This window comes from Tachysurus fulvidraco, chromosome 23 (assembly GCF_022655615.1).
Source record: "Tachysurus fulvidraco isolate hzauxx_2018 chromosome 23, HZAU_PFXX_2.0, whole genome shotgun sequence".
Classification (NCBI taxonomy): domain Eukaryota; kingdom Metazoa; phylum Chordata; class Actinopteri; order Siluriformes; family Bagridae; genus Tachysurus; species Tachysurus fulvidraco.
Window position 1 is genome coordinate 7,745,043 of NC_062540.1, and position 228,373 is coordinate 7,973,415.

At 39.5% G+C, this 228,373-nt stretch overlaps 3 protein-coding genes, 2 long non-coding RNA genes and 1 pseudogene across 16 annotated transcripts; 3 read left to right on the forward strand and 3 right to left on the reverse strand.

Moving 5' to 3' along the window:
- Positions 1 to 5,401: 5,401 nt before the first annotated feature.
- On the reverse strand, positions 5,402 to 17,475 carry LOC113641745. The gene is made up of 3 exons (XR_003440397.2): positions 17,337 to 17,475; positions 6,540 to 6,636; positions 5,402 to 6,010 (listed from the first exon to the last, which is right to left on the reverse strand). It is a non-coding gene; the product is annotated as an uncharacterized LOC113641745 (long non-coding RNA).
- znf512b (zinc finger protein 512B) lies at positions 17,321 to 128,584 on the forward strand. Of its 9 annotated transcripts, XM_047806971.1 has the most exons (15): positions 17,326 to 17,459; positions 24,835 to 24,925; positions 25,958 to 26,083; positions 30,976 to 31,146; positions 48,897 to 48,976; positions 67,499 to 67,701; positions 75,643 to 75,887; positions 79,667 to 79,744; positions 80,627 to 80,758; positions 80,848 to 80,975; positions 92,680 to 92,997; positions 126,277 to 126,378; positions 126,552 to 126,614; positions 127,412 to 127,510; positions 127,724 to 128,584. In XM_047806971.1, the coding sequence occupies exons 6-15, from the start codon at positions 67,634 to 67,636 to the stop codon at positions 128,093 to 128,095; spliced, it is 1,605 nt and encodes a 534-aa protein (XP_047662927.1). In that variant the 5' UTR covers positions 17,326 to 17,459; positions 24,835 to 24,925; positions 25,958 to 26,083; positions 30,976 to 31,146; positions 48,897 to 48,976; positions 67,499 to 67,633; the 3' UTR covers positions 128,096 to 128,584. The 9 variants fall into 9 exon arrangements, with proteins under 9 accessions (XP_047662923.1, XP_047662927.1, XP_047662920.1 ...); XM_047806964.1 differs by lacking the exon at positions 30,976 to 31,146; XM_047806965.1 differs by lacking the exon at positions 30,976 to 31,146 and having other exon boundaries at positions 79,673 to 79,744.
- Positions 128,585 to 137,801: 9,217 nt separating this feature from the next.
- uckl1b (uridine-cytidine kinase 1-like 1b) lies at positions 137,802 to 177,003 on the forward strand. 4 transcript variants are annotated; one of them, XM_027144822.2, is made up of 15 exons: positions 137,802 to 137,953; positions 157,710 to 157,903; positions 158,151 to 158,257; positions 162,514 to 162,684; positions 162,867 to 162,938; positions 163,749 to 163,938; positions 164,218 to 164,279; positions 167,561 to 167,580; positions 173,067 to 173,165; positions 174,539 to 174,632; positions 175,009 to 175,071; positions 175,217 to 175,339; positions 175,504 to 175,611; positions 176,097 to 176,253; positions 176,822 to 177,000. In XM_027144822.2, exons 1-15 carry the CDS (start codon positions 137,916 to 137,918, stop codon positions 176,899 to 176,901), a joined length of 1,578 nt encoding a protein of 525 aa, XP_027000623.1. In that variant the 5' UTR covers positions 137,802 to 137,915; the 3' UTR covers positions 176,902 to 177,000. The 4 variants fall into 4 exon arrangements, with proteins under 4 accessions (XP_027000623.1, XP_027000624.1, XP_027000625.1 ...); XM_027144823.2 differs by lacking the exon at positions 167,561 to 167,580 and adding an exon at positions 166,210 to 166,226 and having other exon boundaries at positions 176,822 to 176,999; XM_027144821.2 differs by lacking the exon at positions 137,802 to 137,953 and adding an exon at positions 140,741 to 140,823 and having other exon boundaries at positions 176,822 to 177,001.
- Positions 177,004 to 178,988: 1,985 nt separating this feature from the next.
- LOC113641752 lies at positions 178,989 to 181,926 on the forward strand. Its single transcript, XR_003440401.2, has 2 exons — positions 178,989 to 179,209; positions 180,073 to 181,926. It is a non-coding gene; the product is annotated as an uncharacterized LOC113641752 (long non-coding RNA).
- Positions 181,927 to 204,580: 22,654 nt separating this feature from the next.
- LOC125138447 (protein ANTAGONIST OF LIKE HETEROCHROMATIN PROTEIN 1-like) lies at positions 204,581 to 206,167 on the reverse strand. The gene is made up of 2 exons (XM_047807376.1): positions 206,115 to 206,167; positions 204,581 to 205,733 (listed from the first exon to the last, which is right to left on the reverse strand). Exons 1-2 carry the CDS (start codon positions 206,150 to 206,152, stop codon positions 204,692 to 204,694), a joined length of 1,080 nt encoding a protein of 359 aa, XP_047663332.1. The 5' UTR covers positions 206,153 to 206,167; the 3' UTR covers positions 204,581 to 204,691.
- LOC113641930 lies at positions 206,100 to 208,652 on the reverse strand (annotated as a pseudogene).
- Between the last annotated feature and the right edge of the window lie 19,721 nt (positions 208,653 to 228,373).

Genomic DNA, 228,373 nt, shown 5'->3' on the forward strand with positions numbered 1-228,373 from the left:
AGAGCCAACAACCTGTCTGTGAACGCGGACCATTCGCCACTGAACAGTGACTAATCCAGCCCTTCTGAGGGAACATTGAGAGAATCCTGAGCAGCTGCATCATTGTCTTGTTTGGTAATTGCACCGTCTCTCTCTCTCTCAAGACCATGTAGCTCATAGTGAGGCCAGCTGAAAAGATCACTGGAGTTTCTCTCCTCTATCACAAACTTTTACACCACATACTGCATCCACAAAGCCAACAGACAGCACTGTGGATGGCCGCACACACACCTTCACCCTCCTGACATCGGGAAAAAGGTACCAAAGCATTTGGGCCCTTACAACCAAACTGTGAAACTGGTGTCAGCCATCAGACTTCCCAATACCCAGAACTGAACTGCACCAAACTGGCAGACACACAGTAAACACACTCCTTCAATAAAAATGTATGTTTACACCACCACCATTACAAACACTTATATGCTGTTCATTCACAGACACTTTAATGCTGTTTTGCAAAAAGTTTCACTGTGTACAGCATCAGCTACATATGATTGAAATGACAATTAAAACTTCTTGACTTGACTGGCCAGTATGGATGATGTGAACTTACATGGGGAGTAGAAGGATTTGCAGTTTTATAAGCCTTGAGAGCAGGAGAATTGTACTGCTGAAATGTCATCATTGCACAAGCCTCAATATCATCAATATTTTTTAATAGAGAAGTAATAGATCTTGAATAAGCAGAGTCTATTAATCTGGATAAACTCAAAAAGTTGCACTCCTCCAAAATAATGTTAATCTATTATTTTAATATACAGTTTTCAGTTATTTTTCTTTGGACATTTCTCTGCAGTCTTTTAATAGCGTTATTCCTAAATAAAATATATATATTTACAGACACGTGTGTGTGTGTATATATATGTATATATATATATATATATGTATATATATATATATATATATATATATATATATATATATATATATATATATATTACACACACACACACACATACACTTATTTATTACAGGGACAATGCATATTAATAAACATTTCTGTCAATATGCCAGAGTTAGCCAGATGGCTATTTTTCACCTGTAGTCCCTAGACAGATGGTAATAGTCACCCTAAAAAAGATAAAAGTAAATAAAAGTACATATTGAAGTAACAATAAAGCCACAATACATTTAGTAAAAGTAGTAAGTATTAAGCTATGATGTACATTAGAAACACAAGATGCCAGCAATCAAACAAACATCAGACAAATACATGAACACATATACACACACAATTATATACACTGCTCAAAAAAATAAAGGGAACACATCCTAGATCTGAATGAATGAAATAGTCTTATTAAATACTTTGTTCTTTACATAGTTGAATGTGCTGACAACAATATCACACAAAAATTATCAATGAAAATCAAATGTATTAACCCATGGAGGTCTGGATTTGGAGTCACAATCAAAATTGAAGTGAAAAAACACTACAGGCTGATCCAACTTTGAGGTAATGTCATTATGTCAAAATGAGGCTCAGTAGTGTGTGTGGCCTCCATGTGCCTGTATGACCTTCCTACAATGCCTGGGCATGCTCCTGATGTAGGCAGTCCAGTGTTAAGATCAGGGGCGGTTCTAGGATTTCATCTTTACGGGGTTTTAGCCCTCAGTGAGAATTTAAAACAAGAAGAGTTTTATATTATGACTACATAGTAGGCCAAAAGTTATGGTATTATTAAATGGCAAAGGTGGACACCAAAATTTTATGCATGATGTAATGATGCGAGTCTTGAATAAAATCAGTTCATGTATGTGTGCATTCTCTACAAACAGTGTGTTAAATGAATGCAGTCATTAATAAACAAATATTCACAAGACAAAGACCAAATCAATAAATGTTATTTTTATTTAGTATTGATATTGCATTAATATTTTGTTTGTGTTATCAACTCTGGTAATAAGTCTTTGCAGCTTTCCGCTGATTAACGTTATAGATAAACGCCTCCAACTCTGACTGCGCGTGCAAGCTGCGCGTGCCTGTGCTTCTACTTAGAGCGTGCGGAGCTGCGTAATGCAATCTAGGAGCAGTGATTTGCCAAACCTCCCTTATTGCAGTCGAACACATTTCTTCTGATTTTATTTTGTAGTAACGAATAACGAAGATGCTTAGTGGAAATATAACGGAGTAAAAGTATACATTTTATCTAGGAAATGTAGTGGAGTAAAAGTGAAAGTTGACATAAATTTAATTCTGTCAGGACCACTTTGTCACAAGGGAATTAGATGATATGCATACAGTTAGTGTTGGCGGTATGGTTCTGTTCTGGGCAAGAATCCATGTGCCTGCCCATGCGCATGCGTGGACAGAGCGGGGAGAACAGCGACTAGAAAATAGAATAGACCCCCCTAACAGAACCACTAGCATGCATAGTATTGATAAGCTCACTTACATGTTTTTTGAAAGTAATAAATGAATGGATAGATAGATAATCAAATAATGAGAGAGAGAGAGAAAAATATGTGGAGATTTAAGACGTAAACTGGTACAGCAAACACGGGTTCCGGTGTGGTGGAGTCGGGGTTGGAGGAGGGAGTTTAGATCGCGGCAGCAGCGAAGCACTGAATGGCTCTATGAATGGGAATTTAAATGGTCGGGTAATACAGATGTTGTAACCGGATTGGAGCACGTCGTGGACAGCTGATTAACAGCTGATGCACGCTTGATGACGTGGCCTGCCAGAACTAACGCGATGCTTGATTTCTGTCAGGACCACTTTGTCACAAGGGAATTAGATGATATGCATACAGTTAATGTTGGCGGTATGGTTCTGTTCTGGGCAAAAATCCACATGCCCGTCCATGCACATGCATGGACAGAGCGGGGAGAGCAGCAACAAGGTCATCCTGGGCTGAGTGAAGCGGCATATTGCGACAAGCATGTTGCTGTAGTCTGTAGAGCCAAGTGTGAGTCATAGAGGGGGAAGCATGATACGCCCCTGCATCAGCGATAAAACGATGAGCATGTAGTATATATGCTAGGCTATAGTGGGAACAGGTAGGGGAAGCATGCACCCTCTAGAGGACTCTAGTTGCTCGTGGGGCTTGGTATTCAAACATACTTTTAAAGGCTAGTACGTCCATGGCTAATCGCCAATCAGGGGAAGCATCGCCCTGGGCTGGGCAGATGGCGGCATATTTGCACGAGCTTGTAGCTGCAGAAGTTGAGGCCGAGTGTGCAGCGTAACGGGGGGGAGCGGGATACGGCCCGTGGCAGTAATAAGCGACGGCATGTTGTGCATATACTAAGCTAGCAACGAGCATGTAGTATATCCACTCAGCTAGTGCAGCAGGGGAAGCTTCCCCTGAGCTGAGCGGATGATGGCACATTTGCAACAAGCATGTAGTATATCCACTCAGCTAGTGCGGCAGGGGAAGCTTCCCCTGAGCTGAGCGGATCTCGGCATATTTGCAGCGAGCATGTTGCTGTAGTAAGTTGAAAAGCTATCCCTCGGTTGGCTAGTGTGGGATTGGATGCTGCGGAGACATCTTCCTGAGGGAGTAGAGAGAGGGACGGGTGTGTGGGACGGGTGGCTGGAGTCATGATGATCCTCCGGGCTTTCCTTATACGCCGCCTGGTGCAGATGTCCTGGAGGGAGAGAAGCTCACCTTCGACGATGTGGCTGGCGGTACGCGCAACCCTTCCAGAACTTTATGGTTGCCAGCATGCTGTTTCCGAACCAGACAGTTTTGCAGCCCATCAGGATGCTCTTTATAGTGCAGGTGTAAAATGTTCTGGGGATGCTGGGGCTTGTTCCTATCTTCCTCGGCCATCTTGGGAAGAAGAGACGTTGAGTGCCGTCTTCGGCGCTGCGTCAGTGCGTAGGTCCAGGTGAGATCCTCGCTGATGTTAACACGAGAACTTAAAGCTGCTCACTCGCTCCGCAGAGGTCTGTCGATAGTGGTGGGTTTGTGTTCTCTGCTCTGTCACCTGAAGCTCCTTCTGTGATGTCGGCTTTGCCCATCCGTGCCGCTTTTCGACTGTTTTAATGAGCTGGGTAGCATATCAACCGATGCATAAAACAGAATTGGGGAGAGGAATGACGTAACCATGATGTAGCATAACATAGCCTAGCAAGGCGTAGCATGACCGAGCGTGGCATAACATGGCCTAACAAGGCATAACTTGACCTGGCGTAACAGGATGGGACATGGCGTAGAATGGCATAACCTAGGATAGCGAGGCGTATCGAGGCATAGCATTACCTAGCAAAACGTAACATAGCATAGCAAGCATTGCATGGTATGGCCCGTCGTGACATGCATGCAAAACATAGCTTAACATGGCGAAGCATACATGGCATGACGTAGCTTAACACCACGAGGCATACACTAGCCTAGCATGACATAGCGTGGCCTAGAATGATGTAGCGTGACATAACGTAGCATAGCATGAAATCACGTAGCCTAGCCTGCGTAACGTAGCGTAGCATGACGCGGCGTGGCATAACAGACTGGACAACACACCAGCCCTAAGGTCGCCTCCGGCTCAACAAATGCGCCATTGAAAGCAAACACACGCGCCGTATCGATTAACAGTAAGTTTAAAGCATATTCAAACATTCCTTTCGGCTCGGGTATCCGGTAGTAATCACGGCCGCTTATAGTTCCATATCGCGAACACGAAGGAAGACAGCTTGCAGTTTGAACTCTGAATAGCAGCAGAGTTTAGCCGCTGAACGGCTCTATGAATGGGAATTTAAATGGTCGGGTAATACGGATGTCGTAACCTGATAGGAGCACGTCGTGGCCTGCCAGAACGCGATGCTTGATATAGCAAAGTAAAGTACAGATACGTGAAATTTCTACATAAGTACAGTAACAAAGTATTTGTTCTCCGCATTAGTATTGAAGTATTTGTACTTCGTTACATTACAACACTGAGGCAGTCTGTGGTGCAACATGGCATTGGTGGATGGAGCGAGACATGATGTCCCAGATGTGCTCAATTGTATTCAAGTCTGTGGAACGGGCGGGCAAGTCCATAGCATCAATGCCTTCGTCTTGCAGGAACTGCTGTCACACTCCAGCCACATGAGGTCTAGCATTGTCTTGCATTAGGAGGAACCCAGGGCCAACCGCACCGGCATATGGTCTCACAAGGGGTCTGAGGATCTCATCTCAGTAACTAATGGCAGTCTATGGTCACAACATATGATGGATCACAGATTTCGGTGTAACACGTGCATTAGAATATATATATATTTGTTTTGTAAATTATCGGGTAAAGCTTTATAATAACATCACACTATTAGGCATTAGTTAAGCATGAGTAAATACTTAATTAATTATTTACAAATTATTGTTTTTATATTACTAGGCATTAGAAACCAGTTTATAAATATCATAAATGCTTTATTGATTAATAAAGCATACCTATAATTTGCCTAATAATTGCATTTACATACAGGTGCGTCTCAATAAATTAGTATGTTGAGGAAAAGTTAATTTGTTTCAGTAATTCAACTCAAATAGTGAAATTTGTGTTTATATAAATTCAGTACACACAGACTGAAGTAGTTTAAGTCTTTGGTACTTTTAATTGTGATGATTTTGGCTCACATTTCACAAAAACCCACCAATTCATTATCTCAAAAAATTCAAATATGTTGACATGCCAAGTTTTGTATTTCATTTGCAAACTAAGGTCCTAGAGTCTGGAGGAAGGCTGGAGAAGCTCATAGCTCAAGTTGCTTTTAGTCCAGTGTTAAGTTTCCACAGTCTGTGATGATTTGTGGTGCATTGCCATCTGCTGGTGTTTGTCCACTGTGTTTTTAGAAAACCAAAGTCACTGCACCCATTTACCAAAAAATCTTAGAGTACTTAATGCTTCCTTCTGCTGACCAGCTGTTTAAAGCTGATTTCATTTTCCTCAGGATTTAGCACCCGCCCACACTGCAAAAGCACCAAAAGTTGGCTAAATGACCATGGTGTTGGTGTGCTTGACTGGCCAGCAAAATCACCAGACCTGAACAAGAGGAAAATGAGAAACAAGAGATCAAAAAATGCACATGAGCTGAATGCCACTGTCAAAGAATCACTGGCTTCCATACCACCTCAGCAGTACCACAGACTGATCACCACCATGCCATGCCGAATTGATGCAGTAATGAAAGCAAACCAAATTTAAACATGCGAGTTGTCAGTATGAATGCCATACCCGGGATAACAAAGACCGCCACTGGCAATATAGTCTGCTATAGGGTGCTGGTGGAAATTAGGCTACAGTTAGTCAAGGAAGGAAAAGAGGAAGAAGGGTTCGTAGGCAGAGAGAGAAGAGGAAAGGCAGGAGTATAAGTCTGAAAATAGGGACTCTTAATGTTGACAGGGAAAGGTAGACAGCTGGCAGACATGATGGAGAGAAGAAAGGTATATATACTGTGTGTGCAGGAAAACAGGTTGAAGAGGAGCAAACTACAGTATTTTATTATGGTGTAGATTCTGGTGGTGACCAAAGAGGCTCACCAGTACAGGGAAAAAAGAATGGTCTTCCCTACTTCTCCACTGGTGTTGCTGAACCTCTAGACCGCCCTGGCCCATGGAGAGAAGCTCCTTGTGGAAGAGAGGATCCCCGCACCAATGCATCAGCAGAGTCTGAAAATGAACATGTTACATATATAAAAAGCACTATACAAATAAACGTGAATTGAATTAAATATAAGTACATTTCATTTAATACCATTTATAGTCTATGCATTTTTATGGCATGTTTAAATTTTTTTTTTACATAAATGTGTAAGTTTTTGCATAATTACAGCAATTGCCAGTGTAAATATTTGCAAAATACTGTTTGTTTTAATTGCAGAATACATGACAAGCACAGAGCTGAGGTGACAAATAAAAATAAAAATGCAGTGATCAAGTCAAGTCGGGGGCACGGTGGCTTAGTGGGTAGTACGTTTGCCTCACACCGCCAGGGTCGGGGTTCGATTCCCGCCTCCGCCTTGTGTGTACGGAGTTTTCATGTTCTCCCTGTGCCTCGGGGGTTTCCTCCGGGTACTCCGGTTTCCTCCCCCAGTCCAAAGACATGCATGGTAGGTTAATTGGGATCTCTGGAAAATTGTCCGTAGTGTGTGATTGCGTGAGTGAATGAGAGTGTGTGTGTGCCCTGCGATGGGTTGGCACTCCATCCAGGGTGTATCCTGCCTTGATGCCCGATGACGCCTGAGGCTCCCCGTGACCCGAGAAGTTCGGATAAAGTGGTAGAAAATGAGTGAGTGATCAAGTCAAGAAGCTTTTATTGTCATTTCAACCATATACTGTACACAGTAGCTGTTGCAGTACACAGTGAAATGAGACAACGTTTCTCCAGGACCGTGGTGCCACACAAAACAAAGACAGAGCTAAGGACTTACTAAGTAGTCCTAGCCACCTAAAGTGCATCTATGCAAACTAGTGCAAACAGTGCAAGACAAGACAAACAATACAGACAAGACAGTGCAGGACAAAAGACAGTGCAAATAAAAAAAATTACAAGACAATACACAAAAGACAAAACATTAAGTTAGGTGTGCAGAAATACTGGAATGAACACAGTGTTATAGCAGCAGTTACCCGAGATAGTATCTAATGAAATCTGAACATACGGCATTTAGCAGACACCCTTATCCAGAGTGACTTAATATTTATTTAAATGTATACAACTGAGCAATTGAGGGTTATGGATCTTGCTCAGGGGCCCGTTATAGTGGCAGCATGGTGGACCTGGGATTCAAACACCATGTGCAGAGGGTCACCCTTGGGGCCCAGGAAACTTATCAAAGACCTGAAAGGTCCCACTGGGCTGGACAAGAGTGGAGTGAGCCTCTTCAAAACACTTTTGAGTAAAAATAAAAAAAAGCTCAGTATTGAAAGAGTGGTATACTAAGTGAACATATACTGTATGAATGTATGGACTGTGTGTATTTACAGAGGCCAATGATAAGGTGTGGGCAAGGAGTGCATCCAGGATTCAACAGACATGAGCATGTACAGAGTGGCACATAGCATGACCATCAAAGACGTGGACTACAAATGTCTGTACTAAAACGATTCCAGGTAGATAAATTTAGTCTATATACTTTTAACAAAGAAAATACAGGACATTTTAATACACTTTATCGTAACGTTCGGGTCCCCACTGTGCAGCTCGGCTCCCACTGTGCACAAAAAAAATGCCCTCCAGTCAGGTACAGCCTCACACAACTTGGGCCAGCCTCATCGCTCTCTTCGGGAGTGCCTATATTGAATGCCAGTCAGGCTTGCACATTACCCATCACTGACATATTTGTGAGCAGGGCAAGATCTACACAATACAAGCATAAGAGGAAACACCCATCCAAATTAGGAACAAATCTGTCAAGGGTGCAAAATCCTCCGGTTTTTACACTTTGTGGCCAACAACTTTATCTCTGTTGTCGACCAGCTGAAAGCTGAAGGGCCATACAAACTGTAATTTTTTTAAATGCTTTTTTATTTGGTGTGTGTACATGGTTTGCCCAGTTCTTGTACTGTGTTTATTAAGGTTATGTGGAGAAATAAATTGACCAGTATTCTGCTGAACAATTGGACTTATCTTGTTCTATTCTTTATATAGCTAGTACTACTACACTGGTACATTTGTTTCTCATTGTATTCATTTTTGACTTATTCTGTATCATGTTCACTAATACTGTAATGCTGTGATTTTTCAAGTGTTGCCCCCTCCCTAAGATAAATATATTTTACATAATATAATCAACACCTGGAGTATGTTTCTTTAGACACAGATACTGTATAAACTGCAGGTGAAGCCTGATATCACTCTGCTGGGCCAAATAAAAGGTCAAACATTATCATGTCTGTGGTATATACAATGAAAAGGAAGGGCACAATTGGGTTCCATTCTGAGCCTGGTTCCTCTCAAGGTTTCTTCCTCATATCATCTCAGGGAGTTTTTCCTTGCCGTCGTTGCCTCCGGCTTGTTCATTAGGGATTGGGATGGATATATAGTATTTTAAATTTTAAATGAATAATTTTAAATGAACCTTAAACTTTATTTGTATATATTCATTTATTTATTTTCCTTCTTATTTCTTCTTCTTCTTCTTCTTCTTCTTCTTCTTCTTCTTATACATTTATTTCTTTTTTTTCTCTCTCTTCTGTTTCCATACTTCTGTAAAGCTGATTTGAGACCATGGGAATTGTCAAATACAAATAACGCTATACAAATACATTTTAATTTGTTTTTTGAATTTGAATTATCAATCTGCAGAATGTTCATCACGGACTGTTTATTATCACCAGAGATTTCAATCATGCAAATCTCATAACAGTGCTCCCTAAATTCCACCAGTATGTGGGACATTGCAGCAAGAGGGGCAAACATGCAGGATCTTGTTAACACAAACATCCCTGGCGCATACCGTGCAGAGCCCTGACCCACCACGGCTACTCACACATCTCTGTTATGCTAAGACCAGCATACAGACCACTCATCAGATGCTCTATACCGGTTCTGAAGCAGGCAAAAACCTGGCCAAGAGCCACCTCTGCTATTCAGAACTGTTTGGCGATTCCATCAACTTGGAAGAGTACATAGCATCAAGTGTCCCGCTACATCAGCAAGTTCATTATGGATGTGACCGTCTTCAAGATCATAACCACATGTTTCAACCAGAAGCCATGAATGACTGCTAAGGTGCATGTGTGGCTTAAAAGTAGAGATTCCACCTTCAAGATGGTCAGGCCCTTAAAGAGGCAAAGCCACTTCTTGGACAGCAGAGACACCCGGCACATGTGACATCCAGGCGATCACGAACTACAGGACATCCTTACCTGTTTTTGACCGTGGCGCCTCCCTACCAGATGTGCTGAATGAATTCTATGCTCTGTTTGAGGTGCAGAACCACGTAGCAGCAAGGAAGACCATCCCTCCCAATAACGATCAGGTACTCTGTCTATCCATGGCCAATGTGAAGAGAACTCTATGCATAGTTAATCCACAGCAGGCTGCTGGACCAGACAACATTCATGGCAGGGTGCTCAAGGAAAGTGCAGAACAGCTAGTGGATGTCTTCACTGACATCTTCAACATTTCCAGGTTATTTCCCTGAGCATCACTGTCTGGTTTGGGAACTGTACCATCTTGGACCACAAGACCCTGCGGCGGATAATGAGGACAGCTGGGAAGATCATTGGAGTCTCTCTTCCCACTATTATGGACATTTACACCATACGCTGCATCCACAAAGCCAACAGCATTATGGATGACCCCACACACCCCTCACCTTTCTGCCATCTGGAAAAAGGTACCAAAGCAATCCATAAGCCATCAGACTCCTCAATAACTGAACTGAACTGTACCGAGCACAATATTGTACACAAACATCACCTGTATGGACTGACCACCAAATGCACACTCTTCCAGTATACATCCATTTACACAGCACCACCCATATCAAACTGTTTACATGCTGTTTTTGCACACTGTTTTTGCTCTTTGCACATGCTTTCACATTTCACTATATTGCTGTTTTGCACAATACATTACAATACCGCATATAACTGCTGATATTATATTAAGTGTTGATTCCAGTATACTGGTTGACGCTGCTTTTGTGTATTGTCTTTTGTCTAATGCTTTGTATTGTTTGTTTGCACTGTCTTTTTGTCTTTTGTCTTGCACTGTTTCATGACAATTGCACCAGTTTACACAGATGCACTTTTTGTGGCTAGGACTAACTTACTAAGTCCGAGCTCTGTCTTTGTTTTATGTAGCACCATGGTCCTGGAGAAACTTTTTCTTATTTCACTGTGTACTGCAACATCTACAGTATACTGTATATGATTGAAATTACAATAAATGCTTCTTGACTTGACTTTACTTGTCTGCCAGATGTTTGGCTGAGGGAGAGAAGGAGAGCGTAATTTGAAAATTCATCTGAAAAGCAGTGATATGAAAACCCATGTTAGAATATGACCTCACCAAGAGATTGAGCATAGAGTGAGAACACGAAAGGACAAAGTACTGAGATGTGGGCGACACCAATAAAGAGTCTGAATGGTGCAGATGTGGATCCCCTTTCTATCACCTGGTATGACCAGCCCTCCAAGAAGGGAGCACCATTGCCATGCTGCCATTGCCAAATTCATGATTTCTGAAGATGGACAATAGAGTCTTGTGGTTAACTGCTTTAGAAACTGCTGAAAGGTCAAGGAGGATGAGGACTGATGTAAAATTTGGCTGTGGAATGTTCTGTGTTGAAGTCTGAAGACTGGTTGAAGACTGGTTAGGATCTTGAATATTGTTCTGTGAGAGATAGAGTGACAGTTGATTGTAGACAGTTTAGTGCAGCTCTGTGTGGTAATTATTGCAGTGGTGGCTTCTTTTCATAAACACAAAATAGTGCATGAACTCTGATAATAGATAGTTACTACTCATTGCTAGTATTTACCACAGGAATTTGCTACTCTTTTCTTTTTAGTGTGCATTCCCACAAGTGCTATGGAGGCACTATGTGAACTCTATGAGGCTATTAGTGACCAGCAAAATGCTCACCCCAATGTACTGTTTATTATCACCTGAGATTTCAACCATGCAAATCTCAAATTGGTGTTCCCTTCATCAGAAAGTGAAATTTGCAGTGAGTGGGGCGAACACACTGGACCTTGTTTACACAAATATCCCTGGCACATACCACACAGAGCCCCACCCCAGCTCGGCTACACATCTTTGTTATGCTTTTCCAGCATGTAGACCACTCCTCAGATTTAAACAGGTTCTGAAGCAGGTGAAAACCTGGCCAGCAGGAGCCCCTCAAGTTTTTAGTTCACTGACAGGCACATGTTCAGGGAGGCTGCATGACACCCGGCACATGTGTCAAGGCATTATGGCAATCACTAACTACAGGACTACTTCACCTAACACTTATAGTCATGCCTGACTACTATGCTGTAATCAGTAAGTGCAGACAAATGTGGCAGTGGGGAAGACCATCCGTTCTACGAATGACCAACTGCTCTGTCTAACCACAGATGATGTGAGAACTCTATGCAGAGTTAACCCATGGAAGTCTGCTGGACCTGACAACTTTCCTAGCAGAGTGCGCATGGAATGTGCAGAATAGCTAGCAGATGGGTGTTAAAAGGATGATATCTGGGTTTTGATATCTAAAAACACTATTCCATCACAGTTCAGTAGTGAGGTCTTGAAAAATTAAAAGTATCAGGAGCAAATTAGTTAATGTTCAACCCATGACAGCATCTCGTGACCTACTCTCACCTAAAGCTCTACACTCACAATTACAGTGCTTTACAAATACAGGACTGGAAGAGCTAGATAAACTTATTATTACAGCTAAATCAACAACTTGTCTGCTAGATACCATTAAACTAAATTAATAAAACTAAAGTTTTACATACAGCTGGTGAGTCTCTTCTTATTATTATGAACTCTTCATTATCTTTAGGCCACGTCCCTAAATCCTTCCAGTTGGCCACTATTAGGCCCCTCATTAAGAAACCTAATTTAGATCCTAATGAACTATCAAATTACAAGCCGATTTCAAACCTTTCGTTTATGTCTAAAATATTAGAAAAGGTTGTGTTTGCTCAACTGTGCTCCTTCTTACAGGAAAACAATATCTTTGAAAAGTTTCAGTGAGGTTTCAGACCCAATCATATCACAGAAACTGCACTTGATGAAAGTTACAAATGTCTTGTTCTTAGCTTCGGACCAAGACTGCATGTACTATTAGTTCTACTTGATCTTAGTGCTGCATTCGATACTATATATCACAACATTCTCCTAGATCACTTACAAAATTACACAGATATTCAGGGACAGGCTTTAAGTTGGTTAAGATCCTACCCGTCTGATTGATACCATTTTGTAGATTTAAATGGTGAATCCTCCAATTTATTGCCAGTTAATCCCTCAAGGATCAGTTCTAGAACCTCTACTTTTCTCAATATACATGCTTCCCTCAGGGAACATCATTAGAAGGCATGGGCTTAGTTTCCATTGTTATGCTGACGATACCCAGATACAAACCTCATCAAAACCAGATGAAATATCGAAATTGTCTAAATTAGTGATGTGCGGATCGATACTAAAGTATCAATATTTACGATCCCATCGTCACCTGCTGTAGTATCGATTCTCATATAAAAAGATCGATATTTAAACTCAGTAATTTTGAGTGAGTGTTTGTTATCATAAGTAACTTGCTGTCACCAGAAAAGTCTAATTATATCCGGTTAGGGGAAGGAACTACTTCTCCTTCCACCGGTCAGGTGTGTGTGTGCACTGGAGATCTGTGATGGAGCCGGGTGCTGCAGCCCTTTATTTTCCCCCTACGTTTCGAGGTAATGAGCAAAAAACGGAACAGAGTCAAGGGGAAAACTGTAAACATGCTCTTATTCCTAAACAAAAACATGTGAATGAGGACAGGTTTCAGAACAGACTCAGGTTTAAAATTTTCAGGGGAGCCTATTTCTATTTATTTTTTTGTAAACATGAATGTTTTGTGAAAACAATTTGAGTTAACGGTTTTCAAGGGTGCCTGATTTACATGTGTTGTAAAGAACAACAAAAAGTGGATATAGAATATTTTGTTTCAAAACAAATGTTTATGTTTATTGTAAAAATGTTTATGTTTATTGTAAAAAAAATTGAGGTACTGATTTTTAAGGGTGCCTGATTTGCATTTGTTGTTAAGAACAGCAAAAAGTGGATATGGAATGTTTTGTGACAAGGTTAAGAGTCAAATTTTTTTATTTGTGTGTAATTTTCAACCTGTTTTACAAGTTTGAGATTTTCATTATAATTAAATATTATGAGAGTTTATTGTCTTGTCATTATGCAGCTATAATTTGGAATTGGAAAGCCTACAGCCTACTTTTTTAATTTACTTTAAACTAGTTGTCATATCACACTACACATAAAATATGTAAAAAGTAATGGTATCGGTATCGGCAATACCAGCCTGGGTATTACTGGGTATCGAATCGAATAGGAATTAAGTGGTATCACACATCACTAGTCTAAATTAACTGAGTGCATTAAAGAGATAATTGATTGGATGGCCTGTAATTTTCTGTTGTTAAACTTTGATAAGATAGAAATACTACTTATCAGACCAAAAAAACAGTACACAAAAGCTCTCATATTTCAACTTCCATTTACAGGGATGTACTGTAACTACTAGTTCAACAGTGAAATATTAGGAGAGGGTGTTATATTAGACAGCAAATTGTATTTTGAAAATCATTTCGCCCATATTACAAAAACAGCCTTCTTCCTCCTTTTCCAAATATTTCTAAGCTAAGAAACATCCTATATTTATCTGATGCTGAGAAGCTAGATCATGCATTCCTGACCTCTAGACTGGACTATTGTGATGCATCACTAGGTGGTTGTCCTGCATCTTTAATAAATAGGCTACAGTAATCCAAACTGCAGCTGCCAGAGTTCTAACTAGGACAAGAAAATATGATCATATAACCCCAAACTGGCTTGAAGTGTGTTTGTATCTTGAATTTGCTACTATCTCTAGCAGCATTATTTTTCTCTTAAATAATGACAATTGGTTGAAAACAGTTCCAGTTTTACATAAAATTTGTGTGGCTGTATATAATACTAACATACTTTTATGTCATAAATTCATTCTAAAAAATGTAAACTAGTATTTGACAACAAATGTATCCGTTATCTGAACAAGAAGTAATCATATAAATAATATTCATGATTCATTCTTTCTGGGATTTCAGAATGTAGTTGTTATGAATGAAGCACCTGCCTCGCCTCCCGACCGCCACCAGAGGGAACCTTCGCCCGAGTTCTAGCGACTTCCGAACTACATCTCCCACAAACCACCGCTCCTGTCATAATTACACCACCAGCTGCTTTCAATCACATGCTTCCTATAAAGCATGAACTTGAACTTCCTTTCTCTGCGAAGTCTCTATTTGCTACGGCTGTTCTGAGCGTTCTCTTTCCTGTGGTTCCCGGTTAATTACTTTGTTCTGTTTTCCCTGTTTGTTGATTGTTTGCCGCCTGTCCTGACTTTCTGCCCGTATTCCGACCACGATTTCTGTCTCTCCTACATTACTGTGTTTGCTGGTTTTGACCCTTGCCTGTTGTACTACGAATTTGTTATTAAAGCTTCCAAATGGATCCTCTGCCTCACGAGCCATCATTACAGTAGTTAATACAAAAAAATTGTATGCCCTGTTAGTTTGATTCTTGAAAAAATTAATAGCTCTATTGTTGAGCCCTTGGTTCCACTTGTGAAGACTGCATTTGTTGTTAAAAATGATAGCACAGAGAGCTGTGGGTCAAAAGCCATTTCCAAGTCATTTCACAATTAGTGGTCAAGCCAATACAATACTCTGGAATCTACTAAAAAGAAATAAACCACTGGCATAGTAACAACCGGCCACTAAACAGGGTGGTCAAGGAAAGCAACAGCAGTTGCTGTAACATTGTCAAAGATGTGGAAAAAAAACACACACAAACCGAAACAGGGCAGGGGTGAAGGTTTTACAATCCACTGTTAGATGCAACCCACTCATCACTAGCAAGAATTGGGAGGCCAGGTTGGAATTTGAAAAAAAGAAGATGATTAATCTCTTTCAAAGCAATAGAAAGATCAAAGAATCTCATAATTCAAAACATAAAATGAAATCAAGGTCAGGCATGTTGAAAGGTGGTGTTATGGCTTGGTCTTACACGGTTGTTTCCGGACCTGGCTCACTAAGCTTCAATGATCTTGTAACTCATGATGGTAGCAGCAGAATGAACTAAAAATCTATGGAAACATTGTCTGCCATTTTACAGGAAATTTACCAATCTAATTGGGAGAAATTATTCATGCAGCAAATCTTTTTAAAAAATAACTTTTTGGATTTTTAAAAAGAGTTAAGAAACACTTGTTTTGTAAGCTATTGTTAGTTTCAACTAAAGTATAGATAGTTGAAAATGTAATAAATGGCTACAGTATAAATATTTTAATATATATTACTAGACATGTATACTATTACTGAATTTTTATCACTGGTCAAAATCTATTTAATCTTTGCTTTTAATGTTTATAAAAAGATGTAATTATGATTCATTTAGTCTGTGTAATATTTTCATAATCAAAAGCAGGTATTCCAGTGTAACAAAAAAGTATTTAATGCACCTCATATAACACCCAGATTGTGCATATATATATGGTGCATATATAACTACTACCAAAACCATGTTGTTATTCAAAACTAATCAACCAATCAGTTTTATGAATACATGTTTTAGTAATATCACAAGTAATTGTGCTATTGTACTGAACTCACTATCCACTTTACTGAACATGGACTGCCAGGACATTCATGCAGTCTAATCATCAAATGAGACAATTTTGTGTTAGAATCCCACTGCAACAAATCATGCAGATGCAGGTCAAAAGCTTTAAATAACATTTATGTCAAACATCAAAATGAGGAATACCTCATTCTCTCTGACCGGTGGCATGATCTCTCTGACCGGTGGCATGTATATTAGTACCAGATGGGCTGGTTTGAGTATCTCCTGGGATTTTTACAGACAACACAATTATTGACCCATTATAGCCCAAATTGTTGCTCTTGGAAGATAGGACTAGAACCTGATGTGGTCTCCTGTTATGGATAGCTCAATGTTGATGTTTTGTGCATGCTAAGATGCTTTTCTTGTCACCACGGTCGTAGACGGTAATTATACAGGTTTTTATATCCTTACTGGCAGCTAGAACCAAATTAGACTTTCTCCACGTTATAAGCAAGGTGTTTCCACCCACTGAAAGAAGGGGAACACCATTTTGTGTAAACTCTAGAGACAGTTGCTTGTGAAAATTCCAGGATATCAGCAATATCTGAAGTACTGGAACCAGTCCTTGTACCAACATCCACAATCAAAGTCACAGAGTTCACACGATTTTTCCATTCTTATGTTTGATGGGAACAGAACTAAACTCTTGACCTGTATCTGCTACTGCCACCATACAATTGGCTTTTATTTGTTCACTGCATGAACGTACAGGTGTTCCTAATAATGTTATCGGTATGTATGTTTTTAAAGTACACCGCATTTACGATGTCCAACAATAAAACCTGATTATGTTTTGTGCAGCCAGCTAGCGGTTCACACATTAGCCTAGCCCTTTTCGTCATGAGTAGACGGCATTACGTCGAGTCGCTTCAAACGCCTCCGAGCTGGCTTTTATTATGCAGAAAGGTTGTTTTTTTTTTTAGTTTTTTTTTTATGTACCATACAGTTCGACCGTATAATAACACCGCCCGAGTTTGTAAGTTACCTCCAATTTTGCAACTTCAACTGCCGAAAGGTGGAACGGACGGGCGCATGAGTCAGCAGCTGTACAGTAGGCTCGTACAGTAAGCCAAGAAAATACCCGTAGATATTCAGGGACAATCCAGAGGTAAGACAGCGCACAAGGCGCCTTTGCCTTCGTGTGTCATTGCTTTAACATATTTTATTCCATCGCCAGAAGTCTCGCAGATGTCGCAGATTACCGCAATAAAACCTCTTTTCGTGTTTGGCTTTCGTTATAGCGCGAGAATTCTTTACACACCTATCGTATTCGCCATTTTGCTTCACTGTCTATAAAAGGTTCTTGTAGTGTAATATTTTCCTTTAACTACATCTGATAATCTGCTTGTCGTTTTCGCACGTGTTAAATTCATTTTTAAGAGGGAGTTGTGCAGAGAGGGACCGCTCATTTTATATGTTAAGAGAAACGTAGCGTGGGCCATTATGCGTTCTGTTAGTTAACTTGCGGTTCCTTTTCCATCTCTCTCTCTCTCTCTCTCTCTCTCTCTCTCTCTCTCTCTCTCTCTCTCTCCCTCGCTCGCTCGCTCGCTCTTTTTTCTTTCCTTATTCGTCATCCCTGCTCCTCATTCTTACATCCCTCGTTACTGGACCGGGGGAAACGCGTGACCCCCTTTATCTCACACGCGCACGCACACACAACATGGATCATGGGATCACTAGATTTCGTAACACGCTTAGGTTAAATTTAGCATTTACAGTGGGCATAAAAAGTCTACATACTACTGCTAAAATTGTAGTTTAAAGCGGACTAAAAAAAATCTTGTGTGTGACCAGAAAAGGGCAAAAAGATAAAAACAATATAATGACGATAACCTGGTTGCATAAGTGTACGCAACATGTAAACAGCCAAAATGACGTCTGTGTAACTTTAGAAGTGCTCATGTCATTCGTAGTGAATTTCATATGATGTCTGTACAAGCTAATATGGTGGGAATAAAAACACCGGGAATTAACCATTAAAAATCCATTAAAAATGAACCATTTGAAATACTGCAATTTAAAAGTGCCCAGCATTTTGTCATCCACCAAGTGCTCTCTCTCTCTCTCTCTCTCTCTCTCTCTCTCTCTCTCTCTCTCTCTCTCTCTCTCTCTCTCTCTCTCTCTCTCTCACTATATATAAATATTTCTTATTATATATATATATATATATATATATATATATATATATATATATATATATATATATATATATATATATATATATATATATTAAAAATTTGGACATCTGTATATATATATGCAGATGTCCAAATTTTCCCCAGAGATTCAACATATATATGTTGAATCTCTGTGGAAAATTTGGACATCTGTGTAATGGACACCTAGAGGACAGACAGTTGTGCTCAAAATTATTCATACTTTGGAAGAATTTGCAAGATGTGTACCTTTTTGTTAAAGAATACATGAGTGAGAAGGCAAAACAAATGTATTTTATTTGTTATAGGATTCAAATTAATATTAATCATCAAACAAAACATAACAAAAAAAGAAAATAAGGAAACAATCCCTGTTTAAAGGTTTGCAAAAAACAAAGCTTATGTAGAATGCAAATTGTCTGCTAGTATTTTCTGATAACATGCTGCATTCATCTTGCCATCATTTTGACTAACTTGGAGATAAGAGATAAGATAACATAAGAGTTTTCTTCTGTTATGTTGACTTCTCTCCAAATGACTCTAAATGACTCCAAATGATTTGCTAAACCGTGCTGTACATCCAGACATAAAAAGTAAAACACCACAAAGAAAAAGACATCACACACACACACACACACACACACACACACACACACACACACACACACACACACACACACACACACACACAAACTGTGTTAAAGAAGCAGCAACTGCAAATGCTTGATCACCCCTATGCTTCATCCTTGCTCTAGGGATAACCAAGGGTTGTCCAAATGTTAACATTCTAAATGTTATTTGTTCTTTTAAACAAACACTAAAACCTTAAATACACAAAAACCTTAAAATCAACCCTAAAACACACTTGAAAGCCAATGAAGAGATGCTAGTATAGCAAATATGATCAAGCTTACGCATTAATTTCAATATCCTTGCTGTGGAATTCTGCACCAACTGCAGGTGTGAAAGAAATGCCTGAATGACACCAGTATACAGGGCATTACAATAGTTTAACCAAGAAGAAATAAAAACATGTATAACACTTTTCAAGTCTTTGAATGATAAGAACGTTTTAACCATAGATAAAAGCCTTAACTGATAAAAACTGGCCTTAACTACATAATTGACCGGTTTGTCAAATTTAAAATTTGCTGTCCATGATTACACACAGATCTTTAACAGAGGATTTGATATAGGGAAGTAATTAACCTAATTCTGTTTTAAGAGGCAGTTATGAACTATTTGGAACTATATATATCACAATTTCAGTTTTACTCTCATTAAAATGTGAAAAAATCAAGGCCATCCATGTGTTGATAACTTTTAGGCAATACATTGGGAGAGCTGGTATCATTTCGTTTCATTGGCAGATAAAGTTGCTTGTCATCTGCATAACAGTGAAATCCCTTGCATCCCTTAAAACTCTTCTGGCAGTACTTGGTGAAATCTATCTTGGTCTACCTGACCTTGGCTTAGTACCATCAGAACCTCTTATTTCAAACCTTTTTATCAGAGTTTGAAGAGTACTGTCTGGCATTTTCAATTGTTGACATATATTTTAATATATTTTTCTTGCATTATAAAGTTCAACTACCTTATTATCCATTCGCAGTCTTTAGTCTTTCACATGGTGCAGTATCCAGCCAAGTCATTGCCTAAAATCTATTTTACTATTTATGCACAGACAATAATTACAATTACAATGAACGATAGGTGTGGAAACTACCCTTTATAAACCTCTGTGTGTCAACCTGTGTGTTTATAATATGGCCAAAAATTCAAGGATCAGGGTTGTTTAGGTGATTTCAGTTAACTTTAGTTTTTAAAAAAGGTCAAGCAACTATGTGATAATTACTGACTTCACATGAAATTTATCCACATTTATCCTTAAATAAGAAATTCTTTTGCATTATCAGTCATATTTTTGTATTATGTTTAACAATTTATCTCAGAGTATGCAAACTTTAGAGCACAACTGTTGTTCCCTTAGTGACCATGTCTTTGAATGATACTAAACCTTTCAAATTGACACTTGTAAAGAAACAGCTCCTTGATGCTCCTTGAGAACAGAGAAACAGCTCCTTGATTTTGCAAAAAAGTTACTGAAAGGTATTGAGCCAGGAACAGGACTAAGACGTGCTCCTCTGGTAATAGTGAAAATGCCATATATTGAGCCTAGAATTTGTGTGCACTTTTGTGGTCTTAACCAAATTATTGTTAACAACTTTATTGTTTATTGTATTGAATTGATGAATCCCAGGATTTCTCAGTCAGGTGTTATCATAGTTTGAACCAAGCTAATGGCTACTGGTGGGTTTCTTTTACAAGACAGGGTTTTATCGTCAGTCAAGGTCTTTTCCATTTCATTGTACTCCCATTTGCACTCTGTAATTTGACTGCAACATTTAAAAAACTCATTAACACTGATATGTGATGTACTATATACCTAGCTGTGATTTAGATGGATTGCTGACATATGAACAGCACTTAGTTGAAATTATGACCAGGCTGAAGTAAAACAGGCCTGGAAGAAAACAAATTTTAAGCTGAGAAAAGAGGGACTCATTCAGAGGCACTGCACAAATATTGGGCCAATCATATGCGTAGATTCATTTCCATGAATCTGCTATATTAGCGATTAAAATATTACTTATCTAGTTATCGTTAGCTTGTTTACAATAGCTTGTTGCATAGTGCACTGCAACTAACATGCCAAAGCCGTTTTGTTTTTATACATAGAGCAGTTACTGTAAATTGATTATTTAATAATTGATTTTGTTACAAAACATTACTTATTTTATATATTTTTCACAATAACAGTCATGTTTATTTTTATGTTAATGGCTTAACTGTAAACAACACAAACAATGCAATAAATAGTTTTGAAGAAAAATCTGCTTTGTCATTGAACTTGAGAAGTTTTTTACTGCGGGGACATATCTTTATAAGCACAATTAGACTGTATTATTTGTGTCCCCTTCAAAAATTGCTCATGAGAAATATTATATTTATTGTCCCCCCTACTGTTAAATGAAATTTACGCCCATGTAGCCAATGCAACAATTTTGAAAAAAAAATAAGAAAACCACTGGTATACCAAGCCAAAGATGATGAACAGGTCAGCCAAGGAATACAGTTTATAACAGAAATATTGTGAAGTTGTGAAGGAAAAAACCCAAAACATTTCAGTGACCACCAACAACATTTGTTGGGCAGTGGTGGTTATATCACAATTCACTTTAAATATACAAGCCATACCACACAATACAAAACCACTTATCAACAGTGAGAAATGAAAGGCCAGATTTTAATTCACCTCTACCAAGTGATTGAAAGGCCAGAGTATGGAGAAAGAAATGAGAACGGATACATTTATGCAATATTACCCTAGACAAGGGGTCGGCAGCCTTAAACACTCAAATATCCATTTGGACCTGTTTCCCACAGAAAAAAAACAGGGAGCCACAAAACCCATTTGACATCTAAAATGAAGATAACACTGCATATATAGTTTTTACCTTTATGGAAAGTATAGAAAAAACTGTAGTGTGTTGCATTTTTGAAATCAATGAACTGCTACCGAGTAAACGAAATTTTATTTCTGCAAGCAAACAAAAATATTTTGAACAGTTTGAACTAACCTTAACAAAAAGAGGGTTGAAGGTTACTTTCAAATAAAATGTTCAATGTCCAATTGAGTCCTCTTCATTTTCATGACCAGGGCTCTCAAGTTTTGAAGACAGGCAAGCGTGACATCTCCAAACACCCCCCCACGCAACCCCAAATTTTTTCATTGGTTGTTGCGTTAAATCTTTCCGAGATAGTGCTATTTTCTGATTGGCTATTGTGTAGCCTCTTTTTTTGATTGGCTGATAAATGTCAGGCTCGACTAAGAGCTGAGACGTGCTTATTCCTGTGCAGTTCCATAAAGACAGCGATGCGGACAGATACATTTTGGGCGCTGCGGCATATTAAATATATGATAGTCAAAAAGTTTTTCTGTGTGAGAAATACGTTGTGTGGCGGGAGAGCGTGAGAAAAGACCGAAATGCGTGACTGTCACAATCAATGTATGACATCTAAATTTTAACTTGCCGGCTGCAGCAAACCAAAAATGCGTGTGCTTCTGTGTTGTATTTCGCAAGTTATGACGCATATTTTGAGCGACAAATAAATTATACACGGTTTATTTTAATGTTACAAGAGCATAATAATCTTAGAATTTAGAATTACATTTTTAGAAAACTAACTAACTAAAATAAAATAAATTTAAATTAAATATTTATGTTCCAAATCTACAGGGAGCCGCAGCAGAGGGATGAAAGAGCCACTTGCGGCTCCGGAGCACCGGGTTGCCGACCCCTGCCCAAGACTATATATATGCCCAAAATGTTCCTTCTCTGTTTCACTGTCCATAACACATGCTACATGTTCATCACTTTCTCACATGGCTTTCTTCTCTTCTTCTTTTATGCCTACCTCCTCACTGCAACAGATATCAGTCATTAGTGGCATTCAGCACAGGCCTTATCCTTACCACTTATTCCATTTATTTCCATCACTTCTGTCCTTTATTCACAAATCAGTGCTTGACCATGACCCCATTTCCAATCACAACCACTGTCTGACTAAGGCTGGGGAGCCATACAGACTGCAGCTGACTCCTGCCTTCCCCCCCTGCTGGTAGAGGCAATCTGTCACAGCCATTTGAACCCCAGCCTGTGGTTATACAGCTGAAGTGCCAGATACCAATGGGTGATCTATACATTGGCATTTTTTTCAGAGACTAACATTCTTATCCCAACAGATAGTATCTTACAATCATGTTTTTAAACATTTGGATAAACTACTTCACAAGGCCATCTATTTGTGAATGATTAGACGTTTGCGTATATTGATTTAACCCCCACTAATTTGTATAGCTTGCACAGTGTTTGTGACAAACACCTTGCCTTAGACAGTCAGGATCTCTCTCAGGGTCTCTCTCAAGGCAATAATACAGAAGAGTGCCTCCACCACACTATGCTCTGAGATATTGTGTAAAGGCTCTAACCCTTTCCATGTTTTCCTGATGTGAAGGAGGTTAATTGACCTGGAAACCCCTCTCCAACTTAACTGGCTCACATCCCAGACCCTGCAATCTTTTCTCATGAAGTATTTATGGATACATTCTTCTCAATAAAAACTGCCAGCCAATTCATCCCCAAAATCAGAGGGTGAGTGAGGCAGGGAGTAATTGCTGCCTTGATTGTATACTGAATTAAATAGTGAATGTCCACTAATGGATGCACATCCCCATTCACACAACATACCTTCACTCAATGTGCTGTACCCAAAACCAGGCTTTGGTTAAATGAGGATTGATTACACACCTTGGACACTCCCCTAGTATATGGTATGTCCTTGATCAGTTTGGCCTGTGACATGTTGGGTATCCAAACCACGGCCCCTGTAAGAATCGGTTTCAGTTCAATGTTGGTAAACTAACCCAGGGCTTGTCTGCCCCCAGTTTCAAGGGCTCATGTGATTCCAGTTCCAAGCTTGACTCTTATGGGGTGTTCCCGGTCTGCAGTGGTCAGTATCTATCAAAAGTGGTCAAAAGGAAGGAACAGTGGTGAACTGGTGAGAGGATCATGGGTGACTAACGCACTTTGATGCACATGAGGAGCGAATGCTAGCCTGAGTGGTTCGATCCAACAAAGAAGCTACTGTAGCTCAAATTGCTGTAGAAGTCAATGCAGATTCTGATGGAAAGATGTCAGAATACACAGTGCATAGTGTTGAATATGGGGCTGCATAGCCGCAGACCAGTTGGGGTGCCCATGCTGACCCCTGTCAACATCTGAAAGTGCAACAATGGGCACATGAGCATCAGAACTGGACCACAGAGCAATGGAAGAAGGTGGTCTGGTCTGAAGAATCACTTGGATGGCCGAGTGTGTGTGCATCACTCACCTGGGGAACACATGGCACAAGGATGCACTGTGGGAAGCAGGCAAGCCACTGGAGGCAGTGTGATGCTTTGGGCAATGTTCTGCTGGAAACTTTGGGTCCTGCTATCCATGTGGAAGTTACTTTGTCACCTACCACTTACCTTAGAATTGTTGCAGACCTCTTTAATGTATTTTCTGATAACTGTGGCCTCTTTCAGCAGGATATTGTGCCCTGCCACAAAGCAAAAATGGTTCAGAAATAGTTTGAGGAGCACAATAACCAGTTTGAGGTGTGGACTTGGCCTTCAGAAGCCAGTCGAGAATCTGTGGCTTGTTCTTCTTTTTTTTTTTTTTATATTTTGAACTGTTCATAATTCCTTCCACCTTGACTAAGGCCCCAGTTCCAGCTGAAGAAAATCAAAATGTGATGCTGCCTCCACCATATTTTCTTCACTTGATGATGACTGTCTTCACTGTGTTCCATGGTATGTCTAATGCTTTGGAAATTCTTTTCTACCCTTCTCCTAAATGATACCTTTTAACAGTGAGATTTCTCTGGTGCTTTGGATGCAACTAAGGAAATGTCATGAAAAACCTACTAGAACAGCTGAAACTTCATGTGGGGTTAATCAGAACCACTTTAAATGATGGCAGGTGTGTAAGTGAAAGTGATGTGACATATGGCTAAGTATGGTGACCCATACTCAGAATTTCTTTATTGCATTTAACCCATCCAAAGTGCACACACATCAAAAGCAGTAGGCAGCCATTTATGCTGTGGTGCCCGGGGAGCAGTTGGCGGGTTTGGTGCCTTGCTCAAGGGCACCTTAGTCGTGGCCGGCCCGAGACTCGAACCCACAACCTTAGGGTTAAGAGTCAGACTCTCTAACCATTAGGCCACGACTTCCCCCACCCCATAAGAGGGTGTGCACATAATAATTATATTTATATTTTTTATTTTTAAATAAATAATAATATTTGTGTATAAAATGTGCATGTGTATATTTTATATGCACATTTTATAAACACATATTTTCACACATCTCTCCCTTGTCTCTCCCTCTTTTGTAGCTGCGACACAGGTACATGATCCTTACCACTCACTTCCCTCAGCTCTGCCATAAATTCACAAACTAGTTCTTTGTGACTACTCTCCCTCTGGTGTGGATTATATATAAATAATGTTTTGGATGTTCATTTGAAGTCTTCTCTTGGATGAATGTGGTTAATTCTGAGTATAATAACATGACCTATTACTAAATAGTTTACATACTTATGGAACCAAGTTTTGCTTTTCCACTCTAAAACATTTGTGTAACAAATAACAAATTTTGTTGTTACTATATATAATATATATCAAATGTAGAAAATTCTCTCATCTGTATACTTTTTTTAATCACAAAAGTCCTAATTTTTTTTTTTACCAGGTGTGGAGCCCTTTAATATCCACTGTATCTAATTATGTAGCATAACTTACTGTATACTGAAATTTGAATGTGTGGGGTGTACCTTTACAGGCATGGATCCCTCCAGAGTTTCCCGTTTGGTTAAGCCATTCTCAGGCACTTTCACAGGACGCCCACCCAAACATTCTCAACCCCCGGAGACAGTACAGTTGGACAGCACTGAAAATGACAATCATGGTGAATATGAAGTGTACTGCATGGCTATTAAAACCTGATTCATAGCCACAGACAACTATTTAAAGGTTACAAATCTCGCTTTGTAATTGATATCCACTTTAACCATGCCTTTACTTTCTTACCCAAACAACATTTTCAGCTCAGTATATTGTTATTTATTTAAATAAATATCTTAAAGTAAATACTTGAATTATGTAGTTCACCCTATATTGTAGGTATGTAGTTTAAATATAAGAAAAAACAAAATTTGAGCAGTTCTCACAAAAATTTTTTTTTTAAAATTCATGTACTGTATACCAGTGTTTGAATTAAATGTTTACAATCACATTGCATTAAATGTAATAATTTGTTAGTAACACTTTGTTAATAATCCAACAATAGGCTGAGCAGGATAAAGTGGTTTATCCTATGATCTATAATAAAATATTCCAGTACGCCATGTGTTTTGTGCATGTGCTAATGCTAAAGCTTTAAGTTACCAGTTGTGACACCCATTAACTGAAAAGAAATTTAGAGTTGCCAACATCTTTAGCATCTTTATCATTAACTGTTTTTCTACTTTTTCAGCTGATGTGTTCGGGGGTTTGTTTTTAGTATTTTAGCATTTCCTTAACTGTATACTTGATGTAACTTGACACATCTGTAAAAAAAAAAAAAAAAAAAAAAAATAGCTTGCTAGCTAAAGTTACCCTTACATCCCCTTCAAAACTGCATGCCATAAGGACTCTCTGTAATTGTTTTTAATTAGATCAAATTAAGTTAAATGAGTGTAACAGTCTCCATAACACTGTTTAAATTTACTAAATTCTTTGGTGTCATGTCATTCCAAATGTTGTCAGATTTTCTCTGGTCTCTAAGCCTAAGATTTTTTTTTCTTTATCCTTTGGGGTGGATTGTTGCTTGGTGGTTAAGATATTTTCCTCAAACTTCCAAAGTTGGGGATTTGATTTTGCCTCTGTTATATGTGTGTGTGTGTGTGTGTGTGTGTGTGTGTGTGTGTGTGTGTGTGTGTGTGTGTGTGTGTGCGTGTGCATGTGAGTGTGTGGAGTTTATTCCCCCAGTGCTTTGGGGGTTTCCTCTGAGCTCCTCTGGGGTTTTCTCCCTCAGTCCAAAGATATGCATTGGAGGCTGATTGGCATCTTTAAATTGTCCGCAGTGTGTAACTGGGTGTGTAAGTGTGTGTGTGCCCAACGATGGACTGACATCCTGGCCAGGGTGTACCCAGTAGGATAAGCGGTTTTGATAATGGATGGATAGATGGATGGGTGGATAAATGACTGGTCTTATTTGTCTTAAATCACCTACATATATGTAATCCATATAGAAAATTGCAGAAACTCATCACAAATTAATTTGACCAATCAGTCAAGGTTTACACTAGTTATATATTGCATGTTATATAATGATCTAAATTAAATTCCTAATAATCATTTAATTTATAATTGAATAATGAATAATTTAATTAAAATATTAATTTAAATAAAGTTTGTAAAAGTAAAAAAAGGGGGATACTTATCGATTCACATATGATAAGAAGAAAGACCAAGTCCTTATCGGTTATTATAAATGAAAGGGAAGGTAAAGGGTCTAGATTTACAGTTTCATGTTTACAGTTGCAACTACATAACAGAGGATATTCATTGAATTCAGAATGAGAGAGCTCCAGAATTAAAGGGATAAGGCCTGCCCTAATTTATAAAGCTGCCAAACGCTGGGTCATAAAGGGAAAGGAAAGTTCTAGCTGCCACATATCTGGATTCATAATATGCAGGCTTGGAAAACGAGAATGCTTTCTTGATTGATTTCAGCTGTGTTTTGTACTGAAGATCAAATAATACCTTGCCAGGGAGGAAAAGCCTTTTAAGGTCATATTAGTACTCAACAATGCCCCTGGACACCCACAGCCTCATGAGTTCAAAAGTAAAGTTGTTAAATTCAATGCCTCTTAAACACAGCTCCTCTTATCCATCCTCTCAAATGGGGCAATAAGGTAGGATTGTGCAGTCCTTTGAATAAGACTGTAAAGGAAAAACGTTATGAAAACATGGAAGGAGTATATTATTGCTGCCGCGATAAATGTCTTGAAAGTCATTAAACTCATGCTGGAGGAATCTTTGGCTAGAATGTGTAAACAAGTCCTTTGGCTTAACTACAGAGCTAATCAAAGAAGTTCTGCACATACACGCAAAGAAGGTTAATCAAGACTAGCCCAATTCAGTTAACAGAGGATATTCTAATAGGGCTGACTGCTCTCGACTCAGAGGCGATACAAGGCAAGGATGAATAAAAAGTGCAAGAAGACAGCTTTAATTTCTTGAATATTGCAGAGGGCAATAATATGAATGTATGTAGACAGAAAATAAAGGCCATCACCAGGTGCTTTCATTGCCGTGTTCGATTCTTGGGCAGGGCGCTAACTACAGTCTCACTACAGGTCCAAAGCCCGGATAATAATGGAAGGGTTGTGTCATTGGGCATAAATCCTGTGCCAAATCTAATATGTGGACCACATGATCCATTGTGGCGACACCAAACCGGGAGCAGCTGAAGAAGAAAAAAATCAATATTGCAAAAAATTCAATAATATATTTCGTGGAGATAGCACAAAGTATCACTGCATCATCTTTCACCGCTTCCACCTCTGACATCCTTGTGGCAGCCCCTTCTTTTTTCTTCCTCAACTTATAGAACACATAGAAGATGACAAGGATGAAGACCCTTACAATCCAATTACACTGCTTTAATTAATGACTGTATGTAATGTTCTGTATTATTTATACAGTAGCTGTGCTACTACAGTTACTGTATAAACATACAGTAACTTTACAGCAAATGCTTGTAATATAATATATATAATACCATATAATATATATGACTTTAGTTTTTGGATATTTTACATTCCAGAAAGATGAAAAATATTTGCTGGACATGCTAACAGAATCCATTATATAAAGCTGGGTATCACTAACAGTGCTGCTGTGAGACAAGATGGGGTCCTGGAAGATTTTCTTTAAATAACAAAAGGACAGTGTTCTTTTTAAGATGACCATACTGTATATAAGGTTATCAAAGATATATAGGAATATATTGATAATATGTTAGAGAACTGATTGAGATATACAGCCCTGTACACATCTTTGTTCTATATGGAGTCAGCAGACCAATAAAATATGATAAAAAATATATAGTTTATTTTGGTTTTATATATGTAAAGGAAAAGGCAAAGGTACTGTAGTATGGGTTGTGATATGTGTGACAGTTTTTATTTTTGTGACGAAGGCTGCCACAGCAAGTGACATCATTATGTATAGCATTTTAGATTTAGAAAATAGGCTATTTAATTATTTTTAATACATTTTTACATTTTATTGCATAAAATGAGAAGGGAAATGTCATTGGGAGAGGGAATAAAAGAAGTACTGTGATCAGTGAGAGGGAGGAATTTTTCAGTTAGTGAGAGGAAGAAATTCATTGAGATTGTGAGTAAAAAAACAAGTTGGGATCATGGAAAAATAATTAGTGCAAGAGTGTGCTGCTGAAATGAATAGCATAATGAAATTAGTGACAACCCTGCTGTGGTGAGAAAATGTTTCTGTATGCAGGCACTGTAAAGGCAGAAGACTGAAATTGCTGGAGGTGGAACTTTGTTGTCAAGAGAGTCATGCAAAACAAAGACTTTATAATGCTGAGGCTATGATGTATGGTAGCATAGTTGAGCCATGAAATGAATTATATTTCTTTAGTTACATTTAATCAAAATAACACAAGACCCATCACCATTAGTAGAGAAACTAATGCAATCCAAGAAAATTAGCTTCATTTTTAAGTCAAACAATATGGCTTTTTTGGTCCCTAGTTTGCCTGCTGCTTGGTCAGTTTGAGTTAAAAATACATGAAGAGTAGCTCTGTAATGTGAAAGCTATTACATATTGAGGCAGTGGTTGCCTGACTCACTATGGAGAAAATGGCTGAGAAAGAGTGGTTTAAATTCCTTCACTGGAATTTGGTTTGGCCTAGCCCTAACCTGTTCCACCATAGAAAATGCTCTGTGAACAAAGCAAGGTCTATGAAGACATAATTTGCCAAGGTTGTTGTACAAGAACTTAGGGGCTCGAGCAGAGCCCTGACCTTGGGATGAACTGAAATGCTGACGGCATCAGGCCATCTCACATGTATCAGTACCTGACCTAATGCTTGTGTGGCTGAATTGCTTACAGTCATACTCAAAAAATCTACTGTGGCTAGATTTAGATTTGTCAAGGATGAATGTGTAATACTCCTTAACAATAATTGCTTTTATGCTAGTAATATATCAGTAATATATCAGAGTCCATCTAGTTTGAAAGAGGGCCTTATAAGTGTCTGAATGTATGAACAACTTTGTTAAAATGTATGAACAACTTTGTTAAGAATAGTAGGGATGTCATTGTCTCAAAATGTGTGTAAACCCTGAGTAACTATGTGATTTATCTTACCGTTATTACTTCACTATTATTTTACCACTCACCAAACTCAGCAATGTCAGTGGAGACTTTCATTTTCTGCATATAATTGTAAATATGTTGACTCTCTAAAAATACATAAATACTAACACATAATATTGGATATTCCTCAATTATAAACATTTAAAACACTCATATGTGATTATACTGTTAGAAACAACTTCAATATTCAGTATAAATGTTTTACTCCACATCATATAACTCTACAATTTCCTGGAAATGGATTAAATGTGATAGCTCTACTCAGATTCTGAAAAGTCTTTAAATCCTCTTTCTTCTGCTCTGCTTATGACTTTGCAGCATGTAGACCAAGTATGCATAGACCAAAGAGGGAGTGGTCACCAGTACTTCAGCCTATTGACTTGTTGTATTGTTGCTCCTTCTTTTCAGCTGGTTCAACCAACTTCACATGTGTGGGATGAATCCACCTTGGCTTCCTGTCAGTGACAAGGATAATATGATACAGTCCCTCAAACTTTGGCTGTAATGGTGTTTGCAAGTGCTGTGGCTTGGTGACAAGAACCCACTGTCCTGGAGCCACGTTGTGACCACCAGGTCCAGGTGAATTCAAATCATCAATCACTTGCTTTCTCCCTGTTTGAACTGAGTCTTTAAATTTATTTAGCAATGCCTGTCTATAACTTTACCAATGCTTCACTAGTCAAGTCGACATCAGCAATAGACAAGTCAGACGTTCCGGGCAACGATATTGGTTGGACAGTGTCTTTGTAGGTAGCACTCATACTGCATAACACAATGGGAAGAGCTTCTGTGATAGTCCTTCCTGATACATTTCGGTCTTCTTTTTCAGAGAGTTTCTCTTTGACGGTTCAGTTCATTTGCTTCGCCATTCCCACTTACTGATTATAATGTGGGCAGTGGAATTTCCATTCCACAACCATCATTTGATACATGTCCTTGCAGACTGCTGCTTTAAAGTGTGTCCTGTGGTCTTATGACCTCTGCAATGCCCCAATGAGGAATAATTACTAGTACTATTTCAGTACAATTATCGGTGCCTCTTCTTGTTGAAAATTCTTGTCCTATCTTGAGAATATGTCAAACATGACTAAGACTTCAGGATAGCCATGTATTTTTGGCATGGTTACATAGTCTACTTGCAAATTTTGGAACAGGCCGGAAGGTGCTGGAATTTTCATCCCAGGAGTTTTGGGTATCCCCACTGGATTGGATATTATTTTCATTCAAATAACACAGTAACACTTTCAGTTTCTTTCTTGAACTATGTAGAACACGAAAACAGAAAATGAATATTTGTAAACAAATATGGTAATAACTTTGGAAGAGTGACAATGCTTTCACAATTAATTTCCATGCATTTTTGCTCCATTTTTCATCCAGGACCATTGCTCTTCTTGACTATATTCTTCTTGAAGTTCTTTGTTATCAAAGTTCATTCTTGTAGAGTGTTGTCATTTCAATCTATTGATCATCTGCTACCTTCCATTTTGTTTTTCTTTTGTGTTTTGTTTCATTTGTGCTTTGACTTTAATGACTTACTTGAATTCTACTTTTTGTGCAGTATTCACAGACAAAGCTCTTGATGCAAGCAATTCATATACTGACATTACTGCCTAGCATACCAGCCTCTGATTATTCACAACTTGAGAGGATCTGTGCAAAAATCCAATTTTGAATTGTGCATTGTGTGGTGGAAATGGAAAGGAAAGAAGTCACTATTTAAATAAAGAAGGCTAACAGGCTCCACATACAATTAAATTAAGAAGAGTCAAGATAAGCCAAGTTCTTCTGGCTAACCTATATATGTTTGCTATAAGTCTAAACTGCAACAGCTGTCTCTCTCACATCCTCTCAGACCAACTAGAATGGGATATAATTTGTTATGTGCTTAGGCAATAGTGTCTTTGTGCATACACACCTCTCGTCTCACTCTCACTGAGCGTGGCCCACACTTTTCCTTATTCTAAAAATGTCTAGATATGATGCCACCTTTTTATGCTTATGCTGATTTTTCATTATCATTGCATTATTGTAACCACAGCAACATTTCTGCCTTCCAAGCATGTTCATGTAAACGTATTTATTGAAGCATTAATATGACCACATGTTGGAGCATAGGAAACCACTACACAGTGGTTCTCCCTTGAGCTGTCTTTGGTCTTTAAGCATCTGAACAATTTCGACACAGTTATGATAGCCCCCTCTATGATACCATACTTGTGGCACTTCATCCAGCTTTCCTAAATTATACAAGATTGCTCTGTTAATCTCTTCATTGGCTTGGGCCAAGATAGCCGTCATATACACATAGAGCTCATAAGGATTAGAAATATATTATTGGTTAATGTCTGGAATTCGAAGGACTGGTACTTGGCACAAAGCTTACATGAGATGCTTGAATGCTTCCATTTGTTAAACTATTCATTGTTCAGCTGTACTTTTTTAGGAGTTTTTTCTTACCTTCAGCATGTCATTTAATATTTGGGCCATACATAAGAGTATATGACTCAACCTATTGCTCTATTGGTACAATCCGAGAAATTATATTAACTCATGAACTGTTCTTTTCAATATTTTTTTTGTATTGACATCAAATGCTTTACAGAAGCATAGAAACAGAATAAAAAATTTTTAATTTTAAAAAGTTTAAAATTAAGTTACTATTTATCTGTAACATTTATCCCTAATGATTAAGCCTGAGGCAACAGTGGCAAAAAAAAACTTCCTGAGATGATATTAGAAAGAAACCTCAGGGAGTTTTTCCTTGCATCTTTCACCTCCAGCTTGCTCATAAGAGAGAGATGTTAGAGATATATAGTAACTTAATTTTAAACTTTTAATAAATTTTCTTTTTCTCTTACTTCTGTAAAGATGCTTTGAGACAATGTAAATTGTTATAAGTGCCATACAAATAAATTTAATTGATCTGTCTAATGTTCTTTACACATTCACACACTTAATTAGCTGAAACTACATAGCTGAAAGTAACAGTGCAAGTTAATACCATGGTTATGAATAATTTAACCAAGGGGTAGCATATATAAGGAGAAAAGCAGTGGGCCTAAAACAGAACCTTGTGGAACACCAAAGATAACCTTAGTATGTTTAGAGACATCACCATTTAGAAAAGTTCTTTTACAAACTGATAACAGTCAAATGAACCCTGAGCCAGGAGAGGGCTTTCCCCTTAACACCAACAACATTTTCTAGCCTATCAAGTAGAATAGAATGGCTAATAATGTCAAACGCTGCACTAAGATCAAGTAACACCATCAAGGAGACACAACCCAGGTCATTTACCACTTTAACCAGTGCTGTTAGGCATAAATCTTGACTGATACATTTCATGAATGGTATTCCTGTGTATGTATGAGTATAACTGCTATTCTGGGACCTTTTCTAGGATCTTTAAGAAAAGGGGAAGTTTGATATTGGCCTAAAGTTGGACAGCATGCAGGGGTTGAGGTCTGTTTTTGTCACCTCTCGTGCCAAAATCGAACCTGCACTCCCGCACTTCAGTCCTGAGTTTTGATTCCACCTCTCCCTCTTGAGCAGCTGTGCTATTTACCTGCTCCCTATTTTCTCTGCTCATTACTTCCCCTATTTAAAGCCTTGTTTGTGTGTTCATTAAAAAATTGGTAACCTTCACTGGACTCTTTCTGCTTTTGTTTCCACTCCCAATCTGGTGGCCAGTCTGACAAAATAATCCAGCCAGATTTTGGAACCATCACAGCTGCTTTGTCTTTACACTCTACACAGAATCAAGAGGTTCTCCTCTACTCCCACCAGCAAGACCTCTACAACTTTAGATACACTTTCATCGAACATTCAGCAATGCCTTACATACCCCCTAGTGAGCTCAGGGAAGGGCATGTTTCTATTGTGGTAAAGTGTCCTTTAAAAGGAAATAAAGAAAAAGGAAATAAACCCTAGTGTGGTCAGTCAGACCTAGTGTGGCCTAGTCAGACTGCACCTCAACAACCCCTTCCTGCCTTAATGTTTTCATCTCCCACGCTCATTGACTCTGGGGCTGACAAAAACCTTATCTGTGCCTAAACGATGGCCGACCTCAAGATACCTTCTGTTCCCCTACAACTTCCTCTGTCTGTTCGAGCTCAACGGAATCAGCCTGGAACCCATCACCCACCATTCTGTCCCTGTTAAGTTAAAGGTCTCCGGCAAAGATGCTTTTGTTCCTTGTAATAGAAAGGTTGCATGCAACCATTGTTTTAGGATGCCCATGGTTCAATCAACACAACCACCATATTGACTGGATCAAGAATATCATCTTTGCCCATCCTTTATTTCTTCCTGTCTCCACTATGCGGCTATTGACGCCATTCCTTCCATCTCCGAGGAGGAGTTCCCTGACCTTTCCAATGTCCCTCTCGACTACTTTGATCTTTGATTCATTTTTAGCAAGTCTCAAGCAGACTCCCTGCCACCTCATTGCCCTTATGACTGTGCCATTGATCTCCTTTCTGGTACCACCAATCCTAGAGGCTGTCTGTATTCCTTTGTACATGAGACCAAGGCTATGAGAAAGTAAATCTCGGAATTGCTCGCTGCTGGCATAATTCGACCCTCCTCCTCCTCGGCAGGAGCAGGGATCTTCTTTGTTGAAAAGAAGCATGAGTCTCTGTGGCCCTGTGATGATTACCTTGGGTTGAATGACATTATTGTAAAGAATTGATATCCATTTCCCCTCATGACATCTGCCTTTGAACTATTTCAATGGGCCAGTGCTTTTATCAAGCTTGACCTCAGGAAGGTGATGGGTGGTGGACTGAGAGGGGTACAGAACAGAGGAACGGTTTTCGGTCAATGTGATATACTGGACCCCTCACTAATCATCCAGATCGACCAGCACCAATGTGTTCTTGGGGGTTGGGGATTTTGTAAGAACACCCACAGCACCCCCTCCTCACCGGAATAATGACTCTCTGATCAAGGTGGTTGCATCCCCAGTTGCCAGTTCTGCATTTTTGTTTAGCTTGGGAAACACTAGTGTCTATTGTGAACTGGGTGATGACTCATTGCAGCTAGCAGTCAGTTGGATTAGCCAGTGTCTGTTCCCTGGCTCTGGATCATCATCCGTTAACTAGGCCTGTTCTTAAACTATCTGCTGTGCTGCAAGAAATGAGAGTAGCACCTTCTCAAGTGGGATGGACACCATCCCATCCTAAAAGGTCAGCTTTGCCCTTGAAAGTGCTACAATTATCTATGAAGCCCACATTGTTTTTGGAGAAACACGTTGACATCCAGCAGTTCAGTGACCATAACCTGCTGTAAGCTACATTGCCATGCTAAATTAGAATAGGGCCAGCCTTAGCGTTATCTTTGGTTTTGCATTCAGGCTGCGGATTCATCACCCATTCTGAGAGGGCTCTGCTGTGAGGGTTGTGCCAGAGTTGGGAGGTTACTAACTAAGTAACCTAAGATGCCTAAGGCATCCAGAATTTCCCCTACAGTCACTAAACTATTCTTGCTGTCGCTAACCCTCTCTAGCATCTGGATGCGCACGTCTATTCCATCGGAGAGCTAACTAACATACTCTTAACAAGTAAAATAAAAGTTAATGATGGAGGAAGAATTACTAAACATCCTGCAGCTCACACACAGTACAAGCTGAATGTTTGCCATATTTAATTAGCTTTGTACCTTCTTTGAGTTGAATGTGAGCTGTATATTAAAGAGCACTGAAGAGGGTTTCCTCTGCTTGCTGTTTGAAGACAGAAAAAGAGCATCTCCTTAAAAATAAAAGAAAATGAACTGCGATAGTAAAATATAAAATTTAACACACTGAAGCATCAGTGCAAAATAATAAGGAAAAAGAGAAAATTAAACAGTTTAATTTAAAAACAGACAAACTTGCGGTAAATACCTGAGGGAAGAGGTCTCTAAAGATTCTCAGTAATTCTCTGTTTTCTCAAAATCTTTATTTTGAATTGTTTATAATGTGACAAGGTTTTCTAAAATAAAGTCTTTCTTCTTTTTAGGGTTTTCTAGAGCAATCAATATTACACAATCTTTTTGCTTGTATGTCTCACGATCTCTAGGTGCATCAGGCCAGTGACTTACCATGGATTCCTACTGTTGCTCATTTAGGACTTGCGATCTAATAAGCATTTGAGAGTTGAATTATGCTTTCTTTGAACTTTCTGTCTGTATCTCTTTGTGTTGGCATATATGTGATGGAACAATCATTGTTTTCTTTATTCTGCTTATTGATGGTGAATTTTTTCTTTTACAGTATCACTTTAAAGTTTGCGATCCCTATAGAAATGTCTGTATTTCTGCTTAAATATGACCAAAAAAATCATTAGATTTTAACACACATTATAAAGGAAACCGAAATATCAAAGAGACAAACATATTATACTTGGTAATATTTTTATTCAGGAAAATATAATATTATATATCTGTGAGAGGCAAAGGTATGTGAAAATGTAGTACTTAATTTCAAGGTCAAATCAGAGTCTATCTGTTTTCATGAGGTGACAATCAGGTCCCCATGAGTGTCCTATTTTATTTAAAAAACATAGACATATCAAAGTCTGATATTCATGATGTGTGGTTGTGGTAGAGGATCGTTGCAAAAACATTGGAGTTTTCTGTGGACTGCTAGACTAAAATCAGGCTAGAAACGGTTACTAAATCCTCTCTTAAGAGTTTGGACTCAGTCATATAGATTCTGTATATATAGACACAAATGGAGGAACTTTACGACCATTGGTACATTCCAAGAAGTTTTAAAACAACAAAGATCTCTCCAAAAGCAAGACATGTAATAGTCTGTTGGGTCATAAAGGAATACAGGGTCACTTCTAAGCAACTAAAGGCCTCTTTCACTTTGGCTAATGTTAATGTTCATGAGTCTTCCATCAGATGAATACTGGACAACCTTGCAGCGAGAAAGCCACAACTCTTCAAAAAGAACATTGGTGCTCATGAAGTTTTCTAAAGATCACATGGACAAGCCAGAGGAATATTGGAAAAAAAATTTGTGGAGGAATGAGGCCAAAATAAATCTTTTTGTTTTAAAATGAGAAGCATTATTTTTAGAGAAAGAAAAATAATGGATTTCAACATAAGACCCTTATACCTTCTATGTAACATGGTGGTGGTAGTATCATGCTTTGGGCCTGTATTGCTGCATGTGGGTCAGGAGAGCTTGCCATCATTGATGGAATAATTAATTCAGAATGAATTAAGTGAACTCAAAAAGAAAATGTTAAGACATCTGTCCATGAACTGAATCTCAGGAAAAAATAGATCATACACCTCACTGACAATATGTTAGAATATTTCTACTGCCATTACGCTTAGTCATGCACAAGCACCCAAATCCTTATGTAGTGAAATGTAATGTTCAAAACAGCAGTTAATTGAGCGATCTGATTTTGCACAATTCTGTGCAGTTCCCACAGTTGTGTGTGTGTGTGTGTGTGTGTGTGTGTGTGTGTGTGTGTGTGTGTGTGTGTGTGTGTGTGCGTGTGTGTGTGTGTGTGTGATGGCTTGTGGAAAGAAACTGTTGCACAGTCTGTTTTTGCGAGGGCCTGAATGCTTTGGTACCTTTTTCCAGATGACAGGAGGGTGAGGTGTATGTGTGGGGGGTGAGTGGGGTCATCCACAATGCTGTTGGCTTTGTGGATGCAGTGTATGGTGTACTGTAAATATCCATGATAGAGGGACGAGAGACTATGATGATCTTCTCAGCTGTCCTCACTATCCTCTGTAGGGTCTTGCGATCCAAGATGGTGCAGTTCCCAAACAAGTGATGCTATTGATGGTCCCTCTGTAAAATGTGGTTACAATGGGTGGAGGGAGATGTGCTTTCCTCAGACCTTCATAGGAAGTAGAGATGCTGATGAGCTTTCTTATCGATATAGCTGATGACCAGGTGTCCAGGTGTAGTTCTCCTGATTCAGCTGAGTCAGCTGATTGAACAGCAGTAGACTGAGCACACAGCACTGAGGGACCCAAGAAGGTCCAAGATGGTGCCACAGCAGTAGCACATCAGCCACTCTGGATTCAAAATGCATGCATGCAACCAAGCTGCATGATGATGTTCTGGAGAAGCTTTGTGACCTTGGCTTAATGCAAAGGCCAGGCCTCCAGTCCTCAGCATCAACAGGAGACCAGGTGACGAGGAGATTGGCTTCCGAAGAAGGTGCTTGAGGAAGCAGAAGCACAAGCTGGCAGGTGTCCATGCTAGGCTAAAAAGAAACCCTACCCTGTCCAAAGCATTTCATAAATAAAATGTATTATTATTAATTATTATTAGTAGTATTAAGGCTACGGGGGACTTAATTGCACAAAACTAGGATAAGGGATTAAGCCGGAATATCTCGGTGAATCTGGCTCAATTTATCCATTATCCGGTTGCACTAAAGCTGGATTAGGGGGCAGAAGGATGTTATGGTATAAATTACCATGAAGATTTATTCTGTGGAGCTAGCCTGCTCATTTTGGAAAAATTATGATTTTTGGATGATGTTGCTATCATTAGATAATTTACAGTTTCCCATAGACTATAAGGCTATATATAAAATGATAGAATATTAGGGCCACAGAGGAAAAAAAGAAAATTCACAGACTTTGAGAATGAAGTCTTTAATAATATTGTAACCCGTTGTTTAAGAGAGGACAGTTGTTAAAATGACAGCTGTGGGGTAGAGGTCTTCACGGGTCCACTTAGATCCGAAAAACCCGAGGCCCGAACCGAGACCCAAGTGGGTTCGGGTCTAAAAGTTTCACATATGCCTCGGACACGGGTCGGGTCTAATAATAGTGGCATCGGGTCTCGGGTAATTTAAAATAAATGTGTTTTTACCGAACGGACCCGAGAAGACCCGATCTACTGTATCTCGCGTGTGTGCATTGACTCGAGTCCTTTTCCAACCGCTCCTCTGTTTGCCAAGACCGCTTGCAACATTGTGTGGCTGGCGGTAAGCTAATTTTCGTTGAAACAGACCTGTCAATCAATTTTGAATCCATGCTGTAGCGGTTACTTTAGTGTAGAGTTGCGCAACCTTCGAGTCCAGTCGGGTTAAAAAAAAAATTGCCGTCGTGTCAGGTCGGACTCGGGTCAAATTTTTTCGGGTTTGTCTCGGGTCGGGTTTTTATAAAAAAAAAAAAGAAAGAAATTAAGCACGTCGGGTTCGGGTAAAAAGTGCTTCGGGTCACTTTGGGTCGGGTACATTTTTTTAGACCCGAGAAGACCTCTACTGTGGGGCATTTCTTCAGTATGGTTTCACAAACAAGGACATACTTAATCTTTTGGCACATCAGCATCACATTGTCATAAGTATCAGGACTGTAGATAGAATATGCATCTTTTCCACAGAAAGAACCAGCCTCATAAATCTATGACTTTTTCCTTCTTCCTCAGTATGGCCCTAATACTCTGTCATATAAAATGCACATTCCATATAAATATAAAAACACAAAGTGTAACATTATGTTCCTTTATTGAATAAGGTTAAAACAAAGCAAGTAAACCATTAGCTCCTTTCAAAACTGAAGTCACACAGTGACTCTACAAGATGGAAAGCATATCAAAGCATATTATACAACAAAAGGATAAATACACATTCAAAATGTCTGTATATAACACACCCCGCATGTCTTCACACTGAAATAAATGCAGGACAAATCCATACACATCAACTGAACAGACAAATTAATGGATGCAAGCTTGTATTACACACAGTATACAGCACAAACATCATAAGAGGCCAAATCAAATATATATATATATATATATATACTATAAAACACACACAAAAAAACAAATTTCTCTGGGCATATTTAACCAAAATTGAAAGCACACATACTAACTAAAATAATTCAACACATATTGGTCCCTAAGCAGCCGACCACTGTCGTCAACATGGAAGATTGTCCCAGTCCATGGCTGGTGGCACTCTGGGGGCCCTCTCCTTCATCAGGCAGGCCACATTGTGGAGGACAGCACAGGCCACAGTAATGTCACATGCCCTCACAGGGCTGACCCTTAATTTGTGAAGGCAGTGAAAGCGTGCCTTCAGGAGGCCAAAGGTCATTTCAACTCTGGCCCTGGTCCTGGCATGGGCATGACTGTAGGCCTGCTGTGCTTCCTGGGGGTCGATGTCAGGAGAAAAGGCTGGCAGCCATACACCCTGTCTCCCAGAAACACACCAGAGAATTCACTTGTCACCACAAAATCTCATCATTACTACCTCATAAACACAGTGTTATTCTTGACACAGCCATGATGTAAAAAGTGGACCATTTTGGCCGGGTCATGTTTAATCTACATCACACCACACACACTCACACACACACACACATATACATACACACACACACACACACACACACACACACACACACACACACACACACACACACACACACACACACACACGTGCGCGTGAAAAGAAACACTTTCTTTATCACACAAGAACATTCAATGGAATCAGTGAGCAAGCAACTTTGGGTCCTTTGAAAGGCACTATTTAAATTAAAGTGATTATTATTATTAGCTCATCTATTTATTCAATTAAATTTTATTTTATTTTTATAGCGCTTTTCACAATTGTTTCATTGTTTCAAAGCAGCTTTACATTAATAAAAGCAGGAGAACACACAGAAAAATCGGTGAACAACATAAGAAGCAGAGTACAATGGCTAAGATTAAACCGTACAAGTGAGCGTAGTAATAATGTAAGGCTTTGATCATTTATCAAAGCCTTATACAGTGTGATGGAGTTACTGTACACAATTTCACTCATATCTGCAGTCCATTTCAATTAAAAATTCGAATGTTTCATAATCAGAGTACAGCTGCATTTTTGGAGATGTGAATTAACTATTTGCATTGTGATGTTTTTAGCGGACTATGGCAGTCTGCAATACTTTGCCATGCTTTTTCTCTTTGCTTTGTGTGTGCACTTTATTTGCACTGTGGTGGTGTTGTCTTTCTTCTTAATTATGTCTTTTACCTCCTTGTATGCCTCCTTGAGGATTTGTGCCTCCGACGGGGAAAAGTACACCGATCTAGTTGCCATGGTGAATCAGTGAATCTGTGATCGGTGTCTGTTTGAGTGAGCCGTGAGCACCCACATATCCAGGATTGGTTTCACCTGGCTTGATGAATCCGTGTCTGCACATCCTGGCTTGGTCTTTGTGCAACCAATTAAGCCTGGACACACTTGTTTTGGATTCTTTGAGCTCAGCTCAGTCATTTATCCTGAATGTCTTAATTCTACTTTTGTGCAATGGGCCCCAGGTCTCCTTAAATATCTATATTAGGATTATTTTGTGTATCTTAAGATTACGTCTCCTATAAAAAGAGCTCTGTTAGATGCCCCAGCAGGTGGTTTACTAAGGAAAACAAACCTATCTAAAATATGGATGAGCCATAGGTGAACCTTAGCAGTAGCTTTGGCTTTATGATTATGCCACTGATTTCTCACCCTTTTGCCCTGTTCTGAGGGCTGTAACACCAGAGTTGGGGGTTAACACCACCCTAGACATCTATGAAATTCCAGACTATAGAAACAACGCTGCTTACATGCTCACTACAAATAAAGCCACTAACAACAACAAAGGATTAGTTACTAACATCCTGTACTCTTCACACTGAGCAAGATGAATGTTTGCAATGATGATGTTAAATGAACCTTAGTCAAAGATTTGTAGATATTATTTTAGACAGATCCAATGTGAATGGTCTCTTTCTTGACCAGAAAAATGTTTTTTTTTTTTTTTTTTTTTTTTTGAGAAAACTAAAATGTGGCTGATGTGGTAAGTAAAAAAAAATAAATTCAATAAAGTAAAAGAATTACATGTTTTAAATTAAATGTAACTTACATAAAAAATGCAAAATGATACAAGATAGCACCCCCATTGGTCCAAATTTAACTTCATTTAAGTTACTTTACTTAAAAATTACAGACTTGAGTAGGAGTTGTATTCACATTGACAGGAATCTCAACATAATGCAACCTACCTCCTCTTACCATTCAGCAAGACAGTTTTCACACTAGCAATATTTTATGGGATCTGAGTTTTGTTTCAAACTAGAAGAAACAAAGAAAGATTTACAAAATTATTAGTTAAATTAATCATGTGACCCATAGTGGGCAAACAAAAAAACACAAATTCTGACAAACTCGTAGCATAGCATGCCAGGACGAATTGCAGAGGTCTTGAAAAAGAAGGGTCAACATTGCAAATATTGATTCTTTACATAGGTTTAATGCAGTTGTCAATAAAAGCCTTTAACACATAGAGAATGCTTGTAATTAACGTTCTTATTCTCTTGCATACTTATTATTATTATTATTATTATTATTATTATTATTATTATTATTATTATTAATGTGCTTGCAAAGCACATTCTTATTCTCTTGCATATTTATTATTATTATTATTATTATTATTATTATTATTATTATTATTATTATTATTATTATTATTATTAATGTGCTTGCAAAGCACATTCTTATTCTCTTGCATATTTATTATTATTATTATTATTATTATTATTATTATTATTATTATTATTATTATTATTATTATTATTATTATTATTAATGTGCTTGCAAAGCACATTCTTATTCTCTTGCATACTTCTTCTTCTTCTTCTTCTTCCGGACACTTTTTCGGCGCGTAACCTGTCTCGCAGCTTTTGTCCTAGACCCATAAATGAGGTGTCAAATCGACCGGCTCATTGAGGAGAGGTGTGCTATAGGTTTTATAAGCGATCAGAATTCCAGAATTCCCAGTATGGAAGCTCAAAGGGGTGTTTTTTCCCATAGACTTGAATGAGGAATCTCTCTGTAGATGTGCTAACATCCAAAAGAGAGCAGCAGACACCAGTGAATCTGTCAGATCACACAATGTTGGATGTACAGAACTAGGACGGAAGTACATTTTTCGGTCAGAAACGCGTTTTGGATTAAAGCGTTTTGGATTAAAAGGCTTACATATTCCAGTTCCTTAGACTCTTAGGGATTTTTTACAAGCATTTGTTTTGGAAAATATTACCCCAGTGACGAAAGGTAAGCGCCGCCTATTTCCGGTGACTATCAACATGGATTAAATTAGTATGATGGCTATAAATTGTATTATGCTTTGTGTGTGGGCTTAATAAAATCCTGAGAGTCTAAGCTTTCAAACAATATAACATTTAACCGTGTATTTAGAGGTTTAATGCTTAAAACTAGTGGTGGTGTGCCTTGGACAGCACGCCAGTCACATATGTTGTTGTTTCTACCATTTGTATAACTTTTTGTTGTTTTCAACTATCAGTGTAGTTTTTATAATTTTTTATTTCACTTTAAACTAATGTCCTTTTAAGAGCAGCAACGGCTCTTTTAAGAGCCACCCATTAATTCAGCGCATTTTTTCTTTGTCTCCTCACATTACATAATTATTTTTTAAACATATGACACGTATATCACAAAGAATGATAAGAATGACTTTAATATAAAGCTTGGGTACTGTTAGAATTGCCGTTCTTCACATTAGTGAATTAATACATAAAACCGCAAAGGCTTTCTCGTGTTCCTGGATGGCCTAGTGGATAGTGAATCCGTTTAGCATGCAGAGCTTCGGGGTTCGAATCCACCCTTGGACAGTATTTTTTTTTCTAAAAGTTTATAATAAAGGTTCATAAGTTGACATTAGTTACCACATTACTTAACATGAACTAATAATGAACTGCACTTCTTAATAAAATCCTGAGAGTCTAAGCTTTCAAACAATATAACATATAACTGTGTATTTAGAGGATTTAATGCTTAAAACTAGTGGTGGTGTGCCGTGGACGGCACGGCGGTCTCATATGTTGTTGTTTCTGCCATTTGTATAACTTTTTGTTGTTTTCAACTATCAGTGTAGTTTTTATAATTTTTTATTTCACTTTAAACTAATGTCCTTTTAAGAGCAGCAACGGCTCTTTTAAGAGCCACCCATTAATTCAAATTAAGCGCATTTCTTCTTTGTCTCCGCACATTACATAATTATTTTTTAAACATATGACACACGTAAATCACAAAGAATGATAAGAATGACTTTAATATAATAAAGCTTTGGTACTGTTAGACTCAGGATTCTTCACATTAGTGAATTAATACATAAAACCGCAAACACTTTTTGTGAAACACTTGTGTTCCTGAATGGCCTAAGGGATAGCAATTTGTTTAGCATGCAAGAGATTCGGGGTTCGAAACCACCCTTGTACAGTATTTTTTCTAACACTTTATAATAAAGGTTCATTAGTTGACATTAGTTACCACATTACTTAACATCAACTAATAATGAACTGCATTTCTACAGCATTTATTAATTTTGTTCATGTTAATTTCACCATTTACTAATACATTATTAACACCGTGTTAACATTACTTAATATACTGTGAACTAACATGAACAAAGAATAAACTTTATTTTAACAAAGATTACTACATACAATAATTTATTGCTCATGGTTAGTAAATGTTAGTCAATACATTAAATTTGAACTAATTATCCTTATTGTAATGTGATTTATATTTTTTCCCAGTAAAATCACTGATTGATGCTTTAGTTCAGGATCTTCATGGCGCTTGTTTCAGGAAAAGATAAATGGATTTTCAGGTGTGCTCTTTTGTTGCAGGTGAGAAACTAGTCTGCAAATATAACCATAGTAACTGTGTAGCCATACCCTAGCAACCATGTAGTGCACCTTACGAACCATATTGCAATATAAAGAAGCCATATCTCAGTTACACAACATAAAACACTCAGCACGATGAGGAGAACTGATGTCATGTGTAGCCCCGCCCCCAAAATAAGCGAAATCAAAAATTTAGCACAACATGGACATGTGACATATCAAAACACTCAGCACGATGAGGGGAACTTGCAAGCACATGCAAGCACATTCACATTTTCTTTAGGAAATGTACCGTTCTAGTTATACTTTAATATAGTCTCAATAGAGTCTCGGGCTGGCCACGACTGAGGTGCCCTTGAGAAAGTCACTGAACCCCCCAACTGCTCCCCGGGCGCCACAGCATAAATGGCTGCCCACTGCTCTGTGTGTGTGTGTGTGTGTGTGTGTGTGTGTGTGTGTGTGTGTGTGTGTGTGTGTGCACTTTGGATGGGTCAAATGCAGAGAACAAATTCTGAGTATGGGTCACCGTACTTAGCCGTATGTCACGTCACTTTCACTTTCAGTAGAGAGAAGCTGGATAGTTTCTACTCTGGTATCAGCATTAGAGTAGAAACTATCCACTTCTCTCTATACTCTCTCTTGGCCACTGTAATGGCTTTTCTAAGTCGGTACTTAGCAGCTTTGTACTCTTTCTTATTTCCAGATGTAAAGATCAAGCACGCGGAATGTTGTGTAACTGACTGTTTATCCAGGGCTTCTGATTGGGGATCTTTCTGACTTGTAATAACTAACCTTGTACCCACTGATGTCACATGGACATTAAACACCACTCAGCTGTTTAAAAAGGCACAAGAGCAGCTGTACTTCCTGAGGAGGCTAAGGAAGTTTGGCATGCTCCTTAAGATCCCCAGCAACTTCTACAGCTGTGCTATTGAGAGTGTCTTAACCAACTGCATCGCAGTGTGGTATGGCAGCACTACTATGAGGGACCGCAAACATTTGCAGAGAGTGGTGAAGACTGCTGAGAAGATCATCAGGACTACACTGCCCTAAAATGCTCCTCCTCATTTTGCACTTTTGTTAATATTACTGTTGTTATATCAAGTAGCTGCATCTCATAGCATACTGTTAATTTTAAATCCATTTCCATCATCATCCGCAGTTGTATTCAATTTGCACATTAATATTACTGCTGTTGCTACTACCATCTACAGTGGTATTACGTTTTTGCACATATAACATTAACATTGTTTTGCACATAAGTATCTTTAATGTTTCAGATCATCAAACAAATTTAAATATTAGTCAAAGATAACACAGGTAAACACAAAATGCAGTTTTTAATTGAAGGTTTTTATTAAGGGAAAACAAAATCCAAACCTGCATGGCTCTGTATGAAAAAGTGCTTGCACCTAAAACTTGTTGGGCCACCCTTAGCAGCAAGAACTGCAATCAAGCGTTTGTGTTAACTTGCAGTGAATCTGTCACAGTGCTGTGTGAGTAATTTTGGTCCACTCATCTTTACAGAATTGTTGTAATTCAGCCACATTGGAGGGTTTTTCAAGCATGAACTGCCTTTTAAAGGTCATGCCACATCATCTCAATAGTCTCGTAGTCCACAGAGTATTTTCCCAGAAGTCTTGGGGATCATCAAGATGCTTTCTGGCAAATCTGAGACAAGCCTTTATGTTCTTTTTGGTCACAGTGGTTTTTGTCTTGGAACTCTGCCTTTCTTATGGTGGAGTGATGAACACTGACATTCTTTTGATGTTGTTGTGCGGTCTTTTGTGATATTTTCACAAAAGAGTCGTCGCTGCACTCTTGGTAATTTTGGTCGGGCCGTTCCATGTTTTTGCCATTTGTGGACAATGGCTCTCACCATGGTTTGCTGAAGTCCCAAAGCTTCAGAAATGGCTTTATAAACTTGTCCAGGCTGATAGATTTCCTTCTTATTTGTTCCTGAATTTCCATGATTTTCATTTATAAATATTTGGGTGTTTGGATCAGCAATTTCATTTTGATCTATCAAATAACTGAAGGACACAGTAATATTTCAGTAGTGAAATGAGGTTTATTGGATTAACAGAAAATGTGCAATATGCATCAAAACAAAATTAGACAGGTGCATACATTTTGGCACCCTTGCCATTTTGTTTATTTGAATACCTGAGTAACTACTTAGCACTGATTAATTGCAACACACAATTGGTTTGGTGAGCTCATTAAGCCTTGAACTTCATAGACAGGTGCATCCAATCATGAGAAAAGGTTTTAAAGGTGGTCAATTGCAAGTCGTTGTTCTCTTTGACTCTCATCTGAAAAGTGGCAACATGGAGGCCTCAAAACAACTCTCAAATGACCTGAAAACAAAGATTGTTCAACATTATGGTTTAGGGGAAGGCTGCAAAAAGTTAATGCTGAGATATAAGCTGTCAGTGTCCAATGTGAGGAACATAGTGAGTAAATGGAAGACCACAGGCACAGTTGTGGAGTGATGAAACAAAGAGTGAGTTATTTGGTCATAACAAGGGACGTTATACATGGCGGCAAAAGAACACAGCATTCCAAGAAAAATACTTGCTACCCACAGTAAAAAGTTCCATCATGCTGTGGGGTGTTTTGCCAGTGCTGGTACTTGGAACCTGGTTAAGTTGAGGCTCGCATGGATTCCACTCAATATCAGCAGATTCTTGAGAATAATTTTGAGGAATCAGTCACAAATTTGATGTTATTTCAACAAGACAACGACCCAAAACACTGCTCAAAATCTACTCAGGCATTTATGCATAGGAACAAGTACAATGTTCTGGAATGGCCTTCCCAGTCCCCAGACCTGAATATTATTGAACGTCTGTGGGGTGATTTGAAGCGGGCTCACCATGCTCAGCAACCATCAAACCTAACTGAACTGGAGATGTTTTGTAAGGAGGAATGGTCCAAAATACATTCATCCAGAATCCAGACACTCATTACAGGCTATAGGAAGCGTCTAGAAGCTGTAATTTTGCTAAAGGAGCAAATTAGCTCTACTAAATATTGATGTGATGTTTCTGTTGGGGTGCCCAAATTTATGCACCTGTCTAATTTCGCATTTTCTTTTAATCCAATAAACCTCATTTCACTACCAAAATATTACAGTTATTTGATAGATCAAAATGAAATTGCTGATCCAAACACCCAAATATTTATAAATGAAAATCATGGAAATTGTCAGGGGTTCCTAAACTTTTTGCATAGGACTGTATGGTTTTAATTTAATAGTTTTGTATCTGATATTTTAAATTTTGCATGGAATTAATTCTTAGACATTGCTGACTAGTAATTCCTAGTAACATAAATAATAAGTGAATAAATAATGATATTTAAACAGTGCTTGGTATGTGGAGAGTTGTGTTATTGGTTTGGCCAACCAGTGGTCTATCATGTACCATGGGCAGCTTCTAACCTACAAGCAGCTTTTAACCTTTTATGGTTATCCAGGGTATCATTTCAATTTATAAAAAAAAAAAACATGCACTCCCTTACCTCAATCACCCCCTGAAAAATCATCAAGCTACTGTTACTTTCAAGTGTGAAAGGTGAGGAGAGGTGAAAAGTTATCAGTGGGTGTTTGGAATAGCCTGTCCTATACTTGTCCCTTAAAGAGGAACTAACTATTCCAGTGTGTTCTCTTCCTCAGGTTCCTCCCCGAATGAGAGAACAGGCAACAAGAAGAAAAGTCACCACTGTGTGGAGTTACCTGAGTGTTGCGCAATCCCTGTGAGTCCAAATCATAAATTCTAGTTATTTTTCATTTTGACACTACCAGGGTATTATTTAATTAAAACTAATATTTGATAAGATTTGATAATTACACAGATAAATCACTGTCCTTTCCTTTTAGTTCTTCTTATAAATCAGTCTTAGACAAGTGTGTTTAATAGTAAGATTGTGGTGCCTGCTTTATCTTAAGTGCCATTTTCAATTTGTGTTACATTAAGTTACATACAGAACTCTCAGTAGTCTCAGTCTGAAAGAGAACATTATATATATATATATATATATATGTGTGTGTGTGTGTGTGTGTGTGTGTGTGTGTGTGTATGTGTGTACTTATACACTATTTTATTAATCAAAAATTGAGAAAAAAAACCAGAATATTTTAAACTCTAAGAAATATTCTCAGCAATTGTGGTAGACTATTGTGTTTTGGATGGCACAAATATGACTAAATTTGTGCTTTCACTGAGACCTGTGACTAGTGACAGACAGACAGACAGACAGACACAGACAGACAGACATAAAGAGCATGTCATATGCACACAAGCACTTATACATATACATGTTGCAGAGCATGCACTTGGTCCTGACAGGCTCTGTAGACTTGTCACAGATTTCAAGTATTAGACTGTTATTTTAACTTGTAAGAGGTCACTTTCATAGTGGGAACAATATAAAACATCAGTGAGGAAACTGTTTCTTATGTCAGAAAATGGGTGTCTTTACAGATAGCTAAAAAACATGATTTATTAACCCTTGTGGACACTTTAGAATTACTACCCTTTTGTGATGTTCGTGGCCAAAAACATCCACTAAATTAAACTTATATTAATTTGATATATTTTTATATATTTTTTTTGCATAAGTCTGTTATTCAACCTCATTTCCAATCAAAACCACAATTTGGTTTTAAATGTTTTTTATTATGTAGTAATTAATTAGTGATTTTGCCGAAATTTGCCGAAAAATACACACATTTTTAATATAGATATTTTTATTAGATGTACCTCATAATGTATTTCATACACATTATCATTTACATATCAAGGCTGTTTTTTTCCATTGGTTGCTATTATAACTAAGTTTTTTCATTGCACAGACATGACATGAAAAAAGAACGCATTTCTACTTGTTTATGGTTCTTTCTGCTTGGAAGAGGTAAAATCTGCAATTTTTACTGTTGACCAAAATATTGGGCCATTGACATGGAGTTCTATGAGAGTAAACAGAGGTGTGTGTGTGTATGAGAGAGAGAGAGAGAGAGAGAGAGAGAGAGAGAGAGAGAGAGAGAGAGAATGCTGCCTTTTGATGGTGAGAAGTACAGACTACACAAAAAGAAGGTACGTTTATTTAAACACTTGCATGCTCTGCTGCTAATCATTTGTTATTTGATGGTGAGAAGTGCAGCAAGCACCATGCAGAGAGGCATAAAGAGAAGAATTAATACAGCTGAAGTGGCAGAAATGCAGTCTGACCCATCCAGTGATCTGCAGGATACATCTACTTCTGACACCACTGGCTCAGGAGAGTCAGATGCTGAGTTTGTTGTGGCAGCTCCATCACACTCTGTAGATTCCTCCACAAAAGCAGAGACATATTCAGAGGATTCTGAATCAGGGTGGATCAGCAGAAATGGAGTAGTATGGTTTCTGACCAATGCCGAGACTTTTTTTTTCCTGGCTGCAAAAGGTGTGAATCCAAGGCCAACCCGTTATGCTATTGCGAGGATGTGGATCTGGAGACCACATTTAATTTATTTTTAACAGAGGAGATGGATACCAACCTCCATGGGCATCGCACCATAAAAAAATTATCCGAGGTGGACACCACTGATCTCCGAGCATACATGGGCCTCTTGATATTTGGTGGCATTTACAAGTCAAGAGAGGAATCCACATGCCTAAAAAGCCACACAAGTATGGACTAAAAATCTGGGTTACTGCAGATGCCACAACATCATATGCCTGGAGACGTAAAGTTTAAATAGAAAGGGCAGGTGATGTAGCAGAGGTGGGCCAGGACAAGTACTTTGACCTGGATATGTGGAAGGGCTCCAGGGCGACACTGTGATGTGACAATTTCTTTTACATCATTTTCACTTGCTCAGGGGCTGCTCAAGAAAAAAATTACCTTGGTTGGGACTGTGAGGAGGAACAAACGAGAGCTGCCACCCAGCCTGGTACAAATTAAAGGTCAGCCTGTCCTCTCTTCTTTTTCTGCATTTACGAAGAAAGGAAGGTGTGTGTTTTGCCCAAAAGTTAAAAAAAGGACCATAGGCACCTGCATCCAGTGTGGAAATCCTATATGCAAAGTGCACCAGGCTACATACTGTCAGTCACGCTGGAAAGACTGAACCCAAGCATGCACACACACACACACACACACACACACACACACACACACACACACACACACACACACAAACGTACGCACACACACTAAATAGTTTGTTTTTAGTTATTCCTCCATTCTTTTGCACAATTGTTCAGTTCATTTTGGTTCATAGTAAATTATGTTCATAAATTTGATGTGGAGTAGTTTTTTTTATAGAAAAACATGAAAAAATGATCACTGAAAGATTTCTGGTAGTTTTAACTTGCTTTACCATCTAGAGAAGACACACACATACAGTACACAGAAATACACTGTTCTGTGCTCATTACTGCATAGAAGGCTTTTATTGCACAGGCCTGTGTAATGGAGTAAAAATGACAAATTTTAGCTCTTTTAGGTTTTTTCGTGTCATGGCCATGCAGTGAAAAAATGTGTTCATAATGGAGGCTAATGGGGCCACGATATGTAAATAGGGAAAAAACTAACAATGCATAAAAGCTGGGGGCGCTGTGGAGTCGTGGACTGAGATGGCAGCTTAGTTTGAGTGTTCCCCGCGACTTTGCAAATATTTTGAAAATACGACTTATTCAGACTTAAAACCGGGTCAGCGCGATGTCTAAACAATCAACTATTGAAGACTGTGGGGCTGGACCAAAACCACGCGTCTCACAAAGAAACAGAACAACTACTACGAATGTGTCAGCCGCTGATACTGCTAATAGCATAGCCGATGCACAACAGGCTGACCTAGCTGCGGTGCTAAGTGAGTTGCTGTCTTTGCGTACCACGGTTTCTTTGATTGACACAAAGATAAATGCTGTGGATGACTTTGGGACTAAGCTTGACAATGTGGAGAAACGTATATCTGAGATGAATGGTTCTGTTGATGCCATGCAGAGAAGTTTTGCTGATCTAAATGCGGATATTATTGCTAATGGTAAGCGGCTAACAGAGGCTGAGGACCGAATAGGGACCGCCGAAGATGACATAGAAAGAGTGAAATTGCAGCTGAATGATGCTGTAAAACGCGTTGCTTATTTGGAGTCAAAGACGGAGGACTTGGAGAATCATGGGAGACGCAAGAATCTGAGGCTTGTGGGACTTCCAGAGTCAGCGGAGAAAACTCGACCCATGGTGGAGTTCATACAACACATGTTACCGATCTGGCTGGGTCTTGATACCTCTAGACCCTTCGTCTTGGAAAGGCACACCGTACTTTGGCAAAACCGAGACCGGGTCAGAGCAGAGCAGTAATCATTCGTTTTTCACTATTTCAAGATCGGGAGTTTGTGTTTCAAACATCCAAAAAGCGTGAGATCACCCACGAGAATCACAAGATCTTTTTTGCACAAGACTTCTCAGCGGAAACCATGAAGACACAGAGTCCTTTTAACGCAGTGAAGAAAAAGTTCATTGAAGCTGGATCCTTTAGGGGATTTCAATTACATCCTTGCAAGATGAGGTTTCTTCAAGAGGGGAATGTAATTCTTTTCTCTACACCTGAAGAAGCTGAGAAATTCCTATTGAACTAGGTTTGTAATTTAAACACGGCCACGGAATATGGATAGTCGTACTGGACTTGAGGACAAAAAGACATTTTTTGTTACGCCCCAAGTAGGCTCGTGTAATTTAATTTTTGTATTTTTATATGGCTGAGTCGTTTGGCATTAAAAATGGTGAAATGCAGAGTTACGGAAACGAGCTGGGTGGGCTGTCTAAGGAGTGTATCTATACAGTTTTTGCCACTCCTTGTTGGTGTGGATTGGCATTGCCCTTACATAGTTTGTTTAAGTAAGGGAAGGGAATGGGATGTCAAGGATTAAGGGGTTTTATTTTAATGGGCTTATTTTTTTTTTTACTTGTTTTAATTTGTATGTCACACTCAATATGAATATGCATTATGTTCTTAAAGTGTTATGGAAAATCCTAATTTGTCGGATTTGAGATTTACAAGTTGGAATGTCCGGGGACTCAATAAGTTAACTAAATTAAAGCAGGTTATGAACAGGCTTAAAAACTTGCATTCTAAAATAATTTTTCTTCAGGAAGTCCATCTTACAATTTCTGAAATGAAACATGTGCGACGGAGATGGCCTGGTCAAGTGATACACGCAACGTATAATAATTATGCTCGAGGTGTTCTAATTCTTATTCATAAGACAATTCCTTTTCAACTTACTAATATTGTTCAAGACCCTCAAGGAAGGTTTGTTATTGTTCAGGGTAATATATTTCCTATTGCAATAAATCTGGCTAGCATCTACGGACCTAATGAAGACAAACCCAAATTCTTTGAAAATTTCTTTTTAACTTTATCGTCTTTACACGTCCTAAATATAATAGGTGGGGACTTTAATTGTACTTTGGACCCTCTGGTAGATCGATCAACAAAAACAGATCCCCAAAAGTCTCAATCTAGGAAAACCATAATACAATATATGACTGACTTGAATTTGACAGAGATATGGAGGAAACGTAATCCAGGTAAGCTGGAATATTCTTGTTATTCAGGGATGCATAAATCTAGATCATGTATTGATTATTTTTTAGTATCTCAAGAATTGGTGTCAAAAATCAAAAACTGTTGGTATGATTGTATAGTTATAAGTGACCATTCGCCCATCTCCTTATCTATATTTTTTTTGATAAAAATAGTCCTTAATTATAAGTTTGTTGAATATGTTGGAAAGAGGATAGACAATTATTTTGAAATTAATACTGATCAAACTAATGCATCAATTAGATGGGAAGCATTTAAAGCATACATTAGAGGGGAAATTATCAGTTTCACAAGCACTAGAAGCAAGGAACAAAAGTCAGAAATGGTTAAATTAGAGAAACAAATAAAATCACTGGAAATAGACATAAGTAAGCATGAGGACTATGGCAAACAAAAACAATTATTAGCTCTAAGAACACAATACAACAAGCTTACATGTGATAAGGCAGCAAAAAAGTCTACTGTGGTTGAACCAAGCTTTTTATGATCAGGGGGAAAAGGCCGGTAAATTGTTAGCATGGAGAATTAAAAAAATAGAGTCTGAAAGAGCCATTAATGGCATAACCATGCAATCAGGTGGGATCACGAATGATCCACAAGACATCAATAATGAATTCAAAGACTTTTATCAATCATTGTATAGATCAGACACTTTTGCCGATTTTGTTGATCGAGATTTTTCTTGACCATCTTCAATTTCAAGTACTTACTGAGGAGGCCAGGATAGAATTGGATAATGATATAACTGAACAAGAATTATTGCAAGCCATAAAAAACGTAAATTCAGGTAAAGTTCCTGGGCCAGACGGCTTGCCTATAGAATTTTACAAAACTTTTCAGAAGCGGTTGTTAACTCCGCTTCTGAATATGTTTAATGAATCATTTGATATTGGTAGCCTACCTCCAACTTTAAGACTTGCTACAATAACCCTTATTTCGAAACCTGGTAAAGCATCAACTGACTGCTCATCTTACAGGCCAATTAGTCTTATGGGAGTGGACACAAAAATATTATGTAAGGTTCTTGCTAAAAGACTAGATCCATATGTCCCTTTTTTAGTGCAAAATGATCAGAATGGATTTGTAAGGAGCCATCAGGGCTTTCATAACATCAGACGAGTCCTTAATATAATTCACTATAATAATAATGCCAGAGACAATGCACTATTGTCTTTAGATGCAAGACAGGCATTTGATAGAATAGAGTGGCCCTATTTGTTCAATGTACTGCCGAGATATGGAATTGGGGGAAAGTTTTTAAAATGGATTCAGTTACTATACACTGAACCGGTGGCATGTGTAAGGACTAATAATAATCTATCAAGCCAAATAACTTTAGAAAGATCAACCTGTCAGGGATGCCCTCTGTCCCCATTATTGTTTGTTTTGGCCATTGAGCTGCTAGCCACAAAATGAAGCAAATCTGTCAGGAATTACTATCGGAGACCAAGAACATAGAATATCGCTATATGCAGATGATGTGATACTTTTCTTGTCCAAGTTATCAACTAGCATTCCAGTAATATTACAATTAATTAATAGGTTTGGTAAGTTTTCGGGATATAATATTAATGACACAAAATCTTCCATACTCTTCCTAAACCAGGAGGAAAGGAGTAATCTAGTCATAGGATCGCCATTTTTTAATGCAAGAGAAGGATTTACGTATCTTGGAGTTAAGATTAACCCCAATTTGATAAAATTGTTCAATCAAATTACGATCCGTTAATGGGTGAAGTACGTGAATCAATTGAAAAATGGACAACAATGCCCATATCAAAGATTGGCCGAATTAATTTGATTAAGATGGTAATTCTGCCGAAATATTTATACTTGTTTCAATCACTCCCACTGCCACTGCCAAATCATTTTTTTAAGGAAATTAACAAGATCCTTTGTAGGTTTATCTGGAACAAGAGAAAGCCTAGACTTAGGCTTAGATTATTGTATCTTCCATATGACAGGGGTGGTTTACAGATACCGAGTTTACAGTGGTATTACTGTATGGGGTCAGAATTGTTTCGTTATTCTGAATAAATACACTATGATCCACAAATAAATATAAAGAGTTTCGCAAATATTTTTACAAATTTCACAAAAAGAAATGAAATTCACAAATAAATAAAATGGGATTTGCAAATAAAAAGATATTTATAAATTGTATTTATTTGCGAATTGCTTCCTGCTCATTTGTGAATCGCGTTCTGTGCATTTGTGAATCACTGCACGCATTTGTGAATCGCGTTCTGTGCATTTGTGAATCACGGCACGCATTTGTGGATTGCGTTCTGTGCATTTGCGCATTTGAAACATTTCTAATGTCAAGACGTGCACAAGAATCCACAAATAGGTGGACTCCGCCCACCGTCTACTCCAGCCAATCACGTTCTGATTTACTCGCTCTTCACACTACCCCTGGACCCATTGATGATGCTGAAATCGTTTCCAAAGAAAGCAGAATTGAACTAACCCTTAGTGCTGGCTACAATCCATACAGGGTTACCAGATTGGGCTGGAATCTGCGACAGATGTTTTTTATTTGTTTTTTTTAATCGTATTTTGCAGTACATATTACACTGTGATAGTGTGAGTAAATCAGAACGTGATTGGTTTGAGGTAGACCGTGCCACGATTGGTCAGCGCCACGAGACCGTTGTCCGATTGGCTGGAGTAGACGGTGGGCGGAGTCCACCTATTTGTGAATTCTTGTGCACGTCTTGACGTTAGAAATGTTTCAAATCCACAAATGCACAGAACGCGATTCACAAATGCACAGAACGCGATTCACAAATGAGCAGGAAGCAATTCGCAAATAAATACAATTTATAAATATTTTTTTTATTTGCAAATCCCATTTTATTTATTTGTGAATTTCATTTCTTTTTGAAATTTGTAAAAATATTTGTGAAACTCTTTATATTTATTTGTGGATCATAGTGTATTTATTCAGAATAACGAAACAATTCTGACCCCATATTACTGGGCCGCTCAGCTTCGATGTGCTATGTTTTACTTCCTCACACAGTCTCCTCCAGCCTGGGTCTCTATTGAACAAACAATATCTAAACTTCCATTAAGATTATACTTATATTAATCAGACCCAAAGACTTTGAAAAAGCAAACAACAAATCCTTTCCTAAAGAATACTATTGATATATGGTTCAAAGCTCACAAACATATTGGTGATACACCTTCTATTTCTCAGTTCTCTCCTATTTGGGGTAATGCACAGTTCATTCCGGGCAGGTTTTAAGGTTTGGGCTGGTAGAGGTGTGCAAAAAATTGGAGATTTATATGACAAAGGCATTCTGTTAACATTTAATGACCTGAGTATGAAATATTCAATACCTCAAAAACATTTTTTTAAGTATTTACAATTGAAACATTTTATTTCATCAAAGCATTGTGATGCCCTTCGGGAACCGCCGCTGTCTTGTCTGGAGAATACTATGATTAAACATGGACATGGGAAGCACCAAATTTCTATATTATATGCTACACTTATCTCATATGATAAGGAATCTAGTAAAGATAGAATGAGCGCTTGGAGTTTGGACATTAAAGAGGATATCGAGGAAACTGAGTGGTCACGAGCATGCTTAAAAACTCAAATACAAACCATTAATACAAGAATGAAGTTACTGCAACATAAATGGCTGATGAGGACATATATAACCCCTGAAATGCTTAGCAAATGGTCCCCGGACATTCCAGACACATGTGTGAAATGTTTAATTGAGAAGGGAACTTTAATTAATTGTGTATGGGAGTGCCCTAAATTGGTAAATTTTTGGAAAATGGTTGTCAGTACCCTGAGTAACATCATAAAAACTCAAATACCATGCATTGCAAAACTTTGTATTCTGGGGATATACCCAGATCATCTTTCTGTCAATAACAATCAGAGGACTCTTTTCGACTTTGGCCTTCTGCAGGCCAGGAGGATGATTGCTTTGAGCTGGAAAGAGACTGAAATACCTTCTGCATACTCTTGGATCAAAGAGATGGCAATGTGTGTTACTTTAGAGAAGTTAACGTACATTACAAGGGGTAAAGTACAGCAATTTGAAGAGATGTGGGCACCTTTATTTGATTTCCTTAAGAAATAAAATGATGCATGTAATAAGGCTCTGAGTGGGGCAAATTTATTTTTTTTATTTTTATTTTTATTTATTTTTTTTTATTTTCCCCTGTTTTGTTTAATTTTAACTGCTGCTGTTTTGATTAACATATTTGGAAGGTTTTTGTATTTTATTTTATTTTTGGTGATACAATTTTTGTAATTTGGTTATTGGTTGTGGTTAGTATTAAAGAAAAATCAATAAAAAATATTGTTGAAAACAAAAAAACAATGCATAAAAGCCAATGTTATTAGGAATCTGTGACCTATCCAAGACTTGTCATTAATTTAATTGATAATTTTAAAAAACAAAAAAAATGTATTTAGCACTGTAGTTTTGATGATGGACAGAAAAGTACCATGTTGGGCAATGCTTAAAGAGCACAAGCTGATGCAATCTATGCACTGATAGCTCAGTTGTTCCCCTCTTTGAAGGACTTCTTCAGAGCAGGGGAACACCATGGCAACAGAGATGGTCTGTCATGATGGTATGCCCTGTGGGCCCAAAGTCCAGCGGCAGGGGACACACTGTGACCAAATAGCTAACACATGCTCCTCACATGACTGCCGCCCGGGTGCTGAAAGGACAGCACCACTACTGCACCCTAATGTTGTGTAAAGCAAGAAGGCATATGGCAACAGAAGCAAACATGGAGGGTGGCCAATCAAAGTGAAGGCAATCACGCACCCTCCAGCAGAAGCAGAGAAGGAAGAGGCACAGTTCATACATCAAGGTGTGACAAATGCTTACAGGACATGGTATATAAAGGAGTTTGGAGTTTGCAAATATCTTCAAAGGGACTGAGCTGTTAAATGGTGAGTGTACCATACACTTAGTCCCATTTGCATTCCCAGTAGTCCACCCACAAAGGTGCACTTTTCTCAAAAGAAGCTTCAGCATAGAGAAGCAAGGAGTTCCCAACTTCAGTGTTTTGGATGCTAGTTTGGGTTATGGGGCTATTAAGCACACTAAGGAATCTTTAAGCCTGACCACATTCAATACAGTTTTAATTTTATTTCCCAGTTTATGTGTGTAACCCATGTTAGCAAGACACTAAGTCATGACTTCACAGGAATGCCCCAGCTGAACTGAAACACGTGAACACTCAGGCTCGGGAAGTGGACTCAAACGCAGAGCACAGATGACAGAATTTGCAGTCTGTAAGAAGGCCTCAGATGTTCTTACCATGCCAGAACTGGGAGACCAGAGGGTGCCTCCCCATGGAGACTCCAAGTATGGGTGTGTAGCAATGGAAATAGCTGCCCTGTGCTCTTTGTGGGGGCTAACCCTACTGAGAGGTGAGCATAAAGTCAAACTCGCTGATGATACAACGGTGATAGGCCTGATCACCGACAAGACGGCCTACAGAGAAGAGGTGAGCACCCTGACTAAATGGTGTCAGAAGAACCACCTCTCACTAAACATTGAAAAGACCAAGGAGCTGGTGGTAGATTTCAGGAGACAGAGCAGAGAACACAGACCCATCACCATCGACAAGACACCTGTGGAGCGTGTGAGCAGCTTTAAGTTTCTGGGTGTTAACATCAGTGAGGATCTCACCTGGTCCACACACACTGACGCAGTGCTGAAGAAGGCACACTAACGCCTCTTCTTCCTGGGACGGCTGAGGAAGTTTGGAATGAGCCCCAGCATCCTCAGAACATTTTACACCTGCACTATAGAGAGCATCCTGACGGGCTGCATCACTGCCTGGTTTGGAACCAGCACTGCTGGCAACCGTAAAGCTCTGAAAAGGGTCGTGCGAACTGCCAGCCACATTGTTGGAGGTGAGCTTCCCTCCCTCCAGGACATCTACAACAGGCGGTGTATAAGAAAAGCTCGGAGGTTCACTAATCACTCCAGCCACCCGTCCCACAGACTGCTCTCTCTGCTCCCCTCAGGAAGACGTCTCCGCAGCAACCGAACCCTCACTAGTCGACTGAGGGTAGCTTTTTCCCTATTGCATTTGAAATAATGGTACTGAGCATTTTGCACATTTTTTTAACCTGTTTGTAAATTGTTCTATTTATGTTTCTTACTATTGTATGTAAATGGCTCTGCAATTTCTGGAGCTTGCTCCGAAGAATTTCACTCACCATGGCACATGTGCCATGGTGATGTGACAATAAAGGTGACTTGACTTGACTTGACTTAAAGAAATTCCAGCACTGAAACAATCGGGCAGTGGACTGGGTCTAGGTGGTGCACCCGAATATCAAGTTTTATTTTCTTTAAGACTTAGGGTTAGGGTTATATATAATACATCTAATAACCTAAAATGTTTGGTCTGACATCAAACGTCCAATGCTTTAAGTTGTTTAACACATCTAGATGTAAGTATCAGGAAATGAAAGTTATATTTCTAATCTATCATCACATTAATCTTTTGATCTGAAATTCAGATGTCTTCAGTGTTGTAACGAGGCATCATAAGGCTGATGATCCATTTGCAGCTTTTTATTAATCATAGACAAAACAGGCACGGTCAGGGCAGGCAAACACAACAACGTAGAGCAGGCGGAAATCATAAACTGGAAACAGGCAAAAAGGTCAGGACAGGCAGCAAACAATCGAGAAACCAAAGACAGGAACAGGGTCAAAAACCAGAACAGGAAACAAACATGGAAACGCTCAGACTTACTACAAAAGCAAATCGAGACTTGCACCAGGGTCAAGTTGAAGTGCGCTTAAGTAGCGTGGGAGGTGTAATTAGCCCCGGTTCGGGAATTGTGGAAAATGCAGTCCGGAAGTGGCTAGTACTCCGGAGACGCTTCTCTGTGTTGGAGCATGGGGAGCGAGGCAGGTGCTTCAGTCGTGACAAGTTGTAGCAGAGCCACATAAGGTGACAATGGCTTAATGCCGAAATGTTGTATAGAGTAAGCATTACCTGATTGTGTACACCGGTAATATATTCTGTTGCATTTGTGTTGCCCCGTTTACCGCTCTTAAGAGACCCGCCGATGACGTCACGCGACATCGCTTCACTTCCGGGTTCCCCCCCCATATAAGGAAGCGGGCCGACGGCGTTCGGGGTGGCGAGGTTAATGGCGATTGGTGCACCAGCTGATACTGTAAGGAGGGTTCGCGGTTTCGGTGTGGATTATTCGGGGGTTGTTTAGCGCGGAGAGACTCATTGTGGAATATTCCTCCCTTTATCGGATTATTCACCGGTGAGGACGCTAGTACACCCATCCACAAGCCGGACTTCCTATCACGTCACTACATCCGGTGAGATTGCGCCATATAAGGACATTTATACTCACCGAGGCCTTAAAGGACACTACACACCTACGTGCACACGCACACGCACACACCTCATGGCTTTGGTTTTTTGTGTGTATATATTTGTTTTTGTATATATTGGTAAATATAAATTTTGTATAATACACTTGGGTTGGTTTATATTGGTGTGTCTGTCTGTTTTCTGGTATAACAACTGTATTAGGGAGTGGGGCCCCATTTAATCGTGTACGGTTTAGGTGTGACTTACACGTGAACCGTTACATAGTGGTGGCCCGTACGGGGGGCCGCTCCATTTATTTAGCATTTTTTTGTAATATTTTGTTTATTATTACTATTATTGCTATTATTATTTGTATTGTTATTTTTTTACTATGGATTCAGAACAGACCACACCACTCACTGTTATAGATGCTGACGTGGTTAGTGGTAACAACACTCCTGTTAATGAACAAAACACTGCTAATGCCAGTCCTGATGCAGATTTTACTGCAGGCCCATTTGTAACTAGATGTAATCCAACAGCTGAAATAACATCTATGCTTAGCTCTTTGTATATTTCTGATGGTGATGAGTCTGAGGATAATAATGAGGAAAGCTGTGTGATGAATGTTGAGTTGATACAAACAATGCAAACTGATATTGCGCAGCTTAAGGTGGATTTATTGGCCCTTAGCTCACAGGTACACTCGTTGAATCACGATTTCAAGCAGTCTGTTGAGAGTACCCTAAATCGGGAAACCAGTTTCAGGGAGGCAGTGGACGCTGGCTTAGCAGAGTTGCAGGAGGGTTTCCAGATGTCCCTGGAGAAGCTGGAAAGAGCGGTGACAGACTGTTTTCTAAGGAGGGATGCAAAATGGGAAAGTCAGATGAAGAAATTGCGACTGACAAGCACTCCCACCCTCGCCAGACTACAGGCCTACACTCCAGCTAGTTCTCCCGTTACACCCATCCACCTTCCCAAGACACCGGTTCCAGCTACCAGAGCTAAAGTGCCTCCACCCAAGCCTACCAATACCACCTATAGCATTGCGACTCCTACTGCCAGGCAACCCTCTAGTGAGCTTACCCCTCCGGCAGCAGCCAATATATCGTCCTTCTGTGCTCGTCCTCCCATCCGCCTGGAATTTCCCACATTTGGTGATGCCTGTGAAACGGCAGATGTACTAAACTTCATCGAGCAATGTGAAAACTACTTGGACATCAGACCACTCCCCAGTGTGGAACTAATTGGTACTCTGAGCACTGTATTGAGAGGATCGGCTTTGAGCTGGTGGAAGGCTGAAAAAACAAAGGTCACGGACTGGCAGTCTTTCAAAGAGGCTTTTATGGCGGCGTTCCTACCAGATGACTACCTCACGGAGGTGGAAGACAAACTCCGATCACTGGTACAGCAACCTCGACAACGCCTGAGAGACTTCGCCTATGACTACAGAGCCCTCTGCCTCAAGTGGAAGCCCGACATCACAGAGGACGAATTAGTGAGACGTATCCTCAACAACATCAACCCGAGAGTTGCAGGCTGCCTGAGGGGAACGATAACCACCGTGGAACAACTGGTGAAGGTTGGGTCCATGGTGGAGAAGGATTGCCTTGGGGCGAAAGACTACTGGCAGAAGGTGGGGCAGAACGGGAAGGAAAGGAGCAGCAAGAGGCCGACTGATCGCTCTTCCCCCAAAAACCTGGCAGGGGTCTCCATCGCTCAACCCCAGGTGCTGTCATCACTTCTGCTGGTACCAGTAACGGTGAAAGGGAAAGAGGTGAGCGCTGTACTGGACACAGGGAGCACTTATACTCTAATGCAAGAGAACCTCTGGCTACAACTAACCGGAGAGACCCCCACAAGCACCTCACGGTCCACACAGAGATTCATCATGGCGGATGGAAAGATACACCAAGCGGTGGAGAAAAGGACGGTCAGCTATAAATGGCATGAAAAGGAGTGTGGAGTGGACACTTACATAATGAAGGATGCCCACCTGGCCTTCCCACCTATAGCGGGGTTGGACTTTCTAACGGCTACCGGAGCCATCCTAGAGGTGGGACGATGCCGGTATGCTCTCGACACAGAAAAGGGTTACATATACCACCCCTTCCTTCCATCCCATGGCCTTCCCGGGCTGAACACCATGACCGCCCCTACGCCGTCTGATCCAACAGCTGTTCTGAGTCTGTACTACGCCTTACCTCCCACGTTGATCCACCCAGCATTAGCTCCCCTGCATCCTGTTATTAACCCTACCTGGGACACTGGAAATCAGGAGGAGCTGCAAAGGTTGATGTCCAACTGGCCTCACACCACCTCCGGTAACCTGGGAAAAACCGCAGTGGTTCGACACAACATTCACATGACCGACAACATCCCCATTAAGTCCAGAGCATACAGAGTCTCTCCTTTCAAGAAACAGATCATTGAAGACCAAGTCGACCAGATGCTCAAAGACCACATTATTGAGCCTTCTTTCTCTCCATGGTCGTCCCCAGTAGTCCTCGTGCCTAAACCTGATGGTTCCCACAGGTTCTGTGTGGACTATCAGCAAGACCATTCCTGATGCCTATCCAATGCCGCTCATCCACGACATCTTGGAATCCATGGAAGGCGCCTCCTGGTTCAGCACTTTGGATTTGCAATCGGGTTACTGGCAAGTGGAAATGGAGAAGGAGAGCAAAGAAAAAACTGCTTTTATCACCACCAAGGGGCTGTACCAATTCCGCTCCATGCCATTTGGGCTTAAGAACGCGGCTGCCACATTCCAGAGGCTCATGGAGAAGGTCCTGGCTGATCTGAGGGGGAAGATCTGCTTCGTATACATTGATGACATCATAGTATACTCGCCATCCTTGAAACACCATTCTCAACATCTAAATGCCATATTACAAAGACTGAGTCAAGCTAACCTTACATTGAATATGAAGAAATGTCATTTCTTCAAACGACAGCTGAAATTTCTGGGCCATATCGTCTCTGAGAGGGGAGTGGAGGTCGACCCAGAAAAAATGCTGGCCGTTGCACACTATCCCTCCCCTGCTGACCTCAAGGCACTGCAATGTTTTCTGGGTTTGGCTGGCTGGTACCATAAATTCATCCCTCACTTTGCAGACATCACTGCTCCATTGAATCGACTAAAAAAGAAAGGAGTGAAGTGGGAATGGACCCCTGAATGCCAGAAAGCTATGGATGACTTGAAACAGGCCTTACAAAACCCACCCGTTCTGGTGCAGCCTGACCTCAACCTGCCATTCCAAGTCCATACAGATGCCAGCGACGTTGGCCTGGGAGCTATACTTAGCCAGAGTTCAGCGGAAGGAGAGAAGGTGGTGGCCTATGCCTCGAGGACCCTAAGAGGAGCAGAGTTGAATTACTCCACCTCCGAAAAAGAGTGTTTAGCCGTGGTCTGGGCTGTGGAAAAATGGAGACATTACCTGGAAGGAAGGCAGTGTGACATTTTTACAGATCATGCAGCTCTGGCTTGGGCCTTCAACTGCCTCAAGACCTCCTCACGTCTGACCCGCTGGACGCTCCGCCTACAACAGTTCTGCGTCCAGGTACACCACAGGAAAGGCTGTCTTAACCTAGGGCCTGATGCATTGTCCAGAGCTTACCTACCTGGAAAGGCTAAAGAGGTACCCTGTCTAGTCATGTCACCTCTCAGATATACCTCCGACATCCCTCACACCCTAGACGAAATAGCTACTGCACAAGGCAGCGACAGTAACATCCCCCATCTACAAGCAGATAGCAAAGACAGAAAGGTCCAGGGTAAGCAAATCACCTTTGAGGTCCACCAGGGGGTGTTATACCGCCGGATTCCTTTGAAGAACCAGGGGGAGAAGTTCCAGTTGGTGGTCCCTCAATCATTAGTACCTGGTTTCCTGCACTACTTCCATGACAACCCTTTAGGAGGACACCTGGGTAGGCTGAAAACTCTGCTAAGGCTGTTGGATGTAGCTTGGTGGCCTTCTGTCCGGAAAGACGTCTGGCAGTACGTCAAGGGCTGTGAGGTGTGTCAGAAATACAAGCCAGAAAACTCAAAACCCAGCGGCTTTCTGCAAAGCACCCAGGTCCAAGAACCAGGCCACATGCTGGGGATGGATTTAATGGGGCCCTTCCCAGTGAGCAAGAAGCAGAATACTTACCTCCTGGTAATAGTGGACTATTTCACTAAGTGGGTAGAGATGTTTCCCCTAGAGATGGTAAAACTCAGAAATTAATCAAAATTCTCAGGGAAGACATATTTACCCGTTGGGGGGTTCCCAAATATCTGGTATCGGACCGAGGGCCTCAATTCACCTCCTGTGTCCTCTCTGAACTCTGTAAGGCCTGGGGAAGCATCCAGAAACTCACCACCAGCTATCACCCACAAACTAATCTAACTGAGAGGATAAACCGGACATTAAAAACAATGATTGCCTCCTATATGGGAATATACCACCAAAACTGGGACCAGTGGTTACCTGAGTTCCGCTTTGCCCTTAACACGGCCCATCAAGAGACCACCGGCAAAACACCAGCAGAGCTCATGATTGGCCGGCAGTTACAAGGTCCGCTGGAACGGCTTATCCATAAACCACCTTCACCCGACCAAGCCGCATACAACATGATTGAAAGGCAAACCATCATGGCAGAGGAGGTAAAGCGTAGAGTGGCAGCACAACAATCTAGACACGCTAGATATTATAATGCTCGACGGAAGGATGCGCAGTTCCAGCCGGGCGATCTAGTCTGGATTAAAACGCACCCACTCTCTTCGGCCTCAAATAAATTCTCTGCTAAGCTAGTGCCCAAGTGGGAGGGACCAGCTGAAATTAAAAAAAGAATGGGGCCAGTAAATTACACAGTCTGTTGCGGAAACCCACCTAAAAACGAAATTGTAAATGTGGTTAACCTAAAACGTTGGTATGGACGCTCTCCTTCGGCGCCGATGGCTGGGGGGGGGTCTATGTAGCAGAGCCACATAAGGTGACAATGGCTTAATGCCGAAATGTTGTATAGAGTAAGCATTACCTGATTGTGTACACCGGTAATATATTCTGTTGCATTTGTGTTGCCCCGTTTACCGCTCTTAAGAGACCCGCCGATGACGTCACGCGACATCGCTTCACTTCTGGGTTCCCCCCCCCATATAAGGAAGCTGGCCGACGGCGTTCGGGGTGGCGAGGTTAATGGCGATTGGTGCACCAGCTGATACTGTAAGGAGGGTTCGCGGTTTCGGTGTGGATTATTCGGGGGTTGTTTAGCGCGGAGAGACTCATTGTGGAATATTCCTCCCTTTATCGGATTATTCACCGGTGAGGACGCTAGTACACCCATCCACAAGCCGGACTTCCTATCACGTCACTACATCCGGTGAGATTGCGCCATATAAGGACATTTATACTCACCGAGGCCTTAAAGGACACTACACACCTACGCGCACACGCACACGGACACACCTCATGGCTTTGGTTTTTTGTGTGTATATATTTGTTTTTGTATATATTGGTAAATATAAATTTTGTATAATACACTTGGGTTGGTTTATATTGGTGTGTCTGTCTGTTTTCTGGTATAACAACTGTATTAGGGAGTGGGGCCCCATTTAATCGTGTATGGTTTAGGTGTGACTTACACGTGAACCGTTACAAAGTGTATAGGAACACTAAATAGAGTTACAGTACTTTCAGATATGTTGCAATACTTTTTACAATGTTTTTTTTTTACACTGTATTTATATTTGATGATTTATAATCACTAGTGCTTTGTTAATGTTATTGTTTGTTTTTAGTTTGATTAAATAAGGTTATCTAAAAAAAAACTTCCACAGTTATTACTATATCCAAAGTTTTCATTCCTGAGTGTAAGTGTAAGTGTAAATGAGTGTTTTATTGTGTGTGCATGATGAACTGCTACCTATTCAGGTTGTCCCCCATTCCTAGTGATCCTGGGATAGATGAACTGCTACAGTACCTATTCAGGTTGTCCCCCATTACTAGTGATCATGGGATATGCTAGTGATCATGGGATATGGGATATTGACCAATGTAAAGTGGTGTTGAAAAAGAATGATACTGAAGAAGATAGAATTAATGATCATTAATTTCACCCAGTTTACCAAAAGTGTTTAATGAACAGATTGATAAACAATGAAATACAAAGTTTTGACAGCTTAAATGCAGGTGACTGCAGCAGACTAATTTGTTTGACCTTAATGGTAAGCTGACTGACATTCCAGGGAAAACATATATTTTATACAACATAAATACATATTTGCTTTAAATGTACAGTTGCCAAATTCAGTGGCTATTTTCAGTGTATACTCAGGTCAATCTTTGTCCGTGTGTTCTCAGGATACATTGGCGGAGAAGTTCAGTTATAGCTGTCCATACTGTGAGGCTGCGTTCACCACAAAGGTCCACCTGCAGAAACACAAGCTTTGGAATCATTCAGAGAGGGTCAACAAGGAGAGCAAGATAGCAGTCACCATGGAGCCAATGGCTGAGCTGAAAGCTAAGCCCAAACTGCTATCAAACCCTGTAAATTCTAATAAGAGGTGAGAGAAGCACTATAAAAGCCTTACATTTTTACCATTGATGAAGGTTGTTTTAAACCAATTATTTAAGTAAAATTTTTGGACAAAATTTATTTACAATAAATTTAATTGATACAAATGGCTACTTATTGAGATATTTAGTTTGACTTGATGTAAATCAACTGTCTATTGTATAGGTGTTCATTTCTTATCATTGCCATTCTGTTTACACTGTGGAGCTCCTGTACTACAACAAATTCCTCGTATGTGAAAACATACTTGGCAATAAAGACCTTTCTGATTCTGATTCTGATCAAGTCTGGATAACACATTGACAGATTTTAAATGATTCAGCAGAGCCGCATGAGATCATTTCACTACTTGTGTGCCTAAACATTTGTCTATATATAGGTATACACACACTTAAATTAATCAGCAATAGCTAGCTATAACACACTACACAGGTTTTTCTGTTAGAATGTAGGTGTAATAATATTGATTTACATCCTATAATGCCATGAAAATTTTGGAGGGAAATATAGATGGATTTCTATAGCTGCAATTTTTTTAGCTAACGAGTGACCATGAGTCAAGTCAAGAGTCAAGAAGCTTTTATTGTCATTTCAATCATATATAGGTGTTGCAGTACACAGTGAAATGAGACAAAGGACCATGGTGCTACATAAAACAAAGACAGAGATAAGGACTTTAGTAAGTAGTCCTATCCACATAAAGTGCATCTGTTCAGCCTGGTGCAAACAGTGAAAGATAAAAGACAAAAAGACAGTGCAGGACAAAATACAGTGTTAAACAAAAAATACAAGGCATTATACAAAAGACATTACACAAAAAAACAATACACAAAAGCAGCACTGACAAGTGTAAATACTGTATGTGCAATATTGCATGTGCAGAAATACTGGAATGAGCACTTTAGTATTATAGCAGCAGTTACATGAGGTATTGTAATGTATTGTGCATTGAACTGAGAGTTAATGACAAAAAGGTTTTTACTGAATTTCTGTTGATAGAAAAAATGTTTATGGTCTATAAATGTCCATGAATGAATGATGTGAATATAGGGGGCATGCTTTTACATTTATCTTAAGGTCTTTTCAGTAATATTAATTTATTATTCTCTATATCACTCTGCACTCTTAAAAAGCTCTTCTCAGAGCCACCCTGTCTGTATTTAGACAATAACTTCATTTTATAGTGTAAAGCATGTATCTACATCTTACATGACTGAAAAAAACATTCCCAAATTAACAATAAAGATAACTTTTAAAGGGTATTACCATTTTGGTACGAACGGAAAAGCGGTGTGATTCTTGATCCATACCTACTGTCCTGGTACATTACTTTTAAAGTGAAGGCCTCACTTCCTGGATATGCTGTTGTGCAGGCATCACAGCAGTCCACAGTAGTTCAAAAGCACATCAGATATTAGATTCCCTTCTGCTTGTTTTGGCACCCCAGCAGCTTTGTTGTTTGACCTGCACAGGACATAGCATTGCACAGCATTGAATGCATGTGTGAGTTTCATCATGTAGAAGAAAATTGCTGAACCCCATTTTGAGCACCCACATGTCCTAAACTGTGGATTTGTTCAGCACTCCCCCAGGAACTACATATTTCCTCCTTTTATCTGTGCACCAGCAGAATCTACACATGTAACCTTTATTCACCCAAGACCACACTTCTAATGCAGGAGCATTAGTATACATACAGTATTTCTCAGAAGTGAGTACACCCCTCACATTTTTGGAAATTTTTTAAAAATCTTTTTATGTGACAACACTGAAGAAATGACTCTGTGCTACAATGTAAAGTGAGTGTACAGCTTGTATAACAGTGTAAATTTGCTGTCCCCTCCAAATAACAACACATAGCCATTAATGTCTAAACCGTTGGCAACAAAAGTGAGTACACCCCTAAGTGAAAATGTCCAAATTGGGCCCAAAGTGTCAATATTGTGTGTGGCCACCATTATTTTCCAGCACTGCCTTAACCCTCTTGGGCATGGAGTTCACTAGAGTGTCACAGGTTGCCACTGGAGTCCTCTTCCACTCCTCCATGATGACATCACTGAGTGGATGTTAGAGACCTTGCGCTCCTCCACCTTCTGTTTGAGGATGCCCCACAGATACCTACTGTTCATACCTACTCTCCTGGTACATTACTGTGGCCAGCAGTTTAGACATTAATGGCTGTGTGTTGAGTTATTTTGAGGGGACAACAAATTTACACTGTTAAACAAACTGTAAACTCACTATTTTACATTGTAGCAAAATGTCATTTCTTCGGTGTTGTCACATGAAAAGATATAATAAAATATTTACAAAAATGTGAGGGGAATAAGAATACATATACAATAGAATTTGAGAAGCGGAGAGTTTTGAGGTCTGTAAACAACAACGACTAGAAACACTGGAGAGAAAATTAGGAATGCTTGATCACATAATAGCTAAGGACAATGTACATTGTTTGCATTGTTTGGTGTCCTGGGACATAAAGTGTTTTAGTATTTGGTTGGTCACTGGGAAAAAAAAGGAAGAATTTTCTTTACCCTTACTTATATTTGCTCTACTTTCAGAAGTATACAATGAAGAGAATACAATGTCCACAATATTGTGAACTTGGCTGTGTCTATGTTTTCAGCTGGCCTTTTTGCAGAGAGAAAATATGGGGTCAGAATTGTTTCGTTATTCTGAATAAATACACTATGATCCACAAATAAATATAAAGAGTTTCACAAATATTTTTACAAATTTCACAAAAAGAAATGAAATTCACAAATAAATTTGCAAATAAAAAAATATTTACAAATTGTATTTATTCGCGAATTGCATCCTGTTCATTTGTGAATCGCGTTCTGTGCATTTGTGAATCACGGCACGCATTTGTGAATCGCGTTCTGTGCATTTGAAACATTTCTAACTTCAAGACGTGCACAAGAATCCACAAATAGGTGGGCTCTGCCCACCGTCTACTCCAGCCAATCGGACAACGGTCTCGTGGCGCTGACCAATCGTGGCACGGTCTACCTCAAACCAATCACGTTCTGATTTACTCGCACTATCACAGTGTAATATGTATTGCAAAATACGATAAAAAAAACAACAAAAAAAAAAACAAATAAAAAATATTTGTCGCAGATTCGAGCCCAATCTGGTAACCCTGTATGGATTGTAGCCAGCACTAAGGGTTAGTTCAATTCTGCTTTCTTTGGAAACGATTTCAGCATCATCAATGGGTCAGGGGTAGTGTGAAGAGCGAGTAAATCAGAACGTGATTGGCTGGAGTAGACGGTGGGCGGAGTCCACCTATTTGTGGATTCTTGTGCACGTCTTGACGTTAGAAATGTTTCAAATCCACAAATGCACAGAATGCAATCCACAAATGCGTGCAGTGATTCACAAATGCACAGAACGCGATTCACAAATGAACAGGAAGCAATTCGCAAATAAATACAATTTATAAATATTTGTTTATTTGCAAATCCCATTTTATTTATTTGTGAATTTCATTTCTTTTTGTGAAATTTGTAAAAATATTTGTGAAACTCTTTATATTTATTTGTGGATCATAGTGTATTTATTCAGAATAACGAAACAATTCTGACCCCATAAGAAAAAGCTGTCAGACTCAGGGATTGCTATGCTTTCTGTGTCGATTAGTATCAAATTTAGAGGCATATTTGCCACATTTTAATTTTCTTTCTCTACACCTAATGCTCACCATAATACCATAATAGATGCACCATCACAGACCCGACCTACAAAATTTTCTCATGGATGTCTCCACTATAATAGTACTTCAGTAAGAAGGATACAGTGCATCTGCAAAGTATTCACAGTGCTTTACTCTTTTTTTTTTACATTTGGTTGTTACAGCCTTATTCCAAAATGGATTAAATTAATTATTTTTCTTAAAATTCTACAAACAATACACTATAATGACAACACAAAAGACGTTTGCTTGAAATCTTTCCAAATGTATTAAAATAAAATATTTAAAAAATCCAGGAAGTGATTCAGCTACTTCTTAACTGAATTGCTTAGATAAGCAAGAACAGGAGAAATAATCTCTATTGGTTTTTGTTGTTGTTGTTGTTTCTACTAGTGGTTGTTCTTCTGCAAAATAGTTTTGCCTGTTTTTTAGAACACTGTAATTTGTTATCAGTAGACTGTAGTATCTGAGCACATAATTAACATAATTTAATTAGCCTACAGGTCACTGCTGCAATAAAAGGGCTATGTACAGATGGATCAGTTTGTTGTTCTTGCTTCTTTTTTTGAACAGTCTGCCAATTGTTTTCATAAGTGTCCCTCAGAGAACATCTCAAATGTTTTGTAACCATTTCTGTTGTTATCAGCTTATTACAGTATTTTGGATCTATCTATCTATCTATCTATCTATCTATCTATCTATCTATCTATCTATCTATATATATATATATATATATATATATATATATATATATATATATATATGTATACAGGGCTCTCATGTTTTGAAGATAGGCAAGCGTGACATTTCCAAACCCCCAATTTTCATTGGTTGTTGCGTTAAATCTTTCCCAGATAGATTTTCTGATTGGCTATTGTGTAGCCTCTTTTTTTGATTGGGTGATAAGTGTCAGGCTCGACTAAGAACTCCAGGTGATGTGCTTGATTCCTGCCCGGTTCCAGTAGAGACAGCGGTGCGGACTGATACGTTTTGTTAAATACGCATATAAAATATATGATAAATAGTCAAAAAGTTTTTCTGTGTGAGAAATATTATGTGTGGTGGGAGAGCGTGACAAAAGACCCAAATGCGTGACTGTCACTCTCAATGCCTGACACTTGACAGCTCTGTAAATATACAGTGTGTGTGTGTGTACATATATATATATATATATATATATATATATATATATATATATATATATATATATAGTTTCTCATTAATCTACACTCAATACCACATAATGACAAAATGAGAACAGAATGTCTGCAAATTTATTAAAAAGAAAAAAGTGAAATATCAAAGGGCGGCAGTGATGGTTGTCCTTCTGGAACTTTGTCCCATCTCCACACAGGATCCGTGGAGCTCAGACAGAGTGACCATAAAGTTCTTGGTAACCTCTCTTACTAAGGCCTTTCTACTCTGATTGCTCAATTTGGCCAAATAACCAGCTCTTTGAAATGTCCTGGTGGTGTCAAACCGCTTCCATTTGAGAGTATTACCAGTGGCCACTGTGCAACAGATTTTTTAAATATATTTATTTAGCAACAATCCTGTTTCTGAGATCTGTTTGCTCTGATATGCATTGTCAGCTGTGAGGCCTTCTATAAAGAGGTGTGAAATAAATAAATCATCCGCATGCCACCCACCTGCACCATAATTTTCTCTGATTAGGATATCTGCACCCTATTTTCAGCCGATCCACACCCAATCGTCACATTACAATTATACTAATTCTTAGTTTTCATCATGATGATATAGTCAATTGATGGTTCTTTTTTAACAGCGCATTCAATGCAGTTATAGTGAACATAATATGCTGGACAGTGACTTCTTTTAAATGAACATTTATTTATTTATTTGTTTGTTTATTTATTTAAAAGGTTCTTCAGGTTAAGCTACATTTTATTAATAACATAAACACAGGCTTTACACCCTCTCAGACTTTAGCTAGAATTTCATTGTTTCTGTCAACTTCCTGAACAGGCAAAGTCATTCCTGAGCAATGACTGGATATTGGCTATTAGGCCCAAATTTTCTAAATAAAATTTGTAATATTATACTGCAAATAAAAAAATACATAAAAAAACAATTAAGAAGTTTTTTTCTGCGCTTGTTGCAGGAATGCACGAGATTCTCCTTGAAAGCCGCTGCAGCCCTGGGAATCAATCTGGTTTCTTGCAGAACAAAAGCAAATTTTCCCCTGATATTTAGAGTATGTAGTTAATATTTGCATCATTATTGACTTGTGCCTACCTCATCCACCTGCTACCCACCTGAAATTAATTAAAATGTAATTTTTTATGAACCGCAGCGCCCCCGGATATAACCACGATCCGTGTATCACTATTACACACCATTTTAAATATTATTGAGTGATTGGAGGAAGTGATGGCAAACTTTGAGTCCTAAAATATTAAAGCTGTTGTTTACCATAGTGGTATCAAGATTCCTGGTTCCACTTTCGACAGCAGGAAACATGTTTATATTCCTGTATTCCTTAATATAAGCTGTAAATTACAGAACGGTTGCATTCTTTAATAATATTATAACGTCTTGTTATACTTTTTTATGCATTAAATTACATTTATTAATTTCTTAGATTTTATTCAAAGCAACTTACAAATGAAAGAGTAAGTGCATTTTTTTGTGATGACAATTTAGAGTTTAGTTAATTATTCAAACTCTCCTGATTGAGGTTTGATTCTTATTTCACCATTAAAGTACATTTAGTTTGAAAATTCTGAAGGGGATTGATGGAGTGGGCTATGAGTCCCAAGAATGGTGTGTTGTAGTAGTCCAGTTTTGAGAGCCTAGACAAGTAGCTATAATTTGTTACTGTTATACAGAATTACATCCATTTTGATACACTCACCGTCTTTATATTCATGCAGCTATCGAATCTGCGAGACATGTGGCAGCAGTGACATGCAAAAAAATCATATTTGTCATATACAAATAAACATGTTCAGGAAATGTTCGCATCAAACATAAGAATGAATTAAAAAGTCAGCTCTCCGTAACTTTGATGTTGGCTAGACTGAGTATTTCAAAAAGTCCTGATCTTCACACAGAAAAGTCTGTTTACACAGAATGGTTTATGAAAAAGCACTGATAAAAGCACAATATCTGCCTTATTAATTCTATTACTAGTTACCTCAGTAGACTAAGTAGCAGTAGCTCGCTTCCTAGATAGATGCAGCTAAATTAGCCACAAAAATAAAGCTGACTCTCTAATTTAGCACTATAATTTATTTAGTAGTATGTGTACAACTATGCAATAATCTTCGCCTAAGTATCAATAGCAATGTGTCAGGGGATGTTGCTATGATAATTTCTCTACACCAACTGTTAAGATAACCCACTACTGAATGCAAATTAACACTAAACACCAATTTCATGTTAATTTAGTTGCAATCAAGTAAGTGTCATAAATTGACACTTGAAAAATAACTGAAGCTATATTTTTTTGTGAGGGCCAAAAACTGACACTTCAAAAACGGTGCATTAACTGGTTATTTGCAGGCATCTCAATCTGCATGTGTGCATGAGTGTAACTACATTTGGTAAGATGTGTTCTGTTATTAATGTAATTTAATCTTTTGCAGATAATTGCATTGGTATGCAATTCTCTTAGTTCCAGATAAACAAGTCATGTGAATGTTCACGTTTGTTAATAAATGAAATTACAATGGATGGAGCAAAGCATAACAATCATTTAAGTTCTTGCCATTTTTATTCTTAAAAATAACAGCAAATATTTCTTAATTGAAGAGTAATCCATGAAATTAAGTTTTTAAATGTCAGTTGTGGATCTTGTAGCTGGTTTGAGTTGAGTTACTGTATTACTGAAGATTCTTGCCTTTTTTGTAGGATTGTGTATGTATTTGTGTGTATGTGTGGTGGGGGTATTCATTATTTATCATTCTTTAACTGGATGACTGACACTTCATTATTCAGATAAGAAACAACTTGCACTTTCTTTGTTCTATGTCTGTACTAAATGTTTCCACATCCTATTCCTGCTTCCATCAATATTTAGAAACTGACTATTTAGGATAATTCAGCTATAAACATAGACAAATTAATACACAATAAATAATTACTTTAAAAAACCTCTGACCTGTCAATAATGGTAATTATGATTCATGACCTGTCAAAACTAATAAAACATTTGACAACTAATAAAAATGCACATTTGTTTCTCTCTGTTGATATGACTGCATTAAGAGTGTGTGGGCCTTGTCGCAGGCCTATGAAGAACAGTTCTTCATCACGAGTCTTTTTAAAAATAAAAAAGACCCAGGAAATGTCCCAGCCCTCACAGAATGGTGAGCGCACTGACCAGAGGACAGAGAAAACCCAAGAGTCCAGCTCCAAGCAACAGCAACAAAAGGAATCTCTATCAGATGCTTGGTGCAGTGAAAGCAGGGAAAGCACTTTCCCTGAAGAAGACCCAGAAAGAATGAAGCATAGTAAGGTTAACTTACTCCTTTCCTAAAGCTATGACATACAGTCTTTAAAAGTGTTATGTGTTAATACTAGTTTTTCAAAGTTTTATGTATACACCCACACACACACACACACACACACACACACACACACACACACACACACACACACACACACACACACACACACACACACACATACAGGTTTTAGCTTGGAGCTCACATAGTGAAAAAAGTGGTTTGTAGCTGTAGCTTTTGTAGCTGAACAGTAGCACAGAACACATCCTCAGTAAGACCATAAAAGGTCATCTAAATCACATTACTCCAGCTTCTTTGTCTTCTGTGTATGTTGGTGTTTATTGTCTGTTTTACTGTCTAAGGCTAGGGCAAAAGAAGGTATATTAAAACTAGGTTATTTTCTTCATTATCATGGCGATTGGTGGGCTCTTGAAGCAGCCGAGTTTGTGCATTGCAACCAGTTGCACTTCGCATTCTCTGCTCTCACTTGGCTCCAGGCTGGAGTCCCGAGTCTTTCGAGATAGGATGTCGGCTTTGAGTAGGTTCCAGGTTGAGTTAGCAAAAATGAAACCATAAACAGTGAGACCCTTCTCTCATCATCTCTGCTTCAACTCCAGGAGTTGACCCGACCCAAATGAGAAATTATTAGGAGCTTGATGATGAGTGGTATGCCACTGAATTCCTTACTGAAAACAGCCAGTGTAGTTCATGCTGTTGAAGGCAATTATTTAAAAAAAAATGTGCATTGTCGCCATGCTCGTTTGGCTGTATTTCAGCTAAACATGACTCTAATTCCTCTACTTTGGCTCGTGGTGCTCACTTTTCCATTTCTTCTGAAACGAATATGAAATTATTATTATTTTCTGCAGCAGACTCAGAGAAGTTTTGATGTGGGCAATGAGAAGCAAGCAGGTGTCAAATTTCCACCACATTTTTGGTGTTCTAAAAGCTCCAGGAGGTGACCAAATGAGCTATTTCTAAGCTTAGCTTAGATTGGCCTTATGAAAGGTTATTGTCTACTCTGAGCTTGATAATCGCTACTTAACTTCACTCTGTTTTCCACCTCCGAACAAACATATCACATTTTTTACATCTCACTGAGGTGTCAAGTTTGTGGAATGAGTGGTATTCTGCCTGTTTATTCTCCTCAGATATTGCTGATTATCCAGTCATTGTAGGCCTAGATGAACAAGGCTATGCAGTGATGCATAGAGTTGAAGAGATGCTTGGGACCTATCGCTTCCCTCTTTATTGGCTGCATGAAGAAAGTCTTCACTCCCATTGAGGCCCTTTTAAGACACAAAGGCCTTATAGGGAAGGCCAACAGTCTCGCAGGTTAAGTTGGTTCTGTGCTGCACACAATGGCAGCTTTGCAGGCAGACCAAGCTCAGAAAGGAATCCCAATGCCCCTGATCCTTATGTGTCCCTGCCTCCTGAGTTAGCCACTGCCAGCTCGCTGGTTCAGGTCACTAGTCAAGGTGAGCACAACGAGAGGCTACCACCACTCTTAAACCACCTGACAGTGTGAAAGCTTCTGGATAATGTGGGAAAAGGCTACAGAAACCAGTTTGCAGCTTTCTCTGTGTGCTGCCCACTGTTTTTGCCAAAGACCAAACCTTATTCCTCTAAGAGGAACTTCTTTTGCATCTGAGGAAGGGGCCTTACAGCATATTCTCCTCCCAGGTCGAGCCTCTGGCATTACACCCAGCATTTCTTGGTTCTCAAGAATGACAGGGGCTGGGCCATTTTGGGCCTGTGTGCTTTGAATTGTTCACTGGAACATAAAGGTTTGAGATGTTATCACTCAAGGTCATTGTGTCACCGATCAGGTCAAAGGGCTGGTTTGTGATGATAATCCTGAAGGATGCCAGAAGGATCTTGCCAGAGCACAGGCTATTATGCCTGCAAATAGCTTTTGGGTCAAAGAGTGCCGATGCTGGGCTCTCCCTTTTGGCCTAGTGTTATCACTTACCCTCACAATGTGCATGGAGCCTGCTCTGGCACCAATGCACGCCAGGGAAGCCATGCTTTGAGATGCTGTGCTTGCCTGCATGAAGTCCCTAGGTCTCAGGTTCAACCCAGGGAAGTCAACTCCTTCTCAGAGAACCACCTTCTTGGAAATAGATTGGGATTTAGCCATAATGCTGGTACATCAGTCCCCATGAAAAGGATTCCATCCTTTCTGTCGTAAAGGACATCTGGCTAGGCCAATGCCTCTCTAAGAGGGTGGTAATGCCCAAAGCTATCCCGTTTCCCAATGCCTCCCTCTCTGGTTGGGGAACAATCCTAGACAGCTGCCATGCCCATGGCATTTGGTATACCTCATGTCTTTCATGGCACACAGATTTACTGATGATGGGGTTTGTCTTTCTACTGCTGTCTGTGTTTGAGCCCTCTGTTCAGGTTGGCACACTAGATCTTGCCCTAGGTAGAAACCAGATTTCATCCAGAGTGCATGATCAGGGAGCAGGCTTCTGCTGAAGCTGGGGCTGAGGCCCAGGGAATAGCATTTAAACCTGTATGTGTTATAATGCATATGGCAATTTTAGGCATCGTCCCAGTATCCCCTGTGGCTTTCCTATTTTAACATAGCTGAGGCTACGTCTGTACACTTTCACCTATAACTCTGCTCAAGGGAGTCCAAGCCAGGGTATTCTGCTTGGCTCCTCATTGGCCGACCTAGGTCTGGCTGTTGGTCCCAATGGATATTGCTCCTTGGGAGGTTCCTGTCAGGAGGAACCTCCTCTCTCAGGCACTGTGGGTGATTCTTCACCTCTGCCCCAAGATTTGGAACCTCTTGGTCTGGCCACTGAGGACTCCTGTCTCCCAAACATGGTTGTGCAGACTACGTTCAACTTTTGCCTCTGGTGTAATCTGTGTCATCAGGATATAGTTTACTGCCCTGTTGGTACAGTGCTAGAGTTCCTGCAGACACATCTATTTGAGATCTCTGGTCTCTCGTTTTCTGCATGGTTCCAGGCGGCCGAGTCTTTCTTGCAGACTGCATCTCCCCTCCTAGGACCCCTTAGTATTCCTGCAGGGGCAGTTCTAAGTTCCTTTTGAACCAATGGAGTCAGTCTCGGAGGAGTTTCTAACCCTGGAAATGACTCTGCTATTAGCTGATCATTTGGTTTTTCTCTAGGTCTTCTGAATTCCACCCCAGATTTTAAGATAAATACTCTCCCTTTTCGTCTGCTTTGGTGGCTGCAACAAAAGCAATCTAGTCCCCAAGCAACACCTTATGCAGTTTACTGGTAACTGTCTCATAGGCCCATGAGTGGGTCCACTAGGTGCATTCCCTTGTCCAGCACTCTGTCTAGAGACATTCCTCTCCAAGAGATTTGTGCTGTGGTGGGTTGGTCACCCTTATCGGTGTTGGTAACCCTAACCCTAACTCTTCCAGTGTGTAGTGGTGTTGGTATTCCCATAGCATCAGACATGACACAGCATTGAGTTCCCTTGAAAGGGAATGACATTAGGTTATGTATTTGAGAACGGAATGAGGGCGTCCACTCGCACTTTCATTCAGACAAGCTGGAGTAATGTGACATAGGTGCCCTTTTTTGGTCTTACTAGCTTTATCCCAAGTCCTCCTCGGCCAATAGATTGACATGATTTCACAAAGAGCTTCAGACATCACTTTTGCGAGGAGTGTTCCCATATTTTCAGCCATGACGCAGCTTCTTGTTTGTGCAATTTGAAGGTTAAATTCTATTACCATGTACGAAGCCAGGTTTGTGAATCTGACCTGTTGCTATTCTTTTTTTTTTTTTTTTTAACCACTGAGCTAGGGAGAAAACAGAAAACACCAAAGAAGTTCACTGGGGAGCAGCCCTCCATCTCTGGAACATTTGGCCTGAAAGGTTATAAACATAAATACAATCATCCCCTACCTCTCTCTCTGTCTTTCATTGTGTTTGTTTATCAAGTTAGCACAGGTAGATGCATCCTTGTAATTTGGTTATACAGTTTCCCTACTCTGTTCCTTGTTACTGATATTCACTGAACTCATAGCACTATTAAAGAAATATTCTATACCCTTTCCAAACTCAGTCTATTCATTCCTGAACTCCCCAAATATCATGCAAAAAACCCTGCTTCATGTCTTTAAGCACAAAGTTGTATTAACAACCTCAAATAAGTGGCAAAGTAATATTTTTTAATCTGTATTTCTGTCAAAATGACCAGTGTTTTCCATGACATCCTCTCTTTCTCTCTGATTTTTATCCTGTTTGCTGAAAAAAATCTTGATTGTGTTTTGTTGTGCAAATAAGATTTATTTACCATGGATCAGCCGCCTCACATTCTAATGGTGATTACAGCCCTGTAAATTCTTCAAGAATGTCTGAATCACAAACAATGTTAACAAAATGTCCATTATATTATGAAATTGTAAATGGTCATAGAGAATGTTTCCTGGGTAATTAAAGAGTGGAATAGTTAAAATCGTTAAAAAAGATAAAATCGTGGCACAAGATTTTACTTGTAACATCACCTCTGGCTTGATCATATCCTGAATTTATATATACTTTTTAATTTGCTTTGCAACAATGACCATGTTAAAAATATTATCCAAATTGGTTTGAATTGAATTAAGGTCATCTCCAGGTGGCAGTGTAAACTGGAAACTTTCAGGAAATTCCTTCATATTTTTGTGTCTCTTGCTCTGTCATTATGTTGAGTTGTCAACTTCGTTTCAGCTCCTGTGTTCTTTTGTGTTATTGTGTATTTTTTTTTGTCTGTAGGGATGAATAAGGTGGATGAAAAGCTGAAAGTATGCAGGACAAAGCGACCAGATGGGGCACATTTCAATGAGTCCCAGAAGAAGCAACTGACCCCAGTCCCAGCCAAAAGGGAATGGCACTGCTATCGTCAGGGTAAGCATATTTCTCCTTCCTGTCTGTCTGTCTCTCACTCTCCCACAATGTGTCCTGATTCAGTTCTCAGACAGTTTTTCCCTCTTTAGCACCACCAATTGATTGTGAGGCACAGGATGCCATATTGGAGAACAGTGAGGTGTCCTGCTCCACTTGCTCTGCTGTCATCAACAAGACTTTTCCTGGCTTCAAAAAACACTTGAAGATCTGTCAAAAGGTCAGGGGTTCAGCTAAGTGACAATTACTAAGCTGGGGCTTTCTTGGTGATATCCAAGATATATAATATTGTAATATTAATATGAAGCAAAAGACAGAGGGAACAGTGATATAGTTTAACAGGTTATGTCAGAACATATTTGTATTTGCCATCTATATTACCTCATATGCAACCAAAAATAATTTTATGGTGTAATAATTATTTATTATTTGTGTAGCATTTTGGGCAGGTGATACTTGTAAAGCATTTTTTTTTCTTGAGAAGAATGCACAGGAGAGGAGCTTGCCTGGTGTACCATGACTTTGAGAGGCAATGCCCCTGATGCCATAGCTGGAGGCATCAACTTTCATGACAAATGGGATCTGGGTTTTGCAAGATGGGGGCAATGAAGAATGAGTTCTTTAAAAGCATTCTGGGCCGAGTCACAACAATAAGATTTTCTTTTATACAAGGAATCCGGCAGCTGACCAGCCCTTTAATTGCACTTTTGTAGACAATGACACATGAATTTAGCAGATCCAGGAAAATTTTGCTCATGAATGCCTGGAATGCCATTTGTCAGGCCATATGTCATCTCGAGGTACTTGTTGTGCCACCTGGTGATATAGACGGCAATTTTTCCATTCACCCCTTTCCTTGTCATGAATCAGGTTGTATGCACTTCTTATACTTCTTGTAGATAAACAAAGAAGTGGCAGGTTACAGACTCTGACTCATAGTAGAGCAACATGGAATGCTAGGCCTTGTCCTCATGCAATTTTGCAGACACTTTGTTGACCTAACTCTCTGCTCTGGCAAGAGACGTGAGGGTAATGAGCTTGAAGCCAGGGGAATGCCTGTATAATCGGGTTGGATGGGGAGGAGATGAAAAATAGGACAAGTTCCCCACCACCATGATTCGGAGGGGAAAGGCACATAGGATGGTGGGGAGATCTATTATCTAGAGGTGGAACAAGGGTTGCATGGGTATAGGTTGTTGTAATTGCAGTAACTGGCCAGAAACATCTAGTCCCCTGTTGGGGGTCCCCTGTTGGGGGTCCCCTGTTGAACACATCTACTTTTGTTTTTTAGTCTAGCAAGCTCTCCAGACCCTAAGCCCATTGTCCCTCTCTCTATTGTCTTTGCTCCCATTCACTGTAATTTAATGAGGGAGATACAATGCATAAGTGCATAACTCTGAGTATCAGACTTCTGGGTATACAGCAAACAATGACCCTTATACTGAAAGCTTTCTCGTGACCTACCACAACACCCATGGTCTTAACTGACTATAGACTTTCTCACTGACCTGTCCAACTCCCAGGACAACATGACAATCATGGTTATCCATGACTGCTTATCCAAAGCCTGCAGATTGATTGTACTCAAGGGTCTACCCACAGTTATGGAAACTGCAGAAACACTCTTCCATCAGGTATTCAGAATCTACGGCCTCCCAGAGGACTAAAATGGATGACTGGATCGGGTGGCATAGAAGCACGTAATACAGTGCTCATGTGCAACTCCAGAGGGCCTTCAGACATCAGTGTATTCAGGTGGTTTGATGGAAATGTCCCCATCCCAACTTCCAACCTGTCAATATGGCCTGGCTCTATATACTAGGAATTTGAAACTATGGCTACCCAGCAGGAATCTCCCCCTCTTTCTATGTACCAATGTCAATACCACAGAACCCACACCACCACCAGTAGATTTACCTGCATAAATGGTCAGTGAAATTCTGGAATTAACGAGGAGGTGAGGCCAATTGCAGTATCTCATCATGCTGATGTCAGACATGCATAAAGATCACTCAGACCATCCAGGCCCCGGACCCAGGAGAAGAACAAGAAGTGTTCATAGAGAGGGGGCACCACCTGCTACCACAAGAAAGTATCAGTTCTACTGCATACCAAGCTTGTTTGCATCTTATGGCTTCATAGTGTATTGAGGCTTATAGTAAAACACTTGTAAGGGATACTCCAAGAAGGTCTGTAAATAGTTCCTTGAAAATTTGTTCAATGTTTCACAATGATTCCTGCATAGTACCCCAGAGAATAATTCAATGTATTGAAATCCTCATATTAGAATGTCCCTCCAAAGTTTTGCTCACCCTACAAAAAATGGCAAAAGTTTTTTTCAGTGTTCAGCTGACATCCCCACAAAGTAAATATGTTAGATGAGATAATGATGACAATTCTAATGGTGATCCTGTTAAAGGTTGCCACAGTGGATCATTTGATCCACATATTGGATTTGGAACAGGTTTTATGTCCGATGACCTCCTTGACACAACTCTGCCATTTTATCTGTATTTTGAACCACCACTGAGGGTTAACCCCCAGGGTTTTTCCCTGCATATGATTTAAATCCAGGCCACAGAATTCTAGGTGGAGTAATCATAATCCCAGGGAATAATAATGATCAAAAGAATAAGAAAAGAAGTGGAAGTTCACCACCACAAACAACAGCAATAATATGGCTGCAAGCTACATAGCTGTACAAGCAGCTCTAAACATCACAGAGGGGAGAATACTCCAGTCCTGCCATGCAGGAAAACAGTTCATGCCTGCACTCCTCCAAGACAAATTCATCTCATTGGGTCATGCCTAATTAGTCAGCGGACACCCTGGCATGCATCGAACCCTCCAACGTCTAATAATTGAATACTTGATGCCTCACTTGTGCCACAAGATTCACACAAGTTCCAAAGTACACTTTTCCCTTCTTCACATGGAAACTTAATGTCACTGTAAGTATTGGCTCACCACTCCGTAACTAATGGACAGGTAGAGAAAATCAATTAGGAGACTGAGCATTTTCTATGAACATTCTGCAAACAAAAATCAGAGGGACTTGCCAATTACCTTCACTGAGTATGCACAGGACTCTTCCAGTGTGTTTTAGGATACCAGGAATCCCGTGGAATATATATATGAATAACATATGTTCAAAGAAATCCTTACCGAGCTCAGACATACCCCTGCCTGTTGGCTTTCAGAAATGTTGTCACTAACTAAGGATTTTAGAAAAGTTCTATTGTGTTTTTTGGGGGAACAGGAACCCCTTTTGAGCGAGCAATATGTAGATATATTAGACATGTAAATAACAAAGCTACACAAACACAATTCTTACAATCTATTCTTTATCAGCATCTAACTTTGGTGGTTTCTAGATTTGGAGGCCAGCTTAAGGTAGAAAAATTGTTGTTGCGAGTCTCAGTTCTGCTGACCCATCCTGCTCCATTCTAGAAAGATTTCAGAAAGTATTTTCTGCAAATACATTAGCTAATGCTGTAAGTACATGAAGGACTCTGGTTATTCAGCCATCAGGGGCAGTGTTATTTGGGATGAAGTTATAGCAGACAGTGCTAAACATCATGCACGCACCTCCTTTTTCTGCCAGAAGCATGTCTAGAGTTAATCAATTTTGCCATGCCATGAGGCTTTTGGCATCCATTGTTTGGCTATCCCTTTGAGACCAGCTCTGTTGAAATATATAAATCTTTGCTGATTGTAGTATATGTAGTTGATCCAGTCCACATTCTTATTTATGGTGACCCACCAATAGATGAATGACTCGAATCACGTGGCAATTTGATTTCTTGCTTTAAACTCATTAGGAACACCCCTCCGAAAAAATTATTTTTCATTGATCTTTTCAATGGTGGGAACAGCCAGTTCAAGTCTGTACAATTCTTGTTGTTAGGGATATCTTTCCTCATAAACAAAGTCATCAAACAATTCACTCCAGTAGTACTGTTGCTGTAGTTCAGTGGGAAAGGGGTCACTGTCAGTACAGGTTTTCTCATAGAACATGCTTAACAGTCTTTCATTGCAAACATAACATTGCTTTCTTCAATGTCTTAGCCCTGTATCTCATCCAGTCCAACCAGTATTTTTAATCACCAAAGCCTGTTTCTATGTCCGTGGTGTCCTCTAGGTCTTGAATGAATGTTTAGGAATCTTACTGAGATAGTCGTTTCTCCTCCAACGCGGTGTCTTGTGGAGTTTGTGGTGCTTGCCATCTCAGTCTCATTCATGATTGTTGGCATTTTGGTTGATGTGGTCCTTGCAGGCACAATGTTTATTCTGTCACCTCTGCTCAGAATATTAGGTGTCCTCCCATATTTTTTTGATTGTGAAGATGAGTGGATTGCAGGATATCAGCCCACAGGGATCCTGTGCATGATCTCTAATCAGGGTGATGTTATCTTTGATATGCTTCCATTTTGGGCTGCTGACACTGCTGGGGGTATGTCCTCCCTGTGTGGTGTTCCACCAAACATCATCCCATCTTGCACCCCAGGGGTGCCGGTTGGCACTCGGTCGAACCCTTTACAAATGTTCATGTCATAGTTAATCAACTGTTGGGCATATAATTCTGTTCTGCAATCAAGCAAGGAGCATACATTGAACTGTACTGACATATCCATATCTTCCTCAATATCTATAGTATACAGTTTTGTGTCTGTTTGTTGAGTGTTCTCAAGCAGCACTTCCATTATCATGAAAACTAGAATTGTCTTCATGGTCAAGGAGTTTAAGAAAACAAAGTCTTTCTCTCAAACCTACTTTTTTTCTTTTAGGTTTCAGGAAATTTAGAATGTCTCTTGGATGGTTCATATAGATAAGCACTAGGCTGTAAGTGAGCCCTCACCCTTCTTGACAGTTGTCGTTGCTCTGAGTGTAGGCACTGCCCTTGCACACTCGTCTAAACAGAGCTTAGGAACCATATGAGTCTAGGCCAGCGAGTGAGTGCAGGTAGCCATTTTTCTCTGGCTCTGGGACTCATTTACAGTGGCTGGCATGGATACACATAGCCCTCTCTGCAACTTTCACAGCAGTCTGTGTTGTGAGCAGTCTGTGTTGTGAGCAGGAGCGAGACTTCTCCTGAAGTCTTCTTCAGATCTAATCTCCTGGTTTCAGATCATGTAAATCAGTCTGCTTGGGCTCTGGAAAGGTGTATTTCCCATGTTTGTGGACTACAGAGAGAACAGAAGACAGGTTTGCACAATAAATAAACATTTTATCTTCACATTCATCAGTCAGTTTGCTTGGACTTCCTAAAGTACCTATACCTGTGTTTGGAGGTCTGCCAAACAGTATTTCGGAAGAGGTTAAAATTTGCCCTTCCCCTTATCTCTGGCTGTATTTTTTGTTGCACAAATTACACAGCTTTTAGAAAATATTGGGGATTAATTAGTAAACCTTTTGTAAACCAGCATACTAAGTAAAAAGTTTCCTGGGTAAGCATGGTTAATCATCAGAGCCGTACCAAACTCTTCCTTTTGACACACAAACCACTTTCTTCCATGCAAGTTTCTCCTCCATTGTTGAAATGGTCTGTAATTCTTTAAGGGCTGCTCTTGGGGAAGAAAGTGTAGACATATTATATACATTTCAGGCACCAGACCTTTCGCTGCCACTTTTTCCACACTATCTGCTTTAGCATTTCACTTTGAAATATTGTCAGTTTGGTTAGAATGTGCTACACATTTACAAACAGCTATGGCTTTTGGTAGCAGGATAGTATCCAAGAGATCAGATATCAGGTGATGGTATGTGACGCGTTTGCCAGAAGAGGTTAAAAAACCTCTGTGTTTTCACAATGTGCCAAAGTCAAGTAGAATGTCATGTTCAATGACTACTGCATACCACATGCGGTTCTGGCCTGTGTCTAAATCTCTGGATGCTGATCTGACAAACAGCTTCAAATCTGGGTTAAGAAGAGAAGAATTTAATTAACAACTTCAACAAAATTGTCTGGTTCACCATCAACCTTTATAGAAAGGAGAGAAGTGGGGTTAAGGACAGTACAATGTTTTACAGTGATTTCCAGTAATGCAGTGTTGTAGCACAGTCACCTGTCTTCAGTCATTTGTGCTGTTTTTTGTTCAAACAATACTCGAGCGACTGCATGAGGAACAAGTACGGTTAGCTCACCAAATCCTACAATGTCATGTGAGGCATTTACAGTGTTCTCAGCAGCTGCATCTGCAAGAAGACACATAGGCAGACCTGCTGCCACCGGATTGAGATTTGCTGAATAATAAGCCACTGGTCTAAGTTTGCCCCATTATCTTGGACCAGAACAGACGTCATTCCTTGTTTCTCATCTACTTTTTGTGTGAAAGGCCTATTAGTATCTGGAATGCCTATTGTTGGAGTAGTTTGTAGATTATCAAATGCTCACTCTGCTTCCTCAGTCCAACTGCACTGTGTTATTGCAATCATAGGAGCCTCAAGGATGGTATAATCTAGAATGAACGTACTACAATATGAGCACATTCCTAGGAAAAACATTTGTGGTTTTGGAATGTTCACCTCAACTTTACTGGCTTCCAGCTTCTTTCCTTCAGCTGAAATTAAATGACCAAGAAACATCACCTCTTCCTGAACAAATTGTAGTTTTGAGGGACTGGCCTTGTGTCCTTCTTTTCAAGGTGACAGAGCCAAACCTGGCTAACTGACTGTGGCCATAGTTAATTGTATCTCCAAACTGATTTTAAGGACTTCGTTGTAAATGGTGGGTGATTCACAATAGCCTTGACAAAAGGTGTTTGAAAGTATAATAGTATACTTTCCATTAAACAAAAAAGCAAACCAAAACTGGCCTTCAGGATGCACTGGAACACTAAAGAATGCATTAGCCAAGTCTACTACATAAAACCACTTGCATTCTGGTGTTAACTGTGTTAGAAGAGTGTATGGGTTGGGAACACTTGACAGTGATGTTCTCTGAACTACTGCATCATTCACTGCTTTGAGATCTTGTACAAATCTCCATTCTTCAGGCTTGCCTTGTCCTCTAATTTTATTTACTGGGAATATGGGCGTGAACAGGAAAAGTCAATGCCTGCAATTGCATCTGGACTGGTGGACAGTTTTTTATGAGGCCAGCGTTATGTTTTCCTGTAGCCCACAGCTCACATGGGTCATGCTTTATCCTGTCATCCTCAGGCTTGAGTAAACTGAGGAAACTGATATGTAGATTTTCATTTTCAAATTGCTGGAGACCATTGGGTCTTCCACAGCTATTTTCTTGTCTAACATTATAAAGCCATGTTCCATTATCCTTCCAAGGATGATCATTGCATGTGGACAGTGAAATATATGGAACTGCTTGCCCATTCTTTTACATATCTGAGACAAATCTACCTCTACAGCACAGTGCTGCTCATCCCAAAACCATCTTTACAGTACAATGTCAGAATGTTTGGTGTCTCTAGCTTTCTGAACAATTTTGCTTCGTATGGCACATCCATCCTCTTTTGTGTACATGTGTGGTGCAATGCAAAGTCTCATGTTGCATATATTTGGTTTGCACAGGGTTAGTGAGTTGACATGCTTTTTCAATGAGCCTCTGATTTACTGCATTCATTGGGGAGCTGCAAGGGTCTGGGATAATATTTAACACATTGAAAATGGAAATTATCAGAGTCAGGCCTTCATGCCCACTCATTATTGGAATTCTCAATTTACACATCAAATCTCGATTTATGGGAGAAGACTCCCATTAAAAATGGTAAAACCCATCAATTTCACATTTTAATGGCACAGAGAATTTTTCTGTAACCTGGACACCAGACGCTTCTTTGGAATGGAGGAATCTTCCACTTATATTCTGTATTCCTATTTAATACTTGTACTGTCTATATTGTCTCACATCGTTTGTAATGTCATGTATAGTTTTTTTTTTGCCTCGTCTTGTATAGTCCAAGCTAAATGTATAGTATAGTGTTATTTATGTCTGTACTTTTGAGAGTCACAAACAGCTGGAACCAAATTCCTTGTGTGTGTCAACACACTTGGCCAATAAACCTGGTTCTGATTTAATAACTGATCTCCCTGCTCCTGAATCTACCAAAATATGATTAGAATACCATTTACATTTAATAATAATAATAATAATAATAATAATAATAATAATAATAATAATTTATAACTTTATTTATAAAGCACTTTTAAGACAGCCAAAGCTGAACACAAAGTACTGTACATCATAAAATACAGATAATAAAATAATTAAATAGCAACAAAATAAAATAATAACGGCAATAATTTAGAATAAAAGGACTGTAGGGGTAAAGCAGTTCCATAAGGTATGTTGGGGTCTGACCATTTAAAGATTTAAAAACAAATAAAAGCACTTTAAACCATTTTGAACCATATAATACTGGTAGCCAGTGAAGTGAAGAAATTTGTGTTATATGGTTATTCTTCCTTGGACCAGGCAAAAGTCCAGCATTTTGGACTAATTAAAGGTGAGACAGAAAAGACTGGCTAAGACCAATATAGAATGCATTACAGTAATCCAGTCAAGGTGTAATTAAGGCATAGATTATCGTCTCAGAGCATCACGATGGGAACTTGAGGAGTTAATATTTATATTATATTTATATATTGACATTGTTACTGGTTAAAAGCAGTCAAAACAACACAGCACAGAACAGAGACAGAGGGGTCAGTACTTCTTTTTAGGAGGGATAAGAGCCCTGATAGTGTAATGAGTCTGTCTGTGTTTTCCTTGTTTCTGTCTGCTGTCATTCCCTGCTGTTAATTGTTGGCCCCGCCCACTTATTTGTTACCATGGACACTAATCGCACTCAATCTCTTCCCCAGGTGTTTTGTCCTTTGTCTCTGATTGTCTCTGCTTTCTCATTGGTTCCTGTCACCTATATATTCTCTGTTTGTTCACTTCCCTGGTGATAGTCATTTCAATGTTCCTGTTTCCTGTCAGCTCTGTGTTCGGTCTTGTTTTGCCTGCCTGTCTGTGTACCTGTTTTCTTGTTTTTGTCATTAAATCTCTTTAACTGCATTTGGATCCTCACTCGCCTTTGTCCCGCCGTGACAGATAGTGGCCACCTTATCCACAAAAAACTGAAGAAAGTTATTACACACTGTGGGGCATTAAGGAACAGAGTCAATTGTATTACAGAGCACACGTGGGTTATGACAGTTGGAGGAAATTATGGATGAAAAATGCTGTCTTTTTGACCTCTTTAATAGTGTTCTGATAATTACGCCAATAGTCTTTCAGCATTTGAAGGGGCACTTGCAGTCCTTCTTCCACTTACGTTCAGCTCTTCAACACTTTCATCTGCGTGCCCAAGGTCTGTTATTAAACAAGGGCTCAGCTGTAGCTTTTGGCTGCTTAGTTTTTGGTGGGGCCACACAGTCAATGATGGTCTGGCAAGAGGAGAGAATCCAAGTAGTTAAGTTCTGTGTATGAGAGATAATGGTGTCAATGGTGTTCAAAAGCAGCCGAGAACTGACCAGCAGTGGAAGGATTAAAAATCTGACCGCACTGTGCAGGGGCAGGAGTATTAACTGCAGGACAGAAAAAGCCCATCTCAAACGGAACAGGCATATGGTCAGAAAACACAATATTGCAAATCTCCAGGTTAAGCACAGACATGTCATATGAAAGAACAAGATTTAGTGTATGACCAAGTTTGTGTGAGGGACCAGACACAGACTGAACCAGATTAAAAGAGTCGAGACTTAAAAAGTCCTTCACTAAAGGCTTGTCAGGGCGACACACATGGATATTAAAATCCCCATGTCCGTGTCAGAAAATCAGGAAAATCTTTGATAATGTCCTTATTATATCTAGGAGGCCGATACATTACAGCACACAACACAGGGTTGGATGCAACAGCACACCAAGGGCCGAGGGAAGAGTCCATGCTTAGTCCGAGAGGCAGCAGAGTTATCCAGCAGGTGAGCTCTTAAACACACCGTCTGACCCCCAGGATAGCCAAGCCTTCACCTTCGCCAGCACCGCTTAGGCGAAAACAGAGCAGAAGCCCTGAAAGAAACGGACGTTTCGAGTACTGTCTTCCACAACAGTGCAGTCAAACCAAAGGCAGCTGGTCCAAAATCTAACAATGTTTGCCAATCATTAACCAGAAGAGATTAGATTTTTTGAGTACAGAAATTAAAAAATTTAACGTACTCTATGGGACGAAGCCTTTGGACGTCCACTGAGCCGAGGCCGACTCTAAGAATCCTGAGACATCTCCAGTTAGACTCTGTGATACTGAGATCGGAAGTCCATGATCCTTACACCAATACAACATTTAACTGACTGTATATTACAATCACACCCCCAGTGTCACCCATATGAGGATGGGTTCCCCCTTGAGTCCGGTTCCTCTCAAGGTTTCTTCCTTTACCAATTTAAGGGAGTTTTTCCTTGCCACTGCTGGATAGAGTCACCTCAGACTTGCTCATAGGGGAATAAATACATACGCATTGTGAACTATATACATCTAATAATAACCTAGAATTTTTATTCTGTAAATTCTTATTTCTTTTATTATTCGTTATTTCCTTTATCATTAATTATGTCTTCCTTCTGCTCTATGTTTATGCTCTGTAAAGCTGCTTTGAGACAATGTCTATTGTAAAAAGCGCTATACAAATAAACTTGAATTGAATTGAATTGAATTGAATTGAAAAAAATAGCATAACAAAAAACAAAGACAGATGGCTAGCCATGCACACTGGTGCCATCTTGCCAACAGCCGTCTTCTCTGTCAAGCTCTGGCAAGGCTCCTGATGTGCCAAAACTCAACCAAGCTGCTGTCCCTGCCAGGCACGGAGGAATAAAGGTTTGGGGTTGGCAAAGTTCAAGGACAAAGTAAAGTTGAACTTTAACGGGCTAAATGTGACCCTGGGGGATTGGGGCTAGGAAGCCCACATTGAACAATAAACCCCCACAATGATGGTCTGCCTGGTTGTCCTCACCATATCCAAAACAAAAAGCAATGGCGAGTCCAAAACATGTCATGAACACACAAAAAAAAATACCTGGGTGATATTTCTGGGTCTGCAAAAGGTTTATAATTCTGTCACATTTTCTTGGAAACACTACCAATTAGACTCAAGTGAAAGACCATATTTCATGACACTTTTTCACACAGGGCCATGTGGGTTTGGATTTTGTTTTCCCTTAATAATAAAAACCTTCATTTAAAACTGCATCTTGTGTTTACTTGTTATCTTTGACTAATATTTATATTTCTTAAACAGTAAAGTGTGACAAACATGCAAAAAAAATCAGGAAGGGGCAAATAATTTTTCACACCACTGTAGAAGTTTAGTGTGGGGTGGTGGGAGGACAAGCTTTATACCCTTTTTTTCCAATTAAAGTATCTGTTAAACAAAATAAAATCAATCTCTGACCTGAAACTAAATATAATAATATTCTAATATATTTATCAGTCTTAAAATGAGAATTTCTACATTTTTAACTCACAGAGCAAACATATTTTGGTTAGTTAAAGACATCTGTGGTCTCATTATGTAGCAATATACTATGGCAGCATTCTAATTCACCATGGCAAGCAGTAGCTTACAGCAGGTTTTGCTTGCTGGATGTCCAAATAGTGGTTTAAAATCCATGTGGCCTTAATTGATAATTGATAATAGTTTTGAGGGCAAAACACAAAACACATATAATGGGCAGGCGCTCACACAAACTTGACAGTTGAGAAAAATCACTGTTTAATTTCAGTGATTAAAGTGGATGATGTGTGTGTGTGTGTGTGTGTGTGTGTGTGTGTGTGTGTGTGTGTGTGTGTCTGTGTCTGTGTCTGTGAGTGAAACTCCCCAAACTAAATCCTATAACCTTTGGCACTAAATGTGACTATGTGACAAACTGTTCAAAATTATTGATAATTAAGCACATTAAATTGAGCATTAATTCCTCTTTTCAGGCATCCATCAATGAAGAAACTGAGTTGGATAGTATAATGGAGGAAGAGAAAGAGCAGCCTGCCACTGACAAGGCAAAACCAGATCCAGCCCTTATGAAAATAAAGAAAAGACTGGAGGAGAAGGGTAAAAATAAAAAGAATGCCATAATGGAGCCTGAGGAGTTGTTGGACCTAGAGCGCACTCCCAGTGGCAGGGTGAGGAGGCGATCTGCTCAGGTAGCTGTATTCCACCTGCAGGAGATTGCAGAGGACGAACTTGTTAAGGATTGGGGAGCAAAACGTCGCATCAAAGATGACCTTGTCCCGGATATTAAGAGGGTGAGGAAGGAGAAGGCTGTTTCTTTATACACTTGAGTTTTAGACATTCATTCACAAATAAATAACAGTCATAGGGATTTCTATGCTTTTGCAAAGTTGATTTTTTTTTTTATTTTATTGTCAGGTCATAAAAGATTTATCTTTTTCTCACTTAATTAACATATTAATTTGAGCACAATATATGGCCAAATGTGAAGCTTTTACACTAAGAAGTTGTATTTTATAATTAAAAAACGAAATTTGGACTGGGACTCAAAGATAAGATAGGGGTGATGTGATGAAATTGGTTCTAATTAGGACACTAGCTGCTGCATTCTGGACTTTATCCCCTTACTGGAACATCAGGAAAGTAATTCAAACTTGAGATAACAAACGCATGAACCTTCTTAATTTACATCATACTTCTTATCTTCCTAATATTTCTTAGATGAAAGAAGCCTATCCATATTATGTACATGAGCTTAAAATGAATGTTTAGAATCAATAATCACCATTACTTGTTGACATGATGAAACAGAAAGAGTTACTATGTAATCAGAAAGCTTACTTCTGCCTACATGTGCTCCTAATACAAGTACTTTTGTCTTGTCAAAAATGTCTTTTACCCATTCCTTAACTTTATTTAGCTGGTGCCATTCTTCTGGCTTTGTTCAAACATACAACTGTGTCATTGGCATTACAATTTAAGCAAATACCATGTTTCATATAATTTTACCCAGAGGAAACATATATAAAGGAAAAAGCAGTGAGCCTAAAACAGATCCCTTCAGAACACCAAACATACCTTGGTATACATACAGAAGTAATCACATCTGCAAACTGAAAACGATCAGCCAAATAGGACCTAAATCAGAAGAGAGCTGTTCATTTTCTAGCTTATGAAGTAGAATTTTAAAATCAAAAGGTGAATTGAGGATAAGTAACACCAGCAAAGTGATACAAACTTGTTTAGAAACCAGTAGTGGTTAATTTACCACCTTAACCATTTCTGTCTCTATGATGTGTGCTATGATGAGGCTTAAATCCTAGGATCTTTGAAAAAATGTTAAGGCTTTGATATAGTCCTATAGGTGGACAGCTGACAGGGGTTGAGGTCTGGGTAATCTGTTTGTTTAAAAGATTTAAATCATACAATTTAAAATATATCCATGAAGTCCTTGCAGCTGCATATTGATGGTGTGCATGTATGTCGTGGTTTCCTAAAAGGTTTTGTTAGAGCATTAAATAAAAATCTAGGATTATATTTGTTATCTTCAGTTGGCATTAAGAAATCTAACCTAGAAAAAAAATGCATGTCCTTTTTGGACATATTAAAAATGTTTTACATTTTTCTTCTTCAACTAACTCTATCCTCAGCATCCTCTACTCTCGCACCAATTACCTTCATGTCCTCTCTTAACACATCCATATATCTCCTTTTCAGCCTTACACTTGACCTCTTACCTGGCAGCTCTGTCCCCAACCTCCTTCTACCAATATAACCACTTTCCATTCTGCAAATGTTCAAACCATCTCAATCTAGCATCTGAGACCTTGTCCCCAAAACAGCCAACCTAAGCTGTCCCTCTGATGTGCTTGTTCCTAATGCTGTCCATTTTGCTGTCCAGATTTTACATATTATATACAAAATTTGGATTGCAATATTTATTTTAATTAGAAAGTGGCTTCATCTAGCTACCCATCCCTTAGCCCAGAAAGGGGACAAATATGAGAGACTCTACTTGTACTTCCTGTACCTGTTGCTCTAGTTCTCTTGGTAGCCTCCTTGATAAGTTTTTATCTGGTCCTTTTGTCAATTTTTAAGAGATCGGACTTACGGCCATGTGTGTTTATTATTGTTCCTCGTCACGTGTCTGCCCCGCCTTCGTCTGCTCCTCCCTGTCACCACACCTGCTCCTCATTGTGTCATCATTGTCTTGTGCATAAATGTGAGCCGCGTTGCCGATGGCAGCGCGGATTCATTAGTTACATGTAGTTACGTTTGGTTACCCTAGTCATTTTTACTGTAAGTGTCGTTGTTTGTATTATTTTAGTCCTCGTCATTTTATTGTATTTGTCTTTATCATTTATTAAACACCATTCCTTTGAAGCTATTCTGTTTATGGGTCCGTCTCCTTCCTTCTCTGGTTGTGACAGACTGAATCCGCCAACTCGGACCCAGCAGGATAGCTTCCAGCTCGGACCAGTTTTTTTTTTGTCTTCCTCATCTACGTCTTCCCTGGACTGTTCCGTCAGTCTGCCTGGATCTATTTTAATCTGTCTCCCCCGGACTGTTTTGTCAGTCTCCATGGACTATTTTTCTCTTTTGTTTTTTTCCGGTGCCCTGCGGCATCGCCTTGCACCTTTTTTCTGGTGAGGGATGCCGCTCCTTCCGGTTCCGCTAAGGAGGACATCGCCTCACTTCATCTGCGGGGGGTGCTGCAGGCCCGTGGCAGAAGATTTTTCCTGCCCCCCCCTTTATTCCTCAGTTTGTTGAGGCGAGGGTTTGGCCGCGGTGCGTCGGGGAACGCTGCTCGGCACGTCAGCTCGGCTGTGGATGTCACTCGGCCTCCCAGATCGGCTGTGGACTTCGCTCGGTGCCCTCTGGCTGCGCCGCTGTGTGCCCTGCTCCCCCCACCTGCCTTCACCGTGGTCCTTGCTCCGTCTACCGTCGCCGTGGTCCTTGCTCCCCCCATCTACCTCTCCGTGTGCCTTGCCCAACCCTCCTGAACCTTGCCAGGATTTGGCGCTTCAGGAGCCGTGCCTCAAGGGGGGGTACTGTCAGGGATCAGCACAGACTTTTGGCTATGTGTGTTTATTATTGTTCCACGTCACGTGTCTGCCCCGCCTTCGTCTTCTCCTCCCTGTCACCACACCTGCTCCTCATTGTGTCATCATTGTCTTGTGTATAAATGTGAGCCGCATTGCCGATGGCAGCACATATTCATTACTTACGTGTAGTTACATTTGGTTACCCTAGTCATTGTTAAGTGTCGTCGTTTGTATTATTTTAGTCCTTGACATTTTATTGTATTTGTCTTAATCATTTGTTAAACCCCATTCCTTTGAAGCTATCCTGTTTATGGGTCCGTCTCCTTCCTTCTCTGGTTGTGAAAGGTATAAGGCCTGTTCATATCGAATTTTGTGTAGTAGAACACATGTAACTTGTATGCTGCTTAACTGTATATCTACTGGCTTTTGTGATTTCTAAAACTTTACCTTGTAGGAGTAATGTGATGGCCAGATGTTTTGTTTTGTGTACTTCGTATTTTGTGTGTGTCTTGACATGAATTGATTTGTACTGTACTCAGGTATTGTTTGAAATAATGGAAAAAGTTCATTATTTTCTTAATTCATTCCACAGTGTCTGGCATATCTTTGAGGCAGCCAGCACTAGTTCAACACTTTGTTGTCAGGTATATACTCAGTAATTAATCAGTCCTAGAAACCGCAGATGCTGTACTAGAGGCTTAGAGAATTAGAGTGTAGGTAGTGAGGCTTTGAATCTACAATGGGCCAGGTGTGTGAGTAGGAAAAATGGAGCCTGCTCTTCTACAGCAGTCTGCATGTCAACATGTCAGCAGAATGAGTGATGACAATGAGTTATGCACCACACAGAAGAACACTGGCAAATCAGTGAACCTCTGAGATAGCTGTGACTAGGTGTACTGATGTTTGAATGTAAAGGCATAGATCAGCTGCATCTGCTTACTGACAAGCGATACTGAAATGCACTACAAAGATCAACAGTAATAAAATAGTTATGATCATGTGGCAGGACCAAACTCAGAGCAATTCTGAGCAAGGACAATACGAAAAAATGTATCTTAGAGAGGAGGCAGGGCTGAGTTGATTGGTATAACAAAAACTGTGATTGGTCGTCCAATAAAAAAAAATGGGATCGCTTTTAAAAAATGGTATACTGAAAACCTTCGCATTGTCTCTATTTTAAGATATTTGAAACCATATCATGTAGGGATTACGTTCATGACCAATCATATTAGTAATGTGCTATCTGTATTTTACAAATGTTATAAATATAATGTAAATGTAAACATCTCAAAGACAGTGCAAAATTATTTGTGGCTTTTTCTTTGTGTCCTGAAAGAAATCTTTCTTGGTCTACTGTGGTTTAGTATCAGCAGAACCTCTTATTTTCCACCTGTTTATCAGAGTATTGACTGGCATTTTCAAGATATCTTTTTATATCCTTTTCCTGGTTTATAAAGTTCAGCTACCTTATTAAGCAGGTCCACTGGCAGATCTTTTGTCTTCCCTATGGTGCAGTATCCAGCCAAGTCAGTGTATCACCTCAGAATCTTAGGAACTCATTGACTGTTGTTGTGGAAGTTCTGAGGTTCGAGAGATTTAAAGAATAAAGTATAACACTGGTAGACACGAGCAAGAGTAAAAAAGGTTACACAATTTATTGTGCTCAGCTGCGCAGCAGGACCCAACACTCCACATGTAGCATGAGAGATGAAGGGCCGAGATCATTGATTACATCAAGGTTTTTATAGACAGAATCCAAGAAGAAGAGAAGATATGTAAAAGCAAAACATCATCAATCATTGGCTCAACATTACCTCATGCATCTCCTGATCAAGCTAATCTGACCAGGTCAAGGTCATCTAGAGGACTTAAAGTTTTTTATGGACAACTCGTTCCCAGTCCCTACTGCCCTTGTCATAATCTTAACAAAACCTACTGATGATGATGTCAGTCTCTGGTCATGATGCACACAGGTTACAAGCATAGAAGAACAAAGTCTTGTGAACATCTTAAGATTAGAAATTTCCACTACAATTCCCCCCTTTTGTCCCTGGGACAATACACAAAATTTCAATAATCATTAATCTGTAACTAAATCTAGGCTCTAAATAATATATGATATTACTAATAATCAACTACTTGATCTACAGTATTATTTATCTTTTGTTTAATCAGTATCATTTTTAATCAGTTATAAATATATATTCTCATATGGCTTAGGCTAAGTTTAATCATGTATAATCTCACATCAGCATATCATTTCCCCTGTAAGGTTTTTCATGAACGCGTCAAGAAATACATGAACTTCAGTGGACAATACGCTGTTTTTGTGGGGACAGAACCCAAACAGAAATGCAGTTAAAGGCAAAGCATTAAACATCTATCTCATTGTAACTTTTCTACAAGTCAAAAGTCTCTACTGTCCGTATTCATCTTTGTCTGTTTCTGGATCAATCTGGCCAAATTCAGTGAAATAGTCATCGTCGAATGGAGGAATCCATTCTGTATCATTGTCAACATCATCTAGTTTCACAAGTTGTTTGGTCGTTAGGTTGGACATTATGATGTGATGGACACATTTATAGTCCACTGTCCAAACAGTGTATACCAGAGTCCCCAACTATTATCTCCGTGTTCATCTCGTTTCATTTGGTTTGCTACTTTATGCATATCATGCAGTGCATCGGAGATAGACCCATGATCGTCATCATTAGAGGGAATGAAGGTGCAATATTGATCTCCTATCATGGCACATACACCTCCCTCTTTAGCTAATAAAACATCTAAGGCTATTCTATTTTGTGTTGTAGTCAATCTAAGGGCGGTGAGTTCTTGTTTGATACCCTCTGTTGCCCGATTGGTGGAGTTAATGTAAGTGGCAAGCCGATAATGTGTGACTTCTAGTTGATTCCATACCTGAGTCATCCCATAGTGTGGGAACAGGGTACTTAAACCTTGCTAAAGTACATACTCCTTCCCAGTTACGGGGTAAGGCCAAATACACATTTTTACCACAGACCCAATACCAATCATCAGCCCTGAGTAGTGTTCCGGTGTCAGATGGATGAATAAGGGAACACTCTGCCTGTGGGCAGGTCCCGTCATCCGAATATGGGTAATATAAGTGAGTGCATCTCTGGCTGGCGATATTACCTAATGGTATGTTTCCTGTTCCTACAAAACAGTGTGTGTAGTTTAATTTAGGAGGAGGCTGTGCAATGAATGTGTTAATTCTTGTTTGATTTACCTTGGGTGTTCGTTTCAACACACTCATTAGAGTCCGTAGACATATAGTGGCATTCGTTAAACCAGTCCTCCCAGGTCCTCTGTCTTCACACCATAGGGAGGCTGGTGAATTCACCACCAGACTTAAATGGGTAACATTCGGCACTCCATACGCATCTTGCTTAAACATGCAGTAAGAACTTACAGTATTGGGCTATGGCCTTCAGTTCACTACCATTACTTTTCATGGGAATCATTGTGTGTTTGCTTGCAGATGTGGGGACCATCATGCACACATAACAGGACTCATTTGTGATCATTTTGGCAGTGTAGTTGGCGAGTTGTCAGTAAGTGTTTTCATACACATCTCTGCGGCTTCTAATCGAAGTGGGATTCTCTGGAGTTTTTTCTGAATTCTCTTTTATTAAAAGGCAGATCATGAAGATGCCAATGGTCCCTAGGATTCTAGGGTGATAGTTAACAAGGCTCCTCATCTTAACAGGAGCTTCCACTTTGCCTATTTGAATCGTCCTTTGAAGTCAGACCTTTGTGTGTGTATGTCAGTCTGGGGCCGTAGTCAGTATGTAATACTGTATAACCGTCTACTATTGTCTACTATCGAAAGTGTCACATTTACCTCTCTCACTTTGTTTATTAATTTCATTAACATTTGTCTCCCTTTTGTTCTTCTTAACAGTTGTTTGTTGCTGGTTTCTCCTCTGGCTCAGGGACCCGCTTACAGTGACTAACGTGAATCCACGTTGCTCTCTCTGCAACCTTCACTGCAGTCTGCGTGGTCAGAAGTACCTGAAATGGTCCCAGCCACTGTTTGTTCTCCAGCTTTTCCTCCTGAAATCCTTCACCACAACCCAGTCACCTGGTTTGAGATTGTGTAGATCTGTTTGCGTCACCTTGGGCAGTGCTTCCTTCACCTGCTTGTGGATTTGAGACAAAATAGAGGACAAGTTTGCACAAGTCTAGAACTCTAGGCTCCATTCCTGTATTTGGGGGTCTGCCAAACAGTATCTCAAATGGGCTTAAATTCACTCTCCCTCTGGTTCTTGTTCTCATGTATAATAACACGATTGGGAGGGCCTTTACCCATGATAGGTCTGTTTCATCACAGCATTTGGCCAATTTTTTTTCAGTGTTCCATTTTCTCGCACTGCTGCCCCTCCGCTGGCAGGGTGGTATGCACAGTGTTGTCTGAGTTTTATACCCAAGTACTCTCCCACCCGTCGAAGTGCTTGGTTTACAAATGGAGTTCCATTGTCATTACTGATTTTGTCAGGGATTCCCCAACGAGGGATAATTTCAGACAGGAGTGCTTTAGCTACCGCACTTGCATCCTGTTTGGAAGTGGGGAAAGCTTCCACCCACTTAGAGAACATATCCACTATCACCAGACAGTATTTTTTCCCTTCGCTGGGTGTCAGTTCAATGAAATCCATCTGTAGGTGTTCAAATGGTCGCTGTCGTGGAGGATGGGCGCTTTGGGAGACTTTAACGCCTTGGCCAGTATTGTTTGTTGCACACACTATACATTTTTCACAAAATTTCTGGGAATAGTTAGTAAAGCCCTTAGTGTGCCGGTATCTAGAGACACTGTTATACATCCCCCCTTTTGACTCATGGTCTTGCCCATGCGCCAATTTAGCATAGAATGGAAACAGTTTCTTTGGCAGGAATGGTTTGTCATCTGGGCCGTACCAAACCCCATCTCTTACCACACCTCCTGTTTTTCTCCAAGTGGCTCTCTCTTCCGCTGTAGATTGTGACTGAAGATCTTTGAGATCAGCTGTGGGAGTACATTTTCAACATACACAAAGTTTTGGCATTCACAGAGTTTTTCTGTGCAGCTGATTTTGCTGCTGCATCCGCCTGGGCATTACCCTGTGAAATGGGATCAGTTCTCCCAGTATGTGCTTCACACTTACATACAGCAATGGATTTTGGAAGTAGGATTGCATCCAGGAGCTCAGAAATCAGGCCAATGTTTCCACAATGTACCAAAATCATGGACTACTCCAAATGCATACCTACTGTCAGTATAAATAGTGACAGTCTTGTCTTTTGCCAACTTGCATCCTGCTGTTAAAGCAACCAACTCTGCTGCCTGTGCAGAGAGATGCTCTGGTAGTGATTCTGCTTTAAGTGTTTCGTGTTGTGTTACTACTGCATACCCCACGCAGTTGCGGCCTGTTTTCTGATCTCTGAAGGCTGATTCATCCACAAAAAGTTCAAGATCTGGATTCTGCGACGGCGTCTCCTACAAATCAGCCCTAGGACTGCAAATGTCATTTACAACTGCAACACAGTTGTGCGGTTCTCCATCTGCTTCTGTGGGGAGAAGAGTTGCAGGGTTTAATACAGTACAGCGTTTTACTTTCACATTTGGCATGTCAAGCAAAATAGTGTGATATCTTAGCCACCGTGCTGCAGACATATGTGCTGTTTTCTGTTCCAGGAGAAGAAGCGACACTGCATGTGGAACTAAAAGAGTTAGATCACTGTACCCCACAATATCCCTAGAAGCATTGACTGGTTTTTTAGCTGCTGCTATTGCTCTTAAACACATTGGCAGGCCTGCCGCTACTGGGTCCAATTTAGCTGAGAAATACGCTACTGGTCTTAATTTCCCCCCATGATTTTGTTGTAGCACCGATGTCATGCATCCATTTTTCTCATCCACTGTTTGCACAAATGGCTTATTTGGGTCTGGAATGCCTAATGTTGGGGTGGTTTGTAGAGCCATTTTTAAATCTACAAAGGCTTTTTCTGCCTCTGGTGTCCAAATCAGTGCACTGTGGGCCTGTAGGCCTTTCCCATGAACGATTGCACTCAAGGGCACCTCAAGTACTGCATAGTTGGGTATGAAGGTTCTGCAATAAGAACACATGCCTAAAAATTACATCAATTGTTTCTTTGTGTTAGGCTTTGGGATGTTTTGGATTGCTGCAACTCTGTTCTGCTCAATAGCTTTGCCTTGTTCTGATATCAGATGTCCCAAGAATTTTACTTGTTGTACAAACTGCAGCTTTGATAAGCTCGCCTTGTGACCTTCCTTTGCTAGATGACAAAGCAACGCAACAGTGTCTTTATCACATTGGTCTTTGGATGGCGCTGCAATCATGCAGTCGTCCATATATTGAAGAATTGCTGACCTTGGGGTCAGAGTCAGAGATTCTAGACTGTTCTTAAGGGCTTTGTTGTAGATAGTAGGAGATTTACAATACCCCTGACATAATCTCGTAAAAGTGTACGGTTTTCCATTGAAGGAAAATGCAAACCAAAACTGGCTGTACATCTGTGATTGTCCCAATACAAATTCTTCCACAACAACTCCTCAGCTTCTTTTTGTTTTTCAAACCATTCTTGTTCATAAACTACATCTGTCCCTATGTGTGTGTGCTGTGCAGTGCAGATCATGTGTGTCCATGTATTGTGTGCGAGTAGGGTTAGTAATATCGCAAGCCTTATCTTTGAGTGCTTGATTCACTGAATTCACAGCAGAGGTGCTGAGTTCTCACTCATACACATACAACAGAGGTCTGGGGACTTGTACACACTTTCAATCCATTTTGGGTGCTAATTAGGTTTATTCCCAATTTGCAAATCAAATCCCTGCCCATCAGATTTATAGGGCAGCATTCAGATAGCAGGAAAGAAAATGTGAATTGCTGTTGGTTAACCCCAACACACCTTAAGGGTGCTGTAAATTTTTCTTTCACGATAATCCAAGATGCTCCAACTGAATTCAGGGATCTACCACTCATTTTTGGCCTCTCACTCAACTCATTTACTTTGATCACAGAGTTTCCTGCACCAGACTCTACTAAAAACACAATGTCTGTCCCTTCTACATTTAATGTGTGTATTGGCATGTGCTTATAGGCATCTAAACTGTACTTTGCATATGTGCCTTGTGGAGTATGTTTCTTCTCGAGAAAATCAATTGCATTCAAAATTTTAGCATTTAAGTCAGAATCAGAAGCTGAAGCGTTTCTTCATTGCAAAGCATCAAAAATTTTGACTCACCTATCCCTTCAGGACTGACCTCGACCCTGACCTGAGATGCTGAATGTCATGCAGTTTCTTCGTCGTGTTTCTTAGGACATTCCCTTGCCCAGTGTTCTTGTCCTCCACAAATAAAACACCCACTGTCTCCCGTTCTCTCTCTTCGGCCCCTGCCTCTGCCTCTTCCTCGATATCTCCGTCTTCCTCGATGTGTTCGAGACACGGCTTGCATCATTGTCAGCTGGACTGTGCGTTTGTGCTTCTTTCTTCTTTTGCTGCTCCTGCTTGTGTTGTGCGAAAAGTTTCTCCGCATGCAGAGCATGTCGTTCGATGAGGCTCAGTTTTCCAGTGTCCCATGTGATGCATAGGTTTTTCACCTTGTCAGATATTTCTGGAATCAGTCCATTCATGAAGTTGTTTCTCAAGTGTGCCTTGTACGCTGTCACTGCCCCTTCACTCATATCAGGTGGGGGAGTGAGGCCACTGTGCGCGTTGTGTATGTCAGTGAGGCTATGGAGATATTGCGCAACGTTTTCGCTGTCCTCTTGTTTGCAAAGCGCAATCTTTGTCATATCCATCTTCGCTGGGAAAGCCAGCACTCTGAAGTTGCTCTTTGACCTCTGAAGTTGAAGCCTTTTCTTCAACTGGTCCAGGATCAGCATTCTCCTTCTGCTTCTCTCTCTGACGTGTGCGATCCGCGATCGGCGCGGAGGATGGAGGGAGTGGACACTTCTTCACGGTTTCTGTATTTGGACTCTTTGTTTCTGGATCCGAGTGGGCTGGCTCTGGTTGGGGGTGTGTTCCTGAATCCGTGAACACCTGTGTTGACACAGCCGCTGCCAGACGTGGCCGAGGAGGCGGTCCATCCAGGTCAGGATCATCTGAAAAAGACTTAAGACACTGGAGACTTTGTGAGCTTCTTAATGTACTTTGTGTATTTTGTAAATATCGTGTAGATAATCTCCTTGGGGCAGATTGTGATTTTCTCAACCTTTTCTCTGCCTCTGATCTCCACATCTGAAATGCTGTCCAATTTACTTCTACCCTCTTTCTTTTCTTTTTCCTGTCATTATCTCTTTCAATTTGGATCAGGTTACCTCTCAGCAAGTCTAACTGTTTCAGGCTAAAACTGCCACCGTCTGGGAAGCCACACTCCGTCACCCACCACATTAGTTGTGACACAGAATCAGGACCATAATTAGTTTTCATAAAATTCACATTAGGTCCAGTGATGCACACTATGTTTGTACTGAGTTTGCTCTTAGATTTACTGTTGCCCATGACTATCTTAGTTTATTGTTGACAGTCTCTGTGCTAGAAAGCCTGTTCTCTTTGCTGTGTGTGTGTGCTTTATCTTTCGTTTTGGCTTTTTCTCTTTTCCCCTAACCTGCTTTGCTCTCCGGAGAGTCTACGCCGAGCTTGTCAGCTCTTAGCGGCGAGTTTTCAAAACCTCGCAAACAAGACACCTTTAGCACCTAATCCCAGATTAGTGCTGTGCTTTACTTTTTATTTCTAGGCCATGCACTAGGTGCCTATTCAGGTCCCTGACCTGTCGACAGATCCAGGTCTAAATCCTGTCTTTACAGCCCTTTCCACACAGAGACAACCAACAATATAATTTTACGATTCAACACTAATAAATTTAACTAGGGTTCTCTGGAAAAAAACCCTTACAACCTTACAATTAAAATAAAATAAATCCCCTCACCTTCCACGTGTCCAATTACTTTTCATTCCGGCATTGAGGCGGCTCACGGTGAACTCCCGAGTCCTCTCACACTCATGGCCAATTTTGCGATTCGAGGTGAAGTTAACAGCCTTCAAGGCTCGAGCTCTGCAAGCCTCCCCGGGAATCCCCGAAGTCGACTCTCAAGCGCGGAATCCTGCTCGACAACGCCAAATTGTTGTGGAAGTTCTGAGGTTCGAGAGATTTAAAGAATAAAGTATAACACTGGTAGACTCGAGCAAGAGTAAAAAAGGTTACACAACTTATTGTGCTCAGCTGCGCAGCAGGACCCAACACTCCACATGCAGCATGAGAGATGAAGGGCCCAGATCATTGATTACGTCAAGGTTTTTATAGACAGAATCCAAGAAGAAGAGAAGATATGTAAAAGCAAAACATCATCAATCATTGGCTCAACATTACCTCATGCATCTCCTGATCAAGCTAATCTGACCAGGCCAAGGTCTTCTAGAGGACATATAGGACATTGTTTATAGACAACTCGTCCCCAGTCCCTACTGCCCTTGTCATAATCTTAACAAAACCTACGGATGATGATGTCAGTCTCTGGTCATGATGCACACAGGTTACAAGCATAGAAGAACAAAGTCTTATGAACATTTTAAGATTAGAAATTTCCACTACACTGTTTATGCACAGATATTAATTACAATGAGTCACGGTTGTGGAAAATTCCCTTTAATAGCCATTTAAACATTAAAACGTATATGTAAACTTTTGATCAAGGTTGTTTAGGTGATTTCAGTTATTATTAGGTTTTAAAAAGGAAGTGTGAAGTATTATTCATTTGTGTTAATACCAAACCTTTCTTGATTGCCACTGTTTATTCTATTGTGTATGATCATTGCCTGTTTGCTTCGACTATGATTCTTGCCTCACTTGTTTTTGGATAAGTTCCCCTGTGGGTTTTTTCTTTTCAGTTTAACCATTTTGCCTGTATTTTCAATTTTGTCTTTTGGATTACATTTATTACATAATATTTTGCTTATGATGTTACCCAGCTCCAGGACATTATCTCACTGCAGGGAGAAATGCTCCTCGATTATCAAGAGCTCCCAAGCTCACAAGCCTTCCAAGATCAAAGCCCACTGCAACAACAGGCTTCTGTCACTCCACTGCCAACACATTCCTCCCTGTCTTAAATTCATATGGCCATGCTTGACAGGCTCCACAGAACTATGTCAAGGTTTTTTCTGGCGTACGGCGGCCTGCCGTATATGGTGGGAAATAATATACGCATGTGCATGTCCACGTCCATATATCGAGGCCACACAAAAGGAACGACGTACCTTATATGTGTGTACCTGCAAAAACAATCCCCTGTCCAGAGAATAAAGGAGGTGATTCCGGTAAATAAGGTGATATGGCACCTGGGCTCCTAGGAGTGCCAGGGTATATATTGAGAAGATATCTGAGGCTCCGGTCTCTCTTCGGGGGCGAAGGTGTGTGTGTGTGCGTGGGTGCGTGCAGGCGCGTGCGCGCGCGTGTTCGCGGGTTAAGGTGGGTGTTTTTATTTTTGCAAGGACGTCTCGAGAGTTCTTGTTTTTCTTGATTGATTTTGCATGACATGCTCTTTTTGGGGGTTTTCATTTGTTACTTTTAATTTGGCAACTTTGTTATTTGTAATTTGGCAACTTTGTTACTTTTAATTTGGCAATTTCTCTTATAATTTGTTGGCTGAATGACCACAATAAAGAAGTCATTCTCATCCAGGTCTGAGGAGTTTTCTCAGTATTTTTGTAGTAATTATAGAGTTAACAGTTAAGTCTAACTAAAACTAAGTCTAAGTGTGGAGATCACCCTGCGATGTGTCGACTTGGAGACCGGCTCTGAGTTCCTCAGATATCTTCTCAATATATACCCTGGCACTCCTAGGAGCCCAGGTGTCATATCACCTTATTTACCGGAATCACCTCCCATGTTTTCTAAACACACTGACCTAATTTCCCCTTATTTCCCATTACCTTTCCCCCATATGCCCATTTATGGATTTTCCTCCCCTTATTTTTCATGACCTCAGACTAAACCCCTGGGCCTTCTTCAGTCTGCACAACAAGTTTATGAGCACCATATGCCCATTTATGGATTTTCCTCCCTTTAGTTCTCAGGGCCTAGGTCTGTGGACCAATGTTTTTTTCATTCTACATAACATGTTATCGCTATGAACCAAGGTCTGAGAACCATGGTCTTCTTCATTTTCCATAACATCTGGTTACAATAAACATCTTTGGCCTACAACATCGCCTACATATGTCTTATGACAGCAATTGTAATATTTTGCAAGGCCTAATACTTTACTTTGGTTATAGTATTGTAAGGAATAATATTTTAATTATTTCTACTAAGATTTTTTACAACATTCCCCCCTGTGAGACTGTAAAGTCTCACCAAACTTATGTTGCAGTTTTCTGGACTACCTTGTCATTTCCACTAACCCATATATCTATCTAATCACGATGACCTCTACCCCAACTTACAACAACTTACAACATTCCCCCACAACGAAAATAAAAAAACCCATAATACATAAAACATAAACACAATAACATAAAACAGAATATTACTCCCCACCAATAAAAACAAAACACATAATACATAAAACATAACAAACACAATAACATAAAACAAAACATTACTCAATGACCACAATTCACACGTGCTCTATCTCAAAAGGTGAGCCAGGAGTGAGCGAAAAACCCTCCAGATGCCAAATTTGAGGGAAAATTCTCACTCTGCCCGCGTATATAGCGCGACAGTGAAAGCAGTGTCACCAGGGTCACCGAAACATACAGCATAAACATACAACATAATAAACAAACAAAAAACAGTTGCAGGGCATAAGAGAACTAGCTGTCCCTACGACCACCACCAATAGTGATTGTGCTGCATGGTTTGAATCCACTGTGGCAAGGGGGCCCAAATGTGACGGCCTGCGCGTAGGGATCTCCAAATGTCTTTGTGGCGATAAGCGTGGAAAGCTCGAGTTATGGGAACAACCGCATGCGAATCACCCCCTGTCCATGAGTCCATGAAAGTGGGTGGCCCTTGCATATCCTGTAGACCTTGTTGCACATCTTTGGTGTGAGATGTCCAGAGTTTATATCCACAAAAGAATAACGTACAGTATCCCTGTCCAGAGAATAATTATTCTGGTGGCACGAATGAACTCACAGTCCTTCAGGGAGGACTAGATCTGCGTGTGCATGGATAAGTGATACGGGGCGTGTGTCCTCAAGCAACGTGAACCAGGTGTCAGCCGTCGGCGGGGAAGGGTATGTTAGCCACGTGCGATGTGGTGCTACACCCAGGTCGAAGTCCCCCAAGATGAAGTCAGACAGGTCCACCTCATTGTCCAGTTGGATGCACGTGTAGCAGTAACCAGGAGCGTTGTCAAGGCAACAAGTGACACCCCGTGGCTCGCCTCTAACCGGGCACAAGTGAGGGGTCGCTGGACTCGTCTCTGGTCACTCCGCGAGTTCGACATAGCCTGCAACAAAGCCTTACAGACAACAGAGAGACAGGCAATAGACCAGTAGACACAAAATACCAACACCCATTACGTAAGCATATGTACAGAAAAGTTTGTGTGTAGTCAGTCTGGATTCAGTCACAATTAAGGCATTAAGGCCATCACCAGTAATGTGGTGCCTCATGTACACAACACTTATAAAAGATATACACACATAGGGGGTACAGACAAACAGGGACACACATCAATATGTTACAGTCCTGTATATGCGCAACTAGTTCCAGTCCGAATCACTATTGTTCTCGTCCAGCAGTGGGAGTCTGGATCCAATTAAACCAACATACACTGATCCTCTTGACTTAATACATAGTGGAAACTTCTGGTTAGGCTGCATCTGAACAGTCATATCTGTAGGGATTGGCGCGGCTACCGGCTGATATGCACATGATCTACTTATGTTGCCCATCCATTTCGGCCCATGTATTCTGTCTGCTGAACCCAGCAGGCAAAGTGCAGGACATAAATATGTATCATTATATGGAGATTTATCACACTCGTCCACACCTCTAGTAGGCATTACATAGGGAGTTTGATTAGACCTGTTTGCAGCAACCTGGTGAGCGGTTTCTGTCAGCCACTGTCGATAGAGGTTTCCCTCGATGCCGTCAGCTGTGGTATTGTATTGGTTAATACTGGTCACTTTAACGTAATCCTGAAGTGCCTCGTATTCCCCCACACCCTGGAGCGGCGGGTTTTCGCATTTACTATTGCCTGAACCACCACATTTAGCCCAGCTTTGTTCTACGGCGAGTGGCTGTGTTTGGGGCTGCGCCTTTGTCTTTGAGGTTGAAGGTTCTTCCCCAGTGTCTGAAGGGGGCTCTTCCCCAGTATCTGCTACAGCTATCGCACGACAACAATGATTAAGGTGATACCAGTATTCCTTACCTTCGATCTTCACTGCAGTGGGGGTAGCTAACACCACTTTAAAAGGTCCTTCTCTTCTTGGCTGTCTCCAATGTTTTCTCTTGAATGTTCTGACGTACACGTAGTCTCCTGGTTCTACTTGGTTACGTGGTTCCTCCACTGCTGTGCCATGCGTAGCCGGACTCACCTGAGAACACAAGAGTCTATGGATATGGGTTAAATGCTTCACATAGCTTGACATTTCACCTTCCATCTGTTCAAGCGATGGGCCCTTATAGGGTCCTCACGTAAAAGCCACGGGCATTGGCCTGCCTGTCACCATTTCATGCGGTGTCAAGTGCGTTGTACGATTTGTCTGTGAACGCATTTTCATCAAAGCCAATGGCAAAGCCTGTACCCAATTCAGGCTTGTGCTGGCGCATATTTTTGCAATTTTCTCTTTTAGCACACCGTTGGATCTTCCTTGTGAGCTTGGGTGATAGACACATCCCATCTTATGTTTGATGCACAACGCTTGTGCAATGGATTCAACTACTTTATTTACAAAATGAGGTCCATTATCTGAACTCAACTGATCTGGGATACCAAACCTCGGGATTACTTCTCTACACAAGAATTTTGCCACTGTCTTAGTATCATTCTTGGCACAGGCCACTGCTTCTACCCATCTCCTGAACATGTCAATCACTAGCAAAACGTATCGCTTTCCTTCTGCTTTTTCTGCCATGTCCACAAAATCCTTCATTAAGTGTCGAAACGGCCCTTGAGGTTCTGGAATGTGTCCTATTGGGGCCGTGAAACCCTTTCTGACATTTCTTTTAGCACAAAGCTCACATGTTCTTAGTGTTTTATCTACGTAGCTGGCTAGGTACGGAGACCACCAATTTTTTCTGATAGTGTCTATTATCACAGTTATATTACAGTGATCTATCCCATGGGCTTCCTTTATCAGCATTGGTAACAGGGCTGTGGGTGCCACCCACAACCACTCTCCGCTTCTCCATACTGTCTCTTTGTCCTGAAATGCACCTCGCTTTCTCCACTGTTCTACTTCTTCCGGATTGGCTGTGTTTTGTGCATCCCTCACATCTTCCATTGACATCTCTCCTGGACCTGCATCTGGCTCTTCTACCTGCATGAGTGCCATTATGCATCCATCCCCTACTGCTGCCTTTTTAGCTGCTTCATCAGCTGCAGTGTTTCCTTTTGTTATTGTTGTTCCATCTGTTCTGTTAGCTCTGCACTTCACAATAGCTAATTTTTTTAGGCATCTGTATCGCTGCCAGCAGTTCTGCTATGGCTGGTCCATGGGAGATAGTTGAACCATCAGCCCTCTGGCTGTGCCCAGATTGGTCTGAAAACGTGGCATACCCCATACGCATATGCTGAGTCAGTGTATGTTGTACAAGTTCTCCCTGCTGATGCTTCTGGTGTCCATGTCAGCTGTGTATTGGGTTTAGCCTGATCTGCAACTTTTATCATGTTTCTAAGTGGTTGTACTTTTAAGGCAAATTCGCATATCCATGGTCTGCTAAATCCTGCCATGCCCAGGAATGACAACATCTGGCGCACGGTTTGAGGTCGTGGTGTATCCCGTATAGCTTGTGCATGAGCCGGTAATATTCTTCGTGTTGTTCCTTCTAGAACTCGTCCTAAATATTCCACCTTTCTCTGGCAGAATTGTAGCTTCTCTTTATTAACCTTGTGCCCATTGTTTGCTAGGGCTTTCAGTACTGTTATTGAATCCTGTACGCATTGCTCTTTCGATTGGCTACAAATCAGTGAGTCAGGCTCTCCATTTGTAAATTCACCAGATCTCTGGTCAGTACTTGGTTGATCGATGTATCGATGGACTTTCGCAATAGCCTTGGGGCAGCCTCGTATAAGTATACTGTTGCTCACGATAAGTGAATGCAAACAAGTGCTGAGAATCAGGGTGCAATGGGATACTAAAAAATGCTGAACATAGATCAATTACTGTATACCATTTTGTTCCCTCTGGAATATTTGATAACAACGTTTGTGGATCCGGGGCCACTGGGGTCACAGCCACCACTATTTGATTGACTGGTCTTAAATCATGTACCAATTTCCATTTATCTAAGTTTGGCTTTCTGATCGGAAAAAATCGGAGTGTTCAACTGACTTTTTGTGGGGATTAAAACTCTTGCTTCCATTAGCCCTTTAATAGTCCTATTCCTATTAATAGTTCCTATTCCTTCCTCTGCTTGTTTAGACAATGGATACTGTCTCTGATAAAGTAATGGTACATTGGGTCTAACCTGTATTTTTGCTAATCCTGCTGACTTAACTAGTCCTACATCTGTTAAATGTTTAGTCCATAGTTACTCTGGGACTTGACTTAGTGCTTCGTCTACTTCTTTCTCTGTTGACTCTTCCTTATCTGCCATCTGTGGCATCTGCATCTCTACTTCTACTCTTACCAGAATTTATGTTTGTTTGCTAACTTACTAACATGGTTGTGTATGATGATAACATGATTGTCCCCATGAATGTATCTTCTGACATATGTACTCTAGGGTCTTTAGTCATGTTCCACTTCACTACCCTTTCTGCCTCTGTCATCTTAGGCCCTAAATCTTTGAATTCAAAACCTTGCCTGATCATCAGGGCGATGTGGGAGCCTGCATCTCCAATTTGATACCATTCTTGAATCTGCTCAGGGAGTACAGCATTTGTAGCTTGCTGGCCAATTATCATACTGTCCATGTTGATATACTGTTTTCCATGGTCCTCTAGCTTCACTGCAATCTGGATGTATGTAAGTTAATCATGGAATTCCATTCTGAGTATTCTTGCCATATTTTTGATGTATCTTTGTCCTTGACTTCCATCCAATACACTTTGTCCAGTTCTGTCATTTCCTCTTCTTGAGTTACTACTAGGTATTGTCGAGCTAACATTTCTAGGAGTGTTATCCACACTCCTGTTGGCCCACAGTGTATTTTGGCTCCTAGTTTGCAGAGCACATCTCTCCCAAGAAGATTGGTTGGAGTGTCTGGGAAATATAGTAAATATTCTTTTCCAATGCTTGTAAATGTTGTTCCTGTGTCAATCAGGAATGGGGCCTCTACTTCATTTCCAATTCCCACCATAATTGTTGGTTCTTGTGCAGGATGCAATGAGGTGGTACACTGCACCAGCTCCCCCTCTGGCTTCTCTGGGCCTCTTCACATTCCTCCTGGAGCTGGGCCCAATGGGCCCCCTCCAGGTGGTGCTGGGGCTTGTCCTGGGTTAATCCTGGGCATTTCTCCCAATCTCATGATTTGGCAATCTGGGTGTCTCATGCACAGATTTTCATCCTGTCTTTGATACCTATTCCGCTCCTTCATACTTTGCGTGAGCAGCTTTTCCGCATGCAGAGCATGTTGTATGATGAGGCTCAGCTTTCCAGTGTCCCACGTGATGCATAGGTTTTTCACCTTGTCAGATATTTCTGGAATCAGTCCATTCATGAAACTGTTTCTCAAGTGTGCCTCGTACGCTGTCACTCCCCCCTCACTCATATCCTGCTGGGGGAATGAGGGCGCTGTGCGCATTGTGTACTGTATGTCAGTGAGGCGATGGAGATATTGCGCAACTGTCTCGCTGTCCTCTTGTTCCTCGACCTCAGCCTGGTCCCCAGTCACGCTGTTGAGGAGCATACTGAAGATTCATTGGATAATTCGTTGGGTATCCCATTGGATATTGCATCATAGCTGGGGGGCAAAGGCTGTGTCATCATCACTTGTGCTACTCCTCCATTTTGAGGTGGCACAGCCTGAGCACTGGATGGAGCCACCATGACTGCCGCCTATTTTGAGGCATACTCTTTATCTTCCTTCTTCTTCTTTTCATGGCTTTCTTGTTTATTTCTTTCTAGTTCTCCCAGCTGCACCTTGTGCAATTGCACTACTAAATCTTCTGCAGCCTTCTTTGCCTCCCATTTCCTTTTTCCTGTGTAGCTCTGTGTGTTGTATTACATTAGCTTCGAACGTGGCCCATGGCATAGTGTTCAGGCCCACTACTGCTTCCAGCTGATCTTGATCTTCCACTGGGGAGTGCCCGTTTTAACATGAGTTTAAACAATGTCATGCTTGCCGGTGTCTCATCCCAGGGTGCTCCCATCTCTTCTCTCCAGGAGTCCTGAAGTTTCAGTTTGAATTAAGCAATTCCTTCTTCCTCATCCAGTTTTATCTTTTCCACCTTTCCTAGGTCAGCTTTTAGTTGGGCACATATCCCTTAGTAATCGAGTATTTCTAGCATTTTGGCTTCCCCTACGGCCTGGTATAGGATTGCCTTCAGATCGAGTATGGCCAAGTGTTGTCTGGTTGTTTGTTCTTCAAATCTGGTAATCCACCTTTGTGCCCCCTCACACACATTTGGCAATCTTTGCATCAATCCAGTTATGTCCATGAATGTCCAAGGCACGTAGTGTGCCTGCCTCCCTTTGACTTTGATCTTGGTCATGTGGGAGAGGGGAGCTGGACTCCTCGTGTCTTCTCTTCATGTCCTTTTCTCCTGTTGATAGCTGTCGTATTAACCCTTTGACTTGTGATCTCCAGTTCTACTTCACGTGCTTTCGCTTCCTTCTCCCAACTGTATTGATGGATCCCGTTGTACTCGGATCTGTACTGTTCGTTATAAGAGGGGGGTTGGAGCTGCTCCTCACATTCACCTGAGGGTGGGGCTGTAGCCTACTCTTACTCCTGTTCTTTACTCTGTTCTCCCTTTAATGCCTTTAACCCTGTAAAGCCCACCGTTGCAGAATTACAACACCACCTTGTTTATTTGTCCAGTCACCCTACCTGCAAAATGTATTATTATTTTTTTCCCCATGACTGGCTTTGTCAAGATTCGAATAAAATTCCTCAAAATTTTTCTGTGTTCATTACAATGTCTAGAACACATACATATTTAGTTATTTTGGAAAACTAGAGCTTATGTCCATGCTGTAATTCTACAACTTTGGGCCAAAGTGGTAGTCAAAATAGCCTGTGCACCTTATGCCTTACATAAGGACACTGCACTTCTTACATCATCACAAATCGAAATTTAAACTGTAAGATGATTTATTGTAATTCATTTCTAAATGCGCTTTTCTGTTAAATTTATACTTATTATCAATTAAACCATAATTACACACAAGAATACTTTTTATGTGCTCTTTGAAACTCCATCATATAGAGCAGTATCTGAAACTCCCTGTACCTTTGTAGTTTTTTGTTTGTTATTTAACTAAACGATCCTGAGATTCTTTGAGTGTTGCCCAAGTAGCAGATTTTTGGGGTGATGCCTGTTGCATTGTTCAGGGACAGGTGCAAATGGATATGCTGGATAATATGTAGATTTCTCTTTTAGTTAGTCTATTCTTCCAGTTTACTGCAATTGTGGATACACAAACACACTGTGTAGCAAGTGCAATGTTCGCCTGTGCTCTTCAGTAGAAAAGAGCTGTCTTAGGGCCTATCACTGCAACCAATCACAGACTTCCAACCACACCAAAAGTGACAGAACAAAAACAAAAGCAAAACAGAAACAAAAGCTCTCCTAAATAATTTCCTCTCAATACCCATATCAATAAATGCCTATTCATACATCATATTATTATGCACAGTAAGCAATCAACCCTGCAAATGAATGCCTAAATGCTCTGTATCTGATCAGACAAAGTGGGTACAAATACAGAAATTCTGCTCCTAGCAGAGCACAACGTTGCAATATTACAACAGTTTCCTGTACCAATTCAACATTTTTTTTCCCAGCACCCGGACTCATATCGGGATGAGAACACTAAATGCATGTTTCACGTGTCCCTTTTTATGGGTAAAGCACTGGATTGGGCCTCTGCATTCTAATGTGATGTTTGTTCTCTTATTATTCTAACCAGATTAAATATGTTTTTGAATATCCTGCAGGGATAAGGACTATGCTAAGGAAACAGCTGCTAACTATGCTATTAAACACTTGCTGCTTAAAGTGGATGGAACAATACTTTCCTTTGGGCAGTTTTTCATGAGGAATTTTACCCAACACTACAAGCTGAGCTGGCCTGCTGTGACAATAAGGTGCTAGCACAATATATAACCATGACCATCCGTATGGGCAATCACATGCATCAGCAAGGAGGCATCAGGCCCTCTCAACCCATCAGCCACCATGGACTGGATTTTAAAAACAGTGAGAAATGCATCAGAGCTTTCCACACAGTGAGGAGCTCCAAGTAATTTATATGGGCTGAGCGAAGTGAGATCGGCTACACACCGTTCACTGACCTGCCCTATTGAGTGGCTCCCCACCCTGTCAAGGAGGCATCTGTCGTGACCACTTTCCGCATCATGATCGCCCCAAAAGGGATCCCATGTGCGTAAAACTCCGCAACGATCGCGCAACGGGCAGAGATGAAGGGACAAAATCCACTTCATGAAAGCCCTCATTCTCAGAAGACCTAGAGGCAAGACATGGACAGCCGAAGCCATAAGACCCTGTAATCTGAGACATGTGCGATACTGTATCCGCGCCCCTTCTCTGAACCACGATAGACAGTTCATGAATGAAGAGACGCGCCCCCGCGCTAGGCGCATGCGCATCGCGACGGAATTCAGCTCCAGACCCAGGAATATGACTTCCTGAGCGGGAGTGAAATTGCTCTTTAACACATTGACTCTGAAACCGAGCACAGCGATGTGTGAGAGCACACGGGCAGTGTTCTGAATCACATTCTCTCTCAAATCGGCTATAATAAGCCAATCGTCTATGTAAGTCAGGATCCTGAGACCCGCTATTCTTAGCGGGACAAGCCCCGCCTCCACACACAGACAGAACGTCCTCGGACTCAGCGCGAGCCCGAACGGAAGGACTGTGAATTCGTAACATAGCGAAACGAAGGAATTTTGTGTGCGGAGGATAGATGCTTATGTGGAAAAAAGCATCGCTCAGATCGATCGAGCAAAACCAATCGTTCCGCTTTATCGTACGTATGAGAGAGCCGTGTGTTAACATTCTGAAGTTGTATTTCCGTAAATGTTTGTTCAACACTCTGAGATCCAGAATAGGACGGAGAGATCCGTCCTTCTTCAGGACCAGGAAATAACAAGAATTAAACCCCTGATCGCTTAGATGCGCGGGTACAACTCGAATCACTCCCTTCTCGAGAAGAGATGAGATCTCGTCTTTCAGAATGTGGGCGGAGCACTGGTCCGTGTGGGACCAAACCACTCCGTTGAACCGCGGGGGTGATTGGACAAACTGAAGTCTGTAACCCCTCGTGACTGTGTGAATCACCCAATCGGGGGCCGAGACAGACAGCCAGGCTGTCATGTGACTCCCGAGCGTCCCTACATGGGAGGGCGGGACACCGGGGGCCGGTCCGGCCGGACCGTTCATTGATGGCGCGACGGCGCCCTCCAGTGGCCAAACCAGAGAAGTTTTCATCATTTTTTTGTGAAAAACTGGGGCCGTAGCCTTTATTGAACATGTGAGAGGTGTGCGAAGGGGGGTGTTTGGTGACACTGCTTCTGCACCTGATCCCACGACCGTCCCTACTGGGACCGGAGAACGTACTCTGGGCGACACGGGGAACGGTGAAGTCTGTGCGGAACAAAGGATGACCCTCGCCAGCAAGGGGGGGCTGACCTTGCCGAAGGAGACCCTCCGTCTCTTGGACGGGTGAGCCTGGAAGGTAGAACGGGTGTCCGGAGGGCTGGCCGCCCATGAACGCGGACTGAAGACCCCCAGAGGCTGAACATCAGGTCGGCCGCTTACGTTTTGGAACAAAAGGAGTGGGGATAGGAGGCCTCCGAGCCGCGGCGAAAGACGTCTTACCCCAGGGCCTATCGGGGGGGGGGGCCCGCCCTGCTGAGCCTGTGGCTTCCCACGGGGTTTGTTGGACCTGCCAGCGTAGTGGGACTGGCGTCCCGCAGCAGGAGCGTTAGGCGGCCGCCCAGATGGCATCTGGCGCGGCGCCGGCTTTCTAGGAAGACACAGTTTGAAGGCCTCGTCCTCCTTCTTCTTATCAACGCAGCGCTGCTGCATCAGCGCAACGGCTGGGCCAAAAAGAGCTTGACCCGGCTCAACTGGCGCCCCAGCGATGCGGCGCTTCTCACTATCGGAGAGACCAGATAGGTTGAGCCACAGCGCACGTTCTCTGACCACCGACAAAGCCATAGAGCGCCCGCTAGCCTGGACAGCCTGACGGGCGTTGCGGAGGATGAGGTCATTGACCGTGACGATCTCCTTCCAGAGATCGGGGGATGGCGACCCACTCTCCAGCTGCTGGCCCAAATCAAGCAGGAGTTCAGCCTGATACGCGGACAACAGCGAGGAGACATTGAGAGCTCGAATGGAAAGAGCTGAGGCTTTATAAGACGCCTGATGGATTGATGCGGAGAAACGATCCATCTTGCCCGGGAGGACGGGCTTGGGTGGGGCGAGCAGCCCGCCCAGGAATGGGTTAAGGTGTCTGGCAATGGAAGGCTCGATCACGGGGGGTCGCCCATGCCCAGACCCGCCATATCCTTCACCTCAAGCCCCGCGAGACCGTGTTTTAGATCAAGCGGATCTCCCCAGCAATACCTCATGTGTTTTGCACATGCAGGGAGGACGGGCAGGAGCTGCTTCCTCGGGCCGGCAGGAGGCCCTAGAAGCTTACCGTCATACACATCCCTCTCCTGATCCTAAGCGTTCAGGAGAGCCGGCCATTCAATGTCGAGACGCGCGGCGGCGCGTTCGCAAAGCTCCAACAGCACCGATTGAGGTGGAGCGGGGGGAACCTGAGGGGCTGCGGAAGACGGGATGGCTACCTCGTCATCCGAGCCCTTGAGAAGGCCCGCCTCGGCCTCATCCCCGGAACCTGCCGGTCCTTCTGGGAAGCGGCCGTCGGCCGGTAGTAAATCCTCAAACGGGGAAGGACACATGTCGGCCCAGTCAGAGGAAGCCGCGCCGCGGGAGGCCCCCGGGAGCGCGGTGGCGGCTCCTTTTTCCCCCCTCCGAGTCGGACAGCTCGCAGTCGACACACTGGGAAGTGGCCGTCTTGAGCCTGCGATGCAGGAGCTTTTTTGGGAGCGCCAGGCAATGGCTACAGTTCTCCAGCAGATCAATAGCCTCTTGCGCATGCTTGAGACCCGTGCAGACAACGCAGAAGGAATGGGAATCCCTCACGGCGATAAGCGCACCGCACGCGGCCGGGCAGGCTCGCGATAGGTCGTCCACCGGAGTAGCCGGAGCCGCTTTGGAGAGCGCCATAAGGAGGAAAAAAAGGCAAAAAAGCAGGCGGGCAGCCTACGGAAAAAAAGGGGGGTGCGAGCGTGGGCAGCTCGCGAAGCTAACCTGGCTGAGGACGAACACGTCCGGCAGAGGCTGATCAAGCGATATGTCCTCCTGAAGACAGAAAGTGCAGTCCAAAAAACCAGGGAGCTGTGAGGTAGGATCATAAGTCGCGAGAAGCGAAAGTAAACTGAGGAAAGGCAGCACGTGAAGGTGCATTATGCACTCGGGTAAAGGGCGTTACCTTACCTGCCTTTGGCACACGCTCCTGTCTGTCAAGCCAGACTTGGTGCAATTGGATGCTTCTATAGAGGTCAGGAACGGATGCCCTTCCCATAGGTGGATCTCGAACACGAGATGATGAAAGAGAACTTACCCACTGGTCCTCCTAATGTTTATTCACTGCTTGCATTACACATTTGTGTGGCCCTGTATGCCCCTGAAATCCAGAGTATATTATTTATTCCCGAGGGTAGAGCTGCGGAAGATTACATAGACAAATGGCTGGGTACATTCGGCCATTTACTGCCCCTGCAGCTGCAGGATTCTTCTTCGTGTTAAAAAAAGATGCCGGTCTCCAGCACTGCATCTATTACAGAGTCCTGAATTCTATCACTGTTTGCTACACATTTCCTTCCTCTGGTCCCTGCAGTCCTTAAACAGTTTGAAGAAAAACGCCATCTAATTCTTGGGATATGTGATCACACAAGATGGGGTGTGGATCAAAACAAGGTAACAGAGGTGGTGGAGTGGCCATTACCCTTTACAGTGAAGGAGCTGCAATGCTTTCTGGGTTTTGCTCATTTCTTTCACCTCTTCATCAGGAACTATAGCTACATTGCCTCTCCCATTTCTTTCCCCTACTGTGGGGCAATCCAAAACAAATCCTCTGGGACAAAGCCTCTAAAGTGGCTTTTAAAAAAATGAAAAAGTGCTTCACCACTGCTCAGATCCTGATGTACCCTTCATTTGGAGGTAGATGCTTCCAGTAATGGAATTGGAATTATACTTTCTCAATGCCACGCTAAACCTGGGAAGCTATACCCTTGTGCCTTTTAATACAGAAAATTAACCCCAACAGAGACTAATTATGATGTGGGCTACAGGAAGCACTTGTCCATCAAGAAGGCTTTGGAAGAATGGCAACATTCTTGTCCACAACCCTTGTTCAAAATACTTTCTAGTAGCCTTTGCCTGCAAAGAACATGGAAACATCGGTTAAAGCCTGCGCCAACTGTGCACCCAAACCAAAGCCAGCCACCAGCTCCCCACCAGGCTCCTGGAATCACTGCCTATACCTCAACGACCTTGGTCCTACCGTTCTGTGAATTTCATGAATGGCCTTCCTAAATCAAATGCAAACACCACAATTCTTGTAGTCACTGAATTATCCAAGGCCTGCCATCTTTATACATCTAAAGGGCCTACCCACTGCCATGGAAACTGTCCAAGCCTTATTTCACCAAGTATTTTGGGTGTACGGCCTTTCTATTTATTTTCAAGACCTGAGTTGTTCATAGAGGAGGGGGCTCTTCAACATCACAACCTGCTACACCCCTTCTAAACTGGCAGAAGAATACTTCACCCGAGTTTTGACTCACTTCCAAGCCGAGATTGTTTCCAGCTTCCACAGACATGTAACCAGTGTGCACGCTAACTCTGTCACAACGTACTATTCCGTTGTGTTGATTGCCATTGTTTAGTCTATTGTGTATGAACGTTGCCAGTTTGCTTTAATTACGAAACTTGCCTGTTTTTGGATTAGTTCACCTGTGTGTTTTTCTTTCCAGTTTGACCATTGTGCCTATTTTTGCAATTTTGCCTTTAGGATTATGTGTTGGGTTTACTGTCTTTTTATTTTACAACATAAAAGGGTAAACAGCATCTTCATTTACCAGAGGTTAAATTAGTTTAAATCATTATCAAAAGAGATCATCATCATTGTTTCTCTCCCTCAGTTGTTCCCGCTAAATTATTAATGAAAGTTTGCCAAAAATGCTAAAACGGTGATTATACATCCATTTTGCTTAGGATGTTAGAGTTTACTTAGACTGGCATAACATCTGTGCCCTCTTCCAACCGCCAGAGGGAACCCTTGAATATTAAGCCACATTTGGTCTATTTGGACATTTAAGCAGCATGCACGCTATACTGCTTCCCAAAGTATTGTTTCTTTGTGTGACATACCAAGCAGTTTGTTTTCTCTGCTGTGATTTATTATGTATGTGTGTATTGTGTATTGCGTCTTTACTGACTCCGATTTCTCTCTGATTTCTCTCTTCATGGACTTGTTTGCCTCTCTTTTGGATATTACAGTTTTGACATTTTTGCCTGTCTCTTGTATTACTGTTTTTGGAATGTGTTTCTTCCTCATTAAAGTCCACAAATAGATCGGAGACCTACTGCTTCTTGCCAATTACAGAATACTTACAATGGAGCCAGTGGACATCGCTTAGCTCCAGCATCTCATCACCCAACAAGGAGAAATGCTGTTAGATTATCAGGGACACTTCGCCAAGCTACAGGCCTCCAACATGTGGCTCCAGCAAAACCAACAACCACAACCATTCCACTCCCTGCACCACCTTGTATTGAACCCACCCGGATGGCACTCCTGTAAAAATGTGACTTTGCGCCAATTTGATTTCTTTTCACACCAACCCAATGCATATCGGGAGGAGAGCATGAAATGTGCCTTTATGATTTCCCTATTAACTGGTAAAGCACTGGACTGGGCCTCTGCTTTCTGAAATAGTAATCCCCAGGTGAGCACCTGCTATTTATTTTTTGGATTTATTACAGGAAGTTTTTGAATACCCTGCAGCGGGTAAGGACATTTGAGTCCAAATTGTTACAAATTTGGCAAGGTCCCAATACTGCTGCTGACTATGCAGTTAAGTACTATACCCTAGCCACACAAATAATTGACAGAATGCAAATTCCACCTATGATTTTACTGTGGTAGTCCCAAGCACCTGTGCACAAGCTGCCATGAGTCCAGAAGCCCGATCAAGTTACAATGCTAGTTAAATTCAAACTTACCCTGTTTACAACAGATGTCTGACAAAACACTCGGGTGACCATCAAAACATGAAAGGATGTAACAGCCCCCACACCAGATCCTTGGAATTTCACCCACACTTAATACCATTAACATAACAATAGGACAAATGGCGCAAAGAGACAGATGATACCCTGAGTTACCTTGACCCTTTCCTTCGATATTTATGAGATACAGAACCAAAAGTCTAATGTAAAGTTTGAATTTAACTAGCATTGTAACTTGATTGGGCTTCTATATTATCCACAGAAATATGCTAGAACTAAAAGGAAATAAAACAATGACTTAAAAAATTATTTTCCCACAATTACCCCTTTGGGAGTTCTAATAACTCTCACAATAGATTTAAGTCAATAATAATAAATACATTAATGTCATGCTCAGTTTTCTATTTACAAAAAAATATATCTGGCCTGAGTGCTTTTACATAGAGAAAACTTATTTCCTTTTTGGTGTCCCATAATGTGATTAAGGGTAGTAGTTCTTTGTTGTTTTCTGGAGTCCAACGCTTCTGCAGTGCACATTGTAGCTTGATATATGATGTCCCTTTTGTCATCAGGTAAATGAAGACAGTAAGAATTGTTGTTGTCTGCCAGTCCTGAGCAGTTGTTCTGCAGATGTCTTCAGATATCAGTGCTTTGGTGTTTCTGTTGCCTTGGTTGTCGCAGTGCTTTTCAGTCCTTGTATCTGTATCACAAACATAAGAAGGCGAGCAAGAGAGAAGCAGGAGAGCAATATTTCCATACTACAGTTTATATTCAGAATCTATGTGATCGTATAGTTTTTAGTTTCAGAATCTCTTTGATCGTATAGTTTTTTTTTGTTTACTTTCCCTAATCTGTAGTGTTATGCCACCTAAGGACCAGTTAGGTAGGGATAAGCTAATTAAAGGGGAATTCTATAAGGAAGTCTTCACCACCGGGTTGACCCCCGAGGCCTACTGCCTTCGGTTCCTCCCTGGGCTACTTACTGGTCTGTGTATCCTAGTCTATCCCTGCAGGTGATAAAACTACTTTACAGTATGAGACATGAGTCCAACTTTTTCCTTTACATAGTATCATTCTGGCAACTTTCTTCACTACTTCTCCTGTAAAATATGTCCTGTTTGCTCTCTCTACTTGACCTGATTCTGTTGGCATACAACACAGCCTTTGGCTGTCTCTGTTGCTATACCTCTAAAAGATTCCAGGATTCCACCAGTGATTTGACAAAGGTTGAATCATTGCTGCTGGACTAATGTGACTTAAGTTAAGTAACTGCTGAGCCAACTATGGCAGAAGTGATTCTGGTGCCATATAATTTCCCCCTTTGGTCCTGTCATTTTAGTACCCACTTGCACTGTACCATATGAACAGGCTTTTTTTGCAGCTTCACCCTGAGATTCTGCAGTGTTAGGTTTGGAATCTGGGAGACGACATCAGATACAGAGGTCATTGCTTTTCCTGCTCTTCTATTCCCTCCAATGACTTGAGCTGAACTCTCTGCAATAGCATTTGAAGATTAGTGTGTAAGCATAACACAATCATGAGTCATTTCTTCATCCTCTAAAGGAACATCAGTTATTGCAGACATCACACAAGAGGATGGGTTAGTGACAGGGGCATGGTCCAAAACCAAGTTGAGGGCTGTGAGAGTAGTTAATCAATTTCCCCAAAAGCAGGAGGTGATTTTAGCTTGATTCTTTGATGTGGATACTGAATTTGGGCACCTGACTTTTATTGTTTGGCCTAAAACTGCATTTATACAGGCCTGAACAAGCTGTCCTATGGTTTCACTAGAAAGAGGATGGACTACCTCTTGGTTATAAGCAGGCTGGGTGGGTGAGGGGTTATGTTGTAAATTTCTTCTGCTATCTTGCTGCTTTTTCCTACAATCTTTTATCCAGTGCCCTGATTTTCCACAATAGTTACATGTTCCCTCTCTTTTAGGGAATCCGGGTTCTTGCCTAGTCTCTGCATAGGAATTATTTAGCGATTCTGCAGCTGTTCTGACTTTTATCTTAACATCAGAATCCTTTTCCCAGATGGCTAACCTGTCCAAGTTGCTTTTCAGTGTTTGAATAGACCAAGTAAGGTCTAAGAAAGGCAGAGCATTCCTATACTCTGATGAAAGGCCATCAAATCATGCCCTGACTAATGGTCCCTTATCACCTAATACATCACCTGGACTGTTGGCTATTCCACTGTATGCAACAGCTGATTGACAAAATCTTTCAGTGTATTCACTTACAGTTTCTTTCTTTTTCTGTACACAGCTGGTGACTCTCGCCCAGTCAATCTTTGGCCCAATAATATCCTTCAGTATCCTAAGGACTCCTTCTCGAAACTCATCTTTGCTGGCACGTTTGAAATCAGAAGTATACACAGTACTTTCAAAACACTTAAAGTCTGATTCTGTTAACACCTGAGACATAAATTGAGTGACCTCCACTAGAGACATGTCATAGAGAAGCAGTTTTTTTGCTAATGCTCTCCTAAATTTAAAAAAAATAGAATGTGCTGATGGCAAACTTTGAGAAAGTCTCTCTATTGCTTCAGGCCCTAAAGCTTTAATGACAGTTTGCACTTGTAATACTGAAGCTGGGCAAGGAGTATTTTCTACCTCTTCTATTCTACTTTGAACCCTTTTTCGAGCTCCACACACAAGGGCATTGTCTGGCTGATCAGTAAGGTCACTGAAAGACACATCATCTCCCTCTTGGTTAGACAAGGAATGCAAGTCAGGATATACATTAGTGATGGAAGATACTCGTGCACGTAATTCTTTGTTTTGCTCTTCTTGCTCTGCAATATGTTGGGCATGCTCTTGTGCTGAAGTAACACAAAATTCCATGTGGCAACAGATAATTCCTTTGACATTTTTCTTTCTGATACAAGCACCTATCACTTTCTTGCACTCTTCAATATACCATACTTTGTCTGGATGAATGCCATATTTCTTTGTCAAATTCTGTTTGACTGAGTCTATAACATTCATTTGCTCATCTAACAGTGATTTGAACTCTCCACTAGTCCACAAAGGGGTAGCTAATCCACCTTTTTCAGGAGTGGGGATCAGTCTTGCATTCTTTTTAAACATTTTGATTGCTATGGGATTTCTCTTTTTAGACAATCTACTGGTAGTTTCCCTAAAGTAGGGAATAACCCATAACTGTTTCTGATTTCTAGATGATAGCATACAATTCTTCCCTGGTGTACAGGGGATAAACCAAAACTCTTCCCCGAAAAAGAGAGGGTAACTCAAATTTCTTCAATGATAAAGAGAGGATACACCAAAGTTCTTCCCTGATTAACAGAGGATAAGCCACAAAATCTTCCCTGGTAAACAGAGAATAAATCACAATTCTTCCCTGATCAACAGAGGATAAACCACAAAATCTTCCCTGGTAAACAGAGGATAACCCAAAATTCTTCTCTGATCAACATAGGATAAACCAAAAAAATTCGTCCCTGCCTAAACAGAACATAAACCAAAATTGTAGTTAAACCAAACCCTGCTGCTGTTTGTTAACTCTTCCCTGACAAAGCAGAGGATAACCACATGTATACTGGTCTGTAGGTTCTTTGGATAGAGTGACACTCACCAAACCAAAGTTGAGTTGGAAAAAAATGTGAAGATTCTGGAGCTTGAAGTTTTGAAGAAGTTTAGTGATATGAGAACCTCTATCTGGGTCACGGCACCATCTGTTGTAAACTTTTTCCAGAGAAGACCAGGAGACTTGGATATCCTTGTGCAGTAGTCTTTATTGTAGATACACGATGGAATGAGTCTGCAAGTCAGAGCGTACTGGCACGGGCGCTGCAGTCATCAAGTCTGACTTAAAGTTGTAATACATTGTAAATATACACATTTTAGGGGCAGTCCCATCAGATAGTGACAAAACACTTGGGTGACCAGATCCTGGAATTTCACCCACCCTTAATCCCATTAACATAATAATAGGACAAATGGCGCAAAGAGACAGATGTTACCCTGAGTTACCTTGACCCTTTCCTTCGATATTTATGAGATACAGAACCAAAAGTCTAATGTAAAGTTTGAATTTAACTAGCATTGTAACTTGATTGGGCTTCTATATTATCCACAGAAATATGCTAGAACTAAAAGAAAATAAAACAATGACTTAAAAAAATTATTTTCCCACAGAGCACCATTACATACATGCAGTTGATAGGGTTCTGACCCACAAGGAGTGATCACCAATTGGTACACTAATTGGTAATACATTGGTTACCTGTGTATTTCTTGCTCCTCTCTACATTTGTGAAAGGATTGTTAGATATGCTCCAACCTCTTACGCAATATAGAGAGTAATTTAAAGCTCGACGTTGGAAGCAAAATTGTGTGATGCAAATTTCCAAGGAGGAAAGTTTTATTGTCATATCCAGAACATATTGATTTTTTTTAAGTGAAGGTCCCTTGCACTTTACAAGCTCCACCAGCTATTCACTCCCTGACTCTCTGGCTCACAGCAGTCACTGAAGGCACAGATAAATACAGTACACATAAGTGGTTTTGTTACTGGTGGTAACAAAACACAGGTAAGAATCCACATGAATACTTGCTAGTTCAACTCAGCTGTTGACCTGACACAATCATGCTCCTGCTATCACAGTTTATCAATTATATATCTTTTATGTTATATATCTATGTTGAATTACTACATTCATTGACAGTTTATATAATTGTTATATTGTAAAGCACTTTGAACAGCTTATTATATGAAAGGTGCAAATAGCTCTGCGGAAACCACAATTAAGACTTTGCTGCTAATTGCTTACTTCTCCAGGATCTTGTCAATGTTCTCTTTTTGTCTTTTAGCTAAATTACACACGACCTGGCATTCCCAAATATAACCCTGAAACCTTGGATACTTGGAAAAATGAAGTGAAGGAAAAAGGGTTCATCTGTTGTCCCAATAGTGTAAGTAGCATTCTCTTCCTAGCAAATCAATACATTATTTTAAATAAATAACAAATTAAAATAAGATCACTGACCGTATATACAGTACCTGACTTACAATGTCATCACAATGAGTTTTTTAGTTTTTTTGCTTGTGGTACATGGTGTAATACTATGCCTATTTCACTTGACAGAGCTGTGAGGCCATTTATTCAAGTGTATCAGGACTCAAAGCTCATCTTACCAGCTGTATCAAGGTACGCAGCTGACTTCTTTTGTCTATGAGCACTTTTGTCTATTACATGTACAAATAATCTGATAAATGCAAAAGGTTTGGGAAATCTGAGTCAGAATAAATGTAAATATATGTGTAAATAAGTCTACATAGGTCAGTGATATTTTTATATGTTGTACACAAATGATTAATATATCCTTATCATTATACACAATGTCTAAATTGTCATTATTGAATTAATTGAAAGTACACTCCCATTAGTCATGTTAGGGACTGTAACACATCCTAGGTTTGGGTAGTAATTGAGGAAGGTGGAACACTGAAAAGTGTTTGCTTATTTATTTATTTGTTTGTTTGTTTGTTTGTTTGTTTTTACTTTTCAGTGATTTTATTTTAAACACAAATGCCTAAACACAGCTCTGAGCTGGTTGTCTCTTTCCTTTTTAGTTTGCCACAGCTCACTCAACAGAACATTAGTTACTTTATTTCTTCACAGATGAACAATTCTTACCACTTAACATCTCCTGGTCCCCCTACATGCCCAAGCTACCACAGGGACAGAGGCCTGTGTTACAAGTGGTTTTAAAATAAACACAGGCAGTGTTAAAATAAACAAACCAATTTAATCAATAAACAAAATCATTATTCATTAACAATGATTATTTAAGATATGATTTTGCATTTGTCAGATTAAAAAAAAGAAATTGCTGTTCTTCCTCTCAGAGACTATAAACCTGATACAATGGGAAACTAGATATCCATATTGATATTATGTGCATTTTCTGTTCTGTTTGACTGTCTTATTTCTTATCCAAACAGGGAGGTTTCATTGTAGGGAAGTATACATGCTTATTGTGCCAGAAGGAATTCAGCTCTGAGAGTGGGGTAAAATACCACATTTGTAAGACACATGCTCAGGTGAGCCATAAAACATGCACAAAAACACCCACCATCACACACACACACACACACACACACACACACACACACACACACACACACACACACACACACACACACAAACACACATACACACTTTGTCACACACAATATTTACCCACACAGTGTCATACGCATTCCTACACAAATAATTTATTCTGCACATCCTGCTGTCCCCTCATTTTAATTCAGAATTGGTTTCGAGCAACAGGCCAAGTGTCTAAAAGCAAGACCAAAGATTCACAGAGCAAGAAGCTACAGAAAGACCTGAAAAATGGTGTACCCTGGAAGAAAAGGGGTCGAAAGCCCAAAGAACATCTTGTTGAAAGAGCCTCCATCCGAGAAAAGACTCTGAAATGTAGTGTTGGGCCTTCCATGAATCACCAAACTTTAAATCCAAATAAAAGCCTAACACCCATTCAAACACCGAGTCAGAACTCAGCCTGCATCACCCCCAACAATACCTTAACACCAACAGATGGTAAAAATGTAACCCAAAATAGAGATTTGTGGCCCCCTGTTAAGAAAAGAGCCAAGCCAAAGAAAGCACCACTCACAGAATAGCATGGCTTTCATCACTTCAATTCTAGACAGGATGCAGTTAGCAATTGCCTGTAAACAAACAAAATAATAAATATAATAATAATAACAAATAATCAGTAATCATTTCTGTTGTTAAATATTAAACTTACAATGATATAATGAAATAGCATATATACAGTACTGTGCAAAAGTTTTAGGTAGGTGTGAAAAAATGCTGTAAACAAAGAATGCTTTCAGATATATAAATAATGAGTGTTTATTTCTGTCAATTTACAAAATGCAAAGTAAGCAAACAAAAGAAAAATCTAAATCAAATAAATATTTGGTGTTACTACCTTTTGCCTTCAAACCAGCATGAAGTGATAGCATGGAGCCCTGATGTGTCGAGTGTGTCTGGGATTACATGAAGAGACAGAAGGATGTGAGAAAGCCTACATCCACAGAAGATCTGTGGTTAGTTCTCCAAGATGTTGGGAACAACCTACCAGCCGAGTTCCTTCAAAAACTGTGTGCAAGCTGTTTTGAAGGAAAAGGGTGGTCACACCAAATATTGATTTGATTTAGATTTCTCTATTGTTCATTCACTGCATTTTGTTCATAAATAAATCACACAACACTTTAACATTTCCATTTTTGAATGCATTCTTTGTTTACAGCATTTCTTCGCACCTGCCTATATATATATATATATATATATATATATATATATATATATATATATATATATATATATATATATATATATTCTTATTAATAAGAGAAAGAAGAAAAAGAAGAATCAGAAAACTGTTCTTTGTATTTGCAATGTAAGACATTTGGGTTTGAGATCAGTTTTGAGATAAAACTGTATTATTAATTTCCTGAAATTCAAACCTAGATGATGATAAATAACTTAGAAGATGTCACCTTTTGTGTCAGATCAAACAATTTTTAGATGTTCAAAGGTATTGGAACAGATTGTTTTAATATAAATAACACTTAATATTTGATTGCATATCCCTTGCTTGCAATAAGTGCTTCGAGCTAACAACCCATTTATGTCACCATACTGTTGCACTCTCTCATTCATTGTGGTTTGTACTGCAGCTTCTATCATTTATTGGTTGTTTTGGGGAATTATTTCATTCAGTCTTTTCCTCAGGAGGTGAAATGCACAGTCAATTTGATAACTGTTTGATTTGAAGCCTGCTCATGAGGTTCCTCCTAATTAAACTGTATTAGAATGCATTTATCTGTAAATTGGCACATATGATATTTTTGGAGATTTCTGAATTTATTTTACTGCTACCATCGTGAGTTACATAATCAAGATTAGTTAGACTGTTGAAGAAGCCACCATGCAAGCTCAAGCAATGACATCCAATTTGATTATATGTTTTGAATCATGAGCAGATACTTTCTTCTTCCAAACCTTCATGTTTCCATCACTTTTGTAGAGGTTAATGTTGGTTCCAGAACATTTGTGGCTTTGCTCTTTATTTATTTGCCAATTCCAAACTTGCCTTTTGATTTTTAATGTTGATTAGTGTTTTGCCTATTGTGGTATGGCCACTATATTTGCGTTTCCAAATTCTTCAAATGGTGTATTGTATTACCTAAGCCCTCCTCTATGGAGGATATTGATGATGTTACTGTCTGTTATTTTGGGTATTTTTCTGGCATAAATTGCTTCATGGTTTCCCTAGCTATTTTTTTTTTTAGTATGTTCGCAATCCTTTTGGAATGTCACTGATTGATTTTACCACTTTTTCCACTTCTCTGCTTGCATTTTTTCCATACACATCTCTCTTTTTTTCAGGTTGGTTTATTAAAACAATTGCACAAATCCAAGACTCAGTCAATTTAACAGGGCACACCTGGCAACAAGAAATACCTGTCAATCAAATGACACTATTTTTGATTAAAATTGAAAAAACAAAATGTACCATGTTTAAATTTCTTGAAGACATCCAGAGGTAAATATCAGGAAACGAAACTTGAAATTCTGACTGATCATTGTCATCTTTTGTTCTCAAACCCAAAAGTTTTCCCTGTATAGCAAAAACAAAAGCATTGATATTGCCTTTACAATACTTTTATAAGATATTGTATACATAAAATTTGACTACTGGTATACTGATGTAAAAAATCCCTTTTTTTTCCTTTTAAAGATTATTTCTCTGATTAAGCTAGAAATGTGTAATGAAAGCTTATATAGCCTCCTTATTTATGTGTGTGCATGTACACTAAAACAAAATTAGGGCAAAACAATCTACCTAACATTTCTGCAAATAAAACTCAGTATATTCATTTAGCTTCTAGTGCTAATTTAATGCTACTTTACAGCTGGTATTTTATCACATATGTATTGTATTGTGTATATCTATATTCATATATACATATTATACAGACCAATTTGGTTTTGTCCACTGATTCAAAAAATGGTTGGCGAATATTTTTTTTTTATGCTCAATGTCTGATTTGTATTCATAATATATTGGAATTTGTTAAGCTAAAGTCACATATGTGTTGGGTTAGATAGCTATAAAGAGTCTGCTTATGTGCAATAGTTTTACTTTTGTGGTTTGTATACTGTCTCTTGGAATCTGCTTGGTATTTTACTTCAAATCTTAGGAGGACTAAGCTCGTACTCATGAATGACCGCCTTCCTATTTCTAGTAGCAACCACTATACAGTTTGGTTTAGGTTAAAACCCTCAGGTGCTAATAAAAATGTGGTTATTATAATCATGTTTGCTTTTATTTTATAGAACAATAACCATATAACATAGGTCAAATGCATAATTTAGATTAAAAAATAAAGAATACGTCAAGGTAAGTCAAAATCATGAAATAAGACAAGAACCATTGAAGCTTGTCCAGTTACCTGTACTGTATGAAATTGTTTACCAATGTGTCAGTGTGGATGCAGGTGTGCAAGGAATGCAACTGCTATATTGAATCAAAGGTCTGCACCCACATATCTGCTGCATTTTGTAACCTACATCTATAAAACTAGCACTGGCAACTCACAACAGTTGTAATTTGTTTTCTTTTTTGTTTTGTTTTTTTGTGCATGGTATTCTATTGCTCTTTGTAAGGATGCCAAATTCATACCAGAACCAATCAAAGTAAGCCCTGCATCAGTTTTCAAGCACTGACCCTAACACTTCTACTCTCTCTTTCCAGCACTAAATAGACACACCAGAGCACTCTCTTGTTCTCTTTTTTCTGACTGGATGCTATCAGAACATTTGGTTGAATGTCATTATACTCTACAATCGAATTCACATATCAGTAATGTTAGAATAAACTCCTATTTCATCAAGCTAGTGCTTCGCTTCTGTTCATTTGCAGCTTACTAAATAATGTTTCTAGATGTTATCTAAATAATTTCAGTTCCTGATTACAAAACCCAGATCTTAGCCAATGGCAGTGGTGGACCGTGTCTTGTACACCCAATCAAAGTTTACTTTTTTTTTAAGCTAAAGGGAAACATAGCAGAAAACAACAGCATGATTTCTAACTTGGGTGGGCATCCTACAACCAATGGACAATGATGCAGACAGGGCAATGCAGGGCAGGCAGAATCAGGGTCCAGGAACAGGTGGTGATCCTGGATAGTCGCTTTTGAAACAATGCTTCATGAAGCTTTGAAACTTTTACGAATCTTTTGTTTTGAAGCATTGATTTGGAACGTGTATCAGATTGGGCAAGTCACGTGATTTCAGCAAACAAGGCTTCATTACATCATAACTTATTCAAAATGTTTGAAAATTTCTATGGCTACCACTAGGGGGTTTTGATCTCAAAGTGAACCCATGAACCACTGTCTACTGCGGATTTCACTGAATTCGGGTCAGTTTTATTATGAATGTTAATGAAAATGGAATGTGTCAATTTTGTTTTTGCTGATCCATGATTAGTGCTCTTTTCAGGATATGTCACAATTGTCTGACATGAAATCCTGCCAGATTTTACAATAAAACAAATAAACTGAGGCAAGATGTTGTCAGTTATTGAGTTGGCAGAAAAAGTGAATAATTTGCCATTTGAAGTATTTTGTATAATGAGTGCAGTAAAAAGACCAAGGTCAATTGTTTGGGAACATTTTTAAAGTTTGCTTATGTTTACATTTTTAAAGTTTGCTTTTAAAGTTGTATGCTATGTGATCAGCATCTGACATACCACAATAACACATCAACAATGTTGAAACACTAATATTTAATATTATTTAATGATTTGCAAATTATATTGAAAACATTACACTGTTGTGAAGATATTTGTAATAGTTTTGTATAAGGTGTAATTATGCTTGAGCTTAGATCTTGTTGAATTTACACTATTTTGACCAGAACCCTGTTTAGGCAGCATGGCTTATAGAGTACCAGGAAGTGCTGGAATCAATGGTCATTTCAAATTGTGTTGTGTGATGTATAATTTTTTTAAGACAATAAAGCAAGCCTAGTGCTGCCTGTGTATCTGCTGCTAGCACATTAGCGGGTATGTCTAGTTCCAGTTTACCCTCCTCAAACACTGCATCTACCCATTCCTCAACATGTGCCCCAAAGCAGACCCATCAGTTGGCTGTTTAAGCCCTAGTTCATGCGGTTTGAGATTTGAATAACACTCTCTCTCAATCTCATGCTTTTCTACTGCTTATCCGATTTGAATAACACATCCCAGCCATTATTAGCTAACTACCCAAAGCATACTTTCAGTAATATTTCACTCATTTAATCACACACAACCAACGCTGCAGTACTTTGTTCTGCAGGATGCATGCTTCTGTTTCCCATCTTAGACATATGCCAAAAGTGACAGGAAGGATCTTGTATTTACCTCCGTTTTTTAACAACTGGAAAACAGCATGTGATAGGAAGGTTACGGAAGCATGCATCTAGTCAAGTCAAGAAGCAAACTATTGTCATTTCAACCATATATAGCTGTTGCAGTACAGTACATAGTGAAATGAGAACGTTTCTCTGGGATTGTGGTGCTACATAAACAAAAACAGGGCTAAGGACTTGTACTGTAAGTAGTCCTAGCCACATAAAGTGCAACTGTGCAACCTCGTGCAAACAGTGCAGGACAAGACAAACAAGACAGTGCAGGACAAAAGACAGTGCAGACAAAAAGTAACGATACAATACAAAAAATACAAAAAATACAAACACAAAAGACAATAAACAGTAAACAGACAGTGCCGACCAGTGTAAATACTGTATGTGAATACTGACTGATGTTCAAACAATATTTTGTGGAGTAATACTAAAATGAACAGTTTCTTAGCAGCAGGTCCTTGAGATAATGTATAGAATTGTGCAAAAACAGCTGTAGCAATTTTGGCTCGCGAAGCAAGGTAAATATTTATAAGCGACTATAACATGTTATAGTGACTTCCAAATATTTTAACCTAAGTTGAAATTAACGGTACTGGAATTAACGTTACGCTTATTTGGTCTGTTCGTCCGGCGAACAGGCCGTGTAACCTTTATTAATTCTATGAAGGCGGTATCTTCCCAGCCAAGAAAGATTCGCTTTCCTTTTACTGTATACCGTAATTTTAATTAAATTAACTCAATAGAGCATGTAGTTCAGACCAGATATTGCAGGTACCTTAATTTGTGAGCGAACTCCACCCATCTTTGGGGAGATGACCAATACTTCGGTCAAGGTTTTGGAGGGAAAAACTCCCTTTGTTTCGGGTGTCTGTGGGCGTGGTTTAGCTATCAAACTTTTAGATGACTTTAAAGTTTGATCCAGGGTGTATTAAGACGGTATGGTGCCTTTCGTGCTCAAATAAAATACACCAGTGCTTGAAAAATGAGTAACCGATAATTTTGTGGTCATTTGGATACTAAACATGAAGGGTAATGACGGTATGAAGGCAGCGATACATTACATACATAGATCATTAATCAAGGCAAAGATAAAGGCAAAGAAACAAAAATGAAACATAAAACAAGATGCACTTTCATTAGGGAAGTAAAAAGAAAACGATAGCTTCGTATACATTCTGACATCAGACCTTAAAGGGGCATACGGCATTAGAACAGGTATACATTAACATGCCATGATCAGTAAGATATGATGATAGAGTATAACGGATTTTAAAATACAATGTTGTTTTCTGACACATGAATAAAATACACCCTTGTCAGGAAATTAAGGAGCAAATAATTTTAAGTCATCCTGCCTTGATGCCCGATGACGCCTGAGATAGGCACAGGCTCCCCGTGACCCGAGGTAGTTCGGATAAAGCGGTAGAAAATGAATGAATGAATGAATAATTTTAAGTCAGGCAAGCCTTAAAAGAAGAAACACATTACAAAAAGGGTTATAAGAATGAGAACCTTAGAGTACCTTATCTTCGGGTTTTATTAGTAAAAGGAATGTCTCATTGTGTTGTTTGTGTGTGTGTGTGTGTGTGTGTGTGTGTGTGTGTGTGTGTGTGTGTGTGTGTGTGTGTGTGTGTGTGTGTGTGAGAGAGAGAGTTCTGTTTGCGGGCCCCAATGAGCCGCATGGGGTTATCTGGTCTTTGTGGAGACTCCAGACATTCTGGAGCCAGGTGTGGGTGTGTGACGCTGTGGAGTGTAGCCCTCAATAAAATCGTAAAACGGAGTGGTCATCGGTTAATTGAGGAGTAGATGTTGAAATTTAGGGTGCCTGGGACATGAAATCTAAAATGAACGGTGCCAGACGCTACAAGCAAACGACTGAAATATTGTATAGTATGTGCAAAATGACTGAGATATTGTACAGTATGTGCAAAACAACTGAAATGTTGGACAGTTTGTGCAAAAGAGCAAAAAAGTGTGCAAAACAGCATGTAAACAGTTTGATGTGTCAGTGTGTGTGTTTGGTGTAGGTCTGTGCAGTCCATACAGATGATGTGCGTGTGTATGTTGTGCTCAGTACAGTTCATTTCAGTTCCCAAACCAGACTGTGATGCAGCTGCTCAGAATGCTCTCAACTATCCCTCTGTAATGTCATCGGCGAACTTGATAATATGATTTGATCTGTGCAATGCTGCACAGTCTGAGTCAGCAAGGTGAACAGCAGTGGACTGAGCAAGCATCCCTGAGGGGCTCCATTGTTCAGTGTGGTGGTGCTGGATATGCTGTTCCCAATCCGGACTGACTGAGGTCTCCCAGTCAGGAAGTCCAGGATCCAGGTGCCTAGGGAGGTGTTTAGTCCCAGCAGGCTCAGCTTCCAAATCAGGTGCTGAGGGATAATTGATTTAAATGCTGAACTAAAGTCTATGAACAGCATTCATACATAAGTGTCTTTATTGTCCAGGTGGGTTTGACAAGACAGCCCACCCTATTATAATTGGCTGGAACCAGCTCTGACACAGATTATCTATTTATTTAGCTAAAGTGTTCTTGTAATCAGCAGCTGTATCCAAGGAACATGTATACTGTTAAAATAAATAAACTATTATATTTAAAAGTCTAAAATGCAAATACAATAAACTTCATAACTGTGAGTTAGTTTGTGTAGGGTTTTTGATTTAGTTTAAGTCAGTTGATGGGCGAGTCCTTAAAAATGAAAACAACACAGTGGTTTCATTGTAACCATATATAATAGTGATGGTTAAATAGGAGGGAATGCATTGGTTTCCTAAAGGAGGCCTAGAAACTAAAGTTTTAAATAAAATAAAAAATTATATTACAAGTCTATAAGTCTATTTCTTACTTGGTTGATGTAGCTTGATAATCCTACACAAAATATTCCAATTTTTTTAAAAAGCATATTTAATGTGCTAAAAAACAAAACAATAAACTTTATTCTTCTTGCAAGTTAAAATTACTTAACTTGCAACCTCCTCCTGAAATATTAATTCCATTATAATATAGTGGGTAGCTTTAGAATATTATTTCAATAAATTATCAACTTTATGGTTTAATAGGTATTTTAGACAGATCAAAAATATTAGAAATATTTTAATCCTACCTACTACAAAGGCAACAGCAAGGCTAGTTCTGCCTTAATTAATGTCATATTTGAGGAATTTTTCAACATATGACTATTCCCAAAAAAAAAAACCCCAAAAAATTAAATATACAGTTGGCAAAAAAGTATTTAGTCAGCCAACAATTGTGTAAGATCTCCCACTTAAAAAGATGAGAGGCCTGTAATTTTCATCATAGGTACACTATGAGAGACAAAAAAAAATCCAGAAAAGCACTGTCTGATTTTTAAAGAATTTATTTGCAAATTAAGATGGAAAATAAGTATTTGGTCAATAAAAGTTCATCTTAATACTTTGTTATATACCCTTTGTTGGCAATGACAGAGGTCAGTTTTCGGTAAGTCTCCACAAGGTTTTTACACACTGTTGCTGGTAGTTGGGCCCATTCCTCCATGCAGATCTCCTTTAGAGCAGTGATGTTTTGGGGCTGTCACTGGGCAACATAGATTTTCAACTCTCTCCAAAGATTTTCTATGGGGTTGAGATCTGTAGACTGGCTAGGCCACTCCAGGACCTTGAAATGCTTACGAAGCCACTCCTTTGTCGCCCTCAAGTGTCACGCATTGAGCATGATGGTTACTCATTTAGGTCTTTTGTCATGCACTCCCGCCACACATTGTATTTCTCACGCAGAAAAACGTACTATTTATCATATATTTATGCCGCAGCATCCAAAATGTCTATGAAACCGGGCAGGAATCAAGCGCGTCTCCCCTGGAGTTCTTAGTCGAGCCTGACACTTACACTTATCAGGCAATCAAAAAAAGAGGCTACACAATAGCCAATAAGAAAATAGCACTATTGTATCTGGGTATGATTTAATGCAACAACCAATGAAAAAAAAAGCATATCCTGGAATTTTTCACCATCGACCTCGTTCACCCACAGAGAAAACCACTGGAGCTGCGAGCATCATTTTGACTGCTGTTAGAGAATGTTTTCCAGATAATCAGCATCGGTTTTTCATGAGTGTCTGTAACTTAGCCAACAGTTTTACAGCCTGTTCACTGACAACACCTGCTCAGAAGTTAGCAGTCTAGGAGAGTGGTTCTCAAACTAGAGGCCCTGAGATGGTGCCAAGGGGCCCCGGTTCACTGACAACACCTGCTCAGAACAAATAGTCTAGGCCAGTGGTTCTCAAACTGGGGGCCCTGAGATGGTGCCAGGGTGCACCGGTTCACTGTCAACATCTGCTCAGAACAAGTAGTCTAGGCCAGTGGTTCTCAAACTAGGGGCCTTAAGATGGTGCCGGGGGCCCTGGTTTTATGACCGGTTTTATAAAATAAAAATAAGTAAAAAATAAATTAATCTCAGAAAAAAGGCTACTAACCACCAGCACTACATTGTATAATTTAATATGTTTTGTTTAATACCAATATAAAGTTTTGGAATGTTATAAATTTTATTTGGGGGCGTGGATGGGCGTGGGTGAGAGAAAGACATATTTAAAATATGTCAGTCTTGCCTGTCTTCAAAACTTGAAAGCCCTGTATATAATAATAGGGCTAACAATTTTTTAAATCTAAAAAACAGTTCAGACACCTTTGTTAACTATTTTCCTAACATTGTATTGAGTGACCATTAGTAAACTGCAAATGTTTAATAAAACATTGTTGACTAAAGTCTGTGTTCTACATTCAGTTGATTATACATTTGTTTACAACTTTTGTCATCTCCATGTTCTGAGTATGGCCACTTCCCGAAGTAAAAGAGAAGGCGTAGTTAAGTAAAAAACAAAACGCTTGGGAGTTGTAGTGCGCATGACATAATAAAGCGCACATAATAGGGCTGCTGGAACTACATATCTCAGGAAGCACCGCGACAAAGTGACGCCGACTGAAGCCAAAAAGACCTATCCGTGCGCAGACCAGGAAGATTGTCAGCGATGGAGTTCGGGGAAAAAACAACAGTGCGATCTTCAAGGTACATTAAAACACTTTTGGATAAAGTTTTTACCTCTTATTTCCATTGTAGTTTTAGCCAGTACATATATTTGAAATACCCAAACATTCAGCAATAGAATCTATATGAAAATGAACCTCAATGTTGCTGCACGTTCATTTTTTTTTATCGTTAATGCTTTTAATTTTAATTAGCAGTTGAACTACAAGCCTTTTTTTAAATTAAGAATGACATTGTCCGCAATAACATTGGTGAAATACACAGACACACACACACTATAAAACTAAGATGGAACATTAAATATAGAATAAAATTCATTTATGTAAATAAAAGTTACATTAAAATTACTAATGCAGATATGGAAAAACTCTTGAAGAATTAACTATAGTTACATCAATATTATATCACACTACACATGTAAACTGGCAATATATAATGAATATCAAGAATCTTGAGAATCTAATGTTAATGGTTGTAGTAGTGCAATATGAAAGTGTTGCCGCCTGTCTCGCATACAGGTTAACTGTTGTACAATGTTATTGCTGATTAGAATGACCTTCTGTAGTGTTCTCTGTGACAACAAATCTGTAGTGGCTGAGAATGGTTGTCCATGATGGAGAGCAGTTTGTTCATTGACCTCCTGTTCCTCACTGACTCAAACAAGTTATGCAGTAGACACCTGTGCAGCCATAATACACCTCACCACTGCAGAATTGTATGAAAATTGCAGGTGGCTTGCTTCAGAGTTGTACTGAAAGAATGTGGTGTACAGAGTGAACAAAAATGGAGACCGGAAAGTTACCTGAGGTGCTAGGATAATGCCTGAATTTGGTTGTTTAGTATTTCCCTAGATGTGTGTTGGGAAACCAGTCATGATGGGTAAGGAGGAAATGTCTACTACCAGGGCATTTAAACCACTTAAACCCTACCTTGAACTATGCACACATACCTTGAAGCTGTATAGTATAGGGATAGTTCCCTACCTTGAACTATGCAACTATTTACAAAGTTGAAAAATTTCTATGTATTATTATCTAAGAAAAGGAAAGAAAAAAAATAATTGAATGTAAATATTACATTGCACAAATGACCACTAGCCTGAGTTCCCAACTGAGTTTACTTAAACCCTTATTCAGGTAAGCTCATGAAATGAAAATAATAGAAAAAATAGGGAAAGAAAGGAAAGATAGTTCACACAATCTAAACATATTACAGGCCCTATGTGAATGCACACATACAAACAATCTCTTGTTGCAGGATTGAGCAGAGCTAGGGGGCCCCTTCATGCAAAATAAAATTTTAGAGTACTCGCATGTAACAGAGAGTCGGTATCTTGGTTCAACCCTTTTCACTCAGAGAATAGAGTATGGTGCAGTCCTAAGCCTAATCACAAAAATGGTGACTGACAAAACAATCCATGAAATACACTGGGAACTGCATCTGTACCCTCTGTGCAAAAGGAGCTTCCAGGCTTACCTTTTTTTTTTATTATTATTTTTTTACCTGTAGCACTCCATGCGCAGCTTTCGTGCTGTAGAATGCAAATTGTCTGCCAGTATTTTCTGATAACAGCCCACATTCATCTTGCCATAATTTTTTTTTCTAACTTTCATAGTATCGGAATCTGTTTAAAAACAACACAAACAAACAAAAAAAACCAACTAGTCATTTCATGACACATATGGCTAACCCCATCTAGCAGCCACTATAACTAGTTGGAATGTCTATATAAATTGTTACAATATTTAAAACCAAACAAATATTTTAAATTATATCAAATGTATTTAGTGGAAAATCATACATGTATAAGCACATTTTATACAGTTCTGACATCTCAGAGCCATGTAATATAAAATGAGCATTTTCACATACCACCAATTTTTGTTTATCTATAAGCATTCAGATTGTCCAGTGAAGTTTCCTCTTGGTGTTTGTGGTTAGTTTGTGAAAGATGCTTCTGATTTTAATTTTGTGGGTGGCTATGCAGGCACTGTCCAAAAAAAAATCTGTTGGTTGATTGGGTGAGGGTGTGGTTATTACAGGTTTGTCACAATAGATATGTGACAGCCAATCTATTGGTTTTTTTTTCCTTTGTACTTATGTTTGTATTTATTATTTCTGGTCTGCATTATGAAGCAACTTGATTTTTTCATATTATTTCTGTAGCTGTTACAAAAAAGCAAATTTTTGTTTCTATTTTTTCTCTCACATTTTCTCTAACCTTAATTTGTGAGAAGCAGCAGACAGTAACAGGAGTCTCTTCGTTGCTATACCAAGTGCCATTGCCAGATGCCTTGTGATAGAGGCCTGTGTAAGGTGCTGTGTGCTACTGACGGTAGGAGGGCTCCAACCTGGAGCTATTAATACCACTGCCAATAGAATCTATCAAGAGAGCTTATATCCTCTTACGTAGACAGGCGAGTCCAGGGGGGAGGGGAGAGATGGAGACAGTGAGACACAGACAGCAGCAGCTCTGACGCATTTTCATTTCTGTAGAATTCTCCATTACATTATCAAAAATGAGCAAAACAAATGTTTAAATCAATGTTTTGTTTCTATTATATTTATTTCTCTCCTCATTCTCTCACTTTCACTTGCTCTCTTCTCTCTTCTTTCTCTTCTTCTATCTGTCTTAGTTTCTTTTTCACACTCTCTCGCTTGGCCCCGCATATTTGCTTACCAGAGGGCATGTAATGTGTTTAGCTTTGTAAACATATGTTTGTATGTTACCGTCTTTGTGTACATGCTGGCTTCAGGGCGGCAAGCTGAGATATAAGCATTATTCAAGCTGATATATAAGCTTTTTTCTCTTGCTTGCTCACCATGAACACACTGTCAGGCTTTTCTGGAGCCAGGATCTCAGGTTGCTGGGCTTTAAGGGCAGACAGCAGGTAAGCCTGAGTTACTTAGTTTCTTTGTTTCTCTCTGTTTCATGAATGACTCACACTTGACTATGGTTCACATTTTTGATTGTTTGGTTTTCACTTTGGCTACATCTGCCTTGTCTTCTTACCACAATAATTGGCCAAACTTTTACCTTGTTATAGGCTAACCCTAACCCTATACATACACACGTTTATCATTTACATTTGTCATTTATCAGATTACTTGATGTGATTTTATATACAAAATTGTTCCAATCCATAAATACTGGCTGGCTAGTTCCATGACTAATGATACCATGAGTAAACTTTGTTGGGAGATAATAAGTTCCCAAAAATGTGTTGCCCATTTACATATTTACATTCACAGCATGCCAGATGCTTTTATCCAGAGCAACATACAAATGTGCTTTAAAGTCTGTCAATGAATATATCAATATTGGTTCACTAAATCATAGACAATGGATACCATGAGTCTAAACCTCTGTTTGGAGGAAATATAGTACACATACAAAATATTTATTTATTAATTAAAAACAAACAGGAAAAAAAATAATTTCAGGAATGAGAGCTGGTGGGACCAGTTGAGCGGTACTAGAAGATCTGAGTGAGCATGGTGCAATGCAAGGAGTGTTGAGAGCTTTGATCTAAGAGGGTGCTGGTTCATTTTTTGATTTGTAGGCAAGCATCAGTGTTTTGAATCTGATGCGTGTAGCTACCAGAGGCTAATGGAGGGAGTTCAGCAGTGGGGTGTAGTCCAATCTCGAAAAGACAAGAGACTGAATGGCACTTGAGCAGCCTGTGTGGATAGAAAAGGTGGAATCTTCTGATGTTTTAAAAGAAGAAACCAACATGAGTGTGTCACATTATCTACATGCAAGGTAAAGGACAGTTGATTGTCCATGGTTACCCCAAGGTTGCGAGCTGTAGTCGAAGCGGGGAGATAAGATTGCTGTGTACTGTAATTATATTGCAAGATCCTGACCTGGAGATGATTCACCAGGGATGACCAGTAGCTCAGTTTTGCTGGTATTAAGTGTCAACTGTTGAGCCTTCATTTACAAAATGTCTGCCAGACATGGTGACATCCGAGCAGAAGCTGTGGTATCTGACGTCGGGAAGGAGAATATACTCTGAGCGTCATCAGTATAGCAGTGGTAAATGAACCCATATGAAGATACGTATAAGGAGAAACAAAGAGGAGCAAATATTAGTTACCCAATATAAGCGACCATCCAGGTAGGAAGCAAGCCATTCCCATGCTCATACTCAAATTAGTACCTATGTAAGTATAGATCAACCTCATGCATATAATAACAAACTATTTGGTACCTTGCAAAAAGCTACAGTAATCTAGTGTCCCCCTGACAATCCCAATTGTTGCAGTTTTTTTCCTGTTGCAGTGGTCTTTTCCTAGCTTGGACTGCAGCTTGTTTCAGTTTTTTGGTTTTCAGGGGTTTCTCACCTCCTTAGAAGGTGAAATGCATGCTCAGTTTTTCTGATAAATGACCTGATTTGTTCAGATAATCTTAATTTTTTTTTTCTTTATTCCTTTTCTGTATTGGAAGTGTGTTTTAGGTCATCGTTTTCATGCATAATGACATGCAGAATATTTTTGTAGACTTCTGAATTGATTCTGCTGCTAACATCATAATTGTCATCAATAAAGATTCATGCAAGTTCAAGCAATGACTCAGCTATGCTTGATTGAGGAGTTTATATTAGGGATGCACCGAAATGAAAATTCTTGGCCGAAAGTGAAAACCGAAAAAGAGGAAAGCAAGGCCGAAAACCGAAACACCGAAAGAAATTATACCAATTATTATTACCATTGCATTTATGGCTATGACTGTGTACCAACCTTACTAAAATCAAGGCATTTCAATTGCATAAATTAATATTAAAGTTTCAAAGAATAAATCAATTACAAATTATGAAAATATTTATAGCACATTGCAACAATGCACAGGATAAAAAATTAAAATTCAAACTTAAATGTTTAACTAAATTGCATAGTGTATAGTGTAAGTGTATAGTGTAAGTGTATATTAAATAATAATGTACAAGCCATCTGGCCTGCTGAAAGGTTGTAAAATGAAATGTTCTTTCATAAAAACAAAGTGCATTCATAACAAGTGCAACTGCTTAAAGATACAACAATATTTTCACTGTAGGCCTACAACATAATAGTGTATCAAAACAAAGACTGCCATAGCCCATATGTTAACTGTAGAACTTTAACAACAACAAATGCACCAAGAATTGCAGATGTGCAAAGTGGATAATAAATATTTAAACACTAGACAAGCCCATTCTACTTCTTGAGGTAAAGTGGCAGGTTTTTCTTTATGAAGAGTAGCTTCTCTGCTTTATCACAGTTAAGTCTGTTCTTCTTCTCATTGAGTACATGGGATGCTGCACTGAACAGTCTCTCGCTGTCAGTGCTTGTGCATGGAGCAGACAAGTACTTGCGTGCCAACTTTACCAGGTCAGGAAAGCGTCTGTGATTATTTTTCCAGTAGACAAGAGGGTTATTGCTTCTGGGGATGGGGACTTCAGACAGATAACCATCTAGCTGTTGAGTGGTTGAGCTTGTTGCCTGCCTGACATTTGAGAAAGATTTGAGAGAGTGTATTTAAATAGGGCCAGTGCATAAATTAAAATTGTCGAATTTAAAAAATATCTAGCAGAAATATAGCTACAATCTGATAGTCACATAGTAGCCTAAGTCAGGACAGAATAAATAGCCTACCTATTCTTATTTGAGGCACTTTCTTGCAGGATTTCAGTGAACATATCAGATAACGTCGGTGCATGCCCCATTGAAAAGAGACAAGTCTTTATTCTGTGCTCTGATCTCCTTCTCCTGCGCTGTGCGCTGCTCCCTCTCCGTCTCCCCGTGGTTTCTCCGCATCCATGCATCAGTTTGACATGGTGTTTTATAAAGCAAGGTGTTCAAGGAATCCACTATGATTGGGTGTAAATCTCCCATAATTGTTTGTCATAGAAACAATCTTGGCAGTGTGACACTTGATGGTGTTATTGGGTTGATGATTGATTGTAAAAATTTTGCTTGAAAAATTTGGTAAGGTAAACTGCTCCTTACAAATATAATTGTTCTGGATTTTTATCCCACATGTTACAATTTTTGTCTTTGTACCAACAGTCATTATCATTATGATTTTTTCTTTCCTTATCATCTGCCTTTGTTTACACCAGGGGTGTCAAACTCTAATTATATTTGGCCTGTGAGATCATATCAAATGTGCATTACAGCTGGCTAGCCGCATGCTCCGCTAATACTACAAATTCCAGAATGCCTTGCCACTGTTTTGATGCGTAGTCACGAACAGCAAGCACCCCTCATTCTCTGCTGACAGTCGTTAAAGGCAGGGTCTCCGATTTTTGAGAAATGCTTCAGAAAACTGAGTCGGGCTGATAATAAACAAAAATCAAAACAAACGTGTAGCCAATGAGCAGAAAGGGGCGGGGCTTGTCAATATGGGCAGAGAGAGTGTTCAGTTGCGCATGTGTGACATTAGCAGAAAGCGTTGACATGGAGGACAAAAACAAAGAATGAAAGTGAAGAAAGGCTTGCGATAAGGCAAGAAGTAGGACGTGTTAATATAGGATCAGCTTTCCAGCGCTGTAGAGAACTGAAGGAGCAAGAAGTTGGCGCATATTCATAGATTGGAGTTTCCCGAGTCAATAACTCCTGAGCTAAACGCTGTCACTACACAAATAACACCTCTTTTCTATCGTAGTAATGTAGAGAGGCAGCTACAGCCGCGTTTTGTGTAGTAACAGCGTTTAGCTCAGGAGTTATTGACTTGGGAAAGTAATCAGGAGTTGTTCCAAATCCTGTGTTTAAGCAAAACTAAAGTTTGTTTCCATATGAAAAAGGTTGAACATTACATATCAGTTAATTGCAGTTAATTTTTCAATAAATATTCAGCTTGGCCTGTGACTATCTCAGTTTTATATTTTGGCCCACTGTGAATTTGAGTTTGACACCCCTTGTTTACAGCCTTGGTCTTTACAGTCAGCACCATCATTGATCTGTTGAGTTGGTGTCCTTCATGAGCTGCTGTCTCGATCAAGACTGCTATTTCCAGCACTCTCTGAAACGTTGTCTTAGTTAATGGGCATTATTTGTAGCTTTGCTCATACACAAAAGCCTGTAACACCTCCTTTGTTTTAGATGTTACTCTGAGGGGTTCAGAAATTTGACCTGTACTGATACACACCTTCACAAAACAAATGAGCTTTGACAACAATTTTATTTTTTATCTGCAAGTGCTTATATACATGTGCCCCAAGTCAATGAATAAACTTGCTTTTAAATCGGGCTTGAAGGCCTCCAAGCAGTATTTACATGTTCTCGTATTGAACGTCATGAAGAGACACCAGTGACACAAGAAAAGAAAAGTAATGAAAAGTTATGATGTTTCCAGTGACACCGAAGCTCCGAGGCGTGTGTCAAAAAAATTAACCGATTTTCATTGAAGCTTTGTATCGAAGCTTGATTCGTTCTGGCAAAATCACGTGACCAATGACGTCCGAAGCTTCATTTCACACACACCCATGTGACTGCTTTAGTATCTGATTCAAAGGTTTAAAATTGTGTGCGGTGCGCCCTCGTGTGTTGTATTGGAGTATTACATGGAATCTATTACTGTATAGCGAGTTTAGGAGAGCTTATTGTTGCGAGTTGTCAATGGAACCTGTTACAAAAAGATCGCGTTCTGAAATGTGGGAACACTTTTATTTGATTTTGCCCAATAAGGTGGATATATATGGTTTTGTTGTGAAGCCTATATTTATAACTTCACTCATCATTGGGCAATTATACAATTCAGTGTAACATTTAATGTTGTATATTTTGTCATATATATTTATTGGATAGCAGTAATAAGTTGAAAAAGGAAAAGGAATGCAAGAAAAGCTTTTTGTGCACCGCATGATCTTTTTTAAATGGTTCACACTTTATACTTTTGAGACAAGGTCTATCCTTAATCTGTTTTTAGGTCCAGTGTTTGATTTGCTCCCAGCAGCTGGCCAATAATAATAATAATAATGATAAAAATAACTAGAATGGTACATTTCCTAAAGAAAATGTGAATGTGCTTGCACGTGGCAAGTTCCCCTCATCGTGCTGTGTGTTATGATATGTCACATGAAATTTTTGATTTCGCTTGAATTTTAGGAATTTCCCATTCATTTCTATGGGACTTTTTTGGCCGCTTTTTCATCAGCTGTGCGAACATCGTTGGTCGGATCGCTTATAAAATTCATAGTACACCTCTGCTCAATGAGCCGGTCGATTTGACACCTCATTTATGGGTCTAGGACAAAAGCTGCGGGACAAGTTACGTGCACGAAAAAGTGTCCGGAAGAAGAAGCAGAATAATAACTAGAGCAGTACATTTCCTAAAGAAAATGTGAATGTGCTTGCACGTGACGTCAGTTCCCCTCATCGTGCTGAGTGTTTTGATATATGACATGTCCATGTTGTGCTAAATTTTTGATTTCGCTTAATTTGGGGGCGGGGCTACACGTGACGTCAGTTCCCCTCATCATGCTGAGTGTTTTATGTTGTGTAACTGAGATATGGCTTCTTTATATTGCAATATGGTTTGTAAGGTGCACTACATGGTTGCTAGGGTATGGCTGCACAGTTACTATGGTTATATTTGCAGACTAGTTTCTCAACTGCAACAAAAGAGCACACCTGAAAATCCATTTATCTTTTCCTGAAACAAGTGCCATGAAGATCTTGAACTAAAGCATCAATCAGAGATTTTACTGGGAAAAAAATATAATCACGTTACAATAAGGATCATTAGTTCAAATGTAATGTATTAACTAACATTTACTAACCATGAGCAATAAATTATTGTATTTAGTAATCTTTGTTAAAATAAAGTTTATTCTTTGTTCATGTTAGTTCACAGTATATTAACTACTGGGAAAAAATATAATCACATTACAATAAGGATCATTAGTTCAAATGTAATGAATTAACTAACATTTACTGACCATGAGTAATAAATTATTGTATTTAGTAATCTTTGTTAAAATAAAGTTTATTCTTTGTTCATGTTAGTTCACAGTATATTAAGTAATGTTAACACGGTGTTAATAATGTATTAGTAAATGTTGAAATTAACATGAACAAAATGAATAAATGCTGTAGAAGTGCAGTTCATTATTAGTTCATGGTAACTAATGAACCTTTATTATAAAGTTTTAGAAAAAACAACTGTCCAATGGTGGATTCGAACCCCAAATCTCTGCATGCTAAACAGATTCGCTATCCACTACGCCATCTAGGAACACGAGAAAGCCTTTGCGGTTTTATGTATTAATTCACTAATGTGAAGAATGGCGCGTCTAATAGTACCCAAGCTTTATTATATTAGTCATTCTTATCATTCTTTGTGATATACATGTCATATAATGCCAAAAAAAATTATGTAATGTGAGGAGACAATGAAAAAATGCGCTTAATTTGAATTAATGGGTGGCTCTTAAAAGAGCCGTTGCTGCTCTTAAAAGGACATTAGTTTAAAGTGAAATAAAAAATTATAAAAACTACACTGATAGTTGAAAACAACAAAACGTTATACAAATGCCAGAAACAACAACTTATGTGACCGCCGTGCTGTCCAAGGCACCCCAGCACTAGGTTTAAGCATTAAATACACGGTTAAATGTTATAGTGTTTGAAAGCTTAGACTCTCAGGATTTTATTAAGCCCACACACAAAGCATAATATGATTTATAGCCATCATACTAATTTAATTCAAGTTGATAGTCACTGGAAATTGGCGGCGCTTACCTTTCTTCACTGGGGTAATATTTTCCAAAACAAATGCTTGTAAAAAATCCCCAAGAGTCTAAGGAACTGGAATATGTAAGCCTTTTAATCCAAAACGCTTTAATCCAAAACGCGTTTCTGACCGAAAAATGTACTTCCGTCCTAGTTCTGTACTTCCAACGTTGTGTGATCTGACAGATTCACTGGTGTCTGCTGCCCTCTTTTGGATGTTAGCACATCTACAGAGAGATTCCCCATTCAAGTCTATGGGGAAAAAACACCCCTTTGAACTTCCATACTGGGAATTCTGGAATTCTGATCGCTTACAAAATAGATAGCACACCTCTCCTCAGTGAGCCGGTCGTTTTGACACCTCATTTATGGGTCTAGGACAAAAGCTGCGGGACAAGTTACGCGCCGAAAAAGTGTCCGGAAGAAGAAGAATAATAATAAGTATGCAAGAGAATAAGAATGTGCTTTAGCAAGCACATTAATAATAACTAGAACGGTACATTTCCTAAAGAAAATGTGAATGTGCTTGCACATGGCAAGTTCCCCTCATCGTGCTGAGTGTTTTGATATGTCACATGTGCATGTTGTGCTAAATTTTTGATTTCGCTTATTTTGGGGGCGGGGCTACACGTGACGTCAGTTCCCCTCATCAGGTTGAGTGCTTTATGTTGTGTAACTGAGATATGGCTTCTTTATATTGCAATATGGTTCGTAAGGTGCACTACATGGTTGCTAGGGTATGGCTGCACAGTTATTATGGTTATATTTGCAGAGTAGTTTCTCACCTGCAACAAAAGAGCACACCTGAAAATCCATTTATCTTTTCCTGAAACAAGCGCCATGAAGATCTTGAACAAAAGCATCAATCAGAGATTTTACTGGGGAAAAAATGTAATCCCGTTACAATAAGGTTCATTAATTCAAATTTAATGTATTAACTAGCATTTACTAACCTTGAGCAATAAATTATTGTATGTAGTAATCTTTGTTAAAATAAAGTTTATTCTTTGTTCATGTTAGTTCACAGTATATTAAGTAATGTTAACACTGTGTTAATTTATTAGTAAATGCTGAAATTAACATGAACAAAATGAATAAATGCTGTAGATGTGCAGTTCATTATTAGTTCATGTTAAGTAATGTGGTAACTAATGTCAACTAATGAACCTTTATTATAAAGTGTTAGAAAAAATACTGTCCAAGGGTGGATTCGATCCGCGAAACTCTTACGTGCTAAACAGAATTGCTATCCCCTACTCCATTCAGGAACACAAGAAAGCTTTTGTGGCTTTATGTATTAATTCACTAATGTGAAGAACGGCGAGTCTAACAGTACCCAAGCTTTATTATATTAAAGTCATTCTTATCATTCTTTGTGAGATTCATGTGTCATATGTTTAAAAAATAATTATGTAATGTGAGGAGACCAAGAAAAAATGCGCTTAATTTGAATTAATGGGTGGCTCTTAAAAGACCCGTTGCTGCTCTTAAAAGGACATTAGTTTAAAGTGAAATAAAAAATTCTTAAAACTACACTGATAGTTGAAAACAACAAAAAGTTATACAAATGGCAGAAACAACAACATATGTGACCACCGTCCACGGCAAACCACCACTAGTTTTAAGCATTAAATCCTCTAAATACACGGTTAAATGTTATATTGTTTGAAAGCTTAGACTCTCAGGATTTTATTAAGCCAACACACAAAGCATAATATGATTTATAGACATCATACTAATTTAATCCAAGTTGATAGTCACCTGAACTAGGCGGCGCTAGTCCAGTTGTTTACTTACCTTTAAACGCTTCCCTTTCTTCACTGGGGTAATATTTTCCAAAATAAAGGCTTGTAAAAAATCCCTAAGAGTCTAAGGAACTGGAATATGTAAGCATTTTAATCCAAAATGCTTTAATCCAAAACGCTCGCCTCACAAATATTACATTTCTGACCGAAAACTGTAAACAGCAGTTCACTTCCGTCCTTTGTTTCGGCTCTCACTTCTCCTAGGAGGCTTATAAAACTACACTGAGGCGTCAGATTTGTAGTCCAGGGCCTAACGAATCAAACGAAAATCATGCAAACGAAAATCATGAAAAAAGGGGCGATCCCATGATCTATATATATGAAATGAAACTGGAAGCTCACCAATTCTAACAACTGTGAAATATAGCAACAAGCTTTAAAGACCTTTATTAGATCTTTACTTCCAACCTTGTGTGATCTGACAGATTCACTGGTGTCTGCTGCCCTCTTTTGGATGTTGGCACATCAACAGAGAGATTTTAAGAATTCCCCATTCAAGTCTATGGGGGAAAAAACACCCCTTTGAGCTTCCATACTGGGAATTCGGGAATTCCGATCGCTTATAAAAGACATAGCACACCTCCTCAATGAGCCGGTCAATTTGACACCTCATCCATGGGTCTAGGACAAAAGCTGCGGGACAAGTTACGCGCCGAAAAAGTGTCCGGAATAATAATAATAATAATAATAATAATAATACTGATAATGAGTAAAAGAGAATAAGAGTGTTTTGATATATGACATGTCCAATTCACTGGTGTCTGCTGCCCTCTGTTGAATGTTAGCACATCTACAGAGGGAATTAAGAATTCCCCATTCAAGTCTATGGGGAAAAAAAACACCCTTTGAGCTTCCTTACCAGGAATTCCAGAAATCCGATCGCTTATAAAAATCATAGTACACCTCTCCTCAATGAGCCGGTCGATTTGACACCACATCCCTGGGTCTTGGACAAAAGCTGCAGGAGAAGTTACGCGGGACAAGTTACGTGCTGAAAAAGTGTCCGGAAGAAGAAGAAGTATGCAAGAGAATAAGAATGTGCTTTAGCAAGCACATTAATAATACATCATTCAGGTTGAGGCATTTTCGTGCAAAGCATTACAGTGCCAAATCATCTGTCCAAGATGTAGCCAACAGCCAAGGTTAAAGCCTACTTTTAATTTTATTCACTTGCTTCAGTTTTAATTATTTAAGAAATTAATTATTATTTAATTAAGAAAAACTTTACATTTGTATTACCAAAGCATTTGCAGCTGTGCTGCATACAAATAGTACAAAAAGTTAAATTCAAACAAAGTACATTGTGCATAATTAAAAGTAAAATAGTAAATTATAGAAATACAATAAGAACATACATTATTGTATTTAATATATTGATTCATTTATTTATTAATCTATCCTTAATTTGTCAATCCATTAATTTTTGCTTCTAAAATTAATACGTTGTTTGGTTGTGGAACATGTGATAGCACTTTCACCAGCAGAGGTCCTCATCGAGCTCTGATTTGAAAAGCTTCGAGTAATGAACCTTTTTCCGATACAATTGGGTTGAAAGCTTCACTGCTTCAAGAAAGCTTGACTTCGCCATCACTAATGAAAAGTTCTTTCTAGAAAGAAAGCAAATAGTGACTTTTTTAACAAACAAAACAGGAGGAATAATGGCAATCCATACTTAAAATTGAGCAGAAACACACGCTTGCACGGAGTGAGAAGACTACAGAGTTAGTATTTTTCCTTTGATCCTCTAGGTATTTTCTTAAAAGCACTAGTGCTTTTGAATTAGTACTTTCATCAAAAGCTCCCATTGAATTAGCCATCCTAGATGGCCTCTTTCAAATTAAATTACTCATGACTCATTGTAATAGATCCATGTTAGGTTTTTGCACGTTTGTCACACTTTAATGTTTCAGATCATCAAACAAATTTAAATATTAGTCAAAGATAACACAAGTAAACACAACAAGCAGTTTTTAAATAAAGGTTTGTATTATTAAGGGAAAACAAAATCCAAACCTACATGGCCCTGTGTGAAAAAGTGCTTGCCCCTAAACCTAATAATTGGTTGGGCCACCATTAGCAGCAGTTTTTGAGCACGAACCGCCTTTTTAAGGCGGTTCTGTCATGTTATAACAGTCTCTAATCAGTGCATAAATGTTTGCCAATACTTTATGCATGTTTCCTGGTGCAAAACAGACATTTTCTGGGCCACTTTGTGTAAGTTTATCAAACGTCCCTGTAAAAATAGAAATATCTGATATACATATTGTATAATAAGCCATTCGTTAACTACAGTACTAATTATATCAGTGAAAGTGGTTCAAAAGGTAGTAAGATGTGTCTGTCTGAAGAGGCAGTAATAGCTCTGAGACACTTTAAAAGTATTTTTCATCGATTTATCATCATGCCTATATAATGCACTTTATGCATAAATAATATTCTAACAGATTGTTTGTGTACAATGTACATATATACTATTTTTACATAAACTTTTTTGTTTTTCATAGAATATGTTTAGGGACATTTTAACTAGCTTTTTCAACCAGCAGTGTTGTTGCAAAGCAGGTTCAGTGTAGTGTAAAAACCATTAAACTGGCACCCCTCTTCATGGACAAAAAGGCCACATGATTGATAATGCACATTATTCAGATTTTACTGTGCATGCCAAAGTGTACTGGTGTCTAGGGAGGCTTTAGTGCCCATGTGACATTTTGTTGTTATTTTGGGGTCTCAATGTTCACTTATCTGTATGACATGTGGCAAACTTGTCTGTCTTGTGAAGTGAGTCAGTTAGCAACCTATTTGGGATTGTATATTTTTTGTTGTTTTTTTTTTCCTGATTAGTGATTGTGTGTAAATAATGAGTGATTTTCCCTATTTACTGGTCACAGTGTATCAGACAAAGTTTATGCTAAATAATGAACCATCATCACATACACAAGCCAACAGCAAGGACCTGGACTTCATAGCTCCCTTATGACATTTTTTTCCGGTCCTGGTGATACATTGGGCGTCTTCCTGCACAAACAGGAAGTGTGGAATATTTTCAGTATACACCATGTAGTGTGGCCCATATATGTTTATTTAGGTGTTACATTTCAAAGTAATATTCATATGAATGCCAAGACACAGGGTTTCTGAGCAAAACATTGAATAGAACATCACAGCATCTGCTGGCATGCCACCTTTCCATACTGGAATCTGGTGCCATCTCTTCACACACACCTGGCCATCCACATAATATTAACAAAAGCCATACAACAAGATGCAAACAACTCGCATCAGAAGGCCAAATGAGAACTTACAATTAATTACCGAGACTAGGCACAAAAGTTCTGGAAGCAATATTTACTTTTACCACAGTAATGAATAATACAATGAATTGAGATAGTGGACCCCAAACACCCTTAGTGGACCCTGGCAGACCCTGGGGTGGTGGTCCCTCTGTTTAAGAAGGGGGACCGGAGAGTGTGTTCCAGCTATAGGGGGATCACACTCCTTTGCCTCCCCGGAAAAGTCTATGCCAGAGTACTGGAGAGGAGAATTCAGCCGATAGTCGAACCTCGGATTCAGGAGGAACAATGTAGGTTTCGTCCTGGCCATGGAACACTGGACCATCTCTATACCCTCACCAGTTTGCTAGAGGGATCATGGGAGTTTGCCCAACCAGTCCTCATGTGCTTTGTGGATCTGGAGAAGGCATTCGACTGTGTCCCTTGTGGCGACCTGTGGGGGGTGATCTGGGAGTATGGGGTCCGGGGTCCTTTGCTAAGGGCTGTCTGGTTTCTATATGCCCGAAGCAGTAGTTTGGTTCACATTGCCGGTAGTAAGTCAGACTTGTTCCCAGTGCATGTTGGACTCCGGCATGTTGGACTCCGGCAGGGCTGCCCTTTGTCACCGGTCCTGTTCATTATTTATATGGACAGGATTTCTAGGTGCAGTCGAGGGCCGGAGGGAGTCGGTTTGATGTTGTCCTGTTGGCTTCCTCACATAAGGGCCTTCAGCGTGCACTGGGATGGTTTGCAGCCGAGTGTGAAGTGGCAGGGATGAGAATCAGCACCTCCAAATCCGAGGCCATGGTTCTCAGCCGGAAAAGGGTGGCGTGTCCCCTTCAGGTTGGTGGAGAGTTCTTGCCTCAAGTGGAGGAGTTTAAGTATCTTGGGGTCTTGTTCACAAGTGAGGGAAGGATGGAGCGGGAGTATCTTCTGCAGTGATGCAGTCGATATACCGGTCTGTTGTGGTGTAGAAATTCTCTATTTCAATTCAATTCAAGTTTATTTGTATAGCGCTTTTTACAATTGACATTGTCTCAAAGCAGCTTTACAGAACATAAACATAGAACAAAGGGTTATTATAAGAATAATAGAAAGATTAATAGAATACAAAATTCAGATTCAGATTAATATTAGATAGATTTAGTTCACAATGTGTATGTATATATCCCCAATTAGCAAGTCTGAGGTGACTCAGGCAGCAGTGGCAAGGAAAAACTCCCTTAGATGGTAAGGAAGAAACCTTGAGAGGAACCAGACTCAAGGGGAACCCATCCTCATATGGGTGACACTGGAGGATGTGATTATAAATATACAGTCTAACAAATTCACATCTTTTTAGTGTAGCAGAATCTAAGTGTAGCTGGTAGATCTCTGGATGCCTCAGGGTTTGCTGGGTCGGCCTCATCTCAGTGGTCCAAAATCTTCATCACACGGAAGACGATCAGGGCTGGTATAATTTCTGGATGCCTCGGGATGGGTAGAAGAGAGAAGCAATGGAGAGGGATTAACATATCTGCTGTTTATAAAATTTGCAATTCTGATATAATAGTGCACAGTATTGTGGGATGTATTATGTGTACGCCTGACTAAAGAGATGAGTTTTTAATCTACATTTAAACTGGGAAAGTGTGTCTGAGCCCCGAACACTAACAGGAAGACTATTCCAAAGTTTGGGAGCTAAATATGAAAACGCTCTACCACCTTTAGTAGACATTGATATTCTGGGAACTACCAGAAGTCCTGAGTTTTGTGATCTCAGAGAGCGTGAAGGATTGTAACATGTTAGAAGACTAGTTAGATATATGGGAGCTAAACCATTAAGAGCCTTGTATGTAAATAGCTGCAGTTTGTAATCAATTTTAAACCTTAACAGGTAGCCAGTGTAGAGATGATAAAATTGGGGTTACATGGTGATACTTTCTTGTCCTAGTGAGAACTCTAGCAGCTGCATTTTAGACTAACTGTAACCTATTTATTAAAGATGCAGGACAACCACCTAGTAATGCATTACAGTAGTCCAGTCTAGAGGTCATGAATGCATGAACTAGCTTCTCAGCATCAGATACAGACAGGATGTTTCTTAGCTAGGCAATATTTCTAAGGTGGAAGAAGGCTGTTTTTGTAGTATGGGTGATATGATTTTCAAAGGACAAGTTGCTGTCTAATACAACACCAGGGTCTTTCACTGTTGAGCTACTAGTAACAGTACATCCCTCTAAATGGAAGTTAACTTGTGAGAGCTTCTGTGAACTGGTTTTTGGACCTATAAGTAGTATTTCTGTCTTATCAGAGTTTAATAACAGAAAATTACAGCTCATCCAGTCTTTTATCTCTCTAACTCAGTAGTTAATTTGGACAATTCAGCTATTTCATCTGGTTTTGATGAGCTATATAACTGTGTATCGTCAGCATAACAATGGAAATTAATCCCATGTCTTCTAATGTTGTTCCCTAATGGAAGCATGTATATCGAGAAGAGCAGGGGTCCAAGGACTGATCCTTGTGGGACCCCGTAATTAACTGGCAATAAGCTGGAGGATTCACCATTTAATTCTACAAAATGGTATCGGTCTGACAAGTAGGATTTAAACCAACTTAAAGCCTGTCCATGAATACCTGTGTAAGCGATCTAGGAGAATGTTGTGATATAGTGTCGAATGCAGCACTAAGGTCAAGTAGAACTAATAGTGACACACAGTCTTGGTCCGAAGCTAAGAAGAAGTAATTTGTAACTTTAACAAGTGCTGTTTCTGTGCTATGATGGGGCCTGAAACCTGAAAAACTCTTCAAAGATATTGTTCTCCTGTAAGAAGGAGCTCAGTTGAACAGACACAACCTTTTCTAGTATTTTAGACATAAACGGAAGATGTAAAATAGGTCTGTAATTTGATAGTTCATTAGGATCCAAATTAGGTTTCTTAATGAGGGGCCTAATAACTGCCAACTTGAAAGATTTAGGGACGTAACCTAAAGATAGCGAGGAGTTAATAATTGTTAGGGATTAGCGCGGATCCGTTACGGATCAGCGCAGACTTGGTGCCATGTGCGTTTGTTGTTTGTTTGTGTCACGTGATTGCCCCGTCCACGTCTGCTCCTCCCTGGTCATCACACCTGTTTCCCTTTGTGTGTGATTGTCCGTGTCGCTATATATGTGAGCCGCGTTGCATTAGGCAGCGCGGCTTCATTGATTATAGTGTGTATTCCCTGTGTGTTGTGGTTTATGTTTGTCTTCCTATTGTATTAAACCCCTTTCATTTGAAGCTATCCTGCGTACGGGTCTGTCTCCAAGCCACCTCTGCCAGGGTCCCGACAATAATATTAAGAAGAGGCTCACCAGCTTTATATAACACTTCTTTTTGTAATTTAGTTGGGATGGGGTCTAGTGAACAAGTTGTTGATTTAGCTGTAGTAATAAGCTTATCTAACTCTTCATGTCCTGTACTTGTAAAGCACTGTAGCTGTGAGTGTAGCACTTTAGGTGAGACGGAGTCACAAGCTGCTCTCACATGTTGAACATCACCTATTTTGTTCGTGATGCTTTTAATTTTATCAGCGAAGAATCTCATAATATCCTCACAACTGAACTGTGATGAAATAGTGTGTTCACATTTCTGTTTTTTTGTTAATCTAGCCACTGTGCTAAATAAAAACCTGGGGTTGTTCTGGTTATTTTCTATGAGTTTGCTCAGGTGCTCAGAACTAAGAACTAAAATACTTAGCCAACAAACAAATGCGACCGGCGCGCGGCAAACAATTCAAACACAGGAAGTGACGGAGTGGGGGCGAGCCACTAGACTGAGCAGGTCGACCCCCCCACACACAATCACACATTGAAAAAAGACAGAATCAGGAGGAGAGAGAAAAGGGAGCTATTTACCACTCAATCATATGTTCCTACCCTCACCTATGGTCATGAGCTTTGGGTCATGACTGAAAGGACAAAATCCCGGATACATGCGGCCGAAATGAGTTTCCTCATCGAGAGGAGTCAGCTGAGGTGGGTCGGGCATCTGTTCCGGATGCCTCCTGGACACCTCCCTAAGGAGGTGTTCCGGGCATGTCCAACCCAACCGGGAGGAGGCCCTGGGGAAGACCTAGGACACGCTGGAGGGACTATGTCTCTCGGCTGTCCTGGGAACTCCTCGGTATTCCCCCGAAAGAGCTGGAGGAAGTGTCTGGGGAGAAGGATGGATTGACCCCAAACACACTGGCAACACAACAAACTAATTAACCAGGTAGAAAAAGTAGTTAACCCAATTCAGCATGCAAAATAAGCAGCACAAAGTGCAGTTATTGAAAAAAAGTGACATACAACCAAATACTAAGCCTTATGTAGTTCTGGTATTTATTTTTCTATTAATTTAGCTCATTTAAAAACATCACTGTCTGCCTCACAAAAAGCAGATATAAGTGTGATGGCAATATTATGGAGGTGAACATTGCTGATTCACAATTTGATATGTCACTGCACAGATGCAGCCCCAGTCCACCTGGTCAGGCCCTTTTCCAGTGTATCTAAAAGACAAGATAGGAGTGGTATAAACATGTCACTTCTTGGCTCTCATGGTCACCCCTCCTACAGGCACTTGTTGAAAAGGATGAAATACTAGCTGGACTGTAGACATTATCATCTTCAGGGTTTGCAAAATTGATGCAGTCTTTCCACAGTCTTTCCACTACATTCATTTTGCCATTGTAGGAGGCCACATCAAAAATCATCCCTGTGATGCAGTAGGGAAAGTTTTAGTGGAGGTAACAAAGGGGTTGCACAGCGCTACATCTATAAAATTGGGTGTATGTACACTGGCGGCATCGCTAGGCATTTGTCATGATTCAGAATGCTGTTCAAAATCCTGCTGCACCTCTCATACAACCGTCTCTTAAATTATTTTAATTTGAATGACAACTGTTTGACAAAAGTTCATTAAGAGAAAGAAATAGGAAGTGGTTGTAACAAGTTTGTCTGTCTTATCTTTGGCTTCATAGTGGGGGAGGTGAAGGCTCTCTGGACAGGCTTCTCCCATCTGTCAACACAGCACTTTCACCACGCAAACGTACCACCAGTCAGTGCAAATCAGAACCCCCGTTGCTTCGCACAAGCAAACGAACGATCTACACAGCTGGTCGTCCACCCTGGTACAATGAACATGGCACACAGTCCAAAGAAGCATTTGTTATTGGTGAGTAGTTTTAAGACTGTGGTTGTGTACTAGATTTGTCTGAATCAGATGTAGAAATGAAAGTGTAAAATTAATAAATAAGATATGCTTAGGATCTAATACATTCTCAAGCAGTCTCTCTCTTCAACATGTACAGTTACTCTAAAATTCCAATATCTTAGTTTTTTATTTATCCTTATCTTATGATTAAATTAAGAACGTCAGAGTTCAACAAATTTGTTGAACTTTCATCTGAATCTGCCCACAGGTCTTTGCGGAGGAAGTGCTTCTGGTAAAACAACAGTAGCCCGGAAGATAATTGAAGCTTTGGATGTTCCATGGGTTGTGCTCCTGGCAATGGATTCCTTTTACAAAGTGAGATATTGTGGTGTTAAGGCTCTATTGCATCTATTCATATAAAATATTGTAGCATGTATTCTTGGCTAATAGTTAATCTTGACTACAATTGTTTAGAAATATACACTTATAACTATAAACATCCATAGCTACATACATGTGTATATCTGTAACACCCAGGAAAAGGCTCTTGAATCAGTACTGCACATCATTCAATATGTTCAAATGACTATATACTAAAGCAATTCATCATACAGTACTGCTTAAACATATCATAAAATGTAAATACACATTTAAAATTAATCAAGCATGCACTCTCCTCTAAAAAAAATGCATGTTCTAAGAATGCTGTTTTTCATTTTATAATAATCTAGCACTATCGTTCTGGTACTTGTGTAATGTTTAATGTTTTAATTGGTTGAAGACAGAAACCTAAAACACCAAAGTAAGAAATTGCTCATATTTGCTGTCTTATTAAGCTTATTTTATTAAGACTTATTATATCAAGGTACCAACAAAGTTTAATTCTGTTTATTTTACACCCCTTTTATATGTCCATAACTATACAAACATGCATCTAAATATAAAATGTGAACATTAGAAAAAGAAGAGGCAGATTTTTCCTGACTTTATCTATCCAGATTATGTGAGCCTGTACTCACTATAGCCTTAGATTTCTGTTCTTGGCTGACAATAGTGGGATTTGTAAGAAAATAAAAGGATGAGGGTGAAGATCTTAATGAAGTCGTATGTGCCAACATAGCAGTGATAAAATACATGAAGACCTTTGGGTTCATTGGAGTCAAGAAGAACCCAGGACAAATCCTGCTCAAGCATTTTATAGTTTTTCCTCTTTGTAGTTTAAGTGAGGTTTTGCTTTGATTGTGTATTGAGTGTAAAAATGAGTGTCTCCCAAATGGCTGGGTCACACATTGTTGTCTAGCCGGATGTCTTAAACGTCAATCATGGTCACGTACACCTTGGCTTAATGTTACCGTTTTTTTTGCTGTTTTTTTTTTCTTCTGACATACGGCTAAGTATGGTGACCCATACTTATAATTTGTTCTCTGCGTTTAACCCATCCAAAGTGTGCACACACAGCAGTGAACACACACACACCGTGAACACGCACCCGGAGCAGTGGGCAGCCATTTATGCTGCGGCACCTGGGGAGCAGTTGGGGGGGGTTTGGTGCCTTGCTCAAGGGCACCTCAGTCATGGCCGGCCCGAGACTCGAATCCACAACCTTAGGGTTAGGAGACAGACTCTCTAACCATTAGGCCACGACTTCCCCCCATGCTTCCTTATCATGCAAATTATCAATTTAAATGGTAATCGCGGCCATGTATACCCTTTTTAATTTAATCAAATTTATTCATTTAGAGTTCTAAACGTATTATGATTCTTAAGCCTTTTTAGGAATGAGCTCTTTCCGATATGTAACTTAGAAGTGGAATCTGGGTACAATTTGTAATTTCTTACAAACTCCAACAGTCTTCTTCTGTTAAAGCCCATTATCCTTAAAAAGAAAGTTTAGAGTAACAAGCTTGAACATAAGCTGCAGCATAACAATGTGAAGGAAGTGTGGGGTGGAATGAGGAGAGTATTTTGTACAGTACTAGCAAGCCATTTGTTTTTGTTTTGTTTTTTCCTTTAACTGTTTTGACTCCCAGATGCCAATCCAGAGGTCCATTAATAATTGCCCCATTTAATCAGACCCAGTCTACTGAAGCTCTGTACAAGTCAGTTACATTGCATGCCACAGCTCTTTTCCTAATAGTATAGAAATTGCTCCAACTCTGGATGACTTCGGGACAGAGCAGGCTTTTCGTTCTATACTCTTGAGTCTTTAAAAGTGTGTAGCAGGTTTATTCTATCAGTTTCTTGTTGCCAGAGTTCTTTCCTGTGGTGTCATATGCTTACTGTCAGAACAAAAGCCAGTTCCATTTCAGGGCTGACTTTTTGGAAACTGTTAAAGAGAAGAGTACAGAAGCATTACCCAGTGAAATGTATAGATAAGACCACCTGTCTAAGATTTTGCAGATCCCTGTATACTTGGAAGGTGGTACATGTCAAAATAACTTCTACATGACCATGCACATGACTGCTTCTGCTAGCTTTCCTTCTTTCCATAACGCATCTTGCTGCCATCTTTTCCACTGGCAAGAAATAGGCATGCATTAGGCCATCCACATGATATAAAAGAAAATGCGATTCATCAGACTAGACACCATCCTCAACTGCTCCGTGGTTCATTTATGATGCTCACATGCCCAAGTTAGGTGCTTTTGGGTATGGACAACATGAGCGCTCTGATGTACTGTGTGTTGTAACAGAAGTATTGTGATGCTTTGGGTAATAGTCTGCTGGGAAACAAACAACTGTGTAGGCAGAATAAAACTGGGTGAGGAACAGCCATGGTCTACTAACATGGTGAGATTGTCAAAGACCATTTACTTAAAAAAAAAAAAAAAAGAAAAAAAAAACACAATAGCAATTCTGAGCACAGCAACAAGGTTACCTTCCTGCATTAGCATGGTCTCTCAAATGCAGATATTTCAAGTCAACCATGTGTTTCCAGATATGTTGCCCAAGCTCTTCTTCAGAGTCACAAACATATAGGTGTTGAGGACCATACACACACTGCTTGGCCAAGGAAACCTAATGGAGCAGATGAAAGATGCATCATACTAATGTTCCCTTGTAAAGAAGATGAAAGGTGTCCTTTGCTGCCATCAGCTCAGACCTGTCAGACTCTAGTGAGCCCCTGTTATACCTATCTACAGTCCCGGGAAATTAGATTAGATTCAAGTTTATTATTACACTTGTACATGTACAAGGCAACAAAAGTGCAATAAGCAGCAAGTTCAGGATGTACAGTATATACAGTATGATTACAGTATTTATAGTATGAACAGGATAATGTACAGATTAATATGCTATGGATATATAGCTATGGATATACAAGATATAAAGGTTGGGTGCTATGATCCATGACATACAGGGGTGTGTGGTCACTGAGAGGCAGAGTTCAGTAACGTGACAGCTCTTTGGAAAAAGCTGTTCCTCAGTACTGGTTTTTTCCTGAGGCTCCTTAAGTGCCTCCAGGAGAGAAGGGGACAGTCAATATATGGTAAGGAGGAGAGGAGTCTTAAAGAATGCTATGATTTCAACGCAGACAGCGTTTTCTTTGGACGTTTTCAATAGCTGGAGGTAAAATTCCTGTGATGTGCTGGGCGGTTTTCTCTAAGTGTTGCAGTGCCTTGAGGTTTGCAACTGTGCAGATCCCATACCAGACTGTGACACAGTTGATCAGGAGGCTCACAGTCACACGGAGATAAAAGGATAGCTGAATACAGGCGAGGTTTCTTCAGTGTCCTAATTAAGAAAAGGTGCTGGTGAACTTTCTTGACCAGACTGGATGTGTTTGTGGTCTGATATGTGGATACCCGGGAAGCTGGAGACACGTTCAACTGGCAGCTCGTTGATGTGGTGGGGGCATGTGTGCCTCTTCTCTCTCGCCTAAAGTCCATGATGAGCTCCATTGTTTTGCTGGTGTTAAGGAGAAGGTTTTTGTCGGCACACGACGCGGCCTGCTGTATCTCTTCCCTTGATTATGGAATTAGATCCATGCACAGGCCTGCATTCGTGAGTGAAGAGGGAATCGAGGAATGGGCTCAGTACACAGCCCTGTGGTGGCAGAGCAGATGTGGACTGACCTGACATGCTGTGGTCTTGCTACATCCAATGTCTTATGAGAAGTGTTTTTCATGGAAGACATCAGGCTAAAAAGCACAAAAACTGATATAGAAAACAATGCCAGCATGTGCTCTGGACTGATGGAAAATTAACAAATTTTGTTTAGCTTGCCAAAGGGCTACAGAGCAGTACATGGATGAGTGTCTGCAGGCAACAGTGAAGCATGGTAGACGTTCCATACAAGTTTGGGGCTGCATCTCTTTTTTTTAAAGTGCAGCTGCACAATGTCTCTAGAATGCTTTGCACTCTGTTTTGAAACTTAATTTGAGCCCTTTTGTTTTAAGGGGTAGCTATTATGTTGTTCTAATAATGTAATGAGAGAGTGTGTATAGGAAAATATAGGCCTTAACCAGTTAGATGTCTTAACTCACTTATACGTGTTTTTTTTTTTATATATGATCTTATTTAAAGTTTAGAATTACTGACACACTGACTGAAGTCATAAACCATGAATTCAATTGGTATTTAATTAATTTCTTCTGTGTCCTGATCGTATTGTTTTGTGATCTGATTAGGTCCTTTCAGATGAAGAGCAGTTGCTGGCTGCAAGCAATGACTATAACTTTGACCACCCAGATGCATTTGACTTTGACCTGCTTGTCTACACACTCCAGAAACTTAAACGTGGCAAGAGTGTGAAGATCCCAGTGTATGACTTCACCACACATGGCCGTCAGAAAGAGTGGGTAAGTACATCATACCCACATTTTTCTGTTTATTTCTATAAATAGCATGCTATCCTTAACCATGTCTCAGAGCTTACCTGTATTTTTTTTCTTCTTATCTAATTATTTCATGTAACTGAAATGAATTTTCTAATAACACACTGACACTATTCACTGTGCTGTAATTTTTTTACTTTTTCTAGAAAACTGTGTATGGTGCCAGTGTTATTATATTTGAAGGGATCATGTCCTTTGCAGATAAGGAGTTGTTGAAGGTATGTCACAGAATTATTTTATTTGTTAAGTATAGGTTGTTGCATATAGAATAAAACAGCACATTCAACCAAAAAATACAGTACAGTGCAATACAAAAGTGTGGTGTGACTACCTTTATCAAAGCAGAATGTTTGGCAGTTTGGTGTTTTGAAGTGTCTTCATGTGTCTACATCATGACAAGAAGAAAGACCTCAGAGAACCAATTGTTGCTTGTTATCAATCTGAGAAAGGTTTGCTAACGTCTCCAAACAATTAGAAATTATAATTATTATTATAATAATAATTATTCTATTAAGTATTCTATATGAATGGAGAGCCAGCAGGATAGTTGCCAATTTTCCCCGGAGTGGGGGTCTGCACAAAGGTCAATCTGTTAAATACTCAGCAATATAAAGAAAACCCCAAGAGTTATACCATGTGACATTAAGGCCTTTTAGCGCATAAACTTTTTGTTAATGAGAGCATGATCAGAAAAAGCTTTGTACTTTTCTTTTTCTCGTATGACTGCATAAAATAAATATAGGTCATACCCCCTTGCCCAACATCATTGCCTAAATTATAGCTTTTGTAACTGAATGGGTATAATTTGTTCGAAAATCTAGTAGAATCCTAAAAGTGTGGTAATTATTAGAACCAAAATGTTTGGAAGCCTCAACCAGCACTTATGGCTGTGTTTGGTTAGGTTGTCACATATTTTTGCCCATATAGTGTAAATCCAGTGCATCATATGCTTATGGTTGGTTGACCAAAAGTGAATAAATATATATTTTTGTAAGTGCCTTATTGTACTATGCATTTTTATGTTCCAGTTGTTGGACATGAAAATATTTGTGGATACCGATTCTGACATACGGCTAGTACGGAGGCTTAGGAGGGACATCTCCGAGAGAGGCAGAGAAATTGAAGGAGTTATAAAACAGTACAACAAATTTGTAAAGCCTGCCTTTGAACAATATATAGAACCAACCATGAGACTAGCAGATATTGTTGTGCCTCGAGGTGAGTGCTCAAGGTTTATCACCGTTCAGATTTGTAGAAATTACATAAAAATGCAAGTTAAAATGTGAATTTGGATCTTATTTGATTGAAATTGTAAGAGAAGTTATATCAGGAAACTCAGCTTTATGCACATTTTCAAAACTTTCATAACATTTCTAACTTGCTATACAACTTGTATTAATATATTACTTGTATTATATATACAGTATATATTGAACAAAAAAGTAAACACACCACTAAATCACAAACACACTGATTATGTATATTTTCTCTTCTTAGGGGGTGGGAACATGGTGGCTATTGATCTGATTGTTCAGCATGTCCACAGTCAGCTGGAAGAGGTAAGACTAAATGCCAGTCAGATAGTCGACCATTGTAGTAATCTAGGCAGCCTTTTCCCCCCACCAAGTTCACTAGACTTAAAAATACACAATGAAATTGTGTAATTTGAATCATAATCATAGTTCTGTGGCTGGATTAAAATTGCACCAAATGGTATTACATATGTAGTATTTTTAATTCATCTTCCAAAATCACTTTGTAAACTGTTAAGGGTTATAAAATGGAACCCTTTCTCTGAGATTAACTGAAACTTATGATTGAACATGGAGTCTCTGGGCTGTGATGCTGCCCACTGCAATATTTTTCTGCCTTATAGTATTTTGTTTAAATGTATTAATTTTTATAAAATAATAGTTTTGTATAAAAGTTTATGTACAAAGCTCGACATAAAAAACTGCTTTCCTGATGTTTTTAACATCTAATTTTTTTATTAAATTTTCACTCTGTGCCCTTTTTTGTTGGAAAACAAAACGTGTCTCAGTAAGGTGTCTGCCACCTTGTACAGGAAGAATGAAACACATTGTTTCTAAAAGACAATGTCTCATTTTATTTAAAATTAACATATATTTGCATCTAGACAAAGAGAATAGCTTTATTTGTATGCTTGGCACACAAACATAGTCTTCCCACAATATATATATATGTGATCAGGCATAACATTATGACCACCTTCCTAGTATTGTGTTCTCCTTATGCTGCCAAAACAGCCCTGACCTGTTGAGGCATGGTCTTTACTAGACTCATGACAGTGTGCTCTGGTACAGTATCTGGAACTACATGTTATATGGGTTGAGATCTGCTGACACCAAAACCCATGTCAGTAGTGATTGATATTGTATTCAGACCCCTATAAAGACCAATTAATTTGTTTTTGCAGTATTCTGAAGACATTGGGTTTGGAATCAAAAGATGAATATGCAGCTTTCATTTTCAGATATTTACATCTAGATATGTAAAATAACTATTTTGTCTCTTGTAGCAGATCACCTAATTTTTACTAAAGGGAAAAGTATTGGAACAGATAGTATTAACTATTAAGTCTGACATAACAAATTATGTTGCATTTCTTTATTGTGATACTTTAAAAAGCTTATACAACAGCTTCTTTTCAGTTATAGTTTCTCAATTTAGTCTCCTCTTCAGGAGGTGGAATGCATGTTCAATTAAATAAAGGTCTTCTGATTATTAATGCTTATTAGTGGTTTGCATCTTGTGATATGCCCTCTATATATATCTACTACATTAGCTACATTATCGATTTTCTCAATAGACAGTTCTCTGGTCTTGGCTTATCCTTTTTAACAAAAAAATGGTCTTTGCACTAGAATCCCAGACCTCTATAAAAGAGTAGGCATTCTGAGCTATTAATTGCTTACACAGGATAAAAGAAACTCCTGTCAGTATTCCTGTTAAAGGGGTTTCAAACAAAGCTGGTGTGATGTAAATTATTTAACACATTGAGAAGTAAATATCAGTAAATCAAAGCAGAAATTCAGATTTATTAGCCTTGATTTATTAGCCTTTATTTTTCTAATACTTTAATACTACCACATGGGAATGTAAGTACAGTTAGCAGTTATACTCATTGTAGTGCATTTAATTTACATATTGTTGGTGAAGCTTACAAAACAGATAAAGCTTTTGTCAGGCAGTGATACAACAACCAGAAATAAGTTCATCCACATTTATTTTAAAGTGAAGTTAACTAGATGCATTTCGAGTCTGGTAGCATTAACAACAAAGTAAGCTGTAAATGTAATGGTTATAATTGTGATTATTAGGATGTTTGGTGGGATTTTTGTTTTTGACACTTTTTTGGCTTTGCCTGTTCACTGCACCCGACATGTGTTCTTTCTCTCTCTCCCACTGATCTCCTCCTCTATATCTCTATCCCTCTGTCTATGCCTCTTCCCCTCATCGGGGATGCAGCGTGAGCTCAGTGTCAGGTAGAGTAGCACCAAACTTCATTCTCAGAGCAATTGCCTTAGCAGCCTAAGGTTCCCCAGTATTGCTGTTCTGAAATCAGCTCATCCATTCAAAAACGGCAGTAAAAGCAATTGTTAGGCATGCTTTACAAAAGCCATTTCTGTTCAGTATTATTCTAAAAAAATTGAAGCAAAACCTTTAGCTGTAACATGAGAGTGTCTTAACGGATCCATTGTTCTGATTTCAGTAATTCTTAATCAGAATAAGGATCATGTATTGGTATTTGAATGCAGGTAATTCCTTGTGCGGCTGTCTATTTTGTCTGTTTAGTTTATATCTGCTATTTTTAGGTTGCATCAGTGTAATTAATATTTGGTTAGAGTTTCATAGGTATAAGATATACAGATGAGATTTCTTTGAAGAAATGAAAAGAAGAAAAGAAGTTAAATGAATATAAAGTTTAAGCATGAAATTTTAATTAACCATTAACAAAACTGGCTTCAGACCAGCAGCAAGGGGAAAACCTCTGTTCACATTTATTAGCAATTTGTATCTGCTCACTTACTTCTGAGAATGCTGCACCCATACCGTTGAACCAAGAGAGGGTGCTGTTTGTTTATAAAAATTATTTCAATATGTGGATTAATACATCCCTGACACCTTTACTAGTGTAAATCTCTCAAAATACAATCAGTCAAAATACATGAGAATATAACCGCTCCCAAACTGAATTTTCATTGTTACGGTCAATGTGTACAGCATTCAGAAGCAAGTTCAGTGGAGACATTAGTCTCTTTCTGCATTACTGTTTTGAAAGAGACACTCGTCTTCTTACGCTTGTCCCCTCCCAACCTTTTTGTCTTACTGTCACTGTCTCTCGCTTTATTTTAATCTACTTTGCCTTTGCATATATTTGAAGAGCTTGCCCACAAAATTTTTTTCTTTACCTACTACAAAGATTTGAGTTTTTCCATTGGGCAAGCATAAAGAGAGTTAGAGAGGAAGTACAGCTTGTATTTTATATGCCACAGGATGTATAAGAAATTTGAATTGCTGCACTCTGTTGTCAGTGACATTCAGAGTTAGAGAGTGACAGTACCAGAAACACTGTACAGTTTTTCACAGACACATCCAGCACAGAGCTTAAAACAAAAACATACAGTATTGATCATGCCTAATCAGTGCCTGCCAGAGCATATTGATCAATTTCAAGTCACACTTCTGACTCCTCCTCTCCTAAATTTCTTTCATCCCTTTATCATCTTTTGAAGAATGTGTGATGCTTATATTTTCTTTTTCCTCTCTACTTGTTGTCATTTCTGTTTTTGTTTTGTTTGTTGTTCTCCATCATTAGAGGAAACTCCGCTGGGATATGTGAGATTTGCATGTTATTTTTATTTATCATCGCTTTTAATTATTATAGTGAAAGCATATCTGCAGCCAGAAATGTGATTTTGATATGGTCAAGTCAAATGCTGCAAGTTGTATATAACTGGATGTCTGCTTTCTTAAACAGTTTCATATGACAAAAAGTAGGATGAATTCAGATATACTGGGACACATTGAGTTTTCACATTGTTTTATTAATGGCAAGAGAGTATAGAAAAATACATATTATGATGAGTCTCTAAAATCAACAATCTAATGACTATACATATGAAGATAAAATGTTTTTCATGATCTGATGAAGCCTGGCTTATGCTTTTCTCAAGAATGGCTAGTATATTTTATTTTATACTAGTAATAAATAAAATACATATTTTAATGACTGTCATTGAATCATAATCATAATGCTATAGCAAATCATCAAACAGAATTCATTTAAAATATAATTTCAGTCAATGGTTTAGCACATTATTTACATAAATAATATTCATATGTTGTTACTGTAGTACATATGTATCATGAATATTGAAGTAAATTATTAATCACAATAGTAAAACCTTATGGAAAAAAGGCTTTTTTTTTTTGGGATCAACTTTTGTTTGCTTACCTAGACCTTATTATACGATATCATACCAACTAATTAATATTATTTCTATTAGGTTCTTTCACGGCAAGTTCTAAGTAATGTACACTACATGATGTACGTGGATATCTGAACATCACATCAATTTATGGGTCCTTGATGTTGGAAGCATACAATTGTCGAAAATGACTTTCCCATTAGGATTTCACTGGAACTAAGGGGCTTAGCCCAAACCTGTTTCAGCATGGCCTTGTGCACAATGCAAGGTCAAATAAGAAATAGCGTGCTTAGATTGGTGCAGAAGAACCAATCTAAACCAGGAAGGGAAAGTGGAAGGGAATGGTTTCTGCAAGTTTCGAATTGTTTTTTACTAAAACAAATGTTAACCAAAAACACTCGGATCTATTTCACCCTATTTTCTAAATACCATATCAATAATATTCCAACATCCTAATAATATTCTGTTTTTTCAACAAGAATATCTTGTCACTTTAAATTCTTTGTACACTTTCATTACACTGAAAGATTTACACATGACACTTACTTCTCACTTCAAACACACTTTATGCGCTAATACATTTTTAACAAGCATGCCCTTTAAACAATTTACAGAGAGTCTTTCAACTGTTTAGTAACAATTCAAAGCAGCTTTACAGAAGCATAGTTCGATTTAAAACTGTTCCCAGATGCTGGACAGTTGCATTTTACTACACTGACTATGGCCTGTAAGTTTGTTCTTTGACTGACCACATTTTGAACTATTTTGAATAGCCTTCTTTTGAGTGCTGTATCTTTCTCCCAGGCCATAAAGAATGTTTAGAGTCTCGCTGGTGCTAGGTGCAGCTATATCTGTGTGTACAGTGTACAAGACATTGCACTCTCTTTGGTACATTTATGTTGGCGAACATTTCACCATGTTCATGTTCCATCAGTCAGTCGAGCAGTCATTTTAAAATAAAATAATTGCTAAGTTTTTTAATGCCTTTTTTTAATCTAAATGTATATGTTTTCCACAGTACAATAAACTGTAATGTTGTTTATTGTTGATAACACAAACTTGGTCTTGTCCGGAAGTTCTCTGCAATCTTCAAGCAGCTGATTGATATGAATGTATGTGATCTCAGTTGACTAGGCATGAGTCATGAACAGTCTGTGGATAAACAAATGCATTGTTTGTATACTGTGTGATCAGTAGTCTATCACTGCAATAGTTTCAACAACAGCATCACCAAAAATATACTGAATATTAATTTAGAAAATGCAAATTACACACTACTATTTTTATTTTTGTTTACACAAACATACGATGTTTGCCAATTTTGAAATAAAAATTCATTCAAATCTCTTGTAAAATTAGGTGTTCAATAAATCTTCTTAATTTTACTGATTATGACACTGAAAGCACACAAATTTCTCGCCAATATGGATAGACTTTCGGCATTGACGCACGTGGCAGTCTTTCTGTCCATCACCAATGCCTTCCCACAAAGATTAACTAATGGGGTAATTTTTGACCTTGCAATTTATGACATTATTTAAAATTTATTTTGCCTGTCCTGTCTTATAGAAGTTGTTAATTATTTAAAAGAAGTTGACATTTCTAAACAGTATGGCCATCATATGCTCGTCAATTCTTCTATGGTGGGGCCTAATTTATGCATGATTGAACTCATGACTGGTTGCAACTATTTGCCTAAAAGTTGGTGGGTATATTGAGGAAACCATTTCAAGTAAGCCAGGATCCATAAGTCATACTGAGCTAAATTTGGATGCATTACAGAATCTAGTGGAAGCCTTCCCTGAAAAGTGGAGGCTGTTATAGTAACAAAGAGGGGGCTATCTCCATATGACTTATCATGGTTTTGGAATGTGACATTCAAGAAATGCTTTCCGATGGTAATAAGTTCACATTCGTTTGGACAAACAATGTAAATTATGACCTTCACTTATCAGGCTAGAAAATAAATACTGTTCTGATTTACTTGCTGTCCCAATGTACCTGAATTCACCCAAAAGTCACCCAAAATGTGTGATTTCTATAAGCTTTTTAATGTTTTGTTTTTTCACTTTGCTTAACTTCACTCAGTGCTCAAAAGTTTGCATACCCTGGAAGAAATTGTTAAACATTGCCATTTATTTGGAAGATATGACTGATGCAAAATATTTTTTTCTTATTTTAATTACAGTGGTCATGTGAAGTCATTAATTATCACATAGCTGTTTGACTCCTTTTTAAAATTTAATGATAACTGAAATCACCTAAACAACCCTGATCAAACATTTACATATTCTTGAATGTTTGCACACAGGCTAACACAGAGGTTTAAATGGCTATTAAAGGGAAGTTTCCACAAGTTTCCTGTGACTCATTGAAATTAGTCTCCATGCATAAATAGTCAGTCAGTTTCTCAGCTCATGAGGTGATGCACTGGCTTGATAGCATCTCTTGATAATGCCCACACCAGGCTGCGTCTCCACAGAAATTACTATAACAAGCTGGAGGAAAGAGAAATAAGCAAACCAGTCCGATCTGTGACCTCCCCTTGGACAAGAAGCAAGTCAGTGCCCCCTACGAAAAACCAGGACATGGATTGCCATTTCCCAGGAACAGAAGCAAGGGGAGGTCACAGGCAATGAATTAAAACAAAAACAAACGACAGAAGAACAAAAACCAGAAAAGCAGTTGCCCCAAATGCAGGGATAGCAAAAACACGATTTATTAACGAGAAAACAGTGACAAGAAAAAAACATGGAAACAAGAAAAACGGCATGGCTAAACTAACATAAACCAAGAAAGAAAAGATGAAGCTAAATGCAATGCATAGGAAATAAATAGACATGATTAACAATCCATTGGGAACAGTTAAATCCAGACACAAAACACGTGACACAACACGCTGCCGGAAAGTTCTGGCAGAGAATGTCCAAGCAGAGTCCTGACAAATACTGGATACTGCACCATGGGGAGGACAAAAGAACTACCAATGAACCCGCATAGTTAATAAGGTAGTTAAACTTTAAAAAGCAGGAAAATGATATAGAAAGATATCTTATCAGTTGAAAATGGCAGTCAGTACTGTACAAACTCCGATAAAGAGGTGGAAAATAAGAGGTTCTGTTGATACCAAGCAACGGTCAGGTAGACCAAGATAGATTTTACCCATTACTGCCAGAAGAATTGTTTGGGACATGAAGAAAAACCCTCAAACAACTTAAAGATAAATACTTTCTGCTCTGGAAAAAAGTGTTGTTTTAAGGAGCATAATAAGGACGCACTTAAACACAAATTACCTGCATGGTGGAGTTTCCAGTGGAAAGCCGTTACTGTGCCCATGCCACAAAAAGGCCCGCCTTCTGTACCCCAGACAGTACCTAGACAAACCTCACAGCTTCTGGAGCAGAGTCATTTAAAGTGATGAGACCAAAATGTAACTTTATAGTCACAACTATAAACACTATGTTTGGTGAGGAGACAATAATGCCTATGGTGAAAAGTACACCATCCACCACTGTAAAGCATAGTGGTGGATCTTTTATGTTTTGGGCCTGTGTGAGCTCCAGTGGCCCAGGGAAGTCAGAAAAAGTATTGGAAAGATAAATGCATGTTATCAGAAAATACTTGCAGACAATTTGCATTCTGCAGCATGAAAGCTGTGCATGGGAGACTATTGGATGTTCCAACATGATAATGATCCAAAGTGCAATGCAAGGTTGACCATCCTATGGCTACAGCAGAAAAAAGGTAAAGGTTTTGGCGTGACCATCACAATCTCCTGACCTCAAGATTATTGAGTCACTTTGGGGAGATCTCAAACATGCACTTTGTTCAAGACAGTCAAAAGATTTACAGAAACTGGAGGCATTTTGCCAAGATGAATGGGCAGATATAACACCTGATAGAATTAAGGACCTTACACACAATTATTACAGTTATTAAAAGACTACATGCCATCATTGATGCTAACGGGGGCAATACACAATATTAAGAACTGAAATAATAAGAACCTGATTTTCTTTTTTGTTTGATCGTGCCATTAATTTATGCCTTACATATTAACCTGAGTCCTATAAGAAATAAAATAACTTTGTTTTGCCTTCTCATAATAATAATGGTACATTATTAATGGTATTAATGGTTCTTTTAAAAATGGTACATTATTCTCCCAAGGTATGCAAACATTTGAGCACCACTTTATATGTATGTGTGTGTGTATATATATATATTTATATGTATATACATATATATATGTATATGTGTGTGTGTGTGTATATATATATATATATATATATATATATATATATATAAATATATATATATATATATATATATATATATGTATATATACACACACACACATATATATGTATGTATATATATATATATATATATATATATATATATATATATATATATATATATATATATATGTATATATATGTGTGTATATATATATATATATATATACGTGTATATATATATACACGTGTATATATATATATATATATATATATATATATATATATATATATATGTATATGTGTGTGTGTATATATGTGTGTGTGTGTGTGTGTATATATATAAAAACACTGATAATAAATAACCGATGGCAGGACATTTCAATAGTCAGTTCTTTTGTTATAAGAGCCCTTATTCTGAGTGCCAATGTTAGTGACTTTTATTAACTGAGTATATTTGCTGCTTCATTTGCACTTTTTCCCCTACAAACAAGCAACTAACTGTGCCCAGTAATGCTGTAAATGATTTTTATTAACATGATGTGTGTGTTTGTTTGTGGGTGAGAGATGTGTAGACATACATGTCTTGGTGGCCCATTTTGAGTGTGACGTTCCACTGACCACTTCCTGTCTCTCTTGGTGGCCATGGTAACAGGGCGGCACTGGCTTCTGCCCATCAAGCTCAGCCCCTACCTCAAACACTCTGTGTTTTAGAGAGCACACCGCAGGTCCGTGGTATGCACACTATAATCAGGTAAGAGACAGCCAAACAAACCTTCGGGCTTGTTAATAGCAGTTGTGACCCACACTTATATATATTATGTTTCATTTTAGAAAATATGATTAAGTGCGGATATTGTTTTCATTTGTGGATATTTACATCAAAATCCATTGAACAGTGCAGGTGAACATTTCAGGAATCATAGCACGGACCAAATTTATTTGGATAATTGGCTGCTCAGAAATGCAAGAATGCCATTATTGAACTGAAATATCAATAGACACATCAGAAAGATAACAACATTAGGCATGGCCAAATCAACTACTTGGTTACATTCTTAAAAGCAAAAATGCACTGGCAAGATCAAGAATGACAAAAGGCCCTGAAGATGACAGAAATCAGCTGTGGTGAATGACAGATTTTTTTCCCCCTTGTGCTGGACAAACCCTTCACAAAAGTTGGTTAGATAAATAACATCCTTTAGGCAGTAGGGATATTAAATCCAACATTGAAGTTAAAAATAACAATGAAGAGAAGATTTAAACAAGGTAAATACAGATAATTTTAATAGATGATTAGTAGAAATTGTAGACCTTAGTACAAGTTTTTCTTCTCACTGTCACCAAAAGCTTACATTAAATCATAACTCCCATAGCATTAAAATAAGTTCAACTTTTATAACCGTAATTTTTACATTTCTGTAAATATTATCCCAAACAATTCAGATAACATTTGTGATTAATGTTTGCAATTAATAGATCACATTTAACAATGAAAGTGTGAGAGCAAATAGGAACAGAAAACAGCCACAGTGGCAGAGCATACTGTAACTAGGGATAAAACCCAGTGTACTGTATCTGGGGTTTCCAGACTTCATATAGTCTACAAATAGTTTCTCCAATTTTGGCCCATAAAACGCTCATTTGTATTGTTCACCTGATTTTGGATGTAGATATCCTTAAATTAAAGCTAAAAGTCTGCAAAATGAGCCCATATTCATTCTAATATATTGTGTTAGGCAACTAAAAATACAATAACTTTATAGTTTTAAAACAATTGTATGATGAAAATGTGGTATAGATATGGTATAGATAAAATTGTACTTTCAAAATTGTTCTAATGTAGCACCATGTATACTTTGCCGCAGTATAAAATAATGAATGGATAATGTAATGAATATCTGTATACATATTAAATATTTAAAAGATTGAAAAATACATAAGCTTCTTTTCCTTTCAGTATAGCAATTAATTCCATGTCAGTTCTCCCCTTTCACTTTCAACAAGTTATGCTATATCACAGAGCGATGAATACAGTGGGAGAAAAGCACTACCTGCCAAATTCACATAGAACATCCTCACAAGCTTGGGTTTTTGCAAACATGTTGTGGTTATAATGTGTTTTAGGAATAAAGAGACAAGCAGAGATGAATTCATCTTCTACTCTAAAAGACTGATGAGACTCCTCATTGAGAGAGCACTCTCCTTTCTTCCATCTCAGGTCAGAAAATCTGTAATAGAGAGGTTTTGTTTTTGAGGTTGTCTTGTGTATGGAAACTAAGGTCCACCGCAGTGGAAAAAAACAAAAGTCTAAGGCACACAGTGGCAGCATATACCTTCATAACGCTCAACCACACAGTGTCACAAAAGAACCTTTACAGTTTAAGCATCTCTACAGAATTTTTTACACTGTGGTGTATATAAAGCAGATTTTTTTTGTTGTTGTTTTACAGTCAAATTATTCTTTTTAATGTTGGTTATTCATTGTTACAATACAACAGGAACTTAAAAATGCTTTCCTTGAAACAAATTGTGTTTATACAATTTGACACTTTCAAATTCAGTATGGTAAATTGTAGGTGTTATCTTGTCACCAGGTTCGTTTTGTTCATACTCCACAAGGCCAGGATTATGAAGGAAGGACTTTTCAAGGGAAGAGGGTTAGTAAATATGTCAGAGCTCAAAGATGAGTTACATTTTCCTTGTTTGGGGTCATATTGTCTGTCAAAATTCAGATAGTGTGTTTGTAGTAATGACTTAAGCACATTGCAGTAGGTAATATTTTTTGTATTTCTGGTTGAGCAGGTCACAGGGGTATCCATTCTCAGAGCGGGAGAAACCATGGAACCTGCACTCAGAGCTGTCTGCAAGGATGTCCGTATTGGCAAGATTCTAATACAGACCAATCAGGACACAGGAGAACCTGAGGTACTGTTCCACTTACTGTATTAGGAAATAGTACAAGTAAAGCAGATCTTTAAGGCTTAAGAGTAACAAAATACCATCACTGTTTGGTTTTAACAATATTTTAAGCTGCAGCTGAACTGTGCTATTTCTAATGCCATTTCTACTACAAAAATATATGTTTGTAGTTGCATTACTTGCGTCTACCCAAAGATATAAGTGAGGACCATGTGATCCTCATGGACTGTACTGTGTCCACTGGTGCTGCGGCCATGATGGCAGTACGAGTCCTACTGGTAAGGACGAGCATGCAGCCATACACGCACCTAAACACATTTCTTAAATTAACATTGATTCTGTAGCATTTTTTAAATGTTTTATTTACTTGTCTATATGTCCCTAATTGATATAATGAAAAATCCTCCAAAATATTAGGAATTATTATTACATATGAATAAAACAGTACCTCTCCAGATATTGCTTTTTTTTTGGTGATAAGATAAAATCACAGCCAGCATAAAGGCTGTCACATGATGGAAAACATAAGTCTCAGAAGGCATTAATACTTAATACATTTTAAATAAATGTCTCCTTACATCAAACTATGATGCTATGTTTTTTGTTTGTTTGGTTGGTTGTTTTTTGTTAAATAAATTTGTTAAATAAAAAAGATTTTATTTTTTGATCCCAATTTAGATTGAATTTTGATTCTGTGTAGATAGTAAAAAAACAACAACATTCCTTTCTCACTATTCAGTCTGAGGTATGTTTGTTTGAATAGGACCATGATGTCCAGGAAGATAAAATTTTGTTAGTCTCTCTGCTGATGGCTGAGATGGGGGTCCACTCAGTAGCCTACGCCTTTCCTCAGGTCAAAATTATTACCACTGCTGTTGACAAAAAAGTCAATGACCTTTTCCACATTATACCTGGCATAGGTAAGCAGCTGTGGGTACATTGATACAGCAGATCTGGGAATATAAAGGACATATGGGAGCGATAGTCAGAATATCTTTGGAAATAGAGATTGTGGTACATATTTTGTACGCATTTTATTATTAACCTGTGTAAAGTGCTCTTAAAACTTAATTTGAACTTAATGAACTTAATTTCAACAAGAGTTTATTAATCTGAATATTGCAAATGGGCATTCTATATTGTAAACATCTTGTTAGCTGCTCAGAAAAAGTATCTATGTAAGTAGTCATACATTGTTGTGATGCTTCTGTGCCATTCAAGTTTAACATTTACTTACTTTTTCCATCTAAGGTACTTCTGTTACTTTTGTATTTCAGAAAACTTTATTTAACATATTCTGCAGGCCTAACATTTCTTGAATATTGAAAAGTAAAGTAAATTTCTGAGGTTAGAGAGATTTAAAGAATAAAGTATAACACTGGTAGACACGGGCAAGAATAAAAAAGGTTACACAATTTATTGTGCTCAGCTGCACAGCAGGACCCAACACTAAGCTGCAGATTTTGTGTCTGTCTCATTTATCTGAAGGGAACTTTGGGGATCGGTACTTTGGCACTGATGCACCGCCTGATTGGAGTGATGAAGACATGGATGAGCCCAGCTGTTAGCTAAACTGAGCCTGAGCCATGTGGATAGGACTGTAGTGTTTGCACTAGAGACCCTATGGTCTGACTTAAATTTTATATATATATATATATATATATATATATATATATATATATATATATATATATATATATATATATATATATATATATATATATATATATATATCTGTGTGTGTGTGTGTGTGTATGCTTTTCCTCTTTTTTTTTTGTCTGAAAATATAGCTTTTTTTTTTTTAAACAAGCATATTTATTTAATGAACGGTTAACATGTATATAAAAATAACTGGTATTCTGTGACAATTTTACAATACTGTTTATTGTCAAGAACTTTTTAAATTTACAGCTTTCTATAAACACATTGAAAAACAGAATTACTTTACAGCCTTGCCTTGCCACCAGTGAGTTTTTTTTAAGACCACTATTGGAAAATGTGTGTAGGAGTTGTTTCTTTAACTTGGTTTCCCCTCTACCGGCAAAAAAAATGCTGACCAACCATACAAGTATGTCAATGTTTGGCTTGATCTTTTTAGAACAATGAACTGAGTTTTATTTTCCAAACAAGGATAAACTGATTGTATTTATCTTGAGCATGATTAGTCAGGTACATCTCTGTAAACACTTTCTTATGCAAGTACAAGAATTGAATGTGGCACTTGTATCAAAGATGATTTCCACTGGATATTTGGTCCAAAAACAATCAAGAAAAATATGTTCAATAAAACAGCTTTTTAATTTCATACGGTCACATGAAATGTATAGTGAGTTTTATATGTCAATATATATATCTTAGATTATAATTCTGCAGACCTACATTGCTAATTATTTATTGATATGGGTAAACCAGACACGCATGCACTTGAACATAGAGAATATATGGACTTTCATTACCATGAGGTGAGAATTATATTGTATTATTAATCTTGATTAAGTCAAGTTATTGTATCATAACTCTAGAAGTAAATTTATGTGTGTATCATCATTGAGACTAAATTTGCTTGTCAATATGTTTTACATAATGATGTGTGATGACTATACAAACCTTGTATGGTGTACATATTCATGATTGTGATTCAAATTTTCTTCAAAAGCATTTGCATGTCAACAGGCTTATATTTTACATTTGCAGCTTGGAATCAACCACTCCGATTCAACTCACATGTCACTGTAGTGCACATATTGTTTCATTTGATCAAATTTATCATTTAATTAATAAAAAGAATTATTTTATTTAAATAAATTGTGTGTGATTTTCTCTATGGTCATATAACTGTAAATGTTTATGTAAATGCACCTTTTTGTTTTTTGTTTTTTTAATTCTCTATTCATATAAGCAATATCTATTAATATTATTTAATAATTATTAACTATTAATAATATTTTAATTACCTGACTTTTTGTAGATACAGAAGGAAGAAACTACTGTATGGAAAGTATTAGATCTTTTTTCCTCGAGAACAACAAAACAACATAAATGTTGAATTTTATAATTTGTTTTTTTCCATGCGTGATTATGACCAGACAGCTTTGAAGTTGTTGCTGTAATGTACATCTATTTTAGTCATGGCATATGACCTTTTACACACAGGTATACCATAGATCTTTATTTTAAACATACAGGCAGTGGATAGTAAGACAAGACATTAATGTTTCAAAGGCACAGGAAGGATACTGTGGTTGTCCTCTGTAAATGGAAACTAACCTAGCTATCTTTCAACAGTTTCCATAATTAAGTTCTTTCTAAACAACTATAATGAAGAACTGATTATGTCACTGAAATAAACCTTTAATGAAAAGTGCTGTTTTGGGAGATATCGGATAAAATGTGTGAAAACCTATATCTATTACCGCTTTTCAGCAGTGCATGAAAAAAATCTGGTAATGTGTGGTCCATTGCACAGTAATGTGTTTGCTGCATAGTGGAGAACAATGAAGTTTTATATTGGATTTAAGGTTTGATGTCCTTTTCTTTTTGTTTACAAATAAAATGTGTATATAAAAATAAAAACTGATGTTATAAAGCACACTTTTAAATTGTAAAAACTGTGCTGAATATATTTTTTCTCAAGGACATCAATATTAAGATGTCATGGAAACTTTACCACAAGCTAGCTCATAGTGACAAACAGGAAGGAGGCTGTTTGTATGTGGCAGTGCTCACATCTCCAATAGCAGTGTCAGGCCGAACAGGCCACAGAATTGTGAGGTGAATGAGTGAGAATACAAAAAGAAAAATCAAGAGCTGGTAGGTTCTTAATTCTGTCATTTTTCTGCATGGCCTGCACGATTCATTGCTCTCTATAAACAACAGGTAAGTGTTCTATAACCGTCCAGTTCTATATATTTTGCTGTTTTATATATTGTTGTTTTTTTCTGAAGATTTATGATCCTATATACTTTGAATGTAATGTTCAGGTTCCGGTTGAATATATGTTCAGATTTTGTTGTCAACCAAGATATACACTGAGTATTCTTGAATTAAGCTGAATTTTACATCATTTTAGTCATTACATATAATGCTTGTGAGGTGTGTTCATTCATAAGTAGAGGATTTCATGAACATTATCTAAATAAAAGGTACAGTAGATACAGTTAGCCCATGAGGAAGTCAAAAATTTAAAGAATTGTCTACTGCCAACCCAGATTTTTTTTTGTAAATGAAACATTTACAAGTCATACATTTCACTGCTTTTTCATTCAATGTTACCAAGAGGACAGTAAGTGATTAAGTGATGGTTATACAAGAGTAGAGTATGTTATTTTTAAAAAGCAATAATTAATTTAGATTTACTGGCTTATTGTCCTCAAGAATGAAATGTATAGGAAAAGCAATGACGAAAATAGCAAATATTATTTTATTGATTAATTATGTATTAACCCGTGACCCGAGGTAGTTCGGATAAAGCGGTAGAAAATGAATGAATGAATGAATTATGCATTAATTGATTAAACATAATTTTAATCATTCAAAATAATATATTTTTTCATTCATGTCAAGAAATGAAAAGAAAAATGCAAATGTATTTATAATGCAAAAGGAAATTTATAATCTTATAATTTGTTACACCTTTCCTGCCAAAAACAGAGTTCAAAAATTGTCCTCCATTGTATATAGTGTTGCAAATATAAGAATAGCAGCTTTGTTGTCATATTTGGTTTACTTTTTTCTCACAGATGAAAGGGTGTGGATCTCTTTGCTCAGTTGAGTCAAAGCTTACAGGTTTGCTTTGGAAGTGGGGAGTTGCTTCGGTACCTCAGTGTGTCTGGGCAGCACTTTCAAGGACTGTCAATCCTGAGAATGTTGAGGTTTTGGGTCAATCTCAGGTTCGTCAGCCCATGAAAAGCTGTCTTCGCCTAATCCTAGTATGATCAGTAAGGTTTTGTATATATATCATCTGTTTGTTTAAACTTTTTAACATACATTGCATTTTGATATAGCTTTCATGAAAATTAAAGCTACTGTTATTTGTATATTATTATTTTTGCTTCTGTAGATCCTGCTTTTTTATGATTAATGTACATGGTTTCTTTTTTGACAATCATTATTTACTAACAATGAATGTTTAAAGACTCACTGCAAATTACAAATTTGGTTTACCAATTTTTTTTAAATGCTCATGCAAATTATGGTTATGATAATCTGGGGATAGGTTTTAAAATGTAAAAATAAATTATTATTCTTCATCATTTTTTTAAATTTAATTAATTTTATAGAACAGATCAATTGGTGTTTGTGGAGTTTACAACTATTTTAAATCTTCTTAACATTACCTATTTAAAAAAATGGATCCTTGGTAATTCTTTGCATATTTAAATTTTTCTCAAATTTTGGTTTAGAAAACAGCATAGTAAACCCTTTAATGTCAGAAGCCTTTAGTTTGAGTAGCCCAAGTATATTGGCAGATTATCGATACAAAAATGTATATTTCCTTAATGTAATGCAAATGTATGAAATAATTCACACCATGAAATCATTATACCGTATATATTATTAATGTAATAAATATGCCGTAAATCTGCTACATAGTTTTTTTCCTGTTTGTTGGGGAGTGTGGAAGTTTATTTAAATTCTCATTTAGAAAAATAACAGCCGTGGCTCTGAACAGTTGCTTTTCTTTTTTACATTCTAAATAAAAAAGTTCTCTATAACTTACTTACTATATGAATATAAAATATATATGAAAATAACATTCTAATTATTTATCACCATAATGCAATGCAATGAGATTGAGATTTACATTTCAATGAAATTAGAGTGAAAGGTTTCAGTTCCGCTTGCTACTGACATAAGTGAAAGGTGCTAGAGCTCAGCATCCTTGATCATCCTGTTCTCATAATTAGTTTTTTGTCACAGAGCACAGAAAATGTAATATTAAATTGCTAGTACCATGATACTGTGTGGAGAAACAAGGTGACAAAATGAGGGTAAATTTCATTTCAGGACTTGATGGAAACAGAAATTATCAGTTTATTTGTCCTAATTCAGAGGTTTCAAGCACCTATCTGCTCTTCCCCAGTTCAACACGATTGTACTATTTCTGGACAGGTAAATTACAATTAATATATTTAAAGTTATTAGTTAATAAAACTGCAGTAAAGTCTTATGTACTGTGTACAATTTAGGACAACAGTTTTACAGATCACCACAAGAGGGGCCATTGTCCATGAGAATGTGAAGGTTTTTATTAAAGGTTTTTTATTAAAGGTTTTTTTTATTTATATTGAAGGTTTTTATTAAAACAGTACTGATGGGGACATGTCTTAAAGGGTATGTATTACGATGCATTTTTTGCATGTGACTGGAGTTGAAAATAATAAAAAATTCATACTGGTTAATAACTCTGTACAGCCATGGATGTTTAGACATTTTATGAAACACAATGATGTAAATCCTTTTGATACAGCAGTTGAAAAACACTGGAATGCATCTGCATCCACATACTTTTTGTGCATAGTTGCATAGTATCTTGTTTGATTTAGCCTTATAACCCTTCCCAAATCAATAAAGAACAACACTTGCTTCTCTGAGATCTTGGCTGATGTTCTTTCTTTCTGGTATAATGTAGACACACACCTGATTGCTCCAGAACACCAAACCGCAAAACGTTCTTAGTAGAGTCACATTTCTTGAGGATTACTTAATCATGTGCATTATTGTTGTTGAAGTAAGAAGAATATACTGTATGTATTTTTACCATCTAGTTTCTAGATGGTAAAGTTGCTGAGGACCATACAATTGTTGTTTAGGCTCTGATAAAAACATGTAATTTAAGGAGAGGGTACATCCTTTTTTCCATAATTGTATATGTCACAACTAAGAATAATCAAATGGATGCTTTAGTAGCATTATTGCCATTAGGGATGTAACTGGAACAAATACCTTATTTGGATTAAACAGATGATGTGACCTAAATGAATATGTATATAAATAAAAACAATATGCAAGGTAAAATAAAAAGCAAAAGTATTATTTTTCTTATTTATGCTTGAACATTGACTTTGAATACTCCAGTGATCAACTTCTCAAGGAAGAGATCCAATAGGCTCAACAGGATTATGTTTTACACCCCGAATGCCCAGCGTACAAACAATACAGTAAGTCCCACAGAATATGAGACCACATGTAACCCAGACTCAAAACCATTTGTCTGAGTCAGTTTAGGAACACAGTTAGGTTGAATAACTAAAGGGAGTAATAAGATAATTAATGAAATCTAAAATTATTTTACATGAAATATGGGTTAAGTAACTTAAGTAACACTATTAGACAGTAAATAATTAAAAACACTAGACAGTAACTTACATTAAAGCTCTGTGCTGTGCAAGTGAGCATCAAATTGGGTGTACTACTTGCACGAGCTGCACATGAGCTAGAAGCTGCGTGAAAAGTCAATTTACTAAATTTAAATTAGAAATACATTTGTGAGGAAGAAACTGCAAGTTATATTGCAGAGAAAAAAGGCAAAATTTAGTAGTTTTGGAGGAAATTGAACTTTATCCTGTGATCGGTGTGATTGTCCTCACGCTGAATTCCAACGGTTTCTGCGTCGTTCAGAGAAATTCATGGACTGCATTGACAAGAACACTGCTATTGTGCACCATGCTAAGATGGTGAACCAACCATAAAACAATGAGAGACACTTCTTTTTTATCTTCGGAGGTATCCTCATTTAACCAAGAATTTCCAAGACGTGTACCTTTTTTAAAAAGAAAACATGAGTGAGAAGGCAAAACACCCCCCCCCCCCCTATAGGATTCAAGTTAATATGTAAGGCATAACAGAATGGCACAATCATCAAGCAAAAAAGAAAATAAAGAGGTAATTCCTGTTCCAAAGTTTGCATAACTTTATTTCTTAATATCATGTATTGCCCTCTTTAGCATCAATGATGGCATGCAGTCTTTTGTAATAATTGTGCATGAGGTCCTTAATTCTTTCAGGTAGTATGGCTGCCCATTCTTCTTGGCAAAATGCCTCCACTTCCTGTAAATGTTTTGGTTGTCTTCATAAACTGCACGTTTATCTCCCCAAAGTGGCCCAATAGTATTGAGGTCAGGAGACTGTGTTGGCAACATCAGAACCTTCACTTTTTTGCTTTAGCCAGTGCAGGGTCAACATTGCCTTGTTCTTTGTATCGTTGTCATGTTGGAACATCCAAGAGCGTCCCATGCTTTCATGCTATTGCAAGAAGAATGCAAATTGTCTGCAAGTATTTTCTGATAACATATCTTGCCATCAGTTTTTACTAACTTCTCTGTGCCACTGGAGTCCACACAGCCCCAAATAATTAGACATCCAGCACCATGCTTTACAGTGGGGATGTTGTACTTTTCACCATAGGCCTTGTTGACTCCTCTCCAAACATAGTGTTTATGGTTGTGAATATAAAGTTCAATTTTGGTCTCATCACTGCAAATGACTGCTTCAGAAGCTGTCTAGGTGCTTTCTGAAGGCAGGCCCCTTTTTGTGGCATGGGTGCAGTAACAGATTTCTCATGGCAACTCGACCGTGGAGGTCATTTGTTTCCAAGTACCTCCTTTTTCTGCTCCTTGAAACAACAACATCCCTTTTTTTCCGGAGCAGTCTGTGTTTCTCTCAAAAGTTGTTTGTGGGTTTTTCTTTGCATCCCAAGCAATTCTTCAGTCAGTAGTGGGTGAAATCTTTCTTGGTCTACCTGACCATGGTTTAGTATCAACAGAACCTCTTATTTTCCACTTCTGTATCAAAGTTTGAACAGTATTGGCTGCCAAGTGTGATATCTTTTATACTCTTTTCCTGCATAATAAATTTCAAAACTACTCACTTTCCTCCAAAACTACTTTCTCACGAGCTGAGAAACTATTTATGCACATACACTAATTACAATTACCATGAGACACAGGTGTGGAAATGTCCCTTTAATAGTCATGTAAAGCTCTGTGTGTTGACCTGTGTGTTCATAATGTGGTCAAATGTTCAAGGTAAACTTTTGATCATGTTTGTTTAGGTGATTTCAATTATCATTAGGTTTTAAAAAGGAGTCAAACATCTATGTAATAATGACTTCATGTGGCCACAATCCGTAAATAGGAAAAAATATTTTTCATTATCAGTCTTTTCCAAATAAATGGCAATGTTTTACAATTTCTTTCAGGTTATTCTAGATGATCATAGAAAGAGAAACATTTCTGTACATTGTAGATTGGTCTACAGAGTCTGCAGTAGATTTTTTAATTTTCTATAGCATGTGCTTGTATTAATTGCTTTGATATATTTCTGATTATAGTTAAAATAAGGCCATCTGCAGGCACTTTTTTACAGGAAACTGAAGGCAGGCTATTAGGACTTTATAAATAAAGGTGTGTTAATTTCAAGTGCATAGTCATCTTCTTGCTTACATACGAAAACAATATGCTTGCTCCTTTGTCTATAAACTGGGATTCTATCTAGTCCTATAGTACCTTGGCTGCCTTCATACACTTTTGTTTGTGCATATTGCTATGTGTCCATACCCTTGAGTGTATGTACTCTATGTTGATAAATTCCTGTATGGCTGATGCTCACAAGGACATGTACACTGCTTGACAAGTAGATGATGTTTCTGGTTGCTTTCCGTTTTTTTAATGAAATCAAAGAGCTACCTTTGCATAGACTGACACAGTATCGTGAACTACGTTTGTCTGTTGTATCTGATACCCAGTCAGCATCACTATACACTTTTAGACCTAGATTCTCTGTGTCATTTCTCTTGAAGCATAATCCCTGTTCTGATATACTGAGGTATGTGAATAAAATTTACTGTATTCCAGTGTTGTTCTGTTTTTTCAGAGAACAAGACTCTTTGCTACAATGTAAAGTAGTGAGTGTACAGCTTGTTGTCACACCGGGAGAAGGAAGACAGACCCAGATACAGGATAGCTTCAAATAATCATGTTTAATAACACAAATACATAAAACAGTAACAAAGACGAAAACTAGGACGAAAGGGCGAGGGTACACTGACGATACACTGATGTTACACTGACGGTGATTCTACGCTGCCATCAGCAACGTGGCACGGTTAAATAGACATGACAATGAACACATGAGGAACAGATGTGTAGAGACAGGGAGGAGTAAGCAAAAGTGGGGCAGACACCTGACACAGAACATAAACAGAAGCACATGGCCAAAAGTCCAGGCTGAGTTCTGACAGTACCCCCTCTCAAGGAGCGGCTCCCGAAGTGCCAATCCCATCTTAATAACAATCCAGGTGAGGTCCAGTAGGTGGGAGCGAGGAACATGGCGAGGTAGATGGGGGGAGCAACACACACGGCGAGGTATATGGGGGGAGCAGAGCAGAGCCAAGCTGAAGGGCCGAGCATGTCCACAGCCAAGCTGAAGGGCCGAGCGATGTCCACAGCCGAACTGAAGGGCCGAGAGAAGTCCACAGCTGAGCTGAAGGACCAAGCGACATCCACAGCCAAGCTGAAGGGCCGCGGCCAGACCACGTCTTGAAGACCAGAATAGGCGGGAGGGATGGCAGGAAAGATCCTCCACCACGGGCCTGCAACACCCCCCACGGAAGAGAAGTGAGGTGACGTCCTCCTTGGAGAACCGGAAGTGGAGCAACATCCCCAACGGGAACAGGTGCGGGGCGATGCCACAGGGCACCAAAAAAAGAAGAAGAGCAAAACCAGGATGGTGACAACCTCCACGGAACAGAACTGAGGCGATGTCCTCCTCAGGGAACCGGAAGTGGAGCGGCATTCGTGGCATTCATGGTTCGCTCAATGAACTGTAGCTTTCCACTGCCAGCAGCACTCATGCAGCCTCAGGATGCGATCCGTACCGGCGTCCATGATGGAAACGATCCGGCATCACGAACAAGCTGAGGGCTCGTGCACACCACGCACCCTCCCACTGGTGCGACAGCACAAGCATCGGCCTTCTTTCAAGCTCCTGCACACCAAATCTGGAACTACCCACCATCAAATGTCGGCCCTTCTATCTACCTCAGGAATTCAGCTCGGTGGTAGTCAGTGCCGTTTATATTCCACCTCAAGCGTTCATGGACACTGCTGTATGGGACTTACATGAGACACTAATGTTACACCAAACACAGCATGGGGACACTGCTCCAATCTCAAGCGCGCACTACCGAACTTCCAGCAGCACATCACCTGCCCACCAGAGGCGAAAGGACACTGGACCACTGCTACACCTCATTCAAGAACAGCTATAAGGTACTATCACGTCCATCTTTTGGAAATTGGACCATGTCGCCATCTTCCTCAAGCCGTTATACAAACAAAGGCTGAAACAGAAAGCTCCGGTTCAGAGGGAGGTCATGTGCTGGACTGACCAATCGGTGACCGCTCTGCAGGATGCATTCACCAGTAAACACGTTCACCATCTCGGAGCATGACATTTTTTGTAGCGAGGACGGAAAAACAGAAGCTGCATGTAGACTGTAGTACCACAAGGGGTCTATAACTTTACATTGGTTTCCTGTAGGTTGCCCCAAGATGACTAGACTAGAATCCCCTGGGCGCTTGAGACGAATTGCCAGGAGGAGGGTGTATGCAGACGAATCAATTGAATTAAGGGCTGATGTAGGAAATGGACGTGTGAAATCAAATGAATACATGAAAAAGTAAACTGTGTTGCTTTTTAACTTATTCTTCGATATAGCATACACCATATGTATACTATATTTGTCTTGTATTGCAATCTGAGCAGTGGTGCTGTTAACACCAGATACTATTCTAGGGTTTTGCTTAGATCACGGTGCAACTTGTATATTGCCAGAGGTTAAAGCAGATGTCCAGAGATAGGATGACAATTTAGTTTCTTCAGTGCCGTTATTAGATGCCTGTTGATGACTAGCATAACGCCCTACTATTGTCAGGATCTATCCTGGACTTTATCCATATGCTTTTTGTTTACGTTCTATGTTCACGTGTCTTCCCCACCCTTGTCTATTCCTTCCACCTCAGCACACCTGTCCCTTATGTGTCTATTGTCTTTAGTATTTTGCCATGCTATGTTCTGTCTTTTGTTTTGTCTGTGTTTGGTTTTGTTTGTTTAATAAACCGTGTTTTTTTTTTTTTTTTTGCTATCCTGCATTTGGGTCTGTTTTTAACCCTGGTTTGCTGACAACTATGCTATCCCTCTAGGAGACCAATGTCTAACACTAGCATGAGTGTTATGGTCATACAGCATTCAATTCTTCCCTGCAAAAAAAGTTTGCCAATAGTCAGAATCACTGTCAAGTGCATTCAAGTCTACAATTTCAAAGTGTGCATGCAACAAGGTCGCTCATGGGTCAATGCTTTGGTCTAGAGGTGTACTGAGAGCTTGATCCAAGGATGTGTCAGTAGAGGGGCCAGCAATATTTCTTAAAAAAATGTCCCCTAGTAGGACCGCCAAGGGGGTGGTTAGGGGGTGAGTCACGTAATAGGAACTGAAATAAGAGTTCCTATATCTAATGATAAGTCTGTTTCTCTGGTTCCTGGTGACAGCTGTGAGGCTTTAACCTTAGCTCGGGTTTGACTGGCTGGACCTGTTGCGCTTTCAGGACCATAGGGGTCCTGTCTTTAGAGTCTGTGGCCATGCCCTGGAGGTGGAGGGCTGTTCGTTAGACCTTTGCCCTGCCCTAGAGGTGGAGGGCTGTTCCTTAGAATCTCCTGTGGCTGTTGCATGACAACAGTGATTAAGATGATACCAGTAGTCTTTTCCTTCAACTTTGACAGCTGTGGGTGTTGCTAGCACCAATTTAAAGGGTCCTTCACATTGTGGTCCCCCCACCCCATGTAAATGCTTTACACAGCTCAGGGTTAAATGCTTTACACATTTCACAGTCCAGCTGTCACAGGGAGGGACCTTTAAAAAAACGACAAGGGCATTGGTCGGCCTGTCAACATTTCATGTGGTGTCAAATGTGTGGTGTGGTTTGTCTGTGCTCACATTTTCATCAGTGCTAATGGAAGAGCCTGGACCCAATTCAGGTTTGTGTTAGTGCATATTTTTGCAATTTTCTCTTTCAATACTCTTCATTTGCTCTTATTACTCTACCCTGAGAACTCGGCTGATAGACACATCCCATTTTGTGCTTGCACAGGGCCTAAGCGATGGACTTATTTATTGAATTAACAAAGTGAGGTCCATTGTCATCAACTGAACTTATCTGGGATGTCAAACCAAGGGTTCGCCTCTCTACACAGGAACTTAGCCACTGTCTCTGCATCATTTCTTGCTGATGCCACTGCCTCAAAACATCTACTGAACATGTCATTCCTGCCATATCCACAGAATCCATCATTAAGTGTTGAAATCTGCCTCAAGGTTCTGGAATGTCACCTATTGGGGCAGTAAAGTGCTTCCTGATATTTCTATGTGCACACACACTCAATGCCTTATCTACTGTGTTGGCTAAGAACGGAGACCACCAATGTTTCCTCATAGTTTCGATTATCACTCTTCTGTTACAGTGATCTACTCCATGCACTTCATTTATCAGCATTGGAAATAGGGCTACAGGGGCTACTCACAAGCCCTCTCCTTCTCTCCATACTTGTGTGTCCCTGAAAGCTTGAGTGTATAAGTCCCTGAAAGCTCCTTGCTTTTTTCCACTGCTCTACTTCCTCTTGGCTAGCTGCATCTTGGGTGTCCCTAACATCTTCAACAGACATTTCTCCTGGATCTGACTCAGGCTTGTCTCCCTGCATGAGTGCCATTGTATGACTGTTACATGTCCCTGCCTTCTTTGCTGCCTCCTCTGCTGCAGCATTTTCTTTTGCTATTATCATTCCATCCATTTGGTGTGCCCTACACTTCACTATTACTAACTTTTTAGGAAATTGTATGGCTGCTAGCAACTCTGATATGGCTGGTCCATGTGTAATCTGCTCTCTGGAAACCACACTGTGCCCATATTGGCCCAAAAACATGACAAATCCCATATGTGTATTCTGAAGTGTAAATTGTGCATGAATACCTGCCTCCAATTTGCAGGCTGCTGACAGAGCTTTTATCTCCTCAAATTTTGCCGAGCATGGTTGTGGAACCGTTACCTCGCTGACTGTACCTCACTGACTGTCACTGACTGTACGTTTTCATTGATATCTTACTCTATTGCTGCATAGCCAGCCTTATTTCCTTCATAGGTGCAGTAACATGACCCATCCATAAAGAAAATATGCTGTGTTACTAACAGGGGCTGTGACTCCAAATCTGGCCTTGCTTTCATAATTTTTTCAGATTCTTCTTTACAATTGTGGGAAGTTCCTTCCTTTGGTAGTACCATTCTTTCTGCTGGGTTTACTATGCTGCACCTTTTAATGTCAGTTCTAGTGCTTAGAGTACCTTATACCCTGTACATCACACATTAGTTATCAAATGCTTGACTTGTTAACAATGCATGCAATGCATGTGATGTATAAAGGGGTCACTGGGTGCCCCATTGTGATTGTCAAAGCTTTTTGATACACAAATGTTGCTGCTGATATTGCACGATAACTTGGTGGCATGCCCTTTTCAACATTATCTAGGGCCGTGCTAAAATAGGCAATTGGTTGCTTCCCCATGCCTTGCTGCTTTTGTATCAATATAGCAGATGCAAAACCATCTCTTTCTGACACATATAGATGGAACGGTTTGCTATAAGCTGGACTAGCTAGCACTTGGGCTAAAGCTAGGGTACTTTTCAGCATTTCAAAAGCTGCCTGTGCCTCTGGCATCCATGACAGCTATGGATGATGGCTATTAGGCTTAGGGTGATCTGCAGCTTTTATCATATCTCTGAGTGCACTTTTAATGTGAAATCGCATATCCATGGTCGACTAAACCCTGCCATGCCCAGGAATGACAACCTCTGCCGCATGGTCTTAGGTTGCGGTGCATCTTGTATAGCCTTTACATGGGCCGGTAGTATTTTCTGCCGATTACTGTGTAACATTTTGTCCCTATTGGAATGTGTGACAGTAGATTGTGTGTATCGGGCAAACCTGGGGTCTTGTTTGGTCTTGATTGAATGGTCTCAAATGATGGACCAGCCTCCATTTGTCTGAGTTTGGCATTTTGACCAGAAAATATTGTGTTGCATTGAATTTTTGAGGGGATTAATACCCCTGCCTTCATTAGTCTTTTTTGTATTGTTAGCCCTATCCCTTCTGCTTGATGAGACAATGCATATTGCCTTTGATAGAATAGTACAGGGGCTAACCTGTATCTTTACTAACCCTGCTGACTTTACTAACCCTACTGTACATCTGTTCCATGTTTGGTCCACAGCTGCTCTTTGACCCTTTTTAGTGCTTCTTCTACCTCTTGTTCAGTTAACATTTCTTCCTCTGTCACCTGTGGCATTTGTACCTCTAGCTCAACCCTTACTTGCACATTTGTTTGTTAATTCAATAACATGGTTGTAGCTATCATTTAGAAACCTGTATGCACCCTAGGGTTTCCTGTCATCTCCCAATTCTCTTTCATATCTCCTACCTCTTTCCTAAATCTTTAGATTCAAAACCTTGTCCAACCATCAGAATAATGTGGGAGATTGTGCCACTGACTTGATACCACCCTTGGATTTTCTCTGGGAGTATGACATGTGCAGCAACACCCTGTTGGCCAATTATTATGCTGTTTATACTGATGTCATATTTTCATCCTTCTATTCGCTCTTCCCACAGTTATGCATATTCTTCATCTTTTCCCTCCGGATCATACTGCAATATGTAGTGCATCATAGTGCAATGCCATGGTACTCTAGCTTTTCAGCAATCAGGATGTATGTTGTTCCCCCACTGGCTTCTCTAGGCCTCTTCACATTCCTCCTGTAACTGGCCCCATCGGGCTCACTCCAGGTGGAACTGGGGCCTGTCCTTGGAATCCTGGGCCCATCCACTGGTCCCAGGGGGTAGGCTACCCCATTGGAAATTGTACCATGCTTGGGGGCAGAGGCTGTGGTTGTGACATCTCTGATTGTGATCTCTGTCTGCCTGGACAGCTGCTTATAACTTCCACTTGCTTTGTGGTGAAATCGAAATCCTTGTTTTCTTTTTTCTTCTTTTCATGGCTGTCTTGTTTGTTTCTTGCCAGTTCACCCAGCTGTGCTTTATGTAACTGCACCAGTAGGTCTCAGTAGGTCTTCTGCAGCTCTCTTTGCCTTACTCTTTCTTCTTTGATGTAGTTCTACAGTACATGGTACAAATAACGTTTGTTCAAAGGTGGACCATGGTATGGCATTCAAGCCTACCATTCTCTCCCGTTGGTCTTTGTTCACTTCATATTTTCTTTTTCCAGCAGGGTCTTCACTGCCCCATCTAGTCTTATTCATATGCATTTTTCTCCTTTTTGTGGCTGTAGTTCTCCGTGCTTCGGAGGTATTTCTGGACCAATCAGATCACTCTTAATACTTAGCATGTAATAAGATAGTGGTCACTTGCAACACTTGCTTTCTCATTAGCCATTGATCTTCTTTCCTCTCTTTCTTCACTGTAATCCCTTGTCTTCTAGATCTGCCAAGACAGTTTGCCTTGTGTGCTATGTGTCTGTCCGCAGTACGCAGGGGGACATTTGTCCATTCATTGTCTGTTAAATTCCTCTGTTCTGAAGTGTATAGGGTCTTCCAATACAATCCGTCTCCAATATTTCCTTCTCTGTGTCATTTTAGAGACTTTTTTAACCCTTGGTTGTTCACTTTCTTGTCTCAAATATTCATCTTCCTTTTCTTCATTGTGGCTCTCTGGGGGAAGGGAGCTGAGCTTTTCTTGTTAATCCTTTGCGAACTCAAAGTTTATTCTCAAATCCTTTATCAGTCCTCTGACTTGCCCCCTTAAAATCTCCAAGTCCAATTCTCGTGAATTTTCCCCTTCTTCCTGCTCAATGGGCTTGTTAGTGCTGGATATATTCCATGGTATCTTGGCCTGTAACTGTCATTGCTCTCAATGAGCTGCTCCACACACTCCCCGATGGTGGGGCGGTAGCCTTTTTTTCTACTTCATTTGCTCTTTCTCCTTCACTTTTTCTCTTTCCTGTTCTTCATTATGCTTTCCGTTCATTTTCTTTTCTTTCCTCTTTTTTTTTTTTTACTACTGTCATGATGCAGGGTAGAAACGGACCCAAACGCAGGATAGCAAAACAAACAGGGTTTAATAACAAAGGAAATACGAAACAAGACACAGACTTGAGACAGGACAAGACAACAGATTAAATACACAGGGCACAGTTAAATACACAGGGTAATCACAATAGGAAACAGGTGTGTAGACAGGGAGGAGCAGACGAAGGTGGGGCAGACACGTGACGAGAAACGTAAACAGATGCACATGGTGGGGGGAGCAAGGCACACGGCGAGGCAGGTGGGGGGGAGCAAGGTCCATGGCGGTGCAGCCAAAGAGGGCTGAGCGATGTCCACAGCCGAGCTGACGGGCCGAGCAACGTCCACAGCCGAGCTGACGGGCCGAGCGACGTCCACAGCCGAGCTGACAGGTCGAGCGCTACCCCCTACACACCGCGGCCAGTCCCACCTCTCAGGAACCAGGAACGGGGAGGGAGGGCGGGGAAGAAAAAAATTCCTCCACAGAACAGAAAATCCATAGGGGCGAAATACGGGCCTGCAACACCCCCCATGGGCAGGAAGAGGGGCGACATCTTCCACGGATGTGAAATGTGAAGCGACGCCTCCCACTGGACAAATGCGCTGTAGGCACTAAGAGTATAATCATGTGTAATTTAATCTAAGGCACTGAAAAATAGCAAGCATTCATAGATTAAGTCAGAGTAGAATCAGAAAAATAAATAAAGAGAAGCTTACCTTATTGAGCGGAGTCAAAGTGAGAAAATGTGAAGAACATAATCCATGAGAACTTAGGCAATAAAATCCAGGGTTGGGGGTTCCCACCTCCGCCTTGTGTGTGTGGAGTTTGCATGTTCTGAATGAATTTGGTTGAGCAGTTGTTGGGTGAAGAGCTCTTTTAGGTTTATCAGCATGTACTGTTAGACATATGAAGCAGAGAGGAATGCTCCTGCAGGCAAGCCTCAGCATTAGTTTTGGCTTTGCAATTATGCCTCAGAGTTGTCAATCCTTCACCCTGCTGTCAGAGCTCTATTGATGGAGTTAGGGAATTACTAACTCCACCTATGGGAACCCATCCTCATTTGGGTGACAGTGGACAGAAAATAATGTAGTTTCTTCAACAGTTTAGTTTAGTGGAATTGTGCAAGCAAGATCTCCCGATGAGCTATTTCAGTGTATTTTCTGAATTCATTATAAACTTACCACTAATTCTTTCTTGCCAAAGTCTTCAAATGTTCACTGACATGATGGCAGTTCAAAGACAGTGTCTCTAAGTGGTTCTATCCACAGCTGTCCCATGGGTCCTGGGCTGTCCATAGAGATCTATCCACACCAAGCGAAAAGATTCCAGGGGTAGGACATCAGGATCAATCAGGTAGGTCTGTTAGGTTAATATCTTCTGTTTCTAGATGCTGCATTCTGGACTGTCTGGAGATTGTTTATGCTCCTACTGGAACATCCAGACAGTAAAGCATTACAATAAACCAATAAACCGCTATGCATCTCTTTAAAACACGGATTATACATGTCGGTTTTCTGCAGCTTCGCAGAACGATCGCGGCAACCATCTCCGTGGCTGCAGATATCGTGGCTTTGACTTATTGTTCCTGGTGTGTGTCTCACATCTGTTTATGCGACCATATTCAGGTAATGTTATGCATTTTAATGACTGTAATGGCATGCTGATGTACTTGCGTTTCGGTAGTAACTCATGCGTTTATTGTAGTCAATACAATGCCGTGTATGGGCGGATGACGACTGTTATTTTCCCTCGTGTATCCTGAGCTTCACCAGCTGAATGATTAAACTGAAATTATACTTCGCATTGCAACTATGGAGTATTATCTTCACCTCTACTGACTCCCGGGTCCCTGCGCCTGTTATATGGTGGGTTTAATTCATGTGGGTTTTATTATATAAATGTTTTATGGTGACTGGCTAACATGATTAGTTTTCCCTATGTTGTAGAGTGATAGGGGCATGCAGTGACGTCACCGCTGTCTTGTTCTTCGTTGAACGTTCGTGAATGCCATTTTAATGCGGTTGTGAATCCGCTAATGGTGTGGGAGTGCTCTTTTGCACTTAGATGGTCCAGTTGTGTTTTTATTTAATTGATTTATTAGTTATTTTTGGTTAATCTCTGTATCATTGCCAATGTACTGGTGTGATTATTTGTTTTCTCTCTGTTGTTCCAGTGACAATTGGTTTTGTGTTCTTTATTCTTTAATTTGATTTAATTCTGTTAATTTGTTATTGTGTGTTTGGCAGGCATTAAGTGTCAGCTGTGTTGCCTGCCTAAACCTTGTTAAACATTTTTGTTTGTGTTTGAGTGTGTGTGTGTGTGTGTGTGTGTGTGTGTGTGTGTGTGTGTGTGTGTGTGTGTGTGTGTGTGTGTGTGTGCGTGTTCTGTTATTCTGTTTTACAGGAGCTGCAGACCTTTTCTGAAGAGCAGGGCTGAAGTCTTTAGGTGGTGATGGTGTTTCCTCACGGACTGCTGTGATTTACCGTGTGCACTGGGGCTTTTGGGAGTGGTGTAAGTTTGCAGTGTACATAGAGTAAAGGCCTGTATGGCCGGTCATTTAGCCCAGGCTGCAGCTCCTCGTGTTGTCTTTTCTGGACCATTTGTGTAATTGTGGTTTTATAAGTGAATGCATTTTAAATTTCCTTTGTCATTAAATTCAATAAACAGTGTTCCATTTTTATACCAGTACCTCTGTCTCCATTGTCAATTTGCCACAAAGTGGGGAACTTGTGCACAGTATTTTCAATCAATTCCTTGGGTGAGACTCCCAGGGTGGCGTAGTCGGGCATTGTTAACCCTTTAGGGTTTTTAAATCATTTAAATTCATTTAATTCATACCCTCCCTCTGACATCTGGCCACATTAGCAATATTTCTGAGATAAAAGAAGGCTACCTTAGTCATATCATCTAGATGAGCTTAAAATACATGCAATACAAAAAGTAAATAATCACACCAACATCATTTTCTGCTCCAAACAGGAAGAGAGTTACTCTTTCATCAGAAAGCTTACTTCTAGCTGCATGTGGTCCTAGTAAAAGCACTTCTATCTTTTCAGAGTTAAACAGGAAGAAGTTGGAAAGCATCCACTGTCTAATCCTTAGCTGGTGTCTCTCATCTAACTTAGCTGAAACATATAGCTGCATGTCCTCAGCATAGCAGTGGAAGCTAATACAATGTATACGAATAATTGCAGCAAGGGCCCTGCTAAAAAAAGCAGCATTGCTGGTCCAGCATAAGGTATGTTTTGCATGCTGGGACCAGCTTGGGATGGTGGTGTGCTGGTTGCTGGTGTGCTGGCCGACCAGCCTGGGATGGTGGTGTGCTGGCCGACCAGCCTGGGATATATATATATATATATATATATATATATATATATATATATATATATATATATATATATATATATATATATATATATATGTGAGTGTGTGTGTGTAGGTATGTATGTATGTATGTATGTGTGTACTTTATATATATATATAAAGTACACACATACATACATACATACATACCTACACACACATATATATATGTGTGTATAAGTTTTTTTAAATATTTATTGGACAATGACATTTGCCATCACACTGTAATTTATTAATGTACACAAATATGAAAAATATTAAATATAAAACATGGCTATTGAAACTCAGGTGATAAGGATCTGGTTTGCTGTGTGAGGGGAGAACCTGGCGATTCCATGACAATAACCTTTACAACACACATTTTTGTTCTGAGCTCCCGCTCTCTCTTTTAGCGAGTAACAAGTAGTATGTGATGGCGATGACCTTTTTTTTTTTTAGAGGTGCTACCCGGAGTCGTTTTCCTTTAGACAACTCCTGCTCTATGTCTTCTTTATTCTCTGAAAAATTATAGAAACAAAATAAGAAACAAAACTATATATCACTCATTTAAGCCCCATCCCCGACCCTAATCCATGTTTGTCCTGTATTGTTTGTTTTGTGTTTGAAAAGGCATTTCTTTTAAATATTATTTTTAACCGTGGAATTTCAACATTTGGATTTTTAAAGTAACCGAGTGGATTACTGTATTTCAACGTGGAGTTTCCTTGCTTTTTTTCAGTATTTTTGGGCCATTGGATCTCTTCACTACTGATTTACATCTTGTATCATTCTTTGGAATTGCAAGAGGGCCTCTGGATCTCTGCACTACTAACTCACAGTTTTTATCTTTCTTTGGAATTGCAAGAGGTATATCACCACTACATTCTGTGTGTTTTAGCCTCGGATTGGTGAAAGAAACCCCAAAAAAGTCTTTGATATTGAGGCACAGTACTGTGTTTCATTGGTGAATGTTTACAAACTGGATACTCATAGCTGCTAACAGCTAGCTACCACTAGCTGTAGTTACAGTTTTCATGGCTTGCTGCCACCAGCTACTGCCTCTACCACCAAGCTGTTGTTTGCTTAAAACTCACTTATTGGGCATTTGCCTACTTTAATTGTGGCCTTTACATCCACACTATCGTCATCTCAGTGGGTCTGCCTACTACGGACTCAGCTCCTTTCATTTCATCAGTTATCGTCTGCTGTAGCCTTAGCAGCTACAGCCTCAGCTGTTTTACATCAGACTATTACCGGTTGCTGCCTCAGCTGCCTCCATCTCTGGGCTGTCGTCTGTTGCAGCCTTGGTCAAGTCTTCTGCTGTTGGACTTGCTCAAAAGGAAAAGGAAAAAATGAAGTTTGTTTGATCCTGTTTGTCTTTCTGATTCCCCTTGCTAGTGGGGCTGTCCATTTGCAGTTAGAAAATGAGCCTGTTTTTATGCAGTTCCCTTATGTAGTCTTTAGGCCTGAAACATTTTCCAAGGCCCAATTTAAATCACAGGGGCCAAGTCACTCATTTATGTTTGGTTTTAAGGTTTCAAATCTACTCCATCTTCATTGCCTCTCAATTTTAAAGGATTGGTTTGTTGTCTCTGCAGCCGCACTTCCTGTTTTTTTTTTATATCATTAAATTCTAGATCTGGGACTTTCTGCTGCAAATCAGCTAAGTCCAGACTTCTTGTTATTATTTTATTATTAATTTCTGGAAATGTTCCGCCTAATCCGGGCCCTGATAGCCTTAAGATATGTGACACACCTGAAGATTTTAAATCAAGGTCTGGCCTGGGCATTATTCATCTCAATGTTCGGAGTTTAATGTCCAAACTAGATATGCTTAATTTATGGGTCAAGTCAACTGACGCAGACATTGTTGTTTTGTCTGAAACCTGGCTGACTAAATCTGTCCTTGATAACGATATTGGTATTGATGGTTATAATGTGTATTGTTCAGATCGCCCAAAAAGAGGGTGAGGTGTTACTATTTATATCAAATGCAAATTTAATTCTAGTTTGGTGCTTTCAAGATCGGTTTGTAAACAATTTGAGTTTTTGGCCTTAAACCTTGAAATCTCAAAAGACCACCAAATCAGGTTGGTTGGTCGTTATAGAACTCCGTCTTTTTTTCTAATGATGTGAGCGATCACTGTGTGATTGCTGCTGTTAGAGATACTAAGGTGCCCAAGTCTACACCTCGTATTGTTGAAAGGCGAAATATGAAAATGTTTGTTGAACAGGGTTTTGTATATGATTTGTTTTATTTTGATTGGAGTAGAATTGCTTTGTTTGATGATGTGGAATTAGCCCTGATTTTTTTTTCAAAACAGTTTTCTTGATATTTTGAACAGACATGCACCTATTCGTAAATTTAGAATTAAGGGTCGGGACAATCACTGGTTTTGCAATTTTGATACTGATGCTGACTGGTTTGTCTTCAGATGTTTGTGAAATAGATTTACTTCACTGTTCAGAAAAGCTAAAGCTGAATTTTATTTATCTGAAACTACAGAGAATCTAAATGACCCCAAAAAATTCTGGAAAACTATGAAGTCACTATCAGCAACGACTAAACCAACAGGGTTTCCGGCGTCTCTAGTTAAAAATGGTGTGTCTGTGTCTGACAAAAGTAGAAATGTTAAATTGTTTTAATGAACATTTCATATCATCTGGATCTTTGTTTAATTCTGTTGCTCCCATAGTGTCAGAGCCTGTAAATGACATTTTTATTACTGCCGACAAAACTTTCAGTCTTAGCTCCTTCTCTGTTGCTGATGTTCATAAAGCTCTGAAACAACTGAATCCTCGAAAACCTGCGGGCCCGGATCACTTAAACCCTTTCTTTTTGAAATTAGCTGCAGATATCCTAGCTGAACCTTTGACTCATCATTTTAATCTTTCTCTGATCACAAACAAAATTCCCAAGGTATGGAAGTCTGCTTATGTTTTGCCACTTTTGAAAGGAGGTGACCCTACCTTGCTAAATAATTATAGACCTATTTCCAAACTTTCAGCATTGGCCAAAGTATTGGAATCTTTGGTTAGTGAACAAGTGAAAGAGTATTTAAATGCTCAGTCAATTTTATTTAATTATCAATCTGGTTTTAGGAAAAAACATAGCACTACCACTGCTGCTATAAAAGTAATTAATGATATAGTCAAAGCACTTGATGATAAGAAACACTGTGTGTCTATGTTCATTGATTTGTCCAAAGCATTTGACACTGTTGACCATAGTATATTAGTGCAGAGACTGATCAGTATAGGTATGTCTCGGCACTCTGTGGGCTGGTTTATTAACTACGTCGCTAATAGGACTCAAGCTACGCAAGTTGATGACCTAACGTCAAAATATTTATCAATCTGTAAAGGGGTCCCACAAGGCTCCACTTTTATTCACTATTTATATAAACTGTCTAGGTGAAAATGTTCAACATGCATCTTTTAATTTTTATGCAGATGATACGGTCATTTATTGTTGTGCAGCTACCATTAGGAAGGTGCTTTTGATAGAGTGCACGCACAGCTTTATCATTTAAAGCTTGTGCTTAATGCAGAGAAGACCAAAGTAATGGTCTTTTCAAACTCAAGGAAAAAAGAGTTAGACCTGAATATTGTTACTGACCAGGGTAAAACAATTGAGGTAGTTTCATATTATAAATATTTAGGATTTTTAATTGATGAGCACCTTTCTTTTGAGCTTCATGTACAGAATCTAGTAAAAAAGTTGAAATTGAAGCTAGGTTTTTTCTTTAGGAACAAATCTTGTTTTACTTTTTCTGCTAGAAAAAGGCTAGTTGATGCCACATTTCTCTCTATTATTGATTATGGTGATCTGTTGTATATGAATGCCCCATCAAAGTGTCTTCAGATGTTGGATGCTGTGTTTCATGGAGCTTTAAGGTTTATTTCAAATTGCAGACCTCTCACGCATCATTGTACACTTTACTCCAAAGTGAATTTGCCTTCTCTGTCAAATCGCCGGCTTACTCACCTTTATATTTTTATATATAAGGGTATCATAGGCAGGCTGCCAGGCTACATATCCGAATTTCTTTCTTTTGTACAGAGTACTTATGGTTTACGGTCCCAGAAAATTATTTCATTAAATGTTCCTCAAGCTAGGACAGAGTTGTTTAAAAAGGCTTATGTTTTTTGCACCTTCAACTTGGAATGAACTACAGAAATCACTAAAGCTACAGTGTCTAATTTCCTTAAATGATTTTAAACATTATGTTAAATCTATAGAACATGCGTCCATTCACACTTGAAATGTTTTAATTGATGACTCTTTTATTTAAATTGAAATGCACTGGAGTTGTCTTTTTTCTTTTTGTTTGTTTTTTGATTGTGTGATTTAATTTTGTTCTGCTATTCTGGCCAGGTCTCCCTTGAAAAAGAGATTCTATATCTCAATGAGACTAATATGGTTAAATAAAGGTTAAATAAAAAAAAATTGTTTATATTGTGCAGTGAATGAGTTACGATAAAACAGCTACTGCTTAAGTTACATACCTTTAAGCATTAGTATTTGTGCCCTGAAGAAGTCTTGCTTTCCATTGTACCCAATAAACCTGAGTTTGGTCAAACATGTCATAGTTAAAGTCCTTAATTTCGATAGTTGAAACAACTGCCATGCAGCCGTCATACAGGTACCTCACGTATGCAAACATTCTGATTCCCAGTGATCAGCAGATTCGTCATGTAGAAGCGGAAGCTTTTTATTTACCCCAAACCAAAATCCTAATTATGGTGGCAAAAACATGATGATCTGGAACACGTGCACTTATACAAATTTTGATAAATATAAAAAAAAACTTAATTCTGATTTGTATGCTGCTTCCCTCATGGAGCCCGGGAAGTCAACATTTGTTGGTATTACTATATTTAATTTGTTGAAACACTTTAATCCCTAACAAACGATTTTTAAATGTTTTTATGCTTTGTTATTCAAAGCATTTTGAGCTTTGTTATTCAAAGATTTTTGAGCTTTGTTATTTCAGTTCTTTATTCAAAAGAAGGAGCAAAAGAAATAACACACTTATAATTAAATACAGTATATTCCAATATATTGTGTTTTAATCTTATATTAATGTGTTACATAAAGCAAAAATAAAGGTTGTTACCATAAAGCTCATTCCAGATAGATCATACTGGTTAACCAAACCCGTTTTGCTTGATAACACCATGACTATGCTGGCCACCCATCTATACCAGAACTATACAGCACTGACCAGCATTATACCAGCACTATACCAGCATGAACCAGTAAAATTCGTACTGGTTTATGCTGGATTTTTCAGCAGGGGGGTAACATATTTAAAGAGAAAATCAGTGGGCCTAAAACATAACCTTGTGGAACACCAAAGATAACCTAAGTATGTCACCATTTTGATCTACAAACTGACAATGATCAGTCAAATAAGACCTAAGCCAGTAGAAGGCTGTCCCATAACACCAGCAACATTTTCTAGCCTTTTGAATGGAATATTGTGGTTAATGCTGTCAAAACCTGCACTAAGATCAAGTAACACCATCAAGGAGACAGTTACTATTCTCATCTCTATGCTATAATGAGGTCTAAATCCTGACTGAAACCATTTATGTTATTCCTATGTAGGTATGAACATACAGTATCTGCTGTGCTGCAACCTTTTCTAGGATCTTGGAAACAAGTGGAAGGTTTGATAGTGGCCTATATTTGGACAGCTGGCAGGGGTTGAGTTCAGTTTTTTAAATAAGTGCTAGTTTAAAACATTTAGGCACATCACCAGTGCTATGGGAAGATTTATTTATTTTGATGTTATTTACAGTGATGTTCCTGATCTCATTGGGTGTTTCAAAACATCAGATACCCTCCTTCAGGTGACCCAACTGAGGTTGATCAAGCCTCAGCTTGTGCCCTAGCAGCATTTGTCCACGGATCTGCTCTTTTGATCCAGAGCCACCTTGAAGCCTTCTCTGCAGCCTCTGTGCTATTGCAGATAGCCCTTCTTCTTCTCTCACCCGTGATGCCTAGTGCAGTGAAGGCCCTGTAGAGAGACCCCACCTCCACAGTTAAGCACCTTGCCTTCCAGCCTTGGTTATGGCAGTCAATGACGAGGCCTTCATATTTCACCCTCTTTCGCTCAAAAGTTTGCTCCATTCGATCCTCCCATGGCACAGTGAGCTCCAACATGACCAGGTTCTTTGTTGCCTCAGGGTGCTTTCACACCTGCCTTGTTTAGTTCGGTTGAATCGTACCAGAGTTCGATTGCTTGTTTGGTGCGGTTCGTTTGGGCAGGTGAGAATGCAGCAATCGAACTCTGGTGCGCACCAAAAGCGGACCAAACAAGCGTACCGAGACCTCCTTGAAGAGGTGGTCTCGGTACGCTTTCAAAGGAACTCTGGTACGGTTCGTTTGTGGTGAGAACACGGTCCGAGATCGAATAGACCTAACTGCAAAAAGTATTGCGCATTTTGGACTAAACCAGCTGCCGTAGTCAGCGGCGCTGTGCATTATGGGATGAGGAAGTGATGGTTGACAGTATTAGCACAACAATGGCAGGTCGCGGACAGACCTGGAGTTGCGAGGAGGTGCGAAGCCTCATAGAAATTTGGTCTGATGAACATATTAGATCACAACTTTCAAAAACTCACAAGAACAAGGCAGTTTTCTCTTTATTTAGCAAACAGCTCAGGGACAGGGGGTTTCATAGGTCTGTGGAGCAGTGCCGGGTTAAGGTTAAAAAACTGCCAGCAGTACATCCAAGTGCGGGATGCACTTCATAAAACAGGCAGCTCGGGTAACGAGAAAGACGAGTTCCCCTGGTATGATGACCTGGACAAAATACTTGGGACAAAACCGGATGTTGATCCTATGGATGTTTTGAGTCCCATGAAAATTCAACATCGTCCTCTTCCAATGATGCTAACATAGGTGACCGGGCTACCGCATCTGACACAGATATTGACAGTGAGTTTACCACTTTTCGAAAGTTATGGTGTAACTAGTTATCTCTGGTAGTATACATTCGCTATGCCAACATGACATCAATTTATTTCACATTAAAGTTTTCATGTTATATCATACGTTTCTCAAACGGAAGGCTGCATCCTCTGTATGTTGCATTTGTAGGCTGTATACGTCTTATTTCAGAATATTAAAAATTATAAAGTTGACTATTATTCTTAGGTAATTGTAAATTGTTGTAATATGCTTATAACCTGCTAATGTAATGCTCAGTTAACTTAAATAAACCTGGTTTGATAACGAAACAGCCTGCACCTGCGACCTCCGAATGGATGCAGGCTTCCTTTTGAGAAACGGTTATTCTCATCGTTTCACACACACACATTGTTTGCACTGTGCATTGAAATATATATTTTAATCTGCATTAAAATGACATGAGTAACACTGAGAAATTGTATATTTTAAAACAGTGGGAGATTCAAGCAACATATCATCTCATGCTGATCTCTCAATCACTGCTGCTTATGAAGGTGTGTCTGATGATCCAAGCACAGAGAGCAATGTCAACAAAGAAAGCATCAAAGGAGGGAGACTGCCCATTCCTGGAGCCAAAGAAAGAAAAAGAAAGAAAAAGTCTTGCAAAGCTGATGATGAAATCCAGTCATATATAATGGACAATAAAAGGATGCTGACAGATTTGCAAAGAGCTGAAGAAAGCCAAGTGGCTCAAGAAGCTGCCAGTTTTAAGAGAATACTTAAGGCACAACAGGAAGCCGAGGAGAGAAGATTCCAGATGATGCAGGCACAGCAACAGGCCACTAACCAAATGTTTCTCCAACTAATGGGAACTCTTGTAAGTGCATTAAATCCTGGTCAGCCTCAATCTCATCCTTTACAATTACCAGCCTGGACCACGACAATCCCACCAACATCAATCCCTAGTGCTTGGAACTTGTCCCAGCAGTTTCAGCCAACCCAGCCTACTGCCCTGCTGCCAGTGAATCATCCACATCAGCATAGGCAATCAGAATCTCCATCCACCCAAGATGAACATCCTAGCACTTCATCCATTATACATAGTACACACTACTAAAACATGTAGTGTTTTTTTAATATAGGAAAGGCTTTGCTTTTAATGTTCAGTCTTTTTTTTTTTTCATTTTAATTGCTAGGTAATGGTCATGCTTACCGTTCAGTGTTCTGAATAAGCAAAAAGTACTACTTTCTGCTTTTACATTTCCGAGAAATATGCTACCTCATTTTGTTTCAACTTGTGCCATACACAAGGATAATATAGTAAAAAAATATTTTTTTAAAACTACACATATTGCACTTAAAATTTGGCATATTTCTTAATGTTTGTAGCCAACAATTATGGCAAAGTTACATTCGTCTGAAGTTAAACAGGCAGTTTTAGAGTTTAGAGTTTTAGAGAGAATGTTATTTTTTTGTGATTGTGTATGTTTACAAGTGTAACATGGCTAATCCAGTGCCTAGTGTTATCAGGCAGTTAAACCTCAATGAGACCCTAAAGGCCACCACTTATTCACTGAAATAATAACAACATAGTACCTTTTGCTTACTGTGTTTGTGTATTGCCTTTCACGTGGTAAATGGAGGTTAAAATCAATCACAAGCAATATGTTACTTACAAATTTTTTTATTGTAATTTCTTATCTATATGACAGCACTTTATCACAATTTTTCTTCCTACATGAAGAAAAAGAATGTTTGTTAAAATGTGTTAAACAGAAAATAAAACAATTTAAAGCAAAAACGATTATTTTAATCCATTTTAAATCAGACAAAACATGTGCAATATAAGGTGGTTCCAATACTAGCACTTTAAAAAAAAAAAACAGATCATTAAGGGAGATTACACATTTCTACTATTATTTAACATTGTGAATACTGAACACAAAACTATTTACAGGCTTTGGTCATTCACATTGTAGCAAAGTAGCTATACAGTGCATCTCTAATGTCGTGTTGCTGCTGTGCAGGCCCCTGTTCATCAGGTACAGGTCCCTCTTCCTCTGCAACTGTTTCTCCCTCCATAAATTCCTCCTTCTGTACCTTACAGAAATTATGCAGCACGCAGCAAGCGGACACAATGCGGCTTATAAAAGTTATGTGTGCATCATTTTCTTTAAGGAGGCAACGCCAGTGTCCTTTCAGGCACCCAAAGGCACGCTCAACTGTCATACGGGCTTGGCTTAATCTGTAGTTAAAGTGAAGCTGCTCTTGTGTTACTGCTCCTCCTTCTGGGTAAGCTTTCATGAGCCAAGTTAGTAGAGGGTAAGCCGAATCACCCAAAAGGAAAAGAGGAATGTCAACCACCTCAAACGTTTCAGTCCAATGAGGTAAAAGAGTGCCTGCACTGCCACGATCATATAGTGATGAGAGGGAGAAAACACGGGCATCGTGTATCTTGCCTGGTCGCCCAACATTAATGTCCCAAAATCTCATTCTATGGTCCACCACACCTTGCAGAACGATAGAATAGTCTCCCTTCCGGTTGTAATAACAAGATGAGTTGTCAGGTGGAGCTTTGATCTTGATATGGGTTCCATCTATTGCACCTGCCACCTGAGAGAATCTCCATTTGTCTCGAAAACCCTGTATTATCTGCCTGAACTCAGCTGCGGAGGGATGCTTGATGTACAGAGGCTTCATTACAACATTTATGGCAGTCACAACCTCTTGGGTGATAGTGCAACAAGTTGATAACCCAACACCAAACAGTTGTGAGATAGACCTATACTCCAGGTTTGTGGCTAACCTCCAAATACAAATTGCAACACGAGTCTCTACTGGCACAGCCTCCCTGTATTTAGTGTTCTGTCGGGTTAGCCAGGGCCGGAGAGTGTCATACAGTATGAAACTGCCTCTTCGCATTCTGAAGTTTTTTAGCCAATCATCATCTGTCCAGGTTGCGTTGATGTGGGGCCACCAATTATCATAACGTGCGCATGTCGAAATGCTCCTGTGTTTAAAAAAGATGAAATTGGTAACATTAGATAAACATCTAGTCATTATAATAATTTTCAAGAAAAGATATCTTAATTTTCATTATTATTATTATCATATGTAAACTGCTATATTGTTAGATGAATTAGGTCAATGTCATTTTGCTATTAATATTTTACACTTTTAAGTTTGCCACTTTCAATAAAATCCTGTGTTCCTTGAATCTAAATGCATTGGCATAGTGACTGAAATCTGGTCAGATAACAAACGGTTTAATGACAAGCAAGCAGAAGAATTATATAGGGTTAATAACACAGTGAGAATGCTATCAATGAGACCTTGGAGGCTTTACAGAAGCTTACAGAAAACAATTTAAAGAAAGAGGGAATAACATTACCTCATGGGTCGTTGGCAATATTTTTGGAAGATGAGCATGTCACAGTTTCGCAAAAGTAATGCTCACCGCCTCCTGAAGTGTCTTGCGACGCGTCTTCGCCGTTTGCAGTGCATTAGAATTATGTTTTCAAGCCGCATCCATGCTTCATTCTGAAAATTAAGATTCTGCTGTATACAAGCAATGTAGTACAACATCGAACATACAACCATGAACAGAATTGCAGTGCGCAGTCGTCTCTCCATGGTGTACTGTATGCTGTATTTTCCTCTTTTTGTTTACTTCCACCTTGAACTAGCTGCCTCTGCTCCTTTCCCAGAGCCTTGTCGAACCGGGGCCCTTGAAAGGTTCCTAGCCCAGCCTTTCCTCTGGCCACTGCTCTCACCAGAACACAATGGCACAGCCGTGACTCTGCCTGGTCTACTGCTGCCTCTGCCCTCCATTTACTGCCAGTCTTGACCACTACCCCTGCCCCGGAGACTTTAGGGTACCTAGAGTCACGGTACTGCAGCACCTCTCTTATGTGCAAGACCTTGAATTTCTCTTCGATGGATTTTAGAGGGAGCTGCAGCTTGCCGGTGTTTCCGTAAAGGGCGATGCTACTCAAGCTCCTCAGGAGTCCCAGCCATCTCCTTAGGAAGCGGCTGACTCTCTTTTCCAGTTCTGAGATGGTGGTAATCGGAAACTTACAGGAGCAGAGGCCACAGTATCCTTGGTAAAATCCCATGTTGGTATACCCATGCCTTAAACTTTCCAGGGAGCCCAGTTTTGTCAACACTCTTAAGCCACATGTCCAACTCCTCACTGGTGTTTCTGATGGATGTTGTATCCCTGAGGCTTCTGTCAAGTCTTTCCCAGGCTTTTAACTGGTTTTTCAGACAGGGTTGGGATTTGAGTTCCTGATAGGAAGGATCTGGATTTAGCAGGCTTGAATGACATCCTGGCCCATTCAATCAGCCTCTCCAGCCCCTTAAGGATCCATCTGGCTCCAGGCACTGACTCCACTGTCACTGTGAGGTCATCCATAAAGGCACGGATTGGTGGTTGCCGTATTCCAGTTTTGGATTTGGGCCCTCTACACTCCAGTTCAGCAGATTTCACCAGCATATTCATTGCCAGAGCGAACAGGATCACTGAGATGGTACAACCTGTGATGATTCCCACTTCTAGCCTATGCTACTCTGATGTTGTAGAAGGGATTCAGTAAATTCTGTCATTTACTGTACAAAGAAACATATAGGTAAAGGATCTAGTATGCAGGTTGTTAATTTTTGTGGAAGAAATTTGTGAAATTTTGAAGGGGAGTCTTAATGCTGATCAGAAACAGTAATATCTACAGCACTGTCTAACAAAATGTTTGGTTTTAAATTATTAATCTAATTTTTCTGCTTGATATTCATATTTTTAAATTTAAATAATTCATAAAGTCATTGTTGCTACATATTGATGATGTGCACTTTTCTACAGTGGCTTTACTCCTATTTGATTTTGTTACAGTATAAAATAAAAATTTGGAAAGATACACTGATCTCACAACCCTAAGGGATTTTTTTAAACCTCAGAAGGCTTTCCTTCCATGCTATTTAAAATAGTGCTAATTTACTTTGGCACTATTTATGTGTAATGAGTCTGTCTGTGTTCTCCTTTGTTTCTGCCTGCTGTCATTCCCTGCTGTTAATTGTTGACCCCGCCCACCTATTTGTTACCATGGACATTAATTGCACTCAATCTCTTCCCCAGGTGTTTTGTCTTAGTCTTTGTTTGTCTCCGTCTTGTGATTGGTTCTTGTTCACTATATGTACTCTGCTTTGTTCACTTCCTGGTTGTGAGTCGTTGTTAGTATGTGCTGTGCTGTCTGTTTATGTCTCTGTTCCTGTTCCCTGTCCTGCTCAGTGTTCTGATCTGTTTTTGCCTGCTTGTTGGTTGTTGGTTTCCTGTTTTTTGCTTATTAAAGGAGTAACTGCAAATGGATCCGCATTTGCCTGTGACTAACCGTGACATCATGTTGTAATTTCCTAGTTGATTGTTTTAAGGTTTGTGTGTGGTCATTCTACCAAGGTGCAATTTTCTCATTATTTATTTTCCTTTTAAGTAAGGATGCACCGATCCGATATTTTGGATCAGTATCGACGACGATCCAAGCATTTTGAGTGGATCGGATATCGGTGGTGCGTGACAGATCCAAATCCGATACCTGTGGAGGGTTGATTTAACGAACAGCAAATATCATAGACTATTGCTTGAACTTATAAGAAAAATACACTTATGCCTCTTTTCCACCGGAAAGAACCGGGTGCTGGTTCAGAGTTGGTTCCACTGGCGAACCTTCTAAGAACCGGTTTGCCTTTCCACCAGCTAGAGAGCCATCACAGCGCCAAGTGTGACGTCACTGTATACGTGTCACGTGTCCCAGCAACGTTAGCGCAGCAACGGCAAACACAACAACAATGGTGGATGTTGCTTTACTGTTAATGCTCATGGCTTTGCGTACCTACATTGGCATTCAAACCCGGCGAATGAAACGTGTACGTGCAGCTCCATGTAATCTGTATAAATGGAGGTTGTAATCGATAAAGTACATAATGTTATTTTATCGTTAACACAGAAAATAAATTAGCCTTAGCATGTAGCTACCTACTATCATGTGTGCTGATAATGTATCATATCGTGGTAAAGTAAAAATGTATTAAACATTAGTATACTTAAGGTACATTATCAAATGCGCTAACAGTAGCCCCGCCCCCAGCTCCTGACACAAGCGGTTCTTAAGTCTAGACCAGCAACGTTTTGGTGCTACTTAAGAACCACTTTTCCTGGTTCAGAGCCGGTGCTTTGGCGGTCGAAACAGAAAGAACTGGTTCTAAATTAGGCTCTAGCTCCGAAGCAGCACTCAAACTGCCTCGGTGGAAAAGGGGCACTATACATGGGCGTTGGAAGTAAATAAAAAGCTGGTTGGTCCTGTCCCATCCACATTTAATGGTTCCAACGCCCATGGATTTCAGGAAGCAGGAGCTTGGTCAATGCTGTAGGTAAAACACAGAACAGAGTTTAATTTATTAGGGCATTCCTCAAGCAGAATGGATTCGATTGGCGGTACTCTGAAGAGTAATAATAAAAGACATATGCGCTGAATATAGAAGGTAAAAGTGGATGGGTCCAATATTATTGGTCTTAAAAAGTGGGTGGGTCCTGTCCCACCCACATATAATGGTTCCGACACCCATGCACTTATGTATTAAATTGCATTGATGAAAAATATAATAGATTTTATAGGAAATATGTTGCACAACCTCCTGCGACAGACAGGCAAGTTTAGCAGGCACCCTTTCCATTTACCTCGGCACGTTAAACATGTCGTTCATTTGGAAGTATTTTCCGCTTGATTCAGCAGAGTAGCAGCACTACAAATTGTAATGTCTGTAAAGCCAAAGTTTTGAGAGGTGGATGTAGTATCTCGAATTACAATACAACAAATTTAATCCAGCATCTTCAGAAGCATTATGCAAAAGAACAGAGTGGAAAAGGGAAAAAGGATGATCCGTCAAAGCAGATGACCCTCATGAATGCTTTTCTGAGTCAGAAACCAATGGCACAACAGAGCGCAAAAGCTGTAAAAATAACATCAAAGCTCTTGGAATTCATTGTTCTTGATGATCAGCCCCTCTCCGTTGTGGAAAACATCAAACCGAAACCGACTACTAGTCTAATATTCCTAAAAAAAAAACCTGACGATGTATATCAAGTGAATCCTGAAACAGGTTTATGTCATCTGTGATGTCTGTATACTTACACATGGTTGTTCCGTTGGTTGTTGCAATGTTGCATTGCACTATTTTTTTTATGAGTGCAAGGTGTACTGTTTAATACATTTTGCATTGTGTTTCATCAGTTCTAATTTAAGATTCACTTTAAAATATTGCCTTTTCTTCAGAAAATAATTAAATTTAATAATTGCAGTATATATGGTTTAGATTGTTATACCACTAAGTGTTAAAAGTACTGTTTACTACTGCATTAATACTTTTTTAAGGTTACTTGTGTTTTCCTTTTTCATCCAGTAATGGGCATTTTTGTATTTCTTTGCCACAAACAAATAAATCTTAATAACTAAGCGAGTTGTATACATTCTTTGGTTTTGAAGGTAGAAAAGAACACCGGTATCGGATCGGTATCAGCTGATACTGGCAAACTCTGGTATCTGATCGGAAGAGAAAAATTAGTATCGGTGCATCCCTAATACAGACCACTCCTGATACGCACAAAACCGGTTCAGAAACTTATCACAGTCTGGCCAGAGGATACTACATCAAAACTCCAGGACTGCTTTCAGTGCACGGACTGGAATATGTTCAGAGAGGCAGCCACCTACAATAACCGCACAGATCTGCAGAAGTATACTGAAACCGTGAGTGCATACATCAAAAAGTGCATTCTGATAGCAATCTGAACCATCACAGACTACAAGCCTCCACCACAGGCCTGTGAAAACAACACATCACTCCCTGACACACCGAACATATTCTACTCGCTGTTTAACATGCAGAATAACACACCTGTACAAACACTGCCCACATCACCCAATAGGTGTACTGTCTCTCTCCAGCTGATCTAAGGAAGACCCTTTCCAGAAACTCCATTGAGCACCGACCACTGACCATCGACAACACATTTGAGAGGGTTAGCAGCACAAACTTCATGGGGGTGCACATCATGGAGAATCTCATCTGGTCCACCAACACACGGTCACTCTCCAAGAAGACACATCAGTGGCTGCACTTTCTCCACCACCTGAAGAGAGCATGTCTCCCTCCATCCATCCTCACCACCTTCTACAGAGGAACCATTGAAAGCCTGTTGATGAACTGCATCACTGTATGGCACGGGAACTGCAGTGCAGCTGACCGCAAGATCCTTCAGAGGATAGTGAATGCAGCCGCAAAGATCATCATGTGCCTCCCCTCGATCGAGGACATCTTCATGAATCGATGCCTCAGCAGGGCCAACAGCATGGAGGGGGACCCCACCCATCCCTCCAACAACATCGTTCAGCTCGTACCATCAGGAAGAAGGTACAGGAGTATCAGAGCCCGCTCTGCTAGACTGCAGAACTGTTTCTTCTCCCAAGCTGTGAGAGTCCTGAACTCAAACCTCCACTGCCACCCCTGAAAATATACAGGCCTCCTGTGACATGACCCACCTGACCACCACCAGCCACACTCACCACAGCATTAGCACACTGGCACATCAAAACAAACGGTGTACCAGAGGTGGCAAAAGTACACACATCCTTTACTCAAGTAGAAGTACAGATACAGTTTTTAAAAGACTCCAGTAAAAGTAGAAGTAGTGACTACACTCTTTAACTCAAGTTAAAGTAAAGAAGTATGGGCTCTGACATGTACTTAAGTAAAAAGTCGCCGATACTACTACCTGTTTAGTGTCATGCTGGTAACTGGACGTCATGTTTTATTTATATATACATACATTAAATATACATTATAAAATTTTTTTTTTTTAAATCGCTTTTGGATCAAACTTTCATTCCCATCGACATGTTCTGCATTTTAACGTAATTTTTATTGTTTATTTATGAAAGTAAAAATTATACTTATAGTTTTAGGGTGGCTGAGATTACAGACAGGGGGCTGAAGCCACCCTAAAAAGGTCTAGAACCACCCCTGGTTGACACAATTCGCAACGCATTCTCCAGGAATCCTTTTTGGCGCAATTATTTCAAACATCTCCCTCATATATGGCCATGGGTGTTCAGGAATGTCCTCGTTGTTAGTTATTTTAACATTGGTGACTCCCTCTGAATTAACATTAGCCATTCCTTTTGTAGGCATGCTGCTCATTGTTAGCTCTGCTATCCTTAGTCTATATCTATACCTGCCCCCTGCTTCGTTGTTGTTTTATGTTTAATGTCTGTATGGATGTTGCACCGTTTGACCTGTGAGACACGACATCTCGTTCCACTGCATGTCTTAACATGTAGCGAAATGACAATAAATAAACTTGAAATTTAACATTTTATCAGTTGATCTTGGCTTTCAATATACTCACGACATGCAGCTGAAAACTTGCACCCACACCAGCCCCTTCTGGATACAATTCAACACTGAATTCAACATACATTCAACATTTAATCTAAATAATATCTTATTGAATCAGTACATTTGCACTTGAATTGTTTATTTCCTCAACTGATACAAAAATGTATGAATCGGTTGAGGAAATAAAACAATTCAAGTACAAATGTACTTTTACTGGTGACAAAATTAAACTTTTTTAAATAAAATAGCTAGTTAACATATGTATATAAATGTATCACCTGCAACCTTTTTAGTATCTCACATGTTATAAATTATGACCTCTATATACCCAACAGATCTTTAACCAGAGGTTGATGGTTTTTGTAGAGTCTCAATGCCTCTGTGGTTGCTGCATTTGGTTATAGATTATTTTCCTCCATAACACCACAGAGGCCATAAAAGTCACAATCACAGGGTATGTTTGATTTCCACAGGGAGACATTTTATGGATAATTACATTCAATCTTTCAGCAGCTGCCAGAGAGGAAAATGAGGACCCAAATGCAGAGATAAACAAGTCTTTTAATAGAAAATCTCAAACCAGCACAGGGCAAAATGGAACAAAAAAAATAGTACAAAGTCACAGGGTGAATAATATAGAAGACATAAGTAGAAAGAGAGAATAGTCCATAAATCTGAAACAATGATCAGAAGAAAGTACAGGAGGGCATTCGAGAGCACAATCTAGCATTGAAGACCATTTGGCATTCTGTTTTCACAGACTGCACTCTTGTATATTGTGGGAGAATAGAAAATGGATCCCACCATGGAAGTGTCACAACCATGATGGTCGCCAACCCGGAAGTGCACATTGCGCTGACTGAGAGCAGCTTCAGGATACAAGTAGTCTTTTGATTGATAAAGTTCTGATACAACGTACATGAATAAGGGTTTCCCATGTTGTTAGACATGACCAAAAGCAAAAAGTGGGATTCAAAAAGAGAAAGGAGATTTACATTTACAGCATTTGGCAGACGCCCTTATCCAGAGCGACGTACATAAGTGCTTAAATCTCTAACACTGAATACATTAATGCTGGTTCACTAGGTTACATACTTAAGATACCATGAGTTTAAAACATTTGTTCAAAGTTACAATGAAAAAGTGTCAAAGGTTTTTTTTTTTTTTTTTTTTTTTTTTTTTTTTTTAAATGCAAAGGATAAGGAAAGAAGTGCTAGTTGAAGTGCTTCCTGAATAAGTAGGTCTTCAACCGCCGCTTGAAAATAGCCAGTGACTCGGCTGTCCGGACCTCTATGGGAAGTTCATTCCACCACCTTGGTGCCAGTACAGAGAAGAGTCTTGTAGTATACTTGCCTCTTACCCTGAGAGATGGTGGAACCAGTCGAGCAGTGCTGGTAGATCGGAGGTTACGGGGTGCAGTGCGAGGAATGATGAGGGCTTTGAGGTAAGAGGGAGCTGGTCCATTTTTGGCTTTGTAGGCCAGCATCAGTGTTTTGAACCGGATGCGTGCAGCTACCGGAAGCCAGTGGAGAGATATTAGCAATGTTTAAAAAGGAAAGAGAGGACTCATAAGTGAGCATGAAGCATGTGAGAAAGATACTTAAAAAAATAATGAAAATATTTGCCAAACCTCACAAAAATGTGCCTCCAGCACCTAAGGCTGTGTTCCCAGTGATAAAAAGAACAGTGCAGGTCGAAGATGAGATAGAACAGCCATGAACAGGACACAGATCACAATCAGAAATAGTGAAGAGACAATATAAAAAGAAAATGATAGAAATTGTCTTTAGATCATTATAGATAGTTGCATGCAGTGATAAATGAAATATTCTTGACTTGTTGAGAGAGATACAGGAGTCAAAGAATCAGTTACGGTAGTAGGAAGATAAACTCAAAGAATAGATTAAATTATACTTACATATAAGTGTGGAGGAAGGTGCACATTGGTGGACTATATCCTATGCAGGGCCTGCGATCTAAAAGAGATTTTAGAGGTGATTGTATAGATTGTAAGGTTGTGGCTGGGAAGAGTGTCACTGGACAGTATCGGATGGTGGTCTGTAGAATGACTTTGAAAGCATTCTCCTTCCATCATCTCCGCACTCTCCTTGCCTGTTAGCAGATAATAGCAGTGTCAAGTCAAGATGAGGAGTCAAGTCAAGAAGCTTTTATTGTCATTTTAACCCATTTATAGCTGTGTACACAGTGAAATGAGACAATGTTTCTCCAGGACCATGGTGTTACATAAATGCAAAGTCAGAGCTATGGACTTAGTAAGTCAGCCACATAAAGTGCAACTGTGCAAAAAAGTGGCAGATTTATTTGGGTTTTTGGGAATCAGTGACTTTGGACTAAATTATGAAAAGGATGTAAAGGAATATTTACCAGCACATGACTGATTTAGGAAATTGCAATTATAGATTGGAATATAGCATGGACTGCTGAGGGAAATTGGTCAGAGAATTAGAGGGCATATAAGGCAGATCCAAAGGTACAACAGATTTAATAAACCAACCCACAGATATTCCTAATAAAAATAGAGTAAAGTGATGTTTCAGAGTAGACAAATATATCTGCTTAATGGCAGACAAAGAAGGTGTGTATATTTTCTTTCGATATACCTGTATTCCCATTAACGCCAGCTAATTGAAACTAACCCTGCTCCCTTTCAATGAATACATGCACACATATCATTGTACGGATGTCTTTCAAGGTTGGCTAGTAACCTCCTTTAAACTGATTAAGGTAAGATAGCCATACTATTCCAAAATCTAAACAATTTTGTTTTACAAATATTGAATATCATACCTTGTTGAGTAGTTCAATATCACAACTGTGATGATTGACCTACAATCCTAGGACTTGTTTGTAAGAATATGTTTCATAATTACCACAAATTAAATGGTAGAGTTAAAGGGTCCAAATGTTAAAGTATTGATTAATGACTTTCCAAGAGGCAAGCAGGCCTTTTGTTTGTGTGTGAAAAAACATGAATACTGCTCCTAGTGGCCAATTTGAGTAAGATAACATAATTTGCACCCTATGTGATACACCTGTAGGTAATTTTATCAATTTTAATTACAAATAAATTTGGGGTGTCCTTACAATTTCCTGCAGGTTTAAACAATTTCCTACCATTTTTTAAAAATTACATTTTAAAGATAATTTTTAAACCTTACTTTAGTTTTATTTGTTCAGTTACATTACTTAAGTCATCCAATACTGCTAGTTTTACTTGATATTAGTGCAGCTTTTGATACCATTGACTATTCTATACTACTTGATAGGCTAGAACATGTTGTTGGTGTTAAAGAGACAGCTCTCTCCTGGATCGGTTCTTATTTGGCAGATCGATGTCAGTTCGTAGACCTAAATGGTGACCACTCTAAACAAACTAAGGTAATGTTCCACAAGGTTCTGTTTTAGGCCCATTGCTTTGCTCCCTATACTGTATATGCCTCCCCTTTGGTGCAATTAATTGTAATCATGGTATTGGCTTCCACTGTTATGCTGATGAAACACAGCTATATGTTTCAGCTAAGTCAGATGTGAGTCACCAGCTTAATAAGATTGAAGATTGTGTGAAGGACATTAGACAGTGGATGCTTACTAACTTCCTCCTGCTTAACTCGGATAAGACAGAAGTGCTTTTACTAGGTCCACAGGCAGCCAGAAGTAAGATTTCTAATTACAAAGTAATGGATGGTCATTTTGTTACATCATGTGCAGCAGTAAAAGACCTTTGTGTGATTATTGATGCCAGTTTCTCATTTGAAGCTCACATAAATACCACAAGTGTAGCCTTCTTTCATCTTTCATCTCAGAAATATTGCTCAGATAAGAAATATGATGTCATTACATGATGCAGAAACACTAGTTCATGCATTTGTTACCTCTTGGTTGGATTATTGTAATGCTTTACTGCCAGGATGTTCTAGTAGAAGCATAAACAAGCTCCAGTTAGTCCAGAATGCTGCAGCTAGAAGATATGAACACATCACCCCTATCTTAACCTCATTGTATTGGCTTCCAGTCAAGTTTCGCATTGATTATAAAATACTATTATTAACCTATAAAGCACCCCTCCTTGAACTGCACCTTATTGTGGTGGAGGGGTTTGCGTGCCTGAATGATCCTAGGAGCTATGTTGTCTGGGGCTTTTTGCCCCTGGTAGGGTCTCCCAAGGCACACAGGTCCTAGGTGACAGGCCAGACAAAGAGCGGTTCAAAAAGCCCCTTATGAAGAATTCAATATCAAGGTTTGTGACGTCGCCCGGTATGGCGCAACCGGGGCCCCGCCCTGGAGCCAGGCCCAGGGTTGGGGCTCGCATGTGAGCGCCTGGTGGCCGGGTCTTTCCCCACGGGGCCCGGCCGGGCTCAGCCCGAAGGAGCGACGTGGGGCCGATCTCTCGTGGGCCCACCACCTGCAGGAGGAACCGTAGGGGGCCTCGGCAACCCAATTCCCAGACACGTAATCTGGCTCTAGGGACATGGAATGTCACTACGCTGGGGGGGAAGGAGCCTGAGCTGGTGTGGGAGGCTGATAGATACCGACTAGAGATAGTTGGGCTCGCCTCCACGCACAGCTTGGGCTCTGGAACCCAACTCCTTGAGAGAGGCTGGACTCTCTACTACTCTGGAGTTGCCCGTGGTGAGAGGAGGCGGGCTGGTGTGGGCTTGCTCATAGCCCCACAGCTCAGTCACCATGTGTTGGAGTTCACCCCAGTGAACGAGAGAGATGTTTCCCTGCGCCTTTGGGTCGGGGATAGGTCTCTTACAGTTATTTGTGCTTATGGGCCAAATGGCAGTGTAGAGTACCCGACCTTCTCGGCGTCTCTGGAAGGGGAGCTGGAAAGTGCTCCGACCGGGGACTCCGTCGTTCTACTGGGGGACTTCAATGCTCACGTGGGCAGCGACAGTGATGCCTGGAGGGGCGTGATTGGGAGGAACGGCCCCCCCCGACCTGAACCCGAGTGGTGTTCTGTTTTTGAACTTCTGTGCTAGTCATGGTTTGTCCATAACGAACACCATGTTCAAGCATAAGGGTGTCCATCAGTACACGTGGCACCAGGACACCCTAGGTCGGAGGTCGATGATCGACTTTGTGGTTGTTTCATCTGACCTCCGGTCGTATGTCTTGGACACTCGGGTAAAGAGAGGGGCGGAGCTGTCAACTGATCACCACCTGGTGGTGAGTTGGATCCGATGGCAGGGGAGGAAGTTGGACAGACTTGGCAGACTCAAACGTACTGTGAGGGTCTGCTTGGAACGTTTCCGGTCAGAAAGATCTTCAACTCCCACCTCCGGCAGAGCTTCAACCAGATCCCGAGGGAGGTTGGAGACATTGAGTCCTAGTGGACCATGTTCTCCACCTCCATTGTCGACGCGGCTGCTCGGAGCTGTGGCCGTAAGGTCTCTGGTGCCTGTTGTGGCGGCAATCCCCGTACCCGGTGGTGGACCCCGGAAGTAAGGGATGCCGTCAAGCTGAAGAAGGAGTCCTATCGAGCCTGGTTGGCTCGGGGGACTCCGGAGGCAGCTGATAGGTGCCGGAGGGCCAAGCGAGTTTCAGCCCTGGTGGTTGCGGAGGCAAAAACTCGGGTCTGGGAGGAGTTTGGTGAGGCCATGGAGAAGGACTATCGGTTGGCCTCTAAGTAATTTTGGCAAACCGTCCGGCACCTCAGGTGGGGGAAGCAGTGCCCTGAACACACTGTTTACAGTGATAGTGGGAATCTGCTGACTTCGACTGGGGACATTCTCGGACGGTGGAAGGAGTACTTCAAGGATCTCCTCAACCCCACTGACATGTCTTCCACTGAGGAAGCAGAGGCCGAGGGCTCGGTTGTGGACTCGTCAATCCCCCAAGCTGAGGTCACTGAGGTAGTTGAGAAGCTCCTCAGTGGCAAGGGGCTGGGGGTGGATGAGATCCGCCCCGAGTACCTCAAGTCTCTGGATGTTGTGGGGCTGTCTTGGTTGATACGCCTCTGCAACATCGCATGGCAGCTGGGGACAGTGTCTCTGGACTGGAAGACTGGGGTGGTGGTCCCTCTGTTTAAGAAGGGGGACCGGAGGGTGTGTTCCAACTACAGGGGATCACACTCTTCAGCCTCCCCGGAAAAGTCTATGCCAGGGTACTGGAGAGGAGAATTCGGCCGATAGTCGAACCTCGGATTCAGGAGGAACAATGCGGGTTTCGTCCCAGTCGTGGAACACTGGACCATCTCTATACCCTCGCCAGGTTGCTGGAGGGTGCATGGGAGTTTGCCCAACCTGTCCACATGTGCTTTGTGGATTTGGAGAAGGCATTCGACTGTGTCCCTCGTGGTGACCTGTGGGGGTGCTCTGGGAGTATGGGGTCCGGGGCCCTCTGCTAAGGGCTGTCCGGTCCCCATATGACCGGAGCAGGAGTTTGGTTCACATAGCCGGCAGTAAGTCAGACTTGTTCCCAGTGCATGTTGGACTTTGACAGGGCTGCCTTTTGTCACCGGTCCTGTTCATTATTTATATGGACAGGTTTCTAGGTGCAGTCAGGGGCCGGAGGGAGTCCGTTTTGTGGACCACAGGATTTCATCTTTGCTTTATGCAGATGATGTTTTCCTGTTTGCTTCCTCAAATCAGGACCTTCAGTGTGCACTGGGACGGTTTGCAGCCGAGTGTGAAGCAGCAGGGATGTGAATCAGCACCTCCAAGTTCGTGGCCATGGTTCTCAGGCGGACAAGGGTGGCTTGTCCCCTTCAGGTTGGCGGAGAGCTCCTGCCTCAAGTGGAAGAGTTTAAGTATCTTGGGGTCTTGTTCACGAGTGAGAGAAGGATGGAACGGGAGATTGACAGGCGCATCGGTGTATCTTCTGCAGTGATGCGGTCAATATACCGGTCTGTTGTGGTGAAGAAAGAGCTGAGCCGCAATCCGAAGCTCTCTATTTACCAGTCGATCTACGTTCCTACCCTCACCTATGGTCATGAGCTTTGGGTCATGACCGAAAGGACAAGATCTCGGATACAGTCGGCCGAAATGAGTTTACTCCATAGGGTGGCTGGGCGCTCCCTTAGAGATAGGGTGAGGAGCTCAGTCACTCGGGAGGAGCTCAGAGTAGAGCCGCTGCTCCTCCACATCGAGAAGAGTCAGTTGAGGTGGCTCAGGCATCTGTTTCGGATGCCTCCTGGACGCCTCCCTTGGGAGATATTCCGGGCATGTCCAACCGGGAGGAGACCCAGGGGAAGACCTAGGACACGCTGGAGGGTCTATGTCTCTCGGCTGGCCTGGGAACGCCTAGGTATTCCCCCAGAAGAGCTGGGGGAAGTGTCTGGGGAGAGGGAAGTCTGGGCATCCCAGCTTAGTCTGCTGCCCCCGCGACCCGGCCCCGGATAAAGCGGTAGAAGATGGATGGATGGACCTATAAAGCACTTAATGGTCTCATGCCACAGTACCTGAGAGATCTTTTGTTTTTTTATGAGCTGTAATGCCTACCTCGATCAAAAGGTGCAGGCTATTTGGTAGTACCTCAAGTACAAAAGGCTAGAGCAGGGGGCATAGCTTTTTCTCACAGAGCCCCACAATTATGGAACAGACTTCCAATTAGTGTTCGGGGGGACTCAGACACAGTCTCTGTATTTAAGTCCAGGCTAAAAACACATTTGCTAAGTCTGGCTTTTTATGAATAGCTTTTCACAGGTAAAGGAGTAGATCTGGAGAGTTATTGGGCATAGAGTGTTAGGTGAACTGAGTTGTCTGAATGCTTTCGGCTTACAACCCTCACAAGTTGCTCAGGATTGCAGACTGTGGAGCAGCTGGGACGCTTTACATCCCAGGAATCCCTCATGTCTGTCAAGCCTTCTGGCTCTAGCCTTTTAGTTATGCTGTCATAGCTCGTCTTGCCGGAGTCCCTGTGTGCACTATGCACATAATTTACCAGCACATAATTTACATAATTTACCATAATTTATTTTGTCCATAACCAGATCACAGTCATGCCTAACAATTTTTCTTTCTCTCTGTCGAGCTATATATGCCACTCCGGAGCTCCCTGTGTTCTGAGTTCCTGGCCCGATCGTCTCTTCTTACGGAGTGACTTCCTCAGTCTTGATGTTCTACCGCTGGCTAGTCTCATCACCCAGTTGTCACCTTGCCAGAGATTGATCTGCATGGTCAGCCTGTGTCTCATGGGATTGTTTTGGATGAAGCTGCCGGAGACTGTCATGCCTTCTTTTGAACCAGTGGCAGGCAGCTACAGTATATGGTCTGGTCTTTATCAGCAATCAGGTCTGTGCTGAGCTCGGAGTTTGCGATGACCCATTGGTTCCTCGGGAGCTATCGGTTGCACTATTGTAGACTGTTGTAGGAAGGAGGTTTCTTCCTCGTATCATCTTAGCGAGTTTTTCCTTGCTGCCATCGCTTCCGGCTAGTTTTCGTCTCTTTGTTCCTATTTATTTGAAGCTATCCTGTATCTGGGTCTGTCTTCCTCCTCCCAGGTGTGACACAGGTTTTCATAGGGTGTCCTATTCTTTCCTGATGACACTATAGTATATACAGTACAGACCAAAAGTTTGGACACACCTTCTCATTCAAAGAGTTTTCTTTATTTTCATGACTATGAAAATTGTATATTCACACTGAAGGCATCAAAACTATGAATTAACACATGTGGAATTATATACATATATAACAAAAAAGTAGCCACCTTTTGCTTTGATTACTGCTTTGCACACTCTTGGCATTCTCTTGATGAGCTTCAAGAGGTAGTCACCTGAAATGGTCTTCCAACAGTCTTGAAGAAGTTCCCAGAGATGCTTAGCACTTGTTTATATAGGTTTATATAGTCCTAAATAGTTTAATATAAATTTTGTTAAGGTTAGCCAAAATCCTTTGACTCGTTTGCAAAAGATATTGATATTATGAAAATTGCCTTAAATGTAAGTGGGTGAAGCCAAGTGTTCCAACTCCAAGTGACCAATTTTCATTTCATTTTAAATTTCACCATCAAAACTCTACAGTTTTAGAACATAGGTGTACCCAATTAAAATTTAAATTGATCTTATGGTTGTTGGGAAACAGAGTATTAACCTTGGCTCAGAACCAATTGTATGACCTCACCCCAAACTGTGCATGTTACCAGATTGTCAAGTTTCATGCAAAATGCTGTTTGAGTAAAATGTGCTCTGTCGGTTAGAATTAATTGACATCAAGTATCTATATTGTTTACAAATAAAAAAAAATGTTATTGACCCTTATTGATCATCACATTCTGCTAAGATTACTCAAAAATCAGTAGCTAATGTACAATAGCTAATGGAGAAACAATTATTACTTAAATGCATCAAGGACATGCTGTATATTATGACACACATTTTCTGTTAAACGAGTATCAGAGATTATATCCTACAGTGTAACTATATTTTCTATATGTCAAATGTCAGTTTTAAATGAAGGGCATGACTTTCAATCACCTCAATATAAAAAACCTATCAACATACAAAAATAAAAAAAATTACATTTTATATTTTAAAATAAATATGATAGAAATACATATTTTATGAATTTTAATTTATAAATTTTCCTTAAGGAAGAAACCTTGAGAAAACTCTACCTAATCTGGGTGATACACTGAAGGTGCAGACTATAAAAATTCATCCTGATTTTATCTTGAAACACATGGATGAGAATTCTCCACCAAGATAATGCACCCATGGAACCAATTTTCACAGTCAACAATAGTAAAGGTGGCATAATGGTGTGTTTTCTTGGCACACTATGGGCCTGTTAATACTAATTAGTCAACACATGAAAGCAACAGCCTATATTGTTGCTGACCATGTGCATTAATTCATGGCCATAATTTACCCATCTTCTAATGGCTACTTCCAGATTGATAATGCATCATGTCATAAATCAAAAGTTGTGTCAAACTGGTTTAATGAAAATGACAATAAGTTCAGTGTTTTTCAGTGACTTTCTTCAATGTTCATTTTAGCCTGATCTACTCCCTGGCCTCTGGATTGTCACACATTAACTATTACATTTAAATCTGCTCCAATTATCTATAAACCTCACATTGCTGTCAGGATTAATGATGGAATAATGAATTCAGAATTATGCCAATGATCTCTAAATGAAAAAGGCAAAGCAGTTGTCCATGAACTGAATCTCAAGAGAAAAAAAGTGTCATACACCAAGTCAATGGCACAAGCACCCAAACCTGTCTACCAAAAAATGATTAAAGAGGAACATAGACAATGCTTTAGAATGGCCAAGTCAATGTTCTGACTTTAATCCAAAAGAAAAATTGTGGAAGGACCTGAAGCAAGCAGTTCATGTGAGGACACCTACTAAAATGCATGTTGAACCTCTTCTGTACTGAAGAATGGAATAAAATTCTTAAAAGCTTGTGCACGATTGACTAAAAGTTACTGAAACTTTACTTACAGTTATTGCTGCACAAGGGCTTACAACAAATAATGAAAGCAAAGGATCACATACTTTTGCAAGTCACAGATATGAAATGTGGATTATTTTTCTCAGTAATTAAATGAAGAAGTTTAATATTGTTGGCTTATTTGTTTGTGTTCACTTTGTTTACCAAACTGATCAAACTTCAAGTGACAATATATATATAACTTCTTTTCATATGTTTATATCTTGTTTTTCCCTAATCGACAGATAGACAGATAGGACAAACAATCAACACAAAGCGCTTCCTGAAGACAAAAATCCTGGAGTAATGTGCATGACATAGCATAACATAATGTGGCCCTTTTATGGTCTTGTTTGTGTGCTCCACTTTTTAACATGATTCAAGAATTGTCATGATATTACACATGGCTTCAGACACCACTTCTGCAAAGAAGCCTTCTAATAGAATCAGCAACTAATATTATTGGAGATGCTAGGCTCAAAGCATTCTACTGTTATAGCAGAAGAACCAGTGCTTAATATCTATGATACATTAGCAACATTTGTTTGTGTCCTACTGTATGTCACTTGATATAACCTGTCCTATACAGGTGGGATACTGCAACAGCAACTGAATTTGATGAGCATCCATTATTCTTACTTGTTTAAAGGCAGTTGTACTTATTACCACTGATCAAAATTCCCTTTAAAAGAATTTGCATGAACCGTTGGATAATTTTAAAGGTGAACACAGTGAATTAAGCTATGCAATATCCAGAAGCTGTGCCTCTGTGCAAAATCTCAGCATGCTGTGTTGTGGAGGCACTTTACTGAGTGAGGATCATGAGAATGATCCTGGTTGACAAGAGCACTATATTTTTGTTAGACACTACACAAGATTTATGGGATTAAATTGATTTGTACTTAATTGCATTTTAATCGCTGTTTACCACTACGAACAAATGGTCTGGTGGAGCTGTCTAACCAAATGTTGAAAAATATTGTTCACATGTTTGTTCACAAGGATGTGTGAAATTAAGGTAAATGGCTTGAGCTCTTGAAATTTGCAGATTAGAAATCATTAAACAAAGTTGAAAGTCAATTGCAGTTCAAAGCCATCTTCATGGTTTATAATTGATACTATCCACAGCAATTCCATGCATCTCCAGACTATCTTTGTGGGCCTATCATCGGCAGAAGTGAGTGGCCTCTATGTGCTGAGATTCCAAACAGAAGAACGGCATAAGGATGGATCGGACAGGTACGGAGAGAGACCTTGCTTGCCAAAGAGAAAGTAAGAGAAAGACAGAGAAAGAGAAAGTTTATTTATTTATGTTTTTTACAGTCCTTTATTTACACAAGTCACGTACAACCACAGATGAGCAGAAAAGACATGATCCTTGGCCCGTTTTTTTTGCCATGCTGAATACACAGCGATGGTTCAGCACCAAGGCCAGTGCCACTGAGGGTGACCAAAAGCATAACAAAAATTGGCAGGTCAATCAGGAGCAGCGCTTAACTGCAAGACCCGGGTAAGCAGTGAAATACCAGCTTACTGTACATATCATCTGTTTCTCTGCCTTTCCACAGAATCCACGGGGTAGGCTACTTAACTCTGCTCAAGCCACAATCTTGAGGTAAGCCTCACCACCTCACCACCACAGTAATCAACACACATTCTCTTTGGATACTCTGTGCCATTTACTCTGTGATTCTCAGTGTTAATTATTTTAGGTCTAGTGCAAAGTATAGTTCACCTTCTGCTACAGAGCACAGAGAATTCAAATCATTAATGGTTTTGTAAAAATTACAATTGATCCATCTGATTTAAGCCTTTATTTGCCTTCATTGTCAGTGTTTTGTGATATTTTGTTTGCTCCTCTGAGGTATATTTACATTTACAGCATTTGGAAGATGCCCTTATCCAAAACGATGTACAAAAGTGCTTGAGTCTCTATCGTTGAATACGTTAACTCTGGTTCACTAAGTTACAGACTAAGATACCAAGATCAAGATACCAAGAGCCTAACTGTTCAAATGTATTATTTTTTTTAATATACAAACATACAACAAACAGGGGAGAAAGTGCTAGTTCAAGTATTTCACGAAGAACTAGGTCTTCAACCACCGCTAGACCCCTAGGAGAAGTTCATTCCACAACCTCACTGCCAAAACAGAAATACCTACCTCTTACCCTGAGAGATGGTGGGATCAATCGAGCAATGCTGGTAGCTCTGAGTGTGCAAGGTGCAGTCTGATGAGTGATAAGGGCCTGGAGGTAAGAGGGAGGCTTTTCCATTTTTGGCTTTGTAGGCAATGATCTGTGTTTTGAATTTGATGTGTTCAGCCAGTGGAGGGAGCACAGCAGTAGGGTTGTATGCTCAAATCTACTGTAGGCCGGTTGAAAACAAGTCATGCAGCTGCATTATGGGACGTATCATTTGGACCAATTGCGTTCATAGTTCAGGACCACTTTGTCAAATGAGAATGTATTAGATGATATGCATACAGTTAGTGTTGGCGGTATGGTTCTGTTCTGGGCAAAAATTGACGTGCCCGTCCATGCGCATGCATGGACAGAGCGCGGAAAGCAGCAACTAGAAAATAGAGTAGACCCCCTGTATAACAGAACCATTAATCATGAATAGTATTAGATATTGTCGCTGTCGGGCGGAATCCTCGTACCTCCAAAACCATTATTTTAAAGGAATATGGTGTATTTCAGGAAAATGGCGTATTATTTTTTGAGTTAAACATTGTATCATTAAAGTTGTTATTATACCTTATATTGCTATCATATACTGTTGTGTATCAACATTAACACAGTTTCCCAAAGTCACGTTTTATCGGAGATACAAGCTTTATGACTTGGGAGCAGGGAGATACGAGATTATGCTGTCATTGATAAGAATGGTATGGACACAGACGTCGCTGCTGCCAGCAGTGTTCAATAAAGTCTTCGGTCACGTTGAGCCTTTTGACAAGAGACAAGGCTTCAATAGTTAACCAAAGATAATGACTGTAGTTACATACATCTTCCTAAACTCTATTTTAAAGGTTTAAGAACTATAAGTGATGCAATACAAAACATGATAAGCTGATTAGGCTGTCTAATAGGTGGAAATTAGTCTAATCTGCTCGCAAACTTACCCTCGTGGCTCACGGGTTTCTTTCTGCACAGAAGCATTACAGCTATCGATTTTTAACGAAACAGGACTACTCAAATAAGTAGGCTGACTTAAAGTCAGTAAAATAATAATAAAAACAATAATTTAATAGTGGTATCCAAACCATTCAATTTAATTCAAATATTATATTAGAAACATTTTAAAACGTCAATGAACATGTATAATAAGCAGTAATAAATAGATATTTAAAATACATCAATAACACAGATAAGCGGTAGAAAGTGAATGAATGAATGAATGAATGAATGAATGAATGAATGAATGGATGGAACTGTCACGGCAAGGCAAAGGCGAATGAGGATGCAAATGCACATTGAAGCGACTAGCACCAGGGAAGTGAACAAACAGAGAATATATAGGTGACAGAAACCAATGACAAAGCAGAGACAATCAGAGACAAAGACAACACACCTGGAGGAAAGATTGAGTACAATTAGTGTCCATGGTAACAAATAAATGGGCGGGGCCAACAATTAACAGCAGGGAATGACAGCAGACAGAAAAAAGGAAAATACAGACAGACTCATTACAGAAACATAGATTAAATCATAGTTAAAAGGATAGTTCACCCAAAAAATAAAATTAATAAAGGTCAGATTATCATTTCACTATGTTATATGGCATGTTTACGTATAAGGAGCCAGCCAGCTTACTTAAAGTGATGAGCATGATGGCAAAGGCAGCTACTTGTTGAACGGTTTGCCTTGACATTGTAACAAAAAGTTGATTTGAATTTTTTATACAATTTTCTTTTACTTTTTTGATTTTTTTAAATAATACTGAGCATGCCAACAGTTAATGAATGTGTTTGATCATAGCAATCTGAGAAATAAAAGGAGTGTAAAAGTGTTTCATTGCAAATCCATTAATGAAGATTCCTATAAATGTATCATTTTTACACCTTTACACATATTTTACGATTTTTATATGGCCAGTCATTTGATCATTTTTAAGATTTTTTTTACAGTGTATATTGACATATCATAATAACCTGCTTCGTATGGGCAGAAATAGGACATTTATATTTATAATAATAGATTAATAGAACATTTAATTAGTAAGACCAAATTCTACTTGCTATCTCATAGCCACAAGAGCATGTGTAAATGTAAATGTCACATTTGATTTTTTTTCCATTTCAAAAAGCATATTTGGCGCAATTGGCTATTATGTCTTTTTTTTTATAGTGTAGTTAAGCACTTTATCAAAATAGTACTTTGGCTTTGAAATTTTAATATTATGTCTAGTTTGTAGCTTTGCAACAGTACATATAAAAGGTAAAACCTTTTTTAATTTTTTTATTATGTTAAATAATTAAACCAGATGATCGTAATTCACATCAGATCTGTTTTTCCACATTTAATGTAATATAGCATCCGACATAAATGAAGGCAAAAACTTTGTTTGCTGACAGGGACCCAGTGTGCTGCAAATACAAAATATGGAATTGCAAAGCCTTCATCAAGCTAGTTCAGAGATTTTTAATGGGGCTTACAGATAAGGTATGACTGGGCAATTCCAAAACATTGATATTCTTTTTCTGTAAATTAGATTAGATTAATTCAATTCAATTCAAGTTTATTTGTATAGCGCTTTTTACAATTGACATTGTCTCAAAGCAGCTTTACAGAACATAAACATAGAACAAAGGGTTATTATAAGAATAATAGAAAGATTAATAGAATACAAAATTCAAGATTAATATTAGATAGATTTAGTTCGCAATGTGTATGCAAGTCTGAGATGACTCAGGCAGCAGTGGCAAGGAAAAACTCCCTTAGATGGTAAGGAAGAAACCTTGAGAGGAACCAGGCTCAAGGGGAACCCATCCTCATATGAGTGACACTGGAGGGTGTGATTATAAATATACAGTCTAACAAATGTTGTATAGATGCAAAAGATCACATGGAGTTCACATCTTTTTAATATAGCAGAATCTAATTTTATCATCTCTACACTGGCTTCCTGTTAAGTTTAGAATTGATTACAAACTGCTGCTACTTACGTACAAGGCTCTCAATGGTTTAGCTCCCATGCATCTAACTAGTCTTCTAACACGTTACAATCCTTCATGCTCACTGAGATCACAAAACTCAGGACTTCTGGTAGTTCCCAGAATATCAAAGTGTACTAAAGGTGGTAGAGCGTTTTCATATTTAGCTCCCAAACTTTGGAATAGTCTTCCTGTTAGTGTTCGGGGCTCAGACACACTTTGCCAGTTTAAATGTAGATTAAAAACTCATCTCTTTAGTCAGGCGTACACATAATACATCCCATAATACTGTGCACTATTATATCAGAATTACAAATTTTATGAACAGCAGATATGTTAATCCCTCTCCATTGCTTCTCTCTTCTACCCATCCTGAGGCATCCAGAAATTATAAGAGCCCTGATCGTCTTCCGTGCGATGTAGATTTTGGACCACTGAGATGAGGCCGACCCAGCAAACCCTGAGGCATCCAGAGCTCTACCAGCTACACTTGGGGTTATATGGTCATACTTTCTTGTCCTAGTGAGAACTCTAGCAGCTGCATTTTGGATTAACTGTGTAGCCTATTTATTAAAGATGCAGGACAACCACCTAGTAATGCATTACAATAGTCCAGTCTAGAGGTCATGAATGCATGAACTAGCTT

Bases quoted from the DNA above. Each gene is read 5' to 3' on its own strand.
- znf512b (XM_047806964.1), top strand. From the start codon at position 24,868: ATGCTGCCTCCACCATATTTTCTTCACTTGATGATGACTGTCTTCACT. The intron at 75,888-79,666 runs GTAAGGTTAACT...TTTTAACCACTG, and splicing joins CCCAGAAAGAATGAAGCATA to AGCTAGGGAGAAAACAGAAA. The intron at 127,511-127,723 runs GTGAGCCATAAA...ATTTTAATTCAG, and splicing joins TTTGTAAGACACATGCTCAG to AATTGGTTTCGAGCAACAGG.
- uckl1b (XM_027144821.2), top strand. From the start codon at position 140,756: ATGAACACACTGTCAGGCTTTTCTGGAGCCAGGATCTCAGGTTGCTGG. The intron at 158,258-162,513 runs GTGAGATATTGT...TGATCTGATTAG, and splicing joins CAATGGATTCCTTTTACAAA to GTCCTTTCAGATGAAGAGCA. The intron at 176,254-176,821 runs GTAAGCAGCTGT...ATTTATCTGAAG, and splicing joins CCACATTATACCTGGCATAG to GGAACTTTGGGGATCGGTAC.
- LOC125138447 (XM_047807376.1), bottom strand. From the start codon at position 206,152: ATGCTCATCTTCCAAAAATATTGCCAACGACCCATGAG. The intron at 205,734-206,114 runs GTAATGTTATTC...TTTTAAACACAG, and splicing joins TATTGCCAACGACCCATGAG to GAGCATTTCGACATGCGCAC.